This window comes from Passer montanus, unplaced genomic scaffold (assembly GCF_014805655.1).
Source record: "Passer montanus isolate IOZ18808 unplaced genomic scaffold, ASM1480565v1 scaffold5, whole genome shotgun sequence".
Lineage (NCBI taxonomy): Eukaryota > Metazoa > Chordata > Aves > Passeriformes > Passeridae > Passer > Passer montanus.
Window position 1 is genome coordinate 15,399,985 of NW_024369929.1, and position 253,673 is coordinate 15,653,657.

At 48.1% G+C, this 253,673-nt stretch overlaps 17 protein-coding genes and 1 long non-coding RNA gene across 40 annotated transcripts; 10 read left to right on the forward strand and 8 right to left on the reverse strand.

Moving 5' to 3' along the window:
• Positions 1–1,368: 1,368 nt before the first annotated feature.
• SELENOS (selenoprotein S) lies at positions 1,369–7,052 on the reverse strand. 2 transcript variants are annotated; one of them, XM_039723263.1, is made up of 6 exons: positions 6,892–6,937; positions 6,678–6,812; positions 5,210–5,316; positions 4,297–4,386; positions 4,131–4,206; positions 1,369–2,179 (listed from the first exon to the last, which is right to left on the reverse strand). In XM_039723263.1, the coding sequence occupies exons 1-6, from the start codon at positions 6,911–6,913 to the stop codon at positions 2,100–2,102; spliced, it is 510 nt and encodes a 169-aa protein (XP_039579197.1). In that variant the 5' UTR covers positions 6,914–6,937; the 3' UTR covers positions 1,369–2,099. The 2 variants fall into 2 exon arrangements, with proteins under 2 accessions (XP_039579197.1, XP_039579196.1); XM_039723262.1 differs by lacking the exon at positions 1,369–2,179 and adding an exon at positions 2,202–3,628 and having other exon boundaries at positions 6,892–7,052.
• Positions 7,053–7,098: 46 nt separating this feature from the next.
• Positions 7,099–13,260, reverse strand: SNRPA1 (small nuclear ribonucleoprotein polypeptide A'). Its single transcript, XM_039723261.1, has 9 exons — positions 13,080–13,260; positions 12,234–12,381; positions 11,652–11,730; positions 11,167–11,213; positions 10,394–10,496; positions 9,397–9,476; positions 8,182–8,257; positions 7,731–7,824; positions 7,099–7,272 (listed from the first exon to the last, which is right to left on the reverse strand). The coding sequence occupies exons 1-9, from the start codon at positions 13,159–13,161 to the stop codon at positions 7,214–7,216; spliced, it is 768 nt and encodes a 255-aa protein (XP_039579195.1). The 5' UTR covers positions 13,162–13,260; the 3' UTR covers positions 7,099–7,213.
• A 3,329-nt stretch (positions 13,261–16,589) lies between these two features.
• Positions 16,590–50,221, reverse strand: PCSK6 (proprotein convertase subtilisin/kexin type 6). 2 transcript variants are annotated; one of them, XM_039723468.1, is made up of 21 exons: positions 50,060–50,221; positions 45,069–45,173; positions 40,256–40,366; positions 39,511–39,654; positions 38,866–38,942; positions 38,119–38,207; positions 34,861–35,033; positions 30,979–31,191; positions 30,030–30,130; positions 28,394–28,497; positions 27,807–27,924; positions 26,786–26,974; positions 26,393–26,529; positions 24,298–24,477; positions 23,645–23,747; positions 22,888–23,084; positions 22,373–22,460; positions 21,181–21,272; positions 19,799–19,928; positions 18,695–18,807; positions 16,590–18,256 (listed from the first exon to the last, which is right to left on the reverse strand). In XM_039723468.1, the coding sequence occupies exons 2-21, from the start codon at positions 45,078–45,080 to the stop codon at positions 18,159–18,161; spliced, it is 2,469 nt and encodes an 822-aa protein (XP_039579402.1). In that variant the 5' UTR covers positions 45,081–45,173; positions 50,060–50,221; the 3' UTR covers positions 16,590–18,158. The 2 variants fall into 2 exon arrangements, with proteins under 2 accessions (XP_039579402.1, XP_039579401.1); XM_039723467.1 differs by lacking the exons at positions 45,069–45,173; positions 50,060–50,221 and having other exon boundaries at positions 40,256–40,414.
• On the forward strand, positions 49,162–66,519 carry LOC120508932 (WAS/WASL-interacting protein family member 1-like). The gene is made up of 4 exons (XM_039723021.1): positions 49,162–49,884; positions 49,922–50,582; positions 51,930–51,959; positions 66,020–66,519. The coding sequence occupies exons 1-4, from the start codon at positions 49,162–49,164 to the stop codon at positions 66,517–66,519; spliced, it is 1,914 nt and encodes a 637-aa protein (XP_039578955.1).
• PLEKHO2 (pleckstrin homology domain containing O2) lies at positions 66,291–93,112 on the forward strand. Its single transcript, XM_039723321.1, has 6 exons — positions 66,291–66,545; positions 71,062–71,214; positions 77,442–77,558; positions 84,366–84,470; positions 86,314–86,412; positions 88,661–93,112. Exons 1-6 carry the CDS (start codon positions 66,537–66,539, stop codon positions 89,894–89,896), a joined length of 1,719 nt encoding a protein of 572 aa, XP_039579255.1. The 5' UTR covers positions 66,291–66,536; the 3' UTR covers positions 89,897–93,112.
• A 12,882-nt stretch (positions 93,113–105,994) lies between these two features.
• Positions 105,995–118,709, forward strand: ANKDD1A (ankyrin repeat and death domain containing 1A). Its single transcript, XM_039723336.1, has 15 exons — positions 105,995–106,238; positions 108,711–108,814; positions 109,442–109,540; positions 110,110–110,208; positions 110,662–110,766; positions 111,008–111,106; positions 111,525–111,623; positions 112,747–112,845; positions 113,189–113,287; positions 113,535–113,633; positions 114,205–114,303; positions 115,605–115,700; positions 116,662–116,863; positions 117,549–117,680; positions 117,924–118,709. Exons 1-15 carry the CDS (start codon positions 106,049–106,051, stop codon positions 117,983–117,985), a joined length of 1,683 nt encoding a protein of 560 aa, XP_039579270.1. The 5' UTR covers positions 105,995–106,048; the 3' UTR covers positions 117,986–118,709.
• A 209-nt stretch (positions 118,710–118,918) lies between these two features.
• On the reverse strand, positions 118,919–129,640 carry SPG21 (SPG21 abhydrolase domain containing, maspardin). The gene is made up of 9 exons (XM_039723337.1): positions 129,498–129,640; positions 126,568–126,661; positions 123,089–123,250; positions 122,223–122,303; positions 121,474–121,619; positions 120,909–121,017; positions 120,359–120,466; positions 119,854–119,994; positions 118,919–119,575 (listed from the first exon to the last, which is right to left on the reverse strand). The coding sequence occupies exons 2-9, from the start codon at positions 126,628–126,630 to the stop codon at positions 119,453–119,455; spliced, it is 933 nt and encodes a 310-aa protein (XP_039579271.1). The 5' UTR covers positions 126,631–126,661; positions 129,498–129,640; the 3' UTR covers positions 118,919–119,452.
• Positions 129,641–130,577: 937 nt separating this feature from the next.
• CLPX (caseinolytic mitochondrial matrix peptidase chaperone subunit X) lies at positions 130,578–149,738 on the forward strand. Of its 3 annotated transcripts, none has more exons than XM_039723120.1 (14): positions 130,578–130,734; positions 134,191–134,351; positions 135,713–135,830; positions 140,124–140,278; positions 141,094–141,253; positions 142,415–142,456; positions 142,934–143,110; positions 144,214–144,378; positions 144,666–144,754; positions 145,269–145,433; positions 146,065–146,364; positions 146,495–146,587; positions 146,820–146,976; positions 147,960–149,738. In XM_039723120.1, exons 1-13 carry the CDS (start codon positions 130,665–130,667, stop codon positions 146,928–146,930), a joined length of 1,806 nt encoding a protein of 601 aa, XP_039579054.1. In that variant the 5' UTR covers positions 130,578–130,664; the 3' UTR covers positions 146,931–146,976; positions 147,960–149,738. The 3 variants fall into 3 exon arrangements, with proteins under 3 accessions (XP_039579054.1, XP_039579052.1, XP_039579053.1); XM_039723118.1 differs by having other exon boundaries at positions 146,820–146,926; XM_039723119.1 differs by lacking the exon at positions 142,415–142,456 and having other exon boundaries at positions 146,820–146,926.
• A 69-nt stretch (positions 149,739–149,807) lies between these two features.
• PDCD7 (programmed cell death 7) lies at positions 149,808–154,214 on the forward strand. Its single transcript, XM_039723128.1, is given in 6 exon segments — positions 149,808–150,238; positions 150,240–150,549; positions 151,632–151,770; positions 152,082–152,318; positions 152,948–153,035; positions 153,406–154,214. Coding segments are annotated over 6 exon segments (1,203 nt in total). The 5' UTR covers positions 149,808–149,927; the 3' UTR covers positions 153,524–154,214.
• On the forward strand, positions 153,489–164,668 carry UBAP1L (ubiquitin associated protein 1 like). 7 transcript variants are annotated; one of them, XM_039723123.1, is made up of 6 exons: positions 153,489–153,627; positions 156,352–156,506; positions 157,752–158,504; positions 159,427–159,636; positions 162,578–162,679; positions 163,555–164,668. In XM_039723123.1, exons 2-6 carry the CDS (start codon positions 156,375–156,377, stop codon positions 163,687–163,689), a joined length of 1,332 nt encoding a protein of 443 aa, XP_039579057.1. In that variant the 5' UTR covers positions 153,489–153,627; positions 156,352–156,374; the 3' UTR covers positions 163,690–164,668. The 7 variants fall into 7 exon arrangements, 6 of the variants coding, with proteins under 6 accessions (XP_039579057.1, XP_039579058.1, XP_039579059.1 ...); XM_039723124.1 differs by lacking the exon at positions 153,489–153,627 and adding an exon at positions 154,314–154,456; XM_039723125.1 differs by lacking the exon at positions 153,489–153,627 and adding an exon at positions 154,327–154,465.
• Positions 164,669–164,874: 206 nt separating this feature from the next.
• Positions 164,875–175,093, forward strand: RASL12 (RAS like family 12). 7 transcript variants are annotated; one of them, XM_039723130.1, is made up of 7 exons: positions 164,875–165,460; positions 171,235–171,351; positions 171,442–171,498; positions 172,571–172,644; positions 172,718–172,908; positions 173,675–173,795; positions 173,933–175,093. In XM_039723130.1, the coding sequence occupies exons 2-7, from the start codon at positions 171,243–171,245 to the stop codon at positions 174,242–174,244; spliced, it is 864 nt and encodes a 287-aa protein (XP_039579064.1). In that variant the 5' UTR covers positions 164,875–165,460; positions 171,235–171,242; the 3' UTR covers positions 174,245–175,093. The 7 variants fall into 7 exon arrangements, with proteins under 7 accessions (XP_039579064.1, XP_039579070.1, XP_039579063.1 ...); XM_039723129.1 differs by lacking the exon at positions 164,875–165,460 and adding an exon at positions 170,022–170,431; XM_039723135.1 differs by lacking the exon at positions 164,875–165,460 and adding an exon at positions 170,022–170,431 and having other exon boundaries at positions 172,718–172,922; positions 173,933–174,188.
• On the reverse strand, positions 167,056–168,962 carry KBTBD13 (kelch repeat and BTB domain containing 13). The gene has a single exon (XM_039723127.1). It carries the CDS (start codon positions 168,829–168,831, stop codon positions 167,449–167,451), a length of 1,383 nt encoding a protein of 460 aa, XP_039579061.1. The 5' UTR covers positions 168,832–168,962; the 3' UTR covers positions 167,056–167,448.
• On the reverse strand, positions 174,530–181,312 carry SLC51B (solute carrier family 51 subunit beta). Its single transcript, XM_039723137.1, has 5 exons — positions 181,157–181,312; positions 177,730–177,829; positions 176,918–177,058; positions 176,398–176,488; positions 174,530–175,667 (listed from the first exon to the last, which is right to left on the reverse strand). Exons 2-5 carry the CDS (start codon positions 177,767–177,769, stop codon positions 175,448–175,450), a joined length of 492 nt encoding a protein of 163 aa, XP_039579071.1. The 5' UTR covers positions 177,770–177,829; positions 181,157–181,312; the 3' UTR covers positions 174,530–175,447.
• On the forward strand, positions 181,192–182,331 carry LOC120508985. The gene is made up of 4 exons (XR_005629125.1): positions 181,192–181,333; positions 181,646–181,729; positions 181,804–181,930; positions 182,195–182,331. It is a non-coding gene; the product is annotated as an uncharacterized LOC120508985 (long non-coding RNA).
• A 3,281-nt stretch (positions 182,332–185,612) lies between these two features.
• MTFMT (mitochondrial methionyl-tRNA formyltransferase) lies at positions 185,613–193,438 on the forward strand. Of its 2 annotated transcripts, none has more exons than XM_039723438.1 (10): positions 185,613–185,769; positions 186,190–186,402; positions 186,794–186,916; positions 187,744–187,846; positions 188,404–188,479; positions 189,027–189,118; positions 189,634–189,715; positions 190,025–190,107; positions 190,420–190,638; positions 192,317–193,438. In XM_039723438.1, exons 1-9 carry the CDS (start codon positions 185,645–185,647, stop codon positions 190,618–190,620), a joined length of 1,098 nt encoding a protein of 365 aa, XP_039579372.1. In that variant the 5' UTR covers positions 185,613–185,644; the 3' UTR covers positions 190,621–190,638; positions 192,317–193,438. The 2 variants fall into 2 exon arrangements, with proteins under 2 accessions (XP_039579372.1, XP_039579371.1); XM_039723437.1 differs by lacking the exon at positions 192,317–193,438 and adding an exon at positions 191,582–191,632.
• Positions 193,439–196,227: 2,789 nt separating this feature from the next.
• LOC120509132 (cartilage intermediate layer protein) lies at positions 196,228–205,592 on the reverse strand. Its single transcript, XM_039723459.1, has 9 exons — positions 205,473–205,592; positions 204,555–204,638; positions 203,750–203,803; positions 202,126–202,311; positions 200,674–200,988; positions 200,467–200,575; positions 199,867–200,024; positions 196,992–199,266; positions 196,228–196,429 (listed from the first exon to the last, which is right to left on the reverse strand). The coding sequence occupies exons 1-9, from the start codon at positions 205,528–205,530 to the stop codon at positions 196,267–196,269; spliced, it is 3,402 nt and encodes a 1,133-aa protein (XP_039579393.1). The 5' UTR covers positions 205,531–205,592; the 3' UTR covers positions 196,228–196,266.
• Positions 205,593–216,867: 11,275 nt separating this feature from the next.
• Positions 216,868–228,438, forward strand: LOC120509114 (gonadotropin-releasing hormone II receptor-like). 6 transcript variants are annotated; one of them, XM_039723426.1, is made up of 4 exons: positions 216,868–217,233; positions 218,448–218,957; positions 219,223–219,424; positions 219,695–225,832. In XM_039723426.1, exons 2-4 carry the CDS (start codon positions 218,454–218,456, stop codon positions 220,099–220,101), a joined length of 1,113 nt encoding a protein of 370 aa, XP_039579360.1. In that variant the 5' UTR covers positions 216,868–217,233; positions 218,448–218,453; the 3' UTR covers positions 220,102–225,832. The 6 variants fall into 6 exon arrangements, 4 of the variants coding, with proteins under 4 accessions (XP_039579360.1, XP_039579359.1, XP_039579358.1 ...); XM_039723425.1 differs by having other exon boundaries at positions 218,451–218,957; XM_039723424.1 differs by lacking the exon at positions 216,868–217,233 and adding an exon at positions 217,500–217,945.
• On the reverse strand, positions 225,435–230,726 carry PARP16 (poly(ADP-ribose) polymerase family member 16). The gene is made up of 6 exons (XM_039723022.1): positions 230,481–230,726; positions 229,465–229,602; positions 228,473–228,679; positions 227,227–227,398; positions 226,741–226,882; positions 225,435–226,141 (listed from the first exon to the last, which is right to left on the reverse strand). The coding sequence occupies exons 1-6, from the start codon at positions 230,724–230,726 to the stop codon at positions 225,997–225,999; spliced, it is 1,050 nt and encodes a 349-aa protein (XP_039578956.1). The 3' UTR covers positions 225,435–225,996.
• Positions 230,727–253,673: the final 22,947 nt, after the last annotated feature.

Genomic DNA, 253,673 nt, shown 5'->3' on the forward strand with positions numbered 1-253,673 from the left:
TGAGCTATAAAGCAGCAAGCATCCACCTTTCCATAATGCTTGTGGTCACGGGAGAGCTTTCCATCTGAAGTCAGAGGAAAAACCCTTCCCTCTTGTGCAGGTTGTGAGCCAAAAGAAAAGTTTTATGAACTGAGGTTTGTCCTCCCACCCTGTTCAACAGCTTAGAAGTGTCTGACTACGAAAAATTCAGGAACTTGAGGATTAAAATAAAAAAAAGAAGGAGAAGAAAGCTTCCAGAAATATGTACTTAATTTCATTTTCACTTGACATGTCTTATTAAACATTAGAATTGGGCAAAAAGCCATATCCCTAGTCCTAGCCAGAAGCAAGTCTTGAAACACAAAGATTAGCATATGCTCAGTTAAGACCTGCTTATTTATTTTGCAAATGTTTTTACTGAATTAAATAAACCCACCCCTGATCATTTTATCACACAGGGATTTCTGCTTCTTTAAGACAACAACCTCCCCCATTTGTTTTTCTGAAGACAACACCTCAGTCTGTTGCCTGTTTCCCAGGCACAAGGGAGAAGATGTTCCCCAAGGCATGACAACTTAGTCCTCTTTCCTGAGGAAGACTTCAGATCTTGAAAATATCCTTCCCCACCTCTATTTTTTTTTGCCTAATGAAGAATTAAAACCTGAATTTACATAGGCTGGCTTCTGAATGAATTTCCACAGGAACATCAACAGCCTCGCTTCACCTTCCACACACATGTGACCAAACACTCTGTTGTGTCTAAAACAAAAGGTTCTTGGCCTTTCAATTTCATTACCAACTTTAAAACTCCCTAATAACACCCTCCTGCTGCATTTCTAACCAAGAGAAATATCAACATGTACATAAACAGTGTAGTCAAAGTTGACACTTGTATCTACTGATAAGCACAAGTATCCAAGAGGAAATATTCAGAAACAAGTGCTCAAAAAGCTCTAAGGAACCACTGCTCCCTACCCCAATGCCCACAGACCAGCTCAGGAGCAGCAACTGGACACAGGGACACTTGTCCTATGCCAGGAGGAATCATTTCACTCCTCTCCAAAGACAACCTGGATTTTGTCTGTTGCATTTTAGAGAGAAAATCAAGGGCATGGGATGCTTGGGAAGTTTGGTTATGATGGCCAGTTGTTTTCTGTCCTCAGGGCTGGACATAGACGAGAAAGATGAACACCACACAGTCCCTGCACCCCTCACTTGCCAGAGTGACACCTTCACTGGCCAGAGCCCCCCTCAGCACACACCAGCCTCAGCTTTGGTGCAGCAGGGTCACTTCATCTCCCACCTTGCTTTATACACATTTATTACACTAGAACAAATGCCTTCTATAAAAAAGATGCTGTAGAAAACCACGAGATTGTAAATACTAGATTTATGATGTTTGCAATTATATTTAATATTAATAGTATATTGTTTTTACAAAGCAGTTGAAATAAAAAAAAAGAAAAAAGAAAAAAAAGGAATAGCAAGAACCCCCCTGCCTGCTGTCTAGCATCAGTAATCCTCACTGGTTTGTTTACCATTTATAAGGAAAACATCATTCAAGCTGGCTTGTCACAGAGACTCTTCTGCAGTAACTGGCCTTTGGTGCAAATCCGTGGCATTTGTCAGATCACCTGTGTTTTTTGTGAAAGTCCTCTGTCTAAGTTCAAGGTGTCTGCCAATGATAACATCCTTCTTCTCTAAATGTCTGTGTTTAGCTGGAAGGTAAATCTGGTAACATGTCTGAGGACAGTAAATATCCTCATCTTACAGAGGTAAAGTGAGCATAGATAATTAAATTTGCCAGAAAGCCCAGATCTCACAATCCCAGGTACTTCACTCCCTCTCTACAGAAGAGTGAAAATTAACTGATTGTGCTGAAATTGCTTCTCTCTCTGCCCTCTCTAAGAGGATCAGCTGTTTTTCTGGTTTAGGATCAGCCAATGCGTTACGATTTGGGAACGGTGTAAATCCAACAAACAAAAAACTGTTTGAAGTTAACAAGTGCACCAAGCCAGCCCCAAAGGAGTGCTGGTGACACTGTGACAGGCCAGCTGCAGGCAGTGAGACAGGGGGTGGGATCAAGCTGCTAGTGCCAGGGGACACTAGGGGGGTTAGCCTCATCCACCTGCTGACGGGCCCCGCCGGCCGGGCCGCCAGGAGCACGTCCCTCCTCCTTCTCCAGACAGGGGGTTATAGCCTGCAACACACAGGAGAAACCCACTGTCAGTATCCATCCTCCACAGCCCTTCACCAGCACACAGGGAACACCAAAAATACATCTGATAATATTTACACCTTGCTCATACTTCACACACGCAGCATTTTAGGGAAAATGAAAGCACGGAGAACACCCAGACTTGAGAGGGCTTCTTTCTTTAAAAGCCATTGCAAAACACTTGTGTTTTAATTTGATCAATTTGGATTAAATGAAATTGAAATGAATTACCATTTGGTTTTTCTAAGTCTGCACCGAAGCTGCAGTGCTGCTCTGCAAGATGAACAGAGCAGCAACAGCAGCTCTTACAGCAAACTCTGCAGAGTTATCTGCTCTGCAAGAGCCCCAACAGTCAGGGACTTAAAACAATCCTTTATTCCAGTCCTGCAAGGAATACTCTGAAGGTCAAAAGGTAAATCCACTCTTTAACACTGCAAAGTATTTTTTAGAGCATTTGAAAGGCAAGCATAGGCAGTGAGGCAAATACACTTTAGCTGAACAACCTGATGCTGTAACCATGGGAAACTTCATCTCAGAACACACTCAGAAAGTTACAACTTGGCAAACATCTTCAATTTGTTCTGCACAAACCTAAGAACCCAAATCCTAGTAGCACTGCTAACCAGGGGGGTTTCAAAGCAACCTGTTTCACTGAAACTCCCAGCATCACCTTCATCTTTGAAATTTGTTTTTCTCATACCAGCCAAGTTTTGCTTTCTAGCTTAACTGAGCAGCACAGATGGTTCTTTCACTTCATGCTGATCTACCTCAGGAGAAGATCTGAGACCTCTAATTCTGTAATGGGTTACTTAAGCAAGGACTTTGCTGAGGATTAAACTGGGACAGGTAGCAGCTGGAAGGGTGCCCAGAGCCAGCTGCCCTGACCCTGGCTCTCAGCACAGCTGAGCCCTGCACTCCTCATCCCCCAGGGAGGTAAATACCCCATGACAGAGGTACCAAAGACAGCTGACAGCACCAGACATCACACTCTCCTATTAAACCACCTCAGATTAATCAATCTATTTGATTCCTTCAAATGTCAGGGAAAATACTCAAAGCAGAAATCCCAGCACTGCACTGTCACTGAAGTTTAGTGTGTTTAATCAAGAATCCACAGGTCTCATACATTTAATCAAGTCACTTAGCACTGCACCCTACGTGGGGCTCCTTTTCAGCCTGATTGAGGCTGCCTGGATGATCCACTCCACCACAGAAAATTGTCACTAAATACACCCAAATGAGCACCTGCAGGTATGGCAAGGGCTCTTGGGCTGAGGGGAGAGGAGGCAGACTGTGGCATGGCCAGTGAGCCTGGCATGGGCAATGTGAGGCCATAGAAAGCACTTCATCCATCTACATGGCTCCAGCAGGTGACTGAGTTCAACAGTGAGGCCTTCTGGTGCTTTGTGAGAGTTGGTAAGATTGATACATCTGCAGGATTTATACATTCAATAGGTCAGCACTGTGGTTTATGAAAAATGAGGTCACATTTTACATAATAATTTCTTTCATCATCTGAATCTACATAATACAAAGTAAAATACCCTCTTCCTGCATTTACTCAGTACTACAGGTGCTTTAAAGACAAGAGACCAGATACTAAGTTATTGAACTTACAGAATAATGGGGGAAGGATCCTAGAACTACTGCAAGGATCTGTAATTCTGAGTGACAAAAATCTCAGTAAATTATACCACAGCATATTTACAGAAAAACCTGACACATTCTTTTCCCAGGGAAAAGCACTCCCAAAACTTGCTGCCAGCTTCTGCACAGAGGACAGAGCAGATTAGCTGAGCAGAGATAAAGAGCTTGTTTGTAAGGAACGTTTTGTTTCCTCCTTGAAAAAGACAAAAAGTATGTATAGAGTCCATATAAAGCAGGATAACTGCCCTGTTCCAAGCTCAGAGTGTCTGAAGGGCTCCATACTCACCCCCTCCTCTCAAAGGCTTTTTGTTCGGTTTCGATTTCGGGACTGCTGAGGCCGAGGCACCAGGTTCTACTTCTTGCTGTTCAGAAAAGCAAAAAGTTACTCAACAGGAATTTCATCTCCCTTAAGCACAGGAACACAGCTGTGACCTGATGAACATGGCTGTTACCTGATTCAGTTTCAGGTTTCCTTTGTAGCTCTTCCCCTCCTGCATGCTCTCCCACATGGCGATCTTCTGCCTCCGCCGCTCCTCCTCCAGCTACAGAACAAATCCAGGACACTGGCTCAATCTGAGCTTTAACCTTAAAACCAGGATTCCAGAGCTAACAGAATCCCCAGAAACAGCTACAACAGACTTGTCACACTGTATTTATCTGATGCACCATCTCTGAGGTTATGGAAGAATTTACTCTTTTTATACAGCCACATCTCTCCTCCTCCTCGGGATGCACTGACTGAGCCTGCAGCTTCTTTGGCCACTTGATGCTTTAAAAGATTTTGAAGGTAAAACAGAACCAAGTGGCAAGTTTAAACCCTGAGTCTATCAAAAGTACTAAGTAAAGAATATTGCAGTAATTTAATGCACAACATGGGGTTTTACAGAAGAAAAAAAGGGCTTTTCCTTTGTTTTTAACTGCTAATACTACTTGAAGCATCAGCTACAAAGTGAGGTCTGACTGCAAAAGCAAAACCAGAAGAGGTGGGATAATGATCAGTTATTACTATGCTGATCACACCCATTTTCTGCACTGCCCCATTCAGCAGTTTGCTATTCCTCGTGATCTCAAGCTGTAATTCAGACCCTTCAACTGCAGCAATGCTCAGCTACATTTCTAACACTTTATTTGCCTTTGAGAGCAGAAAACACACATGTGCCATGGTACAGCTAATTTAAATGCCAGCAAAACCCCTCCAGCCATTCACTGCACACACAACAAAGCTCCTGCAGGTTTACCTGGGCAAAAAAGAACACCAGGCCCACAGTGACCCTGGCCCACAATTACAATTTGCTGCTGTCCTTTACAGCAGAAAGGTCTTGATGACAAATGTATCAGTTAAAGGAAGAAATGCTCTCTGGTTACCTGTTTTTGCTTTTCTTTGTATTTTTCTGCTTGTGCATTCAGTTCCTCTTGCATCCTGAGGCGAGCTGCTGCCAAAGCTTCCTGCCTTCTTACCACCACATCAGGCTCTAGGAAATCAGGGAAGAGTTTGCAAAGATACTCAAAGATAATCCTAGATGGTCTCCTCAATGAATAAAAGAGGCTCATAAAGAAAGGCTCACTTCTCTCCCTGCAGCTGTTCTGCAGAAAATCACAATTCAAGTTCAGTTTCCAGCTAATATTTTCTAATAATTTATAATGCTGAATTAAACTACATCATGCTTTGCTGTTTTAAATCAATTACTTCAACAGGATTTTAATAAGGACACGAATGTACCTAACCACAAAATTTAAACCTCACACTTCAAGGACACTTCCTTCTATTTCTGAAGGATTTGTTAGACACAAATTAATTCAGAAATATCACCCAGGCTTCGCAGGGACCATTTTTACCCAGAGAACTTCTTTTACGCAGAAGGATGAGGCAAGCAGCCCACAAGCACTCCCACTCCTTCTGGCAATGGGTCCTGCTGGTGTCAGTGCAGCAGTGGATGTGACACCCTCCATCAGCAGAAAATCACTGACAAACATGACACACATCTCAAGAGACACCTGGAGGTCTCAGAAAATCCACACTGAGTCACCACTGCTCTTCATGACTGACCTGTGAAGGTCAAAAGGAAAATTATACCCCCCCAAAAAAGGTCAGTGTTGCTCTGTTTTCTTCCAGCAGCTGAAGCATCTCCACATTTGTTTGCCTCATTTTTTGCTATGATCCAGTGACGAATATGAAAAAGAAATATCAGTACTTTCAATAATTTCATTTTACAGGCAGTTTGGGCAATTAAATAGCCATTTAATTATCATCACAAAAGAACAGCAGGAGGATAAGAGCACACAACTCAGATTTTACTGTGGGGCCAAGGGATCAGTGCCAAGCAGCCGTGGATCTGGCAGGTGCACGAGCACAGCCTGTGCCTTTCAGCAGGACGGTGACTGTGAGATCTACAACCCGTGCCACGCTCCCAGAGATAACACAGTGACACACCCCAAACGCACACAGCACGGACCGCGAAAGAGCGGCTGGAAGGGGGTGATGAATATCCATAAAAGGTGAGTATTTACAGAAGTATTTTCTCCAGGATTTCGATTTGTGCGCTTCGGTTTTGTTTGGTGAAGAGTTATTTGGTGACGGCCACAGGCGCTGCTGCCCTCAGCTCCTGCCCGCCGAGAGCAGACACCCAGGGGATGTCCCGCTCCTCCACCCCCACACGCGGTCCTGTGGGACACAGCTCCTCCTTCCACAAACGCCTCCCTCGGCCCAGCCTGTCCCGGGATCCCCGCAGGCTCGGCACCTGCGGTTCCCCGGAGCTCTCCCTCCCAGCCCTCACAGCGCAGCTCCCGCGCCGGGCCCTCAGGAGCCCGGGGCACCGCAGCGCTCGGCACTCACCCTCCGCCGCCTCCGCCGCTCCGGGCCGGCCGCTCGGCCGCGCCGCCAGGCCGCGGGACACCTTCTGCAGCAGCAGGTACACGGCCACGGCGGCCAGCAGCACGTACCAGCCGTAGCTGGACAGCACCGAGCCCACTGCCGGGGGGACAGGCCGGGGGTGAGCGCGGGCCGCGCGGCACGGGCCCGCCCTCACCCCCGGCCCGCGGCGCCTCACCCGTGTGCTGCAGCGCCTCCATAGCCAATCACCGCCCCGTCCGCCGCCGGCAGGAAGCGCCGCGCCACCATTGGCAGTGCCCGGAGTGACGTATGGCTGCGCCGGCCAATGAGAGAAGGGGCAAGAGCAAGGCAGCCAATCAGGGCGCGCCTAAACGCCTTCCGCCCCGCCCCGCCCCGGCCGGGAAGCGGACGCGGCCAGCGGGAGCAAAAGGGACCGCTCGTTTATTGAACAGCGGAACGCGCGCGGGCGGGGGCGCGCCCCGCCGGGGACACCGGCACGGCACGGGACAGGAACGGGCTCCCGGCGGGCACGGCCCGCGCTACGAGCCGTTTGGCACTGTGTCCTCCTCCATTTCTTCCTCGCCGTCCTCCGATGGGCCTGAAAGGACACGTCAGAGTTTTAGGGCAGGGGCTGCTGACGTTGCTGCTCCTTTTCCCACCCCTCTGCAGAACAGTAATAACGGGGACGTTTAAAAACTCTGCAGAAAGGACAATCAGGTAGCCCTGACGTGCAGGAAACTGGTGCTACGGCCAGCCTGCAGCAGAGATCCACCTCTGCAGAGCTGCCAGGCTCATTGCTGAGGCACCGCTGCTCAGCAGAGACCAGAGAGACTCTGCAATTAATCTAATTTTGTTAAATAACTGGGATGAACTCTGGAGCGCCTTGTTTGGCACCTGGCTCTGCAGGGAGAGAGAGCAGGGGACAGCCCGGAGCTGCCCTGCAGCCAGGCACGTCACAGGGCCAGGGGCGTGCTGCAGAGGTGACAAGCAGAGATGACACAGGGAGCAGGGAGAGGGCTGGGCTGTGTTTGGGAGGAGCAGCAGAGGCGGAGTGACCTGGTTTGCGCTCCCGGCCGGGGATCTGTCCCGCCTGCAGCAATCCCTTCAGCCGCTCCACCTCCGCCAGGGTCGAGGCGTTGGCAATGGCAGTCTGAGAAACAGAGAGAGAGCTGGGTCAGTCCTCACACAGCCTGGGCACTCTGCTCACAACAACACACAACCTGGATTCTGACAGCTGAGGGACGCTGAACACCTCGGGAAGTTCTACTAAATTCTGGTTCTAGAAAATTCTACAAATGGCAAATCATTACCTCGCCCTCCACTGGAAGGACTCTAAGCTCAGGTTGACATTTCATTGAAGATTTCAAAATAGAGACAGGTCAGAAGAAAACTTAGAGAAAAAGAACCTAAACCAGAGCTAGGACACCCTGATCTGTTTGTCTGAGCAGCACAAAGGAAACTTTTGTTCAGTCTGGATCCATGACAGCTTTTCTCCTGACATATTTACCTTAATTGCCTCCACGTCCCCTGGAGAGGGCCCAGTTTTCTTTTTGTCTGTTGGCAGACCAGCCCCTGGATTGAAGCTTCAAAAGAAGAAAAAAAAAGACCTGTTACACATTTTGAAGAGTAGCTGCTTCTCTTAACTTGAAATGCTTCCAAACTAGGTTTGAAAGCATTTCATTCCATCAAGTGTAGTATCTTATCTTTGTTAACAAACTGATACAGTGAAGAACTGCCTCCTTCAGAAACACCAGCATCTTGTCCTCATTCCCCCCCACCTTTTCATCTGCTCAGAGGCAGAACTTTATTCATCAGGCAGTTGACAAAAGCTCTTCAGTTTGGATGTTGCTGAACACTCAGCTGCTCTGCTGCCATTACAAAAGCAGGGTGGATAAATAAAGAGTAACTGAAAATGGGGTTTCTGTTCCCATGTGTCAAATGTGGTATTACAGCAGCCTAAAGTAAAGCCTACATTAAACTGGAATCATCTTAACAGTCAAAAGATGAAGGTTATCTGCTGCTGCTGCTTTAAGGAGATCACCTGACCTGAATCCCTTTCCACTCACAAACTCGAGCTCAAATCCATCTATTAAAGGTTTAAATGCTAAATAAGTTCAACACATTTTTCTATTTAACCATGAATTTGGAAATGCTGTGATGTGAATTCCTCTTACCAAATAGGTTGATCAAAACATGTGATGTACCACTTAGCAATTAAACTAAATAAATATAAACATACTGTAATAGCTTAATTAAAGATTTTAATTTGTATTTCATCTCCTAACTACAGCAGATTTTGCAGTTTATTCCCAAAATAAATACATATATATAATTATAGAAATATAATAAATATATAATTATTTATTTTGGGAAATAAAATAATTTGGCCAAACAAAACCAATCATCTAGGAGAAAAACTCCACCAACCACAAATTAAATAATGGCCATCTCTCTGCAGTTAAATAACAAACATAAAATTAAGGTTTCCTGCTTGTTGACTTCAGTGAATCCACCTTGACCAAGCTAGCTCTTTCAGAAATACTTCTGAGATGTGTTCACCACCATCCAAAACAAAGTGCTTGGACAAGGCACTTGTGGCTCCCAGAGCTTTTGAGGCATCCTGCCAGCAGCTGATATTTCAGTTTTCTGCCTGATACAGCACACAAAGCCAGTGGTGTTTCTGAAGGAGGATGCCAGCGTAAATTTGTTTGTTTTATCTTACGTTTTTGCTCTCCTGGCAATATCCTTTGCAAGCTGTGCACCCCGTTTGCCCTTGAACATTTTCTCTGCCTCCTGTCGCTCCTACAGCGATACCACACACACACACAAAGTTAATGTGAGAACATCACAGTCTGCAAAGCTTCTGTCTCGGCCAACAAAGACACTGTGGCTCATCCTCATCAGTGAAACTGGTACATGGAGACCAGATGTGAGAACAAGCAGATAAACACTGCCCAAATACTCAGAGATTTATCAGCCTTGTGCTGTTAAAATGAAGAGCTCTTTCCCACACTCATCCCCCACCCAGAGCTCAGGCCTGTGCTGTTTGCTCTTTCCTGCTCTCCTCCCAACACCAGAGGGACGGGAAAGAGTAACACTAAACAAAGGCACTGAAACATAATTAAACATCATTAAACAGATTATATTCCTTAACAGAATGAAACCATGAAAGAAAACAATGAGAGCGTTGTAGAGCCACTTACAGAGATTCAATAAAATTTACAGCTATGACAACAAGGTCACTGTTAGTGGTGAATTTTCAAGAATGCAAAAAAATCCCCCAAAAAAACCAAACCCAAACCCACAAACACCAAAAACAAACAAACAAACCACCCCAAAACAAACAAACAAAAAAATCAACCAGAACCAGAAAAACCAAAACAACTAAACAACAACCAAAAAAACCCAACATAACCCCCCAAAAAAGGCCTAACAAAAAAAAACAACAAAAAACCCCAAAACAACAAACAAAGAAAAACAAACAAACAAAAAACCCCAAACAAACAAACAAACAAAAAAACCAAAACAACTAAACAACAACCAAAAAAACCCAACATAACCCCCCAAAAAAGGCCTAACAAAAAAAAACAACAAAAAACCCCCAAAACAACAAAGAAAAACAAACAAACAAAAACCAAACAAAAAAAACCCCCAAACAAACAAACAAACAAAAAACACAAAAAAACCCAACCACCTAAATGAAAAGCAAGCAGACTTACTTTGAGCTTCACTTTTTGAAAATCCAGCACTCTGACCTGGGGAACTTTATGAATTAGATATAATCTGTAATGTTTCTTATTTGTTACAGGATTCCTTAGAACGCTGTGGAGTAAATAAAGGTTACAAAATATTTTAAAACACACTTGTATTGAAATATATTAATATATTTGAAATGCATTCATGTACTTCCTGCTGTAACAGGTAACAACACCATGAAATAAGCTTAGTGACAGTGCTTTGATATAATGGAAACTATAATAAAAACTTGCACTTTAGAACTTCAGTAGATTTAACTGAAGGATGACATAAAGAACAACCTCAAAATAATCATAATACTCCCCCCAAATAACTGAAACATCACTTTTCCTGTCTGGACACTGATCAACTGAAAAATCACAGGACAAACTGTGTTTCTTTCTGTCCCTCACACCAAATGTAGTATTACTGAAAAGTCCTTGCTTACATGTATTTTAAACTGTTTTTTATCAACAGATTAAACCTTTTGGTTTTGGGTTTTTGAAGGTTAAGTTCACTTGAGCACTTGTGTGCTGGTTTCTAGAGATGTTAGATCTCATTATCCCAACAGCCTGTCAGTGATATAAAACCTCAGACATTAATTACCAGATGCTCATTAAGAGTAGAGCAAACACTTTATCAATTCAATTTTGAGACATAAAGGATCTGTCACAGCTCATCAAAAGCAGAGCATCCCAGCCCAAAGCACAGGGCCAAACACCAGAGGAAGAGCAGCTTTTCTTTGTGGGTTACATACCTCAGGTAAGTCAATGATTTAATTGTTGATAATGGATCCAGTTCACCCTGGGTAAAGAGAGCACAGCAAGAAATTTTAAGCCCTTTTACCAAAAAAAAAAAAAAAATTTGAAAACATAGCTCCTGAACTCATAACTATTTTAGAGATTAATTAAATTACAATTGTTTTAATAGGAGCAAAAAAAATTAAAATATTTGAAAACATAGCTCCTGAACTAATAACTATTTTAGAGATTAATTAAATTACAATTATTTTAATAGGAAAACCACTAAACTTTGTGACTGCTGTTCCACTGCATGATGCAAATATTGGTCATTAAAGGATGTACACCATTAACTACTGCCAAAACTTAGGATATTACTCTAAAGAGAAAGAACCAACTATTGCCAAAGGGATATGGCACTACTCTCAGGAAAATGGTTAATTAGAGGGATGAAAACCACAAATTTTAAGCTTGTTTAGCTTTATCCTGCATGACAGCTTACCAGTTCAGCAATGTTGTTGTTGGTGAGGATGAGCTCTGTGAGGCTGGGCAGAGCCTGCTCCAGGTTCTCACCAATCCGACTGGAGAACAACAGAAAACAAAGGTTTCACTTAGGGCAGGGATTAGCAATGGTGGAAATACACAGAGAAACAGTAACACAGAGGATCTCCCTGTGAACAACCCAGTCTGGCACTGGCAGAAGTTTGGGTGAGATCCAAAACACTTTTCTAATAAAGCTGACAATAAATCACTGCAAATATTCGGTGCAATATGAGACTTAGATCCATTCCCTTGCAGGAATTCCTTTTTTTTGTGTCTTTATGGAGATGATTACTGAAATCCAAACATGGCCAGATCCAAACTCTGCATCTCCCTGTCCTGGCTGAGCAACAAACACTGCCTTTTGCACTGAATGAGGAGGGCACTGAAAGAGCCCACACAGCGCTCAGTGCTGATTTCATTCCTGAAACAAACACCCTGCCCAGCACTGAAAGACCCCCACACCTCTCTCCCAGAGCATTTCCCTCCGCCCAGGCCCCCAGCAGGCCAGAGCCCAGGGTCCCAGGAGGCCAGAGCCCCTCACCAAATCCTGTTGTTGTTCATGAGCAGCGTTTTCAGCCTCCGCAGCAGCGGGAACCCGTCCAGCTTGCGGATCTCGTTGTCAGAGAAATCGATGGCATCAAACTGGTCCAGAGTGGCCCCCAAGTTCTCAATGACTGGGATTTTATAGCCTGGAGAGGGGGAGAGAGAGGGCAGGGGTTGGGTGGTGCCCAGAGCAGAGCGTGGGGGGGGCAAACTGGGATGGAGTGGGGGTGCTGACAAGGCTCAGACAAAACACCTCGGGATCGACTGCCCCACACGGCTCCCAGACCAAACCCTGCCCCTCAAAGCCAACAGCCCTCACGGCTTTTGGAATCCTTCTCCATCCCCTCAGCAGAACCCAGGGCCCTGGACGTGTCCTCCGAGCCCAACCCACCTTTCTGGCACATCCCACCCCACCACCGCAGCACGTTCCTCCCACACTTCCCCCAGTTTCCCCATCTTGAGCGGAGATGATTTTAGGTTCCTTCCATCCTGAACCGTTCCACCACGCTGTGATTCACCCCTCGCATGCCCCGCAGGTTCCACAGCCAGGGGAGCCTCTTTAAGCGCCCCTCATCCCCATCCCGCGGCCACCACAGCCCCTCCAACAACCTCCCTGCCCCGCCCCGGCACCTCGGAAGGCGCCGGGCCCCACTGGGAGCTGCTTCACGGACCCTCCAGAGCCCATCACAGCCTTTCCTCCGGGATCCAGCACAGTCCCACGGCCAGGGCCCATCGCACACCCCCATAACCCCCCATAACCCCCCACACCACCCTCAGCCCTCAGCCCTCAGTCCCCGGCCGCCCCCTCCCAGCACAGCCCCCACGCCCCGCGGGGCCCGCGCACCGCGCAGGTCGAGCTCCCGGTCGCGGACGGCGTTGGTGTACTGTGCCGCCTGCTCGATCAGCTCCGCCGTGAGCTTCACCATCGCGGGACACGCCGGGATACACCGGGACACGCCGGGACACACCGACACACCGACACACCGACACACGGCCACACTCCGCGCCAGGCCGCGCCGCAGCACACCGCGCCGAGCGCCGAGCACGCGCAGCCCGGGCAGCCGAGCGCCGAGGCAGCGAACGGCACAGACCGCCCCTGCCCGCGTTCCCTCCCTCAGGGAGCGATACAGCTCCGTGCATTGCGCTTCTCCTGAGGGACTGATACAGCCCTAACACCGCATCCCTGCACTGCCCTTCTCCTCAGTGCCAATACAGCCCCAACACCTCATCGCTGCCTTCCCCTTCTCCTGAGAGGCCGATACAGCCCCAACCCCCCAACCCTGCGTCCCCCCCTCAGTGCCAATACAGCCCAGCACCCCATTCCTGTGCTCCCCTTCTCCTCAGTGCCAATACAACCCCAGCACTCCATCCCTCCGTTCCCCTTTCCCCAGGGACTGATACAACCCCAACACTCCATCCCTGCATTGCCCTTCTCCTCAGGACCAGCTCCAGCCCCCCACCCCATCCCTGCGCTCCCCCCTCAGGGCCGGCTCCAGCCCCACGCCTGAGCCACGGCTCACGAGCCCAGGAGGGAGCTTTTGGCTTTGCTGTCAGCACAGGTGCCCCCAGAGGTTCCCTCGCACCTTCTGGTGCTTCCAGGCACAGATTTATCTGCAGGAATCCGGGCAGAGCAGGATCATGCTCCATGCCATGGCTTCCCTTAGACAGAACCGTGCTCAAGCACTTGCTGCTCCCCTGGGCACCTTCAGCTCTCGGTGCTTTCCATCCACCCCAGCAGCAGCTCAGCCTCTCTCCTGGATATTGTGCTGCCCACGAGCACCTTCCCCCTGCAGCTTTTGGGGCAGTTTCTCTGTCACTTCCATGAGCATTCCTGGTCTGAGGTGCTGTGATGGGCTGGGAACACCCCACAGGCTGCAGCACCACACACGCCCTTTATCTGTGAGACAAAACGTGCTTGCAAATATCACTACATCCCCCTAAAGTGGCTTTGGGAATTTGGGGAACAGCAGGGAAGGGCTGGCAGTAGAGCTGAGGTGGCTCTGGCTGCTGTGGCTGGCCAGGAGCTGCCCCCAGGTCCTGGTCTGAGGCTGGGGCACTGCCTGGCACCACAGCGAAGGGCTCAGCTGGGGATGAGCCACACTGCAGGTGACTGGGCTGAAAGTGACACGTAAAGGGACACCCCCAGACCCCCAAAACCTGCTGAATGCCACCATTGCTTCTGGGGAAATCCTTCCCAGGCCTTCAAGGAGCAGGAGGAGGAAGGATGATTTCTGTCTGCGCTGCTGTCGAGGGAAGGATATTTTTGTGAGCCATGACATTTCTGTGAACCCAGAGGATGTGATAACAGGCTAAACAGTGCTGCCACGCTTGGCACTGCTCAGGGATGGCTCGTGCTTTTCTTTTGGGAGCTTCTCAGGGCATCACCCCGGGCACAACGCCTGCCTGTCCCCAGCACTGCAGCGTCAGAGCTGGCCCTGACAGGGATCACTCAGGCAGCTCCTGTGCTCCCTGCTGGGAAAACTCCCTCATCAAAGCCGTAAGGGAAAGCACAGAGTCAGGTTTTTATAACAGCTGCATTTGTTTTGTAACATAGGAGGGAGCAGGAACAAGAGGGAGCTGTCACAAGGAAAAATCCGAGAATTAGCAGCGCTGTTGTAGGTGACTCAGGCATCATGCAGCGTTAAAGACAACAGAGACTTTAGTCATTTCAGGCATTCTTGCAAGGAGACTCCTTCCAGCCTCCTGGAAAGCAGGTCCTGCCTCTGACAAGGCCAAATAAAGCATGGACCTGTCTCCCTTAGCACAATACATGTTTGCCTCAGCTCTGCAGCCACAATAGAATCGTAATTGCGAGCAGATGGATTCTGGGTCTCAGACGCTGCGCACAAGCTCTCCACAGTCCTTTCTTTGCAGTGGAAACTCAAAGCAATGATTTTTAAGATCTGTGCTCCCCACCTGCCAACTGCACAATGGCAGATGGCCGTGGCTGCAGCCCCACGGCCAAACTGCAAATGAGGACTCAGGCTGTGCTAAGATTTTCCAGAAAACAGCTATTATAGATTTGGCTTTGGTGCCAAGAGACAACAGAGAAATGAGCTTTAATAAATTGCCTAAATATGCATTTATCTGGAAGACACAGCCACTTTGATCCTCTGAGCATACCAGTCAGACTTTAATAGCTCCAAGCAAGTATTGCAACAGCTTGGAGAAATAATCTGAATTTTATTACTTTACAAGAATGATTTCTGAGGAAAACGCTGGAAGCTGATGTTGTTGCATGAATTCAATGTGCAGAATTTGTTTTTCTTTCCCTGGCAGGCTGGAAAGCAGCAGAAAGCAGGATAGAGCTGGGACTGCTGGGGACTGGTCATCTTAAATTGCATTGCCTTCCCCAGTGTGTATTTTAAGTTATGTCAAGATGTAAGAGTAAGCATTTTGCTTTCTTTGTAGCATTTCAGTACATCTAAATATACCAGGGAGCAGTATTTAGAGACAAGCTGCTGTGACCCAGAGAACTGGAAGGCTGGCACAGTGCTCCTGATCCACAGCTCCTGTTTTCTCACTAACACAGCAGGAGAAATGAAGTTTGGAATTTTCCACAAAAGTATTTTCCAAAGAGGCAGAAGCCAGGAGTGTGTCACCCCCTTTCTGACCTCTGGTTTGGCCTGAGACTGAAAGGGAAATCCTGCAGCAAAAGGAATTGCTGTGTGTGATTAATTCACATTTATCATCTGATGATTGTGAAGACCAACAAAATGCAGAGCCCACAGCTGCACATCTCTGAGAAATCATCTTCCCTTGTGGGAGGGCTCCATTCTTTTCTTTTTTCCCCCACTTCAAAAGCTCAGTTCCAGATATCCAGGCACTTGGCCCATGGTTGTTGCAAAGCCAACACAGCAAACAAAGGATTCCACAGCTCCCTCCATGCCCAGCCACACCAGCAGCTCCTCTCCTTCCCAGACAGCCCACAGGGAACAGTGGCCCCGTGCTGGGAACTGCAGTGGGGAACTGGGGGGCTCAGGATGCTCCTTGTATGAGTGTATGAGGGGAGCAAGCCCTTCTGCCAGCTCAGCCAGGATCCCCCACACTGGAGAATTCACCCACCCATGCTCCAGCACAGCCCCAAACCCCAGTAAGAGGGCCCTGGGTGCACCAGCCCAGCCTGGCACAGGGCAAGTATTTGGGATTTGAGTTTCTTCTGGAGGTTAAAGACCTTTACAACAACAACAGTGAGGTTTTTCCAGCTGCAGCTCATCTGTTCCTGAGCATTTCTCCCATAGGTGCTCTGAGCTGAGCAGGAGCAACCAGGGGAGCTGCTCTGTCCAGCAAAGTGAGGGCATGCAGTGCCTCCAGTCAGGGCTGCATGAATTTGGAAAAAGCACAGATTCATTTGTCAGGGGAGATCAATAGTTTATTAACTTAAAGATCAGTTCACCAAAGCTCCATCTTTCCTTGGATTTGGTCCAGGCAGGTGAGGGCTGGAGACAGTGTGGCTTTCCCCTCCTCACCTGGCTGAGGTGAGCTCTCGTGGGCAAGCCCAGGCAGGGCAGGTGTCGTTGCAGCTGAAACCAAGCAGGGATTATCCCAGCTCCATGTGGAACTGGTGACAATTCATACTGGGAATTTCACTGGAGAAAGGTTTAACTCATTAAAACTATTAACAATGAAAATCAGAACATGCAGCATAGGAAAGAGTGTTTACATATGTCTGGTGCAAAGAGTGGCTTTGCAGGGTCAGAGAGGAGAAAAGGAGAAGGAATAAGACACAAAAAGATACCCCACTCCCATATAAAAAATAGTCCACAGAGAAAAAAAACAAGGATTGTATAAGTTATTTTTTAAAAATCTGTAAAACAACATAGCCAAGGATATTTTAAACACAATTATATAAACACCACGTGACTTACTATTAAGAGAGAGCATGAAAAGGTTTGTTTCGGGGAAGGGTTTTGTAGAATTAAGTTTCCTGGCTGGATCCCTGGAATGTCTCATTTGGGAAAGAGATGCCCAAGAAAAATCACTGCCATGAACAGGAGGATTTTGTGAGAGAGAGAGAGGGGTGTACCCAGCAAAACAGGGGGAGGATCATAACGCAAAATGCCAAGAAAGATTAATTGGGGCAACATCTCATTTAGAGGAAGGATTTAGCTTGTTCCAGAACTGACTTGATCAGCAATGTACAAGCAGTTCCAGGAGGGAAATAAGGGAAATACATTTCGTGGTAAGGCTGGTCTGTGTGGACAACACCCCTTCCAAAACCCTACGACTCCTTGTAGGCACACACACGGGTTTTGCCTGGCTGCAGTTACCTGCAGGGCAAAGCCCTGCTGGGCTGGCACACCTGCAGAGCCACGTGGGGCAGCTCTGGCTTTGGTCCTCAACCCTCCAGTTATTGCCAGGGCCAGAGGGAAGCGGTGAGCGACGGAATCCGAACAGGAGTGCCGGAGCGGGCCCCGCTCCCGAGCCGCCTGGTTCATCGTTTTACCTATGTACAGAGCTGGCAGTGCAGGGCTAGATCAGCTGGCACCTGGCACGAGAGGGTACCAAAAATGAGCCAGAATCAGCTCTTTCCTCAGATGTGTGAAGTCCTGCCTCCCTCGTGGCGAGGGCTCCCGCCGGCCGCTCGGAGCGGGTGGATCAGTGGGATTTCTGCGAAGAACCAAGTGTGTGTACGTGGATCATGCATTGGTCCCTGCTCACCAGGAGTGTTTGAGAGTGTTAATATCACCACTTGTCTGCTGCTTCCAGGCCTTGATCACTCAGGGTACGCTCCAATCTCTGCTTAACATATTGCTATAGAAACGCGCCGACAGTGATATTAAAGCTATCAAACTTACGAGCGAATGCTTGACAGCACCATGTAAACTCTCCCAAAGCTGAAAAAATAAACTTTTGTCCTAAACATTTGGCAAAACTGGGCTGGCAGTCAGTGGAAGTCCTGGATGGATGCAGCCGCTGAACTTTACCCGGCCATAAGACACGTCTGACAGCAGAACTGCACAAACAGCTTCTTTTCACAGAGCTTGTTTGATTTCACCATCTCACAGAAAGTCTTGTCAGCTGGGAGGCCGGGGTGAGGAACAAGAGAAAATGAGAGCAGATTAACATTTTAAATAAACAAACATTGCATGTAACAGGCACAGCAACTGTGCCAGTGTTGGGGGAGACAGAATTGAAAAGGAATCACTTTTTAAGGGCATCTTTCACATGGTTTTAATGAAGGAAAAAAGGAGCTTTGCAGTGAGTGGGAGAATTAGCCCCAAGACTAAACTATAAGAAATACAAGTGCTTGGATATGTTTGAGCAACAGGCAGATATCCAGAAGCAATGCCAGGTGAGCCACCTGCCCCCCACAGCCGGAGCCCAGCCCGCTGCAGCCATGCCCCAGCAAGCCCAGGAGCTCCAGCACTTTTAGCTTTAAATGGTGAAGGGAATCCCCCAAACCTCTCATTTTTGCTACCAGGGGAGCACTACTGTGCCAGCAGCTCTGCCACTTACCATTGGTACAGGTTTCATTTGTCACACAGGAGCCACCGAGGAGGCTGTAACCTTCCTTACACCTGAGGCAGTTTCCACTGGAGCCCTCGCAGGCTGAGCAGTGGTCATCACACCTGGGGACAGAGACCTTGCTGTGGCCTGAGCCAGCACCAACACCCTGGCCAGGCCACCTAAGTGGGCTGTCAGGCAAAATACATCTGCTGGCACAGCCAGACCAAACCAGAGGATGTGGAAAATGGCAAATTTGAAGCTTGAAATGTTATTAAAGCCTTGGGTTTGGTGAGGTCAGCTCAATGCCCAGTGACAGATAGTGACATCCCAAAAGCTCTTGTCTTCTGGGAAGATTCAGTGTGACATGCACCTCACCAGCCATCCCAACTAGAAAAAGAGCTGCAAAGGGAACCTGTGCTGCTCCCATCCATTTGCTCAGAGCAAAGAGCTCAGCACTGTGCTTCCTGCCTGGGGACAGTGGCTTGTGGAGACTGTGCCTGAAATCTCTGGGAAGGGATGCTGGTCCCTTGTTCCTCCCTGCTGAAGAAACAGTGCAGGTGAGTGAAACCCCAGCAGGCAGGGATGGCGTTGTGTGTTCCCAAGTCAACTTTAATCCTTGCCTTTCATGTTTGCTTTCATGAGGCTGAATCCACTCCCACTCCCCACTTAAAGCGCGGAGCTCCGGAGAGAGTGGGAGCAAATTGCTGCCTCGCGGCATCTCCCTGTCTCCACACACAGCCCCGTGCTGGGCCAGGGAGGGGGGAACACTCCTCCAACCTGGCCACGGGGCGAACGGAGCAGGTTTAATTGAGAGCTGGAATATTTATCTAAACATTGCTGCTCCTCCCACACCTCCCCCAGAGAGCCCAGGGCTGAGGCTGAGCCCCTTCCACCGTAGCCCGAAGCCACCTTGGCTGGCTCTGGTGGGGAAGCGTGCAGCTCCCCTGCTCTGAAATCCACAGGCCAGGGGCGTGTGGGGTCCAGCCCCACAGCTGCCCTGGCTCCCTCAGCCCTGATTTAATTTCCATCAAGCTGTGAGCTGTTTCCAGCATGATCCTTTCGTGGCTGGCAGTGCTCCCCATCAGCCCTGGCTTTGCTCTGCTGGTTCTGTACCTCTTGCAGACTTTGTTGGGCAGCCCGTGGCTGTCGGCGGGGTAGAAACCCTCACGGCAGGTGGGGACACAGCGCCAGTGGAGTGCAGGGCCCTCGGGGGTGCAGGGGGTGCAGTCCTCCTCGCCTGGCCCTGTGGGGACAGGGAAAAGGGAAAAATGGCACCTGGGTGGTTTTGGGGACAGTGCAAGCATGGCCACAGCCCCACATGTGATGGGGGCACCAGTTTGGCTTTGTCTTGCTTGTGAATTAGATGCTTGTTGTGCCACGGGGTCCTGTGCATGTGCTTGGCTCCCACCCCAAACAAATCAGCTTCCATCCCAAAAACCCATCTGGGACCCAGTGTCTGTCCCTCTGCAGAGCCAAGAGCTGCCTACCAGGGCTCGGGGAGGAAGAGCACATCAAAATCCCCTCGGGGCCATCAGCCACCACTCCCAAGCTTGCACCAGTTTTGGTTTTTCCCAGGGTGGAAAAGAAGATGCTGAACAGGGCCAAGGAGGAGTTGGAGGGGGAAAGTGCTCCAGTGAGGAGCTGGGAAAGCAGAGGGCCCCACTCTGATGCCTGTGTGTTGTGGCTGGACAGCAAAGCTCAGTGATGGAAATGGTATCATTAAAGGGCTTCCATGCACCAAGCTTGAGAAATGGTTATGCAGGAAAAGGAGGAAAGAAAAGGCTGGAAAAATAATTGTGGTGGAGTACCTTCACACTGACTGGAATAAGAATTAGAAGGGAAATAATTTTCTTCAGGGATTAAGAGCCCATTCCCTTCTAGCCTTGCCAACAAGATCAATAAATATTTTGGATTTAGACTAAGGCAATTGCCCATGTATGATAGAAGAGGTTCATGCCACTGAACACGGATTGTCTAGAGATCATATTATCATCAGATCTATGATGATTTTGAGGGCAGACACAAACATTAACAATGGAAAATAATTGGACTTGCAGGAAGCAAGAAAGGCAGGATTTAAAGGGAATGCTGAGCAATTTGAGGCAGCTGGGGAAGCTAGCCCAGCACCGTGGGGCGGCTGGCATAACATGGGATAACACAGGATAACACACCTCAGCTGCCTGACATTTTTATCCGCTGCAAAGCCACCTTCCATCACCCTGAGAGGGTTTTACAGCCTCCCCCGCAACCTTATTAAACTGAAGCACCTGGCTTCGGGGAGATCGAGAAATAAAAAATGGCTCTAATAAAAATGTAAAAACTCCCCTAAAAACCTTTCCAGCATGAACATATACCTCACGGGACGTGCTGGAGACTTGGGACTGCTTTCCCTCAAGCACGCTGTGCCTCGGCTCAGGGTGGGTGCAGTGGGGATTGGCACCTGCTGCAGAGGGGTTTGGGGTTTTGCAGGGGATGCTGTGGGGCCAAGGACATACCTGTGCTGGCGGGACAGGTCTCGCACCGCCGGGGCTCCCGGCTCAGGTACATGGCAGGCTGGCACTCTGGCACACAGCTCTCCCCTGCCAGGCTGCCAGGAAAGCAGAGAACATTTGCACCCAAAGCTACAGGATATGGGAACTCAACACAGCCCATTCCTATCTCCTCATCCCCCAGTGTCCCACAGCATTCTCAGCCTGCAACACAGGAGGTGTTGGAAAGCCAGCCAGCATTTTAGGAGAAATTAAAATCCTGCCTGGACCAAAGGGACAGCTGCCGGTTCCTTAATTAAGGATCCAGTAGGAAATAAAATTTTTTTTTTCCCATGGGCAGCCAGCCAGGCTCTCCTGAAGACCTTTTGCACCAGCGAGGCTCCCCAGAATAAAAGGAAATTGGTTCAGTGCCGTGGCTGGGCCGGTGCTGCTTCGTGGCAGGGATGATTTGAAGTCCTGGCTTAAAAGGATATTGGACAATAAAAAACAAGCACCGTGTGGATTATGTCTGACAAGTGCCTCCACTTGTGCTTTTCCGAGGGAGTAGATAATCTTTTGGCAGCAGGAATTTCTTTGTCTGAGCGAGCCCCACTGCTACAACATGGCTCTGGCTCACAGTGCCTGAACACTGCAGACTGCTATGGGATTGTACTTCCATGAGCAATTTGGGATGGAAAACAGCTTTTCCCTAGTGCTGACATTGGGCTCTGTGTCCCACAGATGCCACGGGGCCACCAGCAGTGGCACCCAGTGGCCCTCAGAGGGTCAGGGCTGCCCTGTCTGCCCCTGCAGCGCTGGAAAATCACTGTCCTGTACTAACCCCATTCAACAGGTACATCAAATAAAATTTCAGCGTGGATGAATCTGAGGGAAGGGTTTCTGCATATTCAGGGAGCATTCTCAGCCTGAAGCAGCTCAGGCTGGTACCAGCTCTACACAGCACTTACCCAGCACCCTGGAAAGAGCTGGGGAAAATGAAATTAAATTTAAATCACGGTTTTCAGCTAAGAAAGAGACGCTAATCACCATCTTTAAATTCCCAGATCTCCAGCATACTGCACCACAGCTGCAGCACCATGGAAGCAGGATCTCTGGTCTTGAACTTAATTCACTCTCTTAATTTCCCATCGGTTTTCCCAAATTTAAACCACAGGTATGAGTGCTGCAGGTATGAACTCCTCCCGTGCTGGTGTTTTACCTGAATCCCTCTTTGCATGCAGTACATTTGTCTGCTTCGCCGACACATTTTTTACAGCTTTGATGACATTTCAGACAGCGTTTCTGACCTTTCAAAAAACAAAGCAAAGCAGGGAGAATAAAATCAGGACGGTGATTTGCAAGCAGCAGTCAGAGCTGCAAAGCCCCACTGCACCCCAGCACCAGCTCCCCAGGGTGGAAAGGCACATCCCTCCCCAGCAGATCCCTGCCATTGCAGGTGACCTTATCTGTCACCACTTGCTAAAAAGAAATATGCTTTGCAAGCAGCCACGATCATTAATTACTGTCTTCTAATTAAGTTGAGCACCTCTGCTTTGCACCACCCTCTGAACACCCAGAGGTTTCCCTCCTCCCTTCACCGTGCAAAGTGTGTCAAGAAGGAAATTCAAAGCCAATACTCAAGAATCAAGGCATGTTCTCCACCCAGAGCACTTAAAATAGAAGCAACCCCTGCACGTCCTCATGCTGCAACTTGCAGGTGATAACCATCCTTACGTTCCTCGGCGTAGAACCCGGGCGGACAGAGCAGCAGGCAGGTGCCCATCTCGGGGTGGTGGTAGAGGTTCCTCTTGCAGGCTGTGCACTGGCTGGGTCCCCTCCCGACGCAGCGCTCGCAGCCCTTGTGGCACCGCCGGCACCGCCGGGCGCCGTTGTCACCGAAAAACCCCGCGGGGCACGAGCTCACACACATCCTGGGGAGGGAAATGGTGGCACTGGGCTTTGGTGCCAGCAGCGGTCACCTCCCGCCCAGGCACCCGCCCCTGTCCCCTTGCTCGTTGTGTTTGGGGTGCCCCCCAGCCCTGGCAGCAACTGGAGCTCATTTACTTCTTATTCTTTGATTTACAATGTCTTGGAAGTCACACCTTTAATATGGAGATAGGGAATCTCTTGTCCCAGCTGTAGGTAAAGTTTCCCTGTGCCATCCCAAGAGGCTGAGGAGTGGAAACCCCAGTTCCTGACAGTTCAGCTGGCTGTCCCTTGGGTGTGGGTGACCTCAGCCTGTGAAGTCAAAGATTCTTCCCCCAACATGATTATGTGGTCAAGATCCTCCAGGACTCTCCAGCTCCATGTTCTCTACCCCACTGCACCCTAATTCAGGACATAGATCCTCACATCTCCTCCTCCACCCATTTAATTTCTCATACACTTCTTTTGCTATGCAAACATCTATCACCCACACCAAGCTGTGAGACCTGAGGAAAGGAGCTGCTGTCACCTGGAGACCCCATGGGGACACCCCACCACCACTCACCTGCCAGTTTTCACACTGCCCAGGCTGTAGTGGATGCAGTTCAAGCACTGGTCAGCATTGGGGCCATCACAGCCCTGGTCACCACACTCAGGGTGGCACGGACCTGAGGAGGGAGAGACCAGCTCAGTGTGGGAGAAGCTGAGCACCCTCCAGACATCACTGCCAGGATGCCCTGAGCACACCCTCCCTGGACACCTGGACCCTTCCCCTTCTTATTCTCTATCCTATATATTTTAAATTTTATCCTATCTATTCTATGGAGCTGCGTGGCTTTGGGTGCTTGTTTTTCCTGCAGCTCATCCTTCCCAGAATGAATCCCATCCTCTGGCTGAGCACTGGTGCAGGAGCAGCTTTGAAAGAGGGACCTGCTCCTCAGAGAGCAGCAGAGACACCCGCCCCTGCCTGTGCTGGAGGAGGGAAGGTGGGCAGAGGAGCTTTTTTTACCCCTCAGACAGCTGCACCACCAATTTGTGGCTGGGACGGGGCATTTTTCTACCTTCTAATTTCACCATCCTGCTGCCCCGTGCTGGCCACAGGCCCTGCTCCTCCCAGCCCGCCTCAGCCCCAGGCAGGATCAGGCCCAGTTTTTATCAGGGTTTTCATTTTCCTGGGTACTCTGGGGGGAACACCGTGGCAGCTCAGGCAGCTCTTACCTGAATACTCCTCCTCCTCCTCTGCCACCTCCACCTGGCTCTGCAGGAAGGCAGCTCTCGACGGCTCCATCTCCGAGGTTGGCGCTTCCAGTGACCTGCCCCGGGACTGGGGCCCGCTCAGGGCAGTGTAGGGGTGCTCGCCCGTCCCGTAGAAGATGAGGCTCCACTCCTTCAGCTTCCCTGTGGGGCAGACACAACATCACCCACCCCGCTCCCTGTCTCCCCCATCTCTGGGGGACCCGGTTTTGGGGGAAGCAGGAGGGTGGGCTGGACCATCAGGGTGTCACTGCTGGCACAGCAATGCCGAAGGAAACAGTGAATACCCAGAAATGTTCATGAGCCCCTGAGCTTCCAGCCCACACAAATGCAGCTGTTTAAGCCACTTACAAGGGATTTTTAATTCCATAACTCATCTGAAGAACTGCAGCATCACCACAGTCTCCGAGTCCAACACTGGAGAGAACCAGTAATTTTAAAAGCTCCACAACAGAGGATTATTTCTGTCTGACAAAAGCCACCCGGCACACACTGGATTATTTCTTGCTGCTGTTGGTCCAGCCCTCTCTTTGCCTGACACAACAGAAGTCTGAGCTTGGCATCCCCCAAAACACTCTAGTGCACCTGGTGAGACCCCCCCAAGGCCTTACATCCACACCAAGACCCTCCACAAGCCACATGGCTTAGGGGAGAGAGTCCAAAAATGCTGCTGCTTCTTTCCAATGCTGCTTTTATTCCAATTCCCCATCAATGCGAGTCACTTCATGCCTGCACCGTGCTCGGCTTTAACTCCTAATCCCTGTGTTACCAGGAAGGGCTTAAAATTTGCAATACCCAAATCCCTTGGCTCTCCCAAAGGCATGAGGACACACCTGCTGCACAGAGCAGTGCTGGTCTGGAGCCTGCAAAGGGCCGAGCTCCGGCAGCATCAGCTGGGGAAGTGCCTTTGCCAAAAGAATTGAATTTGTTTTAAATCTAAAATATCCTCCATGAGGAAAGCCCAGGCTGCACAGGGCTGATGTGGGGTGCAGCAGTACCAGCAACATGACACTCATAGTATTTAATTTATATTAAATTAACCAATTTAGTGGTATTAAATTAACATTTAATACTAATTTCTGCTAAGAGCTGGGAGCATCTTTCCTTTTTTCCTCCTGCTGTGCCCTCTCTACTTCAAATCCAGTTCAGACTTTTTGAGGGGATGACTTAATGCACTCATTTTCATTTTGTTTTGCCAAACCCTGATGCCCGTGAGGGGCTCAGAAACACCATCCACAAACTGTGAATACCGGGGCAAAAGCAGCTCTGTGGGCGCTTTGCTGCTGCTCTTTGAGTTCAAAAGATTTGGGGTGAAGGCAGCAAACAGAAACACTTTCTGTGCAACGCACCTCCATGTGCACCTCCCGCCAGAAAGTAGCGTGGGAGAAATTTTTAATATACTTCTGGCTTCCTATCAATGACTGTGTGGATTTAACACCCCCACAACACACGCCAGCCCCAGGCAGGATGCTTCATGTCCCGCTGCCCCCAGCCAGCGAGGCGGGGCCGGATCCTGCCCACACGGCTCCTGTGCTGGGAAGGGGTCAGGCAGCAGGCGGCCAAGCTGGGCAGGGGGTACACAGCAGGGTTGGGGACATGCAGGGGGCCAGCCTGAGCCCAGCCACCCCCCACCAGCATGGTGGCAGTCCAGGGAGGATGTCCCTGCGTCTGCAGCCCGAGGGGCATGGTCCCCTTGCGCCGTTGCACAACCAACCCACATGCCAGATGTCCCAGCAGCAAAGCAAAACAAACAAACAACAATTACAGCTCTTGGGTTTCCTCGTATTGACTCATTACAGTTTAATTTTGGAAACCTGGCTCTCGGGTGCAGCCAGTTTACTGCTACTGCTGCTGCTGCTGTGAGAAAACCAGCCCCCAGCTCAGCCAGACCAGCAGCCTCCTGCGTTCAGAGCTAACATTCCATTCCCATTTTTGAAAATCTGGGCAATACAGTTTTGCTGAAGACCATAAAATTCACGGCAAAATTTACAGCCAAGCGAAGCAGCCTAGAAAGGGATTTGGGAGCAGGAGGGCCTGGTGGGCACTGGGGGATCCTTACCTTGCACGGCGGGGTTGCGCACTTGGGACGGCGTGTCATGGATCTCCAGGGTCCACTCCCCCGCCGCCCGCTCCCCCCAGCAGTGCACAGTCATGAACTCCCAGCCCTTGAAGCCTTCATTGGAGTGGTCAAACACCCTGCAATGGTAATGCCACACACCAAGGAATGTGATTTTGAATGTTGTATTTTATCAGAAAAGGTAGATGGGTTAAAATCCTAAATAGAGGATTTTGGGGTTCCCTGCACACACACACACCCTTGCACAAACCTCCCCTGCAGCTAAAACCTGCGCATGCTTCCCACCTTCCCCCCAAAACCCAAGAAAACTTACAGCAACCCCCTAAAGGAGGGTGCTGCCCAGCCCAGACACACCCTGGCTCCGGCTGCTCTCACCTCCTGGCCAGGAGCTGTGACCGTGTCCCGGCTGGGGAGATGAGGCTGATCTGGAGGTCCCCCCGGCGCGGGTGGGCGATGCTGAGCCGCACCACGACGTGCTCCAGGTACAGCACGTGCTGCTCCCGCTGCTCGGCGCAGGCGCTGCTCAGCGTGCTGGCCCTCAGCACGTGGTCAGCTCGGATGTACCTGCCAGGGACAGGGCACGGCGTCAGGGTGGGGACAGAGTGCCCCTAGCCCCCAGGCATGGACGCCCTGTTAGATGAAACCCTGGTCTCCTGCTGCTTCACAGCAAAAATTATCTTATCTGCCACTGCAATTCCCAGTGTCCTAGCAGGGGAATTTGCTGAATTGCTGGATGGTAACCAGATGAGTTTGAAGTGCTTCGAAGATCTATGCCTTATGGGCTGCAAGGGCGCTGCTTTATTATAATTACGAGTGCAGCACTCCTCTTTGGGCTGTAATTAGTGTCTGTATCAGATAAATAGCTTCATGAACACACTTGGCTCTGCACTCATTCCTGTTTTGCATATGCAAGTCTCTAAAAGACTTTTCTGATTAACAACTGTCTTGCTCTACAGCCAGGCATTGGTAAATGAGGAGTGTCCACTTGGTCACATCCCTGATCCCACTCTTCACCTAGGAGGGGACTGACCTACCAAGGATGAGATGTGAACCTGAGCTGGAATGAACCTGAAGCCAAATTCAAAGAGAACCAAGACACTGGAAATTTGGTAATCTTTGCAACAAATCACCAGTTTTTGGTGTCTTCCATCAAGACAAAGTGTTCAGTATAAGGGTGGAAAGACTAACACGTCACTGCTCATGAAGGACCCAGCAGGCAAGGTGGGTTTGGTCTCACACTGTCTGCCCTCAAAAATTCCCTGCTGATCACTCATCTGGGAAGCAAAATCTTGCAAAAGCAGGGAAAAAACCCCACCCACTGTCAAAGCTGGCCCTGGAGAGCTCTGATAGGACCTGCACTTCACTGAGCCATGGGCACAGACCCCACAACACTCACTTGGGCACCCTGTCCAGGCTTCCCACGCAGACGTGCTGGGGAGGAACCATTCTCCACTTCTTGGCTTCCACCACAATAGCGTCAGCATCCACCAGCCCAAAGCCATATAGATGGCTAACTGGAAAGAGAGAAGACTCAGAAACCCTCAGCCTTCCCAGCAGGGATCAGGAGCTCCTCCTCAGTGCTTGGCGGAGCATCCCCCAAGCATCAGGGAAGGTGGAGTTCACCCTGTTGGGGTGTGAGGTGTTTCAGCACATGGAGCTCATCACTCTGGCCGAGTTACATCCCAAATCCACATGGGCACCATGGAAAACCCATTGCTGGGAGCAGCCCAAGGAAGGCAGCAAGAAACTCTGCAGCTCAAGAGAGTCTCCACCAAACAAGTTTTCCAAATCTCCACCAAGCAAGAGTTCCAACATCTCACCCCATGAATTACTGCCCTCTCCTCCCTCCACTTAACAGCCTGAAGGTAGGAATGAACCTGGTAGTGGCCACCCACAGTGAATTGTCCCCATAAGTGAAGCTCAGGAGACCTTTATTTTCCCTCGGCTGGCCGTTCTTGCCCTGCCATCCCCATGCTCTCTCACCTTTATGCCCGGCTCCGTTGGTTTTCCAGTCGGGCGCTCGTAGGTGCCCTGGCCGCGAGGTTTTGACCAGCAGATGCTGCACATCCCTCCAGGTGAGCAGGGGGCTGCAAAGACACGTGGCTCATGGGGTGGCTCTGCTGTTCCCAGTCCTCCCAGCAGCAGCAGGTACCCCACTGAGTTAAAAAAAAAACAAAAACCACACCAGCCACCCCTCTCTCCTTTTTCCTGCTTGAAAAAAAGCAAGAATTGATGATTTAAATGCTGACACCCTGCCACCACTTGAGGAGCCTGAGCAGAGTGGTATGCCCCACATGCCCATGGGAATTGCAGGATTTACTCCTGGATAAGGCCATTTAGCTCTCAGGCTTTAGGGTAGAAATGAAGCAAATTAGGAAGGTTTTCCCCATTTTTCTGAAGGAGGCAGAGAGCAAAGCTGAGGCAGGATGGTGGGCTCAGCAGCTCACTAATACACAGTGCTGAGCAAACCTTCCCTTTAGAGAAATAACAGCAAAAAATTGCTGGAAATAAAACCTGGGTTGTTCATTAAACAGAAAAATTAAACCCAAATCGCCTCTACCTCCCCAGGCTGGGTTTGTGTGTTCAGAGGTGCTGGACACTGAGTGCTCTGTGCTTCTGAGCCCCCTCATGACCCCAGCTCAGGGATATTGCTGGAGAATTTTCCTCACTTTACTTACAGTCAGTTGTTCAGCATCTCGAGCTGGGATTTATATTGCTCTCGAGCAACATTTAAAGAAAGAAATTCAATTTATTCTCTCTTGTCATAATGGAATGCCTGAGCACCAAGCTCTGGTAGTTAATGTTGCGGTTTATGCCTCAGCTAAACTATTCAGAAATTACATCTAAAGCTTTTAATATATTTGTAATGAAAACTGCATCTCCGGAAATGCTCTCACCCGACCTGGGTGTTGGGATTAAACCAGACGAGGAGGAATGGAGCCACAATCACCATCCCTGGATGAGAGCGCAGCACTGCCCTGAGGCTTATTCTTATTCCCAGCCTTTATTTTATTTCCACTCCATAAAAATAATAATAAGCTCATGAGAAGACACTCCATGAAGCAACACAGGGATGCCCAAGGCTCTTCCTGGGCTGGGGGACCATGATGGAACCAGGATGGGACTGGGATGAGGACAAGAGGAAAAGAGCAGCTTGTTTGAACCAGGGGTGTGTTACTGAAAATCAGGTTCTGTGAGTTTTTGACATAATGAAAAAGTAGTCCTTTTTCCCCAGAAATGCAACACTTGCTGAAAACCATCACTTCTGCTGACATTTCCCAATGTCTGTGATGTTTTCTGACTTTTTTTCCTGGGAAGTATTTATAAAATTCCCATTGGAGCTGGCTGTCAGTGGTTCCACTGCACCTACTGAAAAGCCTGACTGATGTCACCAACTCCAAACTTTTCAACAGTGTTGGCAACACGTGAAGAATTAGATCAATAAAACACCTGTGGGAAGATCAGATTCCAAACAACAACACTGCCAGAAAGGAGCGATTTAAAACAACTCTGTGCCATTTCGGTCACTCCAGAAGAAACAAAACCACCTTGTTTCTTTCAGGTTTTGCTCACCAGGTGCTAAGTGAGGGAACATTTCTCCTGAGCAGGTTGCACTTACTTTGCCTCCAAAGCCAAGGCGATGATGCCCGCGACCATCGGGGCGGACACGGAGGTGCCGGTGTGGCCGTCGGTGCAGCGGTGCCGGAGGTCCGTGGTGACCTGTGAGACAGGAGCTGCAGCCCCCAAAACGCTCCCAGCATGGGCACTACCCCACCCAGCACCTCCAATTTGCTTGGGATGCTGCCAGAGGGGAGATGAGCCTGCTGGTATCCAACCCCTGCCACGACTCCAAAGCCATCAGAGGGCACAGAGCCCCAAAAATGGGTTGCAGATAATTTGGTGCATGAGAAAATACCCTGTGCTCACATTTTCCTTTGCTCAAAGGTGCAAAAACTATTTGAAAGGGGAAAAAATCCATTTGGGTGTGGATCAGCTGGAGGATTATGTAGATGGAGTGGTGTGAGTACACATCCAAGAGTGCATGTTGAGCTGGGCCATATTAAACATTTTCCTTAATGATCAGCCACGATGTGACCAGGCCACAGCAGCTCTTGGGACAGGGGAAATACAGCCTGGGTGGCAGGGAAAACTGCACTGATCCACATGTGCACACACCTTCAGGAAGCTCCTTGGCTGCAGAAAATCTCATCTCCCAGTTTGGGGCTGCCACGCCCTTGTTAAATGCCTCAATCTTCCCCCTTTTTTCCTCTCTCAGGCTAAAAATCCTCAAAATTCACATTAAAAAAACAAACAAACAAAAAACCAACCAAGATACAGTGTGCAAGCATCTTGGGGAACAGGTAAATATTTACATGGGTATTTTTGCAAACCTCCAGCCCTTTCACCATTTAGCAGGGAAAACACGACATCCCTGAGCAAAAACCAGAGCAAAACCCACTGCAGGGTAAGGACAAAGCCTAGCTCTTACAGCTGAGCCATCACCCAGCCCAGCCATGCAGAAAACACCCAGGGAATGCTGCCCCACTCAATGCTGGGGCAAAACTCACAATTTTCCTCTCATAAAACGCCCCACTGCTGTAGGTGGTGGCGAGGGTGGAGGCACATTCCTCCAGGTACCAGGGCTTGTAGCCATTCTCGGTGGTGCTGCTGATGGAGATGGTGTAGATGCTGTTGGTGTAGCCATCACAGGAGCAGTAGTCACCCTCTCTGCCGCCGTTCCCCGACGCCCAGACGAAAATGGACCCCAGTCCCCTGCGACCCTGCAGGCACAGAGGGGATAGAGGAGGGTTAGAGAAGGTGTTTGCCCAGGATGAGAGTCATCTCAGCATGGGAAGGAGGGATAAGTCTGGTTTTGGGGTGTTTGGTTAGGGGTAAGTCTGGTTTTTGGGTGTTTGGTTAGGGGTAAATCTGGTTTTTGGGTGTTTGTTTAGGGGTAAGTCTGATTTTTGGGTGTTTGGTTAGGGTGGAAGGATGGGTCTCACCCTGCCCAGCACTCAGCCCCCTGTATCAGTAGTCAGTCCCAGTTTACAGGCAGTGACTCCCCAAAAGGATGGGGGAGCCTCCAGCAACAGGATTTTGGCATTTTCCATGGGGGAAAACATCTTCGGTACTCAAAATCCCTGAAGCACAGCATGGTGCTTTTAGGGATGGCCCACCAGAAGGAACTGTCAGGGAATCCCCAGACCCCAAACCTCTCAAGCCCACAAAGCCCATAATGAACCAACCTAACCACCAGAATCCTTCTCCTAGACTATCCTTTAAGGTTTCTTTTGCTTGTCTTTTGTTTTTTAACTCCCACCCTTTTCTCTCCCCCCCATCACTTGGCTGGAACCTCTGATGGAGCCATCCCCACTGGGTACAGCTGTGACCACACTGGGAATTGGGGGGTGTGAGGGGTGTTCTTGCTGCCCAGACCTCCCCAGAGCCAGGGGAAAATCCCACCTGGCAGCAGCAGCCGTGGTGCCAGCAAGGGGCCCCTAAAGAAGCCAACACCACGGGAATGAGCCCCATTCACTCCTCCATCCATCCCACTGCTGGGACACCCAGCAACAACCCAGCCCTGCGGGGGGGTTCACAGCAAGGTGAACATCCCAAAAAGGAGGATTTTTGGTGAGCCAAAAGGGTTAGGGGCAGGAAATGAAGTGGCTGGTTCTCTTCCGTGCCCCACAAGGCAGGGCTCTCGGGGAGGATGAGCGCTGCCGGGCTTGGCAGGCGCGGGAAGCGGCGGAGCAGCCCCGTCCTCCCCGCGGCTGCTCCTGCCACCGAGAGATTCCGGCGCTCGCCCGGGCAGATCTGGTGTTTACCTCCCTCCCACTGCTCTGTGGCAGCTTCCTCCACAAAAAATAATAATAACGACACTAATAATAATAAAGCAGTTTTGCACTGGAGGAATTCACCGGGATTTATTGTGGGCTTTAGGCGCCGGGGGGAGCGGGAAGGTTTATTACCTGTCTCGCCCCCCTCCTGGGGCAGAGGCTTTCTGAGCTGACCCTGCCTCTGGATAGACAGTCTAAGTCAGGCTCTTTCCTTACTTTATGAAAGTTTTCATTATCTGGGCTGCCTCCCAGCAAAACTGGGTGGGTATTTCCCTAGCAAAGATTAATAGAGCTGTCTGGAGCTCTGCAAGAAAAAGTGCAATTGCCAAGGGAATTACTGCCCTGCTCCGCATCACAGAGAGCTCGACCCAGCTTGCCAGCCCACCAAGCCTGCTGCTGGCATCTCCCATCCCACTTTCCAGGGTTTCCTGGATCTCCAAGGAGGCAGCATCCCAGCCCACACGCTCGGCACAGACAGCGACCGTCCAGTTCACTCACACCAAAGTCAAAACACCTCCAAGGATGGGTCCCACTGCATGCAACCCAAGCTTTCCCAAATCACTAATCAGAGGAATAAAACCTGACACAATTGGCCAAGCATCTGGAGATGGAGCAATGATTTTGATTGGGATCAGAACACTGGGAGCCCAGATCTCCCTTTCATCCCTCGCCCCGAGCGTCACACCCACAGGACACAAGAAAGGCTCAGACCTGCTCCAAACCCACATCCCCTGATGCCCTGGCAGGGCTGCACTGGGGGAAAGTGGGTTTGGAGACAGCACGGTCACATGAGGACATGAACAGGCACATGATTGACACTACAAGAATGCACAGCTAACACCTGACAGCATTTCCTGGCAGAACAAGAGTTCACCACATATTGCAGCTCCTTCAGATTGGAAAAATCCATTCCTTCCCTTTGCTCTCAAACAAGGAACAATCAAGATTTCTGTAAGCAGACCCCAAACATCCAGCTTCTTAATTTGCTGTCCTTCTAAGACTATGCAATGCCAGTGAGGGTCTCCTGGCTGCTATAAAACCTGAATCTGGGCATCATTCAAACCAGGGACTCCCTCCCTGGCCAAGCTGGGGCTGATCCAGCTCACCCCAGCAGCTCGTGGGTTGGCTGGGGGATGCACAGCATCTCCTGCATCCACAGCACTGCAGGGCCTGGGTGTTTGCCCAACAGCACTCCATGAATGACCAGGATAAATATCCCCTCGTTAGCTCGGGAACTAATAAAGTGTGGCTGGAGGAACAAGAAACAAGATGATAAATTACCCCAGCGCAGTCCTATCGCTAATAGATAAAGGTTATTTTAATGTTTCCATTAAAAACTCAATTTTAAGGATTTATAACTTGGTTACAGCTGTTTGCTCGGGCTAAAGGTGGCAGTTAACTATCTGCTTGCAGTTTTCCTTGTTATTTAAGGAGATGGAGTTGGCAATTACGAGTTGTGCATGTGGGATAGTGGGTGCTGCAAACACGAGGTGGCAGTGGGGGGACTGGGGTGTCCCCTGGGAAGCAAAAACAAGCATCCTAAGACAGTGGGGCTGTGCTAGGCAAGTACCCTGCTGCCTGTTTGCTCCTGCATGGAAAAGTAAGGTCTAAAAAGCAGCTTGTTCCCCTGTATTTACACGGCGTGAACTCCCCAGCACTTCAATGGATTCCTCGGCAGGCTCACCGCCCCAGCAGGAAATCAAGTAAACAGTGGGAAAAACACTCCACCCTATTTTTAGATAAGAGGCCGTCCCAACTCCCGGCACACTGCGGGAAGAGGCAGCAGAGGAAGGAGTGGTGGCGGAGGTTGAAGTGGGGGCTTCACAGCCCAGCCTGGGGCTGCTGGCAATGGAATCCCACCCCCAGATTCTCTGGAGCACCAGGGAACAGCCACTGTGGAGCCCTGAGCCATGGTGACATTTACCCACAGTGCCCACCGAGCTCCCAAAAAGGCCTTTTTCCCAATGCTTTTAGCCAATATTGGGCATTTTTTTAAGTACCCAAAAAGGGAAGGGACATCTCCAGCAGGGATTGGCAGCTGTCAATCATATATGGTGTTGGCTAAACAAGGACAACAATCAGATCCTGTGACAACACCCCTGTCCCTCCCCAGCCATGACACAGCCACTTGTTCTGGTTGGAAAACCAAGGGAATGCTTAACGTGACAGAGGCCCCTGGGAAAGGATACCAGGAGCCCAAAGAGCATGGAGGAGAGGGTTGGACATAGTAGGGTTTGGGATACTGCTGTTTCCATCCACACCAGCATCCAGATGGGACATTTTGGGGTGCAAAGTTACCCCCCCAAGAACCGCTTTGGGTTTCTCATCCCGGCAGGGCTTTGCACAGCCTGGGGTCTCCCTGCTCTGTGCCCAGGGTCCCACCATCACCAGGCACCTCCCGCCGTCACCACCCTCGGCTGCTAAATCCACCAGAGCTCTTAGGGAAAACTAGGAAAAATTAGAGATGGTTGGCTCCCCCCACCCCAGCCCTAAGCTGGCATTGCCTCGGGGGGCTGAACTCCCATCCCTGTGCCAGACCCCGGGCCGGCCACGGCCCTTCCCACGGGACAGGAGGAGGAGGGCGAGCGCGTCTGGGCGCCGTGGGATCCACACCTTTTTAATGCCTTGCTCAAAAGCCTGTTTGGCCAATAGACCAGGTCCATCAACTGTCTTCCCATCATCATCTGGCCCCCAGCTCGCGCTGTAAATGTCAATGTAATCGGGTCTGATGCCAAGCGACTTCGCTTCAACAACATCTGTTACATCTCCATCTAACATACGAATGCCTAAAAGCACAAAAACATCAGACATTAGGGCTTCATGGCGTGGATGACAGTGTGAGGATTGCAATCAAAGGGCTTTGTTAACGGCGGCGGAAACTGCACGGCTCAGGCGTGCCTGGAATAGCTTCAGCCTGTGGCCCCGCATGCCAACAAGCCTGGCAGCAGGATGCTGGGGAGCTATGGGGAAAGTTTTCTGTGTTGCTGGCTTCGTGGCAAGTGATGGAGAAGGGGGTGTTAAAATTCACTTCCCCTCCTGGTGGGGAATGGGTGGTTGTAGTGGTACTGCATTCCCCAGGGACAAAATCCCCCCACTAAAATCCTCTTTTCTCCCCTTTTGATTCCTTAGCTAGTGCATTTTTCCACCTGGAAGATTTGGGTGTTTCCTGAACACTCATGCCCCCCAGCTTCAGGCACATTGGTGGGATGAAGCCTCTCCCTTTGAGTGGGGATGGCTGTGACTGTTCCCAATCCCCATCACTGCCCAGCTGATGCCAGCAGTTCCCTGGAGAGGGAAAAGCCCCAGGAAAAAAACCCAGGCTGTGGTTTGTATGGCCAAAATCAGAGCCAGGACCCCAACACATGGGACAACAATGCTACCTGGGATAACTCTCACTTTCAGCTGGGAATGCCAGCAGGCACCGGCCAGGATGCCCACAGGCAGAGCCCACCAGCCATGGTGGGATGGGCTGGGGGATTGCTGCGCACCCCCAGCCTCTGACTGCTGCAATATGACAGCACAACGCCTTCTGCTCTCCATCACCCTTTCTCTGCTGGGTTTCCTCTCCTTACAGTGGGAAGAGGGTGCCAGGCACCCCAACAGGCTGCCCAGAAACAGCCCTTGCAGGAAAAGCAATGCTGGAAATTTCAGCATCGTATTTTGTCAGCCAGGGAGAGTCTGGTTTATAAAAACGCATTTCCCCTTCCACATGTATTTTGTCTTAAAGCAAACAAATGCAGGCAGATGTCATTCCAGCTGCAGCTGCGCTCTGGACACCAGTCAACTCAAATATCTCCTTCTGACGCTGTCACCGACCAGCCAAAACCAAGCTTAGAAATGTAAAATCAGGGAGCAGAACTGTTCCCAAAAAATTCCTCTTTGTCAACAAGAAAACACAGGGAGAAGGGGCGAAGAGCCAAGCCCAGTGTCTGAGCTGCACACGACAAGGAAAGCCAGCTGAGGGAGGGGGTTTGTGCTTGTGTATGTGGCTGTTCTCATCAGCAAGCCCAAAATCAGCCTAAAGTCAACCCAAAGCCAACCCAAAGTCTGCCCAGACACTGCCACCCACAATGAGGGGCTCCCTGGTTAAATAATGGGGAGCAGAGGTGGGTGCTGCAAAATAAATGAGCTTTGTGTCACACAGGGAGCAACGACCTCCAAGGCGAGCGTTGGAGGAGAGGGAAGAGGAGGAGGAATGGAAGGAGCCCTTTCCTTGAGCAGTGATGTGTTTTGCCCAGGGCATATGAAAAGCAATGCAAGAGCACTGAAGAGCAGCCAGTAAAATTAGATGGGAGCTCTCCAAGTGTGACAAATAGGCTTCCCCAACAAGTTGTGCTCATTAATCGCTGCTTTATTTGTGTAATCCATCTAAAATCACTCTCGCTGCAGCTATAGCGTATTTTTCTCCACGATCCCAAACTTGATACGGCTCAGACTCTATTTTTCCCCTTTGCCTGCTCACGTTGTGGGAAGCCCCCAGCCCCCAGCCCTCTGCCAGGTGTCTTGTCTCACTCAACACCTCCCCAGCACACCCCTGAGGCAAGGCACTCGTTAAAGGGAGCAAATTAAAATGAGACCCAGAGGTCGTCATAAAGTCAACAAGGAACGCTCGTCTCCACAGCTGCTGTGGAGAAAGGAGCATGAAGGGAATGGCCTGATCCTGCAGGATCCAATAAATCCCACCATAAGCTTTGCCTTGCTCTGTTGCTGCTTGCTGCATGCTTGGAGATGGGTTTTTAGAGGCAAGAAGACTCTAAGAAGCAAGAAGCTATCACACGTGTAAGGGGCACAGGAGATGGAATGGATGATGTGCCATAGCCCTTACAGCCCTACCAGTCCACTCTTCACCCTCCCTGGGGTTATTCCTTCCCTCTGGGGATTTTCCCAGCACAGATAACCACAGGAGGTACTTGGCCAAGAGCAAGATCCCTGTGGACACTGCTCCCATACAGACACAACCCTAACACATTCTGCACAGCCAGGATGAATAAGCCAAAAGAAGAAATTAAACCCTGAATCCACCGGTGGACACTTGGGTCCCTGCTGCTGATGGTCACATCTCCCAGCACTGGGGTGGTAGGAGGGGCTGCAGGAAAAACCCCTCTCCTCTTCCAGCCATGCCAGGGATGGGGCTGATGCTGAAAGAGCTCAGCTCCAGGCATTTGTCCCCTACACAGTTCCACCAGCCATGTACGTGGGACACCACACTCCCACCCCCACTAAGACCCTCATCTCCCCAGGGTTGCCTGGGTTAGCCAGAACTGCCCCAGCTCAGCTAACGCAAATGAAGTCAGCAATGCTAATTAGCACTAGGATTGAATTTGGTGATAAAGATTCATTTGCTTTCCACACGTTATTTGAAGGGCTATGCATCTCTGACCCGCCATCTTCTTGGTGTTTTTTCCCCCTGAGGGTATTTTTGGGGTTCTCCCCAGGTCCCCTGCTCTGAGCAGCTCCTCAGCATCCCTTGACCCCCTAAATGAGTGACATCAGCCCTGAACCTCAGCCAGCACCACTGACCCCAGCAAACACAGCCACCCAAAAGGACAGACCCCACAAGAGCTGTTATGGACTTTTGGGGTGAAAACACCACATCCTCAATCCACATGCACCCTCACAGCAAGGATGCATCCCAAGCAGAAAGTTTCCACCCTAAATCCATGGAGCCAGAGTCCCCTGCTTGCCACAGCACTCATCATTCTCCCCCAACACCCCTGGGACTCCCTGCACCCAAGGCACCAGGGAGGAGTCTTTCTCCTGGGGGAGCAGCATCCCACCTCTCCCCCAGGAGCGTGTTGGTGTGGCCAGGGTGGCCGTGGTCCCTCGGGGGGATGGTGAAGGGCAGGGGAGCCATGGGGGTGGCAGCCTCACCTCCGATGCGGGCGTTGTAGGCGATGCCCACGATGCAGTAGGAGTTGTTCGCCGCCGCCGCCACCTCCCCCGCGCAGCGAGTGCCGTGCCTGCAAGGAGGAAGCCAGGGAGAAACCCCCATGAACTTATGGCCATGGCAAAGGATCCCTCCAGCCACACCCCCCCCAGCACCCAAAACCAGCCCCAAGGCTGGAGCAGAGGAGGAAGCTGCCCTTACCCAAAGCCCACACCAAGCGGGTGGAGGAAACAAATGCTGAAAGCAATTTGCTGTTTGCATTTTGCACCTAAATCCAATTTGCTGTTTGCATTTCACACCTTGATGCAACTTCCTCTTAGCATTTTGCACCTAAATGCAACTTCCTCTTTGCATCTTGCATCTCTATGCAGGCCGCTCTTTGCATTCCTGTTTCCTTTCCACCTGTGACCATCCCACTTTAACTGAAGCCCAAAAAATGCATCCAGGCTTTGCCATCTCAGCCACCCATCCTGACTCATGTGGTTCAATCTCCAGCCAGGGGAAGGAACCCCCTGGTGCTATATTGAGTGGCTGGAGGATTCATTAGCAATTAGTGTGGTTGGCACCAGCTGAATTTGCATGAAACATAAGGACTCTGTGCAAAGCCCTTAACACAGCCTACTCTGCAGCACTGGGAATGGGAAAAGGGACGTGGAAGACACCCCAGAGGGGACACCCAGCCTCAGGAACAACCCCAAACCCCTTGCTCCATTACAATTATCATCACATACTTGTTCTCATTGCTGGCATCATAGCGTGGAGTTGGGTCATGGTCATTCCCATTAACATCATAGCTTGCAAGAGGATCCTGAAAATATTAGATTCACCATTAAATTCAACTTACTAAGTGGTTATGGTGGCCATAGCTGCAGTGATGTCCAGTGCAGGCAAGCAGAACAGAAAATTACATTTCCCTTTAGTTTCTGTCTGTTTGCTCGATATAAATAGTTTTAGGCTGCAGTCCTGTGTGTTTCCTAGGGGAAATATCTTGCTACCTCAGGAACTGCTCCTCTGAACACCAAATCCTGCTGGGTTCAGCAGCCCCCTCCCTCCCACTGTGGCCATGTGGGGTTTGAGCTGGGGCTGAACGGGTTCATGCAGGTTTTTGGCTCTGCCCTGGTGAGCAGAGGGAGGAGGCTGCTTCCCAGGCAGCTGCGAAGGGAGTTCCCCCAATCCTCTTTATCTAAAAACCTCATTTCCTTCTTAAAAACACTCAAGCTTTTCTTTAAAAAAAAAATTAAAAAAACCACAACAAACCTTTTCCTCTAAATGTGCCAATGCACAGACTTTCAGCTGTGTTTACACACTGAAATTCTCCATAAATCAATCCATGGTGAGGATCAGCCCCAGCCCATCCCATCCATCCCCCAGCTCACATAGTTCTGCAGGAGGTCGGGGTGGTTCCTCTCAATGCCGTCATCCAGGATGGTGACCACCACATTCTTGCCCGTGTAGCCCCTCTGCCAGGCTGCCAGGATGTTCATCTCTGACCTGCACCGACTGTTTTTATCACCGCAGTGCTACGGGGACAAACACAGCTGCAAAAGGGCTGCAACCCCATTCCAGCCCATCTAAGCAAACAGCCAGGCTGGGAGCCCATTTAATCAACCAGAAAATATATTTACAACCCACCCCCTGCCATATAACTCGCAGATTTGTTATAACTTTACTCCACAGATCAAGCCCATCCAACAGCAGTTAATCCAGGCAATGCTATCTCCCCATTATTCTTTTCCTCTTCCATTTCAAGCACTATGGGCTCCTGGGTTTTGAAGTGCTCACTTCCTTTCCACCCTTAATTTTCAATGAATTTCCCTGTCAAATACAGATCGATGAAGCAGGCAGGAGAAAAATAATATTACAAATAGATGGCTGCAGCTCTGGGATGGGTAAAACACAGTGGTGCTGCTCCCAAGCCTTTGCAGACCATGAAGAGGGGCTGCTAACAAGGGTGAAACACTTCAAACCAAACTCTCAGGTGTATTAATTCACAATTTTAAAATCCTGCTGCCAAGCACATTTGATGCTATTATTTCATTACTGGCTGGGCTGAGCAAAGATTGATGATGCATTTGCTCGGAAATAAATGACCCCCCATAAAGCAGTGACAGAGACACCCACCAGGTACCACATGTTGGGCCACACTGGGTCATTGAAGGGCAGGGCATGTGGCTCCCCTCGGACCTGCCTCTTCACCCTCCTCTTCACCTCCTGCTGCTGCAGCCAGTCCACCTGCAAGCAGAGACCTGGGTCAGCACCACCCATGGTGGGGAAAAAGGGGAAAAAAAGGGGAAAAATAAAGGGCAAAAGGGGAAAAAATAAAGGGGGAAAAAAAGGCTTTTTAGTACTAGAAATGGCCCAAACTGTTATAGTCCTGAGCCTGGCATTGCCCACTGAAATGGGATGTGGGATGCAGAAGCAATGCCAGCCCCAACGTGAACCACATGGTCTGGCAAAGCCCCATCTCTGTGGCCAGAGCTGCTGTGGAGACAGCAGCTCCGTTTGGAAGGATGGATGGACAGACAGACAGGGTGAGCTCAGCTCGTTGTGCTGTCTGAGCCAGAGCAGATTCCTCTGCTGGAGCAGCAGAGCCCTGGAGCACACAAACGTCGCCTCGGAGCGCGTGCCTGAACCCCCCCGGCTCAGCGAGGCACAGGAGCACGCGCTGGATCCCGCTGGAGACAGACAGCATATTTCAGTGTTTAGTCAAAGTCTTGGAGAAGACTCAGGTGCTTGGATTAGATTTTGGGCTGATCCTTCCTGCTGGCTGGGAGGCAGCAGCTCAGCCCTGAGGCTGTTCCACCTGGCTGCGGGGCTGCTCATCCTTCGAGCTCCTTCCTCCTGATAAAATAACAAAAACTGGGGGCTTTACCCAAGCACAACTCACATTTCCCAAAAATATGTGACGGCCACACATGGCTGTGGCAGATCTCAGGGGACGTGGCCAGCTCCACACAAGTATTTTTGGCAGTGGCTGCGTGCGAGGTGGCCTTGGAGCCGAGCACTCTGACATTTGTTTGCGTTCCAGCGGGGCATGACACGCAGGGAGGGAGATCAAACGGGAAATGATCTGAAAAAGGCCCTGATTGGGAAATGCTGCTGTTTGCCCACTGCGCTGTGGCAGGAGCTGCCTGAGGTGCTGCTTTGGAAGCAGCCACATCCCATCCCCATCAAACATTAACCACCCCCCAGACCCTTTATTGCCACACAAAGGGTTTTCCTGCCTTCAGCGTGGAGGTGAAGCACAAGTTTAGTGAAAAAAGGGTGTAAAAGTAATTTATAGACCAAATCTTTACAGATGTTCGTGCTGGGGGAGAAAGGAGGCAGCAGCCAATGAACTGTGAGGGCTGTGTGGCACATCCCTCCTTGCTGGACACTTTCTTCCTGATGGCTCTGGGTCTTTTGGGAGCTGCTCATGGGAATGTCTCTATTGTTGTGACTAAGGTTTTGTAACAAAAGGAATAAAAATACAAAGTGCAACTTTTGTTGAGCTCATTTATGTAAAACTGTCGGCTGAACTGAGTTCTTGCACAGTTTATTGCTTTGTGCCTCAGATGGAGGTGGATGTCAGAAACCCGACAGCTTCCAGCCTAGAGCTTGGGTTTTAAACTCATATATATTATGAAGAAAAAAACACTGTTGAAAGGGGAAAAAAAATGTATTTCATAGAAAAATGATTTTCCACGCTGCCTTGGCTGCCGAGAGTGCACCGCTTTGCTTACACAGTGATGGATTTAAACACTGGAAGCAAAAATATAACTTCATGGTCTAGTTAAAAAAAAATAAAAATACATTAAATAGAGGTTATGGCCCAAATAACGGGCTTTTTTCCTTAAAGCACCACTCCCTGGCAGCATTTCCATGAGTCTGGCAGCCCAAGCCACAGCTACCACCTTTCCCTGCTGCTTTGCAGGATGCAGGAATGATGGTAAGGTGTGGGATTTTGGGGGGTTTTGCCAGGAGCTGCCTCACAGGGATGTCTTCATCTCAAACAGGCTCCTGATCGACCCCAGCACTGCCAGACAGGAGTCGATGGAGTCATTCTGTGTGGACACAGAGAAATCAGCAGTTTAAGGACATTGATTGCAAGGAAGAGTTGATAAATCAATGTGGCTGGCATGGGAAAACAGGCAAGCAGGAAGGAGTCTGGGGCATCCCTGCAGCAGCTCCTGCAGCTCATGAAACTCAGATCAACTTCCATTACTGATCCAGGATGGGGAAAAGCTTCTTGGAAATGTAAAATAAAGGGGGGAAAAAAGGCTTTTTAATACTAGAAATGGCCCAAACTGTTATAGGCCTGAGGCCCAGGGTCCCAGCTTTACCCTTGCAAACCTTAATTATTGCAGAATTACAGAATGGTTTGGGTTGGGGGAGACCTTAAAGCTCATCTCACTCCAAATCTTCTGCCATGGGCAGGGACCCTTCCACCAGACCAGGTTGCTTCAAGCCCCATCCAACCTGGCCTTGAACACCTCCAGGTATGGGGCAGGCACAGCTTCTCTGGGCAGCCTGTGCCAGGGTCTCACAACCTTTGCAGCCAAGAATTTTTTCTCAGTATCTCTTCTTCCCCTGCCCTCTGTCAGTGTGAAGCCATTCTCCCTTGTCCTGACACTCCAGATCCTCATCCAAAGTCCCTCTCCAGCTCCCCTGGAGCTGCTTTAGGTGCTGGCAGCAATTAGCAATAAGGAGGTGACTGTGAGTGGCACCAAAGGACCCCATGAGGAGGCAGCACAGGCAGCCCCAAGCTGGACCCTACACCCTTGCTGGAAACAGAACAAGAGCTTTTCATGTTTCCCTTCACGTTGCGATTTTCAGTGGATGAGGCCCGGATCCAGCCTGCCTGGGAGACTCCACCAAGAACAATAACCAGCACATGTGAGGGTGCAATTCCCTTTGCAGCTCCAGAAAAGCGACAGTCTAACTTATCCCAGTGGCTGTGCAAGAGTTAAAGTGGAGATCCAGGCTAAACAAGATGGTTCCAGCACATGTTTGCCATAAAGCACAGCAAATAATTCAGATGGGGTTGATTTTGCCATGGTGCATGGCCAGAGGCACAGGGACTAAGGCCATGGCATCCCCATGGGGATTAAGAGACTGGAGCAGTGAGGATGGAGGCTCAAGCACTGCATGGACCAACACGAGCATTCCAGTGAGCAAGGAAAGTTCATGGCAGTAAGAGCTGCAAGTGGAGCCCTAAGAGGAGTAGCACAGCATGGTGTGACCCCACTCTGCACCCCACCGTCCCTCCCCAGCTCCCACCACCATGACCTATCCCCGAAATTGCTGGATTTGCCACATCCTTTCTCCCTTTCCATCACGTGCCACATCTCTTGGCTCACATCAGCCCCAGCAGGAGCAGCCAGCTGCCCCAAGGGTCTCCTGGGGCAACAGGGCAGCTCAGCAGCAGCATGGTCACACAAGGATCAGGACCCTGGCCGCTTCCCTGTGTGTCCTGGAGTCTCCCCTTTCCCAGACTTCTCCTGGGGGTGGAGAGCTTGGCAGTGGTCCTCCTGCCCAGCTCATGGCACCAAACCCCACAGCAAACAAATAACAGCATTGCAAACAATAGCCCCCAGAAGGCACGAACCACCCAACATCTGCAAACAACCGGATTGGCTGGTTAGTCAGGATTTCTGCAAGATTTGTTTCCATCCTCCCTATTCCAGCTCCTGTCCTCGTGCCTCGAGGTGATGTTTTCCTGCATGCATGCTAAGCTGGTGCCATCCAAATGCATCACTTAAACGATTTGTAAATGTACATGGGAGAGGGGGAGAGACATGCCAACAGGTTTTGAACTGATAAGGAAGGATTAAGAGAACAGGAGTTAATTGCTCCGGCTTGGAGCCCACAGAGCAAGGTAAGGTAAAGGTTAATACGACTAAAAGCCAATTGATTTAGTTTGCATTATAACCAGACTCATTTAAATTGGGGTATTTCAAATGCAGAGAATTCGTTGTTTGCTGGGATGCCTGTGCACCCCCTGAGGGCAAACAGCTTTAATTAAAGCCCAGCACACTTCCAGGGCACCAGGCTCCCCTCGCCGAGGTTTCCCCCGCTGGCAAAGCAGCCACGCGAATGCCTCCTCCTCAAAAATGTGCTACAGACCTTGTCCAAATATTTAACAGCAAATCTCTCCGGAAAGCCTGGGGAGGGCAGGGCTGCTGTGTGTGTCTGGGGAGATGTGGATGGGACAGGGCGTGGAGTGGGCTGGAGATGTCTTGGGAAGGAGCATCCCAAGGGTGTGTGAGCACCCCAAGGATGGGATGGCCAGGCATCGCTGCAGGCACCAGCAGCTTGCCACCTAACCTTCACCAAAATGGCTTTTTCTGCTCTTATGTCCCCCTCTCCCAAAAAAACCTTCCCACCATTAACCCTTCCCCTGCTCTGCACAACTCACATGTCACAGTGCTCAGAAGGAGCTGGGGGAGGAGGACAGGCAAAGAGGAGCCACAACCCTTCCCCACCACCCCAAACCCAGCTCGCCCATGTCCCTCCTTGCCTTCTTCCCCCCCTCCCCAATACTTTTGTCAATTCAGCTGCACTGAAAATCCCTTTGGATGCTTGCTCTAGGAAAAAAAGCAATGCAGAGCTATTGCCAAGGATTTCACACATAGCAACCATTGAGGCAGTAAGTGTTGTGGCAACTGGATCAACACCCCGAGCATGCAACAGCCTTTCTGTCCTGGAAAGCTTTTCCCCCTTTTCTTCCTCCCGGCTTGCAGGCAGATGTTAGTGTTTAGTCACTTTTACGTATTTTTCACCACCGGCTCTCCGTGCCCGTGCCCGATGACTCACTCGTGTGTGCAGGGCTGTGGCTCAAGGGTGACATGTCATCCTGAGATGCCACAGCTCACTCTTGACCCAGACCAAGCCAACAGCCTTCTCCAGGGACAGGTGGAGGGGCTGGGGGACACCAGGGTGCCCAGCCCTGTACCTTGGGGTCCATGCGGAGGAAGTTGTGCGGTCCCCGGCTGCTCAGCGTGGAGCGCTTGAACGTCTTGCTGTGGTGAAAGTGGTAGTAGTCTTCCAAGCTTCCAATCTGTAAAAAAAGAGGTTGTTTGGGTGTTTTGTTTTTTTTTTTAAAGTCTGTTTTCCCGTGGCTGCCCCCCCATTTTGTACTGGCAGCATCAGTGCAGCCGTGCCCTGCACCCCAAATCCCTCACTCCCACAGAGCTCCTGGGGCTCGGGAGGATGCAGGATGCTGGCACGAGCTCTGGTGCCACCACTGTGACAAACAGCCTTGGTGGTCGGACGCTGCACTGGCACAACAGAGCCCGGAAAACATTTTTATGAATTTTCACCCATTAAATGCATCTTTGAAAACTGCCTTTCATCAGCTCCCAAGCAGAAATAATGAGCTAAAAATGAGCTCAGCAGCTGCGGCGCAGCCAGGGGAGCTGTGCCTCATCCTCCTGCCTTCTCCGCCCGGCGCTCCAGCTTTGCCCCGGCTGCACACAAGGAGAGGTGATGCGATCCCTGCCCGCCCCGGGATGCTCCTGGGATATAAATGTGCATCGCCTGGAGTGAGGGATGGCAGCATTTGCAGGAGAACACGGTGCCAGCCACACCACCCTGCCAAGCCCCGGGGTGGCTGTGCTGCCTCCGGCCCTCTCAGCCTGGCATCTGGAGACACCACAACTCCTCTTTTTTCATCCCAAAAGCACGGATAAAGTCCCGGGGCTATGCAATGAATCGAGGGATCTCAGCCAGACACTGCATGTGAAACATCCCACGGGGATGCACAGCCAGAGGGACAGGAGTGACCCAAAAGCTGCACTCACTGGTATGTGGCTCCCAGATCACATAATTTGGGTACAAATTGGGACTTCGCTTTAAATTCACTTTTGTCTGAGTTTGTTTGGGGTTTTTTTCCATCCCGCCAAAAAAACCCACATTCCATGTCATGGATGTTGGGAGCAGGTGACATTCCCTGTGTCTTGCTCACAGGACCAGAAAGGGCCATGCTACAAGCACCCATCTGCAACACACAAGGCAACATCTTTAAGACCATGTGTGACCCAGGGGCCGGGGTGACATTCCTGAGGCCAGACCAGGGCTGGTTGCAATGGAACAGCAGGGAACAAACAGGTTTGTCTGGATCAGATGCTAAAGCAGATCACAACTACTTACATCTTTATCACACTTGATACCTTGAGATCTGCCAGTGTCTCTTACAAGCACTAAATATTTAATTAGTCTTGCTCTGCCTTTTATGCCAGGATGTCATTTCACCAACTTTACTGCTGTTAGTGTGATTTTTATAATTTATTTCCACTCAAATTAATTTAAACCCTCCCTCTTCCCCCTTCACATTACAGCATAGCTGGGCGCTTTTTTTAACATTCACATAAAGAGGTTGCTCATTGCAATCTACATTTGCCTTTTAAACCCATTCTTCAAATCTATTTGCACTTAAAAAAGAGAAGGAGAGTGCTTCAACCTCTCCATATTTTAGGGAAACCTTGACAAGGCCACCCTGCCTGGAAATTGGAGTACAGGGCTTACCACAAAATCCTGCAATGGGTTTAGGATTGGAAGGGATCTTAAAGACATCCAGTTCCAACCCCCTGCATGGACAGGGCCATCCTCCACTAAACCAGTTTGCTCCAAGCTTCATCCAGCCTGGCCTTAAAGAGGGATGGGGCATCCACAGCTTCTCTGGGCAACCTGTGCCAGTGCCTCACCATGCCCACAGTAAACAATTCCTCCCTAGGTAAAGAATTTCTTCCTTCCTTTTCACAAATAAATGCAAAATTACCATGTGATGCAAAGCAGCAAAAGCACAGGGAAGGTAATGATCTCATCACAGGCTCTGGGGATACATAGCCAGAGCAGCAGGAAAAGAACTCTGTGCCCCACTTCTTTATCCTCCTGGGATTTATGGGCAGAAAAATAAGAAAAACCTTCCCATGCTGGGAATACCTTGAAAGTCTGAGCAGAGGTTGGTCCCAGTGGAACAACCTGGTAGCCCTCTAAATGCCCTATTCCATGTAAGATATTCTAAGGAGAAAAACTTGTAAATGTCATTTTTCTTTTAAATGAAAAAGGATTTGTTGTCCTCCTCGTGGTCACTCAGCTCAGTAAGGGTTCTACAATGCAACTCCATCTCACCCAAACCATTTCATCTGTTCAAAGTACAGCTACACCAGCACTGGTGCCTTCCAGAAGGGTGGATCCAACAGAGAAGGCAGTGAGCCCTCCCCTCCTGGGGACACCACCCATTCCTATCAGGGACAAGGGGTCCAGTCAATGAGCTCCTGCCTTCAGGAATGTAATTCTCAAATGATCACGGATGTGTTCAGCTCAGTAAGGCTCAAGCCAAGAGCTGTGAGATGACAGGAATCCAGGAAAGCTCCAAATACAGCCCAAAATGAATCCCATCCCTCTCCTGCACTGCAGGTGAGACCACTGAGGATGTGTCAGCCCTTCCAAAACTTAGTGTTGGACATGGAAAAATTCATATAAACGCTGCAACCAGGATGGGAAGGGGGTCACCATCACCCCCGGCCAGCGGTGCTGCCCGGGGCTCCGGCACCGCACCGTCCCCACATTGCCCTCGGCCAGGGCCTGTCCCGGCTCGCCCCGGCACGGCACGGCCGGGGAACAAAGCCCGGCGGGAGGAATGAGCAGGCGTTCGAGGGTGTAAAAGCCGTTTCTTTTGTTTAGTTGTTTGCTTCACTTAAATAGAAGTTGACGCAAGTGATTCCCCGAGGGAAATGTCACTCTGCCATGACCCAGAAGGGTTTAGAGTGTCCTGGCTCGTGGTTTGGGCACGGGAAAGCAGGGAGAGCTCAGAGCTGTGTGCCAACCCCAGCAGTGCCTTTCCCGGGCAGTGCCGTGTCAGGAGCATGCAGGATTGCATTGCAAAGGAAAAGATGTCACCAAGGCAGGGCTGAGTCTCCTTGCACCCAGCTGGGTCCTCCAGTGACCATCCCCTTTCCTCCTCCCTCACCACTTTGGACTCCACTCAACCATCTTCCCAGGGTGATAACATCCTTGGCAGAGTTTTCCAGCAGGTTTTTTCCAGAATCAGGGCCCCTAGGAGGCAACACCTCGCTGGGGACAGTGCCGTCACCAGCAGCTCCACAAGCTGATGATGCAGGAGGAGAAGAGAGGGACACCCAGGTCCCCACGAGGCTCAACACACCATGAGCCTTGAGCACAACACTGCAAATGTCACACACGAGCACATGTGCAGGGAAAGCAGTCCCTCAAGGTTTAACCCTGGACAGGACCCAGTAGAAAAAGCCCAAAAGCCAATGGGAAAAGCTTGGAGAGATGGAGGGCTGAAGGCAAGGCGTTGAGAGCAGCTGGGGAGCCCCAGAGGTGCACCAGCTCCCAGTATCCACGGGAAAGGCGGGAGCCAGGAACACCCTGATGCAACCACAGAAATATTTGCCTTGCTCTCCAGCCTGCACAGGGCTGCCCCGGGGAAAGGCTCAGGGGGAAAGGATGGATGCTCCAGTGGAGCCACATGGCGCCCATGGGCCAAATGCCTCCAGCATCACGGGGATGAGCTCACATAACCGGGATGCTGGGGAAGGAGGGAGGGGTAACAGATGCTCCAGCAGGGAAGGGACACAGCAAAACCCCAAACCAGGAGCTGACGTTAGGCTGATGCAACTTGGGAGAGTGGGAAGTTCAATCAAGATATTCTCTGCCTGAAGAGGGATAAACACTGAAAAGCTCTTTGGGTTGCACAACCACCTTCGCCCAGCCCTGTGATAGACGCAACTGAACAATACATGTGATTTTCCCCTTGGTGGGACGGGAGCTGAGCTCGCAGGTCTGAGGGTGCGATGTGAGGGGTTATCCCCCACGGGAGGTCACAGACACGGGTGCAGGAGACAATGTGCTCAATTCAGCCTCCCCCCAGAAAAATTGTTTATGCAGCACCCTGTGACTTTAATTATAGTTAAAAGCAGGGTTGCGATATAAAGCAAGGTTATAATTTGTAGTCCGGGAGACACCTTGGGCAGCAGGACAACCTGAAGTGTCACCCAGCCAAAAAAGCGCCGGGCAGCGCCATGGCAGTAAACTCTGGAACAAACTCCGAGGACACCAGTCTGCATCTGGGATTGCAGAGGATGAAGAAATTGAAAGGAAAACGAGCTGCTGTGCGGAAAATCTCTTTTAAGACACCAGTGTTCTGCGGGGCTTTGAAAGCAAAAGTTCTCTGTGTTCCCAGGATCTCCGATAAAAACCCGGGCCAGAGAGTCCAAAGTTTGTTAAACCCACAAATACAACTTTCCGGGGTGGGAGGAACTTGTGCAAACCCCCCAGCGGTGCGGGGCGAGGGCACCCCCAGGAGGGGCGTCCACCCGGGGGGAGCCCGCCCCCGGGCCAAAGCGCTCCGGCAGCATCCCCGCATCGGCCCCGTTCCCATCCCCACCGCTCCGGGGGGCTCCTCTCCCGCTCCGGGCATCGCCTCGGTCCCGGGAGACCGGGCTGCTCGGCGAGACCTCCGCCAGCGGGGAGATCTCGGGGTCCATGGGATCCTGCCCCGGTCCCGGGAGTGCCGGCAGTTCCGCGGGACCCCCGCCGCCTCCCCGGTCCCGGGACCACCGTCGGCTTCCCGGTCCCGGGAGTCCCAGCGCGACACCCCGGGCAGCTCCCCGGCGCCGAGCTCCCCACTCCGGGGATCTGCCGCAGGCTCCCAGCGCCGGAATCCCCGGCAGTTTCCCGAGACCGCTCCGCCTTTCCGATCCCGGGACCCTCGGCAGCCTCCCGGAACCCTCGGCTCCTCTCCGGTTGCGGGACCCCCGGCAGCTCCCCGATCCCCCGCAGGCTCACGGTGCCAGAACCGCCGGCGGCTCCCCGGTGCTCCCGCCGGTGCCCAGTGCGACCCCCCAGCCCCGCATCCCCCGCTGCCGGTGCCCCAGCACCTGCCCGCCCCCGGAGCCGCCCGGCCCCGCCGCCCCTTACCTGCCCCAGGCTGATGTAGCCGTAGGCGGCGGCGAGGCGGGCGGCCTCGGCGGGGCCCCCCCTCACCCGCACGGCCCAGTGGTTGGTGTAGACGGTGCGGGCGGGCTCGGCGGCGGCCCCGCGCCCGGGCAGCGCCAGCGGCAGCGCCAGGGCCAGCAGGCAGAGGCGCACCTCTCCGTGCACGGCTCTGTGTCCCTTCGCCGCGTATCTCCGGACGACTCCCTGTGCCCCCCAGCATTCCCCCTACGCGTCCCGGCGCTGGCTCCCGAACAGACCCTCTGCGTCCCCCCTGCATGTGACCGGGCAATCCCCTGTCCCCGCTGCATCCTCCCCTGCGCGCCCCGGTGCTCCTCCGTGAACAACCACCTGCATCCCCCCGCGTCCCTCTGCATGCCCCAGCACTGCCCTCCGGGTTTCCCCCTGCGCCCCACTTCATCGTCCTTTGTGCTCCCGGTTCCCCGGGGCACCTCCCCTCCCTCCCCCGCAGACAGCCCCCGTGCATCCTCCCAGCTCTGCTCCTCAGGTAACCCATGGCACCCTTCAGAGAGAGCCCCCGCATCGCCCCCGCATCCCCCTGCATGCCCCGGCACTGCATCTTCTTTTGTGCATCTGCATTCCCCCCGGGCAGCCCTCCATGCATCCTCCCAGATCTGCTCTGCAGGTTCTCCCTGAACCCCGCAGAGCGACTCCCCACATTGCCCCTGCATTCCCTCAGCCAGCCCATCCTGCATTCCCTGGCTCCACTCCCCACGTAGCCCCTGCATCCCCCTGGGCAGCCAGTCCGAGCCCCCCTCCCCCTCTGTCTCCCTGGAATGCGTTGGCACTGCCCACATCTCCCCCACCCGCTCTCCCTGCATCCCCCCAGGCATCTCCCCCACCCTCACCCCTCTGTGCTACCCCCACAGGCACATCCACCGCACCTCCCCCCTGCATCCCTCCAGCACTGCCCCACACCCCTGGCATCCCTCCTGCACCCCCAGGAGAACCCAGACAGCTCCTGGGCTTGGGAAATGCCAGCAGGAACTGGCTGCTGGGGAAGGGTTTGGGACAGGGATAAACCTGGCCGTGCACACCCGAGGGGCACCACGATAAGCCACGGGCTGGGGCAGACGGGCTGGAGTGCTGACTCTGCCTCCCACGGATGCCATTCAGGGAACAGCAGGGACCTCGCGGGCTATCAGAAGCTGGGCTTTGTTTGGGGAAGGAGTGGCGCATACAAAGGCCGGGCTCAGGAGCGGCCCGGGATGCTCTCTCTGTTCCACAGCCCCCCCTGCCAGCGCGGGCCCAGGCCGGCGGGGAGCTGACCGAAATGAAAGGATGTTTCAGTGGCATTGCACTCACTCACATCACACCAGAGCTTCACCTGAATCATATCTGAGCTTCAGAAACGTGCCCTGTCTCCCAGGGCCCTGACACTGAGCAGCTGCATCCACAGGCTTTAGCTGGGATGGTCAAAGGGTGGCTGTGATTCCCAGAGTGGATGTTGTCTGTTTTCCAGACCCTGACCAGATTTGACTGGTATTTGGGGCACAAGCCCCACACCCCATCTCTCTGAATACAAACACCTTCCCGAGCCCCAAACAGATTTGCAAATCCTACCTGGGTGTGCAAGGCTGACGGGGCATCCAAGGAGCAGTAAGTACAACCCATCACTGGAGCTGGAGAGGAAAATCACAGTCTGGTGCCACCCACTTGTACCAGCCCTGCCACTGGACAGGTGAGCTAGTGAGAGTCTGAGCAAATAGGGAAGTACTCCCAGCTCACCCGTGAGACTAATCCAAGGGAAATTTATAGGGAGCCCGTTCTGCATCAGACAGGGCCAAAATCCTCTGGCAGTTCCTGCACTGGGCTGGCTTTGACCCATTTGCAGGCAGCAAATACACGGAGGGGCCAGATGGAGGTGAGTCCCTGTGCCACAGGCAGGCTTATCCCAGGAAATTACAAACATCAGCAAAATGGGGATTTGGAGGGTTTCTGTGTGCAAACAGCGTTGTACTGGCATTAGGGATATGACAATTTGCTGCCACAATTTGCAGGCACTGGGGAGTTTGGTGACTCTCACCATAAGATGTTGCTCACTGAAATCACTGTGGGTTATCACTGCAGGGACACTGGAGCCTCCAGGGCTCACCACCCCACATGTCCTCACAGGGCTGCCCTGTGAGCACCCTGGGCAGAAATGATGGGTTGTGTGTGACCATTCCTTCTGATTATGCAGTGAGGAATGGTTTCCATTAGCACCAGCACATTGCAAATCCAATCCCCACTTCCCATCTGGTTTATGGGCTTTTCCTCAAGTTTCTCATTGATTAAGGTGTGTGAGATGGATGAGCAGTGCTGGCGGGTGCTGGGTGTGCTCTGTGTGTGATGCACGTCCAGAGAGATGCAGCGGGGCAGAGCCAGAGGAGAGGTGGGAATAGATGAAAGAAAACCCTTTGGTTTCAAAACATCCACCTCCCTCTGCCGGGGAAGGTCTGAGGAATGTCGGCAAGGGATGCAAAGTAGGGGCAAAGTATCCCCACAGGGAGCCGAGAAGGGCGAATGAGCTCTGGCAGCAGCAGGGAGGGTTTAGGTTATGGCAGTGGGAAAAGCTTTCTGAAGCTTTTCAGAAGAGAGTGAAGATAGGAAAGAAGTTGCCTTTGTGGGAGTGTGTGTGCAAAATCTCATTGTGTCTGTGCTAAGTGATAAAAAAATGGGCAAATCCCAGGAGAATCAGGCTAAATCCATGTTTGGGATTGCTCTACATCCCACTGTAATGCTCACCAGTGATCATCATGGCCATCAAAACCGAGCTACGAGCTACATCACAGACCTTCCATCCCAGGGCCATTCACCACAACTCCCTATGTATGGGGAATAGTTACTGGTACCAGTAAAACCATGTGCCCAGCTCAGGCTGCAACATCATGTGAGCTGGGTGAGAGCCTTGCCCAGACTCTGACTGCAATGCTGGGACCCCAGTTTTGCTGCTCCCTGGTCCCTGCACTGCTCCTGACCCATCTCCCACTGACATAATTTTGAAATTCAGAGTGGCAATATTCCCAGATGAATCCAAGGGACTTACCAGGGGTGTCAGGAAAGACTTTGGCCCCACATGCTTTGCAGTGGATGTAGACTAAGGCAGAGGCTCCAGTTAACTCTTTTCCTGGGATTATTTGAAAACCTGGAGAATTACGGTGAGCCACCATAAATTTTATGTACTGAGAGGTTAAACTGAAGCTGCTGCAAAGGAAGCATGGAAAGAGGCACTGCTGAACCAGTAACATTTAAACTCTCCTGAATAAAATTCATAATAACCCTGGCATTTTATATCTGTCCATGAATTACAGTTAAAATCCCACCACGTCCCACGCACGCTCCTTGCTCCGTAAGGCAGTAAGATTACAGCAAAGAGCTGGACGAGCAGGGAAGAATGTAATTTAAATGCTGCTCCTTTGACAACCAAGCCCTTCTTTTTAAGGCACGTTCAGAAAAGGAAAGTACAAATAATGCACCCGGAAGGTGCTATTTTTTCCAGGGGTGGGATGGCAGGGCTGGCACTGAGCTGCCTGCCCTGGGCAGCAGCATTGTCACCCTGTTCCTGCCTGTGGAGGAGGGACAGGACAGTGGGAGCTGTGCCTCTGCCTGCTCCAGTGCAAGGAGTTAAGCAAACAAAAGCCGTTTTGCAAACACCCACGGTTCAGAGGTGTCCCTGGGATGCCAGAACAGGGAAGCCACTTGGCTTGGAGCCATCGGCCAGCCTTGCTGGCAGGAGCTGCCCGGTGAAACCCCCAGCCAGAGGAGCTGGGGTTTTATCCTGTGCGTGATGAGAGCCTGTCGACATGGAGATTACAGCACAAATCAGGTTAAAACCCATTTATCTGACCCAAGCAGAGCCCGTGTGCTGGGATGTGCAGAGCCGTGTCGACGGCTGCGAACTTGTCCCGGTCTGCCGGGGAGCCCGACAAACCCCGGCCGTGCAGATGTGCACGGTGGGTAATCCAGGGCATGCAATAATTAAACAGCACACCTGGAAATAGCTCTTTCTGTAGCTCCCAGGCTTAACCAAATGAATGAAATTTGCGCTGGCGTAATTAAAGCAATGCGGTTCAGGATCTTGTCTGCAGCGGGGAGTTACTGCAGCTTGACTCTTCACTCTCCGGTGACAGCCACATGGAAGAGCCCCCAGCTGCAGCCCCTGCACGGCTCGGCTCCAGTGCTGACTTCTCACCATCAGGGTGCCCATTAACACCAGCCCATTAACATCAGTTCATTAACGCCAGCCTTCAAACCTGTCCGGCAGCACAATGCCTCCAGCGTCCTCCGGCAGCTGCCCCGGCTCACTCCAGCACACAGCAGTGATGGCAAAACCCCGATGGCTCTCGGCTGCAGTCCCTGCTCTCCTCCAGGGACTTGTAAATCTGCAGGAGAAATGACTATTCTTCCATTTTAACTATGTTAAACCACGACACATTTATATTCACCATCTCAAACAATCTCTTTTTTTTTCCTCTCTCTCTGCTTGCCCTTTTGGTGTCAAAAATAACCCCAGACTCACTAGTGGCCAGATGGTTTTGGGGATATTAATGGCAAAATCCTGCACACAAGTGAGCTGCCAGTGAAACTTGCCAGTGGAAAATAAGATTTGGAGCCTCCGTGGAGCTTCATCCCCATGGCTGATGTGTCACAGCAGCACTTGGCTCTGGCAATGCCACCGCTGCTGTCAGCGCGCAGCAGCCACCAGCTTTGCAGCTGGGAAAGCCCTGGGTGAATTCCCAGGAGATTCATGCTCACTGGAAAAATCCTGTCCCTGCCTTTTTCCTTCCCTTTCTAAATCTGGATTAAGCTTTCAGGCTGAAGAGGTGACACAAAATATGACGGAGAGGAAGGAGAGGATGAGGTGGAGCAAGGCCCAAGGAGGTGTGGACAAACAGCAGCACTGTGTTGGTGCCCAGCCCTGGTCACAACACTGCAGGTACAAGGAAATTAATTTCCAAATTCTTGAAACACCCATTTTATAAATCTCTGGCAGCTCTCAGTGAGAAATGGGGAAATTTACAGGGGAAAAAGCGCTCTGGCCAGGGTGGAAGAGCTCAGAAGCACAGGGATCACCATGGAGGATGTGCCACTGGTTTTCTGCCATCCAGCACCTCTTCCAAGCATTGAAGGCAGCAGCCAAAGGGATTTAAATTGGGGATTAGAGAGGCTGCCTGGCTGCAGTGATACACTCGGGGTACAGAGCATCCCCAGCACCAGAGGTTTTAGCTGTAATTAGACCAACATCTGTCTGGCCATGGTTGAGGCTGCGCAGTTGCTGTGCTGCTCCAGGCTGGGCTGGAGATTTCCCACAGGCTCCTCCTGCTCTGCTTTTCTGCAATTTCACAGATATCAGAATTTTTTTTCCATCTGATGAGTTCTTCCTCTCCAGAAAGATTAAATCTTGATTGTCAGGTACTGCTGTAGCAGGCAAGAAGATTTCCCTACCTAGTTCAAATGTCATCCTAGTAAAAATGCTAGTAATAAAAAATAAAAGAGAAAGGGCCCATTGTGGACTTAGGCCTGAAAAAATATCCAGAAGATGGATCCTGAAGTTTAGAAACAATTGAAGCTTGGTGGCTAAAGGGCACTCTGGAGACTGCTGGGCCCAGCACACACATTCATAGGGTGGGGAAATCAATCAAAGATAACTGACTGTGTGCTGGTCTTGAACTAAAAAGGAACAAACCCAAGCCTTTTTGCCCATCTCAAATAGGTTTGGGGTTTATTGCTTTTTTGGAAATTAGGGCAAGGAAGGAAATGCCCAAGTGAGGGGTGGTAGAATGGGGAAATGCTTCACTTGGAGAGGGTGCTGGGACAGGGAGGGGACCGCAGGATGTGGCACCCACCCCACTTGTGAAATAGGAATCCTTCCACCTCTCCTGGTTGTTCCCACTATCCCACTTCATCTGAGAGCACTGCACCAGGGAGAAGCATTGGAGTCAAGAGGGTGCTGGTAATAAACTGAGCCGAGCCAACCCCACCCCTGGAAGAGCAGGTCTTGGAAGAGCCGGTTACACCGGTGCCACGTGGGGCACGCGCTGTCACCATGCAGGGGGAGGCTATTTCAGGCTCCCCCAAAGGAAGCACGGCTGCTCCTGTTGGAATGATGGCTCCAGGGCTGCATCTGGACTCCCAGAAGGGGCTGGGAGTCAGCAGGAAGGGACAGCTGCTGTCTGCTCTCTATGGTGGCTCTGTCAGATCAAACATGACTTCTCTATTTCACCCCCAGGTGGGGTGATGTACCAGGACTTGGCTGTGACTGGCACAGGTTGAGCCTCCCCATTGCATTTTCACTTCCCAGCAAACCCCACTGCACTGGAGCAAGCACCAGGAGCAGAAACACAAGAGGAGAGCAATGAGCCTGGGGGTGGAGAGATGCAAAGATCAAACCAGCAGCGATTTCAAAATAAAATCCGACAACCCAGGGAAAACATGGTGTGTCCTTGCCGAGGCTATCATTTATGCCAATTAAAAAAAAAAAAACCAAACTGGCATGGCACGAAGGAGAGCTGCGTGGTATTTCCTGAAAAGGGTGTGGGAAGCATCCTTGGAAAGCCTGCCCTGCACAATGTGCTTGCTGTTTCCAGAAAAATAAAGTTTGCTGTGACCCACCTGTCCCTGAAAAGCAGCTATTTAGGGCTGGAACATGGTCAGCCCGGAGTCAGTGGCTGGGTCTGTCCTGACTGCAGAGCAGCTGGCACCTTTGCCAGCATTTGGGGTTTGGCATTTACCTGCAGCTTTTTAATTGCTGCAAAATGTCTTAGAAAAAAATGCAGGAGAGCTGCCCAAGCACCAAGCGCTCACAACTGAAGGTCTTTCCTCCACAGCTTTTGGCTCATGGCCATTAACCCCAGAGCCGTGACAGAAAAGGACAGGAGGGGCTTTCTCCTTTGCCACCTTTAGATTTTGGGAGTATTTTGACTCAGCTAGGAATCTGGGGGGTTTAGAGCAGCAGCATTGTGGTTTGCCAGAGAGACAACTGTGGGAGTGATGGGTGAGAACAGCCCTGTGGGACAGTGGAGGGGCTCTGCTGGCAAAGAACAGGAGGGCCCCCATTGGGAAGGGACAGCTTTTGGGGGAGAAGGGAATGTCCCATGGATGTGTGTCCACTCATCCCCTGACAAGCCAGGACCAGGACTCACTCCCCATCCCAGTGGCAGAGCATGCTTGGGGCTCACCAAGGGCATTTCTGAAGGTTTTGGGCAGCATAGCAAGACTTGCCAAAGCCTAATCTCCAAGTGAGCTTACCTTTGACATGGAATTTCAATGGTGAAGCGTGGAAAACAAACATAAACCCACAGTTTGGGTGGGTTTTCTTTTGTCTGAGCCCTGCTCAGAAGCTGCAGGCAGGCGGTATTGGGTGACCTGACTGGATCCAGTGTTCTCCGGGCGGCCACGATGCTGAAAGAGAAGCAGCTCCACCTTAGGGCAGGCGCTGGTGCTGGAGCAGGGCCGACCTCGACACCAATTCAACCATCAGCCATCATCTGTGCCAGGGACTGGCAGCATCTGCTTCAGCCTGCAGCCAGACTTGGGGCAAACACCAAGGTCTCAAGACTTGGGATCAGTTTGGGGCTGAAAATTTAGAGATTCTCTTAAGCACATTGGAAAAAAAAAAAAAATCCCCTCTAATGCTCTAATGTTTATTTTCTTACTTAATGAGGTGGGGTAAAAAAATGCTGTTTTCAGCAAATCACCCTTTGCATCCTGCAAAAGCACCCTGAGACCCACAGTGGGTGGAAATCCCACACAGAGCAAAACTCCACAATAATAATAACTCATCCTTGGTGGAAAAATAACTTTAAAAAAGGCAAGACAAAGCAGGGTTCTATGGAGCCCTGGACATATCTGGATCAGTCCCATAAAAATCAGCTGTTGTGGCATATTGGCTTCCCTGCAGGAGACAGCAGGAGAGATGTTAACCTGGTCTTGATTTGAAAGCTGCTTATTAGTCCTCATCAAGCATAATTATGCTTCAAAGCCAAATGAGATGTCCAACTGAATTCTGAACACACGTTAATGTTTTTAAATGTGAAAAAAACCAACAAAACACTATTTATTGAATCCCAGCCAGGCTCCAAATGATAAAATAGATGCTGCTAATGGCTCTGGGAAGGGAGGGCTGGAGCTTCACTGCAGCTTTGCCAATTAAATGGTTATTACTGACCAATTAGTCAGGAATCAACCCTGCTTTTAGTGATATCTGATTAAGTGCGTCCTGCAGATCAGCCTCAGTTGTTAACCAGGGGAAAGAAACACCTCCTCCCCATCAGCCCCCCCAGATACCCAGACTGGGCAGGGTTTGTGCCCACCCTGCTCATGAAAAATCCCTTTTTCTTCCAGCACTGCCACTGTCCTGGGGAAAATACATCTCAAGCACCCACCTAGGCACGGCAAAACCTTTCAGAGCCAGGAAGGAAATGGGAAGGAAATGAAGGAAAAGGGGAAAATTAACCACACGCAGAGGGTGGCTTCTCCCCCTGCAGCTCACAGGTTGCTGCTGCCCGGCACATGCTGAGCCATGCCCATTCACAGGCTTTTCCAAATATTATCCCAATATTTTCTTTCAGTTCCCAGATAAATGGGCCTCTTCAGAAGGCTTTAAGCCCGCTCTGTTCCAACATTTTCTTTAAAGCAGCAGAGGAAACCTTTGAGTTGTGCCAAGCTGCTGAATCCTGCTTTCAGGGCTGAGCTGCAAGGGGTTTTCCAACAAAAAATAGGGGCAGTGTTGGGCTTTTTCCTTGTTTCATCAGGAAATATGAAGGAGGCCACATCACCCCTTAATCTTCCTTTCTTCCTGCCTCCTCTCCCACCCTGCAGTCTTTCTTTCCTGTGCTTTGCTGTGGTTTTCAGAAATTTCTGAGCACATTCCCAGATTTCCATAGGATGCTATGGGCAAGCAGGAGCATTCCCCTGCAGAGCATCCTCCCTCTGTGTACCCCTGAGCCATGGGACAGGGACAGCAAGGCCACAGCACTGAGGGAGCTGAGGAAAGTGCCTATGCAACAGCCAGGGAGGGTGGAGACAGACAAAAGATAGCTAGCACAAAAAAAAGGAGCAAAATTTCAGAAAATGTCAGGGCAAAGAGCCACTTCCTTCCAGGGACTGGATGCAGCAACATGTAGAGGGTGCATCCAACCAAAATGATGCTGGATGAGTATGCTGCAAGCAGGGAAGCTGGTGTGGCTGAGCAGAGGATGACTGCTCACCTCCTTGCTCCAGGTGAGGAGATAGCTCTGGATGCCCTGGCTGGCTTGGCACCTGGGAAGAGGGAACAGCCACAGGGACAGGGCTGGTAAGAAGCTGTATGTGGATCTGAGGTGCAACAGGGTGAAGGAAAGGAAGGAAATTTAAAGACATGGTGGCTCTGGGAGTCTCTGATGGGCTGGAGGGGGACAAGAGCAGACCTGGCACAGGGGGGCACTGCTCAAGGCATTTCCTAGCTTCTTACTCTGCCCTACACATCTACAACTGGTGCTCACAGGGTCTGGAGGGGGGCAAGGGAGGTGATGCTCCCCAGGCACTGAGATTTGTGGGGTCCATGGCAATGTGTCCTCGGGAAATGCCACTAAGAACTCCAAAGCTGTGATGTGCAGGAGCATCCCCAAAGTGATACCCAAAGGGGTCCAGCTCTAGTGATGGGACATGCTCGGTGACTGGGGATGGGATGTGGCTCTGTCCCTCGTCCCCAGCTGGGTTCCTCCTCCTGGAAAGGGGAAACCCCTTTTTTCCGGGCCACACGATGGGGCATGAAGAAGCCATCAGCCCCAGCAGACGTGGGATCCGTTGTGGCATCTGCCTGTCCCTGTCCTCTGCAGCAGCACAAAGGCTGCATCAGCTGCATCAGCTGATTGCCTCCCACCTTTCCTTTACCCCGGAGCACCCCTGGGGGCCGGGGCACTGAAATTCCCCGCAGGGCCGTGCCACGGGTGTCCGGGGGCAGCCAGGGGGTGGAGCAGATGCCAGGGTCCCGGAGCCCGGGGAGCCCGGGGAGCCCGGGGCTGGCGGCGGCCGGTGCGCCGGGCCGGCACTAGGTGGGGATGGCACCACGCCGCGGGGAGGAGGAAGGGCGGAGGAAGGGCAGCCCGGGCTGGGCTGGGCTGCTGCTGCTGCTGCTGCCCGGGGAGCAGCGGGGACTGCCGGGGTGGGCTGAGAGGGGCTGTAGGGAAAGGCGGAGAGGAGGGATGGGGCAGGGATGCGATGCTGGAGGCAGAGTGGCAGGGATGCTGGAGGCAGCGAGGAGCCGGTTGCACATCGGCCTTATTGCCAAGGCTGAGCATGTCAGACAGTCTGAGGTCTGAGCCCCTCTCCTTGCACCACTCAGGCTCGTAACGATTCTCACTGATGTTAATTACGTTTTGAAATTTTAGAAAGGAAGTATTTCCCACATGTTCTCAGTCAGATCTTCTGCATCCCACAGCTTGTTCTACCTTGCTAAGGTGGGACACCGGCACAGCTGAGAGCTGGGCAATTGGTCACCAAGCTCTTGGAAAGGCTGCGAGGTGGCCACAGTGCTGGGAGAGGGATGCAAAGTGCCTGTGGTCTCGGTAAACCTCACTGCAGGGCTAAAGAGGGATGGGTCCATGTCAGGAGGAAAACTCCACCACAGGGAGTGTTCCACACTGGCTGCTCGGCCATGCAGTACCTCCAGAACCCAGCTGGGCCAATGCAATAAGCCCTGCACGTGAAAGGGTTTACTTGCTGCAAATCTTTGCAGGACTCACTTGATCCAGTCCTACCTCATGAGTCACCACCAAAACCAGGGCACAGTGTAAATGTCACCCCCTCCCTGCTCACACCAAGACTCAGCTCATTTCCACGGCCACTGCACAAAGCAGCTTCAGGGAAAGCATCACCCTGAAGTCCTGATCCAAGAGACAGGATTTTTCCAGCCTCCTCCTGCAGGGACCCAAGCACTGGCAGCAGGAATTTGGCCATCAGCATCTGCAGGGAAACCCAGAGGTGAGAAATAACTGTTCATATACGTTTTTACACCACATTTTGAGGAGCTGGTCTCACCACTGGGTTAGGTGCACAGACCACAGCCATGGTCAAGTTGTTTAATTTTTGCTTCCCTTTCTTCTCAACAAAAAAAAAAAAAAAAAGTAAAATATTTTTTTATATCCCAGCAGCTCCGGGAGGACCTCAATGCTGCATTGCATACAGGAAAGCTGGTGGCTGCAATGGACCCAGAGGTGCTGCCTTACCTTAAACTCACCCAGAAAAATCCCTCCAGAGCCTCTGGGGCTGCAGCTTCACCTTCTCAAAGTGGCATGCACACAGCAGAGGTGTTTTGGAGAGCTCCCATGCTTAGACAGAGTAGGGAGGCAGTGGGAGGTCAGGACTGTGGAGCAGGAAGTGATCCCCCCCAAACTCAGTCCAGTTTGAAAGCCTGGCAAGCACTAACACTAACAAACAGTCAGTGTGTTTATATCCCACCTTCCTGCTGGAGAGCAGGGGTTATTTTTGGCATATTTTGTCATTGGTGGAGATGTCAGTGAAGGCCAGGAACAGTGCAGAGCTGTTGGGAAAGCCCAGAGGCAACTGCCCCAGGCACAGCATGATGAGATGAGGGATGTGGGAAGCTGCTCCAAGCCATTTACACAGGGATTGGGTTTTGCTTGCAGGATGTGGGGCACAGCCCTGGCTCCAAAACACATGAGGACTAAGAACAGCATGGACTGTCCTATTCCAGATCTATTCCAGCCCCACACTGCCCCCATGCAGCAATGGAGCAGGAGCGTCATCCTGAGCCCTCACCTTCCCACCTTTCCTGCCTGTGCACAAACCATGGCCATCAGCTGGGCACTAACAGTGAATGTTCTGGCACCATCAGTCACCTCTTCCAGCCTGCACTCGCTGTCTTTCATCAGGACTTACTGCTCATGCTGAGTTAAAACAGAAAGGATGAAGAGAGCACAAAGCAGCATCACTCTTGCCCACTTGCCATTGTGCCACAGGACTTGGTCACATTCCTTAAAACAAGCCGCTGGTTTAAGATCATTTAAACCACTCACCTCCCCCATTTTCCCCCAGCAAGTGACCTCCTTACCCACAGTTTTGGATCTGCCTTGTCCCTCCTGTGAGCACCAGACGTCCTCTGCAGCCAGGACTGCTTTTCCTGACAAAACCAGCAAGATCAGCAGGGAGAGCACACAGGTTCCTGCGAGTGCTTGCAGGCTGATGGCTTTGGCAGATAGCTGGGTCTTCTCTTCCAGACATGTAGCTAAAATAGGGAGCATGAGTAGCTGGAAAGCCCAGGTTTGATTTGAGCAGAAGCTTGGACTGGTATCAGCCAAGAGGAAAACAGGTAAAACCAGGATTTTGGCAGGTCAGGAGTTACTGGCCAAACCTCAGACCAGGTGTGATAATCCCGACTGCCCCACTGCAGCAGGGAATGTGGCTGGAAGCACCATCCTTTCACAAGGCTTGTCCATAAAACACAACATTTAAGCCTAGAAAGCTGTGGAGAGGTGAAGAGAGACCTTTTTCCATGCCAGCTCCAGATATGTGGTCTCCCATCTCCTCCGGCCTTTGCTGCTGCTAATTCCCCATGCATTACCCGAGGATTTGGCCACCCCCACACTTCTTGTCTAGCACAGGTAGTTTGGAGGACTGCAGTCCACATAAGAACTGATTTAATCCCACAACCATGGTGTAGTTTATGAAGATGCCACAGACTCTACTTGGCATCAAGAGCTGGAATTGAGCCCTACCTTTGCGCACCCATTCAGATCCAGCACTTTCCCTGGGCCTCTTTGTTTTAGCCCCAACCAAAAGATGAAATTAAGAACATTCCCATTAATTCCCCATGCATATGAAGGGCTTGAGGATTTCTCCTCCAGCTCAGGATCCCTGTGGCCTCACTGAGCCCAGCACTGGCTTCCAGTCTCACAGGCATGCTCACCTCCTCTCTCCCCAACGCTGAGGAGATAACAGGGCAATTGCCATAATGAGTCTCTGTCTGTCCAGCCCTGCTCAAAGCAATTAACAAAGCCAGGCACTAATGAACTTGGCTTCAGAGTACCCGGAGATGGGTTATTGCCATTTGAAGTGGAGGAAAACCAAGGCAAGAGCAGGTGGAGTGGCTGACCCTGGTCACGAGGTACCTCAGGTTGGATGCAGGAGACAGAGCTCCCTGCCTGGAGCAGGGAAAGGACGGCAGGTAGACACGAGGGCGACCACAGCTCTCTAATGTGGTGTCTGTGGCTGGAGAGACTGGTTTGTCCACGTTTGGGAGGGCAGGAGGGACTCCCCGCCCATCCCAGTCCTGTCTCATCCCTGAGTGGCTTTGGGGAAGCTGTGTCTCTGCAGCCAGAGGTCCTGACACCCACCTTGGTGGAACTCCTCTACATCCTGCACCCCAAGTTTTGCAAGACCCCAAATGTGGCCACTGAGGCACAGAGCAGCAAGACTCATGGGTCCCCTTGCAAAGAAACTTCCTCAGGCCATGACTCACCATCCCACCCTCCCTGGTGTCACTCGTGACTCCGTTTCACTTTGCTGCAGCAGCATTTCACCATCTCTTATCAATGCAGAAGACAACAGGCAGCCTGTCCTGGCTGCAGACACGTGCCCAACACCTCTCCCTGCAGCATTTTTGGACCAACCTCCTCATTGTTGTGAACTCAACATCCTCTTGTAAACGACAGGTTCCCCTGCAGTGCTGGAGGGGGTCAGAGTGGGTCCCTCCAGGTCTGCCTGCAAGGGTGAGGATAGCTGATAAATCACAGGGATGTGGCCTCTGCACCACATGCTCCCACAGCACACACGTCCTCACATGCACGTTGACGGCATGCTAAAAATATTCTTCACTTTTTGACCGATTAAAATTTTCCAGGAGAGTTGGAACCACAGCCCCCACCCTATCTGTACAGCCAGAGGCTTCCCCTCACCTCCCCCAGCCCTGCCAGGAAAGCAGAGGATACTGAACAACAGTTCCGGTAATTTGGGGGTTTTTGGTTCCCTTAAAAGCCTGGCTAAAATATCATCTTTTTTCAATAGTTTATTTTGTGATGTCTGGCACCATTCTGGAGCTAAACTTGGCACCCTGTCTTGCTCTCATACACCCACTGAGAAGGCTGTGGGTGAGCTGGGATGATCCCACTTCCCACCCAAAATCCCATTTTGATGGCTCAGGAAATTAAACAAAGAAAATATGTTTTAAAACCAGCTTCCACCTGGTGTTAGGCAACAGAGAGCTAACGCTGGCTTGGTGACAGCTCTGAATGCTGATGGCCAGTCACGATTTTCTTGACATTATCTTTCAGAGCTGCCTGTTGTGCCAGGTAAAGAAGGAACCTGAAGGATGCTGTCAAACCCCCAGCCACTGGCCAGGCCCCTCTGTGCCATCACCAATGCTTGTGGCAGCATTTTCTTTGCCTAATTTGGCTCTTGGCCATGGAGGAGGAGCAGAGGAGGCACAGAAGGTGTTTATACAACATGGGGATTGTCTTGGTGAGACCAGAGCCTTTGCCCAACTGAGCTGAGCTGATAGGAAGATGTCATCAGTGTGCTTTTGCTAATTATCACTAATAATTATTTGTGTGCAGTTTCTCTTAGGAGCTCTAGTCCTGGCTCAGCCCCTGATGTTCTTGCATCCCTGTGAAACTGGAGCAAACAGGAGGGTCCTACCCCAAAATGCTGCAGGTGACAGGAGAGGGAGGGCAAGTGCAGTGCTTGGGCAATGCCCTGACCACGGTGGTCAGCACGATGCATCCTCCCTCTTGATGTTCTCTCCCTGCTCACACCAGTTACAACCAGTTAGACCCTCTCTGTCCTCCCCTGGCTTTTCCGAGTGTGTCTGGTGCCTCAGCCTCTTGTCAAAAGCCAGATTCATCACAGCACAGCTATTAGCTGCTCCCTCCCATGTGAGATGTCTTTCTGCTGACATGGCAATCATTCTCCTGTCAACGTGCCTTGACAGTACCAGGATTTCTCATTTCAAGCCCTGGTGTGTCCCAGGGTGATTCCCAGCTCCTCCATTAACCCCTGGCCCTGCAGGATGGGGATAGCCTGCCCTGATGGATGATCTGCTATCCCTTCCACCTCTGGTTAGCAGAAGCTGCCTCCTGTTTTTCCTCTCAGCACTTGCCACACCTATGCAGAAGAGCATTTAACCTGGAGGTAGAGGGTGTCAGACTTTTATTCTCCTTTCCTTCTTATTTTCTGTGCTGAGAACAATGGAGGCAAGGTTTGCAGAGGGAGGTAATGTCTTTTTTTAGACTGACTGAAATAATTAGAAGAAAAACCAGGCAGGCTGTTGGGTACATGAGCCCTCCAGCAGGCCTGAAATAGCTGCAGAAGTCTGCAAAGCTGAACACCAGTGGAGAACAATAGCTCTAAGCATGACTAGTGTTAACCACTTCTGTTACCAAAGACCATTCCCCAGCTGTTTTCCTTGGGGCATCACCCCTCTGCCAAAATCCACTGTCCAGAGACCACCCCATGGCCGGGAGCCACTGCTGTGGCTGAGGGAGCCATGTGGCTACACAGACCTGAGCCCTGGACATTGCTCCATGGAGCATCCCTCGCCTCTCTCCACCCTGTGCCCTGTCCTGCAGCTCCTGGGGCCTGACCTGACCCCAGCCCCAGGGACACTGTGCCACCCCAGACCCTGCCTCACCCCCGGGACCCTGCCTGACCATGAGGACTCTGATTTCAGGTACTGTCTTACTACAGGGGTCTGGCCTGACCTCATGGGACCCTCTCTGATCCCAGGGCACCATGTGAGACACCAGGGAGCCCCCTGACCTTTGAGACCTGCTGATTTCAAGAACTCCCCTACCATGGGGTCTAGCTTGATCCCTGGGGACCCTGCCTAACCCCAGGATCTGTATGTGACCCCGGGGACCCTGCCTAACCCTGGGGATCCCATTGGACCCTGGGGACTCCGACAGACACAGGGGGCCTTCTGATTTCAGGGATCCTCCGATTTCACAGACATTGTCCCACCACGGTTTTGCCTGACCCCTGATGACCCTATCCGACCCCGGGGGATCTCTCCTACCCCGAGCTCCAAGTCCCGCTCCGGCTATCCTGTCATCCTCGGTTATTCTGCCCACCCCAGGCTCCACGTCCCACCCCGCAGCCGCCGTGTGACCGCACGGACCCCGCTGCTGCCCCTCCCCGGGCTCAGTCCCAGCCCGTCCCGGGGGCTCCCACCCCCGTCGGCGGCGGGGGGGCCGGGCCGGGCCGGGCGGGGGGGCCGGGCCAGGCGGCGGCGGGGCCGGGGCCGGCGGCGGGGGCATCCCCGCCTCCTCTCTGGCAGCGCCGGAGCCGCCGGAAACCCGGCGGTGCTGCTGCTGCCGCCGCGGCTCCGGCTCCCCGAGAAGTTGTTGCCGAGGGAGAGCGGCGGGGCCCGGGCCGGCAGCCCCGGCCCGCCCGGCATGCCCGTCCGCCCGGAGCCCAGCGGGGCAGCGGGGCGGCGGCCGAGCCCCTGAGCGGGCGGCGAGCAGCCATGGAGCAAGTGAGTCCGGCCGGGAGCGGGGGGACCCCGGGACAGGGAGGGGGGACCCCCGGGCCGGGCGGGAGAAGCGCCGGCCGGGACAGGGGGACCACTTCGGGGTGTTTCGGGGTGTTCGCCGGCGCTGGGACATCCCGCCCCGCTGCGCCCGGGGACGGCGAAGGAGATCGCGGGGCGGGGGGATCCCCATCCCCGGCAGCCCCCGAGCGGCTCGGGCAGAGCCTCGGCAGCGCATCCCCGCAGCCCTCGGGATGTTGGACCCGGCCGGGTCCACGCGTGCTCGGGCCACCCCAGTGACTCCCGCTGGGGTGTTGTCCTGCCCTGCTGGAGTCGGGCCTGGGTCGAATCGCCAGCTTGGACATGTCTACGCACCTCCAGCCTTCCCCGCTGCTGTTCTGCTCCTCCTTTCTGTTTGGGACGGGTTTAACTCGGGGAAGGGCAGTGGTGCTTCTTCCGCACACGGTTTTCGTGTCCATGGGATCAGACACCCCAATAATCCATCCCTGTGAGGATTGAGTAAGATGCCACAAATTTGTTAGCAAGTTAAACAGGTCGCTTTCTCCCCTCGTCTGGCCATGCAATTATTCCTGCTTCCTTTCCTTGGATGAGGTTTTGCTGCTCATGCACAAAGAAAGCTCCCGGCAGGACGGACTGCCGGAGGACTTCAGGCTCTGTCTGGTACATGCGATCCCTGTAGCTGTGGCTTGTCTCTCCCCCCTCACACCCCCTTATTTCAGCTCCCAACATTCTGTGGCAAGAATGAAAGCTCTTTTAAAACAGCAGGGAGACGGCAAAGCAGCCCAAGTTGGTAGTGACTGAGAGTTGTTATTATCCGCTGGCATCCATGAAATTAATCCACAGCAGAGAAACTGCTTCCAGCTGGTGGCTGCCGGCCAAAGGGGCTTCACACTTACCCCAGCATTGGCTGGCCCTCTCAAGGGCTTCTCTTCTTTAGTGATACATGAATCCTCCAAGGATTGCTTGTAGAAGGGGTGTCAGAGGCAGTTCCCCAAGTTCCACGTGGATCTGAGCAGTTTGTTTCCAGTGAAACAATCTGTTTTGCTCCAGCAGGCTGGGGAGAAGTGGAAGTGCTAACAGCAAGGTTTGGGAGATAACGTGGAAAGGGAGAAGAAGAGTGGACGTGTGGGGATGCAGGTTGTCTCCTGGGAGTTGTTAATCAGCACCTTGGTAAAAGGGAGAGCATGATAAGTGAGATGCTTGATTGAAGTAAAGTTGATGTAACTGGCTAAGGCACTTCTGTGCTCTGTGTAACTTTAAAAACACCACTGTGATTCAGCTCTTGGGGGTTTGTTTTGTTGGAAGACATGAAGACTGTGTGGGTTTGTGGGCCCATAAAATACAGGGCAGGGGAGAAAAAACTGCCTAGTTGTTAAATAAAAAGCCATCTTGTCTGATTTGGGTTCTTTGCTGAGCTGCAAAATGTGAGGCTAAACCAAGCTGAAGGAGTGGAACTCAAGTTTCACTTTTAATGCCACCGTGATATAAAATGCAAAAATGGCTCCTTTGGGTTGGTTTTGGGAGCGATGCCTTTGGCCTGAGCCAGCATTGGGATAACTTGGTTCTTCCTTCATTTACACGGGCTCACTTGGCTGATGTCAGAGGGCTTCTTCTATGGAATTACCACAAGAATGAATCCAGCCCAAGAACATCCCAGGAAGGATAGCTGAATATTTCTTGTAGAATGCTCATATATATGAGTTAACAGCAGCAGCTCATGTCTTTGTGTCATGCCCCCATTTTAATTGTGGAATTGCAGGCAGGGGACACAGGATGGACACAGTGCCCTGCTGCCGGTGCCCTTCCCTGGCCAACCTCCCCTTGCCAATTTGGTGCAGGGCTGGCATAAAAATAATCTGCAAAAATGTCAGGCACCACCTCCAAGACTCTTCTTGCTTTTGCAGGAACAAAGTTTGCTGTTGAATTTTCTTGCTTTTGCAGGAACAAAGTTTGCAGGTGAGGGATTACAGCACCTGCCCCCCTTGAGGGATGTGCTGGGTGTGTGTGAGGGGGAAGCTGCTGACCCAGAGCCCAGCAGCTCAGCATCCCTGAGTGCTGGATCTCACCCATCACATCTGCCTTGTAGCAGGGACTGGAGAAGGCAGCTCAGCCTCAGGTGACTCCTGTGCAGTGCAAGGGGCAGAGCTCTCTGCTTTTGGCTGTTGTCACTTGCTGAGAGCAGCACTCTCCATCTCATTCCCTCACCTTCCCTCTCCTGGGCTGCTCAGGTGGAGTCTGGAGTCATGGATCCTCTGTGTGGATGCTCCCAGCTGCTGGCACAGCAGAAAATCCTGCCTGGTATGGAGGGTTCCCCCATGCATGGCTCCTTTCAGCAGGGATTCCATCAGGGCTCCTGAGTGATCTGGGGAGCTCCAAGGCAACCCTGTAATGCCAAGGGGGGAGGTGCAGTCCCTGAAAGGCTGGAGAGCCAGACCCCAAACCAGCTGTGCCCTCGCTGTGCCTTGCACAGAGGTGCCAACATGAGCCCTAGCTCTGCTGGGGCAGGTTGTTTTTCAGAGGTAGATGTTAGGTCTGCTGTGTCTTCACAGGGAGTACTTTTATTTTAAAACCAGTGTAGTTTTCACTCTGCAGAACAGAGCATGGATAGACATATTCACCACGTGACTTCAGCCTTTCTGCCAGGTGGAGAAAAAAAAAGCCTAGCAAAAATTCACCTGCCAAGCAAAAAAAAAAAAAAAAGCCTTAAAGAGTGAAAACATTTTAGCAGTTGTTGGTCTGGACTCACTTGAATAAACTCTTCATACAGTGACATCCATGCACAAGTGCTACCAGGGAGGTTAAAGTCCATGCCCAATTATCTAAAAATGACATCAAAAGGGTTCTCGATCAGGAAACCAGCAGGTCTGTATTTGTGCAGGAATTGATGTTTGCTGAAGTCGCAGATCTCAACTGAATACAACTTCCTGGCAACCTAAAAAGTCAAGTTTAAAAAAAACCCACCCTATGTAGTCCCTCCATTTCCCGGAAAACTTTTTGATGCTCAGTCATCCTGTATTGTGGCCATTTCAGATGCAGCTCAGTGTAACTGAAATAATTCTACAAAAGGCACTGAGGTTGTTACCTTTCAGCTTTCAGCCCATTTTTCTTTTAGGTGAAAGAGTTTATTTGAGTTTCTTGTTCCCAGTCTGCACCCGAGCCTACCCGCAAAGCCCAGCCCCTTCCAGATCTTAGTGGAGGTCAGAATAAATGTGGGTGCACAGGGTGATTAAGCTGTTTTTGTTCTTTTTATGGGTTCGAGCTCCCTCTTTGCAATAAGAGCTTACCCTGATGAAAGCTGCTGTCCAAGGGCGTGTTCAGTGGGAGTTTGGTACATGAGAACAGATTCGTTAGCAAGGCTCTCCTCCAAATTTTTTAAGCTTGTCCATACACACTTGCTCTATCCTGGCTGTGGGAGTGTCCAGCTCTGACTCTGTTCCATGCACTTGGGATTTTCTCATGTTACGAAACAAGATGTCTGAGCTCCAGCTGGTCCAGTTTGTGCAGTGATGCCATTTTGGGATGTTTGGGGCTCTCTTGTCACACATGTTCTTTTTGTGTGCCAGCTTTCTGCAGTAGCATTGCTGCTATTACACATGGGGACATGGAGAAAATGAGTCTGGGGGACAGTGGGGTCCCTGGGAGGAGGTTGGAGGATTTGGGCTTGGCCTCTCCTGACAAATCACAAGGTTGGTGAGGTGATTGTGTAAGGGGATTTGGCTCAGAAGGGATTCCTCTTGCCTTGCTCCAGGGAAAGAGGCTTATTGAGGGGTCCATGGGGTGTGGGAAGCAGCAGGGTGTTCCAAGGGAGGGGTGCAGGGATCCTGCCTTTGCAAAGGCTCTTCCAGTGCACTGGAGAGGAGGAAAGCTTTCATCTTTAATCTGCTGGGAACATTTTAACGTGGATGTGGTGAAGTCCTGTCCCTCATGCTGTGGATTTGCCCACAGGAATTGGTTTGGGGATGGTGACCAAGCATAGATGCCTAGAAGAGAAGCTTGCAGAAGTGGACTTGGACTGAAATACGAGTGTTGCTACTGATGCCAGCACAATCCATCATGCTGGGATTCATGAGAAAGCTGGAGGAGCAAAGAGGAAAGGAGGGTGCTCTCTTTCAAGGTGCACTTGGTGCATGAGTGAGCAAGGAGAGGGAAACCTCTCCAGAGAGGGAAGCAGAGCCCCTGGGGAAGCAGAGGAAAAAGGTGGACTTGTTGCCAATGCACTTGGTACCTGAGTGAGCAAGGAGTACCTCCCCAGAGAGGGAAGCAGAGCCCCTGGGGAAGCAGAGGAAAAAGGTGGACTTGTTGCCATCCCAGCAGTGTCTCCAGGGATGGCTGGGGTCTGTGCCCACTTACCAGTCCTGTGAGAGCTGGTTGAGTTTTCCTCTGGAAGATGCCAGTCTCCCGTTGTGATCTGGTGGGGAGGGACCACATTTGGTGGGTGCCAAAATCTTCTCTGGGCTGGCTTTCTGATGATGGAAACTCCTTATGCTTTCTGTCCTTGCAGGATCCAAAGGAGGAGGTCTCAGAGAAACCAAAGTGTGCTCCAACTGCAGAGAAATATGGCTGGATTAAAAAAAGCAGTGGGGGGCTCCTGGGACTGTGGAAGGATCGTTACATCCAGCTGAGGAAAACACAGCTCATGGTCTACGAGGACGAGGTATGGTCACAGCTAATGGCCTTGAATGAGGGGCAGGAGCAGGCCCCTGGGGACACATGCATGTCCCTGTGTTTTTTACTCTTCCTCCAGCCCATTCCTTTCAAAAGGGCTTCTCCAGATATCTCCAGGAAGGGTAAACTCTGTAAAACAGACAGCAGCTGCGTTTTAAATATATTATATATTATAAATATATTAGCCACTGAATATTTTGACAGAGCCATTGCCAAAATAAAAAAATGGGGGGCAGGACATCCTGTGAGAAGGTGAACAGAGTAAAGCTTTGGGAGGAAGCAGGATATGTGCAATGAGGTTTTGGTTTGGAAGGATAAAAGTGATTGTAGCAGGCTGACTTCCCACCTGCCACTTGAGGGGATGGCAGGCAACCCTGCAGCTGTTTGGCACCCCTCAAGCTGCTCAGATTGTTGCCAGCCAGACTCTTCAGGGTTTCTTTTAGCCACTGAAGGATGCAGAGTGAGGTTGCGAGTGCTTGCTATCCTCCTTAAATCTGGATTTGGCTCATCTTTTCCCTTTACTTGAGCCAGTTCTGAGCAAAGGACCCCTGGGAGCCTTGTCCTGGACTTCCCTAGATAAACTGCATGCCTTAAGTTCATGGCCGCACTTAGAGCTGTTTCCAGACAAATGAGGAGTAAGAGCCAAGCCAAAGCTGTCCTGCATTTTCAGGAGAGAAGAATGAAAAGTGCATGAAAAGTGCAGGGCTGGTCCTGCCGTGATGCAAAGGTGGCTTTGTCCCGAGCCAAGCCCTTGTTCCTGGGCTGGAAGCAGCTTCTGCAAGAGCAGAGTTTGCCCCAAAAGTTAGAAATGACAGTGCAGAGCACAAGCTACAGCCAAAAGGGGTTTGAGATGAGGGGTGGGTAGGTCCAAGCCCTGTGGTGGCCTGTGTGTGCAGCAGGGTGGGGAACTGTGGTCTGCACAAGGACCACATGCCTGTGAGGTGTCTGGCCCAAGAGGATTTGGGTCATGTGTGGGCATCAGGACGATATAAAAGCAAAATCATGTAAAGCTTCGTGTGCAGTGTGTCAAGGGAAGAAGAATGGGGAAATGTTTCAGCAGCTGCATTGCTGTGGTGGTTTCAGGAACAACAGGACTGACAGTGAGTTCAGTTCTCTTTTTTAAAAACGTACTCTTGCCTAATAAAGAAGATTTGTTATAAACAATTTAGGTTAAAGGGTACTATCTCTTCCCTTATGCTGAACACTCCTGCTCTTCCCAAATCCCAAAGCTTTCTGGTGTCATTTGTTCTTAGCTGTGAAATGTCATCAAGGGTGCAAGAATAATGACAGGAGAAGTCAGTTTCAGGTGATGAGCAGTTCAGAAGGCAGGAAAAGCAAGGGGGGGTTTTCTTACCCAGAGGGATGAAGCCTGGTCCTGCAAACTGTTGGCTCTCTGTATATCATTTCCCAGTGCTCTGGACACCTGTTGACTCCAGCTGAAGCTTCAGGAACTCGAAGATTCAAAATCTATAAACATGACGTAGGTTTTTTTTAAAGGGCATGCCTTTAAAAATAAGATACATGGAGGCTCTCATTACCACAAGGGAAAAGGAGGCTTTTAAAGTAAGATTAATTTTCACAGACATTCAGAAGAAGGAAAAAATCCCAATCATTTAAAGGATTATTTTATTATCTCGAGAAGGAAAATGGCATTTGTAACAACCAGGCATAATGTTTTCTGGTAGCCTGTGGATTGTGGTAACATCCTGTAATAAATTGCATCTGTAAGCTACAGTAGCTGCAAGGTCCCATTATTGTAAATAAGGGATCATGTTAATATCTATAGGCTATTAAACTGGCTTACAGTGAAGTCAAATGTCTTAGGAGAGGAAATTGCTGCAAAATTATCTGGTAGCACAATAGGATAACATGTGATTGTGCAGACTTACTACAGGGAAACCAAAGGAAATGGCAATTTTCTGCACTCAGGAGGGGTCTTGTTGCAACAGAATTGAGGCAGTTCATGTTTATTACTGTATTTATCTTCCTTTAATGTGAGTCAGGGCAGTGTGGCTGTCTCTGTCTTACAAATGAGGAACTAAGTTTTTGAGATGGGAAGGGTGGATGTCTAGGCAGAGTCTGTGGTGCAGTGTTCTATGGGGGTTTGCATTTCTGGAGTTCAAGGTTCCATTTTTCTCACTGGACCTTCTCCACCTATCTGTTCTGTGTGACCCTGGAGAAGAACACAGCATTCCAGACCATCCTCAGGCTGCAACATTTACAAATGGGATTGTTCAGTGCTTGCTGAAAAGGAAAGGAGATAAAACATCAGGCAACAGGAATAAAAGGCATGTCTCCATATGTATCCTGAATTAGACTTGGATGGGTTAAAGAGGGGGTCAGCTTCCATGTGGGCAGGCAGGTTTGGAAGCTGAGCATTTCAGCTGGTCTGAGCCCATCAGATTTCCAGGAACTGGGTAGAGCCTTGGACTCAGTGTGCTTTTCTCAGTCCCTCCCGTGTCCACCCCTTCACAAAGGGGTGCTAATGTTGCCTTTAGCAGTTGTTTCCTATGCAGGCTGCCTTGTTGATGCAGTTGCATGAGCCTGGCTGCACTTGTAGCTGAGGTTTAGGTGCAAAACAAGAGCAGAGGGGACGGCCAGCACGAGATACAGACAAGAACATTGTACAGTGTTGCTGGAAAGTACAGTGTGAGCAGCACACAAATACCATATATCATCACCAGTAGCAATCTCCAGGAATGTGCTCCTGACCTACCCTGGGAACGTGCTCCCCAAGTTGCATCTGCTAGTCAGGCTTTGGGTTTAGTTTAAAGCAGAGCCACCTCCTGAAGGCAAATGGCAAATGCCTATTGTGTTACCTGGAGCAGATGGGGTGAAAGTCATCCCACATGGCTTCAGGTTTCTTTCAGAGGATGGGGAATGAAGGGAGATGGATTTCTTGTTCTCTGCTGTGCCTCCAGCACCCTGCATCTGTACCTTCACCTAAATGAGGATGAAATTAAGCAAGATGTTTGTATATTCCTTACCCAAATGTCAGGAAAGGAGGCACTGATGCAACTACAGGGTGCTTGGATCCCAAGAAACTGCTGTGCACGTCTGCATAAAACAAGTGGGTTATTTTCTAGTGGGTTATTTTCTTGTCTTCTTGTCTCTGCATATTCTTGCAAGAATAAAAAATCCTAGAGTTTTCTTTTTTTGCCTGAAGACCAGGCAATCCAATGTAGGGTGACTAGACAGATCAATATTATCACTTCATGGATTAGAAAGCATCAGTCTTGAGTTTGGTTTTTTTTACTCCTAAACAGTGCAGCTAGTGCTTAGACCTGTTTTCTTGTTGTTTTAGGGTTTCTTTGTAAGTGTATTATTTGAAAGGGAAAAATCTTACTAGATTCTAGAGACCAGAGGATCCACTTAGTGTTCAACAAATGGACACTTAACATCTACATTTTGCCCCTGGTAAAGGGATAGCAAGGTATACCCAAAACAGATTTGTTAAAACACTTTGAGAGCCTCAAATAAAATAAATTATTATTTTAGGTTTAGACATTTTACACTGAGTGGAGGGTCTCAGCCCCTGAGTGTGTGTCAGTGAGGAGGTTTTTACTGGGAATTACACCTTCATATAAATAAAAATTTCAGGGAGTCCTTTCCCCCCACCTTTTTATAAACTTTTCATTAAGGAAATTGTTTGCCAGGTGTGATTCTTCGGTTAAGCACATGCATTAATATGTCCAAGTGTTCAGTAGCTTTCTTCTTAAGGACCAAGCCAATAGACACAGATATGTTTGTCACAGAATGTGCTCCATGAAGAGTTAATGGAATAGTTTTTCTGCATTAAATCATGAATGTAAGGGTTCTGTACCAGGACTGAGCTTGTCCAGAACATGTGTCAGGGCAGGACTCTGGAAGTGAGCTTGTCTCTGCATGGTGCTGAGTGTCCTCCAGGTCCCAGGAGGCTGAAGGGACCTGGGGACCTGTGTCAGGGTCGGGTCTTTTGTTCTTTATCTTAGTGTTGCAGGACAGACATAAAGGATCTCTTTGTGACCCAGGTAGGCTCACAGAGTGGGGATGGCTGCTTGCCAAGGGTAAAACATAGACAAAAGCCCCATTCTGGTGCTCCCTGAACTCAGATGCTTTTCCTTTGCCTCATACATGGAGTTTTTCTATTTCTCTGGCTGCTTTCTTCCCTGCTTTCCCTGAAGAAGATAACTCACTTGAAAAGTTCAGGTCCCTGAGATGAAGGACCATAGCTTGACAGTCAGGGTGTCTCTAGGAGACAGCATCCTGCATGTCCCCATCCTCTCTGCCCTTGTTCCCTGGCCAGGTCACAGTCCCCAAAGCCTCCCCAGGGAGAAGACAGGCAGCTGGAAGGCAAGAGGCAATCTCACAGCAAAACCACACCTCTCCACCCTGCCAAGTTCCCTTGTTCCCCAGCTTGGTGTTCCACAGCCCCGAGGACATGGCGCATGGCTTGCATAGAGAAGAATTCCTGTCCAAGAGGCAGGACGGATGGCATGGGAGGGTGACAGGGGCTCTGCTGGGGACAGAGCTGCTCTTGAGAGCAGGGAGGGTGGGCAGGAGGCTTGGGACTGGTGTGTGCTCAGAGTGCTGCTGAGCTCTCTGCATCCTGAGCCCAGGGAAGGAGCTGGGAGCTGCACCGGCCGTGCGGCAGGGCTGTAACGTGGGCGGTCGTCCTCCGAAGGCCAGGATGAGATCACCCATCCCCGAGGCATGTATTCCTGACCTCACCCTTCTCTGTCACTGCTTGGCCGCAGAGGGGTTATTATTTCCATCCCTGTCCTTTTGCAGTGACATTGCGATACCAGGATTGCAGCAGGAGCCTTCAAAGGGCCCGGTAGCGTCAGCAGGATTTTATCGGCTGGGTTTTGGGTTTGGGCAGGATTCATCTCCTCCTCCTAGCATGCGTTTTCCCAGTTCACATTCACCTACTCAGTGTTAAATGAAATAAACAGTAATGTCATTAGAATAATAAACCTAAATTAGATCCAGACGTCCCTCGGTGGCTCAGGACTTGCTCTGTGTACTGGCATCAGCTCTGCTGGGCCCCCATCCCCAGATAGGAGGGTTAAAAAAACTGAAACACAGGCTGAGTTCTGCACAGTGACTTAAATGTCAAGTGGTAAAGGGAGGAAATTCCCCGCAGCCCACTTCCCTCTGAACTCTCCATTCCCTGCCTCCAGCCACGCAGCAGCTTCCTGGCTATGACATGTTTCCTCATCCCACACCCCCTTCTCTGCTACAGGAATTGCTAAATACAAACTCATACGGGCACAAGGAGCTGCCTTGGGAGCAGAGCCTGAGCTGGGGGTGGTTATGGCCAGCGATTTTAATTCAGGATGGTACTGGAGAGGTTCATGAGCCATGCTGACTGTAGCACTTCACTGGCAAGAACTGCTCTGAGATTCTCACTGCTCATTTGTGCTTAGCAAAAGGGAGCTTTGGTCTCTGCTGGGCTACTGAGACATGAAGAATATTATCTGCCCAGTGTTACGCTGCAATTCCTATTAGGGATGGTGCTCTGCAGCTGAACTGAGCCACGCACCACGTGTGGAATTTTAGTTATGTTACTGGGAGAAATGAGCCAAGATCGCGGCCGGCAGTCATCAGTGGAGATACTCCAGAGATAAATATTCCCCACTGAGATGCTGGCCCAGACAGTTTTGCTGGCTGTACAGGGCTGTATTTCCAATCCTAAGTGTTTTGACAGCTCAGACTGTGGCTGCAAGAGGACTGTGTCCATCACACGTGGCTCCTGCTGACCTCTGTGATGTGAAGACCAGTCTGCCCCAGCTCAGTGTGGCAACAGGGCTCCCTCTTATCCCTGCTCTGGCTCAGGCTTCCTGAGGGGGCTGCTTGGACCATCATGATGCTTGTGTCATCTTCCCTGTGAAAAAGCAGAATCACATCTCCTCCTTTCATTGTGGGATGGAGGTAGTGTCACTTCTGGCTGCCGATCCCTGGATGAGGCCAACAGCAATGACAGAAGCTGGTGTTACTGTCCCCAACCTGTTATTTGCTCAGCCACTGTGGAGCACTAGGCCTGTAGCTTAAAGACCGGGGTGTTTTCTTAATGAGATGCCAGCCTTATTTATGGGGCTTTCTAGCTGCCTGCAGGTTATTTTTAAGGCAGAAGAGCTTTTAGACAGTTGCAAAGGGAAGAAATGCAGAATTTGATGGTCTATGATTGATTTCAATGCCTCCTATTCATAATAATGTTTCATTCCCTCTCTGCAGGATGAACAGAAGTGCATAGAAACGGTGGAACTGGAGAGTTATGACAAGTGCCAGGAGCTGCGTGCACTACTAAAAAGGAAAAATCGTTTCATTCTAATCCGCTCCCCGGGTAAGAAGGTAGGATTGCCTTTCTCATCACCCTCAAGTTTGCTAACTCTAAAGTCAGTTCCAGCCAGCTGTGCCCAGAGCAGATGAAAAGCTCTGAGGCTGAGCTCCTTGGCAGCTGGGAGAATGACCTGTAGCTGTGCAGGGTGTACAGTGTGTAAGAAGGAAAGCCACTGTCATGTAGATTTCTTTCTTGTGGGGAAAGCATCTTCCTGTGACTTGACCTTTTCCTCTTGATTTTTTTTCCTGTCTTAGCATTTTCTTTCTTCCAGTACTCCCTAAGTGGTACTTCTTAGATCATTCCCTATGGTTCCTCCATGTCCTCTGAGCACCTGTGGATGTGCAACTTTGCCCAAGTCCAGTGTCAATAATTCCAATGCATGTACTGAGACAGTTCCTGGAGTTAGAACCATTGATCTGAGAAACTCCAGTGCAAATTTACTTGCAGCCAAACAGTTCCTAGGAGAAAAGATTTATTTTGCAGAATTCATGAAACCCTACATCTGTAGCTTCCTGCACAGCATCTGGTTAGATCCAGAAGCTAAAAACCAGGCTGGCATTGCATAGAGACTATACATGAATCTGAGCACTGGGTGTATGCAAGGACATCCTGCTTTACTTCCTATCTATAGTCATCATCACTACACATCTTTTGATGTTCTCCTTAGTTCCTACTTGCATGGTATCCATTTCAGCATCTTTACGGGCTAGAATTCTTCATTGTTGCTTTGGGGTGTCACACTTTGCCTTCTAATTTCAATGGGATTTTTTTGGCCTTAGAGTTGTTACTGAATCTCCCCATGCAAATCTGAGAAATTGTGAGGGACAAAACCACATTCATCTCCATAAGAACATGAACAGGCACAAATACCAACTTGCTGTGTTCCCCTATCTCCATTTTGTTTAAATAAATGGAGATTGTTTAGTCCTTGTTGTCACTGTTGCTTATTCTTTCACTCTATTCACTTAGTGTTTATACATATAATAAGACCCCAGCTGAGTTCAGAGCACCATTGTGCTAAACTTCATTCAAAACAACAAAACAAGAACTTTCCTGCCCCAGAACCCTGGGCTAGTGAGCTCCAGCAGAGAGCTGGAGCCCAGAACACATTAGGAAGAAAATCTTCCCTGCAAGGGTGGTGAGGCCCTGGCACAGGCTGCTCAGAGCAGCTGTGGCTGCCCCATCCCTGGAAGTGTCCAAGACCAGGTTGGACAGGGCTTGGAGCAACCTGGAATAGTGGAAGGTGTCCCTGCCCATGGCAGGAGGGCTGGAACTGGATGTTTTTTCTCTTCCAACACAAATTATTCTAGGATTATGTGATTGTAATTGTACACCAGGGAGGCCAGTAATACCCTGTGTGCTTAGAGATGGGCAGCATGGTAGGAACAGGTATTATCTGCCAGTATGTTACTGAGAGAGAATTGTGTATAGCTGCATATGTCTCTGCACTGCTCCATGAATCAATAGGGTGTGAGACCTGTTCCTAAACCTTTCATTTCTTGCTATGAGAAAAATATGCCCAAACTGTGCCCAAAAGGGTAACTTCATCCTTTTGGCATGCTGGCAAGTTTACAGCTACCCTGTTTTTCATGCCACTGATTCAATGGAGACCTAGATAGAGGCTACTTTTTATAAGGCTCTTTCGGTGAAAAGAAGGGCTTTTATAAATGAAAAGTTCCCTGTTTGTGGCTCCCCTCCCACCCTTCTTTTGGCTGGGAATCTGGTGAGGGTGTTGACACACAACATACTTTGGCAGATGTTAGCACAGGCTTCAATTAGGAGGCCAACGTACACAACTGTCCTTCTTCTGTTTTGAAATTGCAGCTGTGGCGATATATATCAGTTAAACATTTTCCATTTGGAAGGCTTGCTGCCATCCACAGTTTAAAATCACCCTGTGAGCCAATTTACCAAACCCTGCCACATCTTGCTAGGGTTTTTTTTCTTTTCACCCTCTCTCCTGAGCATAATGGTGAGGAATGAGTTTGAGGGACTTAGCAACAAGCTAGGAAAGGCCATTTCTGTTTCAGTGCACAAATCTTGAATGCAAGGAGCCCAGTTTAGTTGCAGGGGAATCCCAGTTTAAATCTTGGATGGGATATTTTTGAGCAGAGATGAATCAGTCAGTTGCAGCTGAAGTTGCACCTGAATAAATAAGTTGTCCTGCTAAACATTGGTCGTTGATGAATGCACCCCAGATTCTGCTTGGCTTGTTGACAAGGATGACATTTTTGTTAAGCTGTGACAATATCAGCATGTCACATGCCTGCACTGGTATGGAACTGAAAGAAAGCACTGCCCCCTGAGCTTCAATTCTTCAGTGAAGGAAGCTGGCAGTGTGCAAAAGCCCTGTTCTGCTTAGAAATCGCAAATGCTTCATTCCATCCACAGCAATTAAGTGAAAACTTTTGGATGCAGAGAGCTGGACTTCTAAGAAAGGGCAGTAGACTTGACCTGGAGACTTTAAAATGTACTACTCACAATGCAGAAAAGCAGTGTAGGTGATGCTTGGTGTAAACTCTGAAAATTACCAAGATTGGCACAAGTCTGATGTTCAGTGGATCTGAAAAGCTTCAGCTGCAGGGAAGTATTAATATTGGGAAGAGAGTGGTAGTCAGGAAAGAGTCCACCAGCAAGTCCTGCAGCTCCTCAGGCATCCTCACACCTGTGATCAGGGATGGAAACTTCCATTGCTTATTCTTCCCTCCGTCAATTTTTGAGGTACCTGGAACTGCCTTCACCAGGGGCCCAGCCTGGAAGCTGCAGTAGAGTGCAGTGAGGCTTGGGGGACTCTGCTCCTGGGGTCTGCCAGTCTGGCAGAGATACTGCATTATTCCCAGGGGTGATGTAGCTCTTGGTTCAGCTACAGAAAACCACCAGAATCATCTGACAGTTGTCTCATAGAAGCATGGAATGGTTTGGGTTGAAAGGCACCTTGAAGATCGCCTAGTTCCAACCTCTCTGTCATAGGCAGGGAGTTCCTTGTCTTCTCCTTTCCCCTTCATGATAGATAACCTGACAAAGTCATGTAGAAGAAGGCAAGAAATGACCTCCCATCTGGAAGATAGACTCTGCTGTACTTATGGTAGTTTAAGATATTACTGACCCAGCTCTGCTGCAACTTCTGGAGGTGACCACCCTATACCAAAAGTCAGCAGAAGGGAACACATCCCCCCCAGCAGTTCACAGTCCAGTTTAGCCCAGCCCTACCAGGCTTTGCACTGAAACAGATAAGGACCAAGCACAGGTTTGTGTCACCTACCTCTGCAGCAGATCTGCAGAATTGCTCAGCAAAGAAGTGTTGGTAACAGTCTTAAACTGCAGCTACAAGCTCTCCAGAGATTGTCTGTAAATCACTTAGCACAGGTACAACAGACTGACCCCAGGAACACTTCTCTTTCCTGGAAAGCAGGCTTGGCATTGCCATCAGGCTGTCAGTGCTGGAGAAGACTGATGTCTCAGGGAGGACAAGGAGCAGTGAGGGAGCTGGTGCCCGCTGCTGTCACGGACAGTGATCCCTGTGGGAGCTCTGCTGCCTGAGGTCTCAGCAGTGATTCAGCAGGAGCTGTGCTGTGCTCTGAGTAACTGTCAGTAAATTGTGTAGCCTGCATTCATGGCTTACAATGGTCACTAGGTTTGGCCATGACAGCTTTTCCTGGCACACCAGCCTGTTGTTTATGGCATGACTCAGTCTCAGCTGGCTTAGCAGGAAGGAGTGCAAATGTGTTACTCTGCCTGCTGCCCTCTCATATTGGTGTCATGACTCTCTGCCTTAAATTCCTGCTGGAGAGCAGACCTTGCTTAATGTTTTGTAGGAAATACCCATCTTTAGATGCATCTGCTGGTATCTGTAAATATTCAAATTAGTAAAGATACAGACAAGAGAAATTAATTTGTTCCTTGTTTGCTGAGAGCCTGGGAGTCTCAGAGTACTGTGCAGAGTCCCAATGACAGGCAGAACTGAGACCAGCTTCTTCCTGCCTCTCCTCTGCAGCTTCCTGCTTTACAGAGAGCTTCCATCCTGATTTGGGTGAGCTTCTTTCCCCAGTGCCTTGGCTAAGGACAGGAGCCACAGATGGATGCAGACAGACCAGGGACTGCCAGGCAGCAAAGAGGCTGTGGCTGGCAGCAGCCTGAGCACGAGCCTTGGAGCCCCAGCAGCCTGACTCTGCCTTGATGTCTGTGGATGTATTATAAAAAGGAGAGAAAAAATTTCTAAGATACCTGGGCACGGGGAGGAACCTGCCCCTCTGTGTCACAGCCCCAGGGAGCAGGGCTGCAGCAACATGAGGCTGGCACTGCCCACACTGCCCTGTGGGTCCCACTGTGCTGCTCATCCTCCCTCACCCAGCTCCCTTCTGCTGCCACATTGAGTCCCTTTCTCTCACCATCCACTGGATCTGCATTTGATGGCAAAGGGTTGCGTGCCAGAGGGACATCTCAGCTTCTCATTAACAAGGAACCACCCCCCTGAGGTTCTCTCTGCTCTGCCACAGAGTTGCTGACACCAGTGCTTAGTCACAGACTGGGAGGCTTTATTTGGAATGCGGCACAGAAAGTGGCATTGGAAGAGGAAGCTTGAAGTGAGGCAGGAATCCTTCTCCTGAACAACGTGTACAGAGATTTCTAAACCCTGGTGCAGGCTGCCAGGTCTTTGCCAGGCAGTGCAGCAGCTCAGCTGCTCACAAGTAGAGCTTTCTCATAAGCTTTTATAATCACAAAGCTTTGGGGCAAAATCGTTTCCAAACAAAAAAAGTTTTTAAGCACACACAAAACCAGGCCAGCTCGGACTAAAACAAAATCTGGCCGTCGCTCTGTTTTGGAGCCTTGCCTTCCCTTACATTCCCTGGTTAGAGTGGCTCTTCTGCATCCCAGACAAAGGGCTCTTTTTCCAGAGGGCTGTGGGTCAGGCCCTAACCTCCCCTCATGAGCTCTTAGGAAGCCATGTGGTCCAGTCACCTTATGTGCAAACTGATCAAATAAAGAATCTTTTCCTAAATTACTCCTTAACTCCCTCCTTGCCATGATGGTTGTGAGTGTCTGGCACTTGGAAGCTGTGATGTAAATCCATGGCACTGACATGAGAAATAAATACAGAAAGGAAGAATAGTTGGTTTCTAATAGCAAGAGTGGGTGTAAGGAGATCAGGCTTTAGTTCTGCAGAATTTCTGATGGTCCCTTCAGAAGTTGCTGAGACCCAGAACAGTTGCTGCTTTGTTGTGCCATGAACAGGGAGCTGCTAAGAGCACTCGACTGTCAGTCACCATTAGCTTTGTGCCTCTCATTTAATATAGTCCCTGTTTTATATAGACACTGCTGTGATTTTGGAATGTGGGGCCTCATTTACAAAAAGGCTGAGGCTACAACTGCCCTTGAAGGCAATGGGAAAGTGTAGAGTACCTATAGGATGTTAAATACCCCCAAAAAATGGTTCCAGGCAAAACCCCCATGAGGCTGTGTTTTGAACAAGCCTCTCTGTAGCTCACTTCTCCACCTGGAAGAGGTGGATAATTTCAGTTGCCCTGAAAAGGCATTTGTGAAGCCCCCCAGACACTGTAGTGATAAGCAGCAAAGAAAAAAAAGACTGTCAGGGGAATCAGTAATTCTGTTTTCAGGGCTGGAGCAGAGTGAAATCAATAAGACATATTGACCCAGGAGGATAAAACACATGATGGAATAACTCAGTAAGAAGTGCCACCCTGTTGTTAGGGATGGTGCTAGGAGGAGCACACACAGCAGGCTGACATCCCTGCAGCCTGGAAACAGTGGGAGTGTCTAACTTTTCAGTGCTTCATTTTGCAATGTTGCTGATGTCCTTTAGCACAGGACTATTCCTGTGTGCCTGTGCAGTGTGGATTAGGGCACCACATGGAGCTCTTTGGATCCCAGCTGCTCTGCCATGGGGCCACCTGTAAGGTGAAGATGATATTTCTCTCACCTGGAGTGTACTCTGGGGCACAGCTACATAATACTGGTGAGGTGCTCAGAGGAAACAGCAGTGAATTAAATGACACCCTGCCTATTGTCACTGCTGTGGGCAAGAAGAGAGTGGAAACACTGGGCAAAGCCATGGGGCTGTCCTGGAGGAAGGGAAGGGCTGGCTGGAGGACAGGCCATACAATCACCCATCCTTCCTCCTTATTTGTGACCCATACTTCTTGCCAGTTCCCTCTTGTATGGCCAGCTCTTCCCTCCTTCTTGGGGCAGCTCTTCAGGCTCCAGAGTGTGCCTGCCTGCAGCGTTCACTGCTGGATTTCATTTGCAAACAGAAAAAGATATGGTGAATTTTTGCACTTACATTGCTCTTACGCCTCATGGTGTCTGTGCCCAGCTGGGTCAGGGTTAGAGCAGCCAATGTCAGTGCCTCACATTCCAGTATCAGTTCTGTTCTGCAGAGCCACAGGAACAGGGAAGCAGGCAGAGCCCACTGCATGCAGCCTTCCCATTCCTGGTATTCTGGAGGAAGTGGGAGATAAAGTGTTTTACTTCATCTGAACCAGCCAGTATGACTTGGACTTTCAGTCTGACTCTATGCAGTGTGACCATTTGCTGTACAACTCACTGATGCTCCAAGAGCTGTTCCAAGTGTTTTGCAGAAGGGAGAAACTTACGTTTTTACTACTTTAGTAGTTACCAAAATAAAACTACAACAAAAAGCTGTCCAGCATAACAAAATCCTGTTCATGGGAGCTATGCAAAGCACAAAGGAATCTGTAGTTTAAACACAGGCTAGAAGTGGATGTTATACAGAAACTGAAGCGATTCAGAGGTATCTCCGAAGGAACACTCTGGCAAAAATTCTCTCTCTGCTCTTGCAGGTTCATGATATCAAATTCCAAGCTCCAACTTTGGAAGAAAAAGAATCATGGATAAAAGCTCTTAATGAAGGGATCAATAGAGGCAAAAACAAAGTATTTGATGAGGTAAGAGAAACAGTGTCTGTGTCTGTTCTCATCCATGGCTCCTTTAGCTAAAAGAAGAACTTGCCTGAACTCTTGTTCTCCCCATCCTTCCTGCATGCCAGCCATGGTACAAGGAAAGAGAAAGGTGGTGTGCAAGGTGGGGCAAGTTCCTTCCCTTCAGAGCTTGGGATCAGAGGATTTCTGGGAGTCCCCCTGTCCCAATGGAAGCAGCTGGTGCAGAGAAGCAGCTGCAGCTCTGATTGTGTAGAGCTGGGATGCAGCCTGGAGGAATTCATCTTCCTCACACTGCCGTGATCCTCAGCACCAAGCAGCCTGGAAATGGAGGTACTTGGTTAGGATATAGCCCAGTCTTCAGGACTGGAAAAGTCTGAAGTGACTCAGTCCACCAGCTGTTCTGCAGTCTGGAGAGAAGTCTGGTGGAAAGTTACTCCATGGCCCTGGCAAAACCTGCCTGCCTCTCAGCTGGCCCCAGCACACCTGCACTTTCAAATTCTCCTCCCATCCTGCTGTACAGAGGGGAGGATGAAAATTGCACAACCTAGAGCCTGTTTAACCTTGTCCTGCTCCCTCTTAGTTTGTAAATCAGCCCTGAGCTAAAGCAAAGGAGCAGCATCTCTTCTGCAGTTCTTTCAGTAACTGAAAGGAAATGAACAAAACCACCACTATGGGAATGACACAAGAAAAAATGAGCAGGGTAAGGAGGAACAAGGAAATCAGCAAAACTGTTTAGCAAAGGAAACCAAAGCAATGAGTAAAAGTTCTGAGAAAGGGGCTAACTCGTGTAGAGACAGTGCTAGAGGTGTAAACGCTGAGAAGTTGGGCTTTGCTTTTATTCAGTACAGTGGGCAGTGAACTCTGCACACCCTTCAGTAGCACAGCGAGAATCTCAGCAGCACAAGAGGAATCTCAGATCACCTCCTTGCCCTCTGAAGTGGGGCTATCCTCCTTACAGAGGGATCCAGCCTCTAGTTCTCAGTCATTCCAGTAAGGATCAAACCTCAGATTTAAAGTGTTTCTACATAGGCCAGGCACAGGGTAATGGGTCAAGCCCTCAGCTCTCTTGGATTATCTGTTCTCCCCTGAAGGAGCTGTAAAACCACTCTGCCATACCAGCCATTTTTCTCTTTAAATCCCTGTTTCACCCTCACCAGCTTTCCTTTTGTACAAGCTTGTGGTACCAAGGACACACAGATGTTTCAGTGTTTCTGGTCACTGGTGCTGCCCCTCCATGGGGAGCAGACTCCAGCCCTTGGCCATCACAGTGTGGGTGGACAGAGAAATATCTGTCAGGGCACTGGGACTTCCCTCCTTAGGAGTGCGAGGCAGTGGATTTCTCATCTGATTCCAGAAAATAAATTTGTTAATTCAGCTGGATCTGCAATTAATCCAGGTCACTGCTCACACTTTCTCCTCAGCATCCTGCAGTCATTAGAGCTGTGGAAGGGAAGGGCTGAAACAAAGTGCTGCTGATACAGTTCACAGTCAGGTCACAGTTATTAATGAGCTTTCACCTCTAAGATGGAAACAGCAGTTTTGGTGCTGTGTTCTGCCACATGCAGGAGCTGGTCCAAGCACAGAGTGCAGTGAGGACAAAGTTCCTTGTGTCCTTTTTTCCCTGCCTCTTAGGTGGAGATAAGTTTAGCCATTGCAAACCTCTGAGACCTTAAATATCCATCACATACGTGCAGGGCTTTGCAGGCAGGCTGTAATTGAGCTCTGAGGTGAAGACTGGAGGTCAAATGCTTTAACATTTCACGTGTGACAGTGACAACTTTATAGACATGTCTTGAGAAAGTAATGACCCTCTTCCTTTTTGTTTTCCTCCTCTTCCCCCTGTTAAAAGGTGAAAGTGGACGAGAGCCTTTCCTTGGACCACGTGACTCGGGACAGGGTGAAGGTGTCCCACGGACGCCGGCCACCCACGAGAAGCCACCTAAAGGAGGTGAGTGCACCCTGTTGGAGTGAGCCATGCCACCAGCTGGGATCACTGAGAGCTGCTCCTTCCACTCAGGTACCATGGGGATACCCCAGGTATGGACAGCCCAGAGAAAGCTGACAAGGGGAACAACTTCCTGCAGGAAAGAGTGTGCCAGCACCTCTCTAATGAAGCTCCAGGTTCCCATAGATCTCTATCTGCTGCAGCACGGTGCCATATATTTAGCTTTTCATAACTCATAAGCTGCTTCACCATCAGGTCAGAGCCATTAGAGACTGAAGTTCTTATATTTATTTTCAAAGACGTGATAATTTTGTAGCCACAGTGGTCTAAAGGTAGAAGAACTGCATGGTCTATGGGGAGAAGCTGTATTTTTATTAAGCTAACTGGAGAAAGCAGACGAGCTTTCAAGCTTACAAGCCCTTCCCTAGGTCTGAAACAGAATACATTATTTTCCTAGGCAGTTTTATAGACTAACCTGTCTACTTTTAACTGATATTCTGGTCTGTCACTTAAAAAAAAAAAAAAGAAAAAAGCACAAACCTGCATTTCATTTCCAGGGGAGAGGTTCTTACTAATGTTTGATTCCTGTGATTTATGAAAAAGTTTCTACAGACAGATTGATATTTTAGCAGAGCGTTAATCGCAAGCAAGGAAGGATTTTAAATCAAACCTTCTTTCTTCAGACTTCCAAGGCTCTGACTTATGTGCCTGCACAACACTCAGATGACCCTTGTGCAGAAAATGAGATGCCTTGAGACTTTTTACTTTGCATAGAAATGGAGGGAGAGTGTCTCTCCCAGAGAAATGCATGAGAATGAATCATAGATTCCCATCCTCCAGAAAACCGCAGAAGAAAACATGACAAAAGTCACAGCAACAATGAAGTGTGGATTCTGTTGCCTAATACGGGTTCAGTAAGGTGGGGAGCCCTTCCCTAGGCACAAAAACATCTCTCTTCCCTGCTCAGATCACTATTTTCACAAGATACCCCTGAGGTTAATACCTCTAAGATGTCTCACCCTCAGCCAAAATCAGGGGAAACTGACTTACAAATTTAGCAGCAGGAATGAGGAGATAGAGCCTGCAGAAAGATGTGTATCATGGCTGCTGGCTGCAGATTCATGAAGGAAATGGCATGAACATGGATTTTCAGTGTTCAAAGCAGGCCAGGTGAGGATGGGTAAGGGCCAAGCCACCGGGATGCAGCTTGCCTTGGGCTGGAAAGGCAGAGAGAGGCTTTAACTGAAGTCTCTGCACTGCAGGAGCCTGGCCCTGGCTGCAGCTATGCCTCCGTGTGGTTTTGGGTTCCTTCACACAGGAACTGTCACTGCGGTTCTCCTTGTGGGGCACTGAGCTTACACACTGCAATGTCTTTGCTAAGTCCACCCTTTTTAGGAAAAGCTCCCTGCTAGTGAGATTTGCATACAGGCTGTGGTCTGAAGGAGGTTTAACCAGCTGAGGCTTGGCCCTGGTCAGGCCGGGATGACATTGGGTTAGAGGAAGCAAGCAGAAGGCAACAGGATTACAATCTAGAGATCAACTTGGTTTATGACAAGCTCAAAAGCAGAAAAGTGAGCCTTTGGGGGAGCACATTGTAAATGAACGGGGGAGAGGGATCCCACTACCACAGGACAAATAATAAAAAGGCAGAGCTTAACACTAGCACCCACAGGAAAACCAAGAAATTAGGTTATTGTGGTACAGGTTTTAAGGCAGTCTTTTCAAAAGAAGTACTAAAATAAGTTCTGCACTTTTCTTAGAATCAAGGGCTGGGTTGGAAGGGACCTTAAAAATCACCTTTGCAATGGCAAAGAACCTTTCACTAGACTAGGTTACTTAGAGCCCCTTCCAGCCTGGCCTTGAACACTCCAGGGATGGGGAGTCCACAACCTCTCTGGGTAACCTGTGCCAGGGCCTCACCACCCTTATAGTGAAGAATTTCTTCTGAATATCTAATCTAAACCTGTCCTTTTTCAGCCTAAGGCCATTCCCCCTTGTCCTATCACTCTATGGCCTTGTGAAAAATCCCTCTCCAGCTCTCTTGGAAGCCCCCTTTAGGCACTGGAAGGGGCTTTAAGGTCTCCCTGAAGCCTTCTCTTCTCCTGTCTGAAATGCCCCAACTCTCTCAGCTTGAAGCAGCAAGCCCTTGCTTGCCATGCTGGTTGCAAGGGTTTTGCACTTTAACTTGAAGTTAAAGGATGAAACACAGGATCAAGGATAGAAACTGAAAACTTTCTCTCTTGTTTTTCAGGCTGCCAAGTGTACATCAGATGGTATCCTGCGACTAGATCTGGATATAGTAGACAATGGACCACCAACCTTTGATTCCACTGTCAGTGAAAGTGACAATGAACCACCTCAGAAAGAAACTCCAAAGCCCCCTATGCCACCCACAAAACCCACAGGCACAAAAGAAAACCAGGAAGCAGAGAACAATGTTCCTGACCAGGAACATAAAAAACCTCTGTGTCCTCCACTGCCTCCAGATAAGAAGCTTAAGGAAAGCATCAAATCAAAGGACACTGTAAATGCCAAGGAAGAGGACTCTGGAAGTTCAGAGGACAACATGGAAGAATCCCAAGCACCAAGTGAGAACAAGGAGAACCTCACTGAGGTCAGCAACAGGGTTATATCAAAAGCTCCAATTCCACTTCCTAAGAGTGTGCCAGACAAGCTGAAAGTAGCTTGGGACCAACCAACCATTGAACCTAAAAAGACAGAAGACTTGGAATCATCAGGAGATGATGGCAAAGACAACCTGGCTGAGATTGCTGCTGCAGATGTTTCAAAGCCTCCTGTTCCTCCTAAGGTTTTGCCAGAGAAAATGCTTGCCACAGAGAACTCCAGCCAGGGTGACCTGGAAGCTGGGGGCTGGGAAGAGCAGGAGTCTGGCAGCTCCAAGCCCCCAGTGAATGGGATCACAGCCAGCGAGGTAGCAGAGTTCACATCCCTGGCAGCTGAAACAGAAGAAGGAAATGGGAGGACCGCAGCTGAGAAGGAACAGCAAACTTCAGCAGAAGAGACAGAGACTTCCTTAGCTACAGAAACAGACCATGAGAGTGTAAAAGCAACTATTGAGAAGAAAGATTCTACAGAAAACACTTCAGTTCTCAAACTTCGCTGTTCTTCTCTGGGAGACTTGCTCTCTGATTCCAAAAATAAACAGAGAGCACTTCCAGGCCAAGGTTTCCCGAAGGATTCCCATCAATGCATAGCTAAAATGGAGGAGAAGGTTGCTAATGAAAGGGAAAAAGCAGAAAAGCTTCTGCAGAAGGTTTTACGTGAAGGTTTGGAACAGGCCCAGGAGGGGAATGGACCCCCAGTGGTGGCAGAGACGTTGCTCAATGAGGCAGTAGAACAGCTTCGGCAAGCTTCACAAGTTTTGCAAGAAATTAAAGGTCTTGGAGAACTGAAAAAAGAAGGAACACAGAAACAGAAAGAAAAGCAAAAGGATCTAGTGACTCTTTACAGGAGAAGTGCTCCCTGACATATTCTGCAGAGACTTCTTTCCCAAAATCAAAGCTAAACATTTGCATTTATGATTTGTACCATTGCTAGGCCAGTGTTTAAAGATGGTGTTTTGCTGTGCACACACCATGTTTATGGGACAGAATTGAGCTTTCAGTTATAGCATCTTTCTTTCTTCATGTTGTATGTACCAGTCTGGTTCTAATCCTCTTAGCACAGCAGAAGGTTACAGGACAGTGAACAGTTTCAAAAATGTGAATGCTCTTTAAGAATTCTGTCCAAAGTCCTTTCAATGGATCAGGCTTTAAAAATTACTGGTAATCAGACCAAGCCAGATTTTTTGAAAGGATCAGAATGGCTATTCTAGCAAAAGCCCCAGTCTCTCTGTATTTACAGGCAAGCAAATACCAGATTACACTGGCACCTATCTGTTTTTCCCAGTTAAATCATTTCAGGATAAATGTAGTCAGTGTTTGTTCGCTTGCTGGCACGGTTTCCCAGACCACCTGGCCCAGTGACATCTAGGAATGTAAAGATAAATCATTTAATCTTCTCCAAAGATACTCATAAAACCACATCCACAGTTAAAAAGTGACCTCACACAGAGGCAAACCAAACTGGCCAGTTCCTGACTCCAAGTAGTGTCCCTGATGTGGAGCAGCTGCATGAAGGCACTTTGAGGCTGGCTCTGCAGTGCTTTAGGTGTGCTAAGCACTGTGTGAGGGAACACCAGCCTCAAAGCATTATTGCCAGGCAAGTATTGATTGTTCCTCTTTCATTAATAGGGAAATTGAGATTACACTTGGCCTGTGAAAGTGTCTTCTAGCAAGAAAACATATTTATTATTGAGGAACGTACCTATCTGATAACTCTGAATTCCCTCAGCATTGTAAGGAACAAATAGCCAGGCATTTGGAGAAGCTGTGTCCAGGAGATCCCCAGGAGCTTCCTGGGAGAGCTGTCACAAAGCAGCTCTGGGGATGTGTGTTCCCTTAGTGTTGTCTTGGGATGTAACTGACAGGAGCATGCACATCAGCAGTGGGACTGGGTGAGATCTCCCTTCCCATGGAACACCTGCTGTGTCCTGGCCAGCCTGAGAGCCATGGTTTGGCCCAGATCTCTCTAATTTACACACATGGAGGGAAAGGCATTTTGCACACAAAACTTTGGGGCTGGTCCCAATGGCTTAAGTGTAAGAAAATAAAAATGCATTGCTATAGAAAGGTCTGAGGAAGGCATTGCAGAAGGCTCCAGCATAATTCCCACAGCCTCCCTTGTCCACCACAGTTCTTGTGGTCCTCAGTGATTACAGCAGTGGCAAAATCGTGTCTCTGCACTGCTACTGTGTGGCCCCATGCCTGAGCTGGGCCCTCTCCCCTGTTCCCTCTCGTTGCTTTGAGGAGAATTGTGTGACAGCCCAGAGGGCTTCTCCTGTGCTTCAGCCAGGCTCTGGAAACATGGAAAATGGCAATCTTCCCAGTCTGGTGTTAAGGAGCAACGTGCTACCTAAACTCTTTTCTCTCATTTTCCAGCACTTTGTTCTTAGCTCATCTGTTTCTTTTTCTCCTAACTGCCCAGGTCCCACAAGTCTGCAGGGGGCTGCAAACACCAACCACAGCAGCAGTAAAGTTTGGTTTGAGCCTCCTCTTAGGCTAGGCATAGGTACTTCAGGTATGAGCACAGAAAGGTTGGCTTTGGGCTTCCAGATACCCTGGTTTCTACCACCTGGAGCCAGCGAGACAGATAGTGACCATAACTGATGCTTCTGCCTCTTTTGGTTAAACTCGCCTTGGTTTTGGTAGCGAGTCCCCCCTCTCAAGACAGACATAGATATTGTATGAGAGTTAACTTGTTATTCTGTCACATGGAAAGTTCTACATGGTCAAACACTCAGGGCTCAGGTGCCAAAAAGTTTTGCTTTGAGGCAAGAAGTTTCCAATGTCCTAAGCCCACCCTCAGGCACAAAGCAAACTCTGGACCTGTGCCATTTGCTGCTGTGGGTTCAATGTGAACTATGGGTCATATTCACCTTTCCAGACACACTTAGGACAAGGGCTAAGAACACAGACAATATTCAGTGCCTATCTGCTATCTAAATGTATTTTTCTGCATGTGCACTTTTGTTTACCGAACACTGTGTGGTATGAATGTGAGCTGTCAGAACCTGGTGTGCACTGGAAGTGCAGGGACATCAGCTCCAGAGAGCAGGCAGGCTTTTGCAAGATGCAGTTCTGTAACAATAGAGAGATGGGGGAAAACCCAGTTCACACTAATGAGAGTATACACAAACCAGGGCAAACTCTGGGTACAGGTTCATATCCCAAAGCTGAAGGCAATCCTAAACTTCAGGACAGGCAAATCAAAGCCTGGCACTGAAATCCAGGAGAATGACAACAGCTTATGGGGTAGCTCAGTCCCCTAATTTATACACAAATGCTTTTGCTCTCTCCAGTGTTTTCTTGTGGCAGTGTGTTCTGTGGATACTCGTCTGGCAAAGCGCTGGTGAAAATACCCAGACATCCCTCTCTGTTACAGCCAAACCTACAGGATGTGCTTATATTTACTGTATATTTTTATATTATACTCAATATTCTAATGAATAAATGTCTGACATTTTACTGAATAGCCATCAGTAGGAATCCTAACAGATAAATACCCTCTACCTGTTAGGAAATGGGCAAATTAAATAATTTTACAACCTACAGCTAATTACTGTATATGCTGTACTAACAAACCTTACTGGACTTGTATTATGTCTTGTAAATAGGTATAACTTAAGTGGCATCTCTCTATCACCCAGTAACTTTACTGCAGCAAATGCTAGAGTAGAGACTCTTGGTTTTAACTGTTTTTTTCTAATAGATTTAGCAGTTTCATCCTAAAACATCCAGCCTTCTATGGCAACTCCCATCTTCAGTGTACATCCTGCCACCATGCACTTTTTTTTTAATCTTCCTTTAAACATGCGTTTAAACTTGCATCTAATTCCTGGCTGCACTAAGGCTAGGGGGTTTTGAGCCTGAAAACCCTCTGGGCTTGGAGTGCTGGAGTGTGAGTCTGTGTTTTGGGCTGTGCCACCAGTTTACATGTCTGTGACAGGAAGGAAGTGAGTTTGCAAGTGAGCAAGTGTGGATGACGATCTGAAAAGCAGCTGCTGCAGCCCGTGGAAAGGCAGCACTTTGTCTCCTGTTTGTAAAGAGCTTTGAGATTTGGCAATAAAACCTCCTTTTAAAAATCTGCTGTTTCAGAGTAACTTTGTCCTAAAGAGGAGCAAGGAAGTGCCACCAGAAGCAGCACATTAAGGCTTTGCTCTGAAGGAGGGAATGCTGCACAGGCTGTGGTCAGGCTAAGGTGAGCTTGGTGCTGTGCTAACCACAAGACAGGAGGAAGGAGAAACACTGGGGCTGCTGCTGGCACAGAGCTGGAGCTGCTGCTGCACACAGGGCTGTTCCTGGCTCACCCCTGCCTGCCAGCTTGGCTGTCCTGGCCAGAAAGCATGGCTGAGGCCAGGATTTCCTTCTGGAAAGCAGTGGGAAGTGTCACCTCACCAAGTGCAGTCTCCAGCAGAGCTGGCTGGGCTGCTCTTAACGCCTTCATGTGGACTCAGTGGTGTCTGCAGAATGTGGAGCCCACTCAGCACTCGTTCCCTTGGTGGTGAGCAACACCAGAGCCTTGTTCCTCTGCCCAGATGCCAGGAAGCTGCAGCAAGAGAAGGGGGTGGCATCACAGTTACTGCTTCCCTTCTGGAATAACAGGTCAGAAATGGGACAAAAGTAGGTAAGAAGTAGTTTCAAAAGTCATGAGGAAGCAGGGAAAAGCGTGCAAGAGTACGTGCCATCCTGTTGCACAATAAGAACATTCATTTGGGTAAAAAATTGTGGTTAGCAAACCCTCTAACCCCTTGTTGGGAAAGGGGATGTTCCTCAAAGGAACCCCCAAAACACAGGGTAATTTATTAAAGATATACTGTAGAGAAAGGCATGCTCTTCTTCCCTCATAAGAAAACACACAACACGTCATATTTCAGACTGAAATTGGTGTTGATAATGAAGGGAAATGTCTAGCACTACGTGAAATAATAAAATATGTTAAAAAATGCAAAAGGATACATACATAATATTGTCATATGAATAATTTGTCTGACTTGCTCTTAATTCAATGGATAGTTATGGTTTACTGGTTTGAAGGGACTGTCTTGTGCAATAAACTCTGAAACAGACAATGCAGCTCCTGGATTCCTTACTGTGATCCTAGAGAACTCAATAATTTTCTACTGAAAAGGAGTAGAAAGATCTCTTCCAGTCCCAGGGGACCAGAAGATTTACTACAGCCTGAGCTAGCCTACACTGATGACGAATTATTCTTGCTATTAAAAAAAGCGTGTTTTATCTTAAACATGAGTCATCAAGAGTGAAGCTCTCCAACATTTCCCTTTCCAGTTTAACACTCATAAAACTCGTAGATGGAAAGGTAGCCACAGTGTTTAGAGAATGGTGATCATTGTTTTGTTTTGCTGTGAAAATTCACACACTTCAAAAAGCCAGTGCTTAATTTATTCCAGGAAACTTAGTCACTGTGTTCTAGAGCCTTACCTTACAGCTACAAGCCACCATACTCCTGTGATAACCACTGGTAGGAGATGTTACAAAACATTAACAGACTCAAGGAATGATGAACCTCACAGGCTATTCAGGTCTTTAACCCTGGCTTTCCTCTCACTGGGGACTTGTGAGATGTGTGAGATGATCAGTGTGGTGCCCCTGCAGACCCTGCTCACACCTCCTCAGCCTGGTCTGCTCTCCCAAAATGGATCCTCTCCTTCTGGTCTACATTTCAGTTCTCATCTTTCCTTACTTTTCCATCTCATGCCCCTTCTCTGCCAGAACAACTAAGCTCTAGAAAGCTCAAAACTGTGCTGACAGAAACTTTCCCAAAGTTTTAGTTGTGCAGCTGCCAAGAAAATCCTTACTCCCACCGTCGTCAGATTCACAATCCAGTTTCTACATCCCCTGCATCCACAATCCCCATTTTTACATTCCCTATTTCCACCCCATGCTCATGAAGGATGTTTGTGCTTCAGAACACGGGCATTCTTAAAATTAATTTTAAAATTACTATCTCAAAATAAATGAATTAAAGGCATCAAAATGTTCAAAGCTAGAACTAGTGGTGATTTTTTTATAGTGTCTTCCAGTACAAAGACCTAAAGGTGTTTTGTAGCCATGAATTAATTTTGCCTTTTGATGCACCCAGGAGAGATGACAGAGCCTCTCATCCTGCAGAATGAAGGCAAAGGCACAGAACATTGAAAGGGTGGGCTCCAAACCCATTCTCCTGCAGCAGATATTTTTATTTTTAGTCGGTGAACTAGTGACATTTTGCAATAAACATTGAATAACCAGAATATCCAATGACCACATGAAGTGCCTCTAAAAACAGAAGAAAACAAACAAACAAAGCCAATTCTGAGAACTTGTCCTTTGATGACTTTTGTAACCCTTAACAGGGATTGGGCTGAACCTCCAAATTCTGCTTGTTTTGGACAATATGACAGTTAAAGAACTTGTATTCCCAGGCCTTAAGTGGATAAGACATACTATAAAAATACTGTATATATCTATGATATATGATATGAAAGATATTGTTCATTTAAAACAAGAAATAAGAACTTGAAATATTTTGGAGATATTCTGGGGGAAAAGCCAAAGCCATGTGGAGCAGAGACTATCAGGAGAAGAGGTCAGAGGCAGGAAGAGGGCAAGACGTGGGAATGCAATGCCAAGTACTAGCTGTCATTCATGGGTAAGGATATGACATTTATGCAATGCAAACAGATTCAAACTCTCCTTCCCCACAGAACTACACAGCAGGACATATCCAGAAATGAGGATATTTGAATGCTGATAACTGACTTTCCTTTACCCTTTATTGAAACATTTAATTCCCTCTTGGTCTCCCTCTAAATAGTTTCAGATGCTTGTGAAGTTCTTAACGATATTAATATTTTTCCTTTTCCACTCCACAAAAACTCTAGGTTTGGAGGAAAAATATTTTTTCCTTCCAGAGAAACGTGCCTTGCACAGAAAGAAATGTTTCTTAGAGGACAAATCCTAATCTGTTTTAGATACAAGTTATCTAGCACACCAGCACACACTGGGATATTTATCATTGAAACTGATAAAACATGAGAAGATCTCCCGAAGTCCAACAGATATGCAAGCCAGCATGACTAACTGGGCAAGGATCTGTGCAAACAAAACTGCAAGTTCCTCAGCTGTTTCATTTGCAACAAGAAGTGAGTTTTGAAATGCTGGCAAAGTCTTCTGGGTTTGTTTAGACCACATCACCATGACAGCAAAGCACTGCCCAGCTCTTCATGTATTGTACAGCTTTGCAAGAGACTGGTGAGGAGAAGCTCAAAGGAAAAACATGGCCAGATGTCATATGGGAGATCACAGGAGATAGCCCAGCCCATGCATAAACCTTTCTCTCCAACCACAGAGCTTTTGACAGGTTCTTTCTCTGGAGCAACGCTGAATTTTCAACAGCATGTGTTGAATTTCCTGAGCAAGGCAAATATATTCCACTTGTTTTCCATGGCCAAGAGCTAATGAACTTGTGAAAGGTCAGCAGTGCAAGCAATAGTCATGTATTCAAAGGGCATGACTGCTCTCAGCTTAGCCACACTTCTGCTCTTCCATCCAGGTGGGTTCAAAACCACCCACCTTCCAGGGTGGAATCAGGGCCTCATGGGAGTTGCTGGTGAGAAATTTTCTGGCAAAACATTTCCAGGTCAAAACAGAAATGCCAGGCTGTTATCAGAGGACTGCAGATATGGAAAGGTGTGCTGGTTAAAAAACTGTACAAAAAATAATTTTGAGAAGCTGACATTTCAAAAGGTGACAATTTTGCTCTGCAGCTGGAAAACATGATTTCAACACTTTGGCTTACAATTTCTTAAGTAACTAACCCAAGCATTTTTTAAAATATGAAATTACATATTTTGATGGAACTCGTGATTGCTTCTTGTTTTCTCACAAAAGTTTTAAAATTTTAAAAATGTTTTTCCTTGCTTTAGATAAAGGGAAGAAAAATTAAGCCCTTGGGAAAGCTGAGAAGATGTGAAAGCTTTTTCAGTCTGATCTAGGCAAAGTAGGATTCCTGATCATTTTATTGAAAATGAGGCACAAGGTTCCAGCCTGGCTCCTCCTGCTCCTCAAAAGGGCATTGTTTCATTCTGAGATGATCCAGGCAGTCCACGAGCTATGGTAATTTATTTTTTCTCAAGACAACAGCAGCTGCACAGGTACAGGGTTGGTTTTTTAAATGAAATAAAATGCCCACACAATCCCAGTAAATTTGCAGACATCAAAAGGAATCCCCAGAACGTCTGTAAGGAGTCTGGTCTCATTCCTGTACCAAGTTTGCATTTAAGAATGTCACGTTCTTCTAGTAAGCCGCTTGTTTGGAATCAAAGTATTTTCAGCACTAAACACAAGAGATGTAAATCTGGGGGCTTGCAGCCAAGGCCACCACTCCTATGGAATAGAAGGAGCACAGGCTGTTCTCTACAGCTCCTGTTCTGCTCATTGAGACAGAGGCAGAGGGCAACATCCACAGCAGCCCCATCCTGGTTAGACATCCTTCCTGCGGACTGTGAGACACGTCAGCAGAACAGAAGGAATTGTTCAGCCTCCAAATCAAGACCCTTGGAGGACCCTTCCCATTCACCACAGTGAATAACAGCAAATTGAAATGCAGCCACTGCCTACCCCAGTTTCCTGGCATTCAGCAGATACTTGCATTGGTTAATTACTACCAGTCCTGTCCTACCTAGAGCTCCCAAATATTGCAACAAACTGCTTTAGGGAAGAACAAGCACACAGGGGTCTGAACATGCCAGAAATACCCTGGGAATAGAAAGCATCTGGGTTTGAAGATGTAGCATCATCAGATTGGTTCTGCACAAATGCACTGATGAGGAGAGCCAGCCACTGGGTTCTGACCCCAATTTCTAGATTCAGCAACCAACAGAGGCCAACAGAGTTTAATTATGATTTTTTTTCCAAGCGGTTGGGCACTCAGCTGAGTTCCTGGGGCTGTAACTCAGCTGTGTTACAAGCCATCTCCAGCAAGAAGGCACTGGAGCAGGAGGTAATTGAGGGTTGGCTCCCGGAGGGAATTTTCCCTTAAAAGGATAACTACATTGTCATGAAGAAACCAGCTCACTTCCACTGCCTGCAGAGCTTTTTGCAAGCACGGCTGCCAGAGCTGGGGCGGTGGCGGGTATTAAGAGCAGACAGCCAGGAGCAGCAGGGCAGTGCCTGCTCTCCTCATGCCACAGCTACCGCAGCCTCTCTCAGCCATGCTCTGCCATGAAGGGCAGCAGGACACGCAGGCAGCCCCAGGGGGTCACCTCAGTGCCAGGTAACAAGAGGCCAACTCCCATCATCTGCTTGAGGCAAAAAGAAACCCAAGTGAGGGACTGCAATCAAAAAAACCAAAAAACAGTCACAAGAAACATTTGCACTCAAAATGAGCAATATTTTCAGAGAGGGGAAGGCAGTGCGCCAGCTGAAAGTGTGCCAAAGAATATTGCAAATTAAATATTTTTCCATCAGAAAATAACCAAAATCCCAGCTTTTCATTTGAGAGTTTGTGGAACAATTCTTATCAAAACTCGTAAGATGGGATCCAGGAGAATGATGAAAAGAGCAGATCCCCATGGTGGCCTCCCACCCAGCAGCAGGCTGCTGAGAAGGTAGAGCCAGGTTGAAGGCCAAATTCCCCTCTGGAAGACTCAGCCTGATGACCAGCTTCCCATAATCAAGAGGAAACTGCCTTAGCTCTAACATAGCCCTGCTCCATACCCAGGATACCTCCTTGTCCTCTGGACAGCCCACCCACCTGGAGCTTTGCACTGTGCTCTCTTGTGCAGCTTTTACATGGAATGAAGCTGAAATGGGCAAGGCTGGGTTTGGCCCAGCTGTAATGGGAGGCACCAATTCCCACCTCGCAGCTAAAGCCTCTCTTGGGTGAGGTTTTCAACTCTGACTCATGCTCCTCTGGACTCTAGCACAGAATAAGTGACCTATCACACTGCAAGAGAAGGAAACAGAGACTGGTGTTCCCCTGCACCCTGATGAGAGGACAAAATATGTGCAAGTGAGCAACAGCCAGGTCTGAAATGAGCAGAGACTCCTGAGCTGGCAGTGCAACAGAGGCTTACACAGAGTAAAACACCATCCCTTTCTTTGAGGACTGGCAGCCCACACAACTCCAAGCAGCTCAAGTTCTTCCGTTGCAGGGGGGAGTCCAGCCAGAAAGTAGGTGAGACAGATTTCTGGTGACCAAAACGTTATCACTGCTGGAAGTAGGAGCTCCTAGTACTGAGCACCTTTAAGAGACAGACCACCAGCAACCTCGTCCAGACCACAGAGGTCAGCTCACGAGCTGCAGCAATTCTGCAGCTGCTCCCAGTTCTGCCCGGTGGTTGCTCCATCTGGTCCCATCCTGTTACTATTTTTTTGAAGTGTCCACTTGAAATAGTCCCATTTCAGGAACTCCACAAGCAGCCATGGAGATTCAGCACACTTCCTCTTCACTTTAGGGGTAGAAAATTTTATTTTCTAATCAGTCTTCCTCTGTAGAAAGAAGTATTAAAAGTTTCAGCAAGGTAAGTGTGTTAGTGTCAGTAAGCAGAAGCTCATCCAGAACAAAACAGCAGAAAGCTGGAGAATTACAGGTGGCTACAGGCACAGACTGGTTGCCATTTGGCTTTTCTTTTCTATGAGTAACAGCAAGAAAATGAGTCAGACTCTATGGCTGAGTCACAGTGAGTGAATATAAACTTGCTTTTCAGACCAAGAGAACTTGGGCAGGTGGAGGAAGAGCTCTGTATAATCTGCCCTGGATAAACACAGCACGGTCCCTCCATGCGCAAGTCCTGCTCCGGGGCCTAGGATCTGCAAACCTGTCCCAAAGGAAGACCTCATGGTGGAAATATATGATAAACATATGACAACATCTGCCTTCTGTTTCCTGTGCTGTGTACAGATTATCTCTCTCTACAGATAACCCTGTCCTTCTCAAAGAGAAAGCTGGGGTTGTGCTTTAAAACGCTGCTGATATCAGTGACAATTTGAGTCAGTTCATTCTGTACCTGTTCTCAGACCACGTGTCTCACCACATCTCAGCACCATCTGCTCAACACCTGAGTGATGTGATTACACATCTGCCCGGGGTTGTTTGTTCTCTCATCCCTCCTGAGCACTGAAGCCAGAGGCAGGATAGGCAAAGTGTGCTGTCTGCATTCACGTGTGCTCTCTCCACACACAGAGCGGAGCTGACGCCCAGCTGAGCTCCCCCACCTCCTCTCCACTGGTGTCATTATTTTCCATGTTGCTTCTTGAGCCCAGCAGTGAAGAAGCTCTGGGAATGCAGAAACCCATGTCAGAGCATGATCACCAGCAACTCCAGCAGAGGACTTTAAAGGGAAGCCTGGTGGGCTGCAGTAAAGTAAAAATCATCAGGCTACAATTTGACATCAGCACAGCTCCTTGCAGAACACATGATTTCGGCTGCTGTCCCAGCCCCCTCCCCCTGCCTCCAATTCCAAGACCATAAAATTACTCATTAGGCTTGGAACAAAACGCTCTCGGTGCACTTGCATGTGGCTGGAGGCAGAGACAGATGTTTTGGGCTCTGGAAGAATATTGCTGAGGGACAGAAATGAAACACTTCCAAAGCTGCACTGTGCTTGCCTGCTCCTGTTGGACTGCATGGGGGTCAGACTAGAAGGGAGCAATGGCATCACTGAGCAACCCTTTGCTTCCACTTAGCTTTTATTAAATCCTCAAACACAATTTTCTGTTTCACTTCAAGTTTTGCACTGAGTCCTTCAGCAAGGCATAAAAGCAGCTCAGGGCTGTGCCTCTGGAAGTAGGTTTAGCACTTTGGGTTTATGGTTAAAAGATCCTACATTTCAGCTGCACTTTTGTCTCGAAAATAACAGGGAGAGATTGCCTTTAGGAGCCAGACAATCCTCAGAGGCCCAGGAAGCAGAGGATCCTCCCTCTTTTTACACATGCAGTAAAGTGAGAATAAAAACATTGCCTGCAGGCATGTCAGTGAGGGGATTAGGATTCAGTGTCCCGATTATAGCTTGGTTTATAGGAGGCAGCCGTTCCCACCTCCCATAACCAAACACTTGCTCAGTTAACCATCACATTCAAACGAGGGAGCGCAGTGACTCCAGCTCCATCGCACCATTTCTCTTCTTAAATTCAAAAAAGAATATTCTGCCTTTAGATCCTTTCCTGCTACATTTGCTTTTGGTCATACAGTAGATGTTTTAAGACCATACTACTGTTACATTCCTGGCTTTGAAAGACCAGGTTCTGTGATTCCAGTAAGGCAAACAGTTCAAAGCACAGACACAATGCCCACTGCTACCTGATCAGCACCATGAGACACAGGCTGTCAAACCAGTAATCTCCCAGCTACTGGTCAAACCTGGTCCTCAGGCACTAAGAAAGTCTGAACACAATGGGCTCATATAGACCTCCCTCAGCCAAGCATCACACAAATAACCAATTTTTTCTCCTACAGTTATTTCTAAGGTATCATTCAGATAGAAAAGATACTGGGGAGGTGGTTTTTTGCCTCTCATGTACTCCTGCAGGATAGATGTGAGCCCAATTCTCCACAGCTGGAAGGAGAATATAATGAGTTGGAAGATGTAGTGGCCATATGTCAGTAAGCTCCATGTGGAGGCCAGGGATCAACAGGAGTGGTCTGATGGTCAGGAACAACCCCTGCCACAGTGCTAATTACATGTAAGCTTCACTTTCAAAGCTACATAGAAGCTTAAGCTCATTTATCTTTACAAGGGATTTAAAGGCCTATCGGCTTTGGGAAGTGAGAGTGACAGGAGAGGGAAGTGCCAAATCACCAGCTCAAACTTCCAGTTGCTGTTAATATGGACTGAGCTATCTGTGTCAGCACCATGCAGCACACTGGCAAGGCTCACTCACCAGCCCCCTGTCTGACATCTCTGCCTGGTTCCTTGAGACTTTTTCTTACCAACAAACAAACAAACCCTTCAGTTTCTCTAACATGATTTCCTCCCAATCCCATAATACTGGATTATTTCTAAGCCTAAAGCAAAGAACATCACTTTGTGATTCAGGCTGCTTCCTGAGCTAGGAGGAGCAGCTCTGCTGAAATACCTCATTCTGTGCTGTCTGAAACACTACACAGCATGAGACGAGTCTGGGAAGACAGGAAAAATGGAATTATGGGCTCCTGAAATGGACACTGACAAAAACCTGAAATGTCGAGCTCACTCAGATGCAGTCTGTGTTTAATCCAGTCATCAGACAGTCTCTGTTTAGCTAAATATTTGACTTCAGAATTGGGCCTGAATTATTATTGGCAAAGCTTCCAAGCTCCACAGGTCCCTCTAACAAGCTGTTCCTCTGTGGAAGCCTTGCAAGGAAATGAATGCAGCCTTTGAGGAAACTGCTGGAACCCTTCTCAGGCTTCCAGAGTGGGTTTGTGGAGTCCCGTTAGGTGTCCAGGCTTCTGAAAGCTCCATATGTTGAGTGTTAGAAGCTACAGGGCTGATGTTTGTGTGCATTTCTGGGATGTTCCCAGGGGAGTTCTGGCTCCGCAGCATGTCACAGGAACAGAGTTATCAAAGAAAGCACCAAAAATAACCTAGTCTACAGAACAACTAAAAGCCAAACTCAGACAAAAAATAAATAAGCTGGAGCCACACATGAAGCCATGTAGCCAGAGCTGTAACGTGTATTCCATTCTAATGGGACGTATCTGAAAGAGCACAGAACTGGCATGGTTGGTCCCTTGTGAATACTCACAGTAGGGACATAAAGAAGCACAAACACAATTCCTCATCAATGGCAGCTGTGTACCACAGGGCCCAAAGGTCTGGCTCAGGTGCTGCCAGGCAGAGCCCATGGTTGCTATCTCAGCACACTGGGCAGTTTGACACCCTGTCACGTAAAAACAGTTCGTCAGCACTGAAAGAGGAACGTGGTCATCCCCTCTCCCATGCAATATTCAATTTCCATCTGTGGCAGCACATGCCAAAAATGACAATCCTCCAAGGATGGAGGCTGTTCCTCAAGCCAGGCTCTCCTGCTATGGGCAGCTCCAGAGAAGCAGAAGCTTGGCTTCCCAAATTACAGGCAGCTGCAGGCAGGAGGAGTCACCTTCCAGTTTTGCTTCCAAAGGAAGATTATAAATTAAAGCCCAATTTGCTAAACCTCTAGGTAAGCAACTGTTTCTGCATAAACACATACTGGTTTGTGGGCTGTATTACATGGCTAACTGCAAATCTGACTGGCTTGAAAATCACACTGTATACAACTAAACCAGGGAGCTAACAGAGGCACATTTTAAAATTACATAGATTTAAACAGCCTGGCTCATTATTTTTGAATGTGATAAAAAATAAAGATTATCCTAAAGCAGTACCTAAAAACTGTGCATACAAAATAAGAGCACAAAATTCTCTGACAGAGAGCTTCACTTCTAAGTGGGAAAGAGCACAAAGCTGGCTCAGCTAAAATTATTCGTCAAGTGAAATAAAGTCGAAGATTTTAATACCATCCTGAAGATGGGGTCAATGTCTGGAATATTTTGCAAAAAGGGGTCAAATTACCACCTCCCCCTGTCATTCTTTGTGCTACAACATTAGTGGGAAAATCCAAGAGCTGTTTCAGGCCTGTTAGCTAATAAATGGATCACCAGGCGAATGTTCAGTGTCGTTAATAAATTGTCACAGCATTTTGTACTTAATATAAGCAGAAAGTCGTGGTCCCTTCCTCCCCTGAACACATACCACTTTGGGAAGGACAGAAGGAACTGCCTACATTGCCTTTTTTTCTGCCTGCTGGAAACATCCAAGCTCACAAACAGATGGGAACTCTCAGTGCATCTGCACTGTTCCTCCTCGGAGATCAGCACTAACCCGCAGGAGAGCCGTGGGTGATGAGTCCTGGCTGATTCAAGCTCTGGAAGACAATGACATTAACAGTGGCAGTTTAAATCCAGACAGCTTTCCATCCAAGTATCTCTTAGAGCATAACAAAAGGCTGGCAAGAGCCAGAGGTCCCATCTAAGGCTGGGATGCACAGTACCTCCACAGTCCGTGCAAGCAGGGATTATTCCCTGTCCTATTCAGGGCTGTTTCCCCAGCCCCCAGGCACTGGGATACCCAGTGGGAAGGGCTCAGCCCTTCTCAGTCACTCCTGCTGGCGCCGTTCCAGTTTGTCTGAAGACACTTAAATATTCATCGAGAAAGCGCAAGACTCCGTCTTGCCGGGCGCACAGATTGCTCCCCAGGGAAACAGGACACCTGCCTTCTCCACTCCCTGCTCCATCAAATCATTAATTATTTAAAGTAACAGGAAGGAGCAAGAACAACTCTCCGCATCAGACATGCTTGCAGCCTGTTGTTTGCGGGGCTCTCTGGGGTCTTGTGTGGCCCGAGGTTTGCATCTCCCCTCCGGCAGAAACAAGGATCAAGCCCGGCTTTCCCCTTTCCTCGGGGAGGATGCTCTACCCACTAAGCAACCATACAAAAGAAGGGCTTCCCCTTTATCCAGACAGACCTTATGTTCACTTTTCCTACCAGAGAGAGTGTTGTTTTTTTTTTTTAACTTCAGTTTGAATAAAAGGCAAACAAAACACAAATCCAAATCTCTGAGAGAAGCAGCTATCCATAAACCTCCACACATTCTGTATTTGTTCAAGAGCTTAGGGTCCACTTCTCCATTTCACAGCTGGGCAGGCCAAGCCATAGCGATCCAACTGCATCAGCAAGCACTTGGCTACTGAATCCATCGGTGATGGGTTTCAATGAAATGGAAACCATTGTCTCCCTGCCCTGAAGACAGTTCTGGTGTAGCTGTGAGCACAGAGGGACATGTTTGGAGAAGCAGAGGGTCTCTTCTTATCTGCTTACCCCCATTTTCCAACACACCAAACGCCCCACTCTCTCTCACAGGAGCAGCACGGATCCACACAAGGGTCCCCGAGATCGGGATGTACCCCAAAACTCTCCCGAGCCCAGGGAACAGCCCCATCTGCACCCTGGACCCTACTGCTAGAGCAGGAAGTCGTGGCAGGTGAACAGCACTGGCACCCTCATGTGGTGACAGGCATCAGAGTGAGCTCACAGCCAAAATCAGCGGTACACAGAGATACTTCTCCAGAGGGACTTCTCCAGGGAGTCCTGACAAAGACCATCTGTGGGCCAGCATGGTCTAGGGACGGGATACAAACCTGATGCCACCTCTCCTCTTCTGAGACCAGCAGCAAAGAATGACAGAATGATCTGGGCTGGAGGGGACCTTAAGGATCACCCAGTTCCACCACCTTCCATGGGCAGGGACACCTTCCACTACCCCAGGGTGCTCCAAGCCCCACCCAACCTGGCCTTGGATGCTTCCAGGGACGGAGCTTCATATAAGGTCTCCCCAGAGCTGTCTTTTCTCCAGGCTGAACATCCTCAGCTCTCCCAGTCTAGCTCCAGAGCAGAGGTGCTCCAACCCTTGGAGAATTTCTGTGGCCTCCTCTGGACTCGCTCCAGCTGCTCCATGCCCTTCTTATGTTGGGATCTCCCAGAGATGGAAGCAGCATTACCGGGGGGGAGTCCTGTGAGGGACCCACAGAAACAGATCTGGTTATCCCCTCAACATCAGCTCACCCTGGTTTCTTCCTCATCATATTATCAAAATGGAGAACAAAATAAAAGATAAAAGCAGCCCAGACGCTGAAACTGGGGAATTCACTAAAACTTTGAGCGAAAAGCCCTTTTGGCCCCTCCTGCACCTGCTGAGGGACGTGTGGTAACAAGAGCGCCTCATTCCCAGGAAACATCAATCCCTGAGCCCTGCTTTCAGCGGAAAACAAAAACAACCCCCCGTATTTCCTGTTGATTAGAAATCCCTCTCCTCCCAAATTGCTCTGGAAACAGAATGAAATTAATTTTAAATTAAACCACCCACCACCTCGAAGCAGCAGAGCCGCGCTGAGGTGAGGAGCGGCACCTGGCCGAAATGGCGGCAGCTGGATGTCCCCGCTCAAATCCTCCCAAAAAGGGCCCGAAAATACCGTGCTTGCCGGGAAACGGGCTTGTGTTATGATCTTTTGCTTTAAAGAGCAGCAAAAGAGCAGCTCGGCGGCGGCGAGGTGGCCCGCGGGGAGGCGGGGACGCGCCTGTCAGCCGGCTCTGAGGCGGCGGGGACGCGCCTCAGCCCGCCCTGAGGCGGCGGCGGCGGGGCCGCTCTGTCGCGACATGGGGGACGACTTGGCGTCGGAAGGCGACACCCGTGAGTGGGGCCGAGGCGGGGGCTGCCCCAGCAGGGCGAGGGGCGCAGTGCCGTGAGGGGGGTTCGTATGGCAGGGGCGGGCGGGAGCCGGCGGGGCTGAGGGGCAGAGCCGGGATGCCCTGAGATAGAACCGGACACCTGAAAATCCGCTCGGAAACAAAGCAGGTGGTTAAACCTACCCGTGAATCTGTTGTCCAAAAGCATCCTGCACCGCTGAGATGCTGCACATAACCCCGCACTTGGGGGTTTTTGGCCTCCTTGGTCCCTCGGTCCCCATCCCAAGTTGTCTTTGTGCCCTGCAGCCCCAGGTGGGGCTCGGTGGATGGGTTTTGCACGTTTCTTTGCATGTCTTTCTCCTCCTTCGCTGCTTTTCTGCATCTCTTGCATAATAAACTGCCTGTGAGTTGGTGCATTGCATTGAGGGTAAATAATTTAAAATGTTTTCCACGCTGTTTGTGATAACTGAATTCCTATTCAGTAAGCTATGAAGTACCCTGGAATCTGAGCTCGAAAGAGAAGGTTCAGTGATAACTGAATTCCTATTCAGTAACTGAATTCCTGTTCAGTAAGCTATGAAGTACCCTGGAATCTGAGCTCGAAAGAGAAGGAACACTGCTAAATATCCACTGAAATGTTGCTGTTGGACAGGTGCATGCCATGATGAGGAGTGCATTTACACTTCCAGAGCTGCTGTGGGTCTTAAGTAGGAAACTCAGACCATCAAACTGTTACTCATGTGTTGCTGAAAATAAATAAATTGTGGCTTCTACAGCCTTAGTGATGCCAGATTTGTTACTGCATCTTCAATGCTAGTGCAAAGAATAACTATGGTGCTTTGGCATCTCTTGGAAATGATGCTTTGTGTGTCCATAAAATGTAAGAAAACATTTCTGTCACCTGGACAGCAGGGTCAGCAGCATTTGCTTAATTGGAACATAGGATTTACTCCACTGAAGGGAGATGCTTGTACAAGGAGGTGTTATGTGTGTAGCCATTGGTGTTAATAATTAACAAAATCTCAGCATGTTTTTCACAAGTTGTCTTGATATTTCCTCTCAAATGAAGGGTCCATGCAGCGTGAAATGCAATCCTGTTAACATAGCTGATAAGGTGATAAGAGGGTCTTAATATAGAGTATAGGAAACCCTCTTTCTTGCAGAAATCAGTGTCCAAATGCTACTGCCTTCATTGTAGCAGCAGGTCCAGCACTCTTGAATTCACACTCTCAGATGGCCATGTCTAGTGTCAAGTGGATCAACACACTATTGAATGATCCTGTCTAGCATTAAAATTTGTGTTATTTGTGTTTTTCTTGAGCTAAAGTTCTTTTGTTTGAGGGCAAGGGGAATGGAAACTGGAGGATGAGGTTATACCTCTGTTGCTCTAAGAGTCCACGGTAGGGATGCCTTTCATCTGTGTCCTCCAAAGAGATTAATTGTGCTGTTTAGGCAGCAAGTCTCCTCATTTTCTCCCTCAGTGTGGTGGAATGGGAGCAATAATATGTTTTATGCCTTTTGTGTGGCATGTGGTTAATATGCAGTTGATGGGTTGGAACAAACTGAAGTTGCATTGAGCCCCTCAAACTGCAGCCTGGGTTCTGGAGAAGTGTAGAAAAGAGCAGAGCCTCTGGGCCAGCTCTCCAGTAGGATGTGACAGGCCAAGGGTCTGACTCAAGCACTTCTTGAAAGAATTCCCCAAAAGCCCTAGGACAGAGACTGAGTCCAACAAATGCCAACAGCAGCCTTGACAAAAGTCTTCAGAGCCTCCCTGTTGGGCTGTGGCAGTCACAGCCTTGCTCTTGTTTCTTGGCAGGAAGGTTTATTTGATGAAGAAGAAGATTGCTGGGGCAAGGCCCAGCATGGAGAGTAAACACTCTTAAATTGTGCCTAACTGTGCAGGACAAATACTGCCAGTCATGGTAAATTATGTGCAGAACTGCCATGGTTTATTAAGAGATGCAACACTAATCACAGGCCAGGCTGGCAGTTCTGTGCTGCTTGGCTGGTTCAGGTTGCCTGGAGGGGCACCATGTGCAAAGGCCTCCTTGCAGAGCAGTGGCATGTGGGTGCAAGGATGGATGGAGGAAAGGGTCTGTGTCATCCCAGAGCCTTCACACTGACTCTGGGCCTCAGAGGGTGCCCAGAGGACATGGACCTCATGGATCAAAAGGTTTTGCAGCTGGAGCAAATCCATGCACAGAAAGACACTGAATTAGAAGAGAAGTGGGTAGGACTGGAAGAGCACTGATGTGGCACAGGGGTAGTCAGGGAAGGAGAAACAGTGGTAGAAATATAAATCCAGCAAACATGCCAACATCTGTAGGGCTGGCATTCTTGATGGAAGAATCTTTCTGCAGTCATCCTTCCCTGAAGCCACAGGGGCCGGTGAGATGAAGGGGAGGTTTGTTGGGGCATGCTGCTCCATGCCCTTTGCCAGCACTGGTTTAATGCTCACTCTTCTGCTCTGCTGCAGTGCTTCAGTCAGAGAAGGAATTCCATGATGCGGCGAAGCGAAATGATACAGCCAGGATGGAGGAACTCATCAGGAGAGGAGTTGACATCAAAGCCAAAAACAATGTAAGTCCTGGGTTTTTCCACCTCCACGCTGCAGGAAGTGCTGGGGGCGTGTTTCAGAACTGCAGCTCCTTAATGCTACTCTTCTCATTAACTGCTTAATTTGTCAAAACTTTAAAATACAACACCCAGTGCCAAATAGGGCCTGTGGCAAGCATGGAGTTTTCACAACACACTCAGACCCCCAGAACTATCATCCTGGCCACACTGGAAAGCTGCAATTGCCAGATAGATATGATTGCCATGAAAGGCTCTGATTTTGCTGTCTCTGTACAGTAAGACTGTGGGACAAACTCTGTTTCTGGTGGAGATTTCCCTGTTGACTAGTAAGTTCATGTAGATACAGGATTGCCCCTATCCCTAGTGTTTCAATCTGTCCATTTATTGTCAGCAATGTTCTTCACTCTGTGCTGTCATTGTAGTCCAAAACTGCAGCTCCTGAGCAGAAGGTGACTGACACCTCTCTGCCTGGCAGGAGAGCAGAGACAGAGAGCTGTGTCCAAAAAAAACTGCACAGTGCAAGAAATTCTGGCTCCATAGATGGCCGAGGACATTTCAGCCTTCAGAAAGGCTGGTGGATGCACACACTCTGCACACATCAGCCTTGCCTGCCTCTGTCCTTCCTTGCAGGCAGAGCGGACTGCCCTGCACTGGGCTGCGGGAGCAGGGAGCGTGGATGCTGTGCGGCTGCTCCTGGACCACGACGTCCCCGTGGATGAGGAAGACAGTGTACACAGGCGACTCTGCCTTGCATGTGCTGCAGATGTGTTCAGTGCTGGGGCAGCGAAGGGACTGGGTGCTAGGCCAGCAGTTACAGACTGCACCTTAGCCCTGGGTGGGTGGCACAGGGTGGCACGCTGCTGAGCAAGGGGCTGGAGCAAGCCTTGTTGGCACATGTTTGTGCTCTGTATTTTGGCTTTTTCCTTGCATGCACAGTGACTTGGAATAGGCTGGTAGAATCTGTGAAGTTTTCCATAGAGCATGGGGATGCTTGGCTGCTTCTGATTGTGTCGGTGGGTCTTGTAGGATGACAGTGACAGCCAAAAAGTTTTCTCTCCCCCATACAGCCAGGCTAATACACATTATTAAATACATAGTAGCTGCCAAGAAGCAGGTCTCTGCTCAGTTGCTATGAATATCTGTGACAGGAATAATAATAATTGGAGAAAGTACAACTAAAAAATATACCAGTGAGAAACAGATTTGGAAAACTTTATTAAGCTAAGAAGACAGCTTCCCTCAGGGTGGGGATGGTGATGGCAGTTTAACTGTAAATATCTTTCTTCTTTTTTGCCCAGTTTGGAATGAATGCTCTTCTCCTGTCTGCCTGGTTTGGTCACCTCCGTGTCCTGCAGATCCTTGTCAATGCTGGGGCCAAGATTAACCGTGCCAATAGGGTGAGGGTCTCCCCATGTGGATCCATCACTTGGCTCTAGACAGAGGTTTACCTGTGAGCTCAGTTGTGTGTGACAGCATCTGCTCTGGGGACTGCCATCTGCACTCTGACTTATCCCTGAAGCAGGTGTAATAATTGGAGCTCTGGAGATGCACACAGCTTCCTCACCTCATGTTTGTGCAGTGCTGATGTGGAAGGTGTTACAGAAATGGGAAATGGGTTTAGTGAATCAGTAGTCCTTGTATTCTAAACCAGACCTTGTCTGGGAAAAGGGGGATTAATATTTCAGTCATAACTTGCTGTCTGCAGCATAACTGCAGCATAAGGAATTTTAGTCCTGGAGGTACAGGGAGGATGAAATGGGCCTTTGCTCACAGGAGCAATTTGTCAAGAGAGACTGACTGTCCCACAGTCTTGGAGTTGTTGAATGAGCAGTCCTTTGTCTCCCCTCCAGAATGGCAGGAACCTGCTTCACTGTGCAGCTCAGAGGGGACACATCCAGGTCATGGAGTTCATCATGGAGGACTTGGAGGACATGTGTGTGGATGAGACAGACAAGGTAGAAAGGCTTTTCACAGCTTTGTTTTATGAAGTCTGGTCTTGCTGTGCTGAGCTTAGCAGGAGTGTTGCCCTTGGTCTTGGGAAGAGAATCAGAGTCAGACACTACTCCCAGAAGTCTTCCTGCAGAGTAAGCTTAGGGATGATGGGGATTCTGGCTCTGGTCAAGCTTCTTGCAGCAGATGATCTGATCTAGTGCTTTCTGAGCCTTTTGGACTGTGTTTCTCTGTTTCCTTCCAAAGATGGACAGGACAGCGTTTCACCTGGCCGCAGAGCACGGGCAGCTGGAGGTGGTGGAGTTCCTCATTCGACTGAGTTGTTCTCACAGTGCCAAAGACAAGGTAAGGGCACAAAACCTCATGCAAGGGAGGTGAAGTCCAAGGATTAGGGGATGTGAAAACCAGGGAACAGAATTCCAGATGAGGCTCAGGCAGGCAAGTTGTCTACAGTTGTTACTATGGATGTGGTATGTCAGGGCTTTTCTTCCCTATCCACTTCAAGTCATTTTCTTGCTTAGTTCATGATTTCTCTCCAGGACTTTTCAGGCAGGATACACAGCAAGCCTGATGGACCATGCGCCAGTTTAAGGTAGGAGGGGTTCTACCCTCGCTGCTGCAACTGTAGGAAGATTGCTTCATATTTGTGCTACTGGTTACAACCTCCTTTTCAGCCACACTGGATATACTCTGTGCAAGGTTGTTGGTATATGAACACTCAGTCCTGTGAGACATATGTTTATAAAGTAATGTTTACTTTCAGGAAGAAAATACAGCATTGCATTTAGCTGCTAAAAATGGACACCTCTCTGTGCTGGAGAAGATTATAGATGTCGGAGTGGGCCTTGATGAAAAAAACTCAGTAAGTACACTTAAATTAAATCAAAACCACATCAGTTTTGCCCTTTTCCCCCCTAGAAATACTCTCCTGCCACAGTCATCAGGCTGAAAAGCCAGTATTGACAGGATAGGTCTAGAAAATAGCTGATTTTATCTAAAGCCTATGTGGGTAAAGGCAGGTCACACTTGCAGAGTATCAGTGAAAGGCAACATCCGTCTTGGACCAATTTCCGGCTTTAAAGTGTTGCCTTCTCTTCCTGCTGTATCTGCACACCTACCTTATCACTCCATTTAATCTCCCTTTCTCTCCCTGACCCTTGTACATTCAAGTGCCTAAATGGTTATTGAGTGTGTTTTAAACTAAACTTCACCGTGCTTTAAAGTATTGACTTAGTCACTGAACATATGGGCCTTCTGTTTGAGATCTCTCTTTTGACAGATCCGCTCTGGAAAATTATGTGGCTGGAACACAGTTAATGACTTAGATAGCAAATATTGGCTTAGTATCACTGTTATTTATTCCAGGGCACGCTCCCAATTAAGTTTATCAGCACTTTTTTTAGTCTTATTTGGTTACTGTCTTTGAAAAGTGTATTTGATTGTGATTACGATCTGAAGGAAAGGGGGAGCGACCTTCTGTGGTAACTGGCAGCATTTGTCTACCCCCATGAGCTGCCCTTGGTGCAAAGAGCAATAATAAAACCAGATGAAATCACTAAGGAATTCTGCTTGCTTGCTTCTGTTTTCTTATAATGAAATGAGCTGCAGCCCTCAGAAGGGAAAACCAGTGACAGAGGGTTACAGGTGTCAAATTCTGTCTCTGGGCTATTCCAGGAAAATGGTTTGTCTTCACTGTCCATGTGAAATCCTTTTTGGTTTATTGATGGGCTGGAGGGGAGGAAAGATGGTGACAATGTCTGTCTTAAGGCCCACAGCCAGTGATAGAGGAGTGCTCTGGTATGTCCAGGGCAGATAATTGTGTTCTCTATTTTCGTAACAATCACCTGGAGATCCCTGGCCCTCAGAACTGGTACTGTAACATGTCATGGATTCAGAAGATGGGGTAGAGTCTGTGACTCATTCTGCTGTTCAGTCTTGGCCTTGTCTACAGAAATGCTGCTTGTGTCCTTTCTTGCCTTGTGCAGGAAGGACTCACGGCTCTGCACCTGGCTGCTGAGGGGGGACACAGCCACTGTGTGAAGCTGCTCGTGGAAATGGGTGCTGATGTCAATGCCCAAACCCAGGTTAGCTCCATGGAGGTGATTCCATTCCCAAACCCTACTTTGTGGATTTATGCCCAGACCTGTGGCTTCCCAGGTCACCCATTAGTGACAGAGGTCATGTGGAGCCCTGCATTCAGGAATAGCACAGGGAGTTTAAAGGAAGGTAAACATGGTTTTGTACAAAGAGGCAGGTGAAGCTCCCTGGGACTGGTTTGGCTGGAGACAATCTCCAGGAATTTGTCAGAGCTGGGCCATAGGACTCTTGCAGGAGGGAGCAGGGAGCTCTTTGTGGGTAGTCTGTAATAACTGCAGCCTCTGGGAAGAATCCCTGAGTAATACTCCTCTTTTCTGACTTCCCTCTCAGAAAAAGATGAACTGCCTTCATTATGCAGCACTGCACGGCTATGAGGAGATAGCCAGGATCCTCATGGATGCAGGAATCCACACGGATGCTCTCAATCATGTGAGTCCCTCTCAGTGTTGTCACCACTAACAAAAAGGGTAAAGCCAGTTCATGGAGCTGCTCAAGAGCACAGAGCGACTCTGGAAGTAGTTTCACCCATGGAGACTACTGCAGTACTAGTGCAGTATCCCCATCAGCCCCCAGTGCAGACTGGCAGCTGTGATAGAACAGGATGTGCTGGGCACAGCATGGTCCTTTCACTGCTGTGAGCTAAGCTCTCCCTAAGTGCAGGATCTTCTTTCCACAGCAAAATGCATCAGCAATGCACATCGCAGTCCTGCAGAACTTCCCAGCCATGGTGAAGCTCTTCATTAGTGCAGAGTGTGACCTTGACATTCCAGATAATGTAAGACTGCAGCTCCTGTTCTTTGTGTTTTAAATGTGAACCCGTTTCATGGGGGATTTGATCACCTCGGGGACAGGATTAAAGAGGAGTGCTTTAAAATGTGGAGAACCTGGAAGTGCAGCTTAGGAAATGTGAAACCTGTGAAAATATTCTAAGTTTTGCAGTGAGGTAATCACTTGAGGGTGTTCAACATGAGGGCAGTGCTGTGTCCCCTGCAACATTGCACAGTCAGGCTCTCTCGCTCTTGCTGGAAGCAGGTAGGAGGAATTTCAAGATGGAATATGTTCTGCAAAATGTTTGGAGGGCTGAGAATTGGAGGCAAGCCTGGAGGTAGCTGGTTGTCTCACCAAACTGTAATTTTCTGAATGCGGGGCTTTGTGTAGCTTGTTTTGTTTAATCCTCATATTTGTAGTGATGTTCTCTACTGATGATACTGTAAAATTTGACACATTTACATTCAGTTTTACTGGTTTCCATTAAACAGTCCCAAGCTCCTCCTGGTAGTGTTCTGTCCTTCCAGCCTCACACTTGTCCTTCTCTGAAGTGTAGCCCTTTCTCCCTCCTTCTGCAGAGGCAGCAGACCTCACTCCACATCGCTGCAGAGCACGGCAGGCAGGACATTGCTGAGATGATTCTCATTGCAGGAGTTAATCTGAAGCTAACAGACAAGGTAAAGGTCTCCATGGGTGAAACAGGTTCTGTGGGAGTATGGAAGGAAAATATAGATGAATGATCTTTGCTAATGTTTTTTATAATTTTCAAGGAAGGCTAGTAATATTCAAATTTGGATATTTCCAGAGATAAGCCCTTAAAACACAGCTGAATAGGTTATTTTGATGTGTTTTCCAGGAAAGAAGTGACTGGTTCTTAGACAGGTAGAAAATAGATAACACTCACAATGAACAACTCTTTCTCAAAGTTGTTCTAGTTCCTTCTACTTGTACTATCATGAACAGTAATATCAAAGATTTCCTCAAATAATGGTAAGTAATATACCTGAAAAATTGCAGCCCATATATTCTAATAGGTTGAAAGGATCTGTTTGGTATAGATCTGGCACAGTTCTGGGACTTTTGGCATCTAGTAAAACCAACAGAATGAATTTCAAGAGCCCTGAAAATGTAGTCTGTGCCCAAAAATGCTGGAGGCCCTTGGGCAGGGATTAAAATATTGTTTGCCATTTGCATTGGGTTAGAGCAAGTGCAGACCTGAAGCCACCTGGCTGAACTGGCCTTCAGCTGTGGTGAATGTTTGTCACCTTCCAGCACTGTGGAACTGCAGTGACACTCAGCACAGGGGGCGCATTAACACTTTCCTGTATGAAATTGGGTTTCTGCTCACATGTTCTTCCTGTTATGCCTGATGCCTGGGTTGGCTCACTTGCCTTCATGCAACTTTCAAGTCTCGTTCTTTTCTGCATTCTGATTTTAGATAGAAATACAAATCTCCCCCTGCCCAATCCAAAATCATATTCATGAAAGGAACATAGCCACATTTTCATAGTCTCATCAGCCTGTGCTTCTCCTAGGAGACCATTTTTAATCATGTGTATCTGGAGCCTGTAAAGTTAATGAGGTTGTATAAATCACTTTGGTTTCATGTGTCAGCAAACCTGCTGTGCAAAAGGCTATAAAATACCTTGGACTGCAGAGCTGAGCTGGTTCTCTGATGGTTGCTCTCATGTTGGTGAGTTGCAGCTTTTCCAGTTGGTGGGTGAAGCTTTTCCAGTGGCTCCTGCAAAATAGGCAGATCTCTTGTAGCAACAGAGGAGATGCTGCAGAGGCTGGAAAGCCACTCCCCATGCCCTGAATGCAGGAGCTTGACACCAGCTCACATCTGAAGTTCACAGGTGGAGAACAGGTCCTGGTGGGTGCATTCCTCAATAGTCCATGTGCCAGCTGCTGCAGATGCTGGGTGGCCATGGACATTGTACCTGCTAAGGTACAGCTCATTTTTCCTTTCTAATTTCAGCAAGGGAAAACATCTCTGGATGTTGCTGCCCGAGGCAATCACATCATCTTGGTGGACATGATTATCAAAGCTGATCGATTTTACAAATGGGAGAAGGTGAGCAGCTTACAGAGCAGCCCCTATGCTTTCTCCTCTCCATTGAGACTCCACATACCAGCTGTCAAAGAAAAAGAAATACAGGACATCCCGTGACAGCCTGACCTCTATTTTCATCCCCTAACTTAAGAAAAACAGAAGTCCTCACCATGCCAACAGCATCTACTTAAGGCTTTCCTTGTTTAAAAAGGCCTCTGCTGTTAGAAATCCCAGGCAGCACTGCTGAGAATAGGGGTTTCCAAAAATTACTTAACAGCTGTTCCCAAAGGGATAGAATTAGTTCCTTTTCCCAGAAGGAGAAGCTGAAGGACTTGAGCGAAAAAATGCGTGGCCTCAGGTCACCAAAATGGGATTTTGAGAGTTTTTCAGCAGTGGAAGGAGACAGCTCTTGTTGGAGTCATACAACTTCTCCCTCAAAGTCTCCCCTCTGAAACCCTGCCTACCCCAAGCCTGTGCCCAAACCAAGCTGAGCAGAGTGAAAGTACAGCCCAATGTCACATCCCCTGCGTGTTCTTCAGAGTTTGGTTGTCCTCCCATGGCAGTGCTCCAGAGGGGGAAGCAAAGGAAGGAAAGGAGAGCATGTGCCTGTGGCTCAGGTGCAGCTTGGGAGTCATGCTCAGTGTATCAGCCTTGCATTGGCTTCCCATGCAGCCCTAGAGAATGTCATGCAGCCTGGCATGTAAGCACTGTGAGCACAGCTGATGTTGTAGGGAAGCAGATTTAATTAAATGATTCTGGCCCAAACCCCAGATAAAAGAAATGCAAATTGTGATCCACATGGGCTTCCACAGCCAAGTGGCCATTAATGGTGTTTTAACCCTGATGAGCACAGAGATGATAATAAAGAGAATAAAAAAAAATGAGCTGTGCCAGAAATAACTCACAGGGACCACAGAGCTGGGGATGTGGGAGGCTGCAGAACCACAGGCACTGCTGCAGCACCCCTGTTCTGGCTCTGCAGGACAACCTGAACAGCGACTCCAGCTCATGGGTGGCAAAGGACTTGACCTTTAAGCAGGATCACAGGCTGGAAACACAGCACATTCGCTCAGTCATGTGGAGATTAGCCACTAAGTACCTCAAACCCGGGGAGTGGAAGAAGCTGGCACATTACTGGAAATTCACCGATGACCACATTAGGGCCATTGAGCAACAATGGACAGGTACAAAAAAGCTTCCCAGGTATTTTCCTTTCTTTCCTTGGACTTTGTTTCTAGGAGATAAAGCTGCAGTAAGAGCAAAGCATGAAGAAAACCAGTTGGTTTATTTGAAGCAACTAAAAGATTAGGTTAAAAATTCTGGTTTTACTGAATGTGGAATTACCTACACACTGTAATTTGTCTAGAAATAAAGCACGAAAGCAGGGGAATTAGTGGTTCTTTACTCACTCCTTAGGAGACATTTGGCAGGCTTGTGAGTTCTTGCTACAATTCTTGTTCTACAGAACACAAGAAACTTGCTGGGTTTACTTTTTTCTTTTGAGTAACAGGAAGGCAGTGAAGTGAATTCTTCAGAATTTAAGAAAAATATTAGCAGAAGCAGGGTCCGAGGGTCAGTAACAGATCACTGATGGTTCTGGCTGTGTCAAGAACTCTGTAGTTTGGATGATGAGCAAGGGGCCAGGCTGTGTTCTGAAGACAGGAACTATTGCCATGAAAGGCTATGCAACAAACCCAAGCTCAGCCATAGCCACTCTGTTAAGTTCCATATAAATCCAGCAGTCACATCACAACCAGGAATTAAAACCATGCTTTACAGCCTCCTAGTAAAATCCAGAAAGGAGGGAGGGGTGTGCAAACCCACCAGAGCAGTGAGTGTGGGATTTCATCTGTGGTTTGATCCTGCCAGGCACTAAAAGCTACAGGGAACACGGCCACAGAATGTTGCTGATCTGGCTCCATGGTGTGATCACTGCAGGAGAAAATCCAATCAAGGGACTGTATGAAGGCCTGGTGGGGATTGGGAGAAGAGACTTAGCAGGTAATACTTTTGTCTTCCTTCAAATAATGCACACTGAGCATGATTTGAATTAATTTGCCCAAATTCTGTGCTTAGACAACATACACAGAGGAAAACTTCAGCGAAGCCAACTCACATGGGCTGAAAGCACCTGCTCTGCCCCCTTGCTTCCACTACATGTAATCTCTTTCTCTTAGGTTTGATAAGTGAACAGATCCTGCCATGGCTCTATTGTTCTGTGCAGCAGATCATTCTCTCTTACAGAAAGTATCAGGAAAAAAGCAAACGCAGACCCCACCTCTCCACGGAAGTGCACAGCAATGTAACACCGGGAGCATCCTCGGCTGGTCTCACAGCCACAGGAGAAACACTTCTGTGCTGCTGAGAGAAGGCAGATGCAACCTAAGGGCTTCTTGTCACAAAGTGCTGGCACTGCTGCACCCTTCTGGACAGGAACTGACAAGGGTAAAACAAATGGTCATGGGCAAAAACGCCTCTACACAGAAGGGAGATTTTTATCAGCAATTTCAAACGGTCTGGGCACTGCAATGAGTTTGGTGAGAGAGCCTTACTTGTCATACTGCATCAGGAAATACTACAGTTCTACTGTAACTTGTCTACAGCACAGTTTTGTATATAAATTTTCAATTGTCAAGTTTTTAAGTTAACGAGGGCAAAGGCTTTGTTCTCAGGAATGTTCTTTACTTACCTTATATGTGGGGGTGCCTCATGTCTTAGGCATGTCCATACATTCCCACCATAAGAAGAGAACTTAAGCAAAATCAAAGCTACTCTTTGGTCCTTTTGGAACCTGAGGGGTTGTGATCTTTAATGCTTTGACTCCTCACAAAAAGTTTGAGAAGAATATTAACATATGCTGTTTATAAGTGTACATTTAACATGTATGTTTATAAATTAAATAGGTGACTCTGACCTTTTCAAAACATCTTTTCATTTGTCATGTAATCCTTCCTACTTATTTTTTACAGCATCTCAAGGGGAAAATAATGTCTGTATTTCAATAAATCTAGATTTTACCCTTTAAAGTTGCAAGTTATATCTTGTCATCTTTATTAAAAAAACACTACAGCATTTCTTCTTAGAGCTAAACCAGTACAACCATATAGTTAAAGCTGGAGAGGAATTCAAGCAGGTGGTGGTGGTGGTTTTCTTCATTTCCAGAGGTGTTTGTAGAGGCAAACCAGGACTGCAGTGAGCTCAGCTGTTGTTTTCTTGGAGTCAAAACAAGAGGCACTTGCTGAAAGTGAAGTTTTATTGAAAACCATTTTTAAGCAGCAAGAAAGTTAAAAATTCAAATGCTTTATTTCAAATAGAAACAAACTAACTTACAACACAATGAACGAAGCAAATAAGTGATGGCAATATTGACACTTAAACATCTTTTAAATCAAATATTCAACAAAAATATATGTCAGCTTATAAGTACACAATCTGCACGTGGTAATATGTACAGCCAAGTGAAAAATATAAAAAGAAATACCGTTCTGCTTAAGAACATGATACAGTGAAGACTTTGGTAGAAAAAATGTCTTTTATTTTTAAAAGTGTAGTCTTCTAAGATGCTTCCTTGAATCCAAAGACTAAAAATTAAACAGATCTATCCCATTACACTGCTGGAGGTTGGTGTCCACGGGTAGTTCAGCGACTGTTGATCCTGCTGGAATCACACAGTGATAATCGGCTAACGCAAGGGAAAAGGCAGAGTGGGAACAGTTGATTGTACACAGGAAGACCACCAGACCAATGCCTCTGTTCCACTGGCATTCCCAAGCCTACTGCTCCTCTTGCTCGTTGCTGGTGTGAAGGCTGATCTTTTGGACTTCCAGCTCGTCTGCACTGACCATGGAGGGATCAATGGCTGCGTACCGGGTGCCGTGGAACTGCAGCAGATGGATCTGTTGGGAATAACACAGAAACAGGAGCACAGTGTTTTGGTAAAAGAGAAACATTTCTTTGAGTAACTTTTCTGAGGGTGAAACCACAGCTCTGGAGTACAAGAGTTCAGGGACAGAAAACCCCCAAAGCTGGCCCAGCATGGGCACAGCTGCTCCCAGCCCTGCCCTTATCAGCAGCACAGAGCACACAGGGAAGTTAAGTAACAAAAGAAGCTCAACAGGAGTTTTCTTCTGCTGTTGTGGCTAAACACGTTCATAGATTGAATTCAGGAACTCACTTGAATGTACAGGTTGACCTCAGCACTCCTGCAGAGGTAGGGGAAGTTGCCTCCTGTTTTGAGGTGAGCTCTTCTGGCATTAGGGTAAAGCTTATACATTTCTTCTTTTGCTTCCGTTGAAAGCGCGCTTTGGTCGAACACCTGTGGAACAAGTCCCAGCAGTGAGTTCTGAACCTCAGATTTTGTTGTTACATCAGTTTGGCTGCATACTGCTCCTAGAGGAGACCCTCAGCTTCTTTGTGGAGTGGTGTTAATGAAACAGAAAACAAGCAAACCTGGGCACTGACAGCTAGCAAGCCAATACTGTAATATTGAAACATATGGCACAGAATATCTAATTCATAACACAGCATAGAAAAGCCACAGTGTTGCCCAGTCAGCAGAAGGCTTCCATAAATAGGAAGTTACATGCTGCAAATGCCTGCTAAGTTGCTGACTGAATAGTGTGGCTCCACCTGCCAAAGGGAGGAAATAGTGTTTAATTAAAAAATTGAGATTCACTTACATCCATAATGGTTACAGGGATGTCTCGGATTTTGTGGGGTTCCACATAGGAGTTCTGGCAGTTGAGGGTGAGTCTTGAGGCTAGCTCACTCTGGCCCAGGCTCTCCAGCTTGCAGTGAAGAGAAACACTGATTAACAACATATTTCACTGCAGGAAGTTAATGCAATATTAATAATGCAGCCAAAGAGAAGATAGTTTTAAGGGATGAAGGTTGTAATTCCAATTTAGTATTACTCTGCAGGAGACAAATGCCTAAAACACATTCCATGAGTTGTTCCTGCCCCCAGAGCATGGCCTAGAGATCTATCCCAGCATTTTCTCCTTTTCCACCTCAGTTCCTTAACTCCTCTTGATTGACACAAATAAACAGAACTGAGGTAGAGGGTCAGTGAATCAGTTAAACTGCTGGGGCTGTGACAGTCAACACCTGCTAAAGATCCACTTCCCACTCCTCCCTCCCGGGTCAGTGAATGAAGAAAGCAGCAGAAATATCTCCAAGCTCCCAGTCAGTAACTCCAGAGTGACACCACAGCCATCAGAGCTCACCTACCCTGTCCACCATGAAATCAATCCCATCTGCCATCTCAGGATCTAGAGGACCAGATGCAAAATTCCCAAGGACAATTTTTTTCAGCATAAAAGCAGGCATCAGCCAAAAGCTAAAAGAGAAATAAGAGGTAACAATATCTTCAAGCACCAAGGACTCAGCATCAAGATGCTGTATTGTAAAATGCTTTCTTTCCTTGCAGAGGCTTTGTGGTTTAACTTCAAATTAAATCCTTGAAGAAACTTCTAGTTACATGGCAAAAGTATACTTTAAACATGGTGAACAACGCTCTTCTTGCTCTAAATGGTTTTGTCAGACAACAGGCAGAGCTCTTAAATCTGACCACACATACACAGAGGATCACAGAACAATTTGTCTAATTCCACACTCTGGATTGTTAACATTTGCATTCTCCTTGTGGGTGTGCTTTTAGAAGTCACAAGTATTCCATCCCACACCTCCCTCCCCAGGCTGGAATCAGGTTAGACACATATCCAACTAATCAATGTGACATTTCACTGCAAAAAAATTAATGCCATGAGTCTGCTTTCTTGTCTGTCTTCTTTACCTGTTTGCTGTCCACGTCTGATTGAAAATAGAAGTGTCACTGAAGGCATTACACAAGATCAGAGACTGGACTCTGGGAGATTTGTGTGTGTATTCAGCAAACTTTTGAGCCAGAAAGCCTCCCAGAGAAGCTCCAAAAAGGTGAACCTAATGCAAGGAAAAAAAAACAAACCAAACAGATGATGAAATGTGACCTCTGAGCAGAGTGTTTCATTACAAAAATAGGTCATTCAAGTTGGCCTTGTCCTTATAACCCATTTTTTGAAAGAATCACTGTTCCATTCATCTCCTGGTTTTATGTGCAATAAAATTGTGATAAATACCAACAAAAGGAAATGTTTCCCAAAGACTCACGGTGCTAATTTCTTTGTGTTCATCAAGCTTAAGAAAAAACTCAAATATTTCACTTTGTTCTCTATAGCTATTCCAGCCCAACAGACTTGACTGTGCTGTTCTGCACTATGTGAGTTAGGAAGGATAACTTGCACAGGATCTCACAGAAAATGAAGTTAACCCATACAATTTAATAGGCCTGGAATAGCAGTTGAATTCAGGTCAAGTATGACAATTTCCAAGAGCATTCACCTTCAAAAATAAACTAGTTTCAAATGTGAAATTGCAACACAGCCTCTTTATTTACAGGCTGTATTTTTGTATCCTATTTTTTGCACTGGCTCTTAAATGAGGCGGTTTCAAACATCAGATTTTTATTGCAGCAATTTGTCCACTGCCTTGTCTTGGAGCACTCACTTTATCCAGCTGAAGATGGTCTAAGAGTTTCCTGAATCCATCACAGAACTCAAGGTGATCCCAGTACACTGGATACTGCAACTAAAATAGCACAAAGTTAGAAAAAACTGGCTGAGATCAATCTGCTCCAAAGTTGTACCAGTTCCACATTAAAGGTTTTGAGACAGTGCTGTACCTCTCCCATGTCATGAAGTTCCTCTTCAAGGTCCCCAGAGCCTGAAGGTGCCAACACCTCCCCCTCAGTTACACAAAAACACACCAAGTGCCACAGAGCAGAGTTTGCTGGGAAGGTGCAGCATTGCCTCACCCTGGGATCAGTGGCAAGGGAGGCTGGAATGGTTCTTCAGTCATTTTGTAGCATGTAACAGAACCTGAAGTCATTAACTGCTGCAAAAGACAGTGATGCTGCTACAGCCAGGCTGTTTAATGTATTGTACAAATCAGCAGTTCAGCTCAGGAGCTGAGGAGCCCCAGAAGAGCAGGCTGGTAGGATTTAAGGAGTGAATCTGCAGCTATTATCTAAGAACATGTTATCCACCATCCCAGAGGAAAACATGGAAACCCTGAATTAACTCATGTGCTTGCCTCAGGGCTAACAAAGATGCAGCTGGAGGCAAAAAATACTTCTGTCCAGGACACACAAGGAGAAAAGTAGGCTGAGAAGTCAACAAGGTTTTGGTAAATGCTGCTGTGGACACAGAGCAGATTCCAGCCTGGATCCATTTGCTAGCTACCCTGTAGTGCAACTCAGCACAAAGATTTTTGGTGGATTCCCTACGTCAAAACTAAGAAGTTCATTATCCAATCTCTAACCAGAGCAACAAGCACAAGTCCACCCCCTTTGACACAGGAGTGAGAATACTCACAGCAATAACTCTGTAGCCCCATCCAGTCAGTGCCAGAATTTGCTGGAAAAACACATCTGCAGTCCCACTCACAGGAGGGAGAAATATGAGTGGGCAGCGAATGCTCCTTGGCCCTGCATCATACAGTGACCAGACTTTGCTGTCATCATCATCTACTATTATCTGGAAAGAGAGGCACAGAGGGGAAAAGAAACACAAGACAAGTGAGGTTCTTCAGCCAGCTTCCAGGATGGTTTCTAGAAATTTCCAACTTCTTGTAAATGTTATAATACTTAAGACCTTCTTTTACTCTTCTTCACAATAGCTTTCAGGCTGTTTTCTAACTGGAATGACAATGTGGATACAGCTGGAACACAACTGTGGCCACACCATGAGACAGAATATTTTGTGCATGGTGAATAAGCTGGATAATGAACTGCACATCAGGAAAGACCCAGGAGATCAGTTCAGGGTACCAAGAGCAGCAGCTGGAGGCTGGAAGAGCCAACACTGCCCCAGGGACAGCTTTTTAAACAACCATTGATATTTGCATCCATGGACAGAAGATGTTGCAGGTCTGGAACCATGCAGGCTTGTGGAATTAAGCAGCTAGCACCACAAATTATTGATCTGAAACGCTTACAGAAACAGACACACACACAACTCCCAGAGCAGCACTGCAGGGCTGACCTGGAGGGAGAAATTCTTCCATCACCTGGCAGCATCTCAGGAGCTTCTGGATTGCCCAGGACAGAGCTGGCTGAGGGAGATTACTCACACATGAGGTGCTATCCTTAATGAGCAGCTCCTCATACAGTACCACAAGTCCTAGCAAAATTAGTGCCTTCAGAAGTTTTAAGAAATGTGTCTTCTTTTCTAGCAGCACCACAGCCTGACTTGTTTTGACAAGGCCTGTTCTACCAGAAACTGCTTCTATACTCCAGATGTTTTTTCAACTCCACAACCCAGCAGAAGCTGCATCTTGTACCAGATCAACAAGCACAAACCTCTGGGGAAAGCCTGAGCCAAGCAGCCAGAATGCATCTCCTCTATGTCAAGATTTTATAGCTTTTTCAACAGTAATATACTAGCACAATTTGCTTTTCCAACCCAGCAGTTAAGCTTTTCAGCAATCAGAGGAGAAGAGTGTATCACAAATCAGATTTGCTTGACTAACAAATCTGCTCCTAATAAAGCCAGTATTTCAGGCTCTGGGAGCATGTGAGAAATCACATGGTAACATTGTTTTCTAAAGTCTTTATAAAAAAAGACAGTTTGCATACCAGAGCCTCCAGACCACTGAAACCATTTAAACACAAACCTTGTACAAAAGCCCTCCCAATCCCCCCCACAACTCCTTGCACACAACCCCTGGGCTCCAGGCCTTGCTGTTCTCAGCTGTAATTCCATCAGCAACCTGGATCCATTCAGGGTGGCTACTACCAAGTTTACCTTTAGGAGTATTTCCAAAGGCACACCACAGTCTTTGAAAAAACAACACCAAAGTTACTTCATGCCAAGAGAGCTGAGGCTGAGAGATAATTTCCTTCCTTGAGCCCAGACAGTGAATCAATGGTTTAAGCACTTGTTCTGGTTGATTTCTAGCCACATGCTGGACAGTTGAACTCCAGCTCCTGAGCTGTGTAGGCAGCAGTGTGGTTAACTCCTGACTTGGGAGGTCACCAACCTTTTTCTTGTTCTGGTTATCAATCAAGATCAGCTACAGTTCACATACAAGTTTTGTAAAACCTGCACTGCCTCAAAACAAAGAACAGAACTTTTTAGCAGGGCCAGGGTGTCCCTTGATGAAAACTTTTAGGAAGGACTCAGATAAGAGCAAGTGCTGTATGAAAATGCAGGCAGACAGGCAAAGCAGGAGATTTGGTTAAAAAATGTCATTTTCTGTGCTGTACTTCCTATATCTGAGCAGGGCAGGAAGGAGCTGTGCATTTCCTGTGCCTGTCAGGAGAAACATCTCAGCACATTCTCAAACAAACTGCTCTGGCTCTGCTTCCTTAGGCTGATCTGACAGCAGTTACCAAGGCTGGCCATTCCCTCCTCTGTACTGTCCATGCTTTGCACTTCTGGGGGGTAATGCAGGCAAATGTATTCCCAAAGACTGCTTCAGAGATTAATTACATTTTCAATTTGAGCTTTTTAAAATTCTTTCTCCAATAACCAGGACTAGTCTGTTTATTTCTTCATACCCCACATTCAGGCCTGTGGCATCCTTTGCCTTCTGAGGAGGCAGAAGCACTCAGGGGGTTAAGGCATTCTCGAGGCTGAAGGTCACCAGGTCACCATCAGCTTCAGCTTACACACATCCCCAGTTATGAAACCCTGAGCACTGGCAGCAGCTGAAGGCAGTGGCTGGCACTGAGCTGCTGCAAAACCATGTTTCCTTGGAATTAAAACCTCCAGCTCCTTCCATCCACCACCTTGCATCCCACCAAGCAGAGGCATGGAGCACCCACACATCTTTGTAGTGGCCCTGGCTTTGGTGACCCAGGGAGGCACTGCCTGAAGGCAGCAACAGAGCACGTGGGGTCAGCAGCAATGCACCTTGCTCATCTACAGAAGGCACAAACTAGAAAAATTAATGAGAATGCTACAGCCCTTCCCTAAAGGTGCTTCTGCAGCCCACACAGTCATGCAGGTAAGGGAGCCACACAAAGGTCAGCTTAGCCCAAAATCAAACTGTAACACACCTGAGGCCAGACAGGACACTGCTGCTCAGCCTGCAGAGCCACAGCAGTGGCTGTGCTACAGCAGCAGGGTGCAAAGGCAGGGCTGTCCCTCTGCCTGGCAGTCTGGGCTGCTGCAGGGCACTGTAACCACAGCCCCAGCACGCCTGACCTGCAGGAGGTACACAGAGCTCTGCTGGGTCAGTACACCCTGCACTGCTTGCCCTCTGCCACTCAGCAGGCAGAGAGCAGAAGCTGGGGCCCTGCACACCTCAAACATTCTCCTGGGGCTCAGTGAAAGGCAGTGGGGAAATCCAAGCAAGAGCAGAAAGTGGATGGAGAGTGTGATTAAGCAGAAGAAACTGTCTGGGTTTTTCCCCTGTGGTTAAGGACATTCCCACTCCAGGAGCCTGCCTGACTGCTGGGAAGGTGCCTTTGGACATTGCTTTGGCCCGAGGACAATGGGCAGGAACAGTGGAGTGGCTCTGGCAGCTCAGTCCAGTGCCCAGGCAGCTCTGAGAGGCCACACAGGCCTGGAGCCCCTGGAGCCCCTCCTCGGGCAGGGCTGGCACTGGGAGGGCAGGTACTGCTGCCACGGCTCACAGCCCAGCCTCTGCTCCCCAGCACAGGCAGAAGTGACCTCCAAAAGCATGGGAAGATGAAGGGTGTGCTTTCATGCACTCACATGACACGTGGGACAACAGTTCAGGAGATAAAGCAGCTCAGCAGCACAGCCACAACTGCTCTGCGTTAACCACACTGAGTCTCTCCCCCTAAAACAGCAAAGGGGATATTTCACCCACAAGATGTACATACCTTTTTAAGAGGAACTGTGCTTCTGAACCAGTTATAGTCAGGAGAGACTTTAATCTCTCCCATGATGTTTAGAAAAAACCCAGTTTGGGTCAGCCTGAAAAAGAGAGAGAATGAGAAATCAATAGCAGTTTCACCGTGGGCAGCTCTCCAAAGCTGGGCTATGTAAATAAAGCAGGGCTGATTTGCTCTTATCAGTTGATGGCACTACCTCTGACTCACACCAAGTTCACTTTTGCTCAGTTTTCATCAAAGCATGCGATTATTCCCCCAAGAGGCAGTCACCTGACTGCCTTACTGCACCAACCTAATTAAGAAATGATGATGTTTCTGTAGCAGCATTCCCGTGTGACAGCTGCAGAGAAAGGCAATTGTGTTGCAGGCTGTAAGTGGCTTCAAAACCTAAAGCATCTTCTTGGTTTCTTTTAAACTAATAAGGCACTCCAAGTTTATAGCTAATAAATATTCATACAATTCACTCAGGAATTCACACCACAGACATTATTTCATGAAACTACTCAGTATTCAGGTCACGTTTTTCCATCTGAGTATAACTGACCCAAACGAGGCCCAAAGCACATCAGGAACATCACCTGATCCGAGGCTTAACTTACAGAAAATCCTTGAAATTTTCATTCTATCCACACAGAAGCAGGCTCTTGTCAGGAGTTACCAATGAAGAAATCCTTGAAGCACACCAATTAATACAGCACAAATTGATTCTAAGTTGGATCCACACAGGAATGCCACTAATTCACTCCCCAGCCAGAATGTCCAAGCATACATAATGAGTATCTTATAATACTCCATTAATTAGTAATAAACACTGAGGTAGCTCCAAGATTTAACTGTTTGGGTTTTTTTTTTAAGCAGTAAGAGACCATTAGCTTCCATTTGTACAACAAATAGCATCAAACACTTCTGAAGTTTGCAGACTCAACAGCTTCAGCCTGAAAGCCAGCTGCCTTGGGAGATTATTTTCATGCATTCACACAGCATCAAGCATAGAAAAACAAAGAAACTTTTGCTCTTGTTACTTAACAGTTGCCAAGTCTAAATCAATAGGTTTTGTTTCTTAATTCTTCATAAAATAAGACCTCGTTGTGTTCTGTGAGTCACTCCAATTCTTTTGTCCCTGCAGGAGAGCTGCTGGTGGACAGCTTAACCAGTTTATGGGGTTACAGCTGGATTAACAGTGAGCTACAATTTCCTCATCCTTCAGTCTTCATTTGCCACCTTCCAACTGCAGAACATATTAATTTTAAAAGGGAAAGTACCTTCTAAATTGCAAACACACACCTTCCACAGAGCACGTGCTACACCTCCCATGTTCAAAGGTCTGGGTGGGATGTTCAGCTGTGGCTGCTGATTAAATTTGGTGTGGTTTCACTCTGGTGCTTGCTCTGCTCTGCTCTCTATCCAAGTCTGGCAGCAGGTAAAATTACAGCTAGGCTAAAAAGTGTCTATTCCAAGAACCTGCAGAGCAGGTGCAAGGATGCTTTCCTGGGCTGTTTGAAATAACTGGATTAAGGAAAGCATAGCTCACACCAATTCCTTCCATAACCACACAGCAATGGCTCCTAAAAGCTCTTCAGCAAACGACAGTGTGATAAAACCGTGGCAGACAAACTACAGGAAATGCCTTAAGACACTCATTATCCTGGACTGATACGGTGGCAGGGCCAGGAAGCAGAAGTCACAGACCCTGCAGGGACACAGAGGGGACTCCTGCTGCTGCTCACCCTGGCTGCCAGAGAGGGCTGGCAGCCTCCTCCTGCCGTGCCCACCCCTCTGCTTCTGCCACCTCATCTTTCAGCACCCTCTGGCTAACTGCTGGGGCTGGGAGCTGTGCCACTGCAGCTGGAAAGGAAAAGGCCCCGTGCAGGGGGACCTTGTGCTGGCCCTGCACCTTGCCTGGCACCACAGCGAGTTTAGAGTCCACCTGGAGCCCGAATTCTGAACTTCCCAGTTCACCTGTTACCTCTCATGGAAGCGAGCCACTGGCCACTAAAGCCTGGGCTGATTGCCACCAGCTTTCTTCTGCAGGAGCCTCTGTGCTTGCCACTCCTAAGCACTGCCTTTCTTTGCAGGCCAGAGGAAACCTGCACTAGAGACTGCCCTCTTACTGAAATGGGCTTTTTTCCTCCTTTGCACCGTTAAATTTGTACACACAAACACTCACACTAACAACAACCACACGTGCTTGCCAGCCAGAGAAGCTGAACCATGAACTCAAAACAGGGATTCAGCTACTGAAGGTAACTCAGACCACAAAGAGCCTGATGCTGGTCATGAGCAGCCTCTAAACACCCAAGTTTCACTTTCAGTAAAACCAAACAACCTGAAGAACTTCAACCTTTTAAAAACAATTCCTCTGGAAGAACCACCTAGGGATGTGCTCAGAGCACTTGGTAACAGTCTCCCTGTGAGTTATTCCACCACACTAATGACACGCTCCATCCATTATTGATTTGAAAAGACAATGAGAAAGAAGATTTATGGATATCTGGGATGTGGCAGCAGCACCTTCCCCTCTTCCCCAGCCCCTGCTCCTTCCCCTCAGCCACGCTTGGCCCCACAGCTCTGCAGGGAGAAGGGGACAACCCCCGCAGCCCCAGCTCAGGCTTCTCCCGTGCAGCACAGGCAGCCCCTTCCCCTCAGAGACCCCACAAACGGAGCCCCCGGGGCGCTTCGGGCCCCGCAGGGCCGCGTCCCGGGGCTGTCCGCTCCTCCCGCAGGGCTCGCACCGACCCCGCTCCGGAGCCCGGGACACCCCCGCCCCGCACAGCCCCGGCCCCCTGCGGCACGGCCCGGGCAGCGGAGACCGCCCCGCTCGCCTCAGCGCCCGCCCGGCCCCTCAGAGCCCCCCGCTCGGGCAGGCCCGTGTCTCCACGGCGAGACCCCCGCCAGCCCCACCGCTGCTGGGCGCTCACCGGCTGGCAGGGCCCGGGACCAGCAGGACCAGGAGCAGCGGGACCAGGAGCAGCGGGGTCGGGAGCACCGGGGCCGCTCTGCCGCCGCTGCCGCCGCCCCGCGCGCCCAGCCGGGGGCACCCGCCGGCCGCCACTTCCGGGTGCTGCGCTGCGCCGCCCACGTGACCCCGGGGCGGGGCGGAAGCGGCTCCGCCGCCATCGCTACCGAGGCGGAAGTGAGCGAGGCGGGCGCCATCGCTACTGAGGCGGAAGTCACGTGCCCGCCGTGTTAATTCGTGCGTAAAATTTGCGTTGGAAAGGGGTTTTTAAAAATTCGCTTTGTTCCACCCCGCCATGGTCAGGGTCTGCCAGATCACGTTGTTCCAGGCCCCGTCTAGCCCGGCCTTGAACGCTCCCAGGGATGGGCCGCAGCTTCCCGGGCACTCTGTTCGCTGCGGGGTAGCTCAGGTTAATTGAGGAGGGCGACAGGTGATACTGAGTCATTCGGCTAATGAACAGGTGGAGTCAATTAGCCCCGTTTAATTGGTATGTAATAAATAGGTGTTGAAGGTGAGCTGAAAGAAGCAGACCTATAGTTTCCTGCAGTTGTACGTGTGTTCTCTGTAAAGCATGCCTAAAGGATTCACTTCATTAAAAAAATATATATTTATACAGTGCTGTTCCCTGTTTGAAGACCACCCCGCAACACGCGGCATCATTTTATATTCGTTCTCAAATCGCTTCAGTTTGCCTAAAATTTTTCTGCTCCCGTCTCAGCCTGATCTTGTCACGAAAGGCCTTTAAAAAACCCCATTTCTGTGGTCTAAGAGAAATATTCCTCTCACATCGCACTTGGAAAGAGAAATTAAAGGGCGGAATCACAGGGAATAAACACACCTGGACGGCGCGCGCAGGACAGGGAAAGTCGGGGAGCAGACTACATTTCCCGCAATGCCCCGCGGCTCCCGCGCACCCATTCACCGCTGGGACTACACCTCCCATGACCCCCCGCGCGGCGGGTGCGCTCACGCGGGGCGCGCTGCGGCGCGATGCCCGCCGGGACCTGCAGTCCCGCGGCGACGCGCGGCGCCGTCACGGGGGCGTTACCGGGGCGGGCGGGGCCGCACCGTCGCCAGCGAGGCCTTGTCGGCGGCGGGGGGAGCCGGGCGGGCCCGCGGCCGCTGCACCATGTCCGCCTGCCACAGCTGCGCCGCCGCCGCCCGCCTCCTGGGCTCCACGCTGCCCTCCGCCCGCAGAGGTAAGCGCGCCCCGGCCCTGAGGGCAGCCCCGGCCCCGAGGGCAGCCCCGGGCCCGCCGCTGCCCTTATCGCGCTGTGACAGCGGCGGCCTGCGCCCTGTTTTCCCTCCTTTCAGCCCTTTTCTGGGGTCACCCGCGCCGTGCGGCTGTGGGGGGTTTGCCTTTGGGGGAGAAGGAATGCGGGAATCGAGTTTATTTCGGCAGAATTGATGCTCAGCGGCTGCCGGCCGGCGTGTGCCGCTCTGCAGCGCGAGTAAATGTGTTTAATGGGATTAAAAAACGGCTTAGTTGCCTTAACTGATTAAAAGCCTGCCTTTATGGTAGCCTAGACTTGAAATATTTCTCATAGAGATGGGCTTAGCAAAATTAATTATTACCAACTTGATAAAAGGACGAGACTGTGCCAGCTGCTCCCTGGAAGCTGAGGGCTGTGGGAGTTGTTACTTTTTTACTGTTTTTCCTCGTTTACGCTTTTTGTGGTGTTCTCGGGGTGCTGAGAGCAGATAAATCATGTGCTGCTTTGGGTGAAAGGTAGAGCGCTCCCAAATTGTGCTGAAAATTCTCTCTGTTGCCACTTTTGCAACAATATTTTCAATTCCTGTACCCTCGGCAATAGCCTGATGAGTCAGAGATCATTTACTGCCAGTAAGAGGTGAGTTAACTCTTTGTAGGTGCATTACATTTCTATCTCAAATATCAGCTGAAAGGTTCTAACCTGTGCTTTCAAACCCAGCCTGTCTGGAACAATCAACTTCAAAGCAAGTACTGTTTGGAATTCATTAGAGAATTATCTTTTCTAAAATTGGTGGGGTTTTTGGTCAGATCTAAGATTCAAAAGGATTATGTAAAAGAGCAAATAAGAATAAAATGCAGGTAGAGCAATACAATTGTTTATCTATTAGCTTTCAATGAAAGCTACATTTAAAAATAAATGTATCTTACTTTTGTGTGTCTTTTATGTTAAAATGTGTCATGTGCCAGGTGCTTTGTTTGCTGTTGCTGGTTGGTGCAAACTTGAGGGAGTTCAGAGTGCACAGATCAGTGTGATCAGTCGAGTGTTATGTGGGACAGTTCCAGTTTGTCACAGTGTCCCTGTCACTTTCCTGAGCAGTAGATGCCTCCAGGATCCCCCAGGCCTGCCCCAAAAGTCAGTATTTATTCTGTCAAATATCAATTAAAGGTTAATAAGATGTTGAGGAGCTTCCCATCGTTTCTTAACTCACAAATCCCAGTACCCTGGATTGGTTCCATTGGTTAGGGACAGTTTTGAAGTCAGTGCTCCAAAAAAACATCACCTGAGCCCCCTGCCAGGTGAGTGTGAGCACATCCTGCCAGCTGTTACGTGTTGGAACATTTATCAGAGGCTGGATCCCTCCGTGGCAGCTGCCAGGCTTTGGGCTGGAATGTTGATTTCCCCTGGAAATCTCCCTCTGGGCTTACTGACTCAAGGAAGTCGTGGTGATAACTTTCTTGTTGCTTCATTGTGTAATTATACAATGATATTTTGTCCAAAAACACCACTCACAATAAGCACATGAGGCTTTTCATGCTTGGCCACAAGCTGATGCAGCAATAATATGATTTTTTTTTTCCCCCTGGTTTAGTCTTCACAGCTCAGTGCTCAGTGCTGTGTCAGGTTCCACAGTTCATCCTGTACAGTGCTCAGTGCATTCTCTGTCTCACCAGAGCACTCTGAGTTAAAATTATTAAAATGAGGACTGAAATGTTCCAGCTTTTGTGTTAGTGCCTCAGGCCACATCCCCCAGTGTTACTTGTGTGGCTCCAGGTTTTGTTCAAGCCAGGCAAGCTGCTCATTGTTGGATTTTCAGGAGTTTTTCTCAGTTTCTACAGCAAATCTCAGTACAGGAGCCATCTCAGAGGAGTGAGCCTCCACGCCAGGGAGCTGCTCAGAGCAGCTCTTGCCCTGTGAACACTCCCCACAGCTTGTTCCTCCCTGACAAGTGCACTTGGCACACGGGGCTCTCAGAGTTCCCTGCACATCCACTTAAAAGACACAACTGCTTCTGAGAGCCAGCCAGCGTTTTCAAGTTTTCTGTGGTGTTTTTTGTAGCTTACCCTGTGTAATCTAAAATGTGTTGCAGTAGCACTCAGCAGAGGAATTTAAAATGGGGAGGCTCATTGATTGTTATTCCTCCCTCACGTTTACAGACAGAAGCAATGCTGTTGAGAGATTTTTAGAAGATTAATTTTTAGTCATGTTAAAAATAGCACAAGTCATCTTCAGGTTAGGGACTCTTAAGCAGCATGTAAGTTAATAAACCAGCTTCAAATCTCATTTGACTCTGTCATCTTCGTTGTGGCTTTGCAGAGCCTGTAAGTTTTCCTCGTGAATTATGGTTCCTCTTCTTTATTTTTCTCCCTTCTTATTATAGTAACCAGGTGAATTTTCAGAGTATCCTCTTTCAGCTAAGCTCCCATCTCTTGGTTGCTGTTGTTTCCTCTTTCAGAGCAAACCAGCTGTGCTTCTCTTGCCATTCTTACTTTTTCTTATTTTTTTGAAGAGTTCCTGGGTTTTCCACGGGATTCTCTCATCCCTATAGCAACAAACCTGTGTGTTGTCAGCAAGTCTGTAATTGCCATTGTTGCTGTACAGCTCTGCTGTCAGTAAGGCACAGAGCCCCTACCAAAACCAGGGAGCCAAGTGAGAAATTTGCCACTTTAAATGCGAGAGATGAGGTACAGATCGCAGGCTGCTGTCGATGTTGAAATCACAAGCACAACATATGCTGCCTCACGTCATACCCTGCCATGAAATGCAATCCTGCCCGTGTTGCAAGAGGAGGAAAAGGCTGTTTAGTTTCTCTGGGAGGGTTTTTTCCATGTTGGCAGAAGGAATTTCAGCAAAGTGAAGGTTACGGCGAGTTTGCTGGTGCTGGCCCGGGGGTGAGTGCCAAATAGGACACAGCTCCTCAGGTTCCCTCAGCGCTGCTCTTGCTGCCAAGAGCTGCCTCAAATTCCTGGAAACTAATTTTTAGTGGAGTTCCCAGTGAAAGCCAAATCCAGCCGTGCAGTTATTGAGTCTGAAACACCTGATTTCTGCATAATAAGGAGATTCTTCAAAGGTTTTGTCTTTATTATTTCACAATAAAAGCTGTAAGGTGATTGTGTTTATCATTCTCAGGATCAGTTTCATAACTGGGATGTTCCCTATTTCATGCCATAACAGGACTCTCAGTTGTCTGATGTTAGAGGATCTGCAATTATTTTGGGGTCTTTTTTGGACAGCCAAGGTAGCTTTCAACAAGGTGAACATTAAGGTGGTAAAGATAATTTATTTTGGATAATTAAAATCTCTTCAGAGCTGAATTCTGTTGCCAAAACCTTTAAGCTCCACTTAAATCAGTTCTGAGATGTGGTGGCAATGGAATTAAAACAGGAGAATTTTAATATTTAACTTTCTTTTTTTTGTTGTTGTTTTTTCTTTTTGTTTTTTTAGGTATTACTTGTGGTCGAACACGCATCCCCGTTTTAGGAAAACTTGGGACTTTTGAAACTTGTTCTCTAAAACGAATTCCTCTCAGAAACTTTTCAGAAACACCAGCATATTTTGCTTCAAAGGATGGTGCAAGCAAGGATGGTTCTGGAGATGGAAGCAAGGTAATTTCCACAAACTGGGGGTTTCAGTAATTTATGTAAAATGTCCCTTACATTTTAAAAATTTTTTTACTTAAAATTAATCTCAAAATTTTGGCCACCTCCTGATATTTCTGATCCCTCAAATTGCTGCAACTGGCAGTGACGAAAAAATAAATTGTATTGTGAATTTGTTAGGAGATAAACCTTGTCAACATCCCACAATGCTTTTCCCAGTTTTATAGGTCTTTTTGCTCAGTGTGAACTTGAAAACTTTACTTGATGTCATAAATCAGGAACAGGATTTCAGGAAAGAGTAGTAATCATAGCTATTCTCCTTCAAAAGCCTGGTGCTCCCAAGTAGACTTTTTTTAAAGTACATTTTAAACATTTCTGGGTTTAGAACTGGTTTGTCTTAAGTGAGACGAGTCAGTGAGGACATGAGCTCACCTCTTGTTAGTCAGTAGTAGTCTATTTTTATCCCAGTCATTCTCTGTAATTATAGTTAATAAACAGCTTCTTCAGATAAATGATTACCTTGGAATAAAGCTGCTCTTTAGTCAGCAAATAACATTTTGAGAGTTCACAGGCAACAACTTTGCCTTAGTGTGGTGTGTTGTGAACCTGAGGAGCTGTCCAGGTGACACAGGTCTGTTCTGAAGGTGCAATTAAACTTTTAAAAAAATAAATAAAAAAGATAAAAGAAGATAAAAGAAATTAATAATGTTTTTTTTTTCTTGAAAAGGGTTGTAAGGAGAAATCAGTAGGCAAGACAGGTTTAAAAAATTAAGAACTGCCTTAGAAGTGGGAAGAGAGGTTTTTGCTGTTTCTTAAAATATAATGTATTAATCAGAGTATGAAGGCATAAATACAGATATAAGTAAAAAATGCAGTATTTCCAAGCACTTTGAAATGCATGTTTTAGCATAGATTGCTGCACCTGCCAAGGAAGTGAGAGGAGCTGTGGCTTCAGAAACCCTTAGAGTCCACACAGTCGAGATAATAAAACACTCTCTAAATATGATTTGTTTTCTTGTCTGGCAGTAAAACATTAAAACACACTATTAAAACACTGTTGACAGAGCTTGTTCTAGTGCCAGACAAGCAGCTCTAATGCAGGTATGGGATACCTCTTCCATGGGCATCCAAGACTGGCAGACCTGGGACATGCAGATGTATTTGTAAATAATTTGCAAATGTAAAACACTTCCCAGTGTTTATGTCACATTATTCTATGTATCCAAAGCCTTTAAAAATCCTGACAATAGCTACTTTGTCATTCAGCTGTTGCAAAATTCAAATTATTTGATTCCATAAGCACACTGCTAAATGCCTGCTGTACCAGCTCCATTGTTTGGGGCTAATTGTCTGGAAATCTCTTTTAGAAATCTGTTGGTGAGGGTGGTGGTAAAAAGTCAAGCTCTGGAAGCTCTGGGAAAGGAGGGAACCAACTGCGCTGCCCAAAGTGTGGGGACTTGTGCACACACGTGGAGACCTTTGTGTGTAAGTTTTCCTTAAAACTTCCTTGTTTTAAATGGGCACAGATGTGACTTTGTGGTTCAACACAGTCCTGATGGTGTGTGGCAGCCTACGTGGTGTCAGAAATTTTGTTGTTGGTGTGACCAACATTTATTGTCTCTGTGGGTACATTTGTGTAATTCCCATGATGTGGGGGGGGATGTGGTAGTGGAATTCACATTGCATCTGTGAAAATGCATTTTTAAAATAGTTCATGGCATTTTATACTTAATACCATTTGAACTACAGATACTTTAATGTCTCTATTATATAAGTATATTCTTGATGTATGTGCATTTGTGGTGTCTGTCCTTTCTTTCCTAAATAATATAACTTTAATCCTGCATGTACTATAACCAAAGTGCTTATCCAGCAGAGGAATTAGTATCTGACAGATGGCTTACTAGAACAGTCTTCCATGGCAAAGTCAGAGCTATAATACATTCCAAATAGCAGGCTGGAAAGTCCAACTAGAAAATCCAAAATCCTTGTTCTCCAGCTGCAATTACTCCTTTTTTTTTTTTGTATAATCCAAATTAATGCCATTTATTCTTTAGGTTCTATCAGTCTTGAAGATATTTCATACCTTATTTCAGCACTAGTGAGACCAGCTTAGAAAACAAGAACTTCTGTCAGAAAGCAAATACCCACTGTTAGTTGGTGGGGCTCAAGGAGGAAGTACCAAGTCATAATCAGACTTGTGCACTAAGAAGCTTAAGACAAGGTCACATAAACGTGTGCAGCAATTGTTAATGTAACAGCTGGCAAAATAATGAGTGGATGTTCTGTTATTTGCTGCTACTCATATAAAATAGTATTTAAAATGATCAAATGTCACAATGAATGACAAGACAGTTCTGTAACAATAACAATCTATTTCTTTAGAGAAAGGATCAGTCCTCAGTAACTTTTTCTCACCAGGAATAAGGTTGTTTTTCCAGTTTGTTTGAAACTATAGGCAACAAGGTATTCTGCAAAACCTGGCAGGAGTTCATGGAACTGGAAATCTGATCCTGTCTGGTGTTCAGTGTGGTCTCTCCCTGGACTGGGTGTGGTTGGAAACGAAAGGATTTTTAATCTCATTTACCTCCTTATGGTTCATGAGCAGGCAGAGATGCTTTTGAAACTCTCTCACTTCACTGGTGTGTTTCCCTTGGTGCTGCAGTTTGTGCTTTTGTCTGGAAATACCATTCAAGCACTATCCCAGAACGATCCCTGGAAAGCAGAGATGTGATTTAGTGCTCTGTCAGTGTTGTTGGGAACACTTAAACATGCCTGGAAACTTCCTTGGGAGCAGGATTTATTCATACCAGCACCATGGGAGAACATTATTGATAGATGCAATTTAAAATTCCCAAGTAGTGAACCCACTTGAGTTGCAGCCTCAGAATAACACAGGTTCTGTAAACAGCTTGGGACTGGAAACCCACTTTTTTCCAAAGCTCCTGGAGTCCTGGTGAAGTTTTTTCTGGACTTGTGTTATTCTGGTTTAGTCTGTTAATTTGAGCAAACTGCTTCCCAACCACACTCTGTAAAGCAGCTGGAAAACAGAAGTTTTAATTATCATAAAATTTATTTGAAAAAATAAAACAAAAACTAAGAAAAAAATCTGTCCAATTCTGCCAAAAATGAATAGGTTGCAAGTTGTATTAAGCCTAGTGTAACTTGATTTTTTTGTTGTTGCTTAGTCAGGAAAAATGATGAATTTGCACAGTCTGGTTAGAATTGCCAACCTGCAGAGCCTTAAATAAATATCTAAAACCAAAAGAAAACATGCAATTAGCATTTGTTTCAGTTTAAATATTAGATTTTCAGTCATTTTGAGAGAAGCAGAGAAGCAAAATACTGAATAAAAGCCATGTTCATTAGAAAATTAATTGCCAGTGAGTGGCAGTGTCACAGGCTGGTTCTCCAGTGGAGTTTGTTTTTGATGGAGCTTCTCTTTGTATCTGCAAATCTTGCAGAAAGATTTGCTTGGCAATAGTTTTTCAGCAATTAACAATGAAGGGAAAATATGAGGCAAACAAAAAGTCATTTTGCTTTGCCTTCCTTTCTCAGCAGTTCCTGTATTGTTGTGGGTTGTGAAAGTCTGTGAGGAGAGTTTGTGATCAGTGAAATAAGACTTGATCCTCGGATGTGGAGTGAAATCCAATAGCTGAAAGCTGATTGACATAAGAAGCCTTATCTGGGTGCTGTTTTTACTGTCTCCACCTGATGCCATCAGGTTACTCCACCCTCCAAAGCAGCACTTCCCTGCTATTGTACATACTCAGAAGCTTCCCTGCTTTCTTTTTCCTGGTTTGGGGTTTATTTTTTACCTTAAAGTAATTTGATAGCAGCCCATTATCTCAACCCTACAACTCTTTCTTTAATTTTAATCCTGATTATTTCTGTTTCCTGTATGTTTTGTAAAAACCTGCCATTTCTTTTTGGCAAGGTCAGCTCACACAGACTTTAGAAATGCCTTTGCTAATGCAGCCTCTGTGGCAATGTTGTCTGATGCAAAACAACATTTGACTTGCATTTTGGCACACTGTAAATATTTGCAGACACCTTAATGACAGGGTGGTAATTTGACATGGATGTTCTTTGTTGTGCTTTTATGTGTTTGCTAAAAGAACATATGAAAACCTGACAGTATTTAGGATTAGCAAAGTTGCCTGCAACTCAATTGTGTATTTTTTTTTTGTTGTTTTTTTAGGGAAGATGCCCCATAGTACTCTTACAGTCCACTCTTTATTTTCTGGGGTTTTTAAATCATTCATGTGGCTCTATAAAGGGCCCAACCATTCTCATGGCTGTTCTATCCTAAATAAGCCTTGCATAAGGAAGGAGAGCAGCCTCATGGCACTGTAGTCATCACAAATACCCGAGGTGTTTTGAGTGAGCCCTGGGAGAAAGCTTGGGTTGTTTTTTTTCCCTACAGTATTGTTGCTAAATAGTAGTTACATAAGAGGAATGGGTTTGTGCAAGTGGATTTCCATCACATTCCCATGAAGCAGATAACAGTAATTTGGAAGGTTGCCAGGAGAACTTCCAGGCTGTTACACAGAATTTCTTTGAAGTAAAGTTAATAAAGCTGTGCTGGTCACCATTTTAGTTGCTATATTCTTAAAGTAATCTGTTGGTCTTGCTTATCCAGGTGTAAGGTGGGATTATTGGTAAGGAAAACCCCTCCCACTCCTGTTTTGCTGATGCCAGTCCTATGGGAGACAACAAGTTATAAATAAGCAGCTTGTTTATTGCTCGAGGGTGTTGTTACAGTCAGCTGCTGCTACAGTGTTCAAGCCATTTTCTAAAAACTTTCTATGATTTCAGAAGTTCTGACATTGAAATTTTCATAGGGTTGTTTTTCTACAGTTACTTTACTTTTAATTAAATTAATTTACTAGTATATTTCTTTTCAATTTATCCTATTGCTCATAATTTGCTTTTAGTAGCATAGTAGTATGGCTAGAAAGGATCTATTCTGAATTACTTTAATTATTCTTCTCTATTGTCTGTTTTTATTATTTCAACTTTGCCAAAGGAAAAGAAGAGCAATGCAGGTTCTCATTTTCAGGCTTATGAAACCAGCCTTTGCAGATTTCTTGAGACATAGTTCACAAAGTCAGCAGTAGGAGGGTTTAGCTTTTGGAATTTGAAAGAAATTTGTCCTCGTCTTGACAGTAAAAATAAATAAGCAGAAGATCTTGCAAAACATCAAAGTCCTTGATGGTTTGTTGCATACCACAGCTGCCTCTTGTTGGGGTGAGCCCTTTGGGTGACCCCCTGTGCTCTGTGCCCTGGGCTTGGGTGACTCAGCCCTGATCCCCAGTGTTCCAGAGGCAGAGGGATGCAGAGAGCAGCAGCTGCCAGAGCCCTCCTGTGATGCTGTCTTTGATATTCTAGACTGCTTCCCTGCACTTCAGTCTGTGCCTAACCACAATATTTTATTTTGTTGTCAGTTTGAGAGTTAGGAACATTTCCTGCACGGCTGAAGCCTTCATTAATTTTGTCTCTCTCAGGAGTGTGATGCTACTGGTTGAGTATCAAAAGGAGTTTTGTGTTTAATCCATTGTCTGGTTGCTGCCCAGCATTCTGATTTTTTTGGGCAAATTGTGTTCTTTCTGTGTCAAATTTCATAGGCCAATAGTAGCTTTTAAATGTTCTAAGGTGAGTGAGGGAGAAGTGTTGTGTAAACAGAGAGAGGCTGTGCTGTGTTACAGGTGCTTGTTCTGTGTGATGAGCTTGGACAGAAGCAATTCCTCTTACTGTTTTGTTTGACTTTTTCTGCAGCTTCCACCCGTTTTGTGAAGTGTGAAAAGTGTCACCACTTTTTTGTTGTCCTGTCAGAGGCAGACACAAAAAAGAGCATCATTAAAGAGCCTGAGTCAGCAGCAGAAGCTGTGAAATTGGCATTCCAGCAGAAGCCACCACCTCCACCGAAAAAGGTATGTCCTGAATTCCAGCCAGAGTGCCCTCCTGTTGCAGCATGGAGAAATGCTTCCTTTAATCTGCATCAGGTGTGCAATGGGCTGCTGGGACAGAGCAACAAACAATAAAGATGATTAGCTCAAGATTAAACCTTTGTGAGCTGTGTGACCTAGCAGAGCACTGATAAAGGGAACAAGTAGATCCAATAAAGGTATTTGAGCTTGTTTTTCTCTCTTTGTCTTGTGGTTTCATTTTCAGCTGTGACCTTGAGGCTGACCTCAGCCCTCACCAACCATAGTAACTTTTCTTTCTCACTGTGGCCTTGCATTCTGTATTTTTGTTTTGGCAGCTTCTTTCTGTAGCTGCAGAGCCTTTTGTTTGGTGTGGATTTGGGTGAGAGCTGTAGCTGATTAACTTGTAGCCATGGTCCTTCTGAAGTCACTTGGTTTCCCTCTGGAGATTAGTGAGGAGGCCTTTTATGTTTCTCAGTTCTTGGTGGACTGTAATGGTTATTCCACACAGCTCCTTGAGAGGCCTCTTTTAAGAAAATAAGTGTTCTTAAAATTTCTGTTCCTCTTAAAAATTTGAGTGAAAATAGCAATGGGCTTATATATTCATAGGTCAGAACTGACAGACACAATATGAGTGTGTAAGCATCACAGTTTTTAAGTAAACTTATCAGCAGGAATATGTTTTGTATTTTAGATGTTAGTTTCTGTTTCTCAGGTCTGTAACAGTTCAGACCAAAGTCTGTCTTTGGCACAATATACTATTTTTCCTTTTTTGCTGCAAGATGATTTAGAAGTGTTACTAAGATTGAGCTGTTTTTCAGATTTACAACTACCTCGACAAATACGTTGTTGGTCAGTGTTTTGCCAAGAAGGTGCTGTCAGTTGCTGTGTATAATCATTACAAGAGAATCTACAATAATATCCCATCTAACCTGAGACAGCAAGCAGAAGTTGAGAAACAGACTTCTTTAACACCAAGAGGTTTGTATGATGTTTGGTATTTTTCTACCATAAATTACCATTTCAGGGCTGTAACTTGAGAAATCTGAGAAAGGTTTTACCCTGACTCTAGATGTTCTATAATTGAAATGATCTATAAGAATTTCTACTAAATCTAATTTTCACTGTGAACTTCTGTGATTTATCTAAATGGTAATCAGAAGGTTTATGGTGCTTACCATATTAAATGCTTAGCCCTTTTTTCTGGTCCATATTATGGGGTATCCTCCTTTAACTTTCTAAAGTGAGTCTCCTAAATTTTCTTTCTAATCTCATTTACTACTTAACTGTAAATCTGCTGCTGAATCTGCAAGCAGCAGTGCAGATCAGGAAGGTGATATTTTGCATAGGTAAATTGATGAGTACTTGGATTTCTAACTTCCCTTGCTCCTGCTGGCAGCATCTGCTGGTCACCACAGTATTGTTCCATATCCAGCAGGTGTGGATGGAGTTACTCTTGGCAGTACTTTTGCTGCTGAGTAAGTGTGTAGCTATGTTGATCTAATTTATTTTTAGAAATAGGATTAAGTTACCATCTCTGACTCAAAGTGTACCTTGGGTGGTTTTTTTGAAAGGTGTTTTGTTCTATCTTGCAAAAGTTACCATTATAAACCTCCTTTTTTTGAATTAACATAAGTCTTTTAAATGAGGAGGGAGCATTGGTAGCACTGTTCTGGTAATGGTAAGAGAGCAGTTGTGTACCTGGCACCAGGAATTTCCTGACCCCCCACAGGGAGATAACATGGTCCATACCCACAGAGACTGATGTGAATGTTTAGATATTTCAGAGCTCTGTTTCACAACAAGGAACATTGTTACACTCAGGGAGAGTTCAAGGAAGCCTCTTCAAACCAAAATTGCTGCTCCATTTTTTCCCCTTCTATAATTGGTTTTAAAGTGAAAATCTAATTAGAGGTAATAGATTGCTGTTTTTAGAGGTAGATAGCTTGTTGACATTCCAAAAACATGCAATTTGGGGTTTGGGTTAATTTTGGCAGCAATAAAAAATAGCTCTGGGGATTTTTTTGTCAGAAATACATTCATAGACAGTGATGAGATGTATTCAGAAGAGGGCAAGAGGTGGAGAATTTATAAGCTTTTATAGACTTACTTTTTTATGACTGTTTTCATCCTCTCTCTTAGAATTAGAAATCAGAAGACGGGAGGATGAGTACAGATTTACAAGTAAGTGAACCCTCTCCTCATGTCCTCCTCTGCAATACCTACTTTTATGACATGGAGAAGAGTCTTTAGTGACTGCTAGTTTGAAATGTTGGGTGAAGTCCAGTGCTTGCACTTTTTTGTCATGGAAATCCACAGCTTGGGTTTATTTCTTCTTGTATGTTAAAAAAGAATTATAAGAAATTATGTAAAAATGAGTAGATTTGTAAGGAGTGAAAATTTCTCTTGCTTTTTAATGTAGAGCAACGCTTTTAGGTAATCCACTGTGCCATTGGAAATGCTTTTCCTATATGCCTCTGCAAAAGTGTGGCTGGAGTTCATGTTTGTGTAATAATTGTATTGTATTTCTGTTGCTTTCCTCTCTGTAAGTTCTGTACAGAGAGAATTCTAGGTTTGCAGAAGAAGCTTGCTGTTATTGTGTGTTTAAAGCAGTGACAGACCTTGTTGGTGCTCAAACAGTGCTCTTATTGTTCTCTTCAGAACTCCTGCAGATTGCTGGAATCAGTCCACATGGTAATGCTTTGGGAGCATCAATGCAGCAACAGATGAACCAGCAGATACCTCAGGAAAAACGGGGAGGAGAAGTACTAGATTCAGCCAATGATGACATTAAACTTGAAAAAAGTAATATTTTGCTGCTTGGACCAACTGGATCAGGTATACAGCTGCATGTTTCTATAGGTGTCCTATTTTTCATGGAATTTGGTGTTAATGGGTAATTCTCCTCTTCTGTGATTACTCAGATTTGGTTTATAAGAAAACTAAACTGGATTGGATTCCAGTGCTTTCATGCCATGTTAACACACTGAGCTAGTGGCCTTAAAAAGGAATAAGCTGTATTGTGTGGTTTTTTTTTTTTTTAATGCCTTTATTTACTGACTGAATAAAAGATGCCACTTTCACTAAAAAGTGGCAGTTATAGTTTCACTGCTTTAGCTGGCAAGCTGAGATGTTGCAGTTAGTGCTGTTTCACCTCTGGGACAGATTAGTTGCAGGGAGTTGGAAAGAGATTATTTTGTGTGTTCATAAGACTTGGGAGTGTTTGTGCTGAAGTGATGGCATTTTGCAGGCTTTTTGGGAGAACATTCACTAAACAATATTTTAATTCTGTTTCTTCCCAACTTCAAAGCAGGAGCAATTGGACTTTGCACTGCACCCTGAGTGTCTGCAAAGGACTACTGATTTATTTAATCTTTAAACTCTGCAAGTACATGTATTATGGTTTTTATATTGTGTGACATTTTGTGATACTGTATGCATTTCAAACTGCCTTAAATGTGCATTATTAAACTGAAACCAGAAATACAGCCTGCCAATGTAAAAACCACTGCTTATGAAAGCTATCTCCCTTGGAAAATATTCTTAAGATGTTGGTATGATTTAGAATGTTTAATAAGGTAAATCCTTGAATGGTTTGGGTTGGAGGGTACCTTAAAGCTCCCCTTGTTCCACTCCTGCCATGGGCAGGGACACCTTCCACTATCCAAAGTTGCTCCAAGCCCTGTGCAACCTGGCCTTGGACACTTCCAGGGATGGGGCAGCCACAGCTTCTCTGGGCACCCTGTGCCAGGGCCTCCCCACCCTCACAGACAAGGATTTCTTCCCAGTATCTCATCTAAAGCCACCCTCTTTCAGTTAAAGCCATTCCCCTTTGTCCTGTCACTACACACCCTTGTTAGAAGTCCCTGTCCAAGTACTTGGATTTGTGTGCTCTAAGAGAAATGTGTGTCAGTTCTACCATGCAGCTTTTATTCTACCAGGTAAAACCTTGCTGGCTCAGACTCTGGCTAAATGCCTAGATGTCCCTTTTGCTATCTGTGATTGCACCACCTTGACTCAAGCTGGCTATGTTGGGGAAGACATTGAATCTGTCATCGCTAAACTCCTGCAAGATGCCAACTACAACATAGAAAAAGCACAGCAAGGTAAACTTCTCATGTGTGTTACAGAGACTGTTCGTTTTGTTGAAGTGCTCTAACCTTTTGAGACTAACAGTATTCCTGAAATTACTGTCCTGCTGCATGTACCCAAAGTTTAAATCAGAATAAACCTGAAAAGAGCGTAACGTGTATTTTTTGGTTTTGTCCACAATTGGCCAAAATTACACATTTTTGCAGTTGGGAAGTAGAACAGAAATCGTATTATTCTCTGTAGACACCTGCTTCTCTTTAAAAGAAGGGTCATCTTTAAACCAAATTTTCTGTAACTGCAGGAATTGTTTTCCTGGATGAAGTAGATAAGATTGGCAGTGTTCCTGGTATCCATCAGTTACGGGACGTTGGGGGAGAAGGTGTTCAACAGGTAAATATTTCCATGGAGTGATTTTACTTCCTGAGTGAACAGGACATAGGATCCTGTCATGTCAAACAGCATGGGAATGTGTGGAGTCATAGTTCTTCAGTTCCTTCATTATTCACCTTCAAAAGACACATCTTTCCTCTTGACTTCATTAAAAAACATAATCTCAAAAGCAATTTGAGGCATCCTGATGGAAGCATTTTGGTTCAAAAATGTCTTTGCAGCATTCAGATAGCCATCCAGGTAGCCAGTTCCAGACAAGGACAGATAACATTTCCCATTTAAACAAAACTCTTAAAGCAGCTAATCATTATATGCATAATGTGAACCACATTAAAGGAACATTTTTGTCCTTGAGTGGGATTGTCTTATAGGGAAAATTGACTTTTTTGGACACTTACTGTTACTATAAAGGCAAAAGGGAGCAAAAAATATGAGTGAACATATCATGGTGTGCCCCTTTATATGATGCTACAGAATGGAATTTTTTTATTGTTTTTTCTTCTTTCCTTCTTAGGGCTTGTTAAAATTACTTGAAGGCACAATAGTAAATGTTCCAGAAAAGAATTCTCGGAAACTACGTGGAGAAACGGTGCAGGTTGACACAACAAACATTCTGTTTGTAGCTTCTGGTGCTTTTAATGGTCTTGACAGAATTATCAGCAGGAGGAAAAATGAAAAAGTGAGTGCATCAGGCTGTATCCAGGCTGAAAAATTATCATCTTCATCACTGTTCGCAATACTGACTTCTACAGGTCTTGCTGTATTTGTAAACACACTACATTTCTTTATTTCAGCAAGTGGTGCTAAAAACCATAATTATCTTAAAATACCTGGCCCTGCAGTTCACTGTTTTGTAGATTAATGTCTGGGGACAGGGTTCTGGCTGCAGCATTCTGACAAAATGTGCTCTCTGTCTCTAACACTAAATGAGTGACTGAAATTCAAGTTTTTGTTCACGTTAATTTGGTAGCTTCCCGTGTAAGCAAACTTGCCTGCATTTGCTTCACTTATGAAGTGTCACTGGTACTTGTAAAATGACCAGAACATGTTGATAACCTTCTTTCTTTTAAGAAAAAATTGCTCTTGTACTGATGTATTAATTCTTCACTGAGGAGACTCAATCTTTTAAGAAACTGATTGTATGCAAGGGGTCTAATTTTACTCTAAGTAGTTTCTTGAGTTTCTTATGTCATTACAAATTAGTATGTAATGACATAATCAGGCACTGCAGATTTTTTAATACTCATGGAAAGTGATGAAGAAAACTCAGTTATTACAGTTCTCTAAGCAGAAGGTGTTTGTTTTTGCAGTACCTAGGATTTGGGACACCATCTAACATGGGGAAAGGCAGAAGGGCTGCAGCAGCAGCTGATCTTGCCAACATCAGTGGAGAGTCTGACCCACAGGAGGATATTGAGGAGAAGGATCGCTTGCTGCGCCACGTGGAAGCCAGGGATCTCATCGAGTTTGGCATGATCCCTGAGTTTGTGGGACGTTTGCCTGTCGTGGTTCCTCTGCACAGCCTGGATGAGAAAACCCTCGTCCGGATTCTGACGGAGCCACGGAACGCTGTGGTGCCTCAGTACCAGGCACTGTTCAGCATGGATAAGGTTTGAGTTTTCATTTGATGGCTCTTCGGGGTTCATTTTTATAAATACAGGGTTTTCAGTAATGCTTGTACTCACCACATTGAGTTATAAATGAAATGATGAAGTGAACTTGCCATTTTTCTCTGTGTAGTGTGAATTAAATGTAACTGAAGATGCATTGAAGGCTATAGCCAGACTGGCTCTGGACAGAAAAACTGGTGCCAGAGGTCTTCGATCTATAATGGTGAGTAAATTAAGTCTTATAAACAGCAAATGAAACTTCCTGGATTTGTGTGTATGGACCTAATCTTGACCATTTCCAGTGAAAGCCACACTTAGTTCTGGCCCTCACATGGATACAGTAAGTCATTCTAAAGCTGTGAGTATTCAGAGTTCTTCCAAGAGGACTCTCTGAAAATCAGTTGTTTATGTAGAAGAGGGCACACAGAAATATTTTACTCTCTATTTTCTTGTAGGAAAAGCTGCTGCTGGAGCCCATGTTTGAAGTGCCCAATTCTGACATCGTGTGTGTGGAAGTTGACAAAGATGTTGTAGAAGGCAAAAAAGAGCCAGGATACATTAGGTAAAACGGTAACAGAAGTAGCAGAACAGACCAGTAATACAACTAGACAGGTATTCTGATGGAATAAGCACAAGTCATGCACACAACCTAAAAAAGATTCAATGCTCTCTATGTTGTACACAGCTGAATTAGTGCCTGTTCTGTCCTAGAGACTTTGGATTTGTATTGCTTTAGCTTTCAAACAGAAATTTTAAAATAAACATATGTGAACTTACTTTTGTGTGTGTATACCTGTAGAAATGGAAATAAATTTTAAGGTAACAGTAAAACTTTGAAATTCAGTTGTGACTGTACTGAAATTTCTGAAATTAAACTGTTTCTTTCTTCCTACATTTACCACAGATATAGGGGTTTTTATACAAGCTCCAGGCTGCAACAATTTTCTACATTACTCTTGCAGCAGTGGAGAGCCACAAAGGCACAGCTATTGATTTGCTGAACTTCTGTTGAAATAATCAATTTGATGTTGTAAAGAGTATGGCAATGATGTGGAATGTTGAAAACACTGGACAAATCTACATTAAAAAAAATAAATCAGCAATTTCCATGAATGAAGGATGGAATTAAGAGAGAATGGGTCAGGTTAAAAAATTAATTTCTGAATTTTAGGTCTGAAATTTAGGAGCTGTGTCTTGGTTTCTGTCACTGACAGTGTTGTTTGAGTGGCTGTATCCACTAAGGTACATTTACTCATTCCAGCACCTTGTCTGTGCTGAAGCTTGGCTCAGCCTTGTGTTTTTGGAGTGAATGAAAAGTATTACACTGATGGTTGCTTGAAGTGATTTTGTATAGCACCAGAAATAGTAAATTTATTGATTAAATCAAACAACTTACTGAAAGTCAGAAGGCTAATTGAATCCAGCTAATGAGCCTGTGTGCTGGTGGCACTGCAAACGTGCACAGCAGCATTTCCAGATCAGAAGGTCAGAACTTCTGTCACAGGACACTGTGCATGTGATGTGTTTGTCAGGAGCTGTGGAAAGTGTCTCTTGTTTTTTCCACTAAGGTGTCTGATCATTCCTTCCAATCCTAGGGCTCCCACCAAGGACTCATCAGAAGAGGAGTACGACTCTGGAGTGGAGGAGGAAGGCTGGCCTCGGCAGGCAGATGCTGCAAACCATTAAACACTGTCAGAACTCTCACCTGCAAAAAGCTCACTCGGTTCTTTCCTCGCCTCCAGCCTGGCCCCAAAGGCACCAGATCTGCCTCGGATACGACTCCTGATGAGGAACTTCATTAGCTAAACCAGATCGTGTATTTTACTGCAGCACCACCTGGATGGATGGACAGAGTGTGGACTGGGATGGCATAATGTTCAAATATGAATTGTATATTACACTTGTTCAATTAAAATGTATAGCAAATGCAGCAGCACCTGCACTGCCCTTGCAGAAACTAAACCAGCAGCGCAGGTGCTGCCAATAGTTAGATTTAACAATAATGTTACTCTACAAGTGGGAAATCAAATTTAATAATTAGTAGAGGGTGAGTAAACTATCTTAGCTCCTGGTACGGCTCACAGGGGGTTATGTTCAGGTCAGTGTTAGAGTCCTGCTGGTGTGTGACACCCAGCGGGCACTGGAGTGGCTTGTTACATTGGTGGGGGACACGTTTGTGACACTGCTGGGAGATTCTGCTAAAATGTGACACGGGTTTGTTACAGTCATTTGAATATCCAGTGACACCCTTCACGTCTCCATTGGGAGCTTGGATCACCTTGGATACTGTGAAAGAAGGTGAAGTCTGGTTTTCCAGAGGGGTAAACAAGATTCCTAGGAAGCAGTAAAACCATCTAAATTTGGATGAGAAGTCGCCATAAATTTTTAAATATTAATGTTCTAATATAGTACATTTTGTTTAACGTATTGGAACTATCATGCATCAATTTTTTGGTGCCAGGTATTTGCCCAACCTATCTTATAATGTTAAGAGATGAAAGAAGTAAATGTATAATATTTTTGCTGTAATCAGTAGTGATTGTTCACATGACAATGCTTTTTAAGTTATATTCTCAAATGCTAGTATTGCATCTTGTGGGTTTGTCTTTGATTTTAGTCTCACAGCAAGCAATCTTCCCTCTTCTGTTCTCCACCAGAATTAATTCAATCCTTTAGCAAAGTCTTTGTAAAACACTAAAGGACCTGTATGTTTTTGATTTGTTTCAGGAATTAAAATTGTCACTTAAAACTTTGTTTTGTTCTTCGCTGAAAATGTGGACTTGAGTTTCCCTAGAACTTTCATTCACACTATTTAAATAAAACTTTCATCCTTCTTTTTAGTCTAGTGGCTGTTTTAGGACAGGAAAGGATACTAAAAATCTATTGACCCTATTTCTGTCATTAATTTTTGTCATGTAAATTCTATGTAATTCTTGTGTTCTTCCCTAGCAGCAGTGTGACATGCAGTTGTAGCCAGGTGCAACAGATACTTCCCGTGGGATTACAGATTCTTTTCAGGTTAAATGACCCACTAATGGTTCAGAAAAAGCTGCATTTGGAGTTGAGGATATTTCTAGAAGCTTGGTCCCCTCAAAATGGGAATTTGTGGTGAACTATCTGTAACTGCATCCTCACTTTCCTTTTTGTAGAGTGAAAAAAAATGTAACAGCTTTTAATTCTGAATCCTTTAATTCAAATCCTTTTTTAAACAGATAGAAAAAAACCACATTTTAGGTGAAACTGTTCAACAACTTAGTTTTGAAAGTTGTTTGGAATTCTGTAACCAATAACTGTTTTTAAGGAAATAAAAATGCCGTGTAACTACAGTTTGTACTTCACCTCTGGCGTTTGAATAAAAGCGAATATTCAAGCAGCGGCGAGTTGTCATCCCTGACGCCATCCCCGCATATTTAAACTTTTAGGAGTAGTTTTTGAAATTTAATTGGGAGGCGGGCGGGGCGGGTCCTCCGGGCCGCCAGGGGGCGCGGTGGCGCGGCGCTGAGGCGGTGTCATGGCGGCGCGCTGAGGGATGATGGCGGCGCGCTGAGGGCTGCGGCGCGATCATGGCGCAGCCGCCGCCGTTCCCCGCCCGCCTCCCGCCGCCCTTCCGCGCCTTCCCGCCGCCTTTCCCCGGCCCCGCCGTCCGCCCGGCGCCCTTCGCGGTAGGACCAGCGGCACCCCCGCCTTTCTTCTTGCCGCCGCCGCCTGCGGCTGAGGGGGGACCGCGCTTCCCGCCGGGCGTCCCTTACATAGCGGCGGCGCCGCCGCGGGCAGCGGCCGAGGAGGAGGCGGTGCAGCGGCAGCAGGATGAGCTGTGGCTGTCGCAGTTCCTGGGCCGCCGCCGCGCCGCTCCCCCGCCGCCGCCGCCCGCCGCCGGCGCTCTGCCGGGCCCTGCGGCGCAGCGAGAGCCAGCGCGACCAGCCGGGCTGGGCCCGGGCGCGGGACGAGGCGGAGGCGGCGCTGCGGGAGCTGCGCGAGGTGGTGAGGCCGCTGCGGGAGCCCGGGTACGGCGAGGCGCTGCGCAGGAAGGCCGAGAGGGCGAGGAAGAGGAGGCTGCGCCTGCAGCGGAGGAAGCACGAAGCCAGGGCGGCCAAGGAGGAGGAGGCGGCCCGGGCCGCCGAGCGGGAGGCCAAGATCGACCAGTGGCGGGCTAAGTGCATCCAGGAGGTGGAGGAAAAGAACCGGGTATGGTCCCCAGTGCCTGGTCCTGCCTCTCCACGGGGCTCCAGGTGGGGCAGGGGTGACCTGCCGGTAGTGGGGTCACGGCGGGCTGTGCCTCTCCCACGCCTGGCTTTGACCCTCTTGCTTCAGTGGGTGCTGCTGAGGTGCTGCATGACTTCAGCATACTGAGAGACGTGCTGTTTCCAAGGCCTGCAGCCCTGCTTCTTGCTTAGAAGTCTTGTTGGGCATCTCGGTTTTGCCATCCTCATATGATAGGCCTTGACATGAAATTGGGGTTTAAGTTGTTTCTGAACTCCTGGAGATTTTCCTCTCTGGTCCCAAGTGTCGGTTTGTCCACACAGCTGCCCTGTGGTGGTCAGTGTTGTTTCAGTATCCATCAGCCTTCCCTCCTGCTTTCATCCTTCTAAAGCTTGTGGTTTACAAGCTTTTTCATCTTACGGGGAAGTAAAACATCTCCAAAGTAAAAAATACACCTCAAATTAGACTGGTTGGGAAGTGCTGTAGGCACCTTTCTGTTTGTTTTTGCTAAAGAGCTCCCTTTCTGCTGGTCTGCTGCTGGGATGGTCCAGAGCAGCTGCTGAGGAAGGGTTTGTGGTCAGACTGTGGCAGCTTGATGGTCTTAATTGCAGAACTGTGGAATTGGGGTGGTTTCTGTTAATTGTAAAAGATTTACCCTGAATTTCAGTGGTTAAAGGTTCTCAGGCTTTCATAATTCATAAATCTTCTAGGAAGTATTCAAAAATGTGTGGATGTGGCACTTGAGGACATGGTTCAGTAGTGAACGTGGTGGTGGGTGCTGGGTTGACAGATGGACTTATGGTCTTGTCCAACCTTAACAATTCCATGATTCTGTGATTTGGCCAGGATATATGAGTCCCACAGCATGTTTTTTTTTTCTGAAGTCTGTGGTATTTTAGCCTTTTTTCGTAAAAAGGCAAGGCTGGATGGTTGTCTTGACTTGTTGCTGTTCCTGTGAAATCACTCTGCTCTCCAGTGCTTTGCTAATCTCTGAGAATACCATTTGATTTGTGTCTTTGAGGGATATTTCACACATCTCATCTGGTTTTTTTTCATTCCCTTTCTAGGAGCAAGAGCTGAAGGCTGCTGCTGACAGTGTCCTGTCCGAGGTCCGGAAGAAACAAGCAGATACCAAGAGGATGACAGACGTCCTGCGCGGGCTGGAAAAGCTTCGGAAACTGAGGAAAGAAGCTGCTGCCAGGAAAGGTTCATTACCACATTGGTCTCAACTGTTTTAATTGCACACACAGGAAATAAGGGTGCCCTGTGCTGACTAGCAAGGCAGCAGCTTCAAAAAGCTGTGTCTTCATTTTGATTTTAATTACAAGAATAGATACAAAGTGGTTCTGTTCATGTTTCCAACCTCTTTCTGGAAGAAGGATTATTCCAGTAAGAATTCTGTCTGTTAACAAGGTTAAGCTCATGTTCCTCTGAGATTTTTCCAGCTCTGCTCCCAAGTCTGGTACCAAACCCCCTTCTGAATCTGAAAACTTAAAATCACTTCTCTTTCTGTTCAGGTGTTTGTCCACCTCCGTCAGCAGACGAAGCATTTGAAAATCAGGTGGAGAGTCTCAAAACCTTGCTCAAAACCCGCACAGAACTGTATGAAGCTGAGGAAAGAGCATTAAGGGTTATGCTGGAGGGAGAACAGGAGGAGGAAAGGAAGAGGGAAATGGAAAAGAAACAGAAGAAGGAAAGGGAAAAACTACTACAGCAGAAACTGGAAATGGATTCTAAGTTGTTTGGGGATCCAGGTAAATTCTGCCTCCTGTTCTTAATAGTGTTTTTCCACATCACATCCCCATCTCAGACACTGGATTTGAAATGCAGGCACAGATCTAGTTGAGAGAAAGGAGAGTTTCTAGTTGAGAAAGGAGTCATCCACTGGAGTAATTTATGGCCTGAGAATGGGGGATAAACATAGTGGTTTAACACCTGTGGTGTAAGAGGAGCTGTTGAGCTCTTCAACATGGGCTTGCAGACATCTCAAGCTGGTTTCATGTTGTTTTGTAAGAAGAGGTTGTAGATTAAACTGAAGTGAGAATAAACAGAATAGGTTGAAGACTTCCAGAACCATAGATGCTTTTTTCTGGTGCTTGGGTAAGTGTGACTCAGGTAATCTGTAAGGATTCAGTGTCCATATGTTCCTCTCTTTTAGATGGTGGAGTCAGGAAGTTTTGCTAGTCTTGGCTTTCCTCTGACAGCTGTGGTACGGACCAGGAAATGTGGAATATATAAACTGTTTCATGCATTACCTAGGGACCTGATGTCAGATTACAGCTGGGCAGTAGCAAATGATTTTGCAAATTATGGGCTTCTGAGACTCATAGAATGGAAGGTTTTTCTGGATTATTAAGCAGTTTCTGTGATTGTGTTTTCACAGCTGAATTCCCACTTGCCCATCTACTGCAGCCTTTCAGAGACTACTACTTACAAGCTGAACATTCTGTAGCAGCTCTAATCCAGATCAGGTAAAACCAAAGAAAGTATTTTATCATCAGAGATGGCAAACACTGTTTTTTTGCAGTTGTAAATTCAGTGCCCCTCTTGGTTTGTCAGCTTCCAAATATGGTTATGCAATGGATTGTTCTGTTTTTTTCAAGTTTCTTGCTTGAGTCATATCCAACAGATGCCCCTGTGAGGCAGAGTGCACTTCATGCATAACCGTTCCATTTAGCAGCAGAACATTGAATTTTCACATTTGTCTTTTGAAAAAACAAGTTTAAGAGTACAAGTATTGTGGATTTTGTATCGATCAGTAACATCTATGTGGGTGTATAATAAATCTTACCACCAAATTCATCCCAGCTCTCCTCTCAAACAACACTCTCTCTGTTAAAGGCACGAATGGGATCAGTACTTGGTGCCAGCTGACCACCCCGAAGGAAGCTGCATCCCTCCAGGATGGGTTCTGCCGAGCCTCCCCACCAATGACACTTGGGCCACTGCTGTCAGATAATTTAGCAATAAATTATTTCAGCCTTGGAGGATTGCTTCATTACAACTACGTGTAACTATGAGAGGGTCCAAAGAGGAGGTCTCGTCCTCTCTTTCGGCAGCCAGGTACTGGAAAGCCTTTACTGCAAGGTCTTGAAAAACAGTTTAAGAATTGTTTTTGCTGATTGACTGTGGAGGGAAATGGCTGAGCAAGCCCAGAGCTGCCAGGCCTCTCGTGGTGTGGAATTACAATCCAGTTCTTGTTAAATCTCAATCTTAACAAAGGAACATTACTGATGGTGGTATTTGTGCCAGTATTATCACATTTTTAGTGGCTTTTATCTTTATAAAGGATGATGAAAGCTTCAGAAATGAGGACATTAAAAAAAAAAGAGATCATTAGTAAACATGTTTTTCTTCTTAAATGAAGCATGTCAAGCATCACTGTCAAAATAGTTCCTGTATTTTTGGGTGTAGAGACAAACCTATTACAAGTTTAAACAAATTCTGAAGTACAAGTAAGACAGGGTTTTTCAAGGTTGATTTAAGCAGCTGTTGACATTTTACTTTTGTGGACTAAAGCTGATAACAAAACATGGAAAAAATTCCCAGTTGTGGTGAAATAGGTCAGACAACCATGTGAATAAATACAAATTTGATGAATAAGCCTGCTGGAAAAAACTCAATAAAATCTGTGGTCTAACCTACTGTAAGTGTTTTGACTATATAGATATTTTTGTATATGTCTATAATATTTGATTAAAAACCACAGCTTTATTTTGTAAGTTTTTTTTTTTTTTTTTGTACAGAACAAAGAGGGAAAAATGGATTTTTGTTTAAAGCATTTTCCTGTCAGGGAAGAGATTTGTTTGAGTACTTTGCATCAAATACAACTCCAACAAGGAGAAAATTGCTGGGAAAAGATTTGTGTGAAGGAACTTCTCCCTCCTGCAAGGTGACAGAGGTGACATCTAATGTCAAAGCTTTCCATGTTCTGGACAGTTTGCTTGTAACTGTGATGGATTTGGAGCTTTGCTGTTCTGCACAGATTGCTGTGGCACCTTTCCAGAGCTGCAGTCCTTATTCTTGCTTAGCCCCAGTGTGTGGCAATGGAGTTAATCTCTCTGGTGCTTTGCCTCTTGGCGTCACAACAGCGCGTAATTCACGCGTGTCATTGCCTAAATTCAGTACCTGGGCCTTAGGTGTAATGTTAGCAGTGTCCTGGCTGAACCTTTGCACTGGTTTCTGTCAGAAAGAGACACAAACTGGTAGTTCCTGATAGAACATGACTGCAGAAGTTTGCAGTTCTTGCTCACCTGTAGCACCCTAAAATACAGATTGCCATGAAGTTCTCTGCAGGTGGTGTTCTGATTTGCTCCTCCCTACATCCTCCCATCCCTAATGTCACTTCTGGTATCTCATTACTCCAGACCCAAGGCTGAGTCAAATCCTGGGGAGTCTTCCCTGATGAAAATGCACAAGATCAAATATAAAAATAAAAACAACTGCATAAAACCAATACAGACCCAACACTTTCAGTTCAGGCAGCTTAGTGACCAGAGGATGCTCTGCTTAAACAATTAGGCTCCTTATCCCATCAGCATGTCTGATGGAACAGGCCAACTGCTTAAGCTACGATTATCTTAAAGCTGTCCAAGTCAGCTGCTTGTCTGACACTGCAGGAATTTACAGAGCTGAGCAGTAGATAAGGAGGCAGCAAAGCAGCAGCAGCCCCGTTCTCCCTGCCCTGCGAGGAAAGAGCTCCATGAGTTCATCTGATGGTAAGGACAGCTTCATATTGCTAATGAACAGAGGGCTTGAAAATGCCAGGGGAGGATCCACCTTTAGGTATGTTCTGTGTATTTGTTCCTGCCTAAGACATCTGCATTGAAATGTTTAATAGCTTTAGTGAGACATTTATAGAGACCTGATGGAGACACTTGAAGTAATATTTTCGTGACAACATTCCCAATTCACCACCAATTTTTTCTCTCCCCTGCAATTCCTGATGTAAAACCATCACCACACTTAAAAATGAATGCATGGTTCCTAAAAGCTAGTCTTAAAAATTACTTGTTTGACATCCTGCTAATTCCCAAGCTTGCCTGATGCACAGTCTCCTTGCCTGGTTCCCAGTAAGCTGCGCATTTGTAGAGACCTGATGAAGACACTTGAAATAATATTTTTGTGACAACATTCCCAATTCACCAGCAATTTTTCTCTACCCTGCAATTCCTGATATAAAACCATCACCATACTTAAAATGAATGCATGGTTCCTAAAAGATAGTCTTAAAAATTACTTGTTTGGCATCCCGCTAATTCCCAAGCTTGCCTGATGCACAGTCTCCTTGCCTGGTTCCCAGTAAGCTGCTGCAGTGCCCAAAGGAATGCCCTCACCCCAGCTCCCTCAGGATGCTCTGTGTGATGGCTTAGCAGCACGAGGCCATGTGCATGAGCTCTGTCACCACAGGTTGTGCAGACATGGGAGACCTGCAGGGTGTCCTCCTTGGCTGTGCTTTCTCCCTCTGTAAGTGGGAAAAGTGCTCAGTCCATCCCTTGGGGAGGGGAGTGTTCAATGGCACCAGAGGGAAGAGGGATGGGAAGCAGCAGGGCAAGCATGGAGGAGAAAAATGCTCAGGATCTCTGCCAAAGGAAGCCATAAGCTTGGTCAAGTCCTTCTGGCTCAAGCTGAGAATAGCAAAGGTTAGTACAGACAAAGCTTCCTGGTGTCAGTAATTAAGATTTTGCCAATCTGTTTTTACCCAGCTGGCACTTGAAACAGCTCATCTTTTTCTTCTTCCAGCCAGCTTAAGAGATGTTCTTACAGTTTCTGTTTCCCTTCCTCCAGCAGCAACAAATCAGGCAGCAGCAATGAACTACCTGGATGAAGTTCCCTTCCGGACAGCCATGAGCCTCAATGGGGACTCAGAGGGAGAAATCCCTTTAGTCACTGCCCCAGACATTGAGCTCCCTGACTGCACCGACATCCTCATGAGCACCATGGTGAGTCCACACCTGGTCACTGCTGGGGGATGCTGAAAGGAAATCAGCAGTGTTCTCATGAAAGAAGGGAAACCTCCTAACTGATCTCTTCACTGGCTGGTTTGCAGCAATACTGGGAGAAGCTGAGGATGATTTGTGGTGTGTGGCAGTGATGATGGGGTTGGCTTGGAGTTGCTTTCTAAAAATCTTTTCCAGGAAGGAAGGTTAGGTTTTTCTGGTATAGGAGGACAAAGGCTCTGCTCTGGGGTTGTTTTCTACTTTGGAGTTAGCACTGTCTCATTTATTAATAATATTTATTAAATATTTACCAATAAATCTACCAGCTATAAGCAGGCAATACTACCTGTGCTGGAAGCATATAGATAGTGTTCATATATATATATATATACACACCTCCTGTGTTTCTCCATTTAGCAATGATTTGATGCTCCCCTCTGAGGCTAAGCCATTTTGCTGCTGGTCCAGGCTGATCCTTGTGGAGGGACGTGAGGGTGTTTTCCTTGGGGAGGCTGATTTGGGTCCACAGCTGACCCAAGTGGCAAGAACAGTAAAAACAGCATTCCTGGGCTGTGAATGTACTTGCCTGCCTGTCAGGAGGAGACCTTGTTTGGAGAGCTCTGGGACAGGCAAGGCTTGTTTGTTCCAGGAAAACCCTCAGATTTCAGTCACAAACACACTTATATTTTAAGCTGAACTATGTGGAAATGACAACTCTGTTTGGGGACCAGCCGAGACCCTGGCGCCACTAGATAATCCCATGGCTGGTCCTGCTTCTGCCCGAGGTGGCATCTCCCCTCTTGGTGCCTTCTGAGCCCCTGAAGCAGCTCTGCCAAGCGCTGCTAATGAGGGTCACAAACAAACTCTGCCACCATTCTGGGGCCAGTCTGTGGCTGGATGCAGCGCCTCTGCAGCTGCCTAAAACTGGGATGTCTGCACACTCCTGCCTTCCACAGTCAGAGTGACACAAACACCTCCAAGCATAAAATACTTTTCCTAAGAATTGTTGGTGCGACTCACAATAGTAATGACTTCATAAGACTTTTTTCAAGCATAAATTTGGGGATTCCCTACAGAGATGAGGCTGGAGCACTGCCCAATCCTACAGCCAGCCCTAATGCCCAGGGAAATAGGAGCTGATAAGGGAACACTGCAGCCCTTAAGATGCCTCGTGGAGTGCATGGTTTGCTCCATGCCACTTGGTCTGGTTTCACATGTCCTCACCAGCTGCCTCTCGCTCTTCCGCAGCACGACTTCTCGCTGGAAAGGAAGGTGCTGTACTGGGTGGAGGTGGCCTCTCAGCAGCACACCTCCCGCCATCGAGTCACCTCCGAAGTCGTCCCCACGGCTCCCCCGTGCTGGCTGCTGCTGGTGGACCCTGCTGACAGCTACGGGGGGCGGGCTCGGGAGGGGGCAGTGCGGCGCTCCATCAGCCTGAGCGCTGCCGACAGCTCCTACGGGCACGCCAAGGGCAGGGCGGCCCTGTCCGACACCGAGAGCGACACCTGGCACTCAGAGGAGGGGGACTACTCGGATGATGAGTACTCCTCCACCTCTTGGGAAGAGAATGACAAGGACGAAACGCTCCTCTCCAGGAGGAGAAGCTCTTCAAGAAGCGTCTCTTCACGCCCTGGCTTTTACCAGACCCGACCAAAGACATCGCCTGGCTTGCTGGAGCCCTCGCCAGAGAACAATGTCCACAGCCCAGCCAGCCCAGACCCCAGCAAGCAGAGAAGATCCATGGTGATATTTAACAACATGAAGAACGAGCTGGAAGCAGCCAGGAGGAAGCTGGCTGCTTTGGTGCATCCTTTGAACAGAGCTGCCACTGGGAGCAGGGGCATCCTGGTGCCACGGCTGCTGCCCCAGTGCCCTGGCACCAACCACAGCGTCAAGTATGGGCCAGACCCAGACGTGTCCCAGCAGGGGAATGTTGTGCCAACTCCTCCAGCCACAGCCACGCCGATCCCTCCCATCAAGCAGCACAAGCCCACGGTGCCGGTGAGAAGCTTCCTTTGGTGGCCCCTTTGTTCATCACTGGGAGAGGAGGGAGGTGGAGGGCATCGAATTGGTCTCATTTGGTAGGGGATGGTCAGCAAAAAGGAAGCAAAATGGGGCTTTGGAAACAATTCCCATTGGAATTGTTTGGAACTTTGGAAACTGGACCCATGAGGAATTGCTGAAGTTTTCACAAGAAGAAAGGGTTTGATTTTGTCACTGAGGTTGAAAGAAGCTTTCTGGGTGCACATCTACTTGCTCTGTCCAAAACATCTGTGTTTTCCCCAAGTAGGGTCTAATCTGATTTTCAATTGAAACACTGAAAAAAGAGTGAAATATGGGGAGGTTGTCCTCTTTTTGCCACCTTATCCCATTCTAACAGATATATAAACAGGGGTTTATAGGGAAATGTCCCCTTACAGTCATTATGTATTTTCTAGGAAACTTTGGACTTCATAGTCCTATTAGAAATACAGATAATTTAGTGATAGAGACAGTGATGTGAAAGGATGGAGTAAATAGTACTGTGTCAGCTTGCACCCTGCTTTTAAGAAATTGCATCTAATCCAGCTGCTTGAGAGATGTAGGAGATAAATTACTGAAAACCTGCAATAAAACCATCAGACACTTGAATGAGCAGGTTATTTATATGCAGTTGCATTTGACATGGAGTAATTAAGGAGAGATTAAATGCCCATGTGTATTTGTATAAACACCCACACTGAGCACTCTTCTCTGACCTGTATCTATAGCTGAGCCTGGGTTTAATTAAGTCCAGTCTCATTTGATGTTTCTTGTATGGGAATTTTCCTCTTCTGGAGAGAACAAGGTAACCACCAGCATTCAGAAGCATTGCCTCAGCCTGGGTTGTTTCACCTCATTCCATGACCTGGAGCAATAAGCCCATCTGGTTTTTTCCTTGCAGTCCCTCAGCCCCTACACTTGCCTCCCCCCTGCCTCCACGCCTGGACGACCTCTCAGCTGCCACAGATCCCAGCCAGATTCCTCAGCTGACCTGCTCTCTGCACTGAGCCAAGAGGAGAGAGACCTCATCGAGCCTGTCATAGCCTTGGGCTACCCCACCCAGAAAGCCATCCTCACCCTCCAGAAGACAGGAAGGCAAAGCTTAAGTCAGGTTGGTGGAGCTGGCACAGCACTGTGAGAAACTTTTGGTAAAGGAAAGCTTGATTTTCTTGGAGAAAGGAATGGCTGTCTTCTTTGGGGTAGATTTTTGATGGCCTTGCCTTTCCACTTTGGTGTCAGACCACAGCTGACAGGATTTTCCATGAGATTACACTTTTGCTGTAATAAAATAGCAATGAGCCGCCCTCAGCTTTTCAGTGCATAATCACGGCTGGCTTTGTTATCTGTTCAATCTGTTGTGTGAAGCATCATGTCCTTTTGAGGTACAAATTTTGCCCCCATATATGGGAACTTTTTGCACATCATTTTTCCCAGCTGTTGGATTTATGTGATTATTGCCATGGCTCATCCTGTCAGAATGGGGCTGTAGGAATACCTTGGAGATTTGGTTGGGCTCTCTCCAAAACACAACTTCCCTGTGGTGGAGCAAGCAGGGAATCCATGCAAACATTGCAGCAGAGTCCCAGAGCTCTTTTCCCAGTAAACCCTCTATGATAACCTGAAATGTATTGAAAATAATTAACTTGCAGCCTCTTTCTACCCCTGGTATGTGAGTACATCCCTTCCTGCTGTGCTGCATCCTCATTCCCAATGTCTCTGTCCAGATGAATGTCAGAAAGGTCCAGGTGGGCTCAGAGCTTCCATGACATGATGGAACCTGCTGGCTCTGACTCCTTTTGCAAACTTGGGGCTGGACCTGCCCATCCCAGCAGAGGATTTTAGGGCTAAATTATCCAAGTAGTTCTTGCAAAGGGAGAAGGGTCTTAATCATAGCTGAGCAAGAGGAATATCCATGGGGCTGTCAGGCCAGGGAGCAGGAGCAGATCCTGGCAGGGCATGAGCAGGCAGAGCACTGAGCAGCCACTGCTGGCTGCCAGTCTCTTTCCCATTCCCCTGGGAGCTGCTCTCACCCTCCTGGTGAGAGCTTGGAGCTGCTCTGTGCCTGAGTCATCCTGCAGCTTCCAGCTCCCTCCCTACTCACCCCGGCTGGACCAGCTCCCCAGAGCTCGCTGGAGTTTCAGGTGAGCTGAGGTGGGAAGGGAAGCTTTATGTCTTCAATCCATAGAGGTTTCATCTAGGCACAGAGAGATGGGCAGAGCCCAGCCCCTGTTGTTTCATAGAGCCATGCAAGGGTGTCTTGTAGCAACTGCTGGCTTCAAAATGAAGAAGCAGTGCAACTTATTAAGGGTGGAAATGGGTACAGCCTGCTCCCTTCTGTATGAACACCAGGACTCCCACTGCCTTGGAGAAGAGATTACTGCACCCATAGACAAGGTCTGCCTTCTATCCCATGCCTTCTTCACCAGCAGTTCCCATCTTTCCCATTTATGCCCAATGCAGCCAAGATAAAGCCTGACCCTTCATGCATTTTTAAACTACCAAATTAGTTTAAATCTTCCTGGAAAATATGTTCCAGCTGAAGTTAAAAAGAAGACCTGTGCTCTTTATTGCTTGCTGTTGATACCTGAGGTTTCTATGTGATAATGACTACTTCAGCTGTGAGGATCGATGGAAGTACCAGATGGTAGCCAAAAATTGCTCAACTTCCTTGCAGTGTCAAGAGAAGCTGGCAGAGCCCACCCTGCTACAGAAGGCAAGGTCTTCTGTAGCCTTCTTTAGAAGCAATGCTTTCCTAATTTTGGTGGAAGAACTTCTCTGAAATGCTCAAGTAGGATTAGTTGCTCCAGCATGCCAGAGGTTCACCATGTAGGATGTCATGGCCAAAAAGGCACCATTGAATTTTGATCAGTCATCATTGATCAATTCAAAATGCATCATTGGTCCATGGAACCCTCAATGTACATGTGAGGTGAGACATGACAAAGGCTGCAGCTGATCAGTGTTAAAAAAATCTTCTTGTTTAGTCTTGAGGATACATACATATATTTCTAGAGATAAAAAACATTAAGTTGACAAAGGCATTGATTTCATGCTGGGCTTGACCAGGCTGCCAGGACTATCTGTGTATGCTGTGGGTGAGTGGCTGTTCTGCCACAACAGGGGAAGAAAATACAGCAGTGATCTGGGTTTGTCATTAGCCTGGTAACAAGGGAAAAAACATGAGGTGAGGAATGCCAGTGACCAGTGACTGTCTCCTTTCTGAGTTACTGGGCTCCTTAAGGCTGACATTTCTGAAAATCCCTACCCGACTGTTCAGCCAAAATAGATCAACTCAATGTTTGAAAGACTTTTTTAACTTTTTCCTATGTTTTATGGCCTTTCACTGAGTCCTTCTCCGTGTCTATGGCAGTGCTGGGGAAGGTGGAGATCTGTGTGCTGGTGAATCTGGGGAGAAATGAATCAGCTTTTCCTTGGATGAAGAAGCTTTGGAGAGACCTGTGGGATGTTTTCATTCCCCCTGCTATTGTATAGCTCATGTATTATTGCCTGTCCCATATGTTTTTGGACAGTGAGTGATTCTCGCGGTATTTAAAAGATGCTGCTGGGAATTGTTCTGTCAGCACTCCAAGCACAACGAGGAAAGCCAAAAATAACTGTTTACTTTCAGTAATGACAGCACACAGGTCTCCCTGGGGTGGGCTCTGCACTTGGGCCCTGGAGCAAACCCACGGGTGCCTGAACCCAGCACATCAAAGGGATGCGGGGTCAGCCGAGCGAAGTCATCCCACGGGGACCAGCCCTGCCTCACCCTGGAGGCTGTTGCTCTGCATCTCAAGTGTTCACATGTTTGGTTTCCTCCCTGTTCCCATTCCCACCCTGGGAGGGTGAAGGAGGACAAAGATGTCTCCCTCTGGAAATCCCACAGACAGACAAACAGACCACCCTGGCTGAGCATTAGGTGGGAACTGGCAAGATGGTGGTGGCTCATGTACCCCCCATGGTGTGTCCGTGGGAGGTGGCAAGGGGGCTCCTGACTAGCCTTGCTCCCCATGCCTACAAGGCTGGATTAACCTGTCTGTCTTCCTCTGCAGTTTCTGAGCTACCTGGGTGCCTGTGATCGGTTGCTGAAGCAGGGCTATGAGGAAGGGCAGGTGGAGGAAGCCATGGAAATGTTCCAGTACTCCGAGAAAAAGGTCAGAATGGGATGGCACAGCCCAGCCCTTTGTGCTGTGTCCTCCAGGCTCTCTTTTTCAGTGGGCTGCATGCTTTCCTCTGCCTCCACAGGCCCTCCTGCAGCCTCATGGAGGGCCAGACCTCTAGGGCAGTGTCACCTTTGTGGGGGAGGACACCTGCTCCTTCACTCTTCTCTGCCCTTCTTCTCACCCTGTTGTGCAGCACAATGCTCACTCAGCCTTTGTTTGGGAATCCAGTCCTGAGCCCACCAACACTCACACTGTCTCCTGCTGTGCCAGCTCTCCCTTCTAGCCCCACGGAGGAGAACCATGGAGAACTGGGAATTTGTCTCCATCAGTCTCCCCTGGGGGTAATGGAGATCCTGGGAAGGTAGAACTGCATGAAATCCAGGCTGGCAGTGTTTGCCAGGGTGCCGATGCCTGTAGGATTGCTGTGTCACCACTCCTTAGGGCAGTGGCAGTGGGAGGGCGCCTGGGTCTGAGTGTCAGGGAAGGGTTTGTTTATTAAGGACCCAGCTCTGGGTGATGTTGTGGTGCTGGGGCTCAGCCTGAGCAAAGTGGGGGAGCAGGACAAGTGAATTTCAGCTGTGCTCCCTGCCATTCCCTTCTCTCTTCATAATGCAGGCAAACACTGCATGCAATTGATATAAACAGTATAAGGAATAGTGAAGCTAGAGGCTGACTTTATTAAATATTTCCTATTTAAGAAGTTTCAATGCTGCCAGGAATATGTGTGCCCCCAATCTGCTGTCACAGTGATACAACTCAGCCAGATCTGCTGGCTGCAGCCTTGTTCCACAGCACTGCTTTTTCTGCAACTACATGATATATCCATCCATAATAACATCCTCCTTCTCTCCTCCTTCTTCCTCCAGGCAGCTGAATTCTTACATCTGTTGGCTCAGTTTAATGACATGGGCTTCCAGCAAAATGAAATCAAGGAAGTTCTTTTGCTTTGTGGGAATCAGAGGGAGAGGGCGCTGGAGGAGCTTGTGATGAAAACCCACTGAGCAGCATCCTGGAGCAGTTGCAGCTTCCCCTCTCCACACCAGACCAGAAGGACTCAGATGATTCTCCTGCTCCATCCCCACCCCTGGAAGCACCAGACACACAACTTCAAAGCTCTGCCTTGGTGTCTCATTTTATGGACATCAATCATAAGAGTGTTTGTCATGCAGGCACTGACTGCATAGCAGGAATGTTTATCTCCTCACCCACACGTCCCCACCCTTGATCATCTCAGCTGTTCAGATTAGATGAAAGAGGATCCAAACTGCCTTTGGCTTAGATTTTTGCAAAACACAAACCAAACCAGTGTTCTCCCTCCACCTGGGGTGATGGGTGTCATGTTTTCAGCTACAATCAAGTGGGGATTCTTAAAAGATTATATAATCAACAGAATAAATTGTTTTCCTGAAAAAAAACTGAAGGCTCCTGCGGGAACATGTGTTGGTCTCGGCTTAGGAAGAGTCTCAGCTGACTTAGTCATGGTTGAATATTGTAATTGAAATCCACTGTGATCACATTAGCTTCTCCTTTTAAACCAGAAATGTGAGGAAAATACACAGTTTTATGTGGATAAAGAAAGAAAACAAGCTGCCCTTGCTCTGAAATACATGAGGTTTATCCAGTGCAATGAAAAATGGTGGATGCAAAGGTTTGTCTTCAGGCAACTTCATGAGATCAGAACAGAGAGATGGGGAACTGCTCACTGCCCTCATGCTCTGCCCAAATCAGGAAAATTCAGGGGGTGCTTCCCTAAACTGTGAGGACAGTGGTTCCAAATGAAGTGAAGCATGAATGTCAGCATCAGGAACATTCGGATGCCCCAGAGAATTTCTGTATATAACTGAAGGACAGAGAATGGGAGATTCAGATCACTGTACAGGATGTGTGTCTTGGCTTGGCAGTGGAACAGTGGACAGTGTTTTCATATAAAGCATGTTATTTTCCTGTGAATTAGAAACAGATGTAATTTCTTTGAGTAAAGATGCTTGGGGGTTCTTCTGCAACATGTTTGTCTTTTTCTGTCAGGACGCCAACTGGCACAACCCAGCAGAGAAAATCCTTAGTTGTATCCGTACCATTTTCCATCGTACCCTTCCAAACAATCTCCCAGTGCAGTGTGCTGCCATCAAGGTAAAACACTGTGTCCATTCTCCCTGGATCTCCAGGTGGGTGCCAGACAACAACAGGAAGGTACAGCTCTCCCTGGCTGCCTTCATTCTTGCCTGGATGCAACAAGGAAACTTGGCATCCATGTTTTGGGGGAGTTGAACCATCCATCCCCAAGAGTGCTTTATTCCTTCTGCTCTTCTTTAATGGCATTGAAAATGTGGCACCCTGTATGTCCTAGGGAGATATTCCTGGGGAGCTCACAGGCTCTTTTTGGAACTCCCAGCCCTGTTTTTCCTCCTGCTTTCCCTTGGTTATACAAGCTTTTATTTTTGATACGGCCCATATAAGGCAAGTCCATCTACAGACAGCTTTTCCTTACATTCCCCCTTGCCAAGATGATGTCACCTTAAAAACGAGACTTGCAAAAGGTTAAGCTGTGATTAGGCAGATCGTGTCGCCTGGAACTGTGATCTTTGGCGGAGCAAACACCGTGAGCATGGAAAGGGGAAGATAAGGGTGCTGTGCTGGTGCCAGTGGTGCTGAATTCTGCTGGAGCAAAGCACACTGGCAGCATTGTGCCAACTGACTCTGCAAAGGCTGAGCAGCTTCTTGCCCTCCTTAGTGGTTTGCTTGGTCCTGGATCTTGGCTTGTTTCTTGCAGAGGTAAGAAATGTATCTTTTTTCCTCCCTTTGCACTTAAAATTGTCTTTACTTTCTGGATCACAGTCTGGATTGATGGATGCAACAAATGGCTCTTGGGAGCATCCATGCCATACTCAGCTGCCTGCCAAGACTCACACTTTCCCTCAAGTGCTACACTTAAAATCTTAAAACCTTTTGCATTTTGTTGACAAATATCTTTGTAAACTGAACTGTCAAGAAGCAGCATGTGGAGGTGGGGAGGAGGTTGTATCACTTGCTGTCAGAGCTGGAGGGAAGGGGTGAGCCTGCCAAGTTCTGTGGTCTAGGGTTGGCCACAGGAGCCCAACATAAATATTTTAGTAACAGAATTATTTTAACTTCATTTTAATGGATGTTTAAGCTGTTTGTTCAGCTTAAAATTGTTTTAAAGGAACATGTTTCCATGTGCTGCTCTCAGGAGAAGACAACGTGAAATGTTAATTCAGAATTCTGTGAATTCTGTGAAATGTTAATTGGCTTTGTCTGGGAAGGGGACAATGATTTGATCTGATGAGTTGCTGTGCAATGCTGCTCAGCTCCCAGTGCCCACAGTGCAGAGCTGGGACAGGTCTGTTGGTGTCCCCTGCCTCCCTGTGCCACTGCCAGACCCGCAGCTCCACCAGGAGCAGTCCCCTTAGGGGTGACATCGGGGTGGTGGCCTGGCCCAGTGGCAGAGAGCAAATGGGGACAAGGTGCATCCAGTGGTTTTCCATCTGGCTGTGGGTGCAAGCTGGGGTTTTCTGGTTTGTTTTGGTTTGCAGTTGCGTTGAGTGGGTTTATTCTCAAATGCGGGAACTGTTTGGAAAATGCCGAGAACTTGGCGGGGATCAGCAGTGGAGATATTTGAGGCATCCCAGCTGGTATCCCTTCCGCTGCTCCCGGCATGGACAGCACAGGCAGCCCAAAGCCTGCCCCATGGAAGGGAAACCAGCTGAGCCAGGATCTGGGTTTGCTGCTGCCCTGGTCCCTGTGGTCACAAAGGGGAGCTCTGTGCTACCCAGCTGTCTCCAGAGCTGGTGTTTAGGGCTGTGAGCCTTCAACACCAGGTAGGGGGATCTGATGGGAACAGCTCCTCTGGCTGTGGAGCTATGCAAGCCTGGTATCACCATGTAATGGCTCCCTAGCCCTCATTCCCTTTTGGCACTCTCTGTATTTCCAAGCTTTGCCATGTCCTCAAAACACCCTGACTTGGCTCAAGCAAGTCTCTGGTGAGAGCCAGTACTTGCCACCCTGTTGGGTCTGTGCTGGGGCCTGGGGGGGTGATTGATGGTTCCCAGGTCCCAGAAAACCCTTGGCACATTAAGCACCTGATGCCCAGGAGCTGCATCCCTTCAGTCCCCATCTCCCCTCCTCCTCCCAAGACCCCGCTGCAGCCACAGAGAATTCCCAGGGGATGCAGGGCTCTGTGGGAACTGCACTCCCACGTAAGGCTCTGAAACTGAGCCACAGCTGAAAAAGCATTCAGGGGCAGAAGCAAGTCCTGACACAGATCCCTGTTAGAAGGTATTTTCCTTCAGAAGCACAGGAGGAAAAAACCCCAAACTCAAGAGTAAATGAAAAACACAGTAATGAGAAGCTTTTCTATAACTTTCCTTTTAATTCCTGCTTGTAATGAATGATTTCCCATCAAAGCAGAGAGGAGGTGGAAAGCTGCACACCCTCAGAGTGCAGTCAGAATAAATAAATCCTATGTTTGCATCTCTATGGTATCTGTCCTCTGCAGAAGCCACAATGTCCTGCACACAGCTGGCTTGTGAGCTCATGGCTAACAGGACTTTGTGCCCGTGCAGGGCAGGAAGAGGCAGACAGCAGCTGCCCTTTCCCTCTGGCAGGGTCTGATGTCACCTCCAAGGTGATGCATCCCTGGACCTGAGCACAGCTCCGTGGAGGAGGAGAGGAGCCCAGGGGAGCAGCGAGTGCAGAGCTGAGGCCACGTGCAAGGAGAGCATCCTGACATGGGATGGGGACAGCTATGTCGCGATGTCATGGTCACGCCTTGGCAGCCGCAGGAGGAAGGTCTGCAGGGAGCCGCTGCGTGGGAAACCTGCCCGCTCCTTCTTCTGCTTCCAGGTCTCCTCTTCCACGGAGTAGAGCAGCGTCAGCATCTTGTTGACGGTGTAGATGGTGTCACCCCTGACGACGGCGGTGAAGAGAGCTCCCTTGCTGTTCATGAACTGCCCGGGCAGGGCGCTCCACTGCCGCGACGTCAGGTTGAAGCAGTCGATGACACAACGCAAGAAGTCGTCGTAGGGGCCGTTGCGCATGACGTAGAGGTTGTCACGATGGGCCACCATGCAGTGCCCGTAGCTCTGGTGCCGCTTGAGCTCGGTGACGGGAAGCCACACGTCTTGCTGGGTCTCGTACTCGTAGATGACAGTGGTGTCCAGTGGCTGCCACAGGCAAACGAAGATCTGCCCCAGGGCCTGGGCACAGGGCGCTGCCGTGCTCGGTTGCGGCAGGTCAGAGACGAACGTCCAGGTGCTGGAGGCCAGGTCGTACCTCTCCACGGACTTGAGCGAGATCTTCTCGTACTCGCCACCAATAGCATAGAGGTAGCCCTCGTGGCCCACCAGCCTGACATCGTAGCGCAGCTGGTGGGGGCTGGGGAACTGGCTCCAGGCGTTGGCATCAGCATCGTAGCAGAAGCTGCTCTCCACCACCTGCTTGTTGGCCCCGTAGACACCACCCACGATGTAGATCTTATTATCCATGGTTGCCATGCCGGCTAGGAATGTGCTGGCGCTCAGCGGAAGGCAGGAGAGGGTCCTCCATGTGTTGGTCTCCTCGTCCAGGTAGCAGATGGTCCTGGAGAGGTCCTCCAGGAACTCGAAGGTGGGTGTGTGGGCTCCCACTGCCACAAAGGTGCTGGGTAGGAGGGCTTCCACATAGGCCAGCAGGTCATCGGAGAGGCAGTCCAGGTACTCCTCCAGCTCAGCGTAGCTGTCCCTGATGTAGAGTGCAGCACAGTGGAAGAGATCCAGGAGGCCGAAGATGGCAGCGGCTTGGTACAGCAGGATGCAGTTGTCAGAGTTGATGGAGTGGATCAGGTACTTGGCCAAAGGCTTCACCTGCAGGAAGGCAGCACATTCCACTGCCTGGAAGGTCTCCTCGCTGCCAAGGATGGGCCTCTCGCCCGCCAGCACCCGCAGCATGGCGAGGAAGCCGGCCGCGCTCAGCTCCCCCAGCCCGATCTCCTCCTGCGTGCTCTCCCTCATGCCCGAGCGGAAGAGGGCACGGAAGTACTCACTGCTCTCCACCAGCAAGGACTTCTCCACTGAGAATGACTGCTCCTCCACCCGGATACGCACCCGCTCCGGGGGTCCTGCCTGGGAGCCTTCCTCCTCTGGGGTCATCCTCGCCTGGGAGCCCCTCTGTGCCTGCCCCTGCACAGCCCCCTCTGGCCTTCTCCACCTTTTGATGCCTTTGCTGCACTGCCCGGCGGCCTTGTAATATAAATACCTTGGGCTAAAGATAGCTGAGCTCGTGACCGGGGCCCTTCAAAGGCATCCACCAGGCTCAGCTGCCCCCCCAAACTCAGGCAGGGTTCCAGTGTCACCAGCCAGCACTGGGCACGGCAGAGGTGCCTGGATCATTCCATGGAGTGTGCCCAGCCACTCAGGAGAAACTGGCTTTTGCTCTCTCCACTCTCAGGCATCCTCCTTATGATGCCCTATGGAAGAGTCCCCAGCCTGGGGAGGGCAACACATTTGCGTGGCTGGGAAGAACATCTGGCCACAGTATTTTTTTTTCCTTTAAAACGTGGAGTTTACAGCCCAGGGAGGTGAACAGCATCAGCAAATCTCATTGCCTCCCAGCTCAGCCATGGAAAAGGGGCTTGGCTGTTCCTCAAGTGTTGCCATGGGCAGGGAGAGACCTTCCTTTGTGACCCTCTCCATGGCAGCAGCATCTGCAATATCCATCCCAGCTAAAAGGAGCCATAAGCCAGCTTGTGCTTCACCTGGGGATCTCATGGTGAGAAAAAGGAAATGCAGCGGCCTCTTCTCACCATAAAACTTCCCCTCTGGCCTCAGGGATTGCCCAGTTCCCCATAATACCTGGCTGTGGGAAGAGATAAGCCCCTGTTTACTGACACAGAGCTTGACAGTGAGGAGAAGTGTTATTTGTGGCACATCACTTGTTTGTGTGCTAATCACAGATTTTTCTGGCTAGAAATCCCATTTCAGCTCCACCGTGGGGTGCCGAGGAAGGCTGACAACAGGGCTCACTTGGGGGCTCCTTCCTGGATCTCCCCATCACTACCTGTGATTAGTTTGCAGCTGGTGTTTTGTTTTGATGAATAATTTAACCTGAGCAGCTCATCCTGTTGAAGGTCTATTTTTTGCTCCTTCCTTAACCCCTTCATCCCAGCAGCTGGGAACTTCCCAGGCAGTGCATGATGGCAAAGCTTTTGCCTCAGGATTATGGCCACAGCAGGTTCCCCCAAAAATCTGAGTTTAGGGGAGAATGGGAAAGTTTTGCACTTGCACCACTGTCACTGATCCTCAGCTTAAAATACCGTGTTTAGTTCCAATTGCTTTTAAGCACCCTAGACCTGTGACCAAAGGGGGTCTAGGGTAAAAGCTCCTCAGAGGGGCTCTGCTTCCCACAGGGGACTTATCCCTGTGATCCCATCCTCCCCATCCCTGGGGCTTGCAGGGACTTCCACACTCCCAGACTATTTTGGGAGGGTTAAAAATATCCTGCCTGTATTAACGGGCAATATTCCCAAGGGCGCAGCAGCCCCGCATGGCCGCGGAGCAGCCTCGTCCCCCAGCCTCGGCTCTGCTCCCCCCGCAGCCCCTCGGGGCCGGCCCAGGGCCGCATCCTGTGGTCCCGGGCACCGAGCCCTATCCCAAATGCCTGTGATCACCATGACAACGCTGACTTCAGCCTCCGCCACCTACTCGGGCTCAGAGCCGCTGGGTGCCGGCTGATGGATTGGTACGGGCACCGGTGAGTACTCCCCGGGCTCCTCTTCCTCTTGGGACTTTTGGGTGGCAAAAGGGCATTTCTGTGCCTCGGAAGGCTCTGCCGGCAGCAGAAGGTGTCTGTGCTCCACTGCGTCCGAGGGAGCCGGGCAGGCGGTGCTCAGGGCGGCCGCACGGGCAGCTCCGGGTGCTGCTCCCGCTGCCGGAGCTGTGATGAGTTCGCAGCCTCAGCCAGGACAGAGGGACCCGGCTCGGGCTCGCCGGGGCACGGCGAGGAGCTGAGGGCTCACGAAGGTGCCGGGGCATGGCGAGGCGGCCCCAATCCCGGCACGGCAGGTCTCGGGCCGGGGGTCCCCGCCCGCAGCCGGGGCAGCTCGGGGTGCTCTGCCGAGGGGACTGTCCTCGGGGTGGCCGGGCAGCGTGTCCAGCCCCGCGGCGTGGCAGCTTTCCTTACAAGGAGTTTGGCCGGAGCCCGAGCAGCGGGAGCCGCGCTCGCCTCCGCCTGCCTCATTCATCGCAGCCCCGGCCGTGCGCTCACGGAGAGCCCCGCGTCCCCTCCGGCCGTGGGCTGTAAGGTGGGAGGCTGCGTTTCTCTTCTCTTTCTGGGCTGTGATGGGTGGGCAGAGGGCTGGAGGGTCTTTTCTTTCGCTGGGGTGCTGGCCGCCACTGTGGGATGAGGATGCCAGCCAGCCTCGGGATGCGGATGGAAGAGAGGGGATGTCCCACCCTGGTGCTGCTGAGCCCTTCTCTCCCCCAGGCTGGGGCCGTGAGAAGGTCCCCATCCGACATGGCAGCGGGTGCTCCATGTCCCCCTGCTCTCTCCCGCAGGACCGAGGATGTCCTCGATGTTCGGCAAGCCCCGAGCCAGCAGCGAGCGGCCGCCGCAGAGTCCCCTCCCCGAGTGCAACGTGGCCATCCTGGGGTGCAGGGGGGCCGGCAAGTCAGGTGAGACGGGCAGGGCAGGGCAGGGCATCGGGGAGCTGCCGGGCGCCGTCAGGGGACACCTGCCTCACCTGCCTCTTTCACCTCCTGCAGCTCTGACCGTGAAGTTTCTAACCAAGAGGTTCATCAGTGAATATGATCCCAACTTGGGTAAGGCATGTTCTTATCCCATGGAGCATCCTTCCCATCTCCCACGTTTCCCATGAATGTAGCATGTAAGGGGAAAGAAAAAACAACCCACCCAAAATTGTATAAAAAACAACAGGAAGGGCTGGATTTGACCCAAAACCATTTGCAAAAACAGAGGTGAAAGCAGTGCCCTCTCTGGGGGCACTTCTCATGGGAACGTTCTCTTCTCGCATTGCCCCCAAAAAACAAAAAGCTGAATTCTTGAGGCTCTTTGAGGAGCATCTCATGTCTGTTGGGCAGGGAAAAGGCTGAGGAAATGAGGACGAGTGCACAGCAGGTGACCCTGGGGCTGAGTTTTGCAGTGAGCAGTTCTGGGCATTTTTTTTCCACTCATTTGAGTAATTAATAACTATTTTCCTAGGCCTGACTCCAGGCTGTGGGGAAGAACCATAAATGATTTATTGGGGACATTAAGGAGATATGGACCTTGTCCAAGAACCAACTCCAGCCCCTAATAATTCAGTGACTCTTAGAAAGAAGGATAAATCCTTTCTTCCTCAGATATTTTTGGGAATGTGGTTTCATCTTCCCACGTCAAAACCTTTCCGAAACACATCTGTTAAAAGCTGGCCCAAAGAAAGCATCCTTCTCCTGGGGGAATGGCTCAACGGCTCTCCCTGCCTGCCCTCCTTCCAAAAGAAAGGACTGCTCCTCTCGCTTGATTTATTGGGAAACAGTCCCATGTCAAGCCCCCAGATTGCTTTATCTCATCAGGCCACGGCTTTTAGATAAGGGCTGAGCCCAGGGTGCAGTGATTGTTGTGCCAAGCTCCTTCCCCTCCCTCCTTCTCCTGTGGGAGCCCACGCTTGCAGCACGTGGGGAGGAATAACTGCTCCTAGCCCAGCAACATCACCACCAGTCCCCCAAAATAATGTTATCTCAGGAAGGAGTAAGGTGGGAGGCATTGGTGGAGGGTGCTCCTCATCAGGGCTGAAATTTTTCCATGGTGTCCCAAGCATCCTGGGCTTTGCTTGGCTTTGAAGAAGACAGGATGTGCCAGCCCATCCTCACACAACCACCCTTCTTCTTGCAGAGGACACCTACTCCTCGGAGGAGCTGGTGGACCAGCAGCCTGTGCTCTTGAAGGTGATGGACACTGCTGACCAGGTGAGGCACCGGGGGTGTGATGACCAGCTGGACCACGGCTGGACTGCAGCTCAGCCTCTCCTCTCACCCCCAGGATGGCCCTGGGAACTGCGAGCGCTACCTGTGCTGGGCCAGCGCCTTCCTGGTTGTCTACAGCATTGACAACAGGAAGAGCTTCGAGGGCTGCCAGCGCTACCTCGAGGTGCTCGCGCTGCACGCGCGCGGCTGCCAGCGCCGCTGCCCCGTGCTCCTGCTGGGAAACAAGCTGGACATGGAGCAGTACAGGTACCGGGCACGCGGTAAGGCTGCCTGCTCCCCGTGGGAGAGAGCTCATCCGTCCCCATCCCTCCTGCTGGGATGCAAAACCCAACTCTGATTGCTTCACGGGTATTTCCACCCCCATTAGTATCTGCAACATCCTCCCACATCCCCGAAGTTTCTGCTCTCCTGCCTGAGGGCTGATGTGTTTATTTTGAGCCCGTTGGTATTTTCAGTAGGATGTTTTTTGGCTGAGTGGTGAGGCAGCGTCACCATCCCTGGCAGGGCTTGAGCCAGAGGAGCCCCTCTGGACATGCCCTTCCTTTCCCTGGAGCCCTCTAGTTCCAGCCCCACTGCCAGGACTGGATGTGCCCAATATGTTTTTCTGGCCTTTTGTGCTGCTCTGTGGTCCCATGGGCCCCTGAATCACGTGCGTTGCTGGAACCCTCGTGCTCCCAGGATGGAGGTATCCCCCTCCCCACAGCAAGGACCTGCCCCTCCCTGCTTCCCAGTGCACTGTCATCACACCCACCCCTGGGCTCCTGGAACACATCCCTAGCAGGGGAAGCTGTGTGATTCCCGAGGAACACAAAGAGACTATTACTCTGGGATTTTGGTAAAGGCAAAACTCTTTGGACTCATGTACCTGCTTGTCCCAGGGCAGGGATGGGCAGGTGCTACCTCGGTGCTCTTTGGGAAGGAGGTGTGGGATGCACGATCTGTTACCTGCACCTTTTTTGGGTGGCTGCTGTGCCTCAAGAGTTCCTGCACCCATCCCCTCTGCTCTCACCAGGCAGGTGCTCTCAGCAGAAGGGATGTCCCTGGCCAGCAGGTTCGGGTGCCTCTTCCACGAGGTGTCGGCGTGCCAGGACTTCGCGCGGGTGCAGCACGTCTTCCACGAGGCCGTGCGGGAGGTGCGGCGCCAGGCGGAGGGGAACCTGCCCCTCTTCATCTCCGAGGAGCGGCCCTGCCCGCCCGTGGCCATGCCGGTGGCCCTGCCCACCCACCACAGCTTGGCCACCTGCACCTTCAACACCCTCTCCCCCATCAGCTACAAGGAGATCCCCTCAGTGGCCCAGGCCAAGCTGGTCACCGTCAAGTCCTCGCGGGCTCAGAGCAAAAGGAAGGCTCCCACGCTCACCTTGCTGAAAGGCTTCAAGATATTTTAGGACACATCCCTGTGGGCTGCAGAGAGGGAGGAGAGAGACCCTCATCCATCCCCCCAGCTCCACAGGAGCTGGGACCTTCCATGATGGATTGGCAGGCACTGCAGCAGCTGCTGGCAGATGGTGGCCCTGGTCTCTGTGCCAGGGCAAAGCCAGCAGTGGCAACGTGGCGAGCAGGCAGAGTGCCAAGGGTCTGACATGGGCTGTGGCACTGCTCTGCCTGCCCCTGCCCGGGGCTGCTGTGGTGTTTGCACCCTGTTCTGCCACTGCCACTGCAGCCAGCCCAGTTTTCTGTGAGGATGCAGCAGCTCCCAGAGGAGGCAGAGCTGTGGATAATGTTGGCAGGGGAAGGGCCAACCCCACGGCCACAGCCAGCTTGGACACCTGGCCCACAACTACAGGAGCCCAGAATGGGGAACTAATCATTAATCCAGCATGGAGGCACCCATCTCATTCATCCACAGGTCCCCAACTAAGCAATAAGTAGGAGAAATTTTTATTATTTTTTTAAAATCCAGATAAAAAAGGTGCAGATACTGTTTCAGCTGCTTAAAGGCCTCAGGTGACCTGAAACTGAAAGCTACGCATCAAGCTAAGTCACAGCAAAATTGCTGCTTTTTTGCTCAACTTTTTACACTATAGCAGCCCTTTCCAAAGGCTTTGCAAAGAGATCATCAAGGACATGGTCTGCAAAGCCTGTGTTTAAAAGACTGATGTATTTCCAATAATGTCTTAAATTATTTCATGGCTTCTATGCGTGCCCAGTGAAGGACACAAAGGGAATCCTGGAGCAGACCAGGCTCTACCTGTGCCCGAGTCAGCATCAAGGGCTGGATGTTTGGTTTCAGGTGCTCTATCAGATGAAATGTTCTGCTTCTCCCTGGAGTTGCAGTTACTTTGCAGAGTAAAATATCCATGTGTATATTTGTACATATATACAAATATATATATATATATGACCTTACTGACAGAGAGATGCAATATGGCATTTTGATCAACCACTTTGGAAAGTATTTTAATAAAGAGGATTCTGAAAAGAATAAAAATGTCTCAGCTTCAGTGTTGCTGTTTTCCTGATGGGAAGTGAGGGTGCTTTCCCTGGCTGACTGCAGCCCAAGCTTCCCACTTACTTCCCTGGCTCAGGTCAAACCTGTTTGCAGCACCTGAGGGAGGAGATGAAGCTGGCACTGGAGGGAAGGCTGGAAGCAGCCAGAGCAGTGGGGGAACACCAACCAGGCAGGAGCTGAGCCCAGGGCCCCTCCTGCAGATGCAGCTCTGCTGCTTTCTTGTTTCACACTTTTCTTTCTCCAGGCTAAACTGCATTTTTAAACTTGCACCCCTGTGAATTGAGACATTCTGATACCTTCCTTAAGGCCTAAATGGGCTGACTCCAGCTGCCACTATATGGCCTCCTCAGACATCTCTGTGTACAGAGATGTGACAGTCCCATCCTTCCACTGGACCATCACGTCCCCTGGTTTCTGGTCCTGGGGCCCTGGCTGCTGCTTTAGTGGCTCAGCCAGGCTGTATTCCTGCACAGGCATCAGGGCTTGCTTGGCATCAGGGTCAGCCTCCTGTGTGGTTTGTGCTGCTTCTCTGTTCACGAGGCTCTTCCTTTTCCTGCAGGGAAGGCACAACAAGGACACACAGAGAGTGAAGCAGCAAGCCCAGCCCACGTCTGAGGGCACCAGCCCTGGTGAGGGTCACAGCCATCCATTTACACCGTGTTCCTGGAACACGCTGCCAGCTGCCTGTGGGCAAACGCTGCCAGGTGAGCTGTGCCAGGTAAGTGCTCTGAAGTGTTTGAGCACGCACAGCTGTGGGATTCCCACTTGGAGAGCGCCCAGCTCCTGACGCCAGGAGCAGCACGCAGCGAGCCATCACTAGAGGGAGAGCGAGGCAGGCTCGCAGCCTCAGCTCTTCTCTCGGCAGCTCTAGCTCGGTGCTGTTTTCACGCCCTGGCAAACAGCGAGCTGCTCCTCAGCTGCGGGGGTGTGCAGCAGCCGGGGAAGTGCGTGGGGATGTGGAAGGGGAAAGGCTGGGAGTGCTGCTCCAGAGTCCCTGTACTTAAGGGAGAGCACCTCACACCACAGCTACCATTGCTTCCCTCCCAGCAGCCCTGTTGGGCTGGGCAGAGCTGTGCAGACCTTTATTCAATCCAAGTGACGCAAAAGTGAGCAGGCATCAGGCAAGGTTTTATAACAAAAAATGGTTCAAAGCGAGTTTGTCTTTGCCCTTCTCCCCATCACTCAGGGCTTGTCCTGCCCTGCCAAACCCCTGTGTCTGTTTGCCTGGGAGGCTTTCAGGGCACCACCACCCACCAAAAGTTTCTCAAATTCTCCTGTCTCACCTGTTTCGCACAATGTTAATGGTCAGAAGAACGAGACCCAAAATCATGGTCGCGAGGGACAGCGCAAGAACAGAGTAATTCCATGTTGAGGCTGAGGGAAAGCAGAGAGGCAGTGTTAGCAGGCACAGCACAGTGTGACCCATAGAGCCTGGCCAGGGGTTTTCTGAGGACACCCAAGATGCTCTGTCCTTGATTTTTGTGGCTTTGAAGTTGATCCTCATGACGCTGACCTGCTGCTGTGTCAATCTACTCCCTCCACCCTGCCAAAATCCAAAGAGACCTTTGCTCTCTTGGCAAGCTCTGCCTGGAAAGAGGCTGAACCCCAGAGACACTATCTCAGCAAAGCCTCCTGACTGTCTTCACCTATGGCCTGCTTATTCCAGAGGCAAGACTGAGGGTTTGTGTGTCTGGGGTAAATACCACTGTCCTCCTCAGGGTAGTGCCCTCAGGCATCTCTGTTAGGCAAGAAAGTGAACAGCCAAGGACTGTGTCTCAGCCCAGGAGCACCGATGGGACTCACGGTCTTCTCTGCGGAAGAACCAGAGCAGCTCCTCCAGCTGTTCCAGTTCCAAGCCCAGTGGAAGTGTAATGTTGCCTGCTGTGTGCTCGTCCACGTGTGTGCTGGCCAGGGTGGTTGGGAGGTACTTGTGCTCTGCCTCAGCTGTGGTGGAAAGAGAAAGATGCAATAGTCACTCACTGCAGCCCTTCAGACTGGAGGTGACCTTCCCCTTCACTCCCAGGGTTGCCCAGCACGTCTCTCCAAGCAGGCAGAACGCAGCCCTGAGTGCACAGCCTGACCTCGTGCACTGAGAAGTGGAGAGTGTTTTTGGCTGCAGACCCCATTATGGTGAGGCAGCAGGATTGCAAAACTTCTGAATGCTGATAGGGCCTTCCTACATTTCCCACCTCCCACCAAGGAGAGGCAGCTCCATGTGCCACAATTCACCAAAGAGTTGCCTTGCCAAGACCAGTCCTGGAAATCTGAGACTGGACTGCAGTCCTCCACCAAGAAATTCCTATTCATCATGCTGGCTTGTATACACAGCTTGACTTTAGCATTTTTTATCAGAAAAGCTTCAGTGTCTCTGCAAAGAAGCCAACATTTAAGTGTGGCCAACCCCAAGCAGAGAATACACACACAGAATGCAGATGGGAATGACACCCAGTTCTGGAACTGGGGTGCAACTTTTTCCTTGGCTCAGCCAGGCTGCTGCTGGTATACACTAAGGAAAATAGCCCCACAGAAAGAAAGAAACTGTATTTCCAGGAGGTTGAGGTCTTTGCACATGTAACCTACATCACCCACACCATTATCCTTTAAGCCAAGACTACCTTGCAGCAGGAAAAATGGGATTATCCAGAAGAACTTCATATTTGTATATGCAGATGGGATGGATCACACCTTCACAGTATTTCTTCAGCGTGGAGATGCCTGCAAAAGACAGAGAAACTAAGGAGTTGAGAGAGAACCTGATTCCCCTCCCTACTCCAGCTCTCTTCAAAGAGGGGGTCTCATGTACCTCAGCATCTGTTTCCTCCTGAGAATGTGGGTCTGACCTGCCAGGACAGGGTGCAGAAATCCCTGGACCACCAAGGTGACAGCAGAGGGGGTCTGGCACAGCATCTGCTGCCTGGGTTGGACCCCTTGCCAAGGTGAACCTGTACAGATGTGAGCTCAGCTGCTGTGAGCCAGCCCCTCCCCAGCTAACAAAGCTTCCCTGCTTGCTCCCCTGCCATAATCCCTAGAGAACATATACTTTGCATATGACTACCTATTGCCAACCCATGGATGGCAGAATATGGGTGTGGAGATGAGGAAGTGGAAGGCTGAGCTCCAAGAGGAGGCAAGGCTGGCTTGCCATTGAGGCTGCGGTGTCTCCCATCCCTCAGGGAAACAGAAACTCCTCCTTGACCTTTAGTCCCTCATTTATTAGTGGCATCAATCCAACTTTTACGGCTGCTTGTCCAAATTAGTCCTGAGCAGGGGTTCCTGCCTGTCCAGTGTGAGGTGGTGAGGTGTTGAGGTGGCTCTCCCAGCCCACTGCTCGCTGGCCATCACCCACTGGCAGGTCAGTGACACCAAACACACATGCATCCCTCAGACATTCTGGCCCCACAGGCCATTAATTATTATATGAAGACTTTTATGACAGTCTGATACTCCCAGCTTTTACCTGCCTTTGCTCTGTGGCCTGGTGCTGCCTGAAACTTGCTCCCAAGCATGGTCCACTGTGCCAGGCGTGTCAACAGCACTGCTGCTGACTCCTCAGGGAAGCATTTGTCCCGTCGGTTATAGACCTAATGATTGCTACTATTTTCCCCCCCATTCTCAATGTCTTCACAATTCAAAGTTCACATTTTATTGCTAACCAGGCATGAAGGCTTACTCCCTGCTGCCAGAAAACCACCTGCTAGCAATTCTTAGAGGAGGGGACTCTCAAGTATGTGGTCCATTTTGTATTTCAGAAAATAGGGGTAAAGCTGCTCCCTGCAGTTAGGTGTGCCAATTACCCTTCCATCCAGGTAACCTTTAGCTTATTCACATGGATCACCCCTCACAAAGCAGGAAATAAGGCCTTGGGCCAATGAAAATAAGTTACAAGTCAGCTACACCCTAATAAGAAGTGGCACTTGAATGTGTTAAATCTTGCTGTGCAAGGCTTCTGAGTAATCATTTGCTCAAAGAGGAATATTTGACAAGCATGTTGCTGATTTTCCCCTAAGGTGTTTCATAAGCTGTGGGCTACCTCCTGGTGTCTATGCACAGCAGGGATGCTGGAAAGCTGCTAAAACTACTTGGCTAGTTCATCAAGTAGTGACCAGCAGCCAAATCTCCCCAGAGATGGGAGGCCAGAACTTTGTGGGTAAAACACAGCAGCAGAATGGACCCTTATTGTGCATTAACAGGACATTCAGGTAAAAGACTTTGAGGGAATCTTCTGTTATTTTACAGATCTTTTGTATTTAAATCACAATAACAAAATTAGTTTCACTCATCAAAGCTACAAACCAAAGTGTTGTGGGTTCAGTGTGTCTACGCCAGTGGAGTCTGGGCAGAATTTTGCCTAAACCACCAGTTCCCCCCGTAAGGAAACAGTGACTCCCACAGTCGGGCTGGACGTGCTCTGAGGAGTTTGGATCTTCCAGCCTGGAAGAGATTGTTAAAGGCATCTCCCCCAGCCTCCCCCACACAGCTGCTCTGCCCTGCTGCCCAATGTGGGCGAGCTCTGCTCCACCAGAGCAGCTGGGACAGCGTGGGGGATGTTCCTCTCCATTGCTCCCCTGCCTGCACAACTCAGCAGTGACTCTGGTGGCTGATGCACAGTGATGAGCCCTTAGATCCAGGCCTCTGCAACTCCGAGTGTGCACTTTGCTCTCCTCTCCCTCTGAAGGCACCCAAGACCCTTCTGAGGTTGCTTCCCAGCTTGGGTACAACAGGGGAAGCTCAAATGAGAGAGAGCTCATGCATTTTCTGCTCGTATGGAAGGAGGCAGAAAGAACAAAGAGACCAGTGGCACTCAAGAAACATTTTACCTGTGTTATTTTGAGTTTATATTGACTCCTGAACGTCTTTGTAATTTCTTTCTTCTTGCAAATGGGATTTTAACATCAAAAGCTGCAAAATCTGTACACTATTATGTATTTCAGGAACAAAGAGTCACACAACAATGCTATTTTAAATCCTCTTGTGGATCTGTGGACTTTGCTAGCATTCAATGAAATCTCAAGATATTACAGGAAAATGTCAAGGGACGGCTTTTTGCTCTATGCATTGATCCCAGCACTTAAATGGTAAAAGCCTTTCTCATAATGGAAATCCTTGAAGATCTGAGATATATCAGGTGCAGAAGGCAGAGCTGAGGGATTGGTGCTCTAAAGGCTGGCATAATCCAGCAAGGGGGCTGTGCCACGTGGGGACATAGGGACACACACATCCACAGCTGCACGTGGACTCTTTCCAGCCAGGGCACAGAACGTGGTGCTGTGAACCCACCCTGTGCTTGGCTTTTGTCAGCTCTGATATTCACAGTTTGCCCTCATTCTGCAAATGAGGTCTTTAGATACGTATTATACTGGTTTAAGAAAAGATGTGGGGAAATCTTTTGGAAAGACCATCAAGTACGTCTTCTGTTGAGATGATAATGTCCCTCTGGGCTCCACATTCAAAACTCACTACACAGAATGGGACAATGCATTTAGAACATCTCAGTCTTTTTAAATTAGTCTCCTCTTGTCATCCAGACTCTCTCTCTGGTGGTTGTCCTATCTCAGCAGATTGCCTTAAAATGGGTCTGTTATTTCAAACACAGTATTAAAGTGGGATGTCCTGTCTTTGGGATTCATAGAGGATATATAGACAATGTCACACCACAGACATGCATAAGGATGGTGTGATTTATAAAGGTACATTAAGGTCTGAGCACCATTAAGGAACACAAGGAATTGTTTAATATTTAAAATATTGAGGCAAGAAGGTAGTCTGTGCTATTTTTTAACATCTGTAAAGTAAAAAGCTAAAGAGAAAATCTAAGTTATATTACACTTTTTCTTTTGACTACTTTAATACGCAGGAGTTACCTCAGCCTGCTTCTTACTCGCCATTCAGACAGTCTCTCCTTAAAAATCTGCCTTCACTTAAAATTTCCAAGGATTCAAGCTTTCTAACTGGAATAAATAAATAAGCCTTTCTTTACAGATAGCTATAAATTAACCCAGCAGCCAGTGCAGCAGGAATGCCCGTTAATCTCTGCTAACTCACCAGAAACGTGGAGTTCCCAGCAGGGAGGAAGCTACATTTCTTCTTTAAGCCCTGTCATCCGAAGACATCTCCTCGGAGCACCGTGGTGACACCAGGCTCCCCGTGCTCCTGCTCTGGGTATGCTGTGAGCTGTGATTCACTCTGCTCCTGAGTCATGTGTGAAGGCCAGTTCAACAGGTGAGGTACACTCCAGCCCCTGAAAAAACACACCTCTTTAGTGGGACCATTTACAGCACGAGGTGAATGACCTTTTGCCAAAGAATGAGCTGTAGCAACTTCCAGTTTGTTTGCTCAAGTTATTGGCATAATCAGTATTAAAAGAGCATGCTGAGTAGAATGACACTCAGTAATAAGTTACCCTTCAGTTAAAATAAATGATAATGTTCACTCTGCTTGGCTCAGTCCTCATTGCATACAGGAAGCATGTCCTGATAAAGCGCATATAATCTCTTTTTTTTCATTTTTTTTTCAATGAATGGCCATTCTAAGGCTGTCAGAGCATCTTACCAGAGTAAACAACTTTGCAAGCAAAGCTTGAAGCACTGGTCAGATTTTGCCATCCCACTTTCACAGGTACTGGTAATGCCTGGCTAAGTCAATAGTCTGCTAAGAGGCTTTGCAGACTGATGTGCTACTTTTTGTGACAGCCACATTGGGAAAGGAGGATTCCTCCCCCCTGAACTACCGTGGATGGAGCTGCACACTGCAAAGCAAGAGAGATGCATCTCATCAATGGGCTTGGGACTCTGGTTAGCTCCAGCTGAACTGCAGATGGTAGGTGTAGTACCCATATGTTTGTCCTGTTCTTGGAGGTTTTCAGCTTGAAATAAAGTGCTCAAGGCCGTGTTTGACAGGGATTGGAGCAATCTGGTCTAGTGGTAGGCGTCCCTGCCCATGGCAAGGGTATTGGAATGAGATGACTTTTATGGTCCCTTCCAACCCAGGCAATTCTATGATTCTATGATCTTTGGCACTGAAGCTTTGTTCAATGTTAATTGTTAATTGTGATCAATCCTTTGAATCCCATTTCACATCCAGAGTTTCCCTGGGCAGCCCCTGTGAGACACTGGCCACGGTGAAGAGGTGACTGTAACATAAGGATGGTGACTGCAAAACCCCAGAAAGTTCCTTTTCATCCCAATTTTCTACATGGCTTGATGTATAAATCTAGGGTCAGGATGCAGGTAGGTGGCTCAGATATGTTTAGGACTCAGCATGATATACATGGAAATAAAACCAGTTCCCCACTGGTTAGAGTTGGCTCTTGTGCCCAGTAATCCTCTCCTTTTCCAGAGAACCACAAACGTGCTCAGCAGTGCTCCTCTCCAGCCAGGGTGTGTTTGATTCTGTGTCTCTCCTGACAACACTGGCACCGGTTAATGTGAGATATCTTTTTACTTCTTGGAGACACTTTCAGCGTCTTTGGCCAGGAAGCAAAGTGGAGATAAGATCTGATTTCTGTTCTGTTTCCTCCTTGGATTTATCTTCACTATTCTTGGGAAGAATTTATCTGACCTTGGTGTTTTAATTTTGCTTATCTTTTTTGATCCCTTCAGTGTCTTTGACCTGAAATGCCTGGTTACAGAATAACTAAACATTCAGGGTTGTAGGTTTTTTTTTTTCTTTCCATGTACAAAAGCAGAGTTCAAATGCAGCAGGAAAGCCAGATTTTTTTATTTTATTTTTGTGAAACAATCAGATAGTTGCTTTCATTCTGAAAAAATTTATATCAAAATAAATCTTCAGTTAAAATTCACGAACACTACGTCAAAGGCATAATAATGAATAACAGCCATAATGTGTTTGAAATGTGCTGTCATAGCAGAGCCAAGGATGAATTACGTGGGAGCAAGTGTACTGGAGGGAATTTAAGTCCACTTCAAAAACTGACTGCAAATGAAACTTTAATCACTTTGTGCATATGTCTGGCAAAAACTCAGCGTGGAGTTACAGCATTTCCAGGAGCCTTAACTGCAGCCAGAAGTGAGAATCCATCTCTGGCTTAAGTCCTGGAGGAACAGCAGGTGAAACTCAACACACGGTGTCAATGACATGTTCAGTGCCTGGATCTGATACCTGGGAATTAACACGGAGCAGCAGCTGGATTCTGGGTACAAACTCACAACTTTTGGGCAATCCGGACATACACGCACATCCCTGGCCTCTCTGAAGTGGTGGTGACAAATCCAGGGCTTCACCCAAGACCTCAGAGAACTGGTATTTGCGGTCACCACACAGGACATCTCCTTCCAGCCTTTCTTCCAGCAGTCGCCCTCACTGCCTCTGGAAACCATGAGTATTTTTCAGCATCTGAGATAAGATGAGGTCAAATTTTTCAGCATCTGAGATAAGGCCTAAAATCACACTCTGTGCTGAACAGTGCTCCCCACATTTGGGGCCTGACAGCCATGAGTGTCTGTAATCATTTAGTTATTGTGCAATGACGAATTGTTCCCTGTTTATGATAAGTCAGACTGTTCATGTTCCCTTCTTTCCAAGCCACCTTCCAACATGAACCATGGTGGGAGCTTTTATCTCTTCTCAAGCACAACCCATTCCTTCATCCTTGCTTGCCTCTTGTTTACATTTTAATTTATTTTTACCATGACCTTTCATTTATGCACTAAGGTGAGGTGACAGAGTTGACGTGTACTGCCTGTGACTAAACCAAGCATTTTCATGGGGCTCCCCAGTCAATAGAGAATTGTAAAGTTTTTTGAGCATTTGGTTTTTGTATACTGATTAGGAAATTACTTCAGTATTTGGTAGCATATTCTCCTTTTCTCAGGGTGCAGGAATGTAAGCACCCCAGTTAGGATGGCCTGACTCTTTTTTTTTCTTTTTACCTGTAGCAGCAATTTTTCATTCTTTTCTCCTTATTACCACCACAGGAGACAATGGCATCTTCAGTGTCTGAGAGAAGAAACCCTAATGATGGGCAAACAGACATGAAAAAGGGAAGGAATAGATACAGTGCTGCTTAGTGCAGCACAAAATCTCACTTTTTTATTGATCCTTCCCTAACGTATCCAACATAAAATTCTGCTATCCATCTTCCAAGTAATTTACATATTTCCACTGGCATATAGGATATTTACAGATTCTCACACTCCATGCTGCAGAAATTCCTAGTGTCAAAGATGGTAGGACAGCCTGTGATTTAGATGTGCACGGAATTTGTGGATGTGATTTACATTAAAAGCTACACAAATAATCCATCTTCCCATGGGGGGAAAGAATGTACTTAGCAGAATGATAAAATATTTCCATACTTACGTTATGGGAGGAGACAGTTCTTTAAGTGGCGATTCTGACCCCATAGTTTACAAGAAAACATTCTTTGAGTTACTGTCACTGCTAAAACGAAGCTGTCCGTGGAGTCAGAGACTGAACTCTGTTTTTCAAATGCTGTCAGAGCCAGATCAGTGGCTTTGGGGTCAACGCCCCTTTCAGTCCCTGACGTTTTTCTGCATTATCTTTGCACTGAGGCAGCATGGACAATTCCATCGACACTGTGGGGCTGGAGCCACTGGCAGCACAGACCCTGAGGGCCGCCCTGATGGCTTCCACCACCCCACACCGAGATCACGGAATTGTTAGGGTTGGAAGGGATCTCTGGAGATCACCCAGTCCAGCCCCCTACCAAGGCAGGGTCATGCGGAGCATGGACACAGCTGGACGTGTCCAGGTGGGTTTGGAACATTTCCAGAGAGGGAGAATCTCACCCTCTCTGGGCAGCTGTCCCTGTGCTCTGCCACCCTCAGCATAAAGATCTTTGTGTCGAAATGGAACTTCTCGTGTTTTAATTTATGGATGCTGCTCCTCATCCTGTTGCTGAGCACACTCAAAAGACCCTTGCACCAGCATCTTAGCACCCTGGGAGATATTTTTATGCATTAATGAGATCCCCTGTCAGTTTTCTCCAGGCTAACCACAATATGAAGGCACTGTGCTCTTGGAGAGTGCCCAAAGGAGGCCACGAGGGTGGGGAAGGGTGTGAAAGGGAAGATGTGTGAGGAGTGGTGAGGGCACTTGCTTTGTCCAGCCTGGAAGAGACGGAGAGAGCTCATTGTGCTCTTCAACATCACACCGAGGGACAGCAGAGGGGCAGACACTGCTCTCTTCCCTCTCGTGACCAGACAGGACAGGAGGGAACGACATAAAGATGAGTCAGGGGAGATTCAGGCTGGACGTCAGGAGGTTTTCAGAGCACGATCGGCCACTGGAAGGGTTTCCCCAAGGAATGGTCACGACCCCAAGCCAGAGCTCAAGAAGCGTTCGGACAACGCTCTGAGGCACTGGATGGGATTATTGTGGTGTCCTGCGCAGGCTATAGGTTGGACTCAATGATCCTTTTGGGTCCCTTCCAACTCAGGTCGCCGATAATTCTACCATTTTATGGCTACGGCGGCGCCGCCTCAGCGCTGAGGGCGGCCCGGCCGCGGGCGGCTCCCGTGCGTCATCGCCGCGCGCGGCGGCGGCCCCGCCATGCGAGCCCGGGTGCTGCGCGCCGCGCGCCAGGCCGTGAGGGCGGCGGGGCCGCCGTGGCGCGTCCTGTTCTTCGGCACCGACCGCTTCGCCGTGACCACCCTGCGAGCCCTGCGCGCCGCCGGGTACCGCCCGGGCACGGGGCAGAGGGGGCAGAGGGGAGACGGGGCCGGGAGAGAGGGGCAGAGGGGACGCGGGAGGCGGGGACGTGAGGGAGGAGCCTGAGGGAGGAGATGGACCCCGAGGGGCGCGGAGCCTGAGGGGACACGGCAGGGTGAGAGAAGGGTGGGCACCGAGGGATGGGAGATGAGGGCTGGTGATGAGGCTCAGAGGTTATTGAGGGATGAGGTGGATCGTGCGGGAGGGACCGTGGGTTGGGCAGGGAGGATGGCAGAGAAGAGAGGGGGAAGGAGCCTGGGCGGGGGACAGGGACCGGGATCGTAGCGACTGAGGGAATTGGCACAGGGACACAGCGAGGGGTGGAGGCGGCCCAGCCCTCGCCTCAGTCTGCCCGCACGACGCCTTCAACAGCTTGTCCACCCCAGGGAGCCCAGCGAGCGCCCGCTCGTGTCCCGGCTGGAGGTGGTGACCCTGCCCTCCCGCCTGCCCAGGGACCTGCCCGTCAGGAGCTGCGCCACGGAGCTCCGGCTGCCCGTGCACGAGTGGCCGCACACGGGACCCGCGGAGCAGTTTGATGTGGGCGTGGTGGCATCTTTTGGACGTCTTCTAAGCGAGGAGCTCATTCTGCAGTTCCCATAGTAAGTGTGTGGACAGGACATTGCTTTGTTAGCAATGCTGCACTCTCGTTTTGGGGCAGCATGTGTGACCTGCAGTAGATGAGGTCAGCTTCCCTAGGTTCATATGTTTAGCCTTATTTCTGTCATGGTGGAATTCAGTGTTCTTTGATACATGGGTGTAAAATTACACAAATGTCCAGCAGAATGTTTGCCTTTATTCCTCACATCTCTTTCTGTGTTCGCTGAGAAACTGAAGTTTATATAGTGTGAATTTTCCTTCAAGTGTATATTTAAGCCAGGAACACATGAGAAGGTATGAGCAGATAGCCATTTCACTGAAATCTGTGTTGCACTCCATTTATGTATGTTTCAGGTACAATTCCTATCCTAACTTGTGAATATTTCATTCCAGTGGCGTGCTGAATGTCCATCCCAGCTGTCTCCCTCGATGGCGTGGTCCTGCACCCATAGTCCACACAGTGCTTCATGGTGATAAGGTGACTGGGGTGACAGTTATGGAAATAAGACCAAAAAGGTAGGTTTGGTGTCCTTTGCAGATGACTCACTGTTGCTGTTGCCTCTCAGGGCTTTAAATAATCACTGCTGAAGTCATCATTTAACTATTCTACATAACCACATTTTTTTAAATGTATGTGGTAATTTTAAAGTTTGAAACACTTTAAAATGTTCATCTAACTATATGAGATTTGCCACAATTACAGTATTTTAATAAGAGTGCAATTTGCACTCCAGGCCTGTTCTCTAATTCTTAGCATTATCGCAGGGAACAGACAGAGAGCAGTCACACAGCTTTATCAATAGGCTTGGTATGACAGGACAGAAAAGATCTGCTTTTCAAACTTCAGAGTCACCTGTAACGTCCTGTATGTGGACAGAAGACAAAAAATTGCCTGACTAGGCATGAGGAAGATGATATGTTTTAGTTTCAGCCCAAGCTCTGGCTTAAAAGGCTTGTGAAAAGACATTATTCTGATTACCTTTTCTTTCTTAGATGATTGCCTAATAATAGATTTCAGGAAAGTGTGAAACTTGAGTATTCAGTTGTTTCTTCTGAGAAACATATATCAGATTGTTTCTTCTGGATCTCATGTTCTGAACTGTAAATTGTATTCATATCATCTCAGCTTGTTGAGGAGAACCTTGGTGCCAAGATTGGTATTGTCTCTCTTGTGTTGTCTTGTGAACCAAACATTTGAAAACGTGAAGTGACATTTGAAAAATAGTTTTAGAGGGAATAAAAAAGGATAATCAGTAAGTGAGCTAATGCATTGAATGCAGACTTTTGAACTGCTAATTCAGCTTCAGCTTGCCCAGTAAGGCTGTGTGTTTTCTGCCTTGCAGGTTTGATGTAGGCCCAATTGTTAAGCAAGAAGAGGTCGCTGTTCCTCCCCGCTGTACGGCACAGGAGCTGGAAGGGATGCTGGCAGAGATGGGTGCGAGCATGGTAAAGTCCTGCCAGCTGTGTCACTTCTGACTGGTACTTTGCTTTTAACATGCAGTTCTGTGCAAGCAGAATTTTGCTAATCTTGTTCTGAGCTGGCTCCGAGTTCAGGAGGAGGATGGTGTGAAACTTGGTGTTTGTGAGCACTTTGCCTTGCTAGGAGGAGAGCTCAGTGGTCTGTGATCAGGCATCAGTGTCCATCCCGTGTGTTGCTGTTGTGTTTCTGTTCAGTGAAAACCCAAATGCTGTTTGTGGAAACAGTGCAGGTTCTTCCTTTTAAATGAATATCTGATTTTTTATTTTAATGGTCAGCTTTTGTTCTTTTCTGGGACTAATATCAGAGACGAGATCATCCATAAAAAATAACTGCATTTTTTTGTTGTGATTCAGTGGGAAGGATATCTTTACTGTCTCTGTGTCAAGGATATGCATTTTCTGAATACACTGAGCCAATTTTCTAAAAGCTCACAGGACAGTTTCACTGTTGAAAAATTACGTTTTACTTTGTTACTGATTAAACTTAACTTGACTAATACTCTGTACAAAATTTAATTTTGCAGCTGTTAGCAGTTTTGAAGAACTTGCCTGAAAGTTTAAAAAATAAAAAAGAGCAGCCAAAAGACGGGGTAACGTTTGGTAGGTACACATTGTTTTTAATGTGACTTGTTCATTTTTTCCTTTATCAGCAGGAAAATTAAAGTTTCCTGCCATGCTGGGTTGTATTTTTTTGGATTAATTTCTCAATATGCTCTCTTTACTGCCTTCTCTGGCTTAAAAAAGTCATACAGGAGAAAAATGCTTCAGATTTCTTCACACTTAGTACATTAATTTTTTTTCCCAGTTACTTGTATAATATCAAAATCACTATTGATGTCACAAGATCTGAGTTTGTTATTCTTCATTGTTGTAATGCAGACAGAAGGGTTAGAACTGTACTTACAAGCATGATACAAGTTTGCAGTGCAGTGGGTAAATAAAGAGAACAGTTGAGAATAAAAAATAATCCAAATTGAGGTTTTTACAAAATCTTTTCTCCAGTTTTTCTCTGAGGTACCTTGGCTGGATCATAGACCCACTATTGGTCAGGAAAAACTGAGGTTTAAAATAGGATAAAGTAGTACAGCTGTTTGCTAAAAGATGCAAAGCAAAGTAAGAAGTCTTCTAATTTCTCTTTTCCCCACAGCTCCTAAAATCTCTATAGCGAAGAGTTGTATAAAATGGGAAGAGCAAACAGCTGCACAAATAATTCAACTGCATCGTGCAATAGGAAGTATGGTGAGACTGGATTTTTTGGAACCCTTTTCTGTCCTATAGCATGGCTGAGTTTGGTGTAGATATTTTAACTAATCACTATACCTCCATTTTGATATTTTAGCCTCTGTAATCTTGCATGTGTTCTAAAATCCTGGTAGTTTGTCATTAGAGGTGGAATAAATGTGCAGGAGAATTTTCATGGACTTGATCCCAAAAAAATTTATATTTTTTTGTTAGCTCTGAGATTTTCCTCAGAGGAGGTTTGGAATGTTACAGTGACATCTCTGCATGGCAGTAAACAGTGCAGACAGCCACAGTGAAGAGCTGTTGTAGCTCATTGCTTAACTAATTTCTGCATAAGCTAATGGTTTGAGTTGAGGAAGGGTAAGGAAAACTAAGTCTGATAAGGAAAATCTCCTATCCAGACATACAGCTAAGTTTTCCCTTAATGTTATTATCACAGGTTTTTTGCCTAAGGAAAAAATAGCCTGGAAATGTGAAAATATTCTGAATGTGTCATCTGTTTCTGTTTTCAGTTTCCTTTGCAGACACTCTGGAAGGGTACTACCATTAAACTCCTGGATTTTGTGGAAGTGGATAATATCGCTGATTTTTCTGGTATTTACTCTTAAATTATTAAAATTTTTAAACAATTTTCTTTAAGAATCTGAGTACCATGTGGGCCAAGGTGTGTGACTGATCAGGGCTTAGTGAGTGTTCATGGATCAGATATGGAGTAGTGCCAGAGAATGACTGTTCTGATTGTTTCTGTTCATTTGGTTATAATAAAACACAGAATACAATAAAATATTTTTCAGCAAAATAGTGACTCGAGATGGTTATCATGCTTCAAAGGAACAGAAGTGGTTCAAACCTTTTCTGTACTTCTTGGCATAAAAATGCAGGATGATCTTTCTTTGCTTTTAGATCAAATACAAAATGGCTGTGAAGTTGTTCCTGGTTCAGTGGTGTTCCATAAAATGTCCCAAGCATTGATAGCTCGCTGCAAGGTAGGCTTTCCCTGTTTATTTTATATTCACTGCCCTAAAGATGAGGTTTTTAGTATTTATGTGGTGTATAACTTTTGTCTTAATTGTCCATTGTTAGTCTCTGTACTAGTTTAGATCAGCATGCACCAGATGTTTTGATACCTTAAACTTTTAATTTCCATTAACAGACTTTGCACATTTGCAAGGAAGAATTCGACTTGTTAGCCTGTTAACATTGAATAAAATGTATTCTGTAAGCCAGCCTATGGGAGCTGAACATAGCTTAAACATGGAAGGAGCTTACTGCCTTTTTTTGTTCGTTTTTGTTTTTAGGAAGGCTGGGTTGGAATCAAAACTGTTGTTTTAAAGAAGAAGCTTACAGCAGTTGACTTCTACAATGGATATATGCACTCTTGGTTCCAGCAGAATCCAAGAACAGTTCATCAGGAATGCAGATTTCAAACACTCAAACTTAGCACGGCAAAAAAGACTCTGAAGGAGAGGGGAATACTGGCACAGGATATAAAGCAATAAATGTATTTTTTAATGTCTGTAAGTTAATAGTAATATAAAATATTTCAAAGCCCACCTATTACATTTAACTTAATTAAGGGATTTCTTCCCATAGTGTTTGATCTTATTGTCATCTACTTGTTTTCATGGTGGGTTCCTGAAGATACTTCTTCTCTTTCCCCATTAAGGGAGAGAATCTCCATGAGTGCTGTAGATATTGAATAAATCCCTGTTCCCACTGCTGAGAAATAAATTTATTTTTATACTGCATTTTCAGGGGTTTTTTTGAGGACTTTGGTGTAATTTTCTTCAGGCATAAGTTTTGGACAATTACTTTAATCTGGAAATACTAAAATCCAGTGAGCTTTTTTTATGCTTACTGACACTTAGACTGTCTAGTTTGATATTCTTGTGGATCCTAAAATTCTCTTTGTATCCCTGCATTGAAGTGACTAATTTAGGTGGGAACATAAGAGCATCTTTCCCTGTCCATCATGATTTTCTTCCTTCTCCTTTGTGTTTTCATGTCCTGAGACATCCCATTTAAAATTTTTGTGCCCTCCATCCAGAAAATTTGTGTTCTACTGTTTCACTTTCTGATGGGAGAGGTTTTTACCTGATGAGGAGTTGTTAATCTAATCCAAGATTTTTCTCAATCTGTCTTTGCTTAATGACATATACAAGGAATATTTCATGTCAAGAACCCCAAAACTTGTGATTTTTACACTTCCTTGTCTTAAAAGAGGTAATGTAACACTAAGCATAACAGCACAGCAAAGACTGGCCATATCTTAGGAGCTGTTCTAATATTTGCTAACTTTTTCTTGCTTTTTATGAGTTCTACTGAAGTAAAAGCAAAAAATTTAGAAAAATGTGTCATATCACAAGGATTAAAATGTTTCTGAAGAAGCATCTGTTAAAGCAGCTGCTGCAGTATTTTTCTTCTACTGCCATTAGACCATCAATTAATTGCCTCTGACAGGTTTTCCAAAACACATGGTCCTCCAAGAAATCCAAGCCTATGAATCAGAGTCAAAAATTGGAAACAACAGCAAGGTGGAAGTCAGGCTCCTGTAGAGAATTCCTGTTGTTCCTGACCGCAGACTCAGTGCACTTTGTGCTGCAGAAATTCTGAATCTGGCAAGTTTGCTTCCAAGAAAATTCTGTCTTTTTGTGTTTTGCTCCCTGCTACCTTTTGCAAGTACAAGTTGTGGAGTTGCTTTGTTTTTATTCTGTTCAGATCAGTCTGGAAATGTTAGTAACTGCTTTATGCCAATAGAACGGTGGGTGGGTCAGTGAGTTTTCTGTGGGTTTGTAGGGGGTAGTGGGTGGTTTGAGAGTTTTCTGGGGCTTGCTACCTCTCTGTATGGCAAAACCCTACCACCACAATTTAGAGATAATCTTGAGCACTAATGATAAAGAGTTTTGGACTTAAGTGTTTTAGTTAACTGGGACTCAACAATTCCAGTGTTTCAGGATCCAACATTTCAGCTGTTCCAGGTCTTTAGGCACTGGAAAATTAGCTCTTGTTCATTATAACCTGAGCAAAATGAACAGTGAAGCATGACTCCCACAGAAAGAATACAGTGACAAAAGTTCAGGCAAAATAGTCCAGGTTAAAGGCTTTTAGATAACCAAACTGTTAAATCAATAGCTTCTTCCTAGCAGTGACATGAGGAAAACTCTTTTAACTCCTTTGTGTATCTCTCATCCTCAGTTTTAGGTCATGTCTGGTGTGAGACCTATTGCTGGCAGACAATAATCTGGCTCTCAGTAAAGCATAAAGCAACAGGAAGAGTTTGCCTGTGTTTTTGGGAAGCTCGAGGTGGCATGTGCCCAGAATCCCTGTAGATGGAGCTCGCTGCATCCCTTTTGGGTGAAAACCAAGGACAGCTGGACAGAAGATGGTGAAAATCTGGTACAGAACGCCTTCAGTTAGTTGTTTAATAGTGAATAATGTCTAAACCATATTTCAGCCAGGATCCCATGTACTTGTAACTTAATCTTTTGATCTGTGCAGAGTTTGCTATAAGCCTTCTTTTGCTTTCTGTGTGAGAGGTTATAAAAGATTAGACCATTCTGAGTTGTGTAATGTCCTAGCTCTGAATATGCACAACTTTACCCAACTCATTTTATGGAGCAAAAGAAGGTAAGATGAATTTATTTTTTTATGGAGAAAGTCTTTGGCATGCTATTTTTGGCATGGTAGAGAAGTTTTAAATGGAATTGGTGTTCCCCAGGCAGCTGTTAGCCAAAATGTCTCTTTGGAAACTTTGCTTTCACCTGGCTCTGCAGGGATTTAACTCAGTAAGTAATGAAAATCTGATTGTTTTTGCAGAACAGACAAAACAAAAATGGGGCATTCACTGATGAAGTGTGGAATAGCATGTCAGGGTTGACTCTGGAGCACAGACACAGTGATTTGATCCCCAGTACCACTGATGAGGTTGAGTACAGCTACCCTGGCCATTGGAACGGGATCTTAGTGAAAAAAAACAGTTGTCCTCCTCTCAGAGGAGAGAGGGAAAGCAACAGAGGTATTCACAGACCCAATGTCCACTATGGCTCAGTTTAACGTCACTGGGACCAAATTACTGGCAGAACTGCAACGTATTTGGGCACCAGAAGGGCTCTGGTGTTGGATAGGGATGATTTCATCATGGATTTCAAATAAATGTTAGTAGAGAGAGTGATATTTCCTAGGGTGCTGGTGACTCACAATTAGATGCATCTGTTTCATGTTCCGCAACCTTACTACTCCCCCTCCTTCCTAGGAAACCTCTTCATTCCTGTTTTCTGAATACATTACAAATAAATAAAAAGTATAAGTGACTAATCAGAGAAGTACTTGAGCCTTTTTATAAAGTTGTTTGCAAAATCCCCCAATAATTTGCTGGTTGAGGCCAGACAAGAATATCTCTCCTTTTGTTTATCCTATCTGCTGGTGTCCTGATAGCTTCTGGGAAGCAATAGTTTCTTTCAAAAACAGGAGGGATAGGTCACTGGATTTATCTGTGGATTGGAAACAAAGTGACCTTAATGGGAGATGCTTTGCCATTAGCCACAAACCTGCCGATGTTTAGGAGCCAGGTCTCCTTCTTCAGCCTGTTCCTCGAGGTTGGTGGTCCAAAGGCTAAGGCCAAGGGAGGAGCTGAGTCCCAGCCTTCCTGCATTCCTGCAGCTGATGCTCTCTGATCTGTGGGAGTGTGTGTTGGGTCTCAGGCTGCAGAAAGGACACTGCCATACACCGACCATAAACAAGCTGGAGGGGTCAGAACTGACATTGAACTGTAACATAAAATTTGTGTGAGTAGCAGATGCCAGGACCCTGCTGTAGCTTTGCTCCTATATAAACTTTTCTTCATGTATTTGGGATGGTGGCTCATCAGTAATGGTGAAGTGTTAGCACTGAGTGGTGGTTATGTCATGGCTGTTTTCTGTTGGTAGTGCTTAAGCACCCGTGTTTGAAACCTCTGTCTTGCTTTGCGTCCAGCACAGTCTGCCAGAAGCCTCCTGGGAGAGCTCAGGGACTCAGTGAGTGCACAGATTAGTTTGTTCCTCCAAGCCAGTGCTAAGCTGCAGAGGGGGACAGTTTGGGGAAACTTGGAGAGCTTCTGGCTGTTCCAGGCTGTAGGGCCGTGACTGTTTCAGGGCTGTTAAACACACATTTCTCCCCAGAAGGAAGAGCTCTGTAGTCTGCTGTGTTTGACTGGCAAGCCCACATGCAGCACAGGGATCAGATACTGAGCCTGCTTTCATCCATTTATCTCCTGGGTTTGTCTGTAGAAGTCATTTGTGTTACTTCACTCTCAAAGTGATGAAACTAAGTTTGGGATTTGGCTGTCTGTCTGCAGAGGAGGAGGGGAGCAGAGGGAAGAGACATTTCTCTGCACAAGCCAAGAGCTCTGTGGGAAGGTCCAAGCTAATGCTCCCCACTGGCTGCCTTGGCTCCAGCTCCTGCCAAGCCCTTGCAGCAGACTAGACACAAAAGAAAACACTCTGAGTCTAAATTCATTGGTATGAAGAGGATGTGCCAGAGTATTCCACAGCTCTTCCTTTTCTGCTTTTCTTTGACAACTGTCAATTTGCATTAAAAAGTGTATTATTAAAGGGGTTTTTTACCTGTTAAGGCACAATTCAGCCTGCCGTGTGTCAGACCTGAGAACAAGTTTGGTGAACACTACTGAAAGATTCCCAATGCCCTTGATGGGCAGTGGGTATGGCAGCTTAGGCCTAGAACTGCCTTCATATCCATAGGAGGGGATTAGGTAGGAGAGGGAAATCCGTGTTGGAGCATGTGTTTGAATTTCAGTTTGCAGCCAATTGCACTGCCCACCTTTTTATGATCTCTCTTGGTGGGAGTTTTGGTGTCAGAGACTTGCTGATTTGTCTGCACCCCAAAAGTTCATTGTCCTGTAAACATGAGATGTCTTCTGTGCTGTGAGGTCTTTGATTTTACTCTAGGAAGGGTGGGGGATTGAAAGGACAATTTAATAGGGCACTTGGAGAGGGATCACTGACCCCTTCTGTGGCCAGCTGTACCTTCAGCTAAGAGCAGCTTCCTGCCAGCTCCTTATGCTCACTGCTGCTGAGTGTGGAGGGAAGCCCATCTTCTCCCGATCTCCACCCAGCACTGCTCTGCATTATCTGGTTTCCTATCATCCTTAAAACACAAATTCCCAGCCCTCCTTTCCCTCTGTCTTGTGCCACTCCTTAATTCATCCTTGCCCAGACCTGCTGCTCTGATTCTCCCAGAACCATTGCTGACTCTCCACTTGTCAAGCTGGGGAGAGATTCCCTGACTGCAGCATGCCACGGCCAAACCCTGGAGCTGCAGGAGAACCAGGCATCCACAAAACCCCTCACCTATATCCAGGATCAGCCTCACACTGATAAAGTCATGGCCTGTTTGTGAACAGAAAGATGAAATCCTGCAGGTTATTCTTTGTTCAGTGCTACATGTGGTTTATTTACTTGGGCATTTCAAACAAAACAGTGACACACATTGTCAAAGTTACAAAATTACTTTTTTTATTAACCTACCCTATCATAGAGCATAGATTTTCTTGTCAAATAATGCAAGAAGCAAGAGAAAACTTTAGCTGTATCTATGTGGAGCTTACAAATCCACATGGCTTCTCTGTGCTATTGAGCATGTGAGTTCTTAAAAATGCAGCTGCCAGTAGTTTAGCTTGAATACAGTAATTCTAAAACAAGCTAGAAATAAATAAAATACTTACATTTCAAGTACGAAACCTTGCAGTTGAATTCAGTATGAGGAAATCTGTTTATTCCTTTTCATGTTACCAACTACTGTTCAGGTACTTGGGCTGGCAAAGTCTGCAGATGCAGAACAGAAGAATGTTTTATGTCCATCACTTAATTGAATCATGTGTTTAGTCTTCCCTTTAGGCTATCATGTGAAGCTGTTTAATGTCACGCGGAAAGAAGATTTTTATGGATGCATTTAATAAGACACAAACTCACTACCTCTGCTGGCCCCCAATGCTCACGTCTTTTCTTTCTGGTGGGGGAAAAAAAATGGCACCTTAATTATGTCTCATAAATAATGACACCTACCAGCTTTCAATTACATTAGCAGGTTGATGTTACTTTCAAATTATATTAATTGAGCGTGAGTGACTTTACCAATGCTCCTATACAGTTCTAGTAGGTGGGACGTTGACCTGTCATCGGGATCCTGGCTTGGTTGTTACGGCGGCTTGCCGGCGGCCTCTGGTACACAGGGCTTTGCCCTGGCAGAACCAGGATGGACTGCTGGCCCGAGTCCCTCGGAGGCTGCTGGCTCCAGTCCCTCGGCGACTGCTGGCTCCAGTCCCTCGGCGACTGCTGGCTCCAGTCTCTTGGAGACTGCTGGCTTGGGTCTCTCGGAGTCTGCCGGCCCGGGTCCCTTGGAGTCTGCCGGCCCGGGTCCCTCGGAGGCTGCCGGCCCGGGTCCCTCGGAGGCTGCCGGCCCGGGTCCCTCGGAGGCTGCCGGCCCGGGTCCCTCGGAGGCTGCCGGCCCGGGTCCCTCGGAGGCTGCCGGCCCGGGTCCCTTGGAGACTGCTGGCCCAAGTTCCTCTGAGACTGGAAGATGCTTTGCTCTGTCGTGCTCCTCTCTGAACAGGTGAAAGTCAACCCAACGCCGACATCGCTCTTCATGATTCTGGATGTGCCATCAGATGTGCCATCGAAACATCTGCCCAGGGCGATTTCCTTGGCTATCCTTGGGTCTTGATCAGTGACTGTGTAGATGCCGTAGTTGTGTCCCAGCGGGTCAAGAGGTGCCAGCATTCTGGCTTGGGTCTCTCGGAGACTGCTGGCTCGGGTCTCTTGGAGTCTGCCGGCCCGGGTCCCTCGGAGGCTGCCGGCCCGGGTCCCTCGGAGGCTGCCGGCCCGGGTCCCTCGGAGGCTGCCGGCCCGGGTCCCTTGGAGACTGCTGGCCCAAGTTCCTCTGAGACTGGAAGATGCTTTGCTCTGTCGTGCTCCTCTCTGAACAGGTGAAAGTCAACCCAACGCCGACATCGCTCTTCATGATTCTGGATGTGCCATCAGATGTGCCATCGAAACATCTGCCCAGGGCGATTTCCTTGGCTATCCTTGGGTCTTGATCAGTGACTGTGTAGATGCCGTAGTTGTGTCCCAGCGGGTCAAGAGGTGCCAGCATTGTGTACTCGCTGGTGTCGTTGTTGGTGGCCATGGGGAGGTGGTTCACCAGGTACTCGTGGAGCATGCTGTTGACGCTCACGCGACGGCAGTTGCCTTGTGGGATCACTTTGACGAGCGTGCGGTCCACACGGTCCTGGTCGAAGAGCATTCCGCTGCACTTGAACTCCAGGCAGGCTGCCGACACGTCCCGCTGCTGGGGGTCACGGATGCTGCGCACATCCCGGATGCCGTAGAGCTTGCCGATGGTGCGTGGGTGTGTCCCACCCATGTTACGAGATCTTACATTCACTTCTTGGGGTCCGTTTATTTTTACTTTAATGTAGCAGGCTCTAAATTCCATGGGCTTGGGCCACCATGCCAGGTAGTCATCGGTCCAGCTCATGAGGTCATCTTCACTGAAAGGAACAGTGTTGTAGTCATACCGGTCTCCTTCTATCCTGTAAAACCTGAAGTGAGCAGCACTGTGTGGAGCTTCCTCGCATTCACTGAGGTTTTCATAGGCATAAATAGGGCCATTGTTCTCTTCTGGGGAGTTAGGGCTTGGCTTGGCCATGTTAATGCTGAATGCTGTTTTCTTGATGTTGGAGTCCTCGTGGTCTGTCCTCCTGTAGTTCAGCTTGTTGAGGTATGGCTGTGGGACCCCAATAGCAACAGGGTTGAGTTTGGGAGCAGAGGGCACAGCTTCGAGCTCTTCACCCCCCATGCTTGCCAAGATATAAGCTCCGTAGGCTTCGGGGTTTTGCTCATCACAGAAGGCGGGCACACAGGCACCGTTGGGACCAGTGACTACACTGTCAAAACGGCCCCATGCTCTGGGGTTGGAGGAGAACCCTGGTTCTGGCTCCATGTTTATAATAGAAATCACAACCCCTTGGATCTGCTCACTTTGCAGAAATCGCTCGCTTCTGTAGGCTCGGACTTTGACGTAGCACCGTCTGCTCTCAGGGACATCCAGGTTAAAAAGACGCCTCTCTTTGATCTCCATGTTCCCAACCAAAAAGGTTCTCTCCTCCCTTTTGTGCCGTGTGCTTTTCTCGAGGTTAAAGTCCCCTTCTTCCTCCCATAACCCTGTCTCTGGGTTCAGGGACCAAAGCTTCATCTCTTGCACATGTTCTGGCATCTTGACCTGAGCAGCATCCAAATGAACCTTCACCTTTTCTGCATTGAGGGACTCGCTGCCCTCTTCATCTGTGAAGTCCACAGAAAACATACCGTACGTACGGAGTGGAAATACGTCTCCTTCCTCGTCTACAAAGTTCAGGTCACTTTGTGTCACAGGGGCTGTGGAGATGTTTCTTGGGTCCAGAAATGTCACGCTGGCTTTCACTTTGCCACTGTAGACCTCTCCATTTTTTCTATAAAATGCATTGGGAGGAATTTCTAATTCAGCAATTGGATCATCTTCTTCCATTTCCCCCAGAGAAATCACATTAGTTTCCGTGGATTCCAGTGTAACAGGGGCTTTCTTTCTCAGTAGCTTGATCTCATGAAATACAGCACCTCCATTTTCCTTGAAGGGCAGAACTTTTGTTGTGTTCACAAACTTCTGCAGCCGATCCACGAAAGTTAGAACCAGTCTCTCCATATCTGCTGGGACGTGGATGGAGAAGGTTCCCTTGTAGCCAGTCATACTCACTCTCTTGTTCCCCATGTAGATGTGGCCAAACCTCAGTGGCTCACCATTATCTGCTGCTGTGGCTCTGCCTCGAACCATTATTTTGGTCTCTGTGCATATTTTGCAACCACATTCGACAATGACTTTAGTGGGGAGCGTGTAGCCATCGCAGGAGATGTCCCTGGTTTCCATCTTGGACACCCCACAGCAGTAGGAGACATTGTCCTTACACCGAAGTCCCTTATCCAGCTTCCCTACACAGGTCTTTGCTGGGCACTTGCCCACGTCGTAATAGAAGGAGTTTGTTGCTTTTTGGAAGCAATCGTGAGGAAGTCGGATGAGGTGGCTTTGGGGCTGGGAGTCACAGGCTGCCTCTTGTCTTCCTGTTGAATAGGATTTCTTAATGAGCAGCATGAAATAATTGTACAGTTATTGCTATGTTGTCTGAAACCTCAGCTAAACATTGCTCCTAAAAGCAGGGAGGTTTTTACAGGATTTTGGTGAGCTGGTTAACTCATTTCAGTGAAGCAAGTAGTTCAGCTTTAGCTTTAGGACCCTGATTAAGAGCTGTTTGCAGGATCCTTCCCATTGCTGTTTATCCACTATGGTCATCCAGCCCAACCTCAGATAGATGCTCTGCTGCTGCCTGGCTTTTTGACTATGGCAAGACTAGAATATGTCCCAAGACTTTAAAAACAACCCTAAAGAAGCAGAAATATTCCCATGTCAGGCAGCAAGTTCAGTGAGAAATCTCCTGACAGCAGCAGGTTGAGGTTGATAGGCCACCTGCAGTCCAGAGCTCGTTTGTAGGGAGCGTCTGGTTCATAACCAGCTCACTAAAGCTTGTCTGCCAACAGATGAATGACATAAACCTCAAGAATTTTTCCTGTGACTTTTCTTTACCAGATGTATAACAGTTTCTGGTTCCTGCACACCAACACCTCCCCAGCTGCTCGGAGAACATCAGGCACATTTTCTCTTACCTATGACAGCCAGCTTGGCAACTTGGGACTTTGCTGACCCCCCGGCACTGCTGGCCTTGCAGAAATACTCTCCTGACTGTTCTCTCTTCAGGTTCTTCAGAATCAGGTTGTTTTTATATTTGTACAAGGAGGGATCCAGCAGTGAGCCATTGTGGTACCTGCCAGGAACAGTTAAGGGACAGAGACTGACCATCTGGCTGGAGCACAGCAATGGCCTAATCCTGAATCCTGCGATGTGGATTTTGCCAGATTTCCTGCCTCAGTTTCCCTGAGGTTTTAGTTTGGCTAGGTGGCATCACCTAAAAATTTTTCCCCTACTAGTGGCAGTACTGTGATGTGGCTGCTGGACAGCTGGCAGGGAGGCAGAGCTGCCAGTTGTGTCTGATGAGGTTTTTAAACTCCTTGTGTATTTTTCCAGTGAATTCCTCAGCAGATGACATTGCTGTGCCATCTTGAGGAAGCCATCACTTTCAGCCATCAGTTCTCAGCACATTTAACTGTTTTATAACTAAACCCCCCAATTTATGGAGATGGTAAGGAGATAAAACTGGCATCCATGGGACAGCTAAGACTTCTGCAGATCAAATTCAAGCTCCTTACCAGAGGTAGCGGTCAGGAGCTGGGCTCCCTCGGGCATCACAGCAGAGTGACACGCTCTGTCCCACTCTCCTGGCTTTGTCCTCAGGGCTCCTGAAAACATAGGGTTTGCCTGCAGGAGAAGGAAAATGCCATCCCATTACTCTTCCTCTCATAAAACCACAGTTTATTTCTGAATAAAGCTTCCTGCATCCCCCTCTTTGGGGCTACCTGATCGGTGCAGCTGCACTTGGATTGCCAGGTTTCTCCGGTTGCTCTCAGGCACGGTGACAGTTGCTGTTGCATATTTTGCTTTCTTTATTTTAAGGGTGTTTTTCCCATCAGGACAAACCCCTGGGATCATAAACATGCCTCTGTTATCAGCCATTGTCAACAGCTTGAGTTTCTTGGCTTGCAGGTAGACCCGGGCATCGGCAGCAGGTGACCCATCCTCGAGAGACACCTTCCCATGCAGGGTGGCATCCTCACACATGCAAGTGTCACAGTCAGCATTGACATGGCCCATGGGGCAGGTGATGTTGCAGGCTAGAGGAGAAGCAGACAGGTCAAAAATAGCCCCAAGTCCCCACAACTCTCACAGCATGTTCTTGCATCTGCTTTTCATTTAGATGCAATAAGGCAAATACTACATAAGGAGTAAATTGTATCCAAAACATATTTTTCCTGATTACCCACAGCTGTGCATTAGAAAGGCGGGGACGATGTCATTTTGAACCTGACAATTAGTAGAAAGCAGCCACGTGGATATAATTACAGCTAGGAACTGTTATTTACCTTCCCCAAAGGGCTGAATTTCAGGGGAATTTGAATCCAGATCAACATGTGAGCTCTTAGCTCAACCCTGGCAAGATTGCAAATTCAATGTCATAAACTTTCTAGGTTTCTGTTACCACTGCACACCCAGAAGTTGTGATTTTGGTCTATCCCAAAAGCTGTCTTCCCTTATTCAATGGTATCCTGACTTGGGCAGGATGTGGGGTAATTGCCAAGTGAGCATTACCCAATGGGTTTAACATTTGGGCTCACAAGTATTATTCTGTTCTCATTTACCCATAGTGATTAATCCTAAATAATAATCTGTCTTTTCTCAAGGCTCGGGTCATTCCTTTTACAATCACAGAGCATCCCTGTACAGGAACTATCTGATATTTCAAAGATGAAAATAAATGTAAGAAATCAGGGAAAACCTAAAACAACTTTTCTGCACAAAACATATTTTCAGAATTATTTGGTTAAAAGGGGATTATAAGAATAATTTAACTATTACAAGCCCCTTCAGCAGGGACTATGACAACTTGATATTCCCAAGTCATCTCTTTCCTGGAGGTTTTATGGAGACAGATGTCTGCAGTCACTGACTCTACCTTGAGTGCTGCTGTTATAAAAAGATTAATGAGATTTTTTTCTATATCCCCAAGATATTGTGAATCCCTGTTATCTTTCTATTTGGCTATAAAGTCTCCCTGCTCTGCTCTTTATACTCTCCAACCCTGCTCGGAAATCACTAAATTCTGTCAAAGGAGAGAAAGATGGTAAAAGGACAGCAAAGGGAGTTCAACACCTGAGAGAAAGATGGTAAAATGACAGCAAAGGGAGTTCAACACCTGGGCAGTGCTGGGACCATGACATCCTCCCCTGCCCATAATGAGTTTATAGGAGCACCTGAGCAAACATGTCCAATGCAGAGCCGCCCTTCCTCGGTTGCTTCGTTGCAGTGCACGCCCCAGAGGGGCTCAGCTAGGCAGGATCTGGTACGCTTCTGCACCCCGGTTTGGCCACACTTTGCTGAGCACTCGCTCCATTTCGACCATGGAGACAAAAACCTTTTTGAATCCTGCACCAGTGGACCTTGAATAACATCAGTGGTGTGTTACTGAGACGCACATTACACACACAGCTGCCCAAAAATGGGCAGTGGGGTTTTAGCAACTTCTATAGAGCTCAGACTATGAATATTACATACCACATGGATTAAACAAACTCAAAGCATGTTCAGGGAGCTGGGAATTAAAGCATGAGAAGGCGTCTGAAGGCTTCTGACTTAATTCCCCGCAGGCTACCAAACTCAGGATGATTAAGATAAACCCAAGGGGAGCAAAGTGCAGGCAGCTCGTGCTTAGTGTTGAATAACTTTGGCTTAAGGAAATCAAACACACGTTCTCATTTAAATGTTGTTTGAGGGGCAACACTTGTCTGTTTCAAATGTGGTTAAATATTTAAATAAAAGGTAAGGTGGTTAAATAGTTTAAAAAAGGGTAAAATTGTTGGTATGATCATGTTGAATGTCTTTAACCAAATTACAACATATGTTTTCTATAGGGGCAGCGTGTGTCCTATTGTGAGCACCACTTTTACTGAGTGCAAACCAGAAGCTTAAGATGCTACCGAGCAGGCTGAACATGTCAGGAGCCAGCTGATTGGTAAAACAGAAAATTTGCAAAACACATTGGGAGTTTAATATGAGGTTATATTTTTAAAGGAATTTGTTTAAGCAGGCTACTAGATGTTATTAATTTAAGCTACTTTGAATGGATGAGATCCAGTCCAAGTCTGTGGTTTGGGCTTTTATAAAACTGACAGTGTTCTAATAATGTTTATGAGGATGCACTAGTGACTAAAGTTTCTAAAAATGAAGTTTCTTGGAGATGTGTGCTATGTCATCTCCCATACCTATTCTTCCACCCAATTTGTAATAGAGCAGGTTGATTTGTTTCCTAGAAAGGCAGACAGGCACAGGGCTGGACTGTTCAAATTGTGGCTGAAAACAATTCTGGCTTATAAAAGCAGGTGGGTGGAAAAGACCCTTTAAATGAGAGCAGATATGGGAGTGTCATGTCTGGCTTGGAGCGAGCACTTGGCTTAACTGGGCAGGGTTTTAATCTGTTGGCATGTTAGTATCTCTAGTTCAGCATCCCAAGTAGTGGGATGCATGACTTATTATTTAGCAATTTGAGGCATGCAGGAGGAGGTGGGCTTGTGGACGAGGTCACATCCTGTGGATAAATGCCTATTTGTGCTTGCCCCAAGCAAAAGCTGAATGTGCAACAGATTAAAGTGGGATCTCAGCAAGATCCTAAACTTGTTTGGGATCAGCTGCTTTAATCTGCAGGGCTGGTGATGATAGGAAATGTACAGGGGAATCCTGTGGAGGAAAATGGCATTATATGACTCTAGGTAGCGTTTTGACAGCAGAAAAAGCAGAATGTGGAGGATGAGGGAGAAGCTGAGGGACGGAGCATTGGTGGGGACATGGGAGGGACAGGGCTGCCCCGTGGCAGGAACGTACTGCGTCTGACGTAGGTGAAGGTTGGGTCTCCCCGGCGAGAGCTGCTCCTCGTACCTGTGGGCAGAGGGGTGATTCAGGCAGGGTTTGCCAGCCAGGGAGCCAGCCCCACTGCTTTGTGCCATCTACTTTCAGGGGGAAACTATTTTACTGGTGGTTTTCAAAAAAATACCTCTCAGCAAGTGGAGGGGACTTCTCAGTGTCCTTGGTTTTGGTGCTTTGATTCTTCCCAGTGGCTAAGAGAGCTGCTGGGAGCTGGGCAAAAGGCTGGGAAAATCCCCAAATCCTTCAGCATGGCCAGCCCTTTCAGTGCCTGCTGGAATTTAAATTCAGAGCCCTGGACAGTAAAGATGAGAGGTCGGGGCATCTCCCAGGGATTAATGAGCAGAGTGGGCTCTGCAGGTTAATTAATTCCCCACAGGCTTTAATTCTGAAGGAATGGTGTCACAAGCTGCCCAGGGTGTGGGGACAGGCTGGGCAGGGTAAAGGCAGGTCAGAGCATGTGCTGGCCCATCCCTGGGCTCTTCTCACCCTCCCAGCCTGCGCGTGCCTCCCACAGGAGCTGGGGCTGTGGTCACACGTTGACCTTCCCTTTTCCAGGAGAGGAGCCAACAGCATGTGTCAGTGATAGCCAAAACCCTACAGGAGCTCGTGGATGATTAACATTTATTCCATTGCCTAAATCATAGAATCATAGAATGATTCTAACCCTAAATGTCCTCTTCTACTCAAATAATACTGGTTAGTTGTAAATTATTGGGAAAATTGTCCAGCGAGGAAAATCCACCCAAGGTGGGAATTAACTTACTCTCCAAGCTGAGCATTACCAGCGGGCTGAAGGTTCTCTGTCCTATCTGGACCCTGCTGAGGGCTGGTTTCAGAATCCTTTGTCCTAAGGGTAAATAAATGAAAAAAATAAATTAAATTCAAGGAATTGGGCATCCTTAGGCTCAATATTACATCTTTCCCATTGGACTGTGGCTGGTGAGAGCTCCTGTAGGATGCAGTGCAGGAGGTGCCAAGAGAGGGACATAATGGATATGTCCCACGGCATCACTGCAGCTCAGGTATGATACAAATTTTCTATTTCCCTAATCACCCAAGAAAAACTTTTTTGTGCTTCATGTGTTGGAGCAGCTCAGATCAACTAATCTTTTTATAGCTGGGAGAGATAAAATCTCCTTCCTGTCCATGCAGAAGGAAAAATTAATCCAAAGTGGCTCATATTGGTTGTTTTTATGGGACAAGAGCTGGTTTCTGAACTTGCTGGCCACCTGCATGCCTGAGGGGAGCTGATGGCCATGGCTGGTTCCTGGGGTGCTTGCTGGGAACAGTCCCATATAAACTGGGGAGCTAAGCCCCAGCACCAGCTCTCCCCTGTGCCCAGCTCTGCCCCTGGGCTCCTCTGGGTACAGACTGGACACTATGGGATCTCAGAGAAAGCAGACAGGGATGGTCTTAGCGTGACCAGCGGGCCGGGGAGCTCATCCCTGGTCAGCCAGAGGCTCACTGACTCGCAGACAGGCTTTGCTCAAACTCTGGGGGCTGGATGGGAGCCAGTCCTTGTGTGGAAGTTGTGTGGCCGGGCCAGTGCCGCAGTGACCCAGAGCAGTCCCAGCGTCGATGTCGGGCTGCTCTGCTGGCTCAGCGGCTGCCAGCAGACGTGCCTGCACTGGCCTGGGCAGGGGACAGCACAGTGACCAGAATGGAAACGTTTAACCTTCACCTAAAACAGACGTGGCTCCCCAGAGGAGGAGGAGGATCCAGCCTTTCATGGTGACCATCGCTGTCTCCAGAGGTGACCAGGGGATTCCTGGAGTTTCCGCAGCCGTCCCACGCCTTCCCCAGTCCTGCAGAGACAAGCCCGACCGTGTCAAAGCTCACCCAGGTCTGGCTGCTTTTGGGAGCTTCTCCCAGGCTGAACCACTCCAAAACATGCCACAGGGGCACTTACACCCCCTGTTCACCCACCCCCAGCAGCTCTTCATTTATCTCCCCAGTGGGGAGCAGCAAGGGCTCCACATCTGTGCTCCCACCCCCCCTGCTTCTCACCATCACATCTGAGCCCAAATCTATTTTGCAGAGCACTGCTTTGTAACAGCATCTCCTTAACATGCCTAGGAACAGCTTAAATACTTCTGCAGGGATCTCTCACAGCCCACGCAGCTCTGCAGGCCCCCCAGCATCCAGATCTGCTCCCCACAGGAGCAGGGACAGCCCCATGCCTCCATCCCTCTGCCTGCAAACTGGGCAGAGTGTGAGGATAGCATCTTATCCCAGTACATCCCAGAGTGTGAGGAGAGGGAAGGCATCTGAGCACCTCTGAAAGCAGAAAAACCCATGCACTAGCCAAGTCTTTCCTGCAAATGCAGCAAGAAGCTCAATATTTTCCTTTTCCCACAGGCACAGATGTGGGACTGAGGCTTTGTGTCACTCTTCACCAGCTCAGCCGCTTCAGATTTTATTTTCAGTGAGTCCCTTTGCCCTACAGCATGAAGCATTTGGGTATTTAATTTCTGAAAGTACCTGTGGAGCTGGTGTTATCCCTGGTGACACCAGGTGGAATTTCAGGTGCTTTATTTTATGCACCCAAAATTAATGAACTGGGAGGAGGGAAGAATATTGCCCCAGCCATTTGGTGCCTCAGTTTACCCATAAAATGGGGCTGACAAAGAGCAGTCATTGGTGAGAGCATTCTTATTTGTAAGTGGTACTAACCATCCCCTCTGAGACCAGGGAATGTGGGACTAGGAAATACTTTGATTATGGCTCAGCAAATCCCAGTCAAGCAAAAATAACAAGCAACACATGAGCGGTGTTTTGTGGGCTTACGGTGGGGTCGTGAACTCGCAGCCAGACAATAACCAGGAAAAAATTAATCCTGTTTCCCACTTGGCAACTATTTTTGGAGCTGACTGCAACTGGTTCAGCACTGGGTTTGGGATTGGGATACATCCCTCTGTACCCAGACAGGCGATGGTACAAAGGGGGGCTCAAGCGGCCGGGTTTTGGCAGCAGGAGGGTTTGGAGCTGTGTCCCCTGTCTGGCAGGGGGCTGTGCGAGCCGGGACGGAGCCGCGGGAGATGAAACAGCCCCACGGGAGCAAAGCCCCCCAGACCCCCGCTCCAGCTCTAACCCTTCCCCAAGCCCATCAGCTGGGAGGAGGAAGGGAGAAGCGGAACTGCATCCCCCTCGATGTTTTCAGCCTCTGTGCCGTCATCTGCCCGTTAATTAATTTCCACCTCACCTTTAATCACAGCCACTCTTAATTACGCCGCCTTAGCACAACAGAATTCTATAACCACTATCTGTCACAGAAGGGAAAACAGCAGGATTGGGGTTTTTTTTCTCTTACCTAAAAAGCCATAAAAACCCCACTTAAGGAGAATCCCGTCTTCTCGCCACAGAGCCGCCAGCCGAGCTGAGATCCGCGGGCGAGACGAGGGCTTGTCAGCTGCGTGTTCAGGGATTTGCAGCCGGCTGGGGAGAGAGCTGCAGCTTACCGAACCTCCCCTGCGCCGAGCGGAGCCGGGCTGTGTGCGAGCCTCCCGCCGCCGAGGCTGCGAGGTCGCTTATATAGCCCGGCGTGTAGCTTAGGGGATGGCAGCGAGCCACCGGCCGCGAGCACAAACAGATCGGACCGCGAGGAAACCGCAGCCTGAATAATCCCTTAATAAGGTGATGGTAAACAGAAACCTGCGGCGATGCCACGGCGTGGCAGCCGCTGCCGGTGGGACAGGGTATGGTGTGGGTACCACGTCCTGGTGTGGGCACCGCATCCCAGCACAGCACCGTCACTGTTAGGGGCTCACTCGGGGTCTGGGTCTGAAATAGATGCTGCTAAGTGTTGGAGGTGGAGATACAGTGAACAGGCAATGAGTTTTGGGGATGCTTTTTTGGCTTTACCCGGTCTGGGACACATATGGTGCCCACCCAGCAGTGCACGTGGATTTGCCCCATTTTGCAGGTGTGGGCTCAGCTGGGCACCACCATTCCCTGCATTGCCTGCCTACCTCTGCCCCTGTGCTGGCTCTGCCAGGGATCAAATGAGGATGCTGTGGGGATGTGAGGATGTGGGACAAAGCTAGTGGGACTGGTTTGAACACCCAGGGTAGCACAGAGTTGCAGAGGCAGGACCATCCTTGTAAATGAATGTGACTGCATCTCAAGCCGTGGGGAGATCTAACAATGACCCCTAACCAGAGTTTCCTGCTTGCCCCAGTCTGGCTTCAGCCTTCCAGGCTTTTCATCCCTTTGCAGTCACATTTTTCTCATGTAACTTGTGGCAAGTGGTCTGTGGACACAGGGCTCCTGGGTGTTGACAAAGCACATGGCCTTGTGCAAGTGACTGCCACACATGCATGCAGCCCTGGAGCCACTGGACTGTGCAGATGGTTGCTGCAGGAATGTGGTGTGAAAGCAGGTGCTCTTTGTGTCAGGAGCAACCCCCAAAAGATGGGGATGGGTGTTGGGGCAGCCAGTGGAGGTCAGTGGTGTCCCAAGCTGCTTCCTAGTAATCCTTGTCAGCCCTGCTGCCAGAGGGAGTGGTGCAGGAGGAACACAGATCAAGATGTCACATAAAAAATAATCAGCAGTGACCTACACTGGCTCCTGTTTATGTTTACAAGGGAAAAGGAAAAAACACCTGAGATGTGCCAAAAATGGCAGAATGTTTATATGGTGGACAGAGAGTGCCCAGTGAGCTGGAAGCTGCAGACCTCTGACATAAACATGAAGATCATCTATGTTTCCCCTCTGTGATGAGGACAAGATGTGGGAAAGGTGCTGAGGCAGGGAGCAAGGAATTCATCTTCCCTAGATGGAACCTACCTCCCAACACATCTGACCCACACTAAGCACAGCACCAATGCCTTGGCAAGACATCTCCAGTCCCACCAGCTGCTTGTCCACATCCTGGCATCAATTTCTATGGCTCGCACTGCTGGGTAAGGAAATGTGCTGTCTGCAAAAGGAATAAAATGCTATTCCTTACATTATGGAAATGGGATGATAGCTCTAACCCAGTGCAGGTGCAGGCATTTCTGCAAGGGATTTTGCAGCCTCCTCAGCATGGCTGTTTTCTCTCTAGCATGTCTCTTTCAAGACAAGCTCTGGAGACATGTGTGTGGCTTTAGGAGCAGGTTTGGGACTTATGAGTTCATGCAAATCCCGAGTCCCTAGAACAGTTCATTTGCACAGTCTCTCTTGGCTTGACCATTCCTTGCTGCAGTTCTGACATGTGGCTGACTTTGGAGGGAACAGCATGAGAGGAGCCCCAGATGTTCCCAGTGCTGAGCACCACCAGCTCTGGGAGAGGCTTTCCATCTGCCTGGAGGTGAATGATGCCCCAGCCCATGGGGTGGAGAGGACAAGTCAGGGGCTGCCCCATGCCCGGGGTAGTCTGCAGGGCTGTGGTACCTGTAGCCAGTGACAAGGATGCATCCAGACCAAACTGCTTCTGTCTTTCTGCCTGTCACCAGTGGCTTCAGCTGCCTAAGGTGCTCCTTCCCATCAGAAAGCAGCAGATCCACAGGCTCTTGGACTCATTCCCCTCCTGGATTAATGCTGGGGAGCCAACCCAAATCTCATTGTTTTTTTCCATGGTTTCATCACTGATGTGTAATGTAAAAGCCATAAGGTATTTATGTGAATGCTGCCGTGCTTAATGCTCCCTCTGACCAGTGCTGAGGCTGGGGCAGTGTCAGAGGAGTGTGACAGCAGATGTGCCAGCAGCATCTCCCTCCCCACACCCCTTTGTTGTTGTATCCATAACTTTTCTGGTGTTCATCTAATAAATTCAGGGGAAAACTGGCTAGTAATGCTCATCCTGGCTCTTCATGCCTCCCACCATTTCTAGTACAGCATGGGCTGAGTGGCCATCTCCAAAAGCCAGCTGCATCATGCCAGGAGGATAGCAGGGTTGGAGGGGCTGCTGTCAGGGCTGCATGTGAAATTTACAGGCTGTGGGGTCTGCAAAATGCTCTGTGGGGCCCATAAATCCACTTTTGGGCCAAGACCATGCCTAATTCCCTGCCGGCTGCCCTCGTCCTCCCTCCCTGCGCCCTCTCCGCTCCGCCAAAGGGAGCTGACGGTTATTTTCCCCTGCTGCATGTTTCTGGGCTTGCTTCTGTTTACGGAGATGGGAGTTAAAATAACTGATTGATGACTTTGTTCCATCCCAAACACTTTGGGGAAGTTTGCGTGGTTTAGAAGGGAGAGCTGGGAGCTGGGATTTCATTAAGCACTTGGCTCCCGGCACTTCTCCAGCCATGCTCCAGGGGTGGCTAATGTTGTTTTTTAAATCCTGTTTTGCTATCCCAGGAGCCGGAGTGGCGATTTCCATGGTTTGTAGGAGAACTTGGAGATGTGGCAGGTCCCTGAGGTTCCCTCTGAGCTCTGAAACACCAGCAAACCTCGCAGCCACCACAATATTGTTTCACTTAAGCCCTCCTCCACCGCTTCATCAGCACAAAATTGCACTCCAGCTGCCTAAAATCTTTGGAAAAGAGCTAAAAAATTGAATTACTGGAATTTGTTTTCGTTGTGTAGATGAGGATTTACAGGCTATGACTGGGAGAAAAGGAGTGAGTGGACCTTTTTCCCCTCTGGAAGGATTTGCTTGGGAGCTAAAGCTTCTACTGGGGCTCAGTAGGGCTCAACTCCATAAACATCATTTATGGAACAGATACAAAACGCAGCACACAGTGGGGACACCAGGAGAGCCAGGATCCAGGGAAAGACTGATTTTAGCTCTGGAGATCAGGAAGGTTTTTTTCTGCAGTGGTGAAAGAGCCAGGAGTGAGGAGACAGTAAGTGTCTGTGCTGGTTGTGGGGTCTGTTCCACGGGGTAAGCCCCCAAATGTCTGCTGGCACCAGCACAACACAACTGACTCCTGACATGTAAAAGAGGGTGCTCTCTGTTCCATGATTCCATCTGTAAAGGAAAAGGGCTTTTGCTAGTGCTCTTGCAGGGCATATTTGCTATTGGAGTGCCCAGGAACTGTTACCTTCCATCCTACTGCACACATATAGACCCACGTACACTTGGGAGGGATTCACTGGTCACTGGGATGTCCTGGACTGCACAAGGGTCCCACTGGTGTTTCCCTCCTAGGTGCCATGGCCCTATCTGCTGTCTCTCCTTCCCATCAGAGCTATGAGAGGCAGAAACCATGATGCTGAGAGCACCAGAAGTGCCTCAATAGCCAATCCCTTTTTAATTAAGTGTCTGAGCTGGGGAAATTAAGATAAGAATACTGACTCATTTAGAAAACTCTCTTCGAGATGGAGAAGGCCATTATTTTCAAGCCCTGCATGAATAATGGATATCTCAGCCTCTCCCTGGAGCATTAACTGCTCAGGGACACTTGCAGGACAGCACCATGGTGTGGGGAACATCCTGCCCACAGATGTGGCAGGGCCTGAGCTGTTGCACAACCTCTGATCCGTGGTGTAAAAGCGGTCACAGGATGGGAACAGGCGTGATGGGATTGTGGCCAGGTCCAAGCCAGGACAGCACCTCAATGGGGACATTTACACTGCAAAGGAAGGGCAGGAGCAGAGCTCCAACCCACAGTCTCCCAGCTGTTTGCTTTAGCTCTGGACAGGGTTGGATGGACAAAGACCATCCTGTGTCAAAGTCCATGTTGATTTGGGTCATAAATTGCTCCTGAAGAAATCCTTGATTTATTGCTCCTGTTTATGGGTATTGGCTGTGGGCTGGGATGCACTCCAGGCTTTGCACCCATGCTGGCATGGGGAGCAGCCTCCCACACATGGGATGGTGATCCCTGGTCTCATTTGTGCTTTTTCTTCCATATTCTTGCTATAAGACAAGTTGAACTGGACAGGCTTGCAGTGATTTACACCAGCAAAACATCAGCCAGCTTTTCCTAAAGACCAGCAAAATCCTGCCTGATCCATGCAGGGGCAGGCTTGGTTCTTCCAGTTTGTCTTTGTCCTCTTTTGCAGGGATTGCACTGGCAGCACATTGGAGAGGTGTAGGCTGTGTAAGTCAGACCAGAGGCAACAGTGATGGCAGTGAAAGTGAAGCTTTGAGTTAAAAAGTGTTTTTAGTGTTCGGACGAGCCTCTGCATGGAATGGACAGAAAGAGATGGAGCCATGAGGGCAGTGGGCACTCCTTGTTGAACCATGTGGGGATTTCTGTCAGGTTAATTTTTGCACTGGGCAATGTGGAGCCGTGCCTGGGCTGGGGTAATCGGGGTTGATCCACCCCCAGGTTTCAGCTCCAAAAGGGTTTGCCAGCATCCCCACTGGCAAAAGAGAGCATGGAAATGCCTCCCCTTCCTGGAGTGCCTGTGGTCATGGGGGCGACCGGAGATGTAAAATATCTCATGACCTCATGCACTATGCCAAGGACATGCTTGGAAAAGCCGGGCTCTGCCGAGCTAATTCCAGCCTGCTGGGATTCCCCCTGGAGTACGTGGCCAGATCAGCTTTCACTGGAGGGTGAATGTGTGTTTGCCGGGAGCGCACCAGAGGGTTTGGTGGGGCCAAGAGCTGCTGGAGGAAGGCCTGGCAGCTCCTGGTGTAAGCACCTTGTCCCATCTGAGACAAAAACTGCTGGGAGCAGATTGCAAAGGCAGTGTGGGAGATAAGCACTTCTGCAGAGCAACAGCAGGAGCAACTTGAATGCTGGCTCCCAGAAATACCTCCCTGGGAGGCCAAATCTGGATGGCGGGGAGATGTCAGCATTGATGCTCATCCTAAGGGATAGTCACTGGCTTCCTGCAGCCCCATGGCTTGGCTCAGAGCAGATTTCCTGCAGGAGGCTAAAAGCAGAGTTGGGGAGCAGAAATTATATCCCTCTGGCTCATCAAATTCAGCATTGATGATATCCCTCCCCACCCAGAAACTGATCCTTTCCTAAAAGCATAAAGGAGGATCATGTGCCTGCATAAAGGTCATCCAGGAGTAACTTTAAGCATTGAAAACTGCTTGGAGATATGGAGCTCATGGGAAAGGGGAGTCAGGGGAGGTGTTCCCTGCTTTTTGCTCTGCAAGCCCTGCATAACTGCCCAGGGTCCCACAGGGATGTCAGCTTTCCCATCTCACCTCTCCCCCACTGCAACAAAGGAGAGCAGCCCTTGAATTTGGCCAGTGTTTGGGAAGGAGCATCCAAATGAAGCACCAAAATATGGCCTTGGGACCCACAATCCTATTTGAGAGCTTGGAGGGAGGAGAATATTTGGAGCAACACGATGCACAAGTCCCACAGGGAATAAAAATATCAGAGGATAAAAGAGGGCACAGAAGGCAAAGGCAAGGAGACCAACTAAACCCTGTCCAAAAACAAGGGCAAAATTGTTCACTTCCATGGTTAGTCACAACGAAAACATTGGCATTTCATAATTTCTTCCAGCTCAAAAATAATACCCCGTTAGGGCAGTGAGAGCCCTGACTGGGTCAGTGTGTGCTGAAGCTGAAGGGGACCCATGGCCCCTCTGCTGACCCTGTGGGTGATTTTCTTGCTTTACTGGGGACCGGGGTACCAGGTGAAAGTTTCCAAATAATTTGTCCCCCCAAATAAATTCCAGCCTGGGCAGGAAAGCAAAGCTGCTCTGGGGAAGCTCAGCTGAGTGGGGCAGTGATGCACACACAACCCCAGGTTTTATCTCTTGGTGGTGAGCAGAAAGGGCTCAACACCAGATCCCACCACATTTCTTGGGGCTTGACCTCAGGATTTGGTCTGGGATGATAAATTCCATCCCCTTTCTTTTCCATTTTAGAGATGAGGAGGAGGATGTTACTCGGGTTGACATGTCCTGATGAAAGATGGAAGAAAGACCCTGAGAGCTGCTTCTCTGCATGGAAAGATGTAAATTTGGGGAATCACTGGGAATGATGCTCTGGACATCTGAGCTCAGCAGCATCAGGAGCACCAGCCTGGGGTATTAAAAGGTGGGAATTGCAGCAGGTTTGAGCATGTTTTTCCCAGTACCCCTGTCCGATGGTGTGATACCCCTGAGAAGTGTTTTTATCAGTAAGGTTTTGATATACAAAGCTGAATCAGAAACAGAGCATTGTCTCACTAAGAAATGATCTAAAGGCACATTTTACCAAGTAATTGAGCCCAGAAGGCAGGACAGATCCCTCCCTCTGCTTTAAACACAGGTTTTTAGGAGGGGGATGGGGTGATCCAGATTATCCCCAGGAGGGGCAGCAATTACCATCCCTCCTTGGCAGGTTCAACAGAGTGGCCAGGGCTGGCTGAGCAGGCAGAATGAGGTGCTGGTTTATCCCTGGTGATCACTGGGCTTTGTGTTTGTCCTTTGAGATTCTGTGGAATTTTGGGTGATGCCCTGTTTCAGACCTGTTTGTAACTTACAGCACAGTGGCACTGTGCTAATTTTTATGATGCTGTTATTTAATGAAAAGGCTGAAAGCTGGGAGCTTCCCAATTGGTTGACTTGTGAACTTTGGGTAAGAAGAGAAGCTGTTCCAGAGGTGAGCTCATTTCTAACCTCGGGAAATGACTTAATGGACGCTGGTATTTACTCACAAAAACATTGCATGTCAGATGTCCCTGACTAGACTTTCTGTTTCGAGTCCAGTATGAGACAAAAATTTCCTTGGATGAGCTGCTACTAAGACAATTCAAGGTTTGGAGAAGAATTGCAGGGGGAGAAAAAAGAATCAGCATTAAAAACACTCTGAAATAATGAGGCTTTTCTGAATAAAGGGAAGTTTTTGGGCACCCAGCCTGGCAGAAACACCTGCCTGGGGGGATGGTGTGGGTGATGAGTCCAGCAGAAGAATCTCCCATCCTCACCCTCCACAACAACCAGCAGCTGGAGTTTCTCTCAGAGAGGAAAATACAAGTTTTTCTCTTTGGGAAGCCAAGCCCCCAGCAGTGATTTATCAGAATAAACAAAAGCAGGTTCCCTGCCCCGTGTTTGCTGTAGGTTAATGGAAATTATATCCCACACTGCTCGCCCTTGATGAGATAGATCCCAGTTTATACAGGGTGTCTGATGGGAAAACTTGCATTTTTATTCAAGGTTTGCTCATGCAGAAATTGTCACTGGGACTGTATTACCCAGTGTGGTTCCTGATTTCTGTTTTTTCCAGCATCCCAGGATGGTCCATGTGGATTTGGGGAGATCAGTGCTATTTGGAGACGCTGGGGGAAGCTCTGTCCCCTCATGACCCAGCACTGGACTGCAGCTCTGGGGATGTACTGGGGCAGCATCCCAAGAGGAGGAGATTTCGGGAAGAGCCAAGCTGGGATGTATGGAAACAAGCTTTGCCTGCCAGCACTGTTTCCTAATCCTGGACACCAAAACCCTCTGATCGTTAAACCAGCGTTCAGAGATTCGGCTGAAGGCTGCCATGCAGACAACATCCAAACTGACCTTTGAGGAGATGAGAAAAAGAAAAAAAGAGGGAAAACACAAGGGGGTTACTGTGCAAATGCTGGAGAAAAGCAGTCATTTCAATAAGGGACCCCACCCTTAAAATAAGACTTATTGCTAATGCATGCCCAGGACATTTCTGTGTGATGGTATGCTAAAAAAATCCTCTCCAAACAGGGACTAAAGGCTTTGTTGTGGCATGAGCAAGACTTACAGTTCCCAAGAAGAATCCTGTCCCTCTCTTGCATCATACAGCCAGGGATGGAGAGGACATTTCTAGACAAGAAGGCCACCAGCCAGGATGAAGGACAAACAGGGAATACATTCCTGACTTGCTACTTAATTGCTTTCGTGCAGGTGCAAAGGGCTAAATGAAAGGGAAAATAAGGATGAGTGTGTGGGGCCTAATTAATCTCAGCTTTAAGCAGGAACCTAATGTCAGGAGGAGGTGGCTGCTGGAACAAACAGGCTTCCACCCAACTTCTATGCGGATTTTGTGCTATTTATCCCCCAAGGGCCGGGCTCATTTCCAAGGCATTGGTGGGTGATGCCCCTGTCAGGTAAGGAGGTGATGGGGACAGTCCCATCCCATGTGGCAGGGCTGGCTGGTGCTTGCTGGCAGTGCCAGCAGGGTCTGCTTTCCTCTTTCCCTTTGTATTGAAAGCACTTCAGATGCAGGAGTTGCCCACTGTGGCTCTGAGGAGAGAGTTTCCATCCTGATCCCTTTTGGCACCTCCATGCAGAAGTGATGGAGAGTTTAGGGGATTCCAGGGCAAACATGGTCCAGTGCCTGCAGCATCTCCTGGGTCTCAGGAGCTGGTCCCTCTGCCACACAAGTTGACTCTTAAACCCAGAAAGGTTTAAGAGTCAAATTGGAAAAGGGGAAAATTTCTTTTTTGCTTGTGCCCAGGAGCACTCCTGCCAGCACAGCAGCCTCAGAGATGGCGCAACCACCCCCAGAGCTCAGGCGTTTCCTCCTGAAATAAGTGAGAGTAGTTTTAATGACGGAAAATCTATTCCAGAAAGGGAATCTCCTCCTCTTGGGGAACAATGCAGAGCCACCACTGCCAGCCCGGGATCTGCAGGGACCTGTATATCACGTACTCTTTAATTTAATAGCCTGGAAAATGTGAAGGCCTATCTGCATGTCATTAAAGTCTCAGTGAAGCCCCTGGGAGTGTGTTTGTCAGTGCTGGCCCCAGCAGGGCTTGGGGTTGTCCCTCTTTCACCCCCACAGCTCCTTTGCTAGCCAGAAGAGCAGGATGTCCTCAGTTTCCCTCCCTGTCCTTGCGTTGCACTTCATATTTTTTAAGCTCTTTTGAGCTCTTTGTCCCTCCCAAGGTCCTTCCCTCTTACTGTGTTATGCTGCAAGAAATACAGAAAGGGCAAGATGGGAACTGATAGACTGCAGGGAAAAAAGTGTATTCATTAAAATGGCAAAATGAGCCATGTTTCCCCTTATTGAGTCCCTCCTTACAGCATTTCCAGTCCAGGCATGTACCTGTGATGCTTCCAAGGACCCGTGTGGTCCAGGAGCATCTCTGAGGTCCGTGTGTGCGCGTGTCTGCGAGTTTCTCGGTTGTCTGAGCAACGGGACGTTCATCACTAACTCCCAGGATAATTAACTCATTTTCCTGTATTTATAGCAAACCAGTACAGGGAGTGTTGGCACTTATCCCTGATGGAGCCACATTTGGCCACAACGTTTTGAATTTTGGCTGTTTCTTGCATTACAGTGGCTTTGTCATCATCCCGGCTGCCTGCTCATTAAGTGGGCAGCTCATTAAGCTAACAAGGGCAGGGGTGATGGTGGCTGCCTGAGCCAGGCTGCCCATGGGTGCCTGCCACGGTGTGCCCCACTCCTGGTTTGCTGGTGCAGAGGGTGTTTGCAGCAGCATTCCCATCTCCAGATGCCTGCATATGCCTGTGCTAACAGCAGCGTCGCTCCCAGCTTGCCTGCTGGCAAGGCGAAATTTTACTGCTTCAAGGTTTGTTGCAGGGATCTGATGCAAGGAAACGTTGGAGCATCCTGACTCAGCACCGCAGCGGTGGGAGACCCGTGGGAAAGGCACAGAGCATCTTCTCTCAGCATCAGGGCATGCGTATGCCAGGTATGTTCCCATCAGTGGGATAAATCCTGACCTGCACACGGATCGCTCGTTTCTTCCAGAGAAGCAACTTGGTACTTTTTAGCTGTTCTTTCTTTTTGCTGCTTGTTTGTTCAGTTGGTCTTTGGGGAGGGAGGTCTTTTTGAAGGAAGCAAGGGTAAGGGGGCTCAGGGTGCGGGTGGTGGGGCTGGAGGAGGGCTCATTGCTGCAAGGTGTTGTTGCAGAACTGAGGAGACAGATTTGATCTCTGCTGCTCCTGTTATATTGTATAAGGAATGCTTTATTTTGGAATCAGCAAACAGGAAAGTGCTTGAAACAGTAGGAGATGTGCTGTACCTGCAGCTGGGACTGTAAACAGCTTGTGGCCACAGGAGCTGAAAGTGCGTGCCCTTAAATCGTGAGTTCTACTCAGGTAAAAAGGGCAATGAAATCAAGCGTGGGGGACAACCACACTGCTCATCACTCCCCAGCCACCCCTGTTTTAGGGAGGGTTCTACCTTTCCCTTCTCCTCCTCCTTTGCCTCTAGAAGGGAAAGGGACAGAAGTGTTGTGCTGGTGCTGCTGGGGTCCTGGGAGGGTCCAGCCTCCTAAATGACACTGTGATCCTCTCCCAGGAGCCACTGTAAGACTCTGGACAGTGTGGGATGCCCCTTCTCCTGCCTGGTCACCCCAGCTGCTCCTGCCCATGACCCCAGATCTGGCACTCGAAATGGAGGTGGATCATTAAGGCTCAACACACTATTGGGAAGGGCTGTGGGGTTTCTAAAAAACTGAGCCCTGCTTACAAACCCCCTTTGGAAGGACGAGTCCTTGAACCGAGCTGCCCCAGCACAGGCTCAGACAGCTCTGGTATGACCCATTCCCAGCAGGATGCTGGCAGACAGTGACTGCTTCCATGGCTCTGGCCACCACTCCTGCTTTCCCAGCTGCTCAGCTACCTTGCAAAGAGCTAAAAATATATGTCTGTGTGAGCAGTCACTGTAGCTACAGCAGGGGTGAGCCAGAGAGGGTGGCCAGGCTGGGTCACCATGGTGGGGGGACACGTTGACTTTGCAAAGTGGGCAACACAGTGGGGACAGGCAGGGACAGGATGGGACAAGACAGAATGGGACAGTCTGCTGCTGGTACCTCCAGTGCAGATCCCACCATCTCCCCACTTTTGTCGAAGCTGCAGCACTACACAGCTGGTGGGGTTCACTTTGCTGCTTGTGTTTCAGCAGGGCATGAGTGAGGAGCAGCTCCCTGCATCTCCCCACTGCCCCACACGGGAGGACACCAATGTCTCGGCCTCTGCGTACCCCCAGTACTGGGTGGAGCCCCGGTTCACCCAGGCAGCGAAGGTCCGTGTGATCATCACAGCCATCTTCTTCCTGCTGGCGGCGGGCAGCAATGCAGCCGTGCTGGGCAGCCTGCTGAGGAAGAGGAGGAAATCCCACGTGCAGCCGCTAATCCTCAGCCTGGCGCTGGCCGACCTGCTGGTGACAGTGATGGTGATGCCCCTCGATGCGGCGTGGAACGTGACAGTGCAGTGGTATGGAGGGGACATCTCCTGCAAGATCCTCAACTTCCTCAAGCTCTTTGCTATGTACGCAGCTGCCCTGGTGCTGGTGGTCATCAGCCTGGACCGGCACGCAGCCATCCTCCATCCCTTCTCCCGTGCTCACCGCCGCAACGGGATGCTGCTCCGTGCTGCCTGGGCTGGCAGCGTGCTCCTGGCTTTGCCCCAGGTAAAGTTCAGAGTCCTCCCCATGGAGTTTGCCTAGGCTGGGGTGGTTTTGGAAAAGGGCTTTTCCATCCCAACATCCCCAACCAGTCCATCCCAATCCATGGACTCCATGAGCACCAGAATAAGGCAGGAGGTAGGTGCCCAGAGCCTGTCTCCCAGTCCGACACCAGCAGGGAGGTGCTCTCCGTCCACAGCCAGCAGCATCTCCAGGAGGTGGTGCTCTATTCCAAATCCTCGCTGAGTTATTATTTGGTTCTCCATTTCAGCTTTTCCTCTTCCACCTGAACACAATCCCAGGAAGGAATTTCACCCAGTGTGTTACTCATGGGAGCTTCCGAGCACACTGGGAGGAAACTGTCTACAACATGTTCACCTTCACCACCCTCTACATCACCCCCCTGAGTGTCATGATCGTCTGCTACATCCGCATCCTTTGGGAAATCAGTAAGCAGCTAAAGGTCAATAAAGGTAAGTAGATCCCAGCCCTTTAATGTCCTCCGTGACTGAACTTCTCCATCCTGGAATTGTTGGGTGTGTCACAACATCCTTTGAAAGTTAAGTTTTGCACAAACCAACTAAGAGGTTTTGCACAAACTTATTGACCCCAGTCCTTGCTGTCTTCTGCTTCCTGTGGACATGGACCAGATTATGAGATGGTCTTCCCTCTCTGGCAGAAGCAGAGTCACGGATGGTTATGTTGTCTTGGTTTTCCCCTGTCTTCTTGACTCTCCTTGGCAGGTTTGACAAGAAATCAAAATGACCACATCTCCAAGGCACGCATGAAGACTCTCAAGATGACCATAGTGATTGTTGCTACATTCATCATCTGCTGGACCCCTTACTATCTCCTGGGCTTGTGGTACTGGTTCCAGCCAGCCATGATCCAGAAGATGCCAGAGTATGTCAACCACAGCTTCTTCCTCTTTGGCCTGCTGCACACCTGCACTGACCCTATCATTTATGGACTGTACACCCCTTCCTTTCGGGAGGACGTGCAGCTGTGTCTCAGGGGCATTGAAACAGCCATCACCAGGCAAAAGAGACACAAACCCATCTCAGCCTCAGAGAAGAGCACCAAGGATGGTGCTGCAAATGGTGGGGTGGCATCAGGGGGCTCCAATGGGACAACTGTCAGCACGGTCTGATGAAGAGATGTACCCACGAGGGGATGGCAGGCACAGCTTTGGAACTGTTTTGTCCTGTAGGACCATTTTGGAGACTGTCATGATGAGGTTCCCTACTCAGCTTTGGTGGGTGAGGGTTTCTGGCCAGAAATTGAGAATCTGCCTCCTGCCTGTACTCAGGGTGAAAAATATTTGGGGGCATTTCTGGTCATTCTGCTGTATTCTGGCAGCACCGTGACAACTACAAAAACATCCTTTTTGTACCTGACACATGCTCCAGCCCTGATTCTGGCATCAAGATTCTCCACACTTCCAGCATCAACCTCTGGGAGGAAATTTACCATCTCCTCTGTGGTCCAGGGTCCTGTCTCTGGAGTGGCTGGTCTTCAAGTGCCCTTTGCACCTACACCCAGCTGTAGAGCTGCATGGATGGTGTCACCCTGAGCCTGCAAAGGTGTGGTTGCAGGCTTTTACTCCGTTTTCTCCACACATTGTAGGAAAAACTCTCTGGAAATTTCAGATCTCCTGACTCAGAACTTGCTTGGTTCTCCCATGGCTCTGTGACAAGCCTCTAAATAGCTGGAGGCTGACTAATGCAGGAGCTTTCATGTCCCAGGCATGGTAGGTAGGGAGGGAGTGCTGTGGGGATGGAGGGACTCAGGAAAGAGTGGTACAAAGAACCACAGTGGGGTGAGGTTTCTTCTCTCTTTTGAAGAGAGACAGAAGGGAAAACAGTCCCTGCTACTGTTTTCTGCTGTGAAGGGGATGGTACAGACAGACACAGCAGCTCTGTGGGACACGGGGCAATCCAGGAGAGAGAGTATTTGTGGTAATGAGAACCAGACCTGACACTGCCCAGCCCCCTAGACCTTTCTGTCCCCACGTCCCAGAGCACAAGCTGGCAGGGTGCAGGCCACATGCTGGACACATTTGCTTTGCCATGAGCAACACCAGCCCCTCATCTCTGCCCCAGCAGAGCAGGTGCAGCCACCCCACAGGTGTTGTTTGAGGTGTCCCAATGATGGAAGTGATGGGATGAAGCTGATAGGGATCCATCAGCACCTTTAGTGCCAGATGGAGGTAAACGAGGGCAAGGAGGACTTCTGGAGGGATCAGCTGAGCTGTGGTGAGTAATAGGGGTTGTTTGCTTTCTATTATCATGCCAAAAGTTGCTTGTGAAGGCAGAAGTTTCTTCTCTGGGTGTGGATTGAAGAGATGCCTTTATTCAACTGTGTTGTCCTTTCCAGGTAATTAGAAATAGTGGATTACTTATTTTTTTCATTCTCTGATGATTGTTATTAAATGTGGAGTTTGCTTTTGAAGAGAAATTCAGTTTTAAGTCAGGTGGGTTGTTGTTTTCTTAGTTTAACTAAACCTTTGGACAGCTCAGGAGCTCTGGACTTGGCAGGAGGCAGTTTCTTGGCTATTTTTGTGGCCACTGCAGCTTTGAATGAGCATCTGGACTTTATCAGGATGAAAGAGCTTTGTTTTAAAAACAACCCTTGTCTTACTGTGGTTGCATGTGTAGGGAGCTGGGAGATGTCTTCCCCTCTAGAAAACAAATCTCCTTTGGGCACTGAGGGGGCTTTTTCTCAACCCTGTTTCCAAGAGGTGTTGGCTCCCTATCAGCCAGAAAGGATCTGCATTGGTCTCCCAGTTCACCAGCTAACAAATTATTGAAATGAGAGGGGTGGCAAGCAGTCCTTGCAGGCTGGCTGAGGCTGGGCAATGAGGACATGGGAAGCTGCAGTGCTCAGAGTGATGCTGAGCTGCACAAGGGTATTCAGCCGTTGCCCTTCTGGTACTAATTATTATTTATGCTAAACATGTAGCCCAAGGAGAAAAAAAAAATCAATTAGAACTGCAGGAGCCCAGACCAACTGGTGGGGACTAGCGTGAGCCATTTAGGAAGCATCCAAGCTCCAATGAGATGCGTAATCGCAGTTTGGCTTTCCTGGGCTCATTCTGCTCAAAGTTAATTACCCAATGCTAACAGAGCAGGGGGTGCCTGATGCCAGACTGGCAAAAAAAGGGCTTCTTGTAAGGTGATGGGAATGGCTTGCAGTAGGGGAAGCTAATTTATTCATCAGACACTCCTTTGGTCTCTTTGTTTGTACTGCTGATGGGAGGCAGACCTTGAAGGTGCGTTGGTTTTCTGGCAAGCCTTGAATAAGTAGGAAAGCGTCTTTAATCTACTGAAAATTGTCTTCATCCACTTTTTGCTGAGTGGGAGAGAACAGATACAACATTGCTCATACACGTCTCCTCTTGCCCAGCAACAGGAGAGCTCAGAGGTCTTCTCTGTGGAGAAAGAAATACTTTTTTTTCCTTGTGGGAAGGATTTTACACCCCATGGGTACAGTGAAAAGGCAAAAGTGGGTTTGGCTTTAGGGGGACTCGGCGATCTTACAATAATTTAGGTTGGAAAAGATCTCTATGAAGAGTAGGAAAATGGGGATTATTGCAAGCATTTGTACTTTAGTCCTTAGGGGAAGCATGGCACGCTCCTTGGGATTCTTGCAGGCACTCTGCTGTTGTTCCTTTTGCCTATCTCTTTCATACCTTCCCTCCTCTTGCTGATGTTCAAAGTGACATCTTGTGGAGTCTGGAGTGTGGGCAAGGTGCCCAAAGTGACAGCTTTTATGAGAGAAGGAAAATGTCACTCGTGTGCTGCTAAGCCATGTGACCACTGCATGCAGGAAGAGGAGCAAGCAGGTGGGCAGCACCTCCCTGGGGAAGCTGGGATCACTCAGGGTCCTGCCAGAGGTGGACCAAAGCCCAGGCCTGGTTTGAATATTCCTGCATTTCTGATTCTGCTTTTCTTGTATTTGCTCACACTTTAGAAAGCACAAGATTTTTGCATCACTTATTAGGAGCATGAATCCCCAAGTCTCACTTTCCCCCCCAACCCAGGGGTGGTCCTGCTTTCTGTGATGCTTCCTTCTCTCTTCCCCCACAAACCTTTTGTCTCCAACAGCACCTGCCCTTCTCCTCAGCTGGCTCCTGAGATATCTGTATATAAATATATATAAAATAGAGAGAGAAAAAAATACTTTTTATATTTATTATCTATTTATGCTTGTTGGAGGAAAATTCTCCCGCTTCCTCACAACCTGCTCATTCCCACCAAGGAAACACCAGTTACCACACTTCTTGCAGTCCCAGCCAGGATCAGATTTGTCTGATTCGGTAACAATTCCTTAATATTCACCACAGTAATGTAATGAACATATTAATAAGAGCAGGTAGCTCTGTATTTTACAAGTCCTCGACCTCACCCTGGGCCGCCTGCTTCAAACACAGCGGCCCTTTGTTCAGGAGAAAATTCTGATTCATTCCCTGTTAGTGTTTTTATAGCACTGTGCATGTTCAAAGAGCCACGCAAGTGGCTTAAGAGGCTAACACAAACCTTGGGTTAATTCATAATACTGTTAGTTACTCAGCACAATACCCACATTAATCCAGCTGACTGCCCCTTGCCACGTTGGGAAACACATGCTGAAATCAGCAGGGAGCTCCGAAAACAAGCGTGGGAGTAGGATATTAAGTATTTTGCCAGGCTGCTAGGTAGGATCTGAGCACCTTAAATGTATTTAAAATATTTTCCCATTGCTGTTGCCTCGCTCCACAGCTGTGGAGCTGAAGCAATGAGGAGGCTGTGCCCAGAATCCCTGCAGGCCTGAGCATGAGGGATGGGGCTGCAAGCTCTTCAAGGGATATTCCAGACACATCCATCAGAACTCAGCCCCCACCTGAAACCACCTCCTTTTTTTGGGGTTTATTCAAACTGATCAAAGCAGAAAAAGCTGGGTTTTTTTTTTCCTTTGATACCTGCTGATTTCATTGCAGAGCTGGACTGTGCATGTCTGCCATGAGCCCCTACAATGCTTTCTCTCTGGGGACATAGCCTGGAACTATTATTACTTCTGCTTACTCTCAGAAACCTTCCTATGCAAAGAAACCCTAAGAAAAGAGCTTTAAATCCCTGCTGCGTCCTTTTCATCTGGCTCAGGAGCTCCCAGGTTTGTGCCTTTCCCTGCAGTGCAGCAGACAGCCATCCCACAACTGCTGCTCAACCTCCTCCTTTTCCAAAGGGCCCCAAACAGCCCATCTGTTCCAAAAGGTTTTTGTTTTTTTTTTTTCAAACAAACCAGGCTTTTACAAAGTCTAAAGTACCCTTTAGACAGCATCAAATACCTCCAGGTTTTCTGGAAGGCACATTATCTCCCCTAAACTTGTATAGTTACATGGCACAACATTTAATATAACTTGCTGAGGAAAACAAAAATAAGCCAACATTCCCATGACCCCTGTGCACATCCCAAACCCCAAGTTTCTGCACTGAAATATCAAGGAGTAAAGTAGTCAAAACTGTTGCACAATAAATTATTTATGTATATTTTAATTAGAAATCTCTGCTATAATTAGCACAGACACTTCTTGGGCTGAGGCGCTGCAGTGTCCTTTGACAGTGAGCATTATTAACAGGCTGTAAAAGGCAATGGGGAATTGGATTATAATGTTCTTGTTTTGCAAGCTGTATGGTGAATAAATAAATTTGTTCTGGCAGCAAAATGAACTGGGATAAATGTGTCTAGCTCCAGTCACTAAGAAGAGGGGTTGCTGCAAATGAACTTGTTCTCAGCCTTGAATTAAAAAACCTGATTACCAGGACATTATTTCTGGCAATTAGGTACCAGAACACATCAGAAAAATAAGAGATTTTCTTTGAAATATTTAATGAGTAAGCTAGTAATCACAGACTCATTTGCTGGAAATATGTGATGAGTTGGGGTTTTTTTGTGGTTAGGGTTCACTGTGCAATGAAAATCTGCATTTATGAAATCTACTAAAGGCTGGAGTGAGAGACTGAACTGTGGCACCTCTCTGGCTTTTCTTCACCTAGATTCTCTGGGTCTTCATGGGGTTACTCCATGCCCAGTCACTAATCAGAGGACAGTGCTTTGCTCCTTTTTCTGTTTCAGGCAGTTGTAGGTTGCTTTGCAAACACAAATTACTTGACAGGAGGGAGAGAGGACAGAGCATTGCCCTGTGTATGTTGCATTGCTGGACATGGTGTATTCTCCAACAAATCCCCGGTTTGGTAAGAACAATCCTTATTCAGTATTGATGTTGAAAACCCTGAGTTTGTCTAATCTGCACAGTAAGCCAGGATAAGATAGATCAAGGCTGAGACCACAAGCCTTGTAGATGTTTGTGCTGGTTTTGTCCAGGATACAATGGATTTTCCTCATAGCAGTGCAGTAACTATGTTTTGGATTTGTGCTTAGCTGCCAGCTGGGATTAAAACACAACAATGTTCTACAGATGGGAAAAAAACATACTAGAAACCATTTAAGTTCTTCCATTTGGCGGTTGTTTTATTTCTTGTTGGTTTTTTTTCCTTACAATCATTATGCTGAAATATAAAAATTCCTGGCCAAAGTTAGTTTTAAAAGTTTAAAAGTAATTCCATCTGCATTGATACATGCCAAACATCACCAGATTCAGTTTCTGAAAACACACTGATAAGACTCCCAACAGGTTGCTTTGCCTGATATCCAGAAAAATCCTCCAACTTGTGCAAACATACTTCAGCTTGACAAAAAATAGGTTACACCTGAATGTTTCCATGCTTAGTTTTCATTAATCTTAAATAACCTTTTTTCCATGGACCCTTAACGATTGGCTCATGCTAAGCTGCACCACTGTGATCCTTTTCAGCTGCACTAGGCATCCTCATGAATCCCAGGAACACAGAAATAAGAATAAATGCAGAGATGCCACGAGGATTAATATACTGGTGACAGAACTGGGCACCTTTATTTCCAGAGCTCTGGAATAGATGCAGTGCACTGCAGATCAGCTATTGTTAAGGCACGTGGTGAAACTGACAGTTTATCATCTCGGGTTGGCTCATCTCTCTGAGTCAAATATTCTGTGCCAGTAGTAGATGAAGGTCGGTGAGTTGCTGGCCCCTATCACTATCAGCAACAGCAGGTACAGCATCATCATAACAGCAAAACGGTGGGTGTGGAACCAGGAAGATTCATGAGAAGGCCTGAAAAGGGAAAAAGGCATGAATTTTATCAGAGATGCACAAATACCTTGGCAAAAAGTATCTCAGGCTTCGTTATTTTAAGCCAATCTACTAAAAATAGAAAGTTGTTCCACAATCCCAGTAACTAAAGAAGCCTGATTTTTACCACATCCCTTTTCCTTAACTCCCCATGCACAATCCTGTCTTTTCTCCCCATGTTCACACCTTTCCCTGTGGTCTGGAGCTGTAGCTGCCTGGCCTGTAGACACGTGTTGAGTAGCTGAGTGAACACTGCCACTCAAGATAGATAAGGGCAGAGTTAAAACTGAGGCACTTGTAAGAGATGCAGTCACCAGACATCCACTCTTGGTTTCCTGCCACAAATACTCTAAGTGCTTACAGGTCTGGTAAAAAAGCAAATTTAGCTGAGCCTGGGAATGTCAAAGAGCAAGACAGAGGCAGCACGATGGTGTAGGACTTATTTCCACAGGAAATAGGCTACAAACAAATTCTGGCAGTGCAGTATATCTTTCTTGGTCGTTTTCTGTTGTTTTTCAACAGTGAGATGTGTTTATCTGGCTGTTGCAGCAGCTCATCCCTCTAGACAGCTGAACTCTTACCTCCTATGCTGCTTCTGTGAATACACTAGCAAGTATTTAACTCGTAAAAGCTGGTTGTTTGTGACAACAAAGTATTTCTGTGGTACATCTCCCCCTTCGCTGTTTTTCACTCTTGCTCTTTTTCTGTCTATTTCTTCTGAATCTGAATTGGGAAAAAAAAAAAAAAGCAGAACTTCAAGTAACTGTAAAAAAAGTAAACAACCAACACCCCCATACACACCCCCCAGAAGAATGGGAATGAGATAACCAAAAATCTAGTCTTGGTATTCCCCTGAATCCCTCAGCATCCAAGAATAGAGTGAGAAGTTTGCTTGAGGCTATACCACTCCTAGTCATCCTTGGTATGGATGACATTATGGCCCAGACCAGGGTGACAAGGAGGTAAGTCTCCCATCCAGTGCTCAAGGAGCCACTGATATTAACAGGGAAAGAAAAACATGAAGGACAGATGTAACTACTGCACAGTTACTACTGTGCTAGACTCACCTTTCTTTTTCACCTGACACTTCACATCTGGGTGGTCAATGATCTCACAAACAGCCACACAGCTGAGGATAGAGCCCAGTGCACTTCTCTGCCAGCCGAGACCGTGAGGGCTGTACAGCAGAGCCAGGCTCAGGTCACTGGTCAGATACGTGCCTTCACCAAACAGGGATGTCTGAAACAGACCAGAAATCTACCCTAAAATCATGTGCTGCAAACCTCAAACAACATACAAGTGTTCTTTCCTTTCAGACTGGCAGTTCTGCTCCTGAAGGTAAATTACGAAAGGCCTTTCTGACCCATGCTGGGCCTGGTCCATGCACTGTTTTTGTCCTGGCACAACTTCCTTGGGGTGGGGCTGCTGCCCTCTCCCATCCCTCAAATTAGCTGCTTGGCAGAGCACTTGGTGTGGACAGATTCATGCTTTCCCGGATTTGGAGTTAGTTTGCCAGCAAAACTATTTTACATCAACATGACTGCATTGCTGTTAAAAGGCATTTCATCGATTTATTGAGACTGTCATCATTCAAGTAATCCAACTCCCCAAACAGGGCAAGGCTTGACTTCATTTAAATCCATGCTTTACTAGAAAAGAGTAAAGAACTTTTTGATTTGCCACACTGGCTAAAAATATTACTCCAGTAAGTCCATTGTACTCAGTAAACCATTACTCATTGAGAATGTGGGGAAAAAACACAGTCCATGTTGACTGGAATGTCAAGCAGGTGCTGTGTCAAAGCTGCTTCACAGCTGACACAAAAAGCCAGGAGTCTCAACTTCCCTTCCACTGAAATCAGAAGAGGTGCAAATCCTGTGGGATGTCTCCCTAAACCAGACGATTTTAAGAAGGCTCCACTGGCAAGTAAGCACCTGAAACTTTGCTGATCTAAACACAAGGCCAGGCAGAAAATCTCCACTATCCCCCGTCTCTGTAGACAGGCACTTCCCAGCTGCAGGCTGTCAGACAGGCCAGGATTTTCAGAGGAATTACCCTTCCTTATAAAGAAGCAAAGGACAGTCCTAATTTGTCACACTGGTGAAAAGGGTTTCATGCCACTTCCAGTCTTTACCCCCAGGCTGCACTAGAAAATCCAACACAGCCATCCACAAAGGCCTACACTGAAATGAACGCAGCAGTACAAGAGCATCAGCACACTGCATACCCTGAAAGGAAGCTGGGCCTGTTTTTAAAATGTGTCCCCAGCTGCAAGTGAGCAAGGGAAGATGGTGTCAATGGCAGGAGCCTCACCCTGTTCAGGTGGCAGTGCAGGCCGTGGTGCAGGATGGAATGGAAGTTCTCCAGGCGGCTCCCGTGGAAAGCGTAGATCAGGTCCCGCTCTCCCCTGGTCTCAGCAAACTTGGTGTTCATTTGATCACAGTACACGATCTCAAAGAGGTAGTCTGGAGCAGGAACCGCAGCCCCAGACATCCCTGTGAGTTCCTGGATCTTCTCGTACTTAAAAACAGGAAGGAATATCACTGTTGGTTTATGTGGTTAGATTACTCACTGGAAATTCTGCTTCCCGTCCCTTCATACTGTTTAATGCATTCTGATTATGCTTTTCTGAGTTAGAATTCAACACTGTCCAAATTCAGAAGGAGTAAGTGCACAGTAAAAATACTGCCAGCTTCTTGCTATTGAAGTTAAATCCTTAATCTTCTCTCCAGAAAAAAACCCCAAACCTGAATTGTAATTATGAATTAATTTATGATGCAAGGAGAATATCCCAATTCTACTTTGGCTACTAAGCCAACATATTCATCAGCTGATCTTGCAAGAGAAAAAAAACACAAAAACAGAAGTTGTTTTCAGCTTGCTGCTAATCTCTACAACTATTTTGATCCCTGTTACAGAAGTGCCTCAGTGGCTCTGAACCTTTCACTTTTTTGGGGCAGAAGACAAGAGTTCTCTTTCTCAGTGACGAGCAGGCCCCAGCTCCATGACACCCAAATTGGACTCTCTCAGACTAAACCATGCATGTACGTGTTATGTTAACTGCAGTAACCAACTACAATCACTGCCCATTATCAACTACCCAAACTGGTAACTATTTCAGGAACCAGTGTTCCTGAAAATTTACCTAAAAACGACCCTCTCTATATACAGAGAAGAATGGATTTATGTTCAACTGTCAAGCTCTCACAATAACCGACTTAATTCTGGCAGGAAGAAATATTCTCTGAAGTCCAAGTTTGCCTCAGAAACCAAATTCTAATTGAGATTTTTCAGTCAAAACTTACCTCCTGTTTCTTAGTACTTTGTATCATGAAGACTTTAGATGATAGAATCCAACTAAACAGCTCCCAGGTCCTTTTATCTGTATTTGGAACAGACTCCAGAATCTCTTTCAGGCTTGGTAGAGCCTTGGTGTCTGCAAGCTAACAACAGAAGTATTTAGCACAAGCTCCTTAGTGCCATTGCGATTAAACAGGGACCTCTAGTGAAAACAAAACAATATTTCACCCCAACAAACTGAAAAACATGTTCTGTTCTGAGATATAAACACTTGTTTCCAGTTTGTGAGGAAGTTTGTCAATTGCTCTGAATGTAAACAGCAAGCAAGTTACAAAGGGTGATATTTACCAATGCTATCTGTAGGGTTTTTTACAGGAACAATCAGACACGCTCCTGAGAGAAAACAAGCTGTCACAGGGCAGTACGTGCAGTGGACCTGACATGGGGGTGTTCAGGCCATTTAACATGCAAATCCTTCAGTATGAATTTGAATTTAACGTTGGTAAGCTCTCATAAAACTTCACATAATATTAGAAACGTTAAGGCTGGAAACCACATCTGAGGTTACTGAGTCCAACCCTTCGCCTAACTTTGCCAAGCCCACCACTAAACCATGACCCCAAGTGCCACATCTCCGTGTTTTCTCAACACCTCCAGGGATGGTGATTCCACCACTTCCCAGGGCAGACTGTGCTAATGCCTAACCACCCTTTCGGGGTAGAAATGTTGCAGGATAGTCAATCTTGAGCAGCTCGAGGCCGCTTCCTCTCGTCCTGTCGGCTCACCACCTGTCACCTATCGCTTGTTACTTCACCTGCCGTCCACACCGGATCTGGGCGTTTCCCAGTGCGGGTTTATCGGTCACAATCCCAGACACTCTTTTAAACCTGGATTTCTTGACTGGATAAACCCTTCGTCCTGCTTTATCCGTGACCCTGCGGCGCCGCTGCCCTCACCTCTGCGGGCGGCCCGCGCTCCCCATCGGGGAGGTGCCCGCCCGGGGCCGGCCCCCGGCACTCACCAGCCCCTCGAAGTCCTTGGTGTCGCCGCTGACGTAGCGGCCCGGGAAGGGCCTCAGCGCCGAGTCGCGCTTGTAGCTCTGCAGCGCGGCGGCGAACAGGCTGCACCGCAGGTCGGCGGCCAGCGGGTCCCGCCGTGCCGCCTCCCTGGCGACGTGGGGACGGGGAGGAGGGACAGAGGTGTGGGGGAATGACGCCTTCGCCTTCGGTAGAGACCGTGAGACGATTACAGAGGACAGTGTCATCATCCCTACAGGCAGAGACCAGGAGACGGGTTTAGGGGGCAGTGGCATCTTCCCCCCACCAGAGACCAGGAGAGGGGTTTAGGGGGTGGTCGCATCTTCCCCTCAGGCACAGATGTCTCATGTAACCTGGAGGGGGTAAAGGGAGCAATGGCATCTTCCTCTCAGAGACTGGAAGGGCTTGTGGGTCAGGGGGGGAAATGTCACCTTTACCTCAGGTACAGACCAAGTCACATCCATGGCCCACAGGGAAGGGAGGACATGGAGGGGGACTCCATCTTGGGAGTTTGCATCCATGTGAAACAGTAGATTAACCAGAAGGGTCATCCAAGGAGACTGCTTTTTGTGTCAAATTCTGCCTTTAATTTACATTACCCAATTTAATAGATACCTGTACATGTTTTTATCTTTAAAACATTGTCCAGTCTGTGAGGTCTGTGCTATTTTTCAACTTGCTTGCTCCAGAGGGTCTCCCACATGCCAGCAGCAGGGATGGGTGCCCTAAGAAGAGAGCTAGCACCACACAAAGCCTTTTCTCAGGAGTTATGGAAATTACCCAGACTTGAAATGCAGCTGGAGTGATTCCTTTCCATATTTCTATATCCTTGAGAGGATGTATTTTACTTTATCTGATGTGGTGCCTTATTCTGCTGTAAATATCTGATATCTCTGACAGGCTGTTAGCAACATCATTCAGTGATCCAGCTCAGGACATGTTTATTATCTCCCATGATATTAAATTGTTCTGTGTGATCCTTTTGAAAAATCAGTCCTTGGCTGTCTAATTGGCTAATTTCATTTGCTAATAAATCATTAGATGTAATATTTTTTGGTTGAAGAAGTTTAGGTGGAAATGCATTTGGGTGGAATTTTACACTGTTACTTTGAGCTTTTGAATTTATATCATTTTGGTGCCCTCATTTAAGATACCAATTACTATGTTAGAAGAAAGAGTATTGCTTTTGATATCTGTGGCACTGGTAAAGACATTCCATGCAGCAAAAGGTGTGTCTCTTGTTTGGGAATTTCTGCATGCTGTATCTTTTACCTCACAGCATGCCCAGGGTTGTGGCTCTGGGACAGAGCCTGGGGTCAAGAGCAGGATATGCAGGGCACTGCCAGCTGGGGCCCTGCTGTTGGAAGTGGGGTGTCCTGGCATATGATTAAGGAGTGAGGATAGTCCCTGAGGGGAAGCTGGAATAGAAAGACAGTGTGATGAAATGGGAATGGAGAGCTGGAGGGAAAAGGGTTTCCTTGGATCCACATCAGTTCTGGTCATGCTGGGCTTCCCGTGCCACCACTTTTGTATTATTCTAAGAGAGTTAAAATGCAGTGAAAGACTTTCTGTGGCCTTGTTGTGGTTTAAAGAAATGAACCCAAAATAGATCTAAGACATCACTGGCACTTTAGTAGTTAATGGAGATTCTGAGAGCATTGATCCCAAACTGATGCCTACCTTTGGGATTCCAAATGGATGGTGCTCCCATTACCAAGCTCAGCTGCAATGACAGATACTGATGAGATAACAAGTTTGCTGTATCGATGCTGCCTGAGAGTGCTGCCTGCTCAAACTCATTTAACACTGGGCTAAACCCTGGTTTACAGAGCTGTTCCTCAGCCAGAGGTGAAGTGCTGAAAGCTTCTGGGGCTGTTTTAGGGGACGTGCCCCTTGGTGTGTGGGTGATCCTGAGCATCAGCTGCTGTAGACTCAGGCCTGCAAAGTGTGGGAGGATAAACTTGGATAACATCATCTTTCCTTTGGAGGGGAAGCACAATTCCCCTCAGGGATAGCTACAGCAGATAAGGTTTTCCAGCCTGTGCCTTGCAGAAACCCCGAAGCCAAACAAAGGTTTCTACTCATCCCTCTCCTGACCGCTCCAAGAGGCACATGTTGGCAGGGCTCTGGAGTCAGGAGAAATGTGGAACAGCTACTGGTTTATCTTTGGTGTTGCTGCTTTTTAATTAACTGCTGTGAATGTGTGCCGTGGGCTGGAGACTGAAATTGAAAAGCATCTTTCCAGTCCTCTGAAAAACAGCACGATGAACAGTGCTTGAGCAATGTGCTGTGCATTTCTTAGTGACTGCATCCCACATTCCAAGCTTTCTCCCACACCTTTGCACCCCTGCTTCAATAGCTACAGGCAGGCAAGACTGGCTGGGGCACTGGCAAGGAGCTCTCCTTTGGCTTTTTTGAGAAGGGCCCTTCAAATGTGTTTCTCTTTTCTCACTTTATTTTCTTAGATAGAAAAGCTATCCTTGGTGATTTGCTGTGATTCAGTGCAGAAATGGTTTTGTAAAAGATACTGAAAGGGTCGTTGCCAGTGCAGGACTTTGAATAACATAGCTGTGTGGCTTCTTATGAAATTGAAGATCTGATTATTAAACATAGACTGTAATAAAAATAGTTTCTGGTGTTGGCAGATGCATTTCAGCAAAGAAATGTGGCTTAAATGTCTTCATTTAATTCCAGTGTGTTTAAAATTGATCTCATGGACCGGAAAAGAGGTTTTTTTTCCCCTTAACTAGGGTCTGTGAAGGAAATTAATACAGGGAAGGGAAAATAGAAATACAATACCACACTCAGTGAAACAAATGCTTATGACTGAGGGGCTCGTTCCTTGCTAGCACCACTGGAACAGCCAGCTGTATAAGGTATGTTTTATTATGGAATTAACCTTGACCTAAGGTTCAAAGAGAAAGGTTAGTTTGAAATAAATCAGTAGTATGGTCAGGTCACTTCAAAGAGTCTAAAGCTGAGCTTGAAGATTGCATGCTGTTTATGTGTATCCAGTTGGAATAGAACATATGGTAAAGATAATAGGAGTAAACTATTTATCTCTTCCACCCGCCCCCACTTTGGATTTAACGCCTTTTTGTCCTTTGCATAGATCTGCTGCAGGGGATGTTTTTATCCTGGGATGTTTATTGAAAACAGAAATGTGGAATGAAACAACCTTTTTAAGTCAGCTGGGTAAAGCAGTTTTGCCTTTAACGTTTTTCCAATTGCTCAGATTAAAGTAAACCATTTTGGAAGTAGTCATGAATATGGTGAATCATATTTCTTTGTCACTTGTCTCAGTGAATTCAGACAGTCTTAGGAAAATCAAAACAAAATGTGCTCAGTTCTGAATTATTGTTGTTCTGATCTAAAAGCAGGATCACATTTCATTGTTATATATGAGTTACATGGATTTAAGAGCTTCCCAAATACCACATAATTCATGAGACATCCCAGTAAACTGGGCATGAGTATCCCAGTTAGCACAGGGAATGGGAACTGAGGGTGGTTAAGCAATTTATCCAAAGCCACTTGTAAACTGCAGCAAAACTCAGATTTGTCTTCATGGCTGCTTTAGATTCCAACCCTTTTTGATGGAGGGGGCCACAATGCCACCTGGGAATTCCTGAATGACAGTCTGCTTTATCCAGAAGACCAGCCTGTATCTTTTGGCCCATGTGCCATTATTCTTTTGCTCTCTGTGCCATAAGAGAGGTACCAGGACTTGTAAGGCAGTCTGTCCACCAGTCACTTGAGTCCAGCTTCAGCTTTGTGTAGGTCACTGTATAAGGGAAGTAAAAGAACTTTCCACTTCTTCCAAACACATTGGATGCAGCCTGGCCTATTGGAAGGTGTTCCTGTCCATGGCAGTGGGGTGGAACAGAATGATATTTAAGGTCCCTTCCAACCCAAACCATTCATGGATGGATGAAAGACAAGGTGGATGCAGTGAGTGTCTGGTAGTTGTCTTAGATGCAGAAGTTCTCCTTGTTAATTGCAGCCCTGAATTGCTGTAGTGTGAGGCCAGCACTGCAGTTTTGCAGTTCAGTGAGAAGAGCAGTGCTGCTGTATGCTGGGGAGCAGAGGGGATCCTCTGCTGAAATTAAAACCAGCTGCTGAGCCAAGACGTGGTCACTTGGTAATAGCTTTAATCCACAGATTGGTTTTTCCATAATGTGTTGCATGCAGTTTGCAGATAGTAGCATGTTTTAAGATTTATGACTGCCTGACTTTTCCCATTAATAGGGAAATCTGATAATTGTCCATTTTAAAGTGATTGCTGAACAATAGGAAGGAGTATGCTTGTTGAAAGTAAACATAAAAGCGAGCTGGATCTATGTGAGGGTGCTGAGCCTTTGATAGATTTTCTTCTTACAGCAGTCTTTGATCTGCCACAGCAGAAAATAAACTCAGTGGGAGACTGGATATGGGATATAGAGCAGTTCACCTCTAGGTCATGGACTCCAGTCCAAGCCAGGTCAGGAGTGAGGCTCTGGGTCAGTTCTGGTGGGAGCTGGGGCATGGCAGCACCCCCGATGTCTGTTCTGCACCTGTGTCATGGCACAGGGGGAGCGTGGGTCTGCAGGGACACCCCTGCAGCAAAGGGGGACCTGTTGCCTCTTCTCCCAAATGAGAGCTTTGCAGCTTTGCTAAGGAGATAAATGCTATGGGAATACCCAGGGCAGTGCAAGGGCTCCATCACGATTTGGCTCTCAGGAATGTTCTTGCTGGAGAAAGCTGAGTGCTCTGGTATGGGTTGTGCGCAGCTTGTGCCCAGTCTTCAACACCAGTCTCTGTGTTCTCTATCTCCTAAAAACAGCAAAAAAAGCCCAACAGCTGTGCCTGGTAATTATCAGTTAATCTAAACAAAAGGGAAGTCTGCAAAGTGGTCAGCCTTGTAGTACCAGACCTGTCCATATACAGCAGTTGTCCTGGAGGCAGCAGCATCTCCTTGCAAATAAAGGGCCATTTCCTGAGAAATATTTGAGCCCTATATCTCCCCACCTTTGGAGGGCTGATTTCAAAGGAAGAGTTGTGCAGCTTTGTTTTGGAAGTAACAGGATGCAAATTACTTCATGTAGGAAGCACAGCATATGTAACAGGTCATAAATAAACTGATAAAGTGGACTAGTGTAAGGTTTTGTGGCTATGGAATGTGAATTTCTGGCCATGAACCTAGATCTAAGCTGAGAAGGAACATGGGTGAGTTTAAAGATCAAAACTGAAATACCAGGATTTCTCACTGTCAGGGAAGTCACTTGAATTTCTTTCTGATGGTTCCAAAAAGAGCAGAAACAGGGATTTTATTGAACTTCAGCTGTGTCAGATGTGGGGAGCTGCTTCTGTTTTATCTTGTGCGAGAGACAGCTGCCAAGATTTATTTTTACAGGAGGGGAAACAGAAGTGAGAAAGGTCTGGAATCTCATGTAGCTCTGGCCAGAATCATGTTATCTGAAATAACTGGTTATCTGAAGTTTGGCCAAACCTCACTCTGCTCAAGAGTCTCAATATGAGACTAGAGCTGTAGGAATAAATAGCAAGATCCAGGCTGTCTGCATGGGGACTGGACCCTGAAGCTCTGGTCCAAATTCAGCACTGAGTCAACAGTACATAAGGAGCTGCCAGAGTGATCTGACTTCTGCCGAGTTCCAAAATACCCAGCCTGGGGCACAGTGAGGCTTGTCCTTAAGCTTCTGTGACTCTCAACTCCATGGCGTTGAAGAGGATAAAGCAGCATTTAAAGGCAAATTTTGCCTGGAGAGGTCCAGCTTTCCCCTGTGTCTGAGCATCCCATCTGCTGCATTGCTCTTTTTTGAGCCTAAGGATGCCTCTTCTCAGTGCAAACAGCCAAGGAGGGGCTTGGTGTGAGAGGTGTGTGTTGTGTCTGCTTTAGCTCCTGTCCCAGGGAGAGCCCTGTGCTGGATTCCTGCTGCCGGCTGATGGCAGCAGCGGATCTGCAGAGAGCAGCTCTGCCTCCCCACCTGCCTCTGCCCTGCACTGCTCTGACCACATTATCTCAAACACTGCAATTTCGGGTTATTCCCCCTGCCCTGCTGCAAACCAGCCATTGCTTCTGATCAAGCAAGTCATACACAGGAGAGTGGCGTGGAAATAATGCTGCTGCTTTGAAGGGGAAAAAGTGTCAGAAACTTTATTTGTCTGCACACCCACCTGCTGATGTGTCCCTTCACACAGAACTGGTGAATCATCTCCAAAAATATATGTCCAGTACTGAGTTGTTCCTTTTCTAAAGACAGAGCTGATATTTCCTTGGGAGCTAGGAGACAACGGGACAATTCCCTCTCCCTTGGAGGGACTGTGGGGTTTGCCTCACTGCTACCCTGCTTTTCCCTGGGATGTGGCAGTGCATGGCATTACACTGAAAGGGAAACATTCCCTGCTTGCCTTCTTAAACACAAACAATGATTTTAGGGGAAGAAAGGGGACAATATGCTATTGTTACATTGTTCCCTACCTCAGCCTCACACTGAAATATTTAAGGTCCCCCATGAATAATGCAGCCTCAGCCCCAAGCCTGTTTTGCACTTCACACTAAGCGGGCCCATAAAACACCGGGATTGCTCCCGGCATACATTATGCTGTATAGAACATCTCCTACTGAGCAAAGCTTTGTCTTCACTGCCACAAAGGCTGTTGGGATTTTTTTCCCCTGTCTCCAAGAGAGATAACGAGCACAAGAGCTCTTGTTTTAAAATGTAAGTGGGAACAAGTCACCTGTGGTGTTTTACCTGCTGCTAACTCGCTGTGGTCCACACTGCATCTCCTGCTTATGCTGATCCCATGTCATTCCCTTTTAGTCCAGTGGTTTATAGCAGGACAGCTATACAACACTTAATCTGTAGAAAAATATATAATATTTAGTTGTCAGACAGGAGACAAAATGATACATTAGGTGTTAGGATTGCTCCATAACTCAAACAAGGAATTCTTTCATTCCTGACTAGGATACCTCAAATGCAGCAAGGAGCAGGAACAACATGTTGTTTTGGCTTGAGGTTCATAACGCACTCTGTCACATCCAGGATGTCCCTTCCCAGGTCCTTGTAAAGTTCAGGAGAGGTTTTTGTAGCATTTTAATGATGCTGTTGTTGAGAACAGGATGCTTTTGGTGTCTGGTTGAATCACTTCCAGCCATGTTGTGCAAAGGAAGACTGAGGCAAGAAGGAAAAAAAAGTGTGGCCCCAACCTCTTCCAATGAAGATACCTTTGCACTCACCCTAAACTACAAAGGTGAGGCTCTTGATGAATTTTAGATTAAAAGAAGCATTATGTCTCCCTGGACATCTGGTTTGTCATCAATAATGACATTAGGATCTGTCACATAGGAATTGCCATCTGTGATCTGGTCAGAGGCCTTTCAAAGGGAAGGAAATGGGAGGATGGAAATCAAGGAATGCTTTGGTGCAGGGAAGAGTCACTTAAAAGCCCCAGAGGTGACCATGCCCTTCCTTCAGCTCAGCAAATCATACCATTCCTCCATCAGCTCTAGGGCAAAGGTCTAAAAATCTTGAGTTTTAGAAAACTCATGGGAAGTGTTTGCTGAAGGGATGAGATGAAGCAGGAAAAGGTAGGATTGTATACAAGATGGTTTTAAGAAAAAAGGACCATAGAATCATAGAATGGTTTGGGCTGGAGGGGACCTTAATGATGACTTAATTCCAACTTCCCTGCCATGGACAGGGACACTTTTCTCTAGAACAGATTGCTCAGAGCTCCCTCCAGCTTGGCCTTAAACACTTCAGGAAGTTGTGTTCCATCCACAACTTCCCTGGGCAGTCTATGCCGGTGCCTTCCCACCCTCACAGGGTAAAATTTCTTTCTAATATCTAATCTAAGCCAACTCTTACTGAGTGCAAAGGTTCATCCAGAGGTTTTCCAGCTGCTTTCTTGCATTGTCTAGGTTACACCATCTCCTAACTTGCTCCCAAACTAGTGCAGTTTGGAAAGGTGAACATCTCTGAAAACCCACCTATTACCAGCAATAATACTAAATCTCCCCAGGGACCCAGTGATGCTGTTTTTCACATATTTTGTTTCTCTTTATTAGCCAGGTATGAACTTTCCCCATTGATACCTAAGATTAATCAGATCATCAGCCTATCAGCTGTTTATATAGAGGTAAATCCTTATCCTGTATTTTGGCCATCAATTCCCATTAGTTTCTCTATATGGGTGATTGAATAGTCCATTGCCTGTACTAATAAGCACCCATTAGTTGTCCCACAGAGCTTTAGCTTTATTGGGAACAATTCATGTCAGTCTAGGCCAGAAGAAAGGCTTTTAGCTGGATTGTTTTGATTGCATTACTTAAAAGGTGGCTTTTGAGCACCTGGAAGGTTAGAGGGGTGCTGCATCCAACAGGGATGCTTTTGTTGGAGAAATACAGATGATACAGCTGTGAGCAAGATGAGGATTTGCTGCAGGGGCACACAAAATGCATTTAAATCTGCAGAAATAACTCTTTGGTTGCCCTGTTTGGGTCAGTCTAAAAAGAATCTCCAAGATCTCAAAGTAAATGTTTCCAACACCTGTCTGGCTTAGGGCTTTGGAATGCCAGTTCATCTCAGGACCTCATTGGTGTTTCTCTTCCTTTTTCATTCTCCCTCTTCATTCCTCATGCTAGCAGCCCAGAAATTTTCCTTTTTGCAGCATTTCAGGCTGCAGTAAGCTGGTTACAAGCAATTTGGCTTGGTGCTCTGCAGAAAAAAAAGTGTGGAAGGCAGGAGGAATTGCTGCAAATCGCTATTCAGCTGCTCTTCATCACACTGGCTCTGGCTTCCATCTACCCGACAGCCCCGCTAAAAGGATAATAATGCTTTAAAAATTAGAGTCAGCCGAGCAACTACTTCATAAATTCATGGCCTTGCCCTGATCCTTTCCAGAAGTTTTTCTTTCAGATTGAGTCCATGTCAGACCTTGGATTTCTTCCCTTTGGAAATGCTGCTGCTTTTCTACTTTGGGAGTGCTCTCTGGGTCACCCAGCTATGCAAAGGGGGTTACTAATTATCTCTCATTACCTCAACAGAAACAAGCCTCATTTCAGGATAATCTTGTGCTCTCTCTTTCAGAGAATACAGGATAATCTCTCAGTGATGTTGTCTCATTGTGGGATTTTGTTCTTGATAGATAAACCGGTCCTGAAATCCTATTAAGAGATATTTTGCCTCCCCTTAAAACCGACAAACTCACAGATGAGACAAACTTCTGTGGAATGTGGAAGAGACCTTTGGCTTTGCCTACCTGATGGGAAACAGCTCTGGTTTGCAGCAGCTGTTCCCATCTGTACTGCTTCTGAAAGCAGGTCTGAAACAGCCCTGGCTTCTATGTGGGACTGATGGCTCTTCTCAGCTGCTCAAATCCACCTCACGCTACCAGCAGAAAACCACAGCAAATGGACTGGGGGCTTGCTCGAGATGTGGTGGGAAGGGAGCACTGCTTGAATGGGTGGTACAGCATCTTTTCAATCCACATCATGTCCTACCAGGTGGCAAAGGATGAACTGTCCCATTGGCCCTTCCACCTACTCCAAAGGTGTGGAGTGCTAGAGAATGTGGATAGGAGAGCGTTATTGTTCTGCTTCATAATTTGAAACTCAGCAGGAAGAGTGCCTGACTGGCAGCTTCCAGGGGTTCAGCCTCGTCCCCTAAGTAAGGCAACCTCTTAGTGTGTTCTCTCAAAATAACTCTGACCTCAGTCTCTCACTTCATCTGCTTGAAGACAGGGATGAGATTGCCATCCATGAAGATATTAAAAGGCTCTGCAAATATTGAATCCCTTCAAATTTAGGGTCTTTATGTCATTAAGGAAGTTTGGACAATAAAGGAAACCATATCCATCAGTTGTGAGGGAAGTTTGGAATTGTCTTTTGAAAGGAAATTTTATTTCATTAAAAAATTGAGTGAGGTGTAAAAATGAAATCTCTTCTTTTACAAATCTGACAACTCCAGCAAAGTCAAGTTGCTTCTCAAGGGATGTTGATGGGAAGAGAGAACCTACTCAAGTCTGGGCTTTATAAAAATGGAAAGAATACAGTTGATGTTGTTTAGATTTGTTTGGTTTTCTTTAATTTGTTCACAGCTGTTCAGCTGTGGAGGACTCAAGTCCTACTCTATAGGTTTTGTTGTGCATAGGATCAGTGTCTCCCTGTAGCTGTCTTTGTGAGTGAAAGTAATGATAGTGATCTGTTCTCTTGGGTTCTTCTCAGCATTTTGCTTTTGGCCTTCTCTGAGCTTTGAGAGTCTGGGAGCTGCTTCAGCCGTGAGCCAGGAAGCATCCCATGCTTTTGGGATGTACAGGATGGGGTCACCACACTTCTCCATTTCTGGGGGAAAATGCATGAATGGGGTTATGGGGTTTTTTTTGAAAGCATGAATATATGAGATATATGAATATATCTCATATGGTGAGAACCATTCCCTTTCAGTGGTGTGTTTCCATGTTCCCCCAGTTCTACACTGCTCAGCCCTTTCCAGTGCTCTTTCTCTTGTTCCCTTTCTCTTAGTGCAAACAATAAATTTAAGTGTGGAGATTAATTCTGGTGGAGCTGCAGCAGGGTCTAGGTCTGGCACATCTCCACATGAAGAGAGACTCTCTCCTCCTCCCTGCAGAAGCTGCTGGGGCTGTAATCTGTCTCCTGTGCCACATCCTCGCCCGAGGACTGGCAAGCCTGAGCCCAATCTTCAAAAATAAATCCATCACAGCAGCAGGGAGCGGATGAAGCCTCTGCAGATATAAAGGTCAAACGATAAAGGCCATGTTAAAATATGCTCATAGGAAATGGCAGCTTATAAGTACTCTGTGATCTAATTACTTATGTCAGGCAGATAAGCCTGGACAGCAATTATTTTTAACCTAAATCACGCAAACAACTACTGTAGGAGCTTTGCCAGTTCTCAGCATTTCTTTCAATTATTTTTGGGGCAAAGCATGAAACTCTGCAGGACAAACAGTTGTCTTAAGGGATTGTTTTTCAGTTTTGTGAAGGAGAAGCTGCTTTAGTTATCTATGGTTATCTTTCTTTTCCTCTTCTGAGAAAAATAAACCCTACATTTTGTATGTAGTCCATGGGCAGCCCTGGTTTGCAGTGCATGTGGAGCGGGACTAGGGTTTATTTTCCTGCTGGCCTGGCTGGATATGGGCAGAGGGGAAAGCTGTAGCTGAAGACAGGGGAAGCTGTAGTTCATCACACAGGAGGATGTCAGCTCCTGGGATCTGCTGGGTTGGTGAGATGAACAGTGATTTGGAGAGGGAGAGAGTTGCTCCTTACACTGCCACAGGTAATGGCCTTAGGGATTGAGCAAAGGACTGCACCCGAGAAAGGAGCCACACAGGAGTACATCACCTCTTGGTCTCTGTGAAGAATGGAGGTCCCAGCTTGTGACTCCATCTTAATTCTACACAGAGGTGCTGTGAATTGACCCTAAGCCCAGAGCCAGAGCACGGGATAGAAACCATGTTGCCCTTTTGCAGGCAGCTGTCACAGCCTTCTGCTCAAGCCTGGCACACAAAATCCAGGTCTGCTTGGTCCAGCATCATCTTCTATCATCTGCATGACTTAAACTTTTCCTTCGTGGTTCTGGAGAAGCTTTTTAGCCTAAAACATTTATCTGTGCCTTACTGAGAGATTTTGGGACCATGTATCATCTTACATGATGGTTCAGTCTTGGCTCTTTGACCTGTGCCTGAGGGAGCTGCCCCTGTTCTCTCAAGGTCATTTGAATATGAGCAGAGACGTTCATCATCCTGGGGCCTCAAGGAAGGTATTGATCACCCATGATGAATTGGCACATGTGCTATACAGGAGGAATGATTACTTAATGGATGAAAGATGTGAGAGCTCATGCTTTCATCCAAGTCACTGCTTCTTTCTCCTTCTTGACACAAGGGTCCTCCTGCCCCAGTGGTGTGAGAGATGCAGAGGGAAGAGACACAGAGAGCCAGAGGATGTTGGTGGCACCTTCTCCTGGGACCACAGTCTGGTTGTTCCTACCTACTTTTACTGTCCAACTTGACCTGACTGACCACCCCTGTGCAGTGGGTTTGCAGCAATGCTGCAGCCATAAATGGTCCATGGGGAACCCAAGAGACATGGGTGAGTGCCTGAGGCACCAGTGCATAGTGGGACCATTTTGGAGTTTTGTAGCTTTGGAGTGAGGAAGAGGAGATGCTGTGTGCCTCTCAGTCATGCTGCTCTCCCAGCCTGCAGGAATTACTGTAAATGGTGATTTATTAAATCTTTGTAAACCAGCACGATATCGCATGTCCCCACTGAGAGCTCTTCTGCACAAGGTGTTATTACAAAGGGCTGTTTCTGATTGATTTTTTTCACCCCTGATTTTTTTCCTATATGAATGTTTTGGAAGAAAAGCATATTATTCAAAATGTGATTAAGTCATTTGGAAGAGGATTATGGTGTTTTGGAATAACACCCTCTTATTCCAGAATGAGATCAGTCACACGGGGAGTTAATCGGAAACAGCTATTTTGCTCCTCTGGGGAGCCTCCACCAGCATGACAAACAGTCAGAGCTGCTCCTACCCCTGCTGCCCACTGGTGCCTTGGTCCAGGTGGGTCTAAGGCCAGATGGTGCATTATAGCTCAATAATTTAGAGATATAATTTAATTGCTTCTGGCCTAGTAGTGAAACCTCAGAGTCCTCCATAGAAGTTACAACAAATATAAGCATTTTGTGACTGAAAATCAAGATGGTGTGTAAAGGAGGCGTCATCTTCAAGAGATGTTTGCTTCCCCAAGAGCCTCTGCATTTATTTCAGTAAGTGCTTGACTGACCTGCACCAGAGGCAGGTGCATTCACCCCTCTGCATCGCCCTTCTGTCAGCTGTGGTGAGCATTCCTTGGCCATTGTCATGAAGACACTGGTGTGACCCATGGTCTAGAGCAGCCCAGTCTAGTGGGAGATGTCCCTGCCCATGGCAGGTGGTTGGAACCAGCTGATCTTTAGGTGCCTCCCAACCCAAACCATTCTAGGATTCTACAACGCTGTGATCACGCTGCATCCTCTCCATGCACACACGGCTCTGCCGTTGCACTTCATGATGCAACAACCCAGAAACTTGTGGCTTCCATATGCCACAAATTATATTTTTTTCATCCTCTGATACGTATTTATTATTGAAATTAAAGGGTTTCCTAAATTTTTATTTCTGAGTTGGGCCAAACACAGCTTAGGCAGTAAGCAATGCATATTTATTTCCAGCTCATGAAGGAAAAATATAACATCTTTCCTTGTGTTTCTATAATTTCTTTTCTGTGCATATGCAAATTGCTGGTTTATTTGTGCAAGATTTATGCAACTAAATGATGGGGAATTATAGAGGCAATTCAGTGCTTAGAAAGAAGAGACACAATTGCTGCAATTTGCTCGTGCCATGCGCTAATTCCTTCGGAAAATGCTTTTGCTCATTTATTTGCACCGAGCACCGATTTCTGCACCCCTAAGCAAGCTTGGGAAATGTTCTCTGGGCTCAATAGACTGCAAATGGTTTATATTTCTTTCTGCCTGTGCCATCGCCTCCCCATAATACTTTATAGCAATTAGTAACAATAATGAAATATAGCTGTGATTTCTCAGCACTGGAGAAACGGAGCCAGTGCTTGTGAATCAAGCACATTTTCTGGTCAAATTGGCCATTTAAACATGCTGCTCAGGAAGCTTTAAATCCACCTCGATGGATCACTCTGAGCTAAGCTCCATGGGGGGCAAAAACACTGCTGGAAACAGATTTTTCTCCTTTCCAAAGCTGAACCTGCTCTGTGAGGTGATGCTCCCAGGTTTGGGAGGCATCACCTCACAGAGCAGGTGAACCTCTCACCCAGGCACAAACCGATGCATTGTGCTTGCTGACAAGCAGCATCCTCACTGCTGCAGGGAGACCTTGATTCACAAAGAGAGTGGCAGCAGGAATTGAGACAGCTCCCAGGTTTTTCTTCACATGCCTCCTTGGTGTGGTGAAATGGGGAAATCCTATGAAGCTGGGATCATATAGTGGAAACAATTAGGTTGGAAAAGATCGTTAAGATCATTGAGGCAAATTGAGCCTTCTTTTCCCCAGACGGAGCCCCCTCAGCTCCCTCAGCCACTCCTGGTGTTCCAGGCTCCATTCCCTTCTCTGGACATGCTCCTCATTGCCTGTCTTGGAATGAGGGGCCCAAAACTTTGATGTTTGGGGAAGCAAACATCAGAGCTGCCTCAGCAGTGCCCAGAACAGGGAGACAGTCACTGCCCTGCTCTTGCTGGCCACATTATTGCTGATATGGGCCAGGTGCCATTGGCCTTCTTGCCCACTGGACACACTCTGGCTCATGTTTGCTGTCAGCCAGCACCACCAGGCTGCATTTCAGCCATTCTCCCCAAGCTGTCATGTCACAGGGGGTTGTTGTAACCCAAGTGCAGGACCCAGCCCTTCACCTAATGCCTTATTTCCGATGCCCGGATGCAGGATGGAGACAGGAGACAGGACACAGGAACGGAGGTCTAGGGCCCCAGGAACTAACCTGGAGGTCCTGCAAAAGGACTTGTTGTAGTTAAATGTCACAAGACAGCTGGTGCCCAGCACTTAGGAGAAAGGGAAGTGATTTAGTTTTGGTCATTATCAGAAAAACATGTGTGGAGGACGGGCAATGAGAAGAGCAGCCGTTTTCTATTAGGATAAGAGTAGGTCAGGTGTAGTTAAAACTGGGTAAATGGAGCAGGAAATGTGGCTGTATATTACTCACCCAAGATATATTGCACACATTAGCCTTGTTTGATCGGGTTATTTGGAGATTCGGTGCTCTGAGTGGTGTTTTAGGGTGGCCAAATCCAGGCTTTGTACTCTATTAAAATAAATATATTGCTCGTGTTTAATAAAGTCTCTGAGTTTCCATGTAACTGAAAGTCTGCAAGTGGTCTTTGCTAGAGTCTTAATGAGTCCCTGCCTGCAATAGGCTTTTGAAAGTGGAAGGTGTGATATTAATATTGTTTATGTAGCAAAATAATTTATGAATATTCATTTAATGATGTTGCCGGCTTCCAACGTGTATCTGCTCTTGGGAGCTCTAATGGGTTTTCTCTCCTGGCAGAGAGCTGCCTCATGGAAGTGCCAGAGGCTTTGCTGTGAGGGCTCAGTGGGCTGCCCTGTGCTGTGAAAATGCATCAGACTGGTGTGGCAAGGAGAGTCAAAGAACTGCAAGGCTGCTCTGAAATTTGGCTGTGAAAACTACCCTACTTTTGCAGAAGAAATAGGAAACGTTGCTTTTCTCTATTAAAAAGCCCCATGAAATGCAGAAGGCTTTATCAGCACTGGACAAGACAAAATGTATTGGGTTGGGTTTTTTTTTTTAATGTGTCTGAAGATTTTGAGTCTTAATGAAGTGTGTCCTCTCCAAAGAAGTTGAGAGGGAGGTGCTAAGATGGACAGTTATTATATGCTTAATTTAACTTTATTAGATGGTATTCTAAGAAATAATACCTTTTTCTCAACTGTATCCTTTGCAGCATCTTTGTCTGCATTTAGCTTTGGTGCTCTTTGACCATCTTTTGGTGTATGGACAGGCTCTATCATATCCCTTTAGCTCCTTCCTAAGCCCTTGGATAAATATGATGGATAAATACATGCTTCTGGCATGGCAGCATCCTGCTTTCCTTTCAGGGATGGAGGACTGAGATGCCTTATTCCACATGGGCAGGCTCTTCCCATGGCAGGGTGATGTCAAAGGCAGAACAAACCTCCCTGGGGGCAAGGTGAGATCAGCTCTCCAAGCTCTGGAACTAGACATCCCATCAGGAGGGGGAATGAGTCCCAAGCAGGGAACCTCAGCCAAGCATTGGACCCACCTGAGACTTCCCAAATCCTGATCTCCAGAGAGCAGCCTTTGCTGCAGCTAAAGATGATGCTGCACACACAAAGCAGAAACCAAGCCAAGTGTGGGGCACTTTCCCAGCTCTCTTTTCCCTGGCTGCCCCAGGGCGATGCTCGGTGCATCATCCACAGCCACCATCCCATCTGTGGGCAGTAAATCCTGCGGCAGCAGTCGGGGCTGACTGCGGCTTCGTTCCCTCTTTGCCTCTGACAAAGCTGTATTGTTTTGGCGTGACCTGCTTTTAGGAGCCCCCTGAGGTCCAGCCGTATATCTGTCCTTGCCAGCTCCTGGAGGGTGGCTGGGACCCTGGCGGGGTCAGCGAAAGGGTACGTCACGGCTGGACGGCAATTATCCTCTGGGCTGGGAAAAGCCAGGGCCGAGGCTGTGCCGTGACCTGGGGTCTCTTAAAAAACCTTTGAAAGGTTCCAGGCTAGTAAAGGTTGGGTTGCATTGCCTCAGTGCATCCTCCACATCCTCCCCCAGGCATCCTCTGCTAAAAAATTTCACTTGTTCTGCTTAACGGTTACTTTGTTTGGACATCACGTAGCAAACGCATCCCGCTTTGCCCTGCACGGGCACCTCTGGGCTGGAGGGAATGTCCTTTGACCCTTTCTTATGACATCCTGCAGGACTGAAGTGCCCTGCTTCAAATCATTAGTTCCTTAGTTCCTCATTCTCAGCTCTGGGCACCATCTGCCTGACAGAGCCACTAAATGGGGTTAAACCCAAAAGAAATGGTAAATTGTGAAGTGTGCAAACTGCTCAGCTTGTGTTATACAGGAGACAGAAGCAGAGTCTGGAGGGAAATAGGCAAACTAAAACCAGAAGATTGGTATCCAGACCAGCTCAGAAGGGGACAGCTGGGGAGGTGTCAATGTGCCCCTACAATGGGCTGGAGGGGAGGCAGCCATTCTGGAGGGAAGCTCCATGTGCCACCTCCTGATGCTTGGCATCACTTTATTTCTTTAATTTCCCCCAAGCAAAAGCAGCCCAAGTCCCTCTCTAAACAAGCTCTGTGAGTCAGTAGCAGAGCTGGCCAGCCCCTTCCCATGGCTCTATCAGTCCATCAATCCGCTAAAAAAAAATATGGGCAGAAGGTGTTAGTTTTGGGGGAAGGATACTGTCGCCCCGGGGAGATGCCAGTGTGTCCTGTATGCATTAATGAAACACTTTCTTTCCGGTTAGGACTTGAAGGATGCTCATTGAAAATCAGGCTGCCATGGAAACCAAAGGTGTTTAGTCTTTTGGGAATGCTGTTGGACAGAGGCAGGGAGAGGTGTGGGAGGCGGGAGAACAGTCTCTGAAGAAGAGGCATTTTAGCAAAACCCTTGATTCACCATCAGTCCGTGCCTGTCTGTTGCTTGTGGCTGCTGATTGTGGGAGGGAAGGGTTTGTCCTTGTACTGGATGCTCTTCATGGCTCCAGGGGCCTCCTTGCTCTCAGGGTGTCCCTGGATGGATGGGGCATGTGTACCCTCCCGACTGCAGGGACAGGGATTTGCTGTGGCAGCAGTGCAGGGTGAGGAGAGAATCAGCAGCCGTGAGCCCCAAGTGGCCTTGCTGCTGTGGGCACCACGTCCCTGACAGCAGGCAGCAGGTCAGGGACCTTCAGCTGCTCAGGGATCCCGGTCCTGGCACCCTGCCCCCTGCTCCCCATCCCCTGCTCCTCGAGGGTGAAACACAGGAAGGTGCAAGCGTGGAGAAATAGTGGAATTATTGCTCTGTCATGTACCATTCACTTTAATTAATGCAGCACGTCGGCGTTGTGACAGCAGTATTAATAAAGGTTGGGAGATTACTGCAAAACATCGTTTTCCTACACCTTGTCACTTCCCAGCACTGTCCCCTGACCAAACCTTCTCTCCTTCCCCTGTTCATTCCACTTTCCATCCTCTGGCACTTGCTGGGAGCCCGTGTCCACAGGCAGGAGCTGGGGGCTGCTCCCACTCCCCCTCGGCCCCACACAACCTCTCACCATCACAAGTACCTACTAACGGATGCTTTAATTAGAATAATCAATAAGTTGCATTAGGAAAAGGATGGGAGTGGGTCCCTGTTGCACACACAGAGCAGCTCTTCGTTGTGGCTCACACAACACCCTGCACGAATGCTGCTGGAGGTTGTCATTAAGGTAATTAATTGCAAAGAAACCCACTGCTTTCTGTTGGGCACCTTTGGATTAGGGGCTGCTCAGTGCAGCGGGGGCAAACCCATAGTGGCTCACCCTGGGCTTGAAGGCAAAATGCAAAGAAATAGATTAAAAAGCTAACAGCCACCCTTCTTCCCATCAAATATTCCTGAAATCAGCACGTTCCTGCAGAAAACCTCAGCGCATTGGAAAATCCTCAACGCTGAGGGCCGGGGCTGTCAGTGCCGGCTGCCTGGAGATCGATTCACCCGTGATTTGGATTTTTCCCTTCGCAGCAGTTAATGCTCTGCCCGTGTTTTGCCACCATATCCCGCTCCGTAATTACAGTGACTGCACGGATCAATTAGCACCGCTTAAAGCCATTAGCAGCCCAGCCCCTTAGCCCGCAGCTCATGGCCAGCAGTCCTGTGTGTGGGGAAGCCGTGGAGGGACCCATTCGCACAGCACCTGCAGTGGGAAAGCCCTCACTTCTTTTAAATTCAGTTTTATTTTGGTTTTCCATGTTGTAACAATCTAATGATGGCCTCAACAGGGACACTGGGACACACTTTGTCAGGCTGAGAATGTTTCATCTCGCTGGGATTTCCATGTTGTCTCTTGGGGTTGCCTGAAATGTGACAATTCTGTTTTGTGATGTGGTTTGTTGCCAGAAATTTATCTTTGTTCAGTGCTAAATCCAAAGCCTCTGAAGGTTTGGGGCTGTCTTGAAGCATCCATTTGCAAGGGAATAGCAAAAACCTTTCCCAGTGTCTCATCCAGAGGAATGAGGGAAGTGGGGTGAGAAGCAGAGGAGGGATGAGAGGTAACACATTTTCATATCTAAAGGGGAAAACAAATATTCTCTCTGTGCCTCAGTTTCTCTGTTAGAAATGCAGACTCTGCCTCTACTGCCCACATCACCTGCAGACCCAGAGCTCCGTGGTCTTAGTTAAATGATTTATCAACTGCAGGAAAACCAGGGGCCAGCCAGCTCCAGTGGGGTGGCTCAGTTAAAGGATGAAGATCCAGGCTCTCCACAAATTCATCCCAATTTATTAATGAGCATAAACACCTGAAACACCAGGTTTACAACTGGTGTACAGTTGTAATTAGGGATTTACCATCCCTAATACAACTATTGCCATTCATTTTTTGTCTTATACCAAAATTTTCCCAAATGAGGGCTTTTCTCCCAAGATCCCCCCTAAAAACACTAGCAGAAGCCATGGCTGTTAACCGAATTTTGTAGCATTAATATTTCCCATGCAGGGACTTTTTCTCTCTTTTTCTTCCTTTAATGAAAGGCTTTACTGGGTTTAATGCTGACATGTCCCAACCTGTGTGGCCTGGCTGTCCCAGGGCAGAGCTGGTGTCCTCAGCAGGGAGAATTCCTTGGTATTTAAAAAACATTAATAGCTTCAAGGTGCTTTCCATTTCCCCCCTATTTCTTATAATTTTATCATATAAAAAAAAATTAAGCTGGTGTAAACGCATATTTTCAACAGGACTGAGGGACTCCATGTTCTGGAGACCCTACAGGGGATATGTTGGTCCCTGAGGCAACTTGGTGGTCCCTGGGAGAAGCTGGGGGGGGCTGATTTCCCAGGCCCAAATCATAAATCATGCATATAAAAAGTCACTCAGGGCACTCTAGCCCAGCATGGGGCAACTGTAAATATTTTTGATGTAAGGGATTATTTTCTCTTTGGGCAGTGTCTCACTCTGTGCGTGACATCTCATTCCTGGATCGATGTTTTATAGGCACGTGGGCCCTTGTATCTGCTCATGGTTAGTCGATAATGCCAAAACATATGGGCTGTCATGTACTTTTCCATGTATTCCTGTTATATAGGCTCCGAAAATAACTTGAGGGTTAAAAAATAAATAAATCTCGAGGATGGTATTGTTTGTGCTAGATAAAATCCTGTGAACAAAGCAATTGGCATCATTTCACTTGCAAATTGAGCAGTGAAGCAAAATACCATTTATGAAACTGTAATTTATTCTTGGAAAATCAAGCACTTACAATGTCGGCTTGTCTCAGGTTAAGTTACAGAAAAGGGAAAAAATAGATTAATGATGAACGTGACAACATTTCAGGGGAAATCATCACAGCTAAAGCCTTTGAAAGCCTGTTTGCTCCCTGCACAAATGGGATTTTTATTTTCTTTCTCCCAAGAATATTAAACCAGGGACTGCTTTGGATCTCAGTGGTGCTGGGAGCAGTCGAGCAGGCAGTGGCAAGGTCTCCCCCTTTACCCCCATCCTGCTGCATCCTGTGCTGGGGAACCCTCACTGCTTTCAGAACCAAAAAGCAAAGTATGGCTCATTATTTTTTCCCTGCCTGCAAATAGTCCATCCCTTAAAGATCCTCTTTCTTGCAGATGTTCTTATATTCACAGAATCACAGACTAGTTTGGGTTGGAAGAGACCTTAAAGACCATCCAGTTCCAACCCCCTGCCATGAGCAGGGACATCTACCACTAGACCAGCTCAAAGCTGGCCTTGAACACTTCCAGGGTTGGAATATTCTTATGTTTTGGTTCTGTACAACTAACACAGGCAACCTGAACAAGCAGCTCTCCAGTGGGGACATCACCAGTGCCACCAGTGGGCCATCAAACCCCATCATCAGTTCCTCCATATGATCCAGAGATGTTCCTTAACAAAGGTCTCCCAAGGTCTCTCCTTTGCCCTGGCTTTTATTCCTTATCCCTCTTAGCCCTTTATCTTGTGAGCAGGAGACCACTCTCCACTGACAGACACCCCTTGAGAGCTGGCAGACACCATGGAGTTACTGCAATGGGGCTGGGAAGAAAATGAATATAATTTGCACAAGAGGAGGACAGAGCTCATCAAAGCCCATAGGTGATGAGGAGGCACAGCCTTGTCTGCTGGCATGTGGGAATTTATGGACCAGTTGGAGCCACAAATCCCAGCCTGGAGCTGCACTCTGGGTGGGGATCTTAAATCTTTATTTAGGGAAATATCAGCAAATAGTCCCCCTTGATTTCTGTGCCAGCATCTCCAAAGTCTCACTGTTAAGTCACACTCACTGCAATGACGAGGTGTTTGGGGCAGGAATGGGCATTTCCATGATTGTGGCCGAGGCATCGCTCGTGCCCCGCGGCGCTCTCTGGAGGTGACGGTAAAACGGAGTTCACAGCCCGAGGAGCGATTGCCCGCTGTAATAGTGTGTCACGTATTAAGGGAGCATGTTTGAAACCACGTTATGTTATTAAAATTCATGGGAGTGATTTATAGGGGTTTTTAAAAACAGCAGCTTGCCAATATAAATTGGCTTAGGAAAGTCAACTGTAATCCACCCAGGTCCAAATAATGACATTTCCTCCAATACATCCAAAAAGCTGAAAAGCAGAAAATAATATCCAGGCTCCAGAGATAAGGCGAGCACCCAAGGGAAAAAAGACTCTGAAATATTCATGCGGCCGTAGATTGGATGGTGGAAATGGCCATTCCCAACGGCTGCGTTTAGGGACTGATGAATTTAGTTACTGTACCTTTATATTTATCGCTCAATAAACAAGACAAGCTTCTTTACGAGGCCGAGCAAGACTAATTTAGCTATTTTAGCACTAAGGAAATGACTTTCTGGGTAAGGCGAGGGGTTGGTAATTTTGCATGAAATTAGGAGACTTTTAATTTAGCCAAGGCAGCGAGCACTGGTGGGGTCTGAAGGTGCTGGGAATAACAGGGCTGGAGATAAGATCTGAGGATTAAATCCCTCCTGGAGCAGTGGGGTTGGCATGCTTACCCTGGATTTTGGGGGACCCCACACTGAGAGAGAGCAGAGCCTTTGCAAGCTGCCTGCACCTGCTGATGAAGATGTTCCAGCTCTTGATTTTTAAGATGATATTTGGGGGCTTAGGCCATTGCTGTAAAGGTTTTACAGCAGCCGTGCTGGAATCAAGCGTGGCTCTGTAAAAGTGTCAGCAAATGAAGCGGTGATGCCCGAGTGGTATTAATGCCAAAATGACCTTTCCAATAGTTAGGGCTTTATGGGATATTATAAATTCTCCCTGTGTTGGCAGGGTTATAACTAGGACATTAACAGTAACATCTCCAGTGAAATCTGAGGCAGGAACGCAGTGTTTGGAGCTGAAAACACCCAACTTAATTTTTTTTAGTGTTTCTCTAGCTAAAGAGTTGATTTGTTTCCAGCAGAAATTTGAATGCACATAGTCAAAAGGAGATTGCTTCTATTAAAGACAAGTTTTGAGCACTCAAGTAGGGTTTTTTTTGAGGGTTCTTAATATTTCCAACAGCCCAAAATCAAAGTGATTTAAGCGTATTGCTTGGGGTTTTTTATTTCCTTAGTTTCTAAGACTTCAGATTAATAATGTCAAACCTTTTTTTTATTGCCATGAAGGCAGGGAAAGTCCTTTTTAATGAAAGCCACAAGCTCTATACAATGCCTTGACTCTGCAGCTGCTATCTGCAGTACCAGATTTCACTGAAGTTACATGAAAATCCCCTGAGTGAGCCCACTCTGATCTTTTTTTCACCTCTTGCGTTGCCACTGGGAAATAAAATCAGTTTTTATGCTGGTATTTATTATGAGGTATATATTTAGACAGTCCGTGCTGCAATTTAGCAGTTCCGAGAGCTTCGGGGAGTTGTTTGAAGCAACTTTTCACTCAGCTGCTTATTGAAACCCCTTTAGAAAGTGCTGCTTGGCTCACTGTCGCTCCTTTATTCCTCACAGCCTCTACTTTGCCTGTCCTGTGGCATCGAGGGCAGCAGCAGCACACAGCTCAGTGGCAGCAGGGTGGCTCATGGTTCACAGCTCGTTTTGGGGCAAGGATGCATCTTAGAATCCCAGGATGATTTGGATTGGAAGGGGTCTTAATAATCATTCTGTTACCACCTCCTGCCATGGGCAGGGACACCTTTCTCTATCCCAGTGTGCTCTGAGCCCCATCCAACCTGGATACTTCAGGGATGGGGCAGCCACAGCTTCTCTGGACAACTGTGCCAGGGCCTCCCCACCCTCACAGGTGCTGCCCCGTTAGTGCTGCAAGGCATTGGGAAATGCAGCTGCAGCAATAGCTGAGCAAGAGCCAAGATTAATTGGAAATTGATTTGCACTTCTACGCACAGGTGTCACACTGTGACCCTGGAGGTCTCATCTCACCCAGCTCCCA

What these genes read in the sequence shown, in the direction of transcription:
- SELENOS (XM_039723262.1), bottom strand. Translation starts at nt 6,913, where the DNA reads ATGGAGGCGCTGCAGCACACGG. An exon ending in ACAAAGAAAAGCAAAAACAG is followed by an intron (nt 4,387 to 5,209) that starts GTAACCAGAGAG and finishes TTTGTTCTGTAG; the next exon opens with CTGGAGGAGGAGCGGCGGAG. An exon ending in AAAGCCTTTGAGAGGAGGGG is followed by an intron (nt 3,629 to 4,130) that starts GTGAGTATGGAG and finishes TAAATCCTGCAG; the next exon opens with ATGTATCAATCTTACCAACT.
- SNRPA1 (XM_039723261.1), bottom strand. Translation starts at nt 13,161, where the DNA reads ATGGTGAAGCTCACGGCGGAGCTGATCGAGCAGGCGGCACAGTACACC. An exon ending in ATGAACAACAACAGGATTTG is followed by an intron (nt 11,731 to 12,233) that starts GTGAGGGGCTCT and finishes GTTGTTCTCCAG; the next exon opens with TCGGATTGGTGAGAACCTGG. An exon ending in CGGCCGGGAGCGCAAACCAG is followed by an intron (nt 7,273 to 7,730) that starts GTCACTCCGCCT and finishes GTGTCCTTTCAG; the next exon opens with GCCCATCGGAGGACGGCGAG.
- PCSK6 (XM_039723467.1), bottom strand. Translation starts at nt 40,399, where the DNA reads ATGGGTGGTGCTGACCCAGGTCTCTGCTTGCAGGTGGACTGGCTGCAG. An exon ending in CCGACCTCCTGCAGAACTAT is followed by an intron (nt 38,943 to 39,510) that starts GTGAGCTGGGGG and finishes TAATATTTTCAG; the next exon opens with GATCCTCTTGCAAGCTATGA. An exon ending in CTACAACGCCCGCATCGGAG is followed by an intron (nt 35,034 to 38,118) that starts GTGAGGCTGCCA and finishes TTGTGCTTTTAG; the next exon opens with GCATTCGTATGTTAGATGGA.
- LOC120508932 (XM_039723021.1), top strand. Translation starts at nt 49,162, where the DNA reads ATGGCAGTAAACTCTGGAACAAACTCCGAGGACACCAGTCTGCATCTG. An exon ending in GAACCCTCGGCTCCTCTCCG is followed by an intron (nt 49,885 to 49,921) that starts GTTGCGGGACCC and finishes GATCCCCCGCAG; the next exon opens with GCTCACGGTGCCAGAACCGC. An exon ending in CTCCCAGCTCTGCTCCTCAG is followed by an intron (nt 50,583 to 51,929) that starts GTAACCCATGGC and finishes ACCCATTTGCAG; the next exon opens with GCAGCAAATACACGGAGGGG.
- PLEKHO2 (XM_039723321.1), top strand. An exon ending in TCATGGTCTACGAGGACGAG is followed by an intron (nt 71,215 to 77,441) that starts GTATGGTCACAG and finishes CCCTCTCTGCAG; the next exon opens with GATGAACAGAAGTGCATAGA. An exon ending in AAAACAAAGTATTTGATGAG is followed by an intron (nt 84,471 to 86,313) that starts GTAAGAGAAACA and finishes CCCTGTTAAAAG; the next exon opens with GTGAAAGTGGACGAGAGCCT.
- ANKDD1A (XM_039723336.1), top strand. Translation starts at nt 106,049, where the DNA reads ATGATCTTTTGCTTTAAAGAGCAGCAAAAGAGCAGCTCGGCGGCGGCG. An exon ending in AGATTAACCGTGCCAATAGG is followed by an intron (nt 110,209 to 110,661) that starts GTGAGGGTCTCC and finishes TCTCCCCTCCAG; the next exon opens with AATGGCAGGAACCTGCTTCA. An exon ending in GCCTTGATGAAAAAAACTCA is followed by an intron (nt 111,624 to 112,746) that starts GTAAGTACACTT and finishes TGCCTTGTGCAG; the next exon opens with GAAGGACTCACGGCTCTGCA.
- SPG21 (XM_039723337.1), bottom strand. Translation starts at nt 126,630, where the DNA reads ATGGGAGAGATTAAAGTCTCTCCTGACTATAACTGGTTCAGAAGCACA. An exon ending in ACCATCTTCAGCTGGATAAA is followed by an intron (nt 121,620 to 122,222) that starts GTGAGTGCTCCA and finishes TCCTTGCATTAG; the next exon opens with GTTCACCTTTTTGGAGCTTC. An exon ending in AGGTCAACCTGTACATTCAA is followed by an intron (nt 119,576 to 119,853) that starts GTGAGTTCCTGA and finishes TATTCCCAACAG; the next exon opens with ATCCATCTGCTGCAGTTCCA.
- CLPX (XM_039723118.1), top strand. Translation starts at nt 130,665, where the DNA reads ATGTCCGCCTGCCACAGCTGCGCCGCCGCCGCCCGCCTCCTGGGCTCC. An exon ending in GACTTCTTTAACACCAAGAG is followed by an intron (nt 141,254 to 142,414) that starts GTTTGTATGATG and finishes CCTCTCTCTTAG; the next exon opens with AATTAGAAATCAGAAGACGG. An exon ending in GCAGGAGGAAAAATGAAAAA is followed by an intron (nt 145,434 to 146,064) that starts GTGAGTGCATCA and finishes TTGTTTTTGCAG; the next exon opens with TACCTAGGATTTGGGACACC.
- UBAP1L (XM_039723121.1), top strand. Translation starts at nt 156,134, where the DNA reads ATGCTCAGGATCTCTGCCAAAGGAAGCCATAAGCTTGGTCAAGTCCTT. An exon ending in ACATCCTCATGAGCACCATG is followed by an intron (nt 156,507 to 157,751) that starts GTGAGTCCACAC and finishes GCTCTTCCGCAG; the next exon opens with CACGACTTCTCGCTGGAAAG. An exon ending in TCCAGTACTCCGAGAAAAAG is followed by an intron (nt 162,680 to 163,554) that starts GTCAGAATGGGA and finishes TTCTTCCTCCAG; the next exon opens with GCAGCTGAATTCTTACATCT.
- KBTBD13 (XM_039723127.1), bottom strand. Translation starts at nt 168,831, where the DNA reads ATGACCCCAGAGGAGGAAGGCTCCCAGGCAGGACCCCCGGAGCGGGTG.
- RASL12 (XM_039723130.1), top strand. Translation starts at nt 171,243, where the DNA reads ATGTCCTCGATGTTCGGCAAGCCCCGAGCCAGCAGCGAGCGGCCGCCG. An exon ending in TGAATATGATCCCAACTTGG is followed by an intron (nt 171,499 to 172,570) that starts GTAAGGCATGTT and finishes TTCTTCTTGCAG; the next exon opens with AGGACACCTACTCCTCGGAG. An exon ending in CTGGACATGGAGCAGTACAG is followed by an intron (nt 172,909 to 173,674) that starts GTACCGGGCACG and finishes TGCTCTCACCAG; the next exon opens with GCAGGTGCTCTCAGCAGAAG.
- SLC51B (XM_039723137.1), bottom strand. Translation starts at nt 177,769, where the DNA reads ATGAAGTTCTTCTGGATAATCCCATTTTTCCTGCTGCAAG. An exon ending in CCCATTTTTCCTGCTGCAAG is followed by an intron (nt 177,059 to 177,729) that starts GTAGTCTTGGCT and finishes TTTCCACCACAG; the next exon opens with CTGAGGCAGAGCACAAGTAC. An exon ending in ATTAACATTGTGCGAAACAG is followed by an intron (nt 175,668 to 176,397) that starts GTGAGACAGGAG and finishes CCTTCCCTGCAG; the next exon opens with GAAAAGGAAGAGCCTCGTGA.
- MTFMT (XM_039723438.1), top strand. Translation starts at nt 185,645, where the DNA reads ATGCGAGCCCGGGTGCTGCGCGCCGCGCGCCAGGCCGTGAGGGCGGCG. An exon ending in CGAGCCCTGCGCGCCGCCGG is followed by an intron (nt 185,770 to 186,189) that starts GTACCGCCCGGG and finishes TGTCCACCCCAG; the next exon opens with GGAGCCCAGCGAGCGCCCGC. An exon ending in CAGAGATGGGTGCGAGCATG is followed by an intron (nt 187,847 to 188,403) that starts GTAAAGTCCTGC and finishes TTAATTTTGCAG; the next exon opens with CTGTTAGCAGTTTTGAAGAA.
- LOC120509132 (XM_039723459.1), bottom strand. Translation starts at nt 205,530, where the DNA reads ATGGTCACCATGAAAGGCTGGATCCTCCTCCTCCTCTGGGGAGCCACG. An exon ending in CTTCACCTACGTCAGACGCA is followed by an intron (nt 202,312 to 203,749) that starts GTACGTTCCTGC and finishes ATGTTATTCAAG; the next exon opens with GTCCACTGGTGCAGGATTCA. An exon ending in CCTCCGAGGGACCCGGGCCG is followed by an intron (nt 196,430 to 196,991) that starts GCAGCCTCCGAG and finishes GAGGGACTGGAG; the next exon opens with CCAGCAGTCGCCGAGGGACT.
- LOC120509114 (XM_039723423.1), top strand. Translation starts at nt 218,259, where the DNA reads ATGGTGGGGGGACACGTTGACTTTGCAAAGTGGGCAACACAGTGGGGA. An exon ending in TGCTCCTGGCTTTGCCCCAG is followed by an intron (nt 218,958 to 219,222) that starts GTAAAGTTCAGA and finishes TCTCCATTTCAG; the next exon opens with CTTTTCCTCTTCCACCTGAA. An exon ending in GCAGCTAAAGGTCAATAAAG is followed by an intron (nt 219,425 to 219,694) that starts GTAAGTAGATCC and finishes TCTCCTTGGCAG; the next exon opens with GTTTGACAAGAAATCAAAAT.
- PARP16 (XM_039723022.1), bottom strand. Translation starts at nt 230,726, where the DNA reads ATGATGACACTGTCCTCTGTAATCGTCTCACGGTCTCTACCGAAGGCG. An exon ending in CCAAGGACTTCGAGGGGCTG is followed by an intron (nt 229,603 to 230,480) that starts GTGAGTGCCGGG and finishes TTCTGTTGTTAG; the next exon opens with CTTGCAGACACCAAGGCTCT. An exon ending in TCACAGAAGCAGCATAGGAG is followed by an intron (nt 226,142 to 226,740) that starts GTAAGAGTTCAG and finishes TTCCCTTTTCAG; the next exon opens with GCCTTCTCATGAATCTTCCT.